The 288,358-nt window shown below is 36.0% G+C and overlaps 2 protein-coding genes across 6 annotated transcripts; both read left to right on the plus strand.

The window, feature by feature from the left end:
• Positions 1-36,300: 36,300 nt before the first annotated feature.
• Positions 36,301-45,786, plus strand: LOC138698150 (putative nuclease HARBI1). The gene is made up of 2 exons (XM_069823889.1): positions 36,301-37,626; positions 44,398-45,786. Exon 1 carries the CDS (start codon positions 36,504-36,506, stop codon positions 37,623-37,625), a length of 1,122 nt encoding a protein of 373 aa, XP_069679990.1. The 5' UTR covers positions 36,301-36,503; the 3' UTR covers position 37,626; positions 44,398-45,786.
• Positions 45,787-47,372: 1,586 nt separating this feature from the next.
• Positions 47,373-236,217, plus strand: LOC138698151 (BRCA1-associated RING domain protein 1-like). 5 transcript variants are annotated; one of them, XM_069823893.1, is made up of 9 exons: positions 47,373-47,483; positions 83,452-83,646; positions 97,014-97,329; positions 148,542-148,622; positions 166,323-166,519; positions 204,109-204,312; positions 216,782-216,891; positions 227,187-227,308; positions 235,650-236,217. In XM_069823893.1, exons 2-9 carry the CDS (start codon positions 83,486-83,488, stop codon positions 236,010-236,012), a joined length of 1,554 nt encoding a protein of 517 aa, XP_069679994.1. In that variant the 5' UTR covers positions 47,373-47,483; positions 83,452-83,485; the 3' UTR covers positions 236,013-236,217. The 5 variants fall into 5 exon arrangements, with proteins under 5 accessions (XP_069679994.1, XP_069679992.1, XP_069679995.1 ...); XM_069823891.1 differs by having other exon boundaries at positions 47,381-47,642; XM_069823894.1 differs by lacking the exon at positions 47,373-47,483 and adding an exon at positions 50,156-50,174.
• Positions 236,218-288,358: the final 52,141 nt, after the last annotated feature.

The raw sequence follows: 288,358 nt of genomic DNA on the forward strand, positions 1-288,358 counted from the left end.
AATTTGAAACAAATATTGTCGCGTGATGGAGACATTGTGTAGTCTAATATAATTTGAAACAAACGTTCTCACACGTGTCTCGCAACTAGGCAGAGGCTTTTTCATCACACACAATTTGTCATTATTTTGAACAATAATGAAAAATTGTGTGTGATGCAAGTGCTAACTTTCCTCTTTGTTAACAAAAAGAGCCCTACGCATTAATAAAAAGAAAATTGGAGTAGGCCCTATAAACACAATAAATACTAAACTCTTGATGGTCAAACTTATTAATAGAGATATTTCGCTTATACTCATCCGTCTTATCTTATAATTCTCTGCGGCAATGATACCTGTATTGAGAGGGTTTAATTATCCAGCAACGAATATTATGATTTACGGTACATTTCATTTAAATCCGAGGGAATGAGACATTTTTGGAAATTTTAAAGTCTTAATTATTACTTTTTCATTTATAAATCAGCTTTTTACAAAACCTATAGCGAAATGTTTAAGTTAAATATTCATGTATCTGAAGAATATAATACATGTACAAACTCGTTGCAGTGTACCTTTGATAAGCACTCCTTGCGGAGGCTGGCGGTGCTATAGACCGCCATGTTTTTTAGGGAACGATCCATAGTACTGTTGGCCTCCGCAGGGAGCGCTTATCAGAGGTCTTCAGCCTCTCTATAGTATCTAACTCGTTGGCTGAGACTCAACATAACAAATGGCGGCAGTTGTATTGCATCGTTTAGGGCCGTTTTCTCCAAAGATAGTTAAACTTAGGATAAATTAAACCCGTTCAACTTCACTATTCAGTTTAAACATGCTTCCATTTTCTCCATAAATATCTGACAGCCCACCCGTTTAAATTAATGTTGGAACTAGATGCCCATGGCTTCTGATGTGTTGGCTACACTGAATAACTAGCCAATCGGAGCCAAGATTATGATGGCGCGTCAGATTTTCAATATGTCAGCCACAGATCACGATGTCAGTTGGTTACAGAGAATTAATGCTATAATGAAATCAACGCGAATAAAGAAGGAATGCATCTACTAGTTTCACAAATAAATAAATCACTTATACCCATGTGAAGTGTTGTGTATCATTTAATCAGCTGTTTTCTTGAATTTATTGGAAAGCGTTCTCGATTCCACTTTTCTCTGATAGGCAAGATCGTACAATAATTTGTGTTTTCTATTAATGTGCATTATCTGGTGGCATGTGTGGATCCATTTTAATATAAAAATTAATTTCCTTTAGTTGATTCCTTTCCCTGCGAAAATCACGTTCTTAATTATTTTCAAGAAGACAACTTCCAGCTTTTTAACGTGTTCGGTAACCCACTAAATTAGGCCTAACTGATGTACCCAGGATCTTGATAATTCTAAGGGAAATAGCTTTTACTTTTAACATTGTAGTATGTGACCTTATCTATTTATGTAATATTCACAGGCCTTAATTTATAATTGGCTAGAATGGGCAAATACCCAGAGCAAGGGAGCAAGAGAAAGTATTTTAAAGTAGGATGTTGAAATAATTGTTAAATACATGCTCAATAATTATGAATATTTATAAATATTGTAATAAAAAACAGCTTTTTGTTTGGTGAATTGGCACAATTATTGTTTCAAATTTTTGTTTGGTAATGGAAGGGATAAAGTTAAAGAACGAGGTTAGGGTGCCAACATTTGCTCTGTCCTGTTTTCCAGTGATCTAAACCCAGGGCCTAAATATTCATAATAGGTGTCATCCTCTTGTATTATTTTTATTTCAGTGAACGGTAGGTTGCACTGTATGATTGCTCCATCGTCCGTTATGAATTTTGATCAGATTATCATAAGCTGTTTAACGTACACTGTAAGGTCCTGTGTTTAAACATGGAGAATTCAGGGAAAAAAGTATGAATTTTAGTCCAGTAGAAATTGATTTACTGCTCTCTTTACTTAGTACAAAGAAAGATATATTAGAGTGTAAGAAAACCGATAGTGTATCTTTAAAAGACAAACAAAAAGCTTGGCAAAAGCTAACAGAAAGTTTCAATGAAATTAGTGGAACTGTAGTACTGGTAAGACATTAAAGGGGAAGTATGAAAACCTCAAAAAGACCTGTAAAAGGAGATTTTCCGAAGATAAAAAAATACACATCAGGTGCAGGTGGAGGTCCGAATCAACCGAACTTAATAATAACTTATATTAAAATAAAAGAGATTATTGGCACAATGCAACTTGAGGGGCTACCATCTGTATGTGACTCAGATTGTCCTGGCCAGTCATCACTACTCGCATCTGTGGAGCATCCATCTGCAAACATTGGAAAAGCACAATTTCCTCCTCAAATCCAATCAATTCAAAATTCCAATGTAATTCCCTTTTCATCTGTGAATCTGTACAAGTCTGTAGCTTCTGAATCCCAAGCATTTGTCGCAGGTGACGATTCAAATGCCACTGATCAGGTAATTGAAGATATATACCAATAGTATCTCAGGATAATATACAAATTAATGAAGTAGAAGCCATTCCATGTAGCAGTCAATTCAGTATTAGAGACCTGGGGAAACCTACTTCCACTCCACTCCTAGTAAAGAAGAAAAGACCATCACTAGACAGTTCATTGACAGGAAAGAAACTTATGGCATTATGGCAAGATAAACAAGTTCTGCAGTTACAAAAACAAGCAACAGAGGATCAAATTCAGTTCCAAAGAATGGAGCATGAATTTAAAGCACTGGTAACATAAATATGAAAGAAGAACATAGAGTGAAGATGAAACTCACAGAACTTCATAAAAAAAAAATAAGGAGTTTGATCATGAGATGAAAAGAAGAATTCTTGAACTTGATGTTAGGAATAGGAAATTGGGCCTTAAAACAAACAGCTAACTGAAATCACAAGATTTTGAAGTAGTTATGGTCTCTATTTTGTTCAAGTCTGTATGTTCTTTTTTATTTAAATTAAAAAATTTAATCTAACATATTAAATCACATTAGGTAACTTATATACTGATAACTTCAGTTTTGTAGTGGTTGTAATAAGTTATGATGTCATTTTGATATTTTCATAATGTCATTCGGTTTATGTCATTCACTGTATTAATAATACCATATTCAACATATCACATCAGGTTATCATGCTACTTAAAACAGAAGATTAAATTTATGTAGCTTCTTAAATAATTGAATAAAAGTTAATCAGTAGGCAGTTTAACTTAATTCCAATTGAAAAAAGAAATTTATAGCATGTTATCACCTATCACATAATTTATATATGGCTTATTTATAATATAGTAATAATACATGAGAAAAAAAGAGTAGGCTAGGCCTAATTATAACATGACATCAAAATGTTCATATATCAATTGTTAGTTTCCTTTCTAATTATTTTAATACACATGAACATAATATGACAGTATATTCCCTCCAGCTAATTTCTTGTATGTTATAAAATAAACACACTGCATATTTCAAGTAATTAGTTACTTTCTTTCATTGAAATCCGACATTAATATAATTTTGATACAAATGCAGATTTATTTCAACTTGTAACATCACTGCGTAATTAAAATAAAGTGGGATTTTTACATAAATTGTGACTACACTATAATGTGTTAAAATATTTGTGTATCAGTAGTAATATTTTACACAACACAGTTACAGTTAAGTCATGTCATCGTTACATTCTATATTATGGCGGTTGTGTTGCATCTAAAGCTACACCACACAAGATAATATGTCAGATTTAAAAAAAATAACAATTTTAGGCTTAATAATTTATGGTGTAAGTTACTGGTACAGGGTACTGCTTAATTTTCAGTGAAGTAAAGTTATAATACTTTTGAAAATATCCCAGTTTAACATGAATAATAAACAATGTTACATGTACTACTGTGAATGAAACTTACTTTATGTTAATTTCGTCCCTTTGTTCCACTCATTCACAAAGAAATTTTAGTCATGAATCTACTGATGGATAAGGTGCTGGTAATGCTTAATTTCCAGTGAAGTAAAGTTATAATATACTTTGGAAAATATGCAATTTTAACCTGAATAATAAACAATGTTACATAAACTGCAGTGATTGAAACTTATTTTATGTTAATTTAATCTCTTCCTTCACTAGTTCACCAACAAATCATGGAAGTACTAATGAATAAGATGGTTTCGCCTGACATTATTTGCTGCTACATTTGGGTGGTTGTTAGCTGCTTGAGGGAAGTTATGCACAGCGTTAATGGCATCCAGCTGGTCATCAGTAACAGGAGGTATATTTTCATTCGCATTGCAAGCTATATTGTGTAAAATAGCTGTTGCCACAATTACACTTTTAATTCTGTCCAATTTTAGTCTGTTTCCAGTAGCTAAAACAGGAAATCTTTTCTATACAGCATAGCTCCTCTCTACTCGACTTCCAGTCCTTATGATGGCCTCCTGAAAAAGTTGTTCCTCTGGCGTGTGTGTAATTGTCAGTGGTGTAATGAGATAATTTTGTATAGCATAGCCACTATCTCCAACTAGAATGGCTGCACCAAATTCTCCATCTTCAAATCGCCTATTAATTCTTGAAGAATTAAAAATATGTGAGTCATCAGATGAGCCTGGCCACCTAGCCACAATGTCTCGAATCAACAAGGAAGAATCATACAGTTTGCATATTAATTGAAACAAATTCCTTGCGATTTCTGAAGATTTCTGCATCTCCTCCACCTGGTGATTGTATTTTTACATGTGTTCAGTCAATTGCACTTATATAGTTAGGAAAACGCGAAATCGTATAAATTCCGTGCTTAACCCTTGCCGTTCCTTTAGGTGTTGTTGGCATGTTGATACAACGCTGTGACAAATGTCCTATAGCTGTAGAAACTTTTGCAAGGACTGAGAGAACAGAGACTGGATTTAGAGTACAGAGAGTGGACTGAGAGGACAGAGAGGAGCCTGGGAGGATAGATAGAGCACTGAGGGATATGGAGTAAGCCAAAGCCCGGTTCAGACGGTGCGTGTTTCTGTGATGGATTCCAAGGTGTCTGGGCTGATGTCTACCCTGCGTGGTCACTCGCCGGAAGTAATCCGCTCTGGAGGGTCCGTGGATGGCTAGCTTGCTGGATTTCGAGGATAGGTTCCTTGCTACTTTTCGTGATGGTTTGCAGGCTGGAAAGCAAAGATGATCATATAATATCACCTCTGAAACCATGTCGCCATGTTCGTTGTTTTCCAACTAAACCTGTTTTTTCCTATATTCTTTAGTTTCTAAGAAACAACAACTATATCGGACTTTAGCTGTTTTGCACTTATGGCTTAATTACTTTATTACGGCATTTACTACTGTTAATGTAGGACTTTAGTTGTTTTCCACTCACGGTTTAGTTTCTTTTTGCCCATGAGTGTTGGCAACGGATAAAACAGCAGATGATTTTCCAATTTGAACTCTGAAAAGAGCCAGCACCGTGTGAACAACTACAGCCAACACGGGAGCCAGCATGTGACCACGCAGGGCGGCCATCAGCGTAGCCACTTTGGAATCCATCACAGAAACTTGCACTTGCAAAGAAAACACAACGCTCGGAGAACGACAAGTTTAGTGAAGCAAAAGGCAGAAAGGCAGCACAACCAACAAACAGCGACGACAACGCTGCAGAAGACGAGCCAAAACACACGGAACCAGAAACCGAAAACACTAACATCGCAGCGGAAGAGGAGGAGGAGGAACAATTCACCGAGGTGATCTACAGGAAGAGACGACGACAACAACAGCGATCGCACACAATTGGTACAGGAGACACTGAAGACAACCTGATAGAAGCTGGAGTGGCAAGAGCATGGCTTTACCTGGGGCGCCTCTCACAGCATACAACTACAGAGAAAATAAAGAGCTTCCTCAGCAGAAAAGGGATACAGCAAGACGTAGTATGTGAGGAACTAAGAACAATGGGAATGAACAAAGCATTCAAAATAGGAATACCAATGCAGAACTTAGAAGAAACTGAGAAGCCCGAATATTGGCCTAAGGGGATTCTCGTAAGGCGATTTCGCTTCTCACGCAGAACAACGGGCACGCAATACCCCACAACAGAATTTGATGCGTAACAGCCACCAAAGAAGAATCAAGACAGCCGACAGGACCCGCCTGATGACAACCCGGAGTAGGGACAAATCAATAAATACACTTTTATGGAACTGCGAGGGACTAATAAATGCAACATCAATGCTTACACAAGACATATTTCAAAAATACGACGCAGTTGTGTTAACAGAAACATATCTAATGCAAGAGTGGCACAGTCAGAATTTCTACGCTATCCACAATTTCGCAACACAGGGAAGCAGAGGCAGACCCAGAGGCGGGATATCGCTGCTACTAAAACCAAAGCTGACACCCTTTCAGACACTTCATAAAACGGAGAACATATTACTTGTGAAATGTGGACCCATATGGATAATGTGTGGATACTTCCAGCCATATCTCAAGGAAGAGGAAATTATAGATGAAATTGAAGAAGCAATAGTTAAAGTGCCAAGGTACGAGCCCCTGCTTATAGCAGGCGATCTAAATTGCCGTCTGGATACCCCACTAGCTAAAACGGAAAACGTACTCTCCTATATAAATAGTGAAGGGCTCTCTGTTGTGAATAACAAAACAGAGAAAACTTACTATAGCCCAAATGGCAGCAGCACCATCGACCTGGTCTTTGTAAATGAAGGAACCAAAGTAATATCTCACAAGGTTATCACTAATGTTGCTGTGAGGAAACACTTACCCGTAGAAACCATTCTACAGCTTGGAAACACCTTCGGAACCACGGAAACGTCTAGAGCCAAAATCCCAAGGAAACTAGATGTGGGAAAGATTCAGGAAAAGGACTTGGAAAATGTAATTAGCATCATCCAAGAAGGAGACGTGGATACCGCACTGGAGACTATCGAAAAACGCATGAAAGAAGCCATCCCTCACCATAAAGACAACACCTGTACAAGGAAAGCTAAACCATGGTTCAATGCTGAATGCTATAGTCAGAGGAAAGCCACACTCAACGCACTACACTCAGCTAGGGAGTTGAAGACAGAAGCAGCCTACAGGAATTACGCCGACAAAAGGCGAGAATACAAAGAGACTGTAAGAGAGGCAAAAACAACATACCATCTGAGCAAAGAAAAGAAGTTAATAGAAGAAGCAGAATCGGATCCATACAAAGCATTACGCCAAAAGAATCCCAGATTCCCGAAGACAATACCAATACAGACGTGGACGCAACACCTAAGTAGCATCGTAGGTGCGAAAGATACACGCCCCAAGATCGACTCATCACCAGCTGTAGGCTTCGAACCCATTAATGAAGAGGAGGTAACATATACCATAAAAATGAGCAGACCAAATAGAGCACCAGGTCCTAACCACATCACAAATGAACACTTGAAGCTCGCGGGTCCAATCATGGTGCCGGCATGGACAGCACTCATGAATGAATGCCTGCGCACAGGGCAAATCCCTGCACAGTGGAGAACAGCAATTATCAAAATGCTATATAAAGGAAAGGGAGACCCCAAGAACCCAGACGCCTACAGAGGTATTGCTTTGGAAGATGTGCTGTTGAAAACTTTCACGAAAATAATAACAGGTCGCTTGGCAGAAATGATAGACCCGAGTATCCCAGAGGAACAATTTGGATTCAGGGAAGGAAGATCGACCATTCAAGCTGTCCGATGCCTCCAAGAAGACATACAAGATGCACTGCGACATCCAAAAGGAAAGCTGTATACAGTTTTCGTGGATTACAGCAAAGCGTTTGACACCATCAACAGAAACATGATAATAAAGAAACTGGGCTCGATGATTGGAACAGGTCATTACGTCACCAGAATAGTAAACAACATATTGCACAAAAACAGCTTAGTAATCGACGACAGCGTCACATACTCAGAACCTATAGAGCAAAGTATCGGGGTGTTGCAAGGCGACCCACTAAGCCCCACGTTATTCAATGTAGCAACAGCTGATATTGTGAACAGTGTCAAGCTAGATGGAGTCAGCATGTATATATATGCCGACGACATGGCCCTAGCGTCCACATCGCGGCAAAAGCTTCAGTCCTCGCTAGACCAATTATCAATATGGGCCCGAGAGAACGAATTAGCCATCAATGTAGACAAAACCGTATCCATGATCTTCCGCCGAGGAGGAAGAATAGCAGCTGAAGATACATTCCGTCTGGAGCACAGGGAGCTACAAAATGTAACCCAATTCAAGTACTTAGGAATCACCCTCCAAACGCATGGGGATACGTATACACAACATGTAAATGAAAGAACCATACATGCTATAAAAGCAATGCATGAAGTACAGCATGTAAGCAAATTATCGCTAGAGACAGCCATGACATTATTCAAAGTCAAAATCAGCCCTATATTGCAATATGGTCTGAACATCATATGGGAGAACCTTACAAAGAGCAATTTAAAACGCATAGAACGAGTGAAGGCAACATTTATTAAAAGAGCCCTATCCATATCAAAATATGCTCCATCACGACTATGCTACGAAATGTCAAGGGAACCCTTCTATATCGAAGATTTGAGACACCAACTACTGCTCCCGTCCACTGCCCAGTACGAGAATCTCCTACAGGAACTCCGAACGAAGAGGTCACAAATATGGAGCGACTTCTATACAACAGAGGCCATGCTGTCCGACGAGTGGAAGAGACCGTACTACGAACTCAGACACACCATCACACGCTTCGCAGTGCATGGTTTTCATTTCAAGATCTGCAAAACGACAGGCTACCATGAGCCCAGTGCAGAGTGCGTGTGTAAATTGTGCGAAGGTGCCTGTGAAAGATACCACGCCCTCTCATGCAGACTAAGAATCGAATCACTAACGAGTTTCTGTAGTGAATAAGCACCCATGGAACGAACACACAAAATATGCATATTTTGCGCTTTTCTACCTATTATTAGAAACTTGCACCGTCTGAACCAGGCTTAAGAGAATAGAGACTGAACTGAGTGGCAAGAAGGCGGAGAGCGAGGATGGTGAGTAGACTGAGAGACCAGAGAGTGGACGGAGGGGACAGAGAGTAGACTGAGAGGAAAGGAAATGGACTGAGAGGACAGAAAGTGGACAGAGATTACAGAGAGTGAATTGAGAGTACAGAGAGTAAACTGAGGGGCAGAGAATGGAATGAAGGGACAGAGTGAACTGAGACGACAGGGAGAGGACTTGGACAACAGTATGTAGCCTGAGAGGATAGGGAGTGGACTTAGAGGATAGGGAATGAGCAAGAGGAGTGGGAATGAGCTAAGAGAACAGCGAGTGAACTGAGAAAAAAGAGAGTGGGCATAGAGAATGTTGAGTATATTGAGAGAACAGAGAGTGGACTGAGAGGACAGAGAAGGGGCAGAGTACAGAGAGTCAATTGGGAGTACATTGTGTGGATTGAAAGGACGGAAAGTGATACAAAGAAAACTGAGAGGATGGAGTGGGTTGAGGGGAAAAAGATTGAACTGAGAAGACGCAGATTGGACTGAGAGGAGAGAGAGAGGACTGAGGTAGTAGAACAGGGAAAGGAAACAGAGTGGACCGATATCAAAGAGAGAGTACTGAAATTACAGTGAGTGAGCACAGAGAGGACTGAGAGGAAAGAATTCTGAATCGCAGTTTCCCCAGTTCACTCTCAGTCCACTCTCTATCCTCTCAGTTCACTCTCAGTTTTTCACCCCACTCTGTCCTCTCTGTCACCTGAGTCCATATTCTGTACTCTCTATCCTCTCAGACTACTCTCTGTCATCTCGATCCACACTGTCTCTCCTCTCTGTTCTCTCAGTCCACTCTCTGTCCTATCAGTCCATTCTTTGCCTTCTCAGTCCATTCTCAGTCCACTCTCTGTCTTCACTCTGTCCTCTGAGTCCACACTCTGTCCTCTCAGTACACTCTCTGTTCTCTCAGTCAACTCTATCCTCTCTGTCCACTCTCTCTTCTCTCAATTCACCCTCTGGTCCCTCTCTGTTCTTTTAGTTCACTCGCTATCCCCACAGTGCTCCATCTATTCTCTCAGTCTACTCTCTGTCCTCTCAGTCCACTGCCTGTCATTTCATTCCACTCTCTGTAGGCCTACTCACAGTCCACTCTCTGTATTTTAGTCCACTCTATGAACACTCAGTTTACTCTGTCACTTTTGTGCCTTCTCTGCCCTTTGCCTTCCCTCTGTCCACTCTCTCTCGTCTCAAAGTTAAGTTCATGAAGGAAAGAGGAGACTGAGAATAAAACAATGACTGAGAAGACAGTGATGACTGAAATTTAGTGGAAGGGGTTCAATATGTAAGGTTTTTTTAGATTTAGATTTTCCAGCAAATCCTTCATAACCACATTAATGAATTTTAATTTTAAGGGGCTCGAACTAAGGAGATAACAAGCTCACTAGGTTCAAACTACAGTCCGATATTTAACGGAGGGGGTTCATTATGTGTACAAGTTTAGGTTTTTCCTGCAATTCTTTATTCTTACAATAAACTATTATACATTTTCAGGGCTCGAACTCAGGACCCGTCATTGGGTTAAAACTACAGACTGTAACGTGGCGGAAGATTTGCATTGTGTATACAAGTTTTTAGTTTTTCCTGAAATGTTTTATTCCTTTAATAAAAAATTATAAATTTTCGAGGCTCGAACTCAGAGAATAATACCGTCATTGGGTTGAAACTACAGGCTGTAATTTGGCGGAAGATGTGCATTGTGTATACAAGTTTTAATTTTTTCCTGCAATTTTTATGTCTTTAATGAAGGATTATAAGTTTACGGGGCTCAAACCCAGGAAATAATGCCGTCACTGGGTCCAAACTACAGACTGTAATTTGGCGGAAGTCGAGCAGTGTGTATACAAGTTTGTAAATTTTTCCTGGAAATTTTTATGCCTCTAATAAACAATTATAGCCTACACTTTCGGTATTCGAACTCAGAAAATATTGCCGTCACAAATATTGTCCAAACAAGAGACTGTACTTTGGCGGAAGATGTGCATTGTCTATACAAGTTTTCAGATTTTTCCTATAATTTTTTATGTCTCTAATAAAGAATTATAAATTTTTGGAGCTCAAACCCAGGATATAATGCCGTCATTTAATCCAGACTACAGACTGTAATTTCGCGGAAGTGGAGCATTGCGTGTACATGTTTGTGGACTTTTCCTGTAATTTTTAATACCTATAATGATGAATTATATATTTTCGGGGCTCGAATTCGGCCTTAATTGGTTCCTATGTTGGCGGTTCCATAGATGAACCGTTCCTACCTACTACAAACATAATCTTTGTAATAAGACAACAGTATTTTACACTCTTTGCGCGTCTTGTACTCTCTGCTCGACCTGCATTAGGTTTTTTATCGGGAGGAAGATTGGCATAAGTAACAATTTTCGTTACAGTGGAGGCAGATGAGTTAAGGATGGTAGCGCAAAAAGCGCTAGAAATATGTTGGCACTCCTTCAGATGTTACAGCATAGCGGGACAAACACTGCAGTAGAGCCGGGACAGCTAAACTTTACCGTTGCCATAATTATAGCTAAAGATGATTTTAACACATGAGATCTTATGGCATCAATTGTTGCATCAGAAATTATATTTCTCGTAGGATCGTGCCACGGGCACCGAACATGAGCCCAGAAACTGACCAATGTGTTATGTTGTATTGTGCTCCAAGATGCTGACAACAAGGCTCGTATATGACTTGTTTTTCACGACACAACTCTTGTGGCTGTTGCTCGTGCATCTCGAAACGGATTGTGGGATCAAGAATGACACCCTTATCCTTCTGCCGATCAATTATGATGATATCAGCACTTCTAGTAGAGCCATCAGAAGATACGCAACCAACTCCTCATAAACCTCATAGGAAGCATTCTGACGGATTGAAGATGCGATGAGAGAACGAACCGTATTATGTCTGTTGATTCGAAGCAATTCTCCATGATGGCAGAAACCCAAGACGTGAGAAAGCGTTTCTTGCTCGTCGCATCTTCTGCAACGGATTGAATCAAGAGTTCTACCAGGGAGAGTACGTACAGGTATTGTATTACAGTTCATCTTAATGGCTTGCGTCCACTGACTGCTCGAAAGTCCCTTTTTGATTGAGATCCACGAATTACCTTTCTTCCAGTGATAATAGAAAACAACTCCCAAACCATTACTTTTCAATTTGCTCCATTGATGTAAAGAATCTTCACGCAATGATTTTCTTAGTTTTTGAGAAGAAATACGTTCAGAGCAATCCAAGCTAATTGGTAATTGTTTGAAGCAATGTTCAATTTCGTTTGGAAGATTCCAAGTGGCTGCTACATGAAGGTTGTCAACGTGTAAAAGTCTTTGACAAATATTGAAATGCTGAAGGTAAGCTTCCCACTGCGCTTTAAATACTCCCAAACCTCGCAATCTTCTTGGTGCATGCAACATAGCATCCGGGGTGTCAGTAGGAGTGTTAATTATTTCCTTAACACTACTGCGAATTAATTTGTCAATATCAGTTAGAAATTTCACTTTAAGATCTTTTAAAGGAGCACATTGGAATGGGTAAACCAACTGAGGCTAGATGTACTGATTTAATATATTTATCTTTTGGTCCGGCATTAGTAAGGGTGAAGTGACCAGCTGATTAAGATTTTTTGTCAGTTTTTCAATTAGTTCCGCCGCGTTAAATTGTATTTCATCATTAAAAGTAATGCCAAGATATCTAATGACTTCATCTGATTTGATGCAAGATATTTCTTGTCCATCGATCAAGGTAAGGGAATCAGGGCAGAGACATCCTTTACGTAGGTATATAACATTACTTTTATGCGGGTTTACTTCAAGACCAATTCTAGCTAACTAATTCATAGTCAGCGATGTTGAATATTGAGCGGCAGGTTTATTTTTACACAGTAATACGAGATCATCCGCAAATGCAAGAATGGAAAGATTATTTAATTGAGGTGATATATTGTATCCATACTCTCTAGAAATATTATTTTCGCTTAATTCCTTCATCATGAAGTCAATGGCAACATTGAATAGAATTGGTGAGAGTGGAGCCCCTGTGCAACTCCTTGTTTGATCATTATAGGGGCTTTCTTTGTAGTTTTATTAATAGTGATAGTAGTATAATTTTCTATTAAAAGCGATGTTATAAGCATCTTGAGTTTTGGAGGTATAGGCATAGCATTGAGGTTTTGTTCAATATGTTGATGAGAGACATGAATAAACGCCTTAGGAATGTCCAGAAAGACTACACAACAATCCTTTTTATTAACTTTTGAATTCTTAAGGCATCCATTAACAATAGACGAATTTAGGAAAATCACCTGGACCAGACATAAAACCTCGTTGGTTAAGATTTAAATCAAGATAAGATCGTAACTTGATATCTAATACACGCTCATTAATTCTGCACAGAACAGAATAGATCGTAATTGGACGCCAGTTCTTAAGAATATCTGGATCACCATCCTTATAAATCAGAATTGTGCGTGCACGTCCAACGCAGGGCGAAACATGTCCCCAAAGGAGCATATATGAGGCAATCAATGAAAGAGATTTATATAAACGAAGCTCTTTAATGACCTTCATTCTGACTCCATCTTCACCTGGTGCAGTCTCAACCTTGATACCCTTACATGCAAATGCAATTTCTTCATGGGTGATGATAATATTGTCAGGATCTGAATAATCGGATACCGAAGATGACTGATAGTTATCAAGTGTGCAATTGTTGGCGACACCATATAAATTGTTGTAATATCCGTATACCGAAGAAACGGGTAACTTACATTGCATAGGTCCTTTAGAGGATAATACATGCTGCACTATTTTCCGACGTTGGAATTAATAGTTAAATTGTGCTCAATCATAAGCGTATTTGTTCTTCCTTCTCTCAGAATTCTTCCTACTTCTATTTTTAGGATTGTTTGACTTTATATAAGTAATACCATCTGGATTATTTTTCCTAACTTGCCGTTTTTTGTAATAAGTTGTTGCAGAATGTTGGGGCCCTTTACATTGAGATACTGATTGTTTAAGGTAGTGACAATATTTTTCAACACATTTATCAAAGACGGCATTGTCTGAGACATCTAAAAAAAGCTAAGGTGTTGAATTGTGTATCCCAATACTTAAGATCAAAATTATCATGTAGGGAATCAGACGTAGAAGATGTAGAAGAAACGGGCTGAGACGAAGAATTTGTGATTTCATTGTTGAGTACAGGATCATTATATGAGTGATTGATGATATTTCTATGTACTTCAGGATGGGCACGTACAATATGACGGTTAACGCTTTTAAAAAGACGGCCACATATTTCACATTTATGTAATTTCTTAAGTGATACATTTTTATCTGAATTTTGAGTATTAAGAGTAGTTTCCTCATTAGAAACGGCTTGGGAAATAAGAGTCATTATTATGACTTCGATTGATGTGAATATGAATTTCTCTGGTTGTGAACTGTTTATGACAGATTTTACAATTTACGAAGGATCTTGTATTGTGCATACTATTTGAAGTTGTGGGAGTATCATCCATAATCACGCAAAACCATCACAAATTTCAGCCAAAGACATAAAATAATAAAATGAGGTCGATCAATAAGTCTTCAAAAATATATATACACAATAGTTTGTTTACCTAAATTAGAAACACGTATAGTCACAAATTGAAACTTAATTTAAAAAAACTGAAATATTCACTACAAATTGATAATATCTTCAAAAGTCATAAGAAATATAGCAGGAATTAAACTCTTGCATAACTCAGTTGTCCCCAAGACCACAATATTTCATTAGCTATATCCATAATAAATTGTATGATTCTTGTCCATAGAAACCATGTCAACAAATAGGACCAAAAGTAAATGTAAGATTTATCATTGATATAAAGAGTTAATTATGCTACTAACATTATCACTTGAAACACGTTTAAAAATAATTCAGACTGGTTTGTTACTAGCATCGCTACGAAATTCACTTCAAAAATTGCATAAAATATGGTAATATAACGTAAGTAATAGATAAATATATACATAAATCGTGTAGTTAAATCGATATTGGACCTTCGTGACTAGATCGACACTCCGCACAGAAAGGAAAACTTTTGTGTCGTTTCAATAGCTCAGAAGCTAAGACCTCTGCGTGTTGTGTAGAAGAGTGCGAGTTCGATTTTCAGTTTACACATCGATTTTTTTTGTCTAAATAACGTTGAAATAGAGTTTTACGAAGTTCTGAGATTAATGTTAGTGATCGCAATCGATACAACATTAAAAATTATAATAATATAAAGGTTAATCCAATGAACGCATATATATATAATAAAACTAACAAAGAATGAAATTCAAAATATTTCTAAGCCACACAGACAAACTTTTCTAAAGGTTTAGAGTCCTTAGGCCTATGCCATTTGTTGAGTAATTATTACAAAATTTTATTACACTAAAAGCCAGGTTATGAACCGACTAAACAGGAAGTAGTTGGCTGGGCGAGAGGAAAGTGGGGATTAGAGGGGTAGCCTGTGCAGCGATGACACGTTGAGTATGGCGGGGTGGAGGGGGGGAGAAGAACGGAGCTTTTCATTGGACCTCAAGTGAAAATGTCGCCTGCTAAAGAAAATCTGGCAACGGAATCACGGAGACAGTGTAGCCAAACTTCCCAGTTCCTTTGGAGTATCACGTGCATTACGAGTCGCATTTCGTACAAGCGTCATTAGTTCGTGCTTTCTTAAAAACAGTAATTTTAATTAGTAATATTGTTGATAGTGTTATCGAGAATTATATACAGTAGTTATTTTAAACATATCGGTGACAAACGCTGAACACGCTTTGAATCTCGCGCCACTATGTGGCAATAGAGCTCAGAAAGCGAGTAACAGAACGTTGCTTCCGGTTTAGTAGGTTCATAACCTGGTTTTTAGTACAGTAGCTTTCCCATGTATAAGAAATGCACTCGCACAAAACAATTTTTGTTAAAAGTGTGGCTTTGGACTATTTCATTCTCACCCCTTCAATTGATTTTAACTTTTTTATTCATCGGTACGTGTTTGCAATAGTGTTTAATTTAATGTGCATTCAATTTTATTCATGCTATGATTAATTGAAAAAGCACTGTTCCAGTTATTGACTAATTAGGTATATTAATATTAATTATTAATTTCATCTGTTAAATAACGAATTGCGGTATCTTTTGCAAAATCTTGATTGTTTAAGTTGTCAATATTTATATAATATATAATATAAGGCGTTAAAAAACAGAAGAAGTTTCGGTTATGCAGTGGAACCGACACGCTTATGAGCTACCAAGACAAGACAGTGACATTAGCAGCATTTCAGAATTTAGATCACACAACAGGCATTTGCCATTCGGTACAGAGAAGCAATGACATTTTGTGGCCCGAGCTATGTTGCGAAATCGTGGACTTAAGTGGCTGTCTGCTTCGTGATCCTTCTTCTGGCTCTTGTCTTTGTTGTGGTCCTTGTAACAATTCTTCTTTTATTTGTCATGGTACTTACTGTATCGTGGTTTTGTTCCTTATTGTGGTTATTTCGTATTCCTAGTCGTGAACCATATCGTAGTCGTTATTGTAATCCTTGTCGTAGTGCTTTCCGTTGTCCATGTCGTCATCATTATCGTAGTCCTTGTAGTTTTCTCGTGATCCTTATCGACATCTTGTTGCCTTTGTTGTGGTCCTAATCATGGTCATTGTTGTCTTTGTCATGGTTCTAATCGTGGCCTTGATACTTGTAATGCTTGTCATGGTCCTTGTTGTGTTCATCACGTAGTCCTGATTGTCATCAGTATCGTGATGCATGTCCTGATTCTTACTGCAGACGTTATTCTTGTCTTGGTGCTCGTCCGTTTCGTGGTCCTATAATGGTCCTTTCTTTGTCGTAATTCTTGTCGTGGTCATTATTGTTGTCCAAGCCGTGGTGTCTTATTGCGATCATTGTCGTGGTGCATACCATGGTCCATGATATGATATTTATCGTGGTCATTGTTCTTATCGAGATCCTTATAGTGGTCCTTTGATGTCTTTGCCATGGTCTTTATCGTGGTTATTGTTGTCTCTGTTGTGGTTATTCTCTGCTTTGTTGAGGTCCTTATCACAGTGTTTGTTTCCATTGTAATGACCTTTTTCGATCTTGTTTTTGTCATGGTCTCTATCGTGGCCTTGATCCTTATCGAGGGCTATGTCGTGATTCTTATAGTTGTCTCTCTCTTTGTTCATTTCGCATCCTTATATTGGTCCTAGTTGTCGCTAGCATGGTCCTTACCGTGATAATTGTTGCCTTTATCATATTTTTTACCGTGAACATTGTTGTCTTTGCCGTGGTCCTAGTTGCAATTGTAATGGCCATTATCGCTCCTTCTGTTTTTGTCACTGTTCTTATCGTAGTCCATGTCGCGATTATTATTATTGTGGTTCTTGTCTTCGTCCATTCGACGCTTCCGACATTGGCCCTTGTTGTCTCTGGCATAGTCCTTATCGTGATCCTCATTCTTTTGTCAGGTTTTTTTTATCGTGATCATTATTACCATTGTCGTAATCTTTGTTGTCATTGTAATAGCCCTTATATTACTCCTTGTCTTTGTCATGGTCTTGCTCCTTATCGTATTCCTAGTCGTGATCCTTATCGTAGTCAGTTTCGCGGTCCTTAAAGTGGTTCATGCTATGGTTCTTATCATCCTGAACCTTGTGGTGCGTGTCGTGGACCATGTCGTGATCATTATCGTAGTCCTCGTCCTTATTCTTATCGTGATTTTTATAATTGTCCTATTATCCTTCGCATAGTCCTTGTCGCTGTCTTGGTCTTTATGAACCTTATCGTAGTGCTTCTCATGGTCTTTATCTTGATACTTATCATAGTATTTGTCGTGATCCATGTCGTTATTCCTATCGCGTTCCTTGTCTTTGTTTTGTTGTTGTCATGGGTCTTAACATCGTCCTTGTATTTGACGAAGTCCTTATGGTGATTATTCTGTGGTCTATGTCATGGTCCTTATCGTGATCGTTGCCGTAGATCTTGTAATCATCCTTGTTGTCTTTGCCACGTTCCTTATCGTGGTCACTGTTGTCTTTGTCATGTTTCTTATCGTAATCCTTGTCTTTGTTGTGGTTCTTATCATGGTCCTTATCGTGGTATTTGTTGTCTTTGTTATAATCCTTATCATGGTTTTGGTCCTTATGGGGGTTCACGTCGTGACTCTTATCATAAACCTTGTCCTTATCGTGGTGTAATTCGTGGCCCTTGTTTTTACTCATATCGCGTTTCTTATATTGGTTCTTGTTTTTCTTGTCATGCTCTTTATCATAGACAAAGAAGTCTTTATCGTGATCATTATTATTTTGTCGTGGTCCTTGTTGTCTTTGACATGTCCCTAATCGCGATCTATGTTGTCTTTATTGTGGTCACTGTTGGCATTGTAATAGTCCTCATCGTCCTCCTTGCTGCTTTTGTCACAGTCCTTAACAAGTATATATTTATTTGTCTAAGTATTTGTTGTCTTTGTCATAGTCCTTATCTTGGTAAATTTCGAAGTCCTTATCGTGGTCCATGTCGTGGTATTTATCATAATCTTTGTCGTGTTTCCTGTAGTATAATATCATGGTCCTGATTTTTGTCCTTATCGCGGTCCTTGTTATCTTTTTAATAGTCCTTTTCGTGGTCCTGATCCTTTTAATTCTAATGTCGTGGCATAATCCTTGTCGTGGTGTTTGTCGTGTTTCTTGTATGTTACCATTGTCCTGATCTTTGTTCTTGTTGTGGTCCTTCTTGTCTTTGTAGTGGTCCTTACAATGTTCCTTGCTGTCTTTGTCATATGTCTACATTTGTGATTTCAAAATTAATATATATATATATATATATATATATATATATATATATATATATATACACGATATATTTCAATCTTCCATTAGAGTTAAACCATCAAGGACGTAAAAAAGAGACTTACACCAGAAATACACAGACCTGCTAACATTTTGCACTGGTGTGCACTTTGGTGTAGGATGGAAATAGGCCTACACTTGCACGACCAGATGTCTTCCTGGCTACTTCGATATCGAGTGAATCGCTCTGTAGAACGTTTACTTACGACGACCAAGAGTCGTCTCCTTCTTTTTAAGGGGAACTGTACATATAGTAATTTTATGCTTGAAGTGTCAAAAATGCGACAATTATTATGATAAAAGTAGGCGCTCACTTACCGGAAAAAATTCGTTCGGTGCGTTCCGATTTTTATTACCGTAAGTGAGAAGCTGAGTTAGAATTTATAAAACAATTATATTACCGGTTGTTCTGTATGGTTGTGAAACTTGGACTCTCACTTAGAGAGAGGAACAGAGATTAAGGATCTTTGAGAATAAGGTGCTAAGGAAAATATTTGGGGCTAAGAGGGATGAAGTTACATGAGAATGGAGAAAGTTACACAATGTAGAACCATAATAAATAGGAAGAGGAAGTGTCCTCACTCCTATCTGTTTAACATTTTCGACGGTGACCAAGAGAATTAGTGGCGCTGCGATCGGTATTGCTCAGTTGGCAGTGAATATCCTGAAAAGAAGCAGTAGAGTGTTCGTTCATTTCGTTTGCCTTTTTAGTGTAATTAAGTTCGTTAAATACTTGAAGTGCCAATAAACTGATTCGTACACGAATGACAAGTGAGTAACTCCCATGATTTATTTATTAAAGGATGAGATCATTATATTCTTGTCTTGTTATATTTGTTTTGTTTCGGGTTGTAGGGCGGGATATGACGGGAAGGCTGCCAGTAAACACTTTTTCAGCCCTCCTAAGGACAAGGACGAATTTTATAAATGGGCAAGGGCGGTCCCAAGAAAAGACGAGAGGCTTGGGACAGGATCATCAACCGTGTGAGATGGTCAAGAGTAGGTTCTGAGATTCCTAAGGCCTGTTACACACTATACCCAGAAATGTGTAATGTGAAATGTGCGCTGAGAAATGCGTGAAATCGAAAGCATTGTTTTAAATGGAACGTCATACACTACGAGTTTCTCGCTCACCTCGCGCGAGGTGAACACATTTCTCGCTCTGATCGCTAGCCCAGCGAATTTTTCAAGACACATTCGACCTCTGTCAACGATTACGATTACACACAGACATCGGGAAAACATTTTTCAGCTGTTTTAAATTTAGAAAACATAGCAAAATTGTTCTAATATGTCAGATCGGACACTGAAAATTTTCGGTGTCGTTCGAATAAGTATGACACACGAGACGATAACTATAATGATACTAAATTGAAGACTTCCCCGGAAAAAGGAATGTAACATCAAATTATTAAAATATGTGATTTATGCAGGAAAAGAAATTTTGGAGAAACTGCAGTTAGTGTCCCGCAAAAAATTTTTCAAAGTCCAATGATGGGACACTACGCATGCGCAAGACACAGACAAGTAAAGGAGCTACCACACCATACATAAAGCTGGTGCCCCAACAGTAACATGTACTTAAACCGTTTTAGCAGGTACGTTTCACAATAGCTGAGATTCAACATAACAAATGGCTGCAGTTACATTGTATCGTTTAGGGCCGTTTTCTCCAAAGATAGTTAAACTTGGGATAAATTAAACCCGTTCAACTTTACTATTCAGTTTAAACATGCTTCCATTTTCTCCATAGATATCTGACAGCCCACCCGTTTAAATTAATGTTGGAACTAGATGCCCATGGCTTCTCATGTGTTGGCTACACTGAATAACTAGCCAATCGGAGCCAAGATTACTGATGGCGCGTCAGATTTTCAATATGTCAGCCGCAACGAGTTAGAAAGAGAAAGATATAGAGTGGTCATTGCGCCGCCATGTTTCAAGAAAATTGAACGACCGTCGGTAGTGAACTTATGCGCCCAAAACAAAGTGGGCGGGGTGATAACTGACATTAGAATCGTCAGCTATCTTAATTTCGTTTGCATAAATCAGTTAAACTGAAGTGGAAAACCCTAGTATTTCGTCAAATACGTGCTAGGAACTTAATCTAAACTTATGTACGCTAAATTTAAAACACTTGAGCTATTCCTAGAAGGAATGCTTAAAAGAATAACCTAAGTAAAATTGTCATGTAGTATGACAAGAAGTCCTAGCAAATATACTGAAGAAAATGTTAATATTCCTAGGTTCTTTTAAATGCGATCTGCAAGACTGCCTATAAAATGAACGAGTATGATTCGGATGATTTTATTAAATTGTTTTCCCAGTCTCTACACGTTGCAAAACTATTTACTATACCATAAGATATAGAATGAAAGTAGGCCCTATCTGTAGTAAACAACCTTTACCTCCAAGCTTGTAACGTGGGTGAAACATGACAAAACACGCTTTCAGTTTTTTTGTTACAGTAAAGTATAATTATTATCGAAATGTGAACGTGAGGCCAACAGCCGGCTGGTCTGTCTGAGCCTTTCAAGGGCTGTGGCACCACAGATAATTATTAGTGTATAATTGAGCACCCACGTACAATTATGGGGTAAGCAGTTACGAAATATATTCATACTTACCCCATTATTGCACGTGGGTGCTCAATTATGTTCTTTCATGTCCTTCCAGTCAAAATACTAACAACAATACGACCTACCCCAGAGTTTTGCGTTATTTTGGATGCGAGTGTCAAAATACAATTTTAATATTTGATTGCTATTACTAGGTTTGAAACGGAATTGTAGCGGTTTTATCCGTATTTAGTTTAACTTTATTACTAGTGAACCATTTATTTGGTTAATCGTTTGTCTTCGAAATAGGCCTACTTCTTATAAGATACAGCTCATCGTCTTCTTGTATAAGCAGTGAGGACAGAAGGAGCAGAAATAAAGGATGCCGGTGTCGAAATACAGTTTTAATATTGTATTACTATTTGTTTTTGACTGGGTCTGAAACGGAATTGTATTGATTTTATCCGTATCTAGTTTAAGTACATTACCAGTGAACCATTTATTTTGTTTATGCCGGGCGTTGTTACACATTTATGCATGAAAAAAATGCTGCTAATTAACAAAACTATGGACGTAACTTCATAAGATTTACATGAAATATGATATATCAGTTGTCTTTTTCCTTTTGACATTGCAGTTATATGCAGCACACACAACAGGCATGTTTTTTCTTCGTTTTTTTTTTGTGCTTCTTACCTCCGTTATACAACATTGTAAGCAGACGAATTTTTACAAAGGTGGGCGCTTAGCTCAGATCTGCCGTGTTTCGCGGTGGCACCGCAAAGAGCGCTGTACAGGACAACATGACCACTCTATAGTCTTCTCTTTCTAACTCGTTGGTCAGCCGCAGATCACGATGTCAGTTGTTTACAGAGAATTAATGTTATAATCAAATCAACGCGAATAAAGAAGGAATGCATCTACTAGTTTCACAAATAAAAGAATCATTTATACCCATGTGAAGTATTGTGTATCATTTAATCAGCTGTTTTCTTGAATTTATTGGAAAGCGTTCTCGATTCCACTTTTCTCTGATAGGCAAGATCGTACAATAATTTGTGTCTTTTGTTAATGTGCATTATCTGGTGACATGTGTGGATCCATTCTAATATAAAAATTAATTTCCTTTAGTTTATTCCTTTCCCTGCGAAAATCACGATCTTAATTATTTTCAAGAAGACAACTTCCAGCTTTTTAACGTGTTCGGTAACCCACTAAATTAGGCCTAACTGATGTACCCAGGATCTTGATAATTCTAAGGGAAATAGCTTTTATTTGTAACATTGTAGTATGTGACCTTATTTATTTATGTAATATTCACAGGCCCTAATTTATAATTGGCTAGAATGGGCAAATACCCAGAGCAAGGGAGCAAGGAAAGTATTTTAAAGTAGGATGTTGAAATAATTGTTAAATACATGCTCAATAAACATGAATATTTATAAATAATGTAATAAAACAGCTTTTTGTTTGGTGAATTGGCACAATTGTTGTTTCAAATTTTTGTTTGATAATGGAAGGTATTAAGTTAAAGAAAGAGGTTAGGGTGCCAATATTTGCTCTGTCCTGTTTTCCAGTGACCTAAACCCAGGGCCTAAATATTCATAATAGGTGCCATCCTCTTGTATTATTTTTATTTCAGTAAACGGTTGGTTGCACTGTATGATTGCTTCATCGTCCATTATTAATTTTGATCAGATTATCATAAGCTGATTAACGTACACTGTAAGGTCCTGTGTTTAGACATGGAGAATTCAGGGAAGAAAGTAAGAATTTTAGTCCAGTAGAAATTGATTTACTGCTCTCTTTACTTAGTACAAAGAAAGATATATTAGAGTGTAAGAAAACTGATAGCACAGTCTACTATATACAGTCGCGAAGCTTGAGGTGGTTTTTTGCAAATCTCGCGATAAAGCGCTCCAAGCGGTTAGCAACTAGAAACAATATACTTTCCACTGTCGACTTTGGATTTTGAGTGGACCTGAGAGGATAAAAAGAAGAGTGGACTGAGTCGCATTTCCATCGAGTGCTAGGTCGTTGCGTATTCGCATTGATGCTCGTGAAGAAAATTCCTAACATCTCTTTCTTATTTTACTTCTAGATGCAAAAAGTGGTTAATAAACAGCAGGAGGGAAGATCTAATGACAAAGAATGAAGCATATATTTATAATAATATAAAGTTTTACTCTCTTCATTTCGAAAACACACAATTTATGAATGAAAACAAAAATAAATTAATCTGGAATGCAGTTCCAACTTTATTTGATGTTTCAAATAAACCTGTTCTGTTATTACCTGTAGCTGAGAAACAAAAGCTTTGCATTAATACTACGTCTGTATCAGCTGATTCCTTGAATAATTGTACATCTTCAGACAATTTAGGCCTAATTTTTTTTTTCAAAGGATATGTTTTTAATTATAACTGTCAATTTCGTTATTTTTATTTGTTACTTTACTAGAGACGTAGAAAAAGTAAGTCTGTTACAATAAAATTTATTGATAACGTTTTATTTCCAATTCTGGTGTGATTATTATTGCTTAACCTCATCCCACTTTGTTAACTACGTAAGCCTACACTACAAGTACCAGTACACGTAAGTTACTCCATTAATTCATTTTCCATGATTAATGTTATTATATTATTGTTGTAAAGGGAAATGCAAATTAATATTTATTGGTTTCATAGTTCATTATCGCTATAATCTTGAATGAGCGAAGCTATTATAGTAAATTTCAGTTCGTTTTGCACAAACAAAAATAATATTAACCTATTTCTTGCAGGTATCTTCGAGTTTATGGTGGAATTTAATATACTTCATTAAAATAATAAATGAACTTTATCCATTTAATATTTCAATAATGGAAGGAAGGTGCTAATTTTTCCAAAAGAACACGACAACGGAAATGTAACATATTTTGTCATCTGCTAGGAGAGATCTGTGATGATGAGGCGATAGTAGCGATCCTAGTGGTGGGCAACTACCCATGTCTGCATTTTTACTACATATTGAGCTTCGCGACTGTATATAGTAGACTGTGCTGATAGTGTATCTTTAAAAGACAAAAAAAAAAAAAAAAAAAAAGCTTGGCAAGAGCTAGCAGAAAGTTTCAATGAAATTAGTGGAACTGTAGTACTGGTAAGAGATTTAATGGAGAAGTATGAAAACCTCAAAAAGACCTGTAAAAGGAGATTTTCCGAAGATAAAAAAATACACATCAGGTGCAGGTGGAGGTCCGAATCAACCGAACTTAATAATAACTTATATTAAAATAAAAGAGATTATTGGCACAATGCAACTTGAGGGGCTACCATCTGTATGTGACTCAGATTGTCCTGGCCAGTCATCACTACTCGCATCTGTGGAGCATCCGTCTGCAAACATTGGAAAAGCACAATTTCCTCCTCAAATCCAATCAATTCAAAATTCCAATGTAATTCCCTTTTCATCTGTGAATCTGTACAAGTCTGTAGCTTCTGAATTCCAAGCATTTGTCGCAGGTGACGATTCAAATGCCACTGATCAGGTAATTGAAGATATATACCAATAGTATCTCAGGATAATATACAAATTAATGAAGTAGAAGCCATTCCATGTAGCAGTCAATTCAGTATTAGAGACCTGGGGAAACCTACTTCCACTCCACTCCTAGTAAAGAAGAAAAGACCATCACTAGACAGTTCATTGACAGGAAAGAAACTTATGGCATTATGGCAAGATAAACAAGTTCTGCAGTTACAAAAACAAGCAACAGAGGATCAAATTCAGTTCCAAAGAATGGAGCATGAATTTAAAGCACTGGTAACATAAATATGAAAGAAGAACATAGAGTGAAGATGAAACTCACAGAACTTCATAAAAAAAAATAAGGAGTTTGATCATGAGATGAAAAGAAGAATTCTTGAACTTGATGTTAGGAATAGGGAATTGGACCTTAAAACAAACAGCTAACTGAAATCACAAGATTTTGAAGTTGTTATGGTGTTTATTTTGTTCAAGTCTATATGTTCTTTTTTATTTAAATTAAAAAATTTAATCTAACATATTAATTCACATTAGGTAACTTATATACTGATAACTTCAGTTTTGTAGTGGTTGTAATATGTTATGATGTCATTTTGATATTTTCATAATGTCAATCGGTTTATATCATTCACTGTCTTAATAATACCATTATATTGAATATTATAACATCAGGTTATCATGCTACTTAAAACAGAAGATATTTAAGCTTATGTAGCTTCTTAAATAATTGAATAACAAGTTAATCAGTAGCTAGTTTAACTTAATTCCAATTGAAAAACGAAATTTATTGCATGTTATCACCTATCACATAATTTATATATGGCTTATTTATAATATAGTAATAATACATGAGAAAAAAAGAGTAGGCTAGGCCTAATTATAACATGATATCAAAATGGTCATAAATCAATTGTTAGTTTCATTTCTAATTATTTTAATACACATGAACATAATATGACAGTATATTCCCTCCAGCTAATTTCTTATATGTTATAAAATAAACACACTGCATATTTCAAGTAATTAGTTACTTTCTTTCATTGAAATCCGACATTAATATAATTTTGATACAAATGCAGATTTATTTCAACTTGTAACATCACTGCGTAATTAAAATAAAGTGGGATTTTTACATAAATTGTGACTACACTATAATGTGTTAAAATATTTCTGTATCAGTAGTAATATTTTATACAACACAGTTACAGTTAAGTCATGTCATCGTTAGATTCTATATTATGGCGGTTGTGTTGCATCTAAAGCTACACCACACAAGATAATATGTCAGAATTAAAAAAAATAACAATTTTAGGCTTAATAATTTATGGTGTAAGTTACTGGTACAGGGTACTGCTTAATTTTCAGTGAAGTAAAGTTATAATACTTTTGAAAATATCCAAGTTTAACATGAATAATAAACAATGTTACATGTACTACTGTGAATGAAACTTACTTTATGTTAATTTCGTCCCTTTGTTTCACTGATTCACAAACAAATTTTAGTCATGAACGTACTGATGGATAAGGTGCTGGTAATGCTTAATTTCCAGTGAAGTAAAGTTATAATATACTTTGGAAAATATGCAATTTTAACATGAATAATAAACAATGTTACATATACTGCAGTGAATGAAACATTTTATGTTAATTTAATCTCTTCCTTCACTGGTTCACCAACAAATCATGGAAGTACTGATGGATAAGAAGGTTTCGCCTGACATTATTTTCTGCTACATTTGGGTGGTTGTTAGCTGCTTGAGGGAAGTTATGCACAGCGTTAATGGCATCCAGCTGGTCATCAGTAACAGGAGGTATATTTTCATTCTCATTGCAAGCTATATTGTGTAAAATAGCTGTTGCTACAATTACACTTTGAATTCTGTCCAATTTTAGTCTGATTCCAGTAGCTAAAACAGGAAATCTTTTCTATACCCCATAGCACCTCTCTACTCGACTTCTAGCCCTTATGATGGCCTCCTGAAAAAGTTGTTTCTCTGGCGTGTGTGTAATTGTCAGTGGTTTAATGAGATAATTTTGTACAGCATATCCACTATCTCCAACTAGAATGGCTGCACCAAATTCTCCATCTTCAAATCGCCTATTAATTCTCGAAGAATTAAAAATATGTGAGTCATCAGATGAGCCTGGCCACCTAGCCACAATGTCTCGAATCAACAAGGAAGAATCATACAGTTTGCATATTAATTGAAACAAATTCCTTGTGATTTCTGAAGATTTCTGCATCTCCTCCACCTGGTGATTGTATTTTCACATGTGTTCAGTCAATTGCACTTATATAGTTAGGAAACCGCGAAATCGCATAAATTCTATGCTTAACCCTTGCCGTTCCTTTAGGTGTTGTTGGCATGTTGATACAACGCTGTGACAAATGTCCTATAGCTGTAGAAGCATTTGCAAGAACTGAGAGAACAGAGACTGGAATTAGAGTACAGAGAGTGGACTGAGAGTAGAGAGAGTGAACTGAAAGTACAGAGAGTGAACTGAGAGTACAGAGAGTGGACAGAGAGGAGCCTGGGAGGATAGATAGAGCACTGAGGGATATGGAGTAAGCTAAGAGAACAGAGACTGAACTGAGTGGCAAGAAGTGGAGAGCGAGGATGGTGAGTAGACTGAGAGACCAGAGAGTGGACGGAGGGGACAGAGAGTAGACTGAGAGGACAGAAAGTGGACAGAGATTACAGAGAGTGAATTGAGAGTACAGAGAGTAAACTGAGGGGCAGAGAATGGAATGAAGGGACAGAGTGGACGGAGACGACAGGGAGAGGACTCAGACAACAGTATGTAGCCTGAGAGGATAGGGAATGAGCAAGAGGAGTGGGAATGAGCTAAGAGAACAACGAGTGAACTGAGAGAAAAGAGAGTGGACACAGAGAATTTTGAGTATATTGAGAGAAGAGAGAGTGGACTGAGAGGACAGAGAAGGGGCAGAGATTACAGAGAGTGAATTGAGAGTACATTGTGTGGATTGAAAGGACGGAAAGTGATACAAAGAAAACTGAGAGGATGGAGTGGGCTGAGGAGAAAAAAGTAAACGGAGAAGACGCAGATTGGACTGAGAGGAGAGAGAGAGAGAGGACTGAGGTAGTAGAACAGGGAAAGGAAACAGAGTGGACCGATATCAAAGAGAGAGTACTGAAATTACAGTGAGTGAGCACAGAGAGGACTGAGAGGAAAGAATTCTAAATCGCAGTTTCCCCAGTTCACTCTCAGTCCACTCTCTATCCTCTCAGTTCACTCTCTGTACACTCAATCCACTCTCAGTTTTTCACCCCACTCTGTCCTCTCTGTCACCTGAGTCCATATTCTGTACTCTCTGTCCTCTCAGACTACTCTCTGTCCTTTCGATCCACACTGTTTCTCCTCTCTGTTCTCTCAGTCCACTCTCTGTCACCTCAGTCTACTCTCTGTCCCTTCCCTGTTGTCTCAGTCACTCTCTGTCCTATCAGTCCACTCTTTGCCTTCTCAGTCCATTCTCAGTCCACTCTCTGTCTTCACTTTGTCCTCTGAGTCCACACTCTGTCCTCTCAGTACACTCTCTGTTCTCTCAGTCAACTCTATCCTCTCTGTCCAATCTCTCTTCTCTCAATTCACTCTCTATTCTTTTCGTTCATTCGCTATCCCCACAGTGCTCCATCCATTCTCTCAGTCTCTTCTCTGTCCTCTCAGTCCACTGCCTGTCCTTTCATTCCACTCTCTGTAGGCCTACTCACAGTCCACTCTCTGTATTTTAGTCCAATCTCTGTACACTCAGTTTACTCTGTCACTTTTGTGCCTTCTCTGCCCTTTGCCTTCCCTCTGTCCACTCTCTCTCGTCTAAAAGTTCAGTTCATGAAGGAAAGAGGATACTGAGAATAAAACAATGACTGAGAAGACAGTGATGACTGAAATTTAGTGGAAGGGGTTCAATATGTAAGGTTTTTTTAGATTTAGATTTTCCAGCAAATCCTTCATACCCACATTAATGAATTTTAATTTTAAGGGGCTCGAACTAAGGAGACAACACGCTCACTAGGTTCAAACTACAGTCCGATATTTAACGGAGGGGGTTCATTATGTATACAGGTTTAGGTTTTTCCTGCAATTCTTTATTCCTACATTAACAATTATACATTTTCAGGGCTCGAACTCAGGACCCGTCATTGGGTTAAAACTACAAACTGTAACGTGGCGGAAGATTTGGATTGTGTATACAAGTTTTTAGTTTTTCCTGAAATGTTTTATTCCTTTAATAAAAAATTATAAATTTTCGTGGCTAGAACTCAGAGAATAATACCGTCATTGGGTTGAAACTACAGGCTGTAATTTGGCGGAAGATGTGCATTGTGTATACAAGTTTTAATTTTTTCCTGCAATTTTTATGTCTTTAATGAAGAATTATAAGTTTACGGGGCTCAAACCCAGGAAATAATGCCGTCACTGGGTCCAAACTACAGACTGTAATTTGGCGGAAGTCGAGCAGTGTGTATACAAGTTTGTAAATTTTTCCTGGAAATTTTTATGCCTCTAATAAACAATTATAGCCTACACTTTCGGTATTCGAACTCAGAAAATATTGCCGTCACAAATATTGTCCAAACAAGAGACTGTACTTTGGCGGAAGATGTGCATTGTCTATACAAGTTTTCAGATTTTTCCTGTAATTTTTTATGTCTCTAATAAAGAATTATAAATTTTTGGAGCTCAAACCCAGGATATAATGCCGTCATTTAATCCAGACTACAGACTGTAATTTCGCGGAAGTGGAGCATTGCGTGTACATGTTTGTGGACTTTTCCTGTAATTTTTAATACCTATAATGATGAATTATATATTTTCGGGGCTCGAATTCGGCCTTAATTGGTTCCTATGTTGGCGGTTCCATAGATGAACCGTTCCTACCTACTACAAACATAATCTTTGTAATAAGACAACAGTATTTTACACTCTTTGCGCGTCTTGTACTCTCTGCTCGACCTGCATTAGGTTTTTATCGAGAGGAAGATTGGCATAAGTAACAATTTTCGTTACAGTGGAGGCAGATGAGTTAAGGTTGGTAGCGCAAAAAGCGTTAGAAATATGTTGGCATTCCTTCAAATGTTACAGCATAGCGGGACAAATACTGCAGTAGAGCCCTCTTTTTAATATGATGTATAATGCCACTATTAATGTTGGTAGGATCGATTCCCGTCAATGATAGGGGAAAATAAATGACTTTCAAGCAGACAAGGTCGTCACTTGTAGATGATGATGATGATGATGATGATGATGACGATTATTATTGTTATTATTATTATTATTATTATTAGTATTAATATTATTTTAAACAATCCATGGCACGTCAGCTGTGAAGGACCAATGCCAGTTGAATCGGTTACTGCAACTGGTAGATAACAGTATAGTCATGTGGTTAGCATGACGCTACCTCTCAACTTTGATTCCATCTTTCTTAACTTTCAGTTCCTCAGTTCCAGAACAACACACCAGAAGAGGAATGGGCAACTTCATTCTTGAAGCGGCACAAAGATGCTTTGACTAGGACAGCAGAGAATATCAAGAGATGCAGAGCTGTGAAGACTCCAGAGGAGATCAATAGATACTTCGATCACCTAACAGAGTGTTTGGAAGGCGTTCCTTCGAGCAACACAATTAATTATGATGAGACTAATCTGAGCGACTATCCAGGGAAAAAAGTAGCAATTTTCAAGAGGGGAACGAAATATCCAGAAGTCGTTAGGAATTTCTCAAAAGGAGCAACTTCTATAATGTTTTGCGGCACAGCTGCTGGCGAACTACTCCCACTGAACGTCGTGTAGGCTATAAGTCAGATAACTTGCGGAACACAAGGTGTGAAGGTGGCCCACGAGGGACTGGATATAATCGTACGAAATCTGATTGGTTCGATTCAGCATGCTTTTACAATTGGTTCAAAACAATTGTTGTGTCATTTGTGCGGAAGCAGCAGGGACCTAAAATGATAATAGGTGACAACTTATCGTCCCATTTCAACATAAACATAATTAACCTCTGTTCAGAGCATGATGTCAGATTTATGATGCTGCCTCCAAATTCCACACACATCACCCAGCCATTGGACATCTTTCAGCCTCTCAAAAGAGTCTGTAGGATCATTCTGTTACAGTTTAAATTTCAACACCCAAGAATGAGCTCACTATCAAAGGACATGTTTCCGTGTTTGCTGACAGAGCTCCTGTCGTCTATTGAATTCAGCAAGAGGGTAAATGTGATAGCTGGCTCAAAGCAGCTAGAATTCACCCGTTGGACCGTCACCAGGTTTTGAAAAGGCTTCCTACAGCACCTCCCCAGGAAAATCACAATGTAGCAGCAGAAGCAGTTCTCGACCACCTTCGCAAAAGCCGAAGTCGTGCTGAAAGTACAGGTGTTAGAAGAAGGAAAGGGCTAGCAGTTGAGCCTGGAAAGTCACTTGCCCCTGGCGATATAGATGTTATTGCTGCACCCTCGTCTTCACACAGCGAAGAAGAAAACTTGGAAGACCATGAAGTTGACGAAGCCTTAGATGCAGTTGAAGATGAAAATTTCAATTCCATTGATGACTGTAGCTCTATATTTCTGCCAAGGCTTCCATCTGCGAAAGATTTTACTCCTGGTACCAATCACTGGATTGTTGTAAAATTTACTACAAAGAGAAGTGTCAAATATTTCATTGGGAGAGTAAAAAAAGTTTTGTCTTGCGATGAGATGAAAGTTGGATTTTTGAAATGACTGGAAAAGATCATATTTATTTGTATGGCCTGATACTGAAGATGTGTGTGATGTTAAATGTGATGATATCATTAGAGTGCTCGACGAACCAATATCTCTGAGGAGGGGGGTCCTGAAGTTCAAAGAACACCTACATTCGCTGATGTAAGAGGATGTTATGAAATGATGTTCTTAAATGTGAAGAAAAAAATGTTTTACTTCAGATCACTACAGTTACGATGTACCACAATTTTTCCCTGCTGCTGTGCGATTAATGTATTTTTGTATTATCCAGGAAAGCTATGAACATTCATGAACAGCATATAACCATTTATTGTATTATTATTACATTTCTTGACTTTTATATAAAATATTTCATTTTCAGGAATTTACCAATATATTTTGTTCCCACTGTGCTAACTGTAGTGGGCTAATAAATTGCGAAACACGTCATATAGTGCAGAAATGTTTTACCTTTCCAATACCAGTACTTAAAACAGTGCAATGTTGGACCATATTGAACAGATTACTCGATTATAAGGCAAAGTAAATGTGTGTGTAAAGTAACCCCGTAAACGGGGCATCTTTACACACGTGATTATTTATTTACAAGTGTGTCATAATGCATATGTACAACCACTAGATTTTCAAATTTACTCAAATTAACCAGGAACATTCATATAAAAATTAATTTGTGTATCTAACTTTATAATCTTTAATTATTTTAACGAATAAGCAAAAAAAAAGTGTGTAAAGTAACCCCGGTTGACGGTACGTTTACTGTTAGCTGACATTTATTAGTGTTTATGCTCGACCATGCCGAAATGTAGTAATTATACACCTGGTAGCAGACCTTTAATGCATGTCATTAAAGTACACCTACTCATTAAAGGTCAGGTCTTTCAGCCAATGACGACTCAGGTTACAACTGTTCAGCCAATGATAGGTCAGCTTTCTACCGTTATAAAACCGCAAGTATCGATTATTCTCGGATATGCAATCGAAAGAGAATTAGCGAAAAGTCACGGAGGCTGGAAATCCAATATTGTCGCAGAAGGTTATGTTCTGTTACTATAATAATTAGCGATAATTGTAAATAATATTCAAATAAATTCAATTTGTCATCTCGTTTTTCAATGTCTAATTTAATTTCAATGTTATCTCTGTAGGTTCTTATGGCCTAGCAAGGTCAATGTGGACATCTGTTCCTCGGAAAAAATCAATACTTTCGCGTCAGCGCACATCTCACAACATACGGAACATTGCTCAAAGTCAAATACAAATAAAATTAATAATATCAAGTTAGAAATATGGTCGAGCATAAAAAGTCGTATGAAACTCGCCTATAATGGTAATTAAGAAGCTCGTATGAAAATTATGAAACTCGCTTGCGCTCGTTTCATAAATATCCATACTCACTTCTTAATTACCTTCATTATAGGCTCGTTGCATAATGTACTATTATCTGAAATGAATTAAGTATGGTTCATTATATACAAGTTTATTTTAATGTTATTCTTTCATATATTGACAATTCCATACGTGGCTAACTTATTATTTTAAACAAAAAAATCATCAAAATTTATGTTAACTGATAGTGCAAAACATTTGTATCTAATACATTATTTAAATTATTAATGCCAAAATTTTATAGTAAAATAAATAAGTAACCAAATAAAAGTCCTGATTTGATGTGTAGCTTCAAATTTTAATTTGTGAATATTGAAAATGTATGATTTTGGAGATAACCACGTTTGGAACCAAGCCATCGACTTGCAATCTCGGAAATTCCAGAATCAATTAGCGCAATGAATTCAGAATGCAATTTTTCTAACAGTCACAATACAGAACAGTATGAGGTTTGTGAAGATGATTTGTTTCTGCAATCAATTGTTGTTCTGCTGGAAGATTTAAGACATTTGGGCGGGGTCAGCAATGTCAGTGAAAGAGAAGATGTGAAATGTGTTGAAGTAAATAGTTCTGAAAAAAGTGAATTGATCGAAATGCTAGCTTTCGTACCGTTTCAAAAAGAAATATCCGTGTGTATATCTTACTGAAAACAAACTCTTCTATGGTGAAAAAACAAAAAACTGTGAAAGTGAGAAATCCGATTGGTTACAGTGTGTTTCACAGGGAAATCTTATTCTCACTTCTGTTGGCTTCATATAGTTTACAAATTTGAAAAATGTTTTGAATAGTACAATGGGGCTACGCTAAACAAGTGCAAAAACATAACACAAACACTTGCCAGTATACTAAAGGAAAAGTTTTCTAGTATAGATCCATTCGTTATTGAATGCTACTCCAGGACTCGGGTCATTTATAAGAATGAAAGCTCTCAACAAATGCCGACAAGGGCAGAAAAGAAAATAATCTACAACTGGCCGTAAAGCAGGGAAGAAAATGACGAAAATGACCAAATAATGTGAGTACAATAATGTAATGTTTTTCTTAGTCATTCTATATTATTTTATTATTTTAATTTTCAAGGAATTAGCACTGTAACAATGTTCCACAGTCTCTAAAAAGCCCACAATAAACGAAAAATAGTTTGGGGTCAAAATGATGTTTTTATGAGTGTCATAAATATTTTCGGTCATTGCTTCCCATAGTAAAAGGCGAGTTAAGAGTCCTAGTCTCGACGGCAGATGACGTCACGGGAAGTGAGGGGGGGGAACCTCACGTGGCCAGTACCTTCTATTCTATTTTCCTTGGTTGAGACACTGCCATCGTGATCTAATACAGGCCGTAAGGCAGACCACGTGACTCGCTTAACAGCTGATCGCGAAAGGCGGTCTTTCAACCATATGAATTAGTTGCAGTGCATGAAGAATAACATATATTTCTCTGAAATGCAGTGTAATTGCGTCAGTAAAATTTTAAACAGTGATTGTGAGACGCTTGAGACACAATTTACTTGCAATTTAAGGTATAATATTATTTTTGGTGTGAAAATTACGTTGTTGCAGGCAAAGTTCGTATGTGTAATACCTGCCTTTATTTCGATTAAATATTGCGCCCTTATGTGGTTAAGTGAAATTTTGGTCTTATAAACAGTAGGCTAAATATGTGTAATAATATATACGTGAAAGTGAAACATTGACTGGCATGTAAAGTAAGTTGTGATTAGGCCTAAGTGCAGCGTTACCAATGTTACTCTTGTCTAATCCATTATTGTTAGTTTACCGTATTTGTCTTATTAAATTTAAATTATTGCTCCCTTTTTATTTGTGAATAACCTACATTATACGAGTAAATAATACGACGTTTGATAATATACACAATTTGAACTAAAAACGAGATACATATAGTATATTACAAAAAAATATACCCTATAGTTTCCATTACTGTTACAGTATCTAGAATTGTAATTAGTTGAAATAAAGCACTCATGCTTCATTACGAAATTCTTGCACATTCATTTATGCACGTTTCAACAATTTTCAGTTGCATCGCACGCATATTTTAATGTGTTGAAGTTATAGGTTATGTTTATTCTATCAGTACTTGCCTTATTTCCATATTCGCAATTATGCATTATAATTAAGCATAACGCTACGTATAACTCATAAATGCAATTTGTCTACACTTCAATTGTATTTATTCGTTTCATACGGTACTCCAGTCTGAAGTCTGATTAGTGTAATATGTTACTAGGGCTAAACTAGCGCTGAGGTAGTTCCCTTCGTATTCATACATCTTGCATATACAAATTAGTTCGGTTCGTTCAGGATTTTAATATGCCTTGCTTATAGGATCAAATGCATCTCCACAAAAAATAAATTCAACTGTTTTCAGTTCAGAAATTACCGGAACTATATCTCAGCGCTACTAAGTAATATAACGTATGTACATTTCATAGGAGGGACTGTGGTGAATTTTCTGTCTATAAGTAAGGACGGTAACCGTGTTCTGAAGTTTATCTTAAAAAATATATTCTTCTTTGTTAAATCTCAAAACCGTTTTCGTTCTCACCTTAAGCCTAAAATGTTGACGCAGATAGGTTATGTTAACATGGTAAATTCTCTTCACATAAAAATAACACAGTTTTATTTATTATTCCTGCCACATTATGCAACACATAAATGGAACTTATGCACATATTACATTGAATAAAAATTTAATTGTATTATTTATTTGTTCCCTACTATACTGGGTTGTAATGAATTGTATTTATCTAACCTACCAGATTAACACACAACTGTACATACACTAATTTCATAGGAGGGACTGTGGTAAATTTTGTACCTACAAGTAAGGAAGGTAGATGTGCTAAATTAAAATCACAATAAAAATAATTCTTCTTTATTAAATCTCAAAATAGCTTCCATTCCAAACTTAAAATGTTGATGCAACCAGGTTATGTTACCATGTAAAACTCCGTTCATATTAAAATAACACAGTTTTGTAATTATTTCTGCAACATATTATGCGATAAGAACTGTGAAGGGGTCTTATACACACATTACACTAAATAAAATTGAGCGCCGACACGCATTAAAGTAATATATTTCACTCAGCTCCGTATACTCAAATAGAAAAGCCCGACTCATCGAGTGACGTCACACAACCTGCATTACGGCCTGGTCTAGATCACGATGGCAGTGGTTGAGATCATTGGTTACGACCACGACCTATGCCCGTGTGCACCATTCTCGATCAAAATTTGACCAAAGTTAAGTCGGCACTTGACCGTCTTCAACGCCAATTTGCGGAGTATCAATCTCGATCAAAGTTAAACAAGCGAGTTGATGATGATCAAATTTGATCACGGGTGTGGGACTGATTATCTTGAATTGAACATGGTCAAGTCGAGAAAACCAAAATGGCGGCACGATTTGACGTACTTGATGGAATCGAAGATGAAATGATGTATCTTGAACACGCAAATCACTGCGGAAATAATAGAATTGGTGTTATTGTAGAAAGAGGAGATCCTTTCGAAGATCTGGGAGACAGAAAATTTGAAGAGAGATTTCGACTGAGTAAAGAAACAGTGTGGTGGTTAGTGGACCAAATGAACGATAGGTTAGAGTTCCCTACCAACAGAAATAATCCCGTTTCTCCTATGAACAGAGTTTTGGCAACTTTACGATCGTATGCCACAGGTGCTTTTAATATTGTTATCGGGGACACTGCTAATATACATCGAACAACAGTGCAGCGTATCACCAGTGAAGTGTCGGAAATCATTGCATCGTTCTTTCCACGCTTCATTGTTTTTCCAGCAAGGGCCGATTTACAAAATGTAATGGATGGATTTCATCAAATAGATGGATTTCCGGGTGTGATAGGAACAATAGATTGTACACATATTAGAATTCAATCTCCTGGGGGAGACAACGCAGAACACTTCCGTAATAGGAAAGGTTATTTCTCTTTGAATTGTCAGACAATCAGTGATCACAATCTATTGATAAGGGATATTGTGGCAAGATGGGCAGGATCTGTGCATGATAGCACCATATTTCGTAACTGTGCTCGTAGAGCACAATTTGAAAATGGTGAAATACCGCATGGGTATTTATTAGGAGATGGAGGTTATGCCTGCAAACCATATTTATTAACTCCACTATTAAATCCACTAACTCCAGCCGAACAGCGATATAATAGAGCACACATCAAAACAAGGAACACTGTAGAAAGGCAGTATGGTATATGGAAAAGAAGGTTTCCAATACTGTCAGTGGGTTTGAGATGTGGTCTGCAGAAAGCCATGACTGTAATAACTGCTACTGCAGTACTGCATAACATTGCCAGAAGCACCAGCAATGAAGAACCGCCTGAAGATCCACAGATGGTGCGACTACTAGAGGAGTTACGAGGTTTAAGAGGCCCTGACATTGATGATGATGAACCTGTTCCCCAAGGAGAGTTGATGCAGCGCAATGATGCTGTGCCTGGGAGAGCATTTCGTCAAGCTATAATTAACCAACATTTTCAATAAGGTAAGTCAGTCAGTAGCATCAATGTAATAACATTGAAATTTAATTTTTGCTTTTAATTATGAACATTAATTTTAACTTTATATTTAGCAATTTCTGAAACACTTATTTTTTAGACAAAGCGCTAGAGTCATTCTGTGTCAGTGCAACTAAAACATGTCACCCACTGATAGCGATTGTTATGATATTTGGTCATGAGTTTTATGTGTACCAGTACAGAAATCTGGCAGAATTTAGATTATTCCGTTGTTGCATGAGTGAGTTACAGCCCGTTGAAGTTCATGTGTTCTCACTCAGTAACTGATATTGATGAGTGCAGAGTGGAACAAATGTAGATATAAAAAGTAAAGAATGAACGCCAGAGCCTCGATTCTTCCTTTATTTTATTCAATATACATTGGAGAATTTCGCAATATGGCTTCTTGCTATCAGTATACTGGTAATTTAGTTACCTAAGTGTCAAATTACTTCAAAAATTTAGATATGTATAATATTATAAAGAACAATTTGCTGTATATTCAGAATTGTAGATTTTTTTTAAGTGTGCACCAGTCTTTACTAGGGAAGAAAATTGTTTTTTTAGAAATGAGAGGTTCTCGAGAAAAAAAAAAATACTTTGATAAAATCTAGAAATTAAGCCATATAAAGCATATGTAAAATTATAATTTTCAAACTCTGCTTTGCATTATATTTCTGAAAAGTTTGGGTAATTCACTTAAGCTATATATGGAATATTGATATAGGCCTACGAGTATTTTAGATAGTGTAAACTTGCTGTTGGCTTATTACTTTTTTTATTGTACAGGTATAATCTTTAATACTATAACAGTCTCAAAAGTCAATGTTGTTTGGTTGCTAATGCTCTGTGTATTGGAGTTCTTCCATTTGCATTCTTGCTTCCCAGTATTATGACAGATGTGTACTGTTAAATTTGTACAATTCTTGAGGTGTGTCATATCCATTATAGTATTTTCTTCTTTACAAAATAAATAATTAGGAGTAGGAAAAATATTTATTTTATATAGATAAGCAGCCAAACAATCATATCACATATATAATTGAAAAAGTGCGACGACAGCTTTCATTCATGGGCATTCTGGAATTAAATTGTTATTGTTTAATAAAATATTTCATTGCTTATTTATACTCTCATGTAGGCCTACTAATTTTTTGTGTATTTCTTGTTGGATGATTTTCTTAATTATTACTTTGGAAAATTGAAATGATAAACATGAATTTTTAATTTGTTGGATCATTGTGCCTTTTTTTAATTTTTGTTAAGAAATCTGCTATCTCATTAACAAGAATTCCACAGTGTGAAGGAATCCATTGCAAAACTATTTATTGTGAAGAGATAACTTAGTGTTTGATACTTTGGTGAATTTCAGTAATTCTTTTTGTTGCATAGGTGTTTGCATTAATGGCTTGTATAACTGATTTAGAATCGCTAAATATAACAGCTTTATTAAAGAGGTTACTGTGATAGAAAAGTTGTTTTTATGTAGAATTGACTGCCTCAAGTTCTCATCAAAGTGAGTTGAATTTTGACCTAGAAATATATAAAAGCAAAATAATTTATTATATATTCCAGCACCAGTCGTATTATTAAAGTTATTGCTGATTTTAGAACCATCGGTGTAGATGTGTACCCATTCAGTTTCTGGAATCTTGTGTTGATAGTGTTATATTGTAATTTGGATTTTTAATCTATTGACAGGATAAGATGGAAGTTGTAACCTTTCCATACTATATTTGTCTAATGGTAGGCTATATTGGGGGTTTTTTTTAGATATTTAACTTTCTGTATGAAACCTTGTTGGATCTCTAAGCTTGTACGAGTATCTGAGAAGGTTCTCCAGTAGTCTACGTTAGGTATTCTTTTCAGTCTTTCATATAAAATAAGGCTGCGTTGATTTCTGTGTGATTGTAATGGAGTGTTATCTGTAAAACCTTGTCATCAAGTCAATACATATGCTGCCTTTTGTTCAAATACTGATACCTGTCAAGGGTCTGTTAATGACAAATAAACAAACAAAAGAAGAGGAGAATTTCTGTTATGGAGAGAAGATATAGCAATATCAAGTCTTGTAACAAAGGCAACATGCTGTGATTACCATAAGAACAAATAATTATCTCTGGAGGTTTTCACTCATAGTGAGCAAGTGTAATTTGTTTAAAACACACAAAAAAACATATCTGGTTTGAAAGAGATATAGCCTACCTTGTTAATGCCAGGAAATTACAGAGGAAAGGACATAATGCTGCACTTGGCATAAAGATGTGTCCAAATTGCAGGAAAAATGATACTTACTTACTTACTGGCTTTTAAGGAACCCGGAGCTTCATTGCCGCCCTCACATAAGCCCGCCATTGGTCCCTATCCTGAGCAAAATTAATCCATTCTCTATCATCATATCCCACTTTGAAGGATTCGTATCAAGCTGTTTTTTTATGGTGATGGGTTGTTAGCTCTTCGCCCAACCCCCAAGCTGAGGACCACCCCTCATCGGCTGTCCACGACTGCTTATTCAATATATATATATATATATATATATATATATATATATATATATATATATATATATGCAGGAAAAATGATAAAAAAAATAATAGAAGTTTCTGAGGAAGCAAACAGTCCAGTCCTTTGGATGATCTTGTAGTCAAACTGTTATGGAAATTTTCTTTAAAGAGGGTATAAATGAAAGCCTTGTTAGTTTGGGTGTCTCAACATCCATGGCATCCCACAACACAGAACGGCATCTGTAGCCAAATATAAAATAGAACTTGCATCAACTTCTCTCAAAGCAAAACTAGGTAAATTTTATACGGGGGGGGGGGGGGGGGAGAATCCTTTACCCTGATTCGGCTTCACTACCTGAAGAGGAAACACTTAGAACTGAAATAAAGCAAAAGACAGAAGATTTTGATATACTTTTAGACCTAATAATGCAAAAAATTCAAACTGTAACTAGCAGGGAAAAATTTAGTTACTAACACTAGTTTCTTAAATTTGGTCAAAAAAGAAAGAGAGTGAAGCAATGAAGAAAACTTGTGAAAGAGAAAGGGAGACTTTATCTTTGAAACATGAAAAGAGGAAAGAAGCTAGCAGATGAAACCGTGAAAATGGTAACTGGCTTTTATAATAATCTGAATTTACCAGAATATTGTCAGGCATCAGAGACAAAGCATTTAAAAAAATGTACATGAACAGAAATGCCTTATACTTTGCAATCTGCAAGAACTATACTCTACTTTTAAAGCAAAACCCTCTTCCACAATAGTTTGTTTTTCAACATTTTGCCAATTTATTAAGACCAAAACACTGTGTCAGCAGGATCACCAGGAACACAATTCCGTGTGTATGTAAAATACACAAAAATATCCAGCTCCTATTGACCAGTACAGAACTAAAAAGCAGCAGTAAAAAAGGAGAAGCGTATCTGAAAATGTTAGTCCTTTTTTATATTTTTCTAGAAAGGGGGTCCATAGCTTTCACCATATTTTCAAAGGGGCCTCTTTTTCCAAAAAAAGATTAAAAACAACTGTCCTAGTGGAACTGACAATATTTTATCACTTTATTTCAATATCTTTTTTTCAAATTAGAGTGTTGTATTTATAATATATTTACATTATGTGCACAACTAAATGTTATCATTATGATTTTGCTTTAAGCATTTTCTTGTTTATATTTTTTTCCGTTTTTTTTTTCAGTAACCAGGGAAATGTCTGGAATAATGCTTTACTTCCCTATAACTTACTTCACTGATGACAGTCTTTTTAAATTTTATATTACTTGCATACGCTCATCTCGAACAGTAGAGCGTTCGCGTGCTAAGCGAAGGGTCCCGGGATCGATACCCGGCCCCAGAACAATTTTTCCTTGAGATTATTCAAACCTGCTTTACAGGGAGCTACTACCTGAAAGCCAGATTTGCATGATTTGCATAGTATCATATGTTTGAGCATGCCTGATGTTGTAATGTGGCTCAATGTTATATTCTGTCCCTATAACAGAGTGCCCACATAGTAAGTGTTTGGCAAGTTTGTCAGTTTGAACAAAAAGAGTCACTTTAAATGTAGTGCTGGTACTTTTCTGTTCTCTTTGTAAATAGCTTCCTTACTGTAGCATAAAATACTTCGATCTTCAGTAATTTCATCCCTATTTAATTATGCTATGTTTAATTTGTACTTCAGTAACTAATTCTTTCTTTGGTCTTAACTTCTATAATAAATTGTCCAGTCTTTATTATACAAGTAATGTTTAGTACTTTGATTTTATTGTAATTGTAAATTTAATATTAAATTATATTTTTGATATTGTAGTTGTAATCCCCTGGTAGAGGGAAAGAGAAGGCTACGGCCTTATCTCTCTCTACCAGGTTAAATAAATATTGTATCAATAGGTCTATCCATGATACAAACCGCAAGCAACCTTACTGCTAGGTTACAATAGGTCTGAGTGCGCGACACTGTCTGTTTGCATGTACAGAAGTTTCCAGCACCCGCCCATCTTCTGCACTGGGCGATGTGCCCACCATGAGTACGTCTGATCTACAACTTCTGTAGGGAAACACTTAAAGAAATTGAAATTTTTCTTTGTACCATAAAAGACATCATGAACTCGTGTCCAACTGAATAAACGATTTCAGCAAGCTTTTATAATTTCTGGTACTCACAGTCTACATCAATTTGTGTCCTTGTCAATAAATGAAATTGGTGCGAAAAGGTTAGTGCTGATGAACATTACAGCATCAGCTCACAATGGAAGTGCAATAATTACAGTTGGAGTGCAAACTCCAACGTGGCTTGTGTATATGATTCATACTGGTGCAAAAGATTTGCAGAAGCAGTAAATACTGATGAAAGGGATATAACTGTTAAATGTATGCGTCCACATGGCCCAGCATTATCATATTATAGGTCTCAAAGTGATACCTGTGAGGTTGCTTTTGAGCATTACACTGTGTGAAGGCAGTATGCACACAGCAACAGGAAGAACATAACAAATGAACCCATTAATTCCAAATGACAGGAATATTAAGGAAATAAAATGTCAAACATTTGTGTGAAAATTATATTACTAAACTTGGACCCGGGGTACAATTATAAATGTCTATTTTTGTTTGTATCAGATATGTAGTGGTTCTAAAAGCTATGTTGCTCCACATTTAGACTTTATTATGATGTATCATGTACAACCTTAGACACAAAAAATGATGGGCCGCCATACAAAGTCCCCTTCGGAAGACTTCAATTGATTCAATGAGAGCTTAGGTTAACACATGAAGAAATTTCTTATGCATGACTCCGCTCTTTTTCTTCTTTGTTTTGTTAGTTGCTTTTATTTGTCTGTTTATAGGTGTTATGAAGATATATGTGTTATAAGGAAGATATATTCAAATAATAAATTAAGTGCAAAATAAATATCCTTTCCCTAGTCGTGTAAACCAAGTGCTGTCCAAAATGGACTTAGACAAATTCACACTACAGGAGATCTGTCATTTTTTGTGTCTAAGGCTGTAAGTATATACAGTTAAAATACGCGCGCACACACACACACACACACACATATATATATATTTTACAAATAGCAGCGCATAAACTGAATAAAGTTATACAAGCTTATGAAATGGCAATTTCTACCATAAAAAACAAAAATGATGACATTCATAGGCCAAGAACCAGTAAGAAGTGAAATAGTTACTAATAATAAAATCACTGAGCAAACAAAGTCATTTAACTATTTAGGATGTTTACTGTCTCATGAGAATGAAAAAAATTACATCTCAAAGTTCCTAAAAATAACAGGACTCAAATAATATTTTTTAACCTACAAAATTTTCAAGGAGTACCTACTAGAGTAAAATTTGTAACAATTTGGCACTTCCAATGTTAATGTATGGCAGTGACATATGGACTCTAGAAACATCTGATAAATCAAGAATTAGAGCGGCTGAAATGAAGTTCATGAGAAAAACTGCGCAGTATAGCTATTTTGTTAGATCACAAGGCTAATAAACAAATTTTAAATTACCAGTAACTGAAAGTTACATCAGTGCTGGATTAAATACAAAAATAACTGGTTTGAACACATCCAATGGATGCCACGACATTGTCTCCCAAGAATAATGAAAAATTTCCAACCTTGGGGAACAAGACATTAGGAACGACCATTGAAACAACTACTGATAACTGATACTGAAACGGAATAACCATTTGGCCCAAATCCATGGAAAGTGTTATAATGTGTGTGTGCGTGTGTGTAAAAGAAAGCAAACAATTATAATTTCATATCAATAGTAATTTCAAAATCTTCAATAACAAACAAACAATTACATACAAGAATCAAGTACAGTTATTCCATTTTTGCAGCAATTTTTGTTTCTGGAGTACCTTATAAACCGTGTTTGTGACATATATGCAATTTTTATATTTTCATGAAGCTATAACAAAGAAATGGTGCTACAGGTAAAACAAATATTTTGGTTATGTTCACATCTCAGGTAAGCAAACATGTTCACCTAATACGAAGATGATCTGAGATGGTGGGTGACATTTTGAAAGAATATTGGTTGAAATGACACGGAATGACCCAGTTGAAAACGGGAAGAGACAGTGGTAGGCATTTCAATTAACAGAATTTTTTTTTTTTTCCAGTATTTTAGTTTCTGTCATAACACTGAAATTTTTAAGTTTTTTATCCTAATTTCTTTTAGATGTTCTTCCTCCATCATTCGTAATTGATTTTCCAGTACACTTATTCTTTTTTTAAAGGTGTCAGCTACAGCATCACATGAAGGTTTTGGTTTTTGAGGCATCCGACGACGATTCCATTGGTACTGCTTGGAGCTGGCTGGGGTCTTGGAGTGTGCCACTTCCTTTTCTTGGAAGATATTAGGCGATACCATATCGACTGGTGTCTGTACATTTACTCTCTGTGTGATGTCCTGTATTACAGTAGCTGATACATAGGGTCAATGTTTGTGGTTTTAATGTTCTTTTTTCCTCCGCCAGTCTTATATGTCTCTACTTTCTCATCTGCAAGGTCTTTGCGTAGACGTCTTTTTAAATTCTCATAGCATACTTTTAGATTTTGTGTAGATCTTTTTGTTACACCTAAAACATAAAGAAACATAAATATGTAAAAACCATGTTAATAATTATGCTGCTATATAGAAAATGTGGGTTAAATGTATTCACAGTCTCTATTAATGTATAATTTTCAACCATAAGTACAATATACTTCAAACTTTGTAGGGGACCCTGCATAAGCTTATTTAATTTTAGAAAGAAAGGAACTTGTGTAATTTTATTTTACTTATCACAGCTTCCAATAACTCCACATTATATTACATATTCATTATTTACAACGAGGTCAGTACTGGATTTCGTAACTTTTTTTTTTCTGCAAAACCTCGATTTAATTGCCGTTTTACAAAAAGAATGTGAAATTTTTTTTGGAAATATACTCTCACTGTACAGCAAGCCTGGCTTGTCACTTTAGTTTAGGTTTGCTCAGCTTAACTTAGGTTTGGTGTATTTTATTAACAGTTTTGCCAAGTGTCAGGTTTTAAAACTGACCAGCATTTTCTAAAGTTTGTCAGCTTGTCAGTTCATATCTGTTGTCAGCTTTTGTCACAATTGCTGTGCCAATGTCTATTTTGTATTAATCGGTTTATTTAAGTTTTCAATACACATTTTTATAGAAACGACAAAATGAAACTCAGAACTCTCTCTTCCATTGCATGTTGCAAATTAAACTATGTTGGAAAGTGCCCTGAACAAGTGTTTGACAAAAAATATTCTAATAAAGTCAGATGTACCACACTGAAGAGTATAATAAAAATAATTCATAGCAATCTGGCTGTATTTGTTGTGTGTTTTACATTTCAAATGCTGAATAGTTTGTTATTGTATGCATGGTAATGTATTTACTTATTTTATCTTATGAAAATAATAATTAATGGTGTCAGCTTATTTTTGTTGTTTTTAACATGAATTTCAGCTTTTTCAGAATTTTAACTCGGCAACTCTGTATTAATAAAAAAAAAAGAGAAAATTGTTAAAAAAATATGTTTTTTTGTGTGTTTTTGTGAAGTAAAAAGTAGTTCAAAATAGTTTAATACTGACCTCACTGTAAATAGGCTATTTACCTATTACATATTATGTTCTATTGATGTAAATTATTTAATTTATCAGATAACTGCCATGTTCATTTGTATTAATGTAGACCGCTGGAATTTTTTAAAATTATAATACTACTTGATTATGATATTGAACACTGATATAAATTGCAATAAATTTATTTTATTCACTTCTGTCTAATCTTCAATTTCATTTAATCACTCCTTACACTACCCAACAGTTTTCACAGGGAGGTCTAATAATATATCGATGGCTAAAAAGTGATATGTCTCTGCAAGTTTGCAGATGAATAATAAAAATATATGTATTTTTTTTGTAAAAATAGACTAATATTTTATATATGTTTCTGGGGACTTTACTTGAGGACAAAATATTATTTAGGCCTAACTGTCCAATTTAATAATAAAGTAGTTATTATATGCTGGTAATAATATAGTAAAACTAAATGACCATTTTGTGGAATGCGAGATTATCACTTATTAGCTATAGATTTGCAGTTTCAAACTATTAGGACCTACATGACGTTTTGGACAATAAGGCTATTGACGCTTGAATTAAGAGAAATTACACGGATACCTTCCTTTCCCTCTTACTCCAAAATTCCAACCTTGTGAACACAAAATAAATGGATAAATTTCAGAACAAGGATACTTTCCTTTCCCTCTTACTCCAAAATTCCAATCTCATGCACACAAAATAAATTGGCACTAAAAACTTCCTTTTCGTATGCATGATGATGCGTATTCGACATACACAGATGAATTGCCTTTTTTTTTTTTTTTTTTTTTTTTTTGTTAGTGAGGTATCCGTATACTGAAATTTTCCCAAATAAATTATTGGCTCTGCAATGTCTCTTCGTAAGCAAGATGATGAGAATTCGACAAATACATACAAATCTGCTCTTTTTAGTAGCCTATTTCAAGATAATTGTCAGTGAGGTATCCGTATACTAAAATTTTCCCAATTATTATCAAAAGTATGAAATAACCACTGTATAAATTATGTGGAATTATGTAAACACGTATAACTCACCTGGAACAGCGTTGAATTGTGAGGTTAAATCCAACCAGGTAGCCTGCTTTTCTCTTAGAGAACTTCCGTCAGTACTTTTATTTTCTAATATAGATGCCGAATTGCCGACGAGTTCTAAAAGAATTCCCACTTCGAACTGTGAGAAGTTCGGTGCTCTTTTCTTTTTTTCTTCCATGAAACTTGTTTTGAAACCTGTGACGATGTTTGAAACAGTCCGACAAGGCGACAAACAAAAACGAAGCGATAATTGACAGAGTGCGTTCGTTCGCTGTTTTATACGCGGTTACCTAGCGCTCAGATGATTCTTCTCAAGCGAGCGTACCGTCAGCTGACGGTAATGAGTTGATCGAGGGAAAATGTCGGTGCACCGCATCTGTAACTTGATCATTGTCAAGAATTGACCATGTTTCCGTGATTGCTGATAAACGGGCTAGATGATCGAGAATGGTGCACACGGCCACTACTGTTCATTTTTACAACTGTTCCGAGACCGGAACAGTTCCAAAATAACTGTTGTGTTATTTTTATCCGTCTCTGTTGGCGACACTGGTAAGTTGGTAATGAAATTCCCGGTCCCGCCATTCCCGCCAATGTCTGAGGGTTGTGTCATAGTCTGGTATAATGTTAGCACAAATGTGAAACGTTGGGGAATAAGTATGGAGAAATAACGTTTTGAACATTTTGTAAGTTGCTTCGGAAGAATTTTACACATTTTGTTCCTTCTTGTTGTTTTTCGTTGCGTTTGATTTGTTCATAACTGCAGATATAAACATGTTTAATAATTGGAGCAATACCCGAGCAGCGTTGGAAGATCTTAAAGAGGTTTTGGTGTGCAATATCTGGTAAGCTAGTTCCTTGTGTTTGTTAGATTTGAGGAACCTAGTAGTATTAATTTCCAGGTAATTATTTACTTTAGTGATACCGTACTTGTCTTTTGTTTATAGAAGTAATTGAAAGTGTGGTTGGGAGGTTTCACGGCAAACATAATCTAAACTGATCTTACTTAAAGGAGTAGTCCGCGATAAAATTAAGTTGGCTTTAATCAAACGCGTTTTTCAACCTAAGTAGAATGTAATTTACCGCATGTCAATGCGAGGCATGGTTCTTGAGTTACTGACTCCGCACAAATACTTATGACGTCACACCCACTGAACTGGTGTGATTGCGTAGTAGGCCGAGAACATCCCGAGTGCAGCGCTTTGTATTAAATAATCTTCTCGCGCCGTAATACACGTGAACAGAATTTCGGACTTAGTTGTGATTGAGTGAAGTTATATTTTGCTTTTCATTTAATCATGAAACAGCACATACCAACGTTGTGGTTTTATGTAGGGCTATTTTCTTTTATATGAACGACTTTGAACTACAGTAGACTAAACAGAAAAAAATATATCGTAATACAGTTTAAAATGCCGTGGTGTTGTGATTGTTCGTGTTCAGAGGGAAGAACAAAAGCAGAACATGGGGAAGGGGTATCATTTCATGTATTTCCGAGCAAAGAAAAGTCACCGCAAATATTTAAAACATGGGCGAAGAAAATCAACAGAAAAGATTTTACACCATCGAAAACTGCTGTTGTGTGTTCTAATCATTTCCATGAAATTAATTTTGAAGAATCGTGTCTATTAAAAAGACGTTTAATGAAAGACAATAGAACTTATATGAAAATTAAGAAAACTGCTGTCCCTTATTTTTGAAAGGAGAATCTCCCCAAGATAGTTCTAATACTAAGCGCTCCTCTGCTTATAAATGAAAAAAGCACGTCGAAGAAGTAATAGCAAGTTGCAGTGATGCACCTATAGGTGAAAATATTGACGTATGTGTAGTTCTCGATGAGGCTGAAAATTCACAGAAACCTAATATAAACAAAGCTGTGCAGTGTGAGATAGGGTGCGAGACGCTAAGAAATGTGTGTGGTGAATCAGATATGAGTGAGCCATAAACTGACTTAGACAGATCTTTTCAAATAGAAGAAGAAACTTCAAATTCTAATTCATCAGGTATAAGGTACAAATTGTTTGAAAATTTTTCAAAAACTTTACAACTATATTTCATCGGCAAGACAACATTTTATAAAATAATTTCAAAATTCGTAGAACCAACAGTAGGTGTAGTTATTTTCACATTCATGAACAACTTATCAATTCCCTAAAAGATAAAAACGTGCGAATCGCGGTGATGACCAATTTGACTCACCTGGTTACAGTGCAAAATATGTGACTTACAGTGTAATGGACCTCGATTCAGATAATCTTATAGACTTCATAGTTCTCCAAAAGGGCCTAATAGTAGGCAATCTTGAAAAAGCAGCATGCGAAAAAGTTCTAGATCGCCTAAAACAAAAAAATGAACATTACCCTCTCTCTGTCGGACCACAATAGAGGAATTAGGAAATTCATGAGGACCAAATACGAATGGTGGATCATCAATTTGACATTTGGCACATTGCAAAAAGCTTATCTAAAAACCTTAAAGCCGCAGCAAAAAACATTTGAGAAAATACAAATGTGGAAAGACAGCATCATAAATCACTCATGGTGGTTATGTGCTACATGTGAAGGTGATTCTGACGACTTAGAAGACAGATTCATTTCTGTATTAAATCATGTTTGTAATATACACGAACAGAGACATATAAAAAAATGTGCACACATTCACCCATACAATAGCGAGAGGGAATGGATCGAACCTGGACCCAACGATTACAATGCTCTGAAAAATGTTGTATGCAACCCTCCCTTTAAAAGACTTAAAGGAGACTAATCAGTTTTGTCACATCAGCAAACTTGAATCATATCATAACGAGAGATTAGTTTACATTCCTAAGAGAAAACACTTTCCATATGATGGAATAGTAACAAGAACTGTGATTGCGATAGTGGGCCATAATTACAACGTGAAAAGAGATGTAACTGGCTCCAGACTCCAGTACCCTAAAGCCACTAAACGATGGGTGGAAAAGAAAACATACAGCAGGAAGGAAAACGCGTGGAGAGAAGATATACAGAGAATTTGTTGGAAGTAGCTCGTGGTTATCCACTACTGCAATTCGATGATGAACATGTTTTAGAGTTCTCTCAAACATAGCCCCGATGCCTAAACCGTGTGACTCAACAACTATGGTACAATAGAATAATATAAACCATGTACTAATTTATTGCTGACGTGAGATAAACCCGTATCTGTAGTACCTTCATAACGAATATTTCATGTCTCACATACATTCACTCACTCAGTGAAGACGTTGACTTAGGTTATAATTGATCAAAATATTAAACCTTTTCAGTTTGAACCTTTATGAGACCCAAGTCGTTCTAATCACAGAATGGAACAGAATGCATTGTACACGGGATTTAAAGTGGGATAGAGTTTGGGTAAGTTATTTTTATTATTATTATTATTATCATCATTATTATTATTACAGTATATGCATGTGATAGGTAGGTCCTAAGTGAGTTAATAATAACTGACTGTAACATGAATTTGTATTTACTTGGTCTACACTATATGTCAAACGGAACTACAATGCAGTCTTATGAAGCGATCAGTGGTTATGACGTCAGAGCTTGCAGTAAGACCTTTAATATTTCACAAACTAAAAGGCGTAGAGAGATGAGACAAACGCCGTTAATCTAAGGATTACTTAGGTAAACATCCTATAATATAATCAAAATTTCGAATTTTATCGCGGACTGCTCCTTTAATTTAACTTCCTGAGAGTAGGGGTATTCTAAAGTATTGCTGGATGGAAATCACACAGGAAGAAGTAGTGTTTGTCCGCAAGTAGAGAAATAAGGTAGTTTCCTAGTACCCGCTACTTGTCACATAAGTCGTTTTTGTGTTTGCATAGTGGTTCCTTTCTGAAAAGAATTTTAATAGTTTGTTACTAGATATAATTTTAGTCAGTTTGTAATATATTTTTCGTCCAAGGAAAATGCACATCTCGGGAAAATTTCAGTATACGGATTCCTCACTGACAATTATATCCTAAAAAACTAAAAAAGCAGATTCGTTTGTGTTAGTCGAATGCACATCATCATGCTTACGAAAAGGCACTTTTCAGTGCCAATAATTTATTTTGTGTGCACACTTATGAATGTACAACAATGGCTGACTTAACGGCTTATGTAACGAGTACCGGTTACTAGGAAACTTTCAGAAATAGATGCGAACGGTATCGCTAAAGTAAATAATTACGCATTTGCTTTCAATATTAGTTGTGTATTTAGAAGCATTTCGTGTTTTTTTTCTTAGATATAACATTCAAATTATTTTGATGTACTGAAGTACAAGTGATATTTCCGTGCAGGAATTCTGCATTACCACATGTTGAAGGATGGATGGAGCGGAGAAAAATTCTCTCTGGCACTGGGACTCGAACCCGGGTTTTCAGCTTTGCTTTGTGTGCTGACGCTGTATCCACAAAGCCACACCAGATTCCAGTTCTGATGCCGGATTGAATCCTTTCAGTTTAAGTTCCTCCTCTTAGTTTCCCTTTAATTGCCAATCCTCATGCACTGTGTCACAGACGTGTGACAGTGGCACAATGTCCAACACACTAATGTGCACAGGTGCATTCATTACGAGTGATTAAGTGGCCGGGATCTGACTGAATGAGCGCTGTCTTAAATCACAAAGTGATTATTTACACATATCTTATTACTGTGATGTACCGATCTGGAAAAGCATTGCCAAGCAATTCTCGTGAAATGAGTGCACATTATTCACATCAATTCAGGTTGTGATAATGAGATGAACAAAATTTTCTATCATGTGCACGTACCACACTGAATTCATTGTTTCACGAAGAATTTACGGACCAAGAAGAATATCATCTCCAATACCACACCACACAGTCACTGAAGGACGAAACTGCAATTGAAAGAGATAATGTATGCCTGAACACCGCGTGATTTGGACACTTTGGAAGCAGTGATTAGGGAGAAGTGTGCGCGCTTGCCAAGAGATATGTTACAACAGGCTGTCAGGGACATTGGACCCTGGCTGCAACGGTATGTCACGAATGCTGGTGCCTCCTTGAAATATGAAATGGCAAGGTCCATAGTACATTATACAATTGAAAGCATTTGTGTAACTTCATTAATGATAGATCTATAGTGTAAAGAAAATAGAGACATATTTATTGTGGATCACTTTGTATATTGTTTAGCAGGCAAGAGCTGATGTGATGAAGTGGGAAACATTCAGAACGCGGATACTACCCTTCCCCCCTATATCCCAATCACACCTACCTTGTATGTATCCAGCAACTTTCCATTCAGACTCCTCCGTCTCTCGCGTTCTCAAATCTCATATTATAGGATAACTTTCAGAATGTGGCTACTACCCTTACCCTCTACCCCCACCACACCTACCATGTATCCAGCAATTTTCCATCACAGTCTAGTACATACAGTCACGAAGCTCCATACATAGGGAATATGCATCCAATGACAGTTGAACTTTAGTTGCTAGCCAGTAGGATTGCTACTACCGCATAGTCTACTGTTCCTAGTACTCTCAGTTGCTAACAGTTTGGAGCATTGTATTGTGAGAAATGCAAAAAATCACCTTAAGCTTCGTGACTGTATGTACTAGACTGTGTTTCTATTCAGACTCTTCCTTCACTTGCATTCTCTCACCTCATCTCGCTCCACACGAGACTTTAACATTGTGGCAAAATTTCATTATGATGGTGAGAGGCACATGATGAACAAAGCGGGGTATCGGTGCTGCCGATGATGACCTGTTGTGTAGCACATGATTAACAAAGTGGGATGTCGGAGCTGCAAGCCCCGATGATGACCCGATGTTTAGCACTTGAACAAAGTGGGGTATTGGGGCTTGCGATGCGGGGTATTCGGGCGGCAAGCTCTGATAACGACATCCACAATAACACAAGCTCTGCTCTTTTCTGATTAATGGTAAGCACAGGAAAGTACCTTCTGGTAAGCTACTGATTCTTGCTAACAGTGAAGTGATTAACAAGTCTCCTCGCTTGGGTTCTGCTTAGAAATGGTATCAACTTACCAATATCACTACCAAAGCTGTGGACTGCGAAAATGTTGCGAACAACTCCATATCACTCCTTCAGCAATGCAGAATCACTCTCACACCTGAGTCATCACACATCAAATCGCACAAAATTATACAAATTTTGACCTTCATATTTCTGATTGCGTTTATATTTTTTTTTTTACCAACTCTATGGGTCTAATAAAGCGACAAGTGTATTTTTATTTCCTCCTAAGTCCACATGTTTTTAAAATATTGCATGTTAAAATTCGTTAAAAATGTCGCACAATGCAACATTTAAAGCCTCATGTTTCCAGGATATTGATGTTAAACATTTTTTGGAAAATGCATTTAAAACCTTAAAGTACTGTCTTTTGTTAAATATTTACTAACTAATTTTAATATAATTGTTACAAATATTTTTTTATGATCAATTTTTAAAAGTTAGATGTCAATGTGAAATAGCCGTATTAAAAATCTAAAAAAAAATGCCTACTAGGTGCACTGAAGTATTCTTAATAATTCCAGAAAAAATCACAATGGGATCTCCAATAGTTTAATGGAAATTTAATTACTTATGACACAATGTGTAGCGGTCGGTGCAGCAGCAGTGGACAGGAAGCGTTGAAGCGCCTGGGAGGTTTATCGGCACTGGATGATCGACTGAACATTGCAACATTACACCCAGTACGGATCAAGTCACTCGAGGAAACACTGCTAATTTACTTATTATGATATCTTCAAATATTTGTACATTATGCTTTTTAAACGTTTGTTTTCATTCACACTACACTTTAAATTTTCATTCGCCCACCTTCTTTCTTGAAAGAAAATTGTTTTACTAAATCTTTAGTTTTTGGCAACGGAATGAAAGAATGTAATTTTAATGTACCAGTTATTGGTTTTAGATTATGGTATCTTGCTGCAAATTTTCAATGTGGTTTTTGTGCTTATTCAATGGACAAAATATAAATGACACTTTAGAAATGTTTTTTGTGACCAATCAAACAGTTTTTTTTTTTGTTGGTGTTGTTATAGGATCTTGTATAGGCTGCTCTTGTGGCAAGTCTTTTAACAGTTCCTCCAATGCCACCACATGGACCTTTACCATGCGACGTTGCAAAGAAGTGTCATTCAGCACTAATTACATAATCGTCTTCATGTAAGCAATTATTTTTAAAATTCTTTTTGTTTTTGTATTGTTAACTTGATCCATCGGAAAAGTAAATGGTTTTTTTCATATAGTTGAATTCTTGCTTTAAGAAATTGATTGCTTCGGATTGAAAAAAGTGAAAGGAATCGGTGTCATGTTTCATGCTTTCTGAGATGACAACAATACTTTTGTGACGAATTTCTGTGTCTACTTTGAAATATACTATGAAAGGATGTATTGTGTCTTGGCATTTGTTCCAATGCACACCTTGTACTGAATCTTGTATTACAAATGAATAATTTTCAGAAAAGTCTGCAATAACTATGTATTTTTCAGGTTGTACATTTTCTTTGCATTCCGTCAAAAATAAAATATGGCTGACTTTTGAATGGATGGCGATGCATCTTCTACGTGAAAAACTTCACTTGCTAGGGAGCCTTTTACTTTTTTAAACTTTTCATGGGGGGTATCGTTTTCGTTGTAGTTTTCTTTTCTTGATAGGGGATTCTATTGACATCAAACTCTTGTTCAATTCCTCAATATTGATGATTTCTAGCACTGTATCCATAGAACTGCTAGAAGAAGAACTGGGATATCACTCTCTCTGTCTGCACTTTCATTTGATTCATGTTTACTAATATCACAAGAACTACCAGCTTCACATATACAGTAGCATGCAAATTAATCCGAACACGACATATTTTTACATTTTCTGTCATTGTTGGCCTCACAGTTGCTCATACCGCTTTAATTGACATCTGTAGTACGTGTAATTCCATTGTTGAAGGTCTGTCGTTATTATTTTTTTTATAATATGTGACATTTTGCCTGTCGTTTTGTACTTATAAGCATTTCAGTTGTGTTGAAGACTTAATACTGCAATCCTATGTACATTCTGTTGTCTTCACAAATGGATACAACTCCACGAAAACGGTCTAAAATTATAACATTAGCAGAGCATTCTTCTATGACACAGAGGCAAATTGCTGCAGAATGTCACATTGGTTTGGCTACTGTTAATTCGATCATAAAACGATACAGGGAGACTGGATACATCACACCCGAGAAAAAAGGAAACTGTCGCCGGAAAAGGAAGACTTCACCTGCAGATGATCGTTTAATTGTCAGGAAAAGTAAATTAAATCCTAGACTAACTGCTGTCGACTTAACCCACGAGTTAATGGCTACCACTGGGGCGAATATTCACGTCACAGTGCGGCGTACGCTTTTGGAAGCTGGACGAAGGGCTCGTAAGCCTATTAAGCAACTACTAACCCCTGTTATGTGCAAAAAACGCTTAATGTGGGTAAAATTACATCAACACTGGACAGTGAATGACTGGAAGAATGTACTTTTTTCCGATGAGTCTCATTTCGAGGTCCACGGCCACCGTGTTTCTTACATATGGAAAGGATCCGAAAAAGTAACAGCAGCTCATCTCCAACAAGCACCAAAATACCCCCCTAAAGTAATGTTTTGGGATTGTTTTACACATGAAGGGCCTGGAGCATTAATACCTATCAAGGGAATGATGAATTCTGACAAATATATTCACTTATTGGAAACCAGAATCGTACCTCAGCTGCAAAAATCATTTCCGGATGGCAGAGGTGTGTTCCAACAAGACCTGGCACCATGCCATACGTCTCGAAAAACTACAGAATTCTTCAACAAGAAGAATATTCAGGTACTCCCCTGGCCAGGCAACTCAACCGACATCAACCCCATTGAGAACTTGTGGTCAATTTGCAAAAGAAGAATGCAAAAAATGGATTGTTCTACAAAGGAGATGATGATTTCTGCCCTCGTTGGTGTATGGTTTCGCGATGAAGAAATGAAGAATATTTGTGGGAAATTAGTGGAATCCATGCCAAATCGTCTCAGAGCTGTTATTAGGAACAAGGGAGGCCACATAGATTACTGAGGTATGTCTTAGAGCCTTTTTTTTATCCCGTTTGAGTGTTTTTGCATAAGTAATTACGTTGTTTGGTTTAATTTGCACGCTACTGTAATTTCACCTGACCTATCCGGAAGTTGATAGATTTTTTTACGGAATGAATCACATATTCGCACATTCAAAGACTCCTTTAAATTGAGCTTTATCAATAAATCGCGACTTATGTGTCTTTGTGTTCTTTTCTTTTTAAAAGCGTGATTAGGAAGGTCAAATGGATTTAAATACTTGTTATATATTGCACGATCTTTACCTTCACTCATGTTGTATAGAAGTCACGTCACTCCATGAAATTCAAACCCTGACTGATTATTTTTCTCTTCTATATTTTGTCTCCTGCCATCTGTTTACTGCCATAAAGTTTACTGGCTTACCCAGCCTTGCTATCGTTAACACTTGACTATGTTACAATATAAACATGCAGAATTATGAAGGGCTCCCCCTCTTAGCTGTGCTGACAATAATAAAATAACTTTAGATATTTACTGTTCCTTACGGTATTAATCATTTGATGAATCAATGCATTTCTTTTGTAGTGTGGCGAGCTCAGTTATTATATCCAACGGGGGATTTTGTAAAACTTTCCGCGGGCAGGCAGCCTTCTAGCCTATGGTTGCAAGTAGTTCATTAGCTGGGAATCGCGAGCGCGTGCATGCCTCCGGAAAATAAATTGTTACAAATGTATGTGTGCAGATCCCAAATTTCTAAATGCAGTAATTTACAGATAATACATCAGGGAACAAGTCTGTAATTTTTTCAGATTTTTAACTTGGCTATTTAGTATAGTAATTTTGCTTTGAAAAAGAAATGATTAAAAAAATAGGCCAAATTTTAAATTTATTTACGATAGGCCTAAAGTAATAAAAAGTGTTGTATTTAGTCTTTAAAATCTCAATTATTTATAGACACAGAGTTCCAAGTGAGTTTATGTAACAGTGCGCGCATAATTTGCGTAATTTCAGATAGTCATAACTACACAAATAATTAATAATTGTGAAAATAAAAGAATACGTTTATCCTTATTTGATGTCTGAAATTCATGAAAAAAAATTCGATCATTTCCGAGAAGGTCGTGTTTTATTGCTGTGCGATTTGACGTGGAATGACTCACCTTCACCTTATGTATGCTGACATAAAAGTGACGATGAAGCCGCCACTTACTAGTTACTCGCACTGGCATGAGTGTCAGTGCTTTCTCTGATTGGCCTTCCATGCCACAATTGCAAAGTCACGTGATTTTGAATGTGGGAAGGTCAATGCTACTGCATGCCAATATCACCAAGGCACATGCATTTCCATTCATTAATGCATTAGTTCTACATAGTAATTCATTATAATTATATGATTGAACAATTGCATCTTGCATATGGTACATTTTCTCTCATTTGCAACATATATACGACTTCCGAAATTTTTTCACCAAGAACACATATTCTTCAGAGAGACTGCTGAGGATTCAAGAAGAAAGAGCATCTGTGTTCAGAAATATCTTATCTTTACTCATGTTTCTCCCCATCCAACATTACCCCTAATTCTCCGGTCCCATAGTGTCTTGGAATGGGATAACTGGTAGCATCTGTGTTGTGAAATTTTCCCCGAAAAACTTCAGTATACGGTTACCTTACTGCCGACAATTATCTTAAAGTACTAAAAGAGCAGATTTGTCTGTGTTTGTCAAATGTGCATCATCATGCGTACAAAAAGACACTTTTCAGTGCCAGTAATTTATTTTGTGTGCAGAAGATTGTAGTTTTGATTTTTAGGTTTAAATCTTTTATAGGCTTAATAGCGTTAGGCCTACAAAGAAAATGGATAGCGATGACCCTCCCCCCCCCCCCCCCCCCTCCGCTGAAGGCACTACGGGATAGTGTGGGAGAGAGGGGGTTTGGGTGGGACAGTGACTTCTAGTGGAGATGATGGAAGAGAGAAGAAATAGGTCAGGTTACAGATGGCACTGCTGTGTCTCTCCCTTTTCCCTCTCTTCTCCCTCTCTTTCTACTTTCTCTGTCTTGTCCTTCCTCTAATTCCTGTTTTCTCTTATATTTGTAGGTAGGCCTACCCAATTCGTTTGATTGTATACAATTTTTGTATATTATCAATTTTTTACCCTGTGGAGATTTATTGTGAAATAGTAGTATGGTGTAATGTTAATTTTTTTAAGTGTAGCCTTACTGGTTTAATACTCTTGACACTACTGTAGATTAGATTAGGTTGGTTAGCTTATATTGCCTGGTAATTCCCTAGGACAAATTGCTCACTGTCACTATTCTTCACCCATCCTGAAGGAACTATAGGATAGAGGGGTGTCTGAGTATAAAACGGTGGTAGGGGATTTTTTGAAAATAATTGCAGATAGCTTAATTTAGAACTTTACTTAATGCTTAGCCCAATTATTTATTACTTAACATTTTTTATTTATGACAAGTGATATGAATAAATAGATGACCATACACACACACATTCTTTCCTTTGTAAAATCCTGGCATGTCTCGAATGACGCAGAAAATAGTGTTTGTTAGTGTAAGGTTACCACATTTTTTATTTGAAATCCTAGGACACTGGTCAGCTTCATAATATGATCACTACATTACGTTTCTGTCGTTGTTATCTGTGTTGCTATTGTTGCTCTCTCTATTATTATTATTATTATTATTATTATTATTATTATTATTATTATTAAATTAAATTGCTACAACACTAAAACACAAAAAAGTGTATTAAGTGTTCTGTTATAAAATCATATATATTCTTGTGAATGTTCAATCTTGCTTAATATGTATTGTCTAAAAGCAAGCTTTGTTGTAAGTTTCTGACGTGTCTGGGAAAATTTTTTATAATAATCAACATGGATTGAACTGTTTTTGCAATGTTGTGAAGTCCATATTATATTCATAGCTGAGGAAACCAATTGCTTCCACTTCCATCCTGGTACACGAGAACTTCGGTTCAAAGAATTTCTTCACTAGGCCAGATGTACAGTCTATGGACTTGAAACTCTGATGGTGTATCCTTGCTGTTATTAAGTATGTTGCTCGCTCAATCTGCTTCTGAAGCCAGTTGTTTAAACTTGGAACACATGTTGCCATCAAACCACGTACAATTGCTTCATAGTTCGTTGTATGAGGAATTTCCTCTTTAATTAGGAAATACAAATGTGTAACCAATATTTTAAAGACATCTCTGTTTTCTTCAATTTCAGATTTAACATTGTTGATATAGCATAGTACAGGCATGCCAAAACCCTGCACATTGTGCAGTCGTGCACATTGTGCAGTTGTCTCTGTGCGATGTTCACTTTCTATTCCCTTACCTGGAGGGAGTGAATCGGCGTGGAGGGGAGTGTTACAGATCAGATCAGCTTTTGTTTCAGTAACAAAGTTTTAGTACAGGAACTGATTGAGCTGTGACTGTGAATGCGTTACGAAAAATAAAGTGAGGAGTCCACAGATATACCTAAGAAAGTAGAGAAATCACAAATCATATAACATAATTGTTATAATGTTTTCCTCAGCTAACAATAATTATTTCAAAATGAAAGGCTTTCATCATCTCATGTGAACCTAATAGTGTTGTGAGAATTTAGATCAGATTAGTAAAGTTCTCAAAATATTATATTCGCCAGCGCTTATTTCTTATTCAGTACTCTCATGACAAAGAAACGTGACAATAGCATTGTTTTGGAATCTGTACTAACACAGCCATAAAAGATTAACGACTTATGACTTCTATTTGATAAGCTGATAGTGATGAGAATATTGAGTGAGGAATACATGTGAGGCTCTTGAGGTTGTAAGGGAGCGAAGAAAGCAGCTATTTGCAAGGCGGAAAATTTTTCTGGAAAAACATTTACAGAGCTTTCATTTTAAAACTTCCCAATCTAAATAACTAATTATTTAAATTGTATTCAATTTAAACAAAATACACGTCAATTTAGATATTGAGGGAGAAGTCTGAAACCAGGCTTAATTTTAGATTTCACCCTCACCCCCAGCCATCCCCACTTTGAAATTTCAAATGGCACCCCTATATTTTTATACTTAAATATGAAAGAGCATTCAATTGTTTATACACCTCATTCATGTATTTCATATCTTTTGTTTTATATCGTTGCCTGGCAACCTCGATGTTTGTTACTGTTGATTAGAGCTGAAGCTACAAATACCATTGAATATTTCCTGTAATAGTTGTGTTCGTGTATTAAATTATTGTAAAATGGGTATACGCTTCAAGAGAGAATATAAATCATATTAATTTATGGAACAGGAAAACTGCTACAGCTTTCAACAAGAGGCATTCTGAGAAAAACATGCCACCGATATGTCATAGATCTAATACGGAAATTTGAAGAAACTGGTTCTGTATGCAATAAAGAAAATGACCAACCTAGAAAACTTGATGAAACTTCGCAGATTCAAATATTAGGTCATTTCATTAATGAACTCACCACCTCCATTCCAAAAGTAGCTGTTGTAACAAACATTTCGGTTGGTTCCATACATAAAGTGCTGGAAATGAACAAATTTTTCCACTACAAAATACAAAGTAATCAACAACCCAGCGAAGACGATTTTGATAGAAGAGTAGAATTTTGTGAACAGATGTCTACTGCATATATTTGGGAGTATAATATTTTCTTCGACATTTGTGTACCAATGGTCCCAATAATGCTTGACGAACAATGAAAGAGTATTACTTTGAAATAATTAGTACCTACTATGTAAAATGAAATACCACTGTGTTCGTTTTTTGTTGTTTCGAAATTACTGCAATATTTATATTTTCGTCAAATACTGTGTACAAATCATGTTAATAAATGATGCTTTACAAACCACTGCTTTGTGAATTATACTATAACTGAGTAAGCCTTATGTTTCTTGTGTTGCAATTGAAAATATAGACACTGACAATAATTGTTTCTTTTTCTTTATGGTAAGTGTGTTTATAATGTCTATACGTCAATTTAATCGAACAGTGGAAGTGCAGAATAGATTATTGTACACCCCTCCGGCTAAGAACTGGTAAGAGCAATGTGTGAATGATGCAATCTGCACAGACCGACGATCCTGTGCACATAACTGCACATCTAATGTCTCATTTTTGGCATGCCTGGCATAGTATGAACAGGCTACTTTTCATGCACTGTTTGTTGTTTAGTCAACTGTCAGAAGACAGGTCTGAACCTCAAAAGTGATACCAACATGGCATGACTTATGAGGCAATTAGGCCAGGAGGTAATGGGGTAGTGTGGCCAGTTCCTTTCCTCCTTCATTGCATACATTGCCGATTAACTAGGTACATATTACACTAATCAGACTTTAGATGTATACAAACAATTGTTTTTCCTCTGATACATATCATCAAGTGACATGTACTGCCTGATAATAGATGTACATATCAGCCAGAACCTCAGTCAGAGATATTTCATGCATTATACGTACCCTACATTTTCTTTTGCAGCTGCATTTCTCTGATATCCTGTGTTACCATGTTTTTTTTTAAGTTCTCCTGTATCTACAGTTGCTTTTCTATAATTTATACATTGGATATAATAAAAATACCTTTTGCTTTTTGCTGAATGAATAAGTCGTTTTTATCTTTAGCTTTGTCAAAAATAATCAATTTGTCCATAAAGACATACAGAGTGATTTATATAGAACACACATTTCTTTCATTAATTGTTTCAAAACGAATTGTGCTAGCGACAACTTATTATACCTAAAATGTAGAGGAATTTTGAGAGATTATTTACCTCTATAGCAAATGTTGAAAATGTCCTCCATCCTGCATAAGGCACAACTCAACACGTCGTTCCATGTTACTGGCCACTCGTTGGAGGACTCTGTTGTCAATAGCTTGAATCTCCTGTGTGATGTTGTGCTTCAGATCGTCCAATGTCTGGGGACATGTGGCGTAAACCCTGTCTTTTAAGTAACCCCATAGAAAGAAGTCCGGCGTTGTCAAATCCAGAGATCTCGGTGGCCACAGGTTCCTGGAAATTATTCGGTCGTCACATAACCGGATAAATGGAACCATGCTAATCAGACTTTAGATGTATACAAACAATTGTTTTTCCTCTGATACATATCATCAAGTGACATGTACTGCCTGATAATAGATGTACATATCAGCCAGAACCTCAGTCAGAGATATTTCATGCATTATACGTACCCTACATTTTCTTTTGCAGCTGCATTTCTCTGATATCCTGTGTTACCATGTTTTTTTTTAAGTTCTCCTGTATCTACAGTTGCTTTTCTATAATTTATACATTGGATATAATAAAAATACCTTTTGCTTTTTGCTGAATGAATAAGTCGTTTTTATCTTTAGCTTTGTCAAAAATAATCAATTTGTCCATAAAGACATACAGAGTGATTTATATAGAACACACATTTCTTTCATTAATTGTTTCAAAACGAATTGTGCTAGCGACAACTTATTATACCTAAAATGTAGAGGAATTTTGAGAGATTATTTACCTCTATAGCAAATGTTGAAAATGTCCTCCATCCTGCATAAGGCACAACTCAACACGTCGTTCCATGTTACTGGCCACTCGTTGGAGGACTCTGTTGTCAATAGCTTGAATCTCCTGTGTGATGTTGTGCTTCAGATCGTCCAATGTCTGGGGACATGTGGCGTAAACCCTGTCTTTTAAGTAACCCCATAGAAAGAAGTCCGGCGTTGTCAAATCCAGAGATCTCGGTGGCCACAGGTTCCTGGAAATTATTCGGTCGTCACATAACCGGATAAATGGAACCATGCTTCATCTGTGAACCATGTGATGGACAATATGGCAGGATTTTGCACAATGAATGTCTGAAACCAACGACAATAATTCAATCTTTTATCCTTATCTGGTTCCTGTAGCTGATGAACAACCGTAACCCTATATGGCTTTAGGCTCTCTGACACATTGAGTAGGTGTACCCTGTCTCCTGCGACAAATGTCTTAATGATTTTTTGGGTGACTGCTCCAGTCATGCTCTTACGTCAACAACAACCGTGGGAAGCCTAGATGAACGATGCTTGCCCTTTTCACTCACCAGAGATCCAGTTGTTTCCAATTTGTTTACCAGTCCCAGTATTGTGTTTCTTTTGGGAGGATTGCAAACACTAAATTCTCTCTGGTATGCCCTTTGAGTAGCTGTAATTGAATTCGTAATCCATTATTGCTTCACAAGGAAGAGTCGTTGATTTAATGTGTACTGCATTTTCACGTTGACACAAAATGTCGAAAGCAGCTGCCAACAATAGGAATAAAACATAAACATCTGCGCATCTAGTGCTGCCAACAATAGGAATAAAACATAAACATCTGCGCATCTAGTGACAAGGAATCGAAACTCCAGAACATTCTGCTTAATTTGGTGCTAAAATTGGGTCATTGAATGAATTTCCAATGGAATAATTAAAGAAAGAAATGTGTCAGTTCTATATAAATCACTCTGTAGAATTATATTCAGACTTCGTTTTTGCTTGCTTTTCAGATTGTAGAGAAGATCCAGAAAATATAAGTTGCACACCCAGAAGTAGTTGCATGTTGGGAAGAGTTACAACCACCTTAATTTTCATAGTTCCCAGGGCAATTGGAAGTATCAGCATTCACATTAGAGTTATGATCAGATGATATATATATATATATATATATATATATATATATATATATATATATAATATGATATGATACGATACGATACTGTATATTTATTTTACCAGCTTACATCTGTCGTGATGGTCCTTCACATTTCTGTATACAGTGCCATCACTCCCTTGGATACATATTCTGCTTAGGTTTTTTTTTTTTTTTTTTAACACTGGCTGTTATGTACAAATGACCCTGATCACTTTCTACACTTCTTTCAACTTTGTTTCACCTCTTTTATTCTTCTACTTACTCCTTCCCATTCTCATTTATCCATTCTATTCTTACTAATCTCATGTAACTAAACACTCACTTCTCTCTATTCCTTATTAATTTCCGAACATTGCTTACATTAAGTTGATCTCTTCCATAGTTGTCATCCTATTCATTCACTTGTATCACTAATGCTCACTATCACTTATTCCAATTAATCTAATCTGTTACTTTGCTTACTTACTTACAAATGGCTTTTAAGGAACCCGAAGGTTCATTGCCGCCCTCACATAAGCCCGCCATCGGTCCCTATCCTGTGCAAGATTAAGCCAGTCTCTATCATCATACCCCACCTCCCTCAAATCCATTTTAATATTATCCTCCCATCTACGTCTCGGCCTCCCTAAAGGTCTTTTTCCCCTCCGGTCTCCCAACTAACACTCTATATGCATTTCTGGATTCGCCCATACGTGCTACATGCCCTGCCCATCTCAAACGTCTGGATTTCAAATTCCTAATTATGTCAGGTGAAGAATACAATGCGTGCAGTTCTGTGTTGTGTAACTTTCTCCATTCTCCTGTAACTTCATCCCGCTTAGCCCCAAATATTTTCCTAAGCACCTTATTCTCAAACACCCTTAACCTATGTTCCTCTCTCAGAGTGAGAGTCCAAGTTTCACAGCCATATAGAAGAACCGGTAATATAACTGTTTTATAAATTCTAACTTTCAGATTTTTGGACAGCAGACTGCATGATAAGAGCTTCTCAACCGAATAATAACACGCATTTCCCATATTTATTCTGCATTTAATTTCCTCCCGAGTGTCATTTATATTTGTTACTGTTGCTCCAAGATATTTGAATTTTTCCACCTCTTCGAAGGATAAATCTCCAATATTTATATTTCCATTTCGTACAATATTCCCGTCACGAGACATAATCATATACTTTGTCTTTTCGGGATTTACTTCCAAACCAATCGCTTTACTTGCTTCAAGTAAAATTTCCGTGTTTTCCCTAACCGTTTGTGTATTTTCTCCTAACATATTCACGTCATCTGCATACACAAGAAGCTGATGTAGCCCGTTCAATTCCAAACCCTGCCTGTTATCCTGAACTTTCCTAATGGCATATTCTAAAGCGAAGTTAAAAAGTAAAGGTGATAGTGCATCTCCCTGCTTTAGCCCACAGTGAATTGGAAAAGGATCAGATAGAAACTGACCTATACGGACTCTGCTGTATGTTTCACTGAGACACATTTTAATTAATCGAACTAGTTTCTTGGGAATACCAAATTCAATAAGAATATCATATAATACTTCCCTCTTAACCGAGTCATATGCCTTTTTGAAATCTATGAATAACTGATGTACTGTACCCTTATACTCCCATTTTTTCTCCATTATCTGGCGAATACAAAAAATCTGATCAATAGTCGATCTATTACGCCGAAAACCGCACTGATGATCCCCAATAATTTCATCTACGTACGGAGTTAATCTCCTCAAAAGAATATTGGACAAAATTTTGTACGACGTCAACAAAAGTGATATTCCTCGAAAGTTACCACAGTTGGTTTTTTCCCCCTTTTTAAAAATAGGTACAATTATGGACTCCTTCCATTGATCTGGTACAATTTCCTTTTCCCAAATAGCAAGTACAAGTTTATAAATTTCGCTATATAATGCACTTCCACCCTCTTGTATTAATTCTGCTGGAATTTGATCGATACCTGGAGACTTGTACTTTTTCAGATTTTCTATCGCAATTTCGACTTCTGAAAGCGTGGGTTCGGGTATAAATGGCTCAGCAGTTTGTATTTCAATATCGTCCCGATCATTTCTATTTGGCCTATGTACATTTAGTAGTTGCGCAAAATAGTTTTTCCATCTGTTTAGGATTGATGGAGAGTCTGCAAGCAAGTCACCATTCTCATCCTTGATCACGTTTACCCTTGGCTGATATCCGTTCTTAAATTCCTTTATACCCTTATATAAATCTCGAATGTTTTTATTCTCACTATTTGTTTCTACCTCATTCAGTTTTTCCTTCAAGTAACCTCTCTTTTTATTCCTAAGTGTACGACTTGCTTCCTGTCTTTCATTGAAATAATTATCTCTCTTCTCCTCAACTGGATCCTGTAAGAATTTCAATTTTGCCTGTTTCCTTCTTTCTACTACCATGCAACAATCTTCATCAAACCACGGTTTCTTTTTCTTAGTTTCATAATAACCTATGCTCTGCTCAGCTGCAATTTTGATACTATCTCTGATATTTTCCCACACGCTATTAACATCTAATTCTTTCTCAACTTCGTTGGAACTTTCTAAAGTGGCAAACCTATTCGAAATTTCGACCTGATAATTTTGCTTAGCTTCCTCGTCCTTTAATTTCAAAATATTGAATTTAGTAATATTAACTTGTTGCTCTACTCGCTTGGCTACTGATAATCTTTCTCTTAATTCTCCAGTCACCAAATAATGGTCAGAATTACAGTCTGCACCCCTGAAAGTTCGAATATCTACTATACTAGTATGTCTCCGTTTATCTATCAAGATGTGATCTATTTGGTTGTGTGTCAATCCATCTGGAGAAGTCCAAGTATATTTATGTATATCCTTATGGGGAAATGTTGTACTTTTGACAATTAAATTTTTCGATGTGGCAAAGTTGACTAATCTAACTCCATTGTCACTACTAATTGCGTGTAGGCTCTCTTTTCCAATATTTGGTCTAAAAATATCCTCCCGTCCTACTTTAGCGTTGAAATCCCCCAATAAAATTTTCATGTGATATCTAGGGAACTGATCAAAAGTATGTTCCAATTCCTCATAGAAGCTATCCTTTATATAGTCGTCTTTCTCTTCTGTAGGGGTGTGAGCATTTATAACTATGATGTCGCACCATCTACCCTTAAGTACTAAATATGATAACCGGTCACTGATAAATTCGACCTTTTTTACTGCTGATTTTATTCTTTTATTTACAAAGAATCCTGTTCCTAATTGGTGATTATTGTTTCCTTCCCCATAATACAACAAGTAATCTCCTATTTGTGATATGCCATTCCCATCTAACCTAACCTCTTGTACTCCCACAAAGTCTATTCTATATCTAGCTAGTTCTTTTGCTACTAATGTTACCCCTCCTGTTCTATAAAGACTAGTTACGTTCCAAGTGCCAAATCTCAAAACCTTATTCCTTTGCTGTGGTCGTGCCAGAGAATCAGTCCTATTCCGAGGCTTACTGTAGGAATTCGTAACAAGCTGTTTTTTACGGTGATGGGTTGTTAGCCCTTCGCCCAACCCCCAAGCTGGAGGACCACCCCTTATCGGCTGTCCACGACTGCTTATTCAATATATTCGCAGCTACCCTCCATATCTGGAGGCCGTCTCCTCTATCTGTTACTTTGCAACGAACTAATTTCTACAATTTCGTTACATTTCTACTCCCAGTTTTTTTATTACATGTGGATCATTACTTACTTATCATCACTCCCTGGCTATTACTCAGTATATTTCTTATCCTTTTTCACCATTATTCCCTTGACTTACTATCTTTTCAGTCACTGTCACCATTTTCACTTGAACACTTTTCCTATGTTCTGTCACTCACGTACCAACCTCTTAAGTTATCTTTTCTGTCTATTAATTCTTCCCACTGACATACCTCTATTCAGCATCGCTAACATTACTTCTTCCCTCCCATTTCTTGCAAAATCTTGACCTTATCTCACTTTCTTCTTCTTCTTCTTCCGATCCCTTTTGTAACTGCTGACCCATATTTACTGCACTCTTTTTACTGTTCTCAGCTCCTCTTCGCCATACTTTGGTTCTCCCCTGTCTACATGGTGCAGTCATCATTATTTTAGTGCAAGCGTCTTCTTTTTTCCTTGATCACTTGTTGACGACATCCTGTCTGCCTCTGCATTTTCATTTTGGTTCCTGTCCTCTCTTCCTTGTTGCTGGAATCTGCTGTCTGTTTCATTGCATCAGTTACTATTCTTTCCTGAGCAATAAACTCTCCATCTTCTAGTTTTCCAACTAGTTCTCCCATCATATGATTTACTACAATGCAAAGTGGGCCAGAATTCAAATTTAGCAGGGAAATATTGAATTTGGAATGTTTTAAATAATGTTTTCTCGCTGTATAGTCTCGAAGTACTAAAACTGATCTTCACAAATCTTATGCCATCAATTTATACTGAACAAAATGGCAACAGGCCTGCTGCTAAAAGTTACTAAGTGTAAGAATCCGAGCACCAGATGATTTATGACAGTAGTGATGCAAGGATGATCTGTGTGTTGTTGACATGGAGAAAAGTGTCAAATGGATGACTTCGAAAATGATGACAACCAGAATTCCACCATTCCTAAACCATGACAAAGCCCAAGAACGACAGAAAGGGATGATTCCAATCTGTATGAGTCTTATGGAAGAAGTGAGACTAAGTCAAATGAGAACAATGTACCTCACTGTTCTGGCAGAGTAGTGAAACTCCTGAGTTACTTACAGGACTATATTATATAATACTGATCCAGGGAGAATGTAATAAGTTTTATAGTTAAATCAACCATTCACATAATGATTGATACTTATATTTTGTTTTCTTTATGTACCGGTATCCAAGGTAGCTAGGTTAATATGTTGAATAAAGGCAACTTTTGGTTCTATAAATTGCAACTTCATTACACTTCTACCACATAAAATGTGTTTAGACATTACATATTGTGACTCTCCAGAAATGGATCACATTTGCTTTTTATACCACAGCTGTGACAGAAAAACCAAGTATTCATGTGTTCTAGCAATTGAGTAAAAGAAGTTAGTGATTTTCTGAAAAACATTTGACATGAAATGGTGTGTTCGTGGGCCAGCTACTTTGGCCTCCAAATTCTTGAGACCTGATGCCATCTAATTTGTTTGAGTTTTTGTAAAGAATGGTGTCTATTCATAGCAATCTAGGAATATCGATCTCAAAGCAAAGATTGTCTCATCTTTTAAAAAAATTACTTAGAGATGTTAGGTCACACATGGAGGCATTAGTCTCATGATGCAAATCGTGTATTAACACAATGGTGGGCACGTTGAGGTAGGCTGCTTTTGCACTGAGCCCGACCAGTGCATTCAATTCCAGGCCCGTCCAATCCATTACAGTTAAGTCCAGTCAACAGGTTTCACACTGAGTATGTCTTGACTGAAAGTCAATCTGTGTGTTCCTGCTGTTCAGTTAATGGTTTTTTTTGTCAAGCAACAATAGCTGAGAATGTAGATCTGCAGTACTGGAATGGGATGATGGTCTGGAAACTGCGTAGTACAGACATTACAAGTTCGAGACAATTGAAAGATTAGCTACTTTTTATCTGCTTCAGTACCATGGAAAAATGATGTGTTTATGTAAAATAATTAAAAAAAAATGGTGATTCAGTAATTTTAGAAAGATTAGGTCTATGTAATTTCATAAATGCATTTAGAATAAACATTTACTGTTTAGTCCCATAGGTATTTCATTTACTCGTTTCCATTTGTTTTGCAGTGATCTTCTACACAGCAGCAGGGCCATTCCAAGATTTCGCGACATTTTACTTTTTTTTTTTTTATTAATCTTTCTGGAATGGTAACATGTTATGTATCTTTTTAAAGCTAAATTATTGAAGAATCTGAATTTGACAACATTGATTTATTCAAGATTGTCATTTTCATGCTAATCGACAATGAAACACGTTAACTATGGAAGGAAGGAATAGTAATATTTGTACTGTTCGACATTTTACGCCATGAAAAGGGAAGCTGAACATTATACAGCAATTTGAAATTTATCATATAATGTGGATATCATTGAGAGCATAAACTCATATTTAAAACATTTGTCAAGTATATATAACCTATGTGACGCTTTTGAAAGTAATGGCAATTGATGTTGCATTTGTCACAAAAAACTGAAATTTTCCAAATTTTCGAAGAAAAGTAAAAGTGAAATTGAAAAATGAATAACAGAAAGAACAACTTCGTTAATAAAGCTTGTTTCAAAATTTCGCGTTAATCTTACTAAAAAGCTGTGACTAATATGACCTCAGATGCGTGACTAATTTAACGTTAACAGCATGACCAATGTAGGCCTAAGTTGTGGGCTTAGTGAACAACACTTTGTGCACTAGTCAAAAGTAGCAGTTCTCTTCGACATTTGGGTTGGGTGGTTAATATTAATAATATTTATTCCAACTGTCAGAGATAAGGCTTTCTCTAACACTCAACCAGTTATTAATCTTTCAAGTAAACATAAATTTATATTTGAATTAAAAATATAATAGGCCTACAGCAACTTTCCACCCTTATTCCAGTGTGAAATTGGCGTCACCGCTCAATTTGCCATTTATTTACAATACATATAACTTGACTAAATGCCAAATACGTAAATATACATGCTATCTTTCTCTGGTAGTGCAATTGTAAAGAAATACCAAAGCCAGTGTTAATATTATGTTATTTTATGAACATAAGTATAACTTACCAAATATATCTAATATGACAGCTCAAAAGATCCTTATAAATGTAGTACTAATTCCTACTTTTTCCATTTTATACCAGAGCATTTCCCTATTAATTGAATTGAGTACTTTTGCTAAACCTATAAAGCACCAACACATATATTATCCTTTTAGAATTCAGATATTATTTGTCATTAATATTCTTTGGGCAACTTGGAAGCTTCAATGAAAAATTATTGTATAACAACCAGCTTGCTTCATACACTGAAATTAGGTGATTAGTATGTTGTGTCACATGAAAGCAAGAATTATCCAGGTGGTCACAACAACTGATCTTATCCGGAAGGATGTAGAGATTTCAGTGAGGAGTGGATGTGGATCTTACTTCAAATGGCTTCAGTTAAAGGATATTTTTTTTGTATAAAGAAGAATATATTATAAAAAAAAAAGTGAATCCTTAATCCTCCAATAGTTGCTAACGTCAGAGATTAATTTACATTCATTAATGAAATTTCAAATGGGGCTTATACATTTTTGTTGTGTTATATGTCTTCGATCATTTTTGGTCACTTAAAAAAGTAATTTATAGTATATTAAATGATCTTATGCTACATTCTAATAGTGTTATTTCAGAGTGCACATGTTACATTAGTCATGTTCGTTAGTCACAACACCTATGTCAAATGTAATTTTCTTTATTGTTTTATAGTTTGTTTCATGTCTTATGACTTTGTGTTTTAAATGTTTAGGTATTAAATTCGTTACTGAAAAAGTCTGTGGTAATTTGAACAATAGACATAGTTATCTTTTCATTACTGAACTTTTCCATTGTAATAAGCATGGCATAAAATTTTACATTTGTCACTTTAACAAAATAGTATGTTAAATTAAATGAATATATTTTTTTCTACATTGCTGACTGTGTCCATAGCAAGAACTGTATTCGTTGATTATTATTAAACAGTTAAAGTGTTAACATTTATAAAATCGGTGTATACAACCCCTTATCTCTGGAGTGGCTACTCAGTTTGTTATGTTAGTCGCCACAGAATGATCCAGCATCTTTATTACGATGTTTCAGATCCTTAGCATCGTACATTCCACCATGTTCGCTAACAAGAGCTATTAATTTAGTAATATCCATGATAGTAAATGTCTATGGTATAGAGGACTGACAGAGACGGGCACAAATATTCAACTGGTTGAGTCATCTCCAGTCCTGGCGTGTCTGACATAGTGATGACCTTGATTGGACACACTGTGTGTAAAAGTATCTGATGATATTCCTATGCATTGCAATGTGACTCATTTCGGATGAATCTTAGCTCGTTTGACTTGATTCAACGTGCCTTAACTGGATGTACTTGGTGCGAAAACAGCCTTATAGTGTTGTCAGAGCTCCCATCCTTCTAGAATGTATTTGAAGATTACAGATTATCTTGGTATCCATTTTCTTGTCACAGCATTTTTATTTTGTGTGTTTCCAAATGGATCATCCTGTACTATCAAAATGGAAAATTGAAGACGAGAAGAAATGTTTCTCTAGTGATGGTGAAATGGTGTTTTGTCTAGTGTATGAAAAACAAGTGACTGTTTGCTTCCAGGTTAAAATGTCCAGAGGAAAAGATGTCTGCATGCAAAAATGTCCAATGCAGAATATCCATGGACAAACATGTCCAGTCAGTAAAATGTTCACTGTTGAATGTCCATGAACAAATATGTCTAACATTTTTCAGTGCATTGTATTGCAATATAGCCATTGCTAGCCACAGGCGTAGCTCTGTCAGCTAAGGTGCTTGTTTGTCGATCTGGAGTTGCGCTTGGGCATAGGTTCGATTCCCGCTTGGGCTGATTACCTGGTTGGGTTTTTTTCTTAGGTTTTCTCCAATTGTAAGGTAAATATCAGGTAATCTATGACAATCCTCGGCCTCATCTCGCCAAATATCATCTCACTATCACCAATTCCATCAATGCTAAATAACCTCAAAGTTGCTACACCATCATTAAATAACCAAATTAAAAAAAAGAAAGAAGCCATTGCTAAGCAAATTCGAAATACTAAGTTTTCTGTTACAAACTGTAATTAGCATAATGGTCCAAATTATTCCTTCACAGAAAAAAAAAGAAACATTTTAGTAAAAGATGGATACATGTATCACTGTCACCCCAGAAATAGAGATGACAATAAATTGTATTAGCAATGTGTAGAAAGAAAAACTTGTAATGCAAAGATGTTTAAGCAATTCATATCTGGATACATAACGATATTAAAAGACAACATTTGCATGTGGCAGGCAAATCTTGCTGCAATTGAAATTCTATGAGTCAATGCTACGTTAAGGGGAAAGAATGAAGAAAAGTCACATGAAGGACTATCCAGAATTGTGAGGGAGGTCGTTGGACAAATTGAAGATGAAAAAATTTTGGCATGGCTTCCTGAAAGAAACAGATTTAAGAGAAATGTAGATGATGAACCGGTTGAGGTGGGTTCCGCCAAGTTGGTGACCGGGGGATGCAATGGTGGCTGTCGTGCTTTTCTTTTCAAACATTAATCACCTTATCACCTCCCAGCCCTTTTCGTTCTCTCATCTTTTTCATCACTGTATTTCTCCTTGCCGGCCACCATTGCATGCGGAACACCCACATCATCACAGCCATTTTCACCTCTCCATCCCCGCTGTTAGTTTTTGCCACGTCCGTTACCATGATGGGATTTTTTAAGAATGCCTGATGAGGCTTTATTCTTCCCCTTCTAATTCTTATATCTATTATTAGGTTAAGTTTCTTAGGTTTATAACTCCCGTCTCACCAGCGGGGATATTTCCTATCTCCGTGGTCCTGTCCCACGGTTTCGAGCGTGACTTCCGACTTGTGTGGCCCGACAGGGCGCCCAGCAACGAAGCAATAGTGGACCCTTCATACTGCCCCTATATGCAAGTCTAGGTGCGGAGCCCGGACCAGTAGTCATGTACACTCACGTAGAGCCCCAATGGGGGCCCAGAGCGACTTAAACGTCCCGGTGACCGACTCTGCTCGCCGGGGCGGATATATCGTTCTGACGTGTTACCGCTGACTTATGGGTGTCGCAGTGTAATCAACCACAAGTCCCCTGAAGCTGCGTGCGATCTCGGATTGCTCCGGCTTTGGGAGGGGGGTCGGAATTAGCCGAAGTAGTCTGGCAGTTGTGTACAGTGTAGAGTGGGGAGCCACGGGCGGTTATTCCTGTGGTAGGGGCATAAAACTGCGACATGCCTCTGGTGTAAGACTTGCCATTAGGTGTATAATGACCAGTTTGAAGGGTAACTTGCGTGAAGTGGGTTGCTTCGGATCGGGCTGTGGGGGGGTCCCCATGGCCGGCACAGACCGAGAAGACTTTTTTGCGTCGTTTTCTTCTGCCCCCCCCCCCCGGTGGCAGGCTGACGCCGACTGTTCCATAGGGGGGGCCAGTTTCAAAATGGCTTCTACGCGCTCCTCTTTTCCTCCTTCAGAAAAAAACTAATAAGAAACATAAGACAGGAGAAAGTACGACGAAAATTGCTATGGAATTGTACCCTGAGAAAGTTACTGTAAAAGTGCCGCCTCCAAAGTTTATCAGTATCACTTGGAACGGAATGGAAAAAAACTATGAAAGACAGTCCATTCTACGTGAGACGTGCACTCGATGGACTCGTTGGAAAGGTCAGAAATGCAACTCGACTCCGCAACGGTAGTCTCCTTGTTGAGACTGCATCTGCAAAACAGAGTGAGACGCTGTTGAAAGCAAAGTTGCTGGGGTCATACCCCATCAGAGTTGAACGACACTCCTCGCTCAACACCACTCGAGGAGTTGTGCATACAGATTCTCTAGATGGTCTATAAGATGAAGAGATCCAACTAGAGCTGGCGGAACAGTCCGTGTCCAAGGCTTACCGTTTGCTATGGAAGCGGGACGGATGGACTGAACCCCTAAGCACAGTCTTTCTGACCTTTGAGACGTCTCTTTTGCCAGAACATATCTTTGTCGGCTACGAGCGTGTCCCTGTGAGTGCGTATGTGCCGAACCCAATGCGGTGCTTTAGGTGCCAACGGTTCGGACATACGCAAAAACGTTGCGCAAACAATATCATCTGTGCAAAGTGCTGCGGTGCTGACCATGGGGATTCCCCATGTACTGGCGCCGAGCACTGTGTGAATTGTTCTGGGGACCACGCTTCAAATTCTAAAAACTGCCCAAAGTATATGCTGGAAAAGACGATTCAAGAGCTTCGAGTCCGGGAAAATATTAGCTTTTTTGAGGCACGTAAGCGTATTTTAGATAAAGAAAAGAAGGCAACTGAAAAGTCCTATGCATCTGTACTGCAGAAAGCAACAGAGGGAATCGATGCCACCACACAAACGCCACCTCTTACAAACATACCTGGGAAGCGAATTGAGATCGCAATCCAGACATATGTAGATGCCGCTACTCAGACTGCTGAGTCAGACGACACTTGTGGACTTGACATCAGGCCTTACGTCCCTAAGAAAATCATTGGTATGACAGCAGAGGATTGTAGGTCTAGTAGAACACCAGAACGTCGCCCTCCTAGTTCGTTTGGCAGGTCGAGATCACGTTCTCGATCACGTCCTCGATCAAGATCACGATCAGGAGTACGACGAACTGCAAGTGAGTCGCCAGAGTCGAAGACAAAGCAGTCACAGGCAAAAGCATCTTCCCATAGAAAGGAAATGAAGAGAAGATCCCCTGTTAAGCCACCAACATGATATAGCTCCTCTTTATGACTGATATTGTACAGTGGAATGTGAACGGTGTACGCAGTAGATATACAGAACTACAGCAATTGATCTATCATGAAAACCCTGCTATTTTATGTCTCCAGGAGACACACCTTCGGCCCGAAAACTCCCTGAGTATCTCGGGATACTACGTTCACCGGTACGATCACTTTGCCGGTATTCGTGCCAACGGAGGTTGTGCCCTTCTATTGCGCCAAAGTGTTGCGCCAAAGTGTATTTTCCTCTGTTATCAACATCAACAGCCCACATCAATGCATAGCCGCTCGAGTCACTCTACCTTCCATCCAGTTCTCAATAGTCTCCGTTTATATGCCCCCAGACACACCTTTCACAGTGCATGAAATTGAAGACATTCTCTCACAGGTACCTGCTCCATATCTGGTAGTGGGGGATTTCAATGCATCCCACCACTCATGGGGCTCAAATTCCGATGATGACAGGAAATAAAATAGCAGAGGTATGTACCCGTCTAAATCTTGTTACCCTGAATTCAGGGGAAGCAACACATATCTCCTTGGCTTACGGTACATACTCCATGATAGATATCTCCATTTGTAGCCCAGTTTTGTCCACGCATTTCGAATGGTCCGTGATTCACGACCTACATGGTAGTGACCACTGTCCCATTCGAATGCGTATGTCCGCTTTACGTCCTGCAGAATCTCGATCTCCAAACTGGGTTATTAAAAAGGCGGACTGGGTCGGATTTTCAGAGTCCATATCATTCGATGATAACGGACATCAAAGTGTGGACTCTGTAGTAGACCATTTCTCAAATGTGGTTATAAAGTCAGCGGAATTATCCATCCCCCGGTCGTCCTGCAGGCCAAAACGCTTCTCTGTCCCCTGGTGGACGGATGCCTGCAGAGATGCAATCCGTGACCGCAAACGTGCTTTACGCCAATTTGAGCGCCATCCGACCGAAGAATATTTTGTCCAGTTTAAACGTCTTCGAGCCAAAGCTCGTCGCATTGTGTGCGATGCTAAGAAGTCGTTCTGGACAAACTACGTCAATTCATTGAAACACAACGTCCCAGCTAACACCATATGGGGCAAAGTCCGTCGAATAATGGGGAAACGTAGTTCTGTAATTCCGGGCCTTCTAAACAATAGAGTAACGACCACCAGTCCAATAGAAATTGATGAAATATTTGCTACCACATTTTCACACATAAGCAGCTCAAATAATTATGCCCCGGAATTTCTGAAAATCAAAGATACTGCAGAAAAACGAAACTTAAATTTTCAATCTGACAACACTGAAGACTACAATGCACCGTTTACATCCAAGGAGCTGGAGGCAGCACTAGACACATCCCCTGACACCTCCTCTGGCCCTGATAACATCCATAACCGCATGCTTCGTCATCTTCCACCAGCTGGAAAATCCTTTCTTCTGTCTACATACAGTAGAATCTGGACTGAGGGTGTATTTCCATCTGCTTGGTGTTCCGCCATTGTAATTCCAGTCCAGAAACCGGGAAAGGATCCTTCTTTACCTGGCAATTACAGGCCAATCTGTCTCACCAGGTGTGTATGCAAGGTTATGGAAAAGATGATAAGCAAACGCCTGCTGTGGGTACTCAAATCGGGAAACCAATTATTTAATATCCAGTGTGGTTTTCGTAAGCACAGATCCGCTGCAGACCATCTTGTTCAGCTGGAGACCACTATTAAAGATGCTTTCCTCAAGAAGGAACATCTAGTGGCAGTCTTCTTTGATCTAGAAAAGGCTTACGATACCACGTGGCGTTATGGAATTCTGCAAACTCTGCATGATTGGGGACTTCGTGGCAGTCTGCCAACGTTTATAGCGAAGTTCATGGCAGAGCAGTATTTCCGAGTTCGAGTAGGCACCACACTTTCGAACGAACATCTTCAAGAAAATGGCGTTCCGCAGGGGTCTGTATTAAGCATTCTTCTTTTCTGCATTGCGATCAATGGCATTGCCCACTGTGTAGGTGACCGAGTATCTTCTCTCTTGTACGTTGATGACTTCAGTCTATATTACAGTTCCCGATACCTCCCATCTATCGGTCGACAGTTGCAACTGGTCATCAATGTGCTATCGGAGTGGTCTCTTCGCAATGGCTTTAAATTCTCCACTCAAAAGACGCAGTGTGTCCACTTCTACAACCATCGTGGACTCCATCCACATCCTGAACTGCGTCTTAATGGAGTGGAGTTGCAATATACAGACAATGCGAGGTTTTTGGGGCTTATCTTTGATTACAAATTAACGTGGGAGGCGCATATCCGTGATTTGAGAAGGCGTTGTGAAAAATCTTTAAATATTTTACGCCTTTTGTCAGGGGTTCGCTGGGGTGCAGACCCCGCATAGTGCTTTTACGTCTATATCGTGCTCTTATCCGTTCAAAGCTGGATTATGGCTGTTTTATCTATGGCTCAGCAAATAAATCAAAGCTACGTCTCTTAGACACTATCCATCACCATGGGATACGACTCGCTACAGGTGCCTTCCGAACGAGTCTGATAGCGAGCCTGTATTGTGAAGCAGGGGAACCATCACTGTATCGGCGGTGTAATGTCCTGTTGTGCTCATATGCGGTTAAACTCCGCTCGCAGCCTGAGCACAATTCTTTCGACTCTTTCCATCATTCGTCTCTTTATGGCCGATACGTGAAAATCCACGGAGACCTCGTCCAGCAGGTGTGCGATTCTGTGAACTGCTCTCTGAGCTCGACGTCCATCTACCATCCGTTCGCACACTAGAATACACACCACTCCACCATGGATTATGCGACGCCCCATATTTGATGTAAGCCTGAGCCAAAGTTTTAAGAATTTTACACCAGCTTTTGTTTATAGACTTTGTTTTAGTGAACTTTTATCATGTTTTCCAAATTATTCTTTAGTTTTTACTGACGGATCCCGAGTAAATGATTGTGTTGGTTGCTCCTTCGTTGCAAATGGACAGATATTTAAATATAAACTGAGCGAATATACCAGTGTTTTTACTGCAGAATTATATGCTTTTTACAGAGTTTTATTGTTTTTAATTCGAGAACCTCGGGGCAGATATTTAATCTGCTCTGACTCTTTAAGTGCCATTCAATCTTTGCAGTCTCTCTATTCAGAGGATCCCCTTGTGTTAAGAACTCAACAGCTGTTCCACACACTCCTAAACTCTGATTGCGAGATTGGAGTAGTGTGGATTCCTGGCCATGTCGGAATTCCTGGGAATGAGGCCGCAGATGCTGCAGCCAAAGATGGAGCTACGAACGGCACTCTGGTATATTGGCGCGAGAGGTGGCAAGACTTACAAAATTATTTGAAATATAGAATATGGTGGCAATGGGAAGGAGAATGGTCTGTACAAGAGGAAAACAAATTACGAAGAATAAAGAATACTGTTCGAGTTTGGGATTCGTCCACAAGAGCGTCACGACACAAAGTTTTACTCACCCGGTTGAGGATTGGCCACTGTCATCTGACACATGGCCATCTGCTACGTGGCGAGCTTCAGCTGGAGTGTGATCTATGCCATGTTCCACTTACGGTGGAACATTTTTTATTGCATTGTAGAAAGTATGACCGTGTCCGTCGGCAATATGGAATTCGGCCGACTCTTGGAAATGATTTTAATTGTACAAATGCAGTTCTGAGATTTTTATCGAGTACTGGACTTGACAGGGTGATTTAGTTTTTTTTTTGACCCGTTTTAATTATCCTCTGGACCCTTTACATCCGGAGGTTATACTTGTTATTTAGTATATAAGTTTTTTAACAAACTTGACATTCGGAACTTTTACATCCGAGTATTTTAGAAATACGCCAGATAATTTATTTATGGTAGCATTTGTATTGTTATTTTATTGTCTCTTTTTAAATACTAGTTAAGGTCTGAGATTTTTATAATGTTATATGCGTCACCCTGTTGAAACTGCATTTGTATATATACCTCGTTTTAATCGTGACAACGTTTTTTAGTTCTTTTAAGCATTCTCATTGTATTATGTCTCTGTTCTGTAAAGAATTTTAGATAAGGGCGCAAATAGCCATAGATGTTGACGCGCCCTTTTTAAACCCCACTAACTAACTAACTAGATGATGAACAAAATAGAGCTCAACCACAGAATACTCAGAATGAAATTATGATAACCAAATTCCAAGCAGGCCATGCACGTAAATATTAGGTCTCCTATAAACAGTATATACAGTGAAACCTGTTCAAATCAGAACCTGAATAATCTGGCATTTTGTCTATTTCGGAACAATTTATTGGTTCTGGCGAAATTCGTATGTATTATATGTAATTTTTCCTGAATAAAACGGAAACTATCTGCTATTGTTCACTTGGGCACACTGCTTGAATGTAGACTATATTTTCAAAAAAACAGCGTGTAATTTCAAGGAATTACGAAATATATAGGTCACAAGTTTTCTTTGCAAAATTTTAGAGGGTACGAGGGTGTGTTGGCCTGTTGGTTGACAATTCATTTTGATCCCTGTGTTAAAGCTGTAAAATTCCCGCCAGATGGCACTGACTGCCAAGTATCGCTGAGGGATGTGTGTGTGCGGTTTCTTGTACGATTATACTTAATAATATTATGCTTCTTTCTACTGTTATGTGAGTTTATTGTGATACGATTCAAAATGACGTATTGTTGTGTATCATTGTGTACTTCGAATAGAAAAAAGAGTGGAGGAACAATATCATTCTGCGAATTTCGGAGTGATAGGGAAAGATAGAATATTGTATGAAATGGAAATATAAAAATTGGAGATTTATTCTTCCAAGATATGGAAAAATTCAAATATCTTGGAGCAACAGTAACAAATATAAATGACACTCAGGAGGAAATTAAACGCAGAATAAATATGGGAAATGCCTCTTATTATTCGGTTGAGAAGCCTTTGTCATCTAGTCTGCTGTCAAAAAATCTGAAAGTTAGAATCTATAAAACAGTTATATTACCAGTTGTTCTGTATGATTGTGAAACTTGGACTCCCACTTTGTGATAGGAACACAGATTAAGGGTGTTTGAGTATAAAGTTCTTAGGAAAATATTTGCGGCTAAGAGGAATGAAGTTACAGGAGAATGGAGGAAGTTACACAACGCAGAACTGCACGCATTGTATTCTTCACCTGACATAATTAGGAACATTAAATCCAGACGTCTGAGATGGGCAGGGCATGTAGCACGTATGGGCGAATCCAGAAATGCATATAGAGTGTTAGCTGGGTGGCTGGTGGGAATAAGACCTTTGGGGAGGCCGAGACGTAGGTGGGAGGATAATATTAAAATGGATTTGAGGGAGGTGGGAAATGATTGTAGAGACTGGATTAATCTTGCTCAGGATAGGGACTGATGGCGGGCTTATGTGAGGGTGGCAATGAACGTCCGGGTTTGTTAAAAGCTGTAAGTGAAAGATGCGAAAAATGGCTTAAAGTGATTTCATGCCAAGAATTTTTTCCAAAAGCAACTCCCATCTTCAGTCGTTTGTAGTTTACATTTCAGGGAAGAAGATTACTCTAATAATGGGAAATTTAGTAAAACCAAGTGCTGTGCCAACAATATTCCCTCATTATTCTAGGTATAAAGTGACAGATATCAAAAGACCACGACGAACAATTACTAAAACTGATCTCCCTCCACCCAAGAAACGCAAATCTTTTAGTAATACATGGTTTTTCACTATTTGAACAAGATGTTCCGAGTGGCTCAGCATCAGTTAATGTCATCCCTTTCTTGCCAGCTGAAAATGATCATATAGCAACGCAAACAGACATTAACTTTGCGGAGGTAAAAAGAAATAATTAACAGATTGCATGTGAAAATTACACAACTTAATCAGATGTTACAAGAGAAGCAAGATGAAATAACGAAAACTGAAAAACTCCAACTAATTGAAAGAGGTCCGTTACATAAAGAACTGGAAAATGTAAAGAAAGAGGCCGATGAAGGCAGTATTCATTCAAAATTGATTCTAGATCAGCTGCTTAATCATCGAAAGAGTATACCAAACAAGAATATATCGGAAAATTTGTGTTCAGAAATTGAGCCGTTACTGTGTAGATGCCCTCTCTTGCAATGCCAATTTGCGATGAAGACGGCCAAAAACGACTTGCTAATATTATTACTGTGAAATTTGTTAGGCCACTTCTAGGTAACATTGCAGCAGCTTTAACTGAAAAGCTTGTTCCTTCAAAGAATGCGGCTTATAATCCACTGAGTCGCAAAATCTTGAAACTATGATTCTTGAATCTGCAATATCAAGTGGAATGTATCAGTGCAGTGAGTGAAATTATAAAACTTAGTACAAGTTATATTAAATAATTACCCAAGTGATTACTTTGAAACATTGCAGTTTAGCCTAGGGGTGCTACCCAGTGAATGAACTACAAAATTACGCCTCTCATAATGTTACTTAAACTGAACATGTTACTATATGTTAGCTTCCCTGCTTTTAAACTCACGCTTTTACCATAATTAACAGAACTAAACATAATAATACTTATTATTTTCTTATTTATTATTTATAAGTGTTATTATTCCTCTTTAATCATTTATTTTTAATTCATATTGAGTATTTCTTCTGTGGACACCAAACCTTGGGAGACAGTGCCTCATGGTGGAATTGAGAAATTAACCAATTTCAGCATAAGATTAGTATTGTCAAGGCAGTATTAAAAAAAGTGAAGAAAGCATCAAGTCAGCTGTGGTCGAATAAAGCTAACTTTGGTTCTATAGATTGCAAGATTTTCAATGCTTCACACCCGCATACTGTGTATTGTCGTAGCTGGATAGAGCGCAAGTGTAGTGATTTCCTGGAAAAAAGAAGTTGCGTAAAATGTGGCATTAACATTAAGTGATAAAGTAAAAGTTATCGAGTTAAAGGAAAATTAGAAACTAAACATATGTGAAATAATGTTGAAGATCAGTTGTGGAAAGTTCAGGTGTGACACTTCAAAAAATAAAGACCATAATGAGTGAGTAGCTTGCGACCAATATTGGTGACATAAAATGAACCAGAAAGCAACTGTTTATGTGGAAATAAATTAACTGTTGTGGGAGTGGGTTCTTCATTACCTTTCAAAGAAGATGCCAATTTCTGGATCTATTCTCCAAAGCAAGCCAGTGAACTGGCAAAAAAAAATTAGATAAACCAGAATTCAAGGCTTGTAATGGATGGATCCTAAAGGTAAAGGTATCCCCATCACACACCATGAAGGCATTTGGGGGGGCATGGAGGTAGAGACCCATGCTTTCCATGACTTCGGCATTAGAATGAGGTGGTGTGGTCAGCACCATGCTCTGACCGCCTTTTACCCCTGGGAAAGATTCGGTACTTAATTTTATAGGAGGCTGAGTGAACCTCGGGGCCATTCTGAAAGTTTGGCAGCGAGACTAATGTGTGAGTTACAGTAACTTTTATACAGAAAATGAGATTTTAATCAATATTATTCACCAATGGAAAAATGACAGAAAGCTGATTTAAGCGGTGTTAAACAGAATATTTTATACTTATTGCAGTTTGTGGCATGCCATCTTGTTTTTCATGTATACAAATGATAAAATATTTCATTTTAATTTCACACCTGAATAATACTGAAACCTGTCCACAACGGAAAAAAATTAGGACCATGTCACTTCTGCCTTAAACAGGTTTGACTGTACTATATCAATACCAACCAAAGGAGAATAGGAGACATAATAAGGAGGTACAGTAAGTATAAAAGCAACAATGACGTTAAATGCTATTTGTATGCTATATCATACAAACTTAAAATTTCATATGCATTCATAGGCACAGGATGAAGAGGTTGAGTAAAATTATGAAAAATATATTGGACCTTCTTTACATTGGACATTTATGTAATCAAATTAATTGACATTGAAGAAATTGGACATTTTTTCCAGTGGACATTAATATAGTGTGGACATTCCTGCATACAGACATTTTTGCATTGGACATTTTAACCTCCAACTGAGTGTTTAAACTGGGAAGTTAGTTTCTTATTGGCTTATCTGACTTTTTCCAGTTAAAATACTATTTTCTGTTTTTGAAAGTATATTTAGTAGTTTTATGTGATTGATTCTCGTATTTTCGTGTGATTTATATGCAAATTATATTACTGTCATTAGTATTACTTTGCTATTATTTCAATATTGTATTATTACATTATTTGTATTATGTGCATAGCCTATTTTATATTTGGCCAGAATAAAGCAGCTAACTAAAATATTTTGACTAAGCAGCTACTTATGTGATTTGTTTTAGTGCATATTTAAGGAGTTTTAAGTGCGTGAGCTTCTGCAGTCTAATGATCACACTTAAGAATTAAAATACAGGATACATTAAAACTTAAGGTTATCGTATATAGTTTTCTAAATTGCACTGAGCCATTTTGTCAATGAACAATTTTTTCCTTTAATATAGCTGGAAGGTTCCTGATAAACCAGTAAATTATAGTATGTGTGGCCATTTCTTCTGCAAGCCATGTGTAAATGATGATGGAAATTCCTGTCCTGTATGTGGAATTTTATCCTGTGCTTCTGAGATTACATCTGATCGACTAATTACAAATCTTATTTTGGGTTGGAGAAAAATATCCAGCACTATTGGTTTCGAAAGGTAAGAAAAAAAAATACACACACACCCACGCACGCACACACATTATTAAATTAATTTCAGTTGTGAACTTGTATGATTATAGACTATGTTACATTTCAGCAATGAATGAGTGATAATTACATTCCTTGCATTGAGCATAAGTTTGAAGGACTTGATCCTTGCTTCTTTGATTGTGATGGTCGTATTCTGTTCACCTTTGTTTTGAGCGTACTGTTTCATATAATCTGTGCAGTAAGTAACTATTTGTAGATATGGTCTTAACAGTATTGATGCCCTGAGTGGTATTTGATTTAATGGCTTCACAATCATTTTGATAATTTTTCAACAAGCATTTCTCTACCATGAGCGTAGAGACCTTAAGGGGTTACATATACCTTCCATCATTAAATTTGATATGTTTATGAATTTTATTCCTCCATATAACTAAGCTCTATTTAGAAGAAATTTTATGTTTCATGTCTGAAAATTCCTCTTCAATTTAAAATAAAAAGTGTTTTTCTATATAAAAAGTTTTTTTTATTGAGATTTTTCAGAATTTTCATTTTGCGATTTGTACCTTTAAGACTCCCAAGATTTTAAATATTTTAAAAATAATTTAGAAAACGTACAATAAATATGGGAAATGCCTGTTATTATTCTGTTGAGAAGCTTTTGTCATCCAGTCTGCTCTCAAAAAACCTGAAAGTTTGAATTTATAAAACAATTATATTACCAATTGTTCTGTATGGCTGTGAAACTTCCACTCTCACTTTGAGAGAGGAATAGAGGCTAAGGGTGTTCCAGAATAAGATGTTTAGGAAAATATTTGGGGCTAAGAGGGATGAAATGACAAGTAAATGGAGAAAGTTACATATCGTAGAACTGCATGCATTGTATTCTTCACCTGATATAATAAATAAATAAGGAACATTAAATTCAGACGTTCGAGATGGGCAAGGCATGTAGCACATTTGGGCAAGTTCAGAAATGCATATAGAGTGTTAGTTGGGAGACCAGAGGGAAAAAAGACCTTTGGGGAGGCCCAGACATAGATGGGAGGATAAGAAAAAAAAATGGATTTGAGGGAGGTGGGTATGTGTTAGAGATAGGATTAATCTTGCTCAGGATAGGGACCGATGACAGGCTTATGTGAGGGCAGCAATGAACCTCCGAGTTCCTTAAAAGCCATTTATATATGTGTGTTCTGCCCAACTTTTTCCAAACTTTCCTATTTTCTGCCTTTCTCTTTGTTTTCGCGTACGATCCACATATCTTAATGCCATCTATCCTCTGATATCATCTTCTACCGTGAACTCTTCTCCTGTTCACCATTCCTTCCAGTGTATCCTTTAGTAGGCAGTTTCTTCTCGGCCAGTGACCCAACCAATTCTTTTTCCTCTTCCTGATCATTTTCAGCATCATTCTTTCTTCACCCACTCTTTCCAATACAACTTCATTTCTTATTCTCTCTGTCCACTTCACATGCTCCATTCTTCTCCATATCCACATTTCAGTCCACATCTATGTGGAGTAACGGTTAGCGCGTCTAGCTGTGAAACCAGGTGGGCTGGGTTCGATTCCCTGTCGGGGCAAGGTACCTGGTTGAGGTTTTTTCTGGGGTTTTCCCTCAACCCAATATGAGCAAATTCTGGGTAACTTTCGGTGTTGGACCCCAGACTCATTTCACTGGCATTATCACCTTAATCTCATTCAGATGCTAAATAACCTAAGATGTTGATAAAGCATCGTAAAATAACCTACTAAAATAAAAAAAATCCACATTTCAAATGCTTCTACTTGTTTCTCTTCATTTCGTCGTAATCTTCATGTTTCTGCCCCATACAACACCACACACACAAAGCACTTCACTAGTCTCTTCCTTAGTTCTTTTTCCAGAGGTTCGCAGAAGATGCTCCGTTTTATATTAAAAGCTTCCTTTGCCATGCAATTCTGTTTTTGATTCCTGGCAGCAGCACTTACAGTACAGTACATCCCAAGTATTTGAAGTTGTTCACTTGCTCCACTGTCTCATTTAGAATTCGCAAGTTTACTTCTTTATTTTTCTTGCAACAACCATGGTCTTCGTCTTGTTTGCATTTATCTTCATCCCATACTGCTCACAGCTGTCATTTAGCTCCTGTAGCATATCCCTTAGTATCGTCTCCTCTTCTGCTAACAATGCCGTATCATCAGCAAATCTCCGTTTACCCCTCCCATGTTCTGAAAACAGTTCACCAAATCTCCAAGTAGATGTTGAACAGGGTAGATCGTAAAGGGTATCATTGTCGTGCTCCTCTCCCTGTTTCACTTCTTTAAACATTTCTTCTCTGATTCTGACTTTGACTCCTTTAATATACAGGTTACTGAACAGCCTCCTGTCTTTCAAATCCACACTTGATTTCTTCAGGATGTCCATCAGTTTGTTCCAATCCACTCTGTCATTTAGTAAGTAAGTAATTCTTTTTTTCTTAGGAGTAACATTCATATTAACAAGCCCCCAGCTCAATGGTTAGAATTCACACACTGTAAGAGGAAGAAATATTTTTTTCCATTATACCCGTTATTAAAAAAAACTCCATATGAAGTGGAAAAAAATTATTTGTTCCTCTTACAGTGCGTGAATTCTAACCATTGAGCTAGGGCTTGTTAATATGAATGTTACTTCTAAGAAAAAAAAAATTACTTACAAATGGCTTTTAAGAAGGCGGAAGAAGAATAAAGTGCATAAGATTTGCTGCTGATATGGCATTGTTAGCAAAAGAGAAAATGATACTAAAGGATATGCTACTAAAGCTATGACAACTGTGAGCAGTATGGGATGAAGATAAATGCAAATAAGACGAAGACTACGGTCATAGGAAGAAAAATGAAGAAGATAAACTTGCGAATTCTAAATGAGGGAGTAGAGCAAGTGGACAGCTTCAAATATTTGGGGTGTAGTATAAGCAGTAACATGAGCTGCTGCCAGGAAGTCAAAAGGAGGATAGCAATAGCCAAGGAAGCTTTTAATAGAAAAAGGGGCATCTTCTGTGGACCTCTGGGAAAAGAACTAAGGAAGAGACTAGTGAAGTGTGTGGCATTGTATGGGGCAGAAACATGGACATTATGACGAAGTGAAGGGAAGAGACTAGAAGCATTTGAAATGTGGATATGGAGAAGAATGGAATGTGTAAAGTGGACAGACAGAAGAAGAAATGAAGCTGCATTGAAAAGAGTAGGTGAAGAAAGAATGATGCTGAAACTGATCACGAAGAGGAAAAGGAATTGGTTGGGTCACTGGTTGAGAAGAAACTATCTACTGAAGGATGCACTGGAAGGAATGGTGAACGTGAGAAGAGTTCGGGATAGGAGAAGATATAGATGATAGACGACATTAAGATATATGGATCATATGAGAAAACAAAGAGGAAGGCAGAAAATAGGAAAGATTGGAGAAAGTTGGGTTTGCAGTGAAAGACCTGCCCTCGGGCAGAATACTAAATGAATTAATGCTTTATTTAAAGTTTTAAGAAAATTTACATTGAATTCTTTTTTTTTAATTGCTGTCAAAGAAATTTACGGTTACAGTTTGTTGATCTACTAACAAAAAGGGCCACGCAAAATCTAATGCATTTACCTAAAAAAATTGTGGTGAAAGATAGCCTATAACTTAAACAGTTTTGAGAAAATGAGCAATGAAGTTACAGATTACTGGTTGGTACATAGTCTTTGAATAGCAGGATATTTTAATGCAGAACTTGGTACATTTTATAGATATCTTAAAATTTCTTTCACAGTTATAAACTTATAAAACTAAATCTGTGCATATTAAATTGTTGTAAGAAAAGTGGGGGGGGGGGGGAACAATTTTTACCCTCAAATGTGTAAGGTAAATTGAGGTAAGGATGCACTAATATGAAAATTCAACTTTGGTGCTTAGTAACACTTGAGCCCTTTGTAATTTTAAAATAAGATTTTATTTGTATATTAAGTGGTTAATTCTGTGTATTTCATCTTGTCAGTTGCGTAAATTGTTGAAGCATGTTTTATGAAACAAATACCATTATCACGTTGAGGGTATGCACTTGCCCCGTGATATGGGGCAAGAACATCTCCAGGCTCTAACTTTCCGTGATAATGGATAGAACATAATCAAATCAAGGAGCAAGTGCTTATTCTCTTTCTTTGAGCTACAAATGCACGTTTAAAATTGTATTTTATTAATTTTTTCTGATAAGTTATGTATTTTGGCAATAAACGGTGTTCAGGGAGTAAGATTAATGGTCACTGAGATTGCAGGACGAATCTCAAATGAACTACAGTGATATTGACTGAAGTTACACTTGCCCCAGAAATGCACTTATCCCAACTCATCCTATGTTTGAGAAAATGGAAGATACAGATTGTTGGCTGATACAGTGAAACTTGTTCAAAGTGGAATGTGAATAAGCAGAAACTTGTTGAATGCGAACAAATCCTCTAGTTCTGTTGGATGGAATAGACATTATAGTGTTATTTATTTTGTATATTTAGGAATCTGTCCAATGTGGAAATGGAAAGAAATTTTAAAGAAATTTATCAAAAACTACTTTTATAATGTAGACATTTTACATGTTTGTACAGCCCTGACTTTTACTGTTTAATTTGGATTGTTTGAGTCTGCAAATAGCTTTATAAGGAACAAAAGAAAGCTAGAGTAGGGTGGCCCTTAGCCATAGAGGTGGATTTTTATTTTTCGTAAAAATTTAAGAATACCCCCTAGAATTGTTACACTTATTGAGAAAATAATTCCCTGAAAAATTGGTAGATATTGAGTAATAAGAAGATGTGGTGCATTTGAATTAAAGTTTTAAACACTTTCTTAAGTTTCTATATTCAACCAGAAGTGAAATATAACTTTTTTGTGTTATCCTTCACCATTGATGTTTCTATTGTTCTTAAAAGTCTTTAAATGAAATTGAGTTTTTCACATCCTAGTATTGGTGCCGATATTCGGACACAGTTTGCAGTATAACATTTTTTCTTCTTCTTTTGTTGTCAGCATATTGTTGTAACCTGTCATCAGTTTCACTCTCTGTTCTGCTGCATCATTTACAATTCTTTAAAATATTTAGCGATATGTAGCCCTTTCTGGAAAAGCTCGTTACTTTCCCATTCTGGTGGATGTGTTTCCAAGAAGTCAGAATTTATTGAAAACCATTCAAAAAATCTCCTTGAATCTTGAGAAATAAAGTTTTCAATGCCTTTTCCTAAGTCTTTATTTTAGAACTTTGGTTCAGCTGATAACTTTTCATATTTCTTCTAGACTTTCTGATCAGTTCATAGCATCAGTATTTTAATTTCAACTAAAACGTATTTATTTTAGACCAACTTTCCTGGAATTTTCTGAAAATTTTAATAACTGGCCCTTCAAAATAGTTTCCGAGATATGATGCCTACATGGTAAATAGAGAATATTTGTCCCTAATTTCTGTTCGAGTTCCTAACACACAAGCATCTTTAAAACTACCTGTGTTGGCTGCCATTGTATCAAAATAGAGCACTTACACTTTTTAGCTGATTTCCACTCCCCTAGTAATTGATACATTGTATTAGTTTGGTGTTGTGCAAATCAAGCTTTCAGGTATAACTCCCTGTAAAGTTGATTTGAATAATAGTTTGGTGTTGTCCACTACTCGAAGCAAATACAGGTATTTCTATCGTTTTATTTCACCAGAAGTTATGATCATTGAAAGCCTATCTATTTAGTCTTTACCAATAACAGCCGGAAGAGTTTTTCCATCCCAATGAACAGTAATCGGATCTAAGCCTAGTTCATTGAATTTTTTTAAGAGCTTTGTACATATTTCACTTTACAAATGCTTACGACATCACAATATAGAACTGAGATTTATAATAACGTCACTCAAGTCATGACCTAAGGATTCTCTTTTGGAGACAATATTTTCACAGCATCACGATCACTCACTTTGTACTTATCAAGTGTTTTGGCGTGATTACTTGTATTTTAGCTCATTTAGTTCCTTGTGAAGCAGTGGCATCATCTGTTAGAATTAAGTTGCTAGGTTGAGGGACTTCGCTATTGCTTGGACCAGGTTCTTCAACTTGAATCTAATCATTTTCTGTGAATAAAGGGATTCATTATGTTCTTTTCCCTCTGTAAATAAAAACCGGTGTATATCAGAAATATTTGCTATTTATTCAGTTATTTTAAACAGTTTGTGAATAAATTAGGTGTAAGTTCACGTTAATGTGATATAAACTTAATTCTGATAATATTCATTATATTCAACAGTAAGCATAGTGTACCGTAACAGCTTTTATTATTTAATTGTGTTAGTTGCACTATGAATGTAATTATCACCACTATTAATAATTAATAATGTACATTATAGCTGACATTGAATTAATGAATTAACAATATTTTTATTTTTAAGAATTCGCAGTAAAAGTTACCTTGCACTGACATTTTACTGCATTCTTTTTGTTGCTGACGTAGGCTACGTTTTGTCTCTTTTTCCATCAATACGCGATCTGTTCCTATCATTGGGCCTGGTCTACCTTTCTTCCTTTGGTTTAGAAGAAATTTACCATCTTCTTCAATGGTGATCATTTAAAGGGCATCAGCATATGTAATAAAGAAGAGATCATCTAGTTTTTACAGAAATACTTGCTCTCGTTGTTCTTGAAGTTGAGATCTGTGTTTAGAAATCTTTTGTAACACTTACCACTCTTTATATAATGCCTCCTAGTTTTTCGACATTATGTTGAAACTTTCTTGTAGGAATTCGTGCTTTCTCCCAAAACACTGCCACTTCTTTCAGAACTAGATGTGCACTAAAACGTAAGTTTAGTTTTACTTTACGTATATTGTAGAACAACACTTTTAAAATCTGGCCATTACAAGGCAATTCTGCACTCACTGTTTGTCTCTCGTCTCCCAAGAGAAACAACGAATCAGATTTCGTTTCCATTTTTTATTATTTTTCGATCATAAACGTTATATCGTATCTCCATCATCATCTTAGCAGTACAACAGTGTAACCACGCAATACCAAATACGTATTTGCTACATCGGCACTTGATAGGTAGGAATCTCCCACTCAAAGCTATGCGACATGAGTTCTCTCCATCTAATCTCACTCACCTAAATACGTTTTTTTTTTAGAATCCAGATGTAATTGTCACCCTCCAATCACACACACCTCAAACAACCCCTAGTCATAAATTCAACTTCCAATAAAACTCTATTCGGAGAAAAGTGTTCCGCTGCCAGTTTTCAGAAAAGATGCGCCATCACTTACCTTTGTTGGATCAACTTCAAACTTCACACGATTTTTATTTGTACTTATGTAATAGGTTTAAGAGAGGTCTCAAAGAAAATTCGAAAGTTCAAAATTAAGGACCACCCTAAGGTATAGGCACAGGCACTAATTGTATTGGGCAAGGACAGTTAAAGGAAACAGACAAAATTGCAACCAAAGGAAACTGAGAATGCCATTCCTTGCAATAATAAAGCTTGTCTTTATTTTAATCGAGTTTTCTAGAAAATCCTCAGGAATGTGCAGGAAGCAGACAAGGTCTAAGTAGGTCTAAACATGTGTTTACATGCAAACAAAAGTTTCACTTCTAACAAACCAGTCAGTTGATTTGTCTTCAGAGTGAAAAGCATGGCTAAACGAAAAATAGATGTGATCGAAGCTAAAGAAAAAGTTTAACTTTCATTGCGGGAAATCATGATGTAGTTCAAGTATGGTAAAACGCAAATTTATAACACGCTTAAAGAAAGGGACAAAATAATGAACAAGTGGTTACAAGTAAATGGTCAAATGAAATGGAAGGCTAAGACAACAGGTAATGAGGAAATTAATGACATAATGTGAGAATGGTTCACTAATGCAAGGTCAAAAAAAAACATGCATATATCTGGTCCTATGCTTCAAAGTCAAGCTCTCGCAGTAGCCAAATCTCTTGGAAACGACCACTTTAAGGCATCTAAAGGGTGGCTGGACAGTTTCAAGAAGACACAATATTGTATGGAACAAAGTTTGTGGGGAATCGAAGGATGTGGATGAAAGTGTAGTGAGTGACTGGAAACCAAAATTGTTAAGAGTTGATTTCAGGTTATGAAGACAAGTAGATTTACAATGCAGACGAAACAGGATTATTTTTTCGTGCACTACCAACAAAATCACTCGTGATTAAGAGAGAAAAGTGTGCTGAGGGCAAAATATCGAAGGAAAGACTTACAGTGTTGTGTGGGAATATGGCGGGAGAAATAGAAAACCTCTCATAATTGGAAAGGCGGCAGAACTAAGATGTTTCAAGAACCTAAAAATTGATAATCTCCCAGTGATTGGAGAAACAACAAAAAGGCTTGGATGATTGTATCGGCAATGGAAGTGTGATTTAATTTCATTAATGCGAAAGTGAAGAAAGAAAATCGAAAATCTAGATAATGCCACTTATCACCCAAAAATTACTCTTTCAAATGTAAAACTGGCCTGGTTCCCACCCAATACAACAAGTGTACTGCAGCCCATGAATATAGGGTGACCAGATTGTCATCGATAAAAAAGAGGACACAAAGCTTCAAAAAGGAGGACATTGTTCGAAAAAAGAGGACAGAAAATGTGTACTTAGATTTAGGCTTAGACCTATATTATACTTTAAATTACGTCAATATCTATTTTATTACAAAATATTTACAGTACAGATTTAAGCCCATAATACATTACAGCGAGAAATACATAATGGGTTTTTTGAGCTATGGAAAATGCTTTCCTTTAGCATGGAGTAACTCTTGAAATAAGGCATAGGTGACATTGATTTTTTTTAAACATAGCTACTACACCATCTATGTTTCTTGCTCCCACAGGTAACCTAACCTAATTGTAGCCTATAAAATTTGTATTGCCTGAATGAAATTAAACAATTAATAGAAAGTCAGATGTTTAAATTTATATAACTTTATTTTTATCAGCAAATATCAAGCCCAAAGACCTTGTATAGTATATAGTTCTCGGTATAGTGTGTTACAGGCCTTAAGACATATATACTTAAAAGTATGTTAGTATCTATTTTATTACAAAATAATTATGGAAAAAATAATAATGATTTTACAGTTACGTAGCTACATATGAAAGTCAAGGAAACTATAATTATTAAAAAGGGCAAAATATCTAATTAGATTTACATTCGCACCTCGATTTCTCGATTTATTAGCTACCACTGAGCAACAACCATATTAAGGAGGAGCAAAGAGAGTTATGATAGTTGGCGAAGAGTATATCTGTTGATGCTGCTGTCACCTATAGGCAAATTACTTAAAAAAGGCGTCAGTCAGGTAATTTCAAAACATCAGGTATACAAGTTACGAAAAGGAGGACATTTCTTGATTTTTTTAAATATTCCCGGACTCCGGACAAAGGCCTAAAAAGGAGGACATGTTTGGACAAAAGAGGACATCTGGTCACCCTACATGAATATGGGCGTAATTTACATGTTCAAGTCACACAACAGGATCTTCTTAATGCAGTCTTTGATCGCAAATGTGGAAGAAGCTGACAGATCTTATGCTTTGGCCAGATCTGTATCAATTTTGGATGCTGTGAATTGGATTGGGTTGACAGTAAAGAAAATTAAAGCAGACACTGTGAATAAGTGTTTTGTTAAAGCAGGATTTGGAGACTGTGATGATGGAGATGGACTGAAGAAAGTGAACGAAAACGTAATTGCAATATCATCACTTTGCAGAGAAAAAAAATCTTCCAGGCAATGCAGAGGAATTCATTGGAAATGACGACAGTCTTGTCACATAATTTTGAGTCAGCTAAATCCCTTCTAGCTGCAAGAAATTCTGAAAAAGAAGAAAATGAAAAGGAGGAGGAACAAGAAGAAGTAGTAGCAGCAGCATCAGTTGGACAGGTGACTCAAAATAAGATCTGCAAACATGAACAAGCTATTCAGTGCATCAGTGATGTCATGCAGTTTGCCATTGATTCAAATTCTCCCAGTCTTCTTGAGTTATTGTATTCAGTTAAATACTCTATTGAAAAAGACATGGCCTCAAAAAACTGGAAACAAGTTACTTTGTTAGATATGTGGAAAAAATCTTAATGATCTAGGTCAAACATGTAAATAATTCTTAATGATCTAGGTCAAACATATACATAATTATACAGTGTTAATACAGTAATAAAGTGTAAAATATTGAATAAATATAGTGTAGTGTAAAAAAATATGTCAACAACATGTTCTTTACATCAGCCAGCGTAACCAAGTTTCACCATGAAAAGGTACATACTATGATACTGGTAACATATTTACAAAATTTATGTAATGTGGAAACTTGTCTAATGCGGAAAAACATTTCAGTCCCTTGCGATTCCACTTTGAACAAGTTTTACTGTATTATGTTTGCATGGAAGGACATTTTAATGTATATAATTTGGTCAATTTAAAGATACAGTAAAACCTCGATACACTTCCACTTATAATGTTATTCCGTTTATTACACTCTTTTTATACAGTTCCTGGACATTTCATATATAATTCTGCATAATTTTACCTTCTTGTAACGCTTCCAAATCCTGCTTGTAGCACATTTTTCGGATCGGAAATGAATAAAAAATTCCGTATAAATTGCGCAACTTGTAATGTTTTAAAAGCATGGTGAAGAAATATGTTGCTGTGACTGTACTGAGGGTCATTTCAACATGAGTTCAAGAAATTTCACCCTATACCGGGAAATCCCTTTGGTGGGCATTGTCAAAAGTTGCACTTACCTGTACAGAGTGTCCTAGCTTAATGTTGAGGTTAGGTTCTGAAAAATGAAACAACGTAATGGAGACGGTTTTTCTCGTAAGAAACAATAGCAATAGAAGAGGTTAGGTTCTAAATTATACTGAATAGATTATGAAATACACAATTCTAACATACAAAACACAGTATTTATTATTAATACCATACAGTACTGTACATGTTACTTACATTCTACGCCCATTAATCCTTCATAACAATTCTGTGTTGTTTGGGTAAAGGGAGATAAGTCATAAAAAGAGTTTGGAGGTAAATGAAAATTAAACTTGGAACCCCTATTGCATATAATTTTATACACAAATAAAACACATGAACTACTAGTATTCTTTTGATTTTTGCACACTCGTGTAATTAACTTGTGTGTTCATCTGGTGAACAAAATTTCATCTGCAAAAAAAAAAAAAAAAAAAAAAAGACTTGTCCCCCTTTACCCGAACACCACAGAATTTCTGAACTGTATTCGTTGTTCTTTAGCTGGAATCATTAACCACTTCCTATGTTGTCTGTTCACCTCCTGCCTTGAAAGAACAGAGGGTTAACTGTTTTGTTGCATTCTTCTTCTTTTCTTGATAGCACCAACGTATAACTCACCATAATTAAATCACTATCATACACACTGCACTGCAAAAAATAACTTAAACATACAGTATATGGACTCTCTTCTTCACGTCAAGTGTAAACTGTTTTAAAATGTCTGTACAATACAGTGTACGTATGTATAAGAGACTGAGAAAGAAGTGAATGTACCTACTACAAGTCTATAAGCTTACACTTCAATGCTTACTTGTTGCAAACAATAACAAAAGAAACATTCCTACCCTCGTGCAACAGGTACTACTTACACAACACATCGACACAGAACTAGTCTTAAACTATCTGATATTTTCAGCCACAGTATAATTAAACATCATGTGGTGACTAAGATGTCATTTGTTTAGTGTCATAAGGGTCAAACTCATAACAACTTATCTCTGGTCAGTTCTGTGCTCCATTCACCAATACCTCCCCGCACCGCATCTAATTAAAATACATCTTGCAGAAACTTCCTCGTCAGCTCCTCACAGTATCTTTCCGCTCCATTGCATTCCCGTTATGTCAACACTAGCGACGTTAAAGTGAAACCATTACCAACTTTAAAAGAGGACTGGTGGGTAAAGTGACACGATGCAATAACGAAATGACGTTCATTGGGGAAACGTAAAGCGAGGACCTCCTGCACTTTCCTTTCCTTTGTATGAAAGAATTTTAACACTCAAAGGTCTCCCTGTCATTTCTGTAAAATTTAGTCATTCTTTGAATTCTGTGGAGTGTGCAGTAAGTTTGCAGTACAAGTGACATAACAACTTGTAAAATGTGTGCCCCTTTCATAATAGATAACAGCAAGGATTGGGTTCCTGTACAGGAGAAGTTGGGGGAAGTTAACATGGAGGATTTTGAGTCAGTTGACAATTTGTCCGGTGACATCAGAAATCCGTGGTGTTGACGATATGTTTGTGGATCATGCTGCCACTACTGCATATGATGAAGGAAATTGAATCTGCAGAGGAAAGTATCCCCACACCAAACGAAGCCCTCAGACCAATAAATATACTTTGGAAATACATTACTGTTGCTCCTTGTGGTGTATCAAGTGAAGTTGTCTGAAGTCCCTTGAACTGCATAGAATATGTTATCATTCATAATAGTAGTATAAAACATGGCAGACAACAATCAAAGATATTTTTCATATGAAATGAGCTCCTATTTGCATTTTACACTGTAACTAATGCACAATAAAATAAGTTTCTAGGAAGTGGTGTCTAAATTGTTTTTCCCCATTTATAAATCATTTTCTGTCTATAGTGCTGTCCCACTTATTACGCTTGAAAGCCATAGTCCCTTGACAAGCACTTTAGCAGGGTTATACTGTATCTTGAAAATTTCTTTTAGATATATAATGCTGAAAGTTTATATTACTTTACTATAAGAAAAATTAAAAATAAATTTTTTTGACCTAAGGTGTATGTAACCCATTAATAGAGCTGTGACTTGAAATTATTTTTTTTTTACAATGGCAGGGTCCTTAACATGCTATTTTCATCCCTATTTTACAAGCGTGGCTCATAAATGTCACTAATGACAAAAAGAATAGACCACTTAGTGAAACCAGAGTGATGTATTAATTTATTTATGACATAGTTTCCAATATGCATATTTCTATATCTACAAATCTATCTTGGTGTGCATTACACAGATGTGATTGATTTTCCAGAGTGAGTACTGATGGCAGTACAATACAAGTGAAAGATGATAAAATGCCAGATCTACCAACAGTACAACAAAAGTACGGAAGGTAGATCTAGCAAAAGTGCAACTTCTTTTTGTAACAAATTTTAAATAGTATTATAGATTAGTTCTACAAGAGAGGCACTTGGAAGACTTGTGAAACAGAGCAAATTAATTCATTGTGAATGAGTAGTATGTCTAGTAGTTACATAAGAAATTGTACCTTAGATAATTATACGTAAATTATTTGTTAAAGTTTTTTTACAATACACTTTTGTGGTCAATGTTTTGAAGTACCTATTGAAATGCAATATTTTCTTCAGCCATGCTGACAGTTTGGATGGCAAGATACCTGAATATGAAGATTCAGAAAAAAATCGAAACTCTATCAAGAACAAAAAGTCAATCAAAAGAACTTCAGAAGCTAGCACCGAGAAAAATATTTCATCAAGGGAAAATCAAGCTAAAAAGAAAACAAGGAACAGTAAAAGTAACATACCTCCTTTAACAGATACAGAGAAATCTTCAGAGACCACAATTGTGAGAAAATCAAGGTCAACACGAAGTAGCAACACACTAAAAGACGTCAATAAAAGAAATGTAAAAGGAGAGACACAGCTTCATGTTGCTTGCATTAAGGTGAGAGTTCTTTTAATATTCCTAATGTGGTATTCATGTTGCATCATGTTAGTAAGGGCTACTTTATGTTGACTGATGTATTCTGAATGTCAGAAATGGGAGTACATTACAACCTGCCAAGACTGTCACCTTCACTTATAAGTTACTTCATTAAAGGATAGCTTTTTCTCCTTGAAACTGACATAATTTATCATAAATCCTGTATAAATATTTCTTCACTTTGGCTGTCAGACAATTTTTATAGATTCATATCTACTTAGGTTCAGTCAGTCATAGATTGTTCTGAATACCATATTTTCTGTGTCCACAGACAAATTACATAAAATCTCTTTATTTCGCATTAGAGAAGCAGTCAACATTTTTTCTAAGAATTGTCTTTGGTTTGAAAGTTATTAGATTACTGCTTCTGTTTATAACACTTTGCTAACTTATGATATCATGACATGGTCCTGTGACTGCACACTACAATACCATATGTACACCCTTTGACACAAAAATTGGTCGCTCTCTTGTAGTGTGAATTTGCCTAATTGTTGTCATTCAGGTTAACATGCAATGCAAGCAGGAAAAATTAAGCATTGATAATGAAGTCAAGTCATAGCAGTGATGTATTTGTATGTCATGAAATAACATACTCCCTACAAAACCTTTATGGCTTAGTGGTAGAGCTCTTTTTTTCTCATTCCAAAAACCGAGGTTCGAATCTCTCTATGTATGTTTAAAATGTTGACATTTTTAATGTATTAGCATGCAGGGTTATTGATTTTAATTTGAATTTCCAACGCTGTAATTTAGTTTATACACAACAGTAATATTTAAATATTATATATTTATTTTTATAGAAACATTCTTATTTCAAAATATCATCACATGAAAGCCACTAAAAAAAAAAAAAAACAATTACTTTACATTATTCGACACTCGAAACAGAATTAGTCATGAAACTTATATGCAAGTGGTGGTGAATAACCTCATAGAATAACAAACAATGGTTAGGCCAACATCGAATTTCTAAGGAAGAAAACTGTGTTTTTCTTTCTTTGTATGTTTTTGGTTTAAATGTTATTTATTGTATACGTTTTACTGAAATTAATTTACATATTTCTAGTATAAATTAAGATAGACTACTAAATTTGTTAATTTTGTATTTTTGTGCACATATATACTGATCACTAGAGTCCGGATGTGTATGACCTAAAAATTAAAAAAAAAAAATGACCTGTAAAATTTCCATAAAATTCTCTTAAAATGATCTAAAATGTAAATTACCAATTAAGTCTATATAATCAATGGTGTAATGATTACTTTATAAGTAACTGTATTGTAAAGCAACCGTTCCTATTGGAATTATTGTATTAGTTACTGAAATAATAATTATTTATCAATAGATCACTTCTATTAAAATAATATGAAAAAATTAATAACCAAACACACCTCAGTTAGCATATTAACATATTAATAACCAAATACACCATAGTCATCCTCAAGTTATCAAAAGAGAAAAATCAGTGGTTGTCAGTTAACACTGTTTTCTACTTGGAGACACTTCATTCTACTTCCACAGATGTAATGGGAACATATGTTTGTTTTCTACTTGGAGACACTTCTTTCTACTTCCACAGATGTAATGGGAGCATATGTTACTGTCTGTTAAATCCTGTTAAAAATGTCAAGTCTAGAGTCTTCTTCTGACAAAATACTGGCTTTTTGACACATTGTCTTATACCCTTTATTTTTATCTAAAACAGATTTTATTTCCTGTCTTACTGTGTCCCCATTATCACCTTTCACATATTGTACACAATAGTAAAGTTTCTGACTAACTCTATTGACTTGTTCAATGCCATGTCACATTCTCTAAGCGGGTTTGGTTTCTGGCAAAAATGCAAAATTTTATTTAATGCAAGCCAATTTACCTTCCATTTGACGATCAGGAAACGCATCCTGTGCACTCCCAATTGCCTTAGCATCTATCCTATCGAAGCTGTTCACTATTTCCCTTACTTCTAAAAATTGTCACAATGGTATAGCCTATGCATGCAATCAACCACGTATCCCAGCATGTTAAAACAGATACTGAGGACAAAGCTATGTCTGGGGCCTTGTCTTTGAAATATGTAGTTTGGGACGAATCTTTCTCAAAGATTTTCTTTACTATGAAAATCAGTCTGTCGTCTTGCATATTGCATGCTGCATGACTATAAGATCATTCAGTGAATGTGACCGATACTGGGAAGCAAGAGGTCATATGGATTAATGGCGACTATGCCAAAATCCTGCCATTGAAAAAAAAAAAAAAAAAAAAAATATCTTATGAAAATTTTTGATCTCACCTCCTCTGCGATTTGATGAAAGGCATGGGCCAGACAAGTAACATTTTACTGTAAAATGATTTGATAGATTTTGCTGCCTTTACCATGTTAGGAAGCGAAGCACATTCTCATGTTGTACTTCATTAGGCTACAGTAAACACATGGATTTATCGAATAGTTTGCATATCTTAGTGTAGTTAACTGCCTCCAAAACCTCTGAGGTTAGAAGTAAAATTTGTCCTTGACTATTTGTTTGTAGGGACCCTATCACTACATGACCTACATAACAGTCCTCGTAATCAGTAGTCTCGTCTCGTCAATTGATATAAACCATTTTTTTCCATTTACATATTAACGTATTCAGTTTAATGTGTCGTTATAACATTCTAATAAGTAGTTTGTATGCGATGTGTATTTATCTGGAATTGTATGATCAGTGTGGCATTCATGGAAATTATGTAATTTAGAATTGCTTTGTTTCCCTTGGGAATATTCGCAGTAAAAAAATGAAGATTACTTGCTATTTGATATAGAAACAGTTTTTTTTAAGAGTAATAAAATTATTGAGACACTTCTCATTTGTTCATATTTTCAAGAGATTGCAAATGTTTCTCACGCCCGATATGTTGTTGCATGGTGAACCATTTATCTGTAGCAGCTTTTATTTTACACACTTTACAGAATAATATAGTTTCATTGGTTGAGAATATGTTTTCACCAAATTCTGACACACCTACTGTCTTAAAGCGGCTCACAGTTGACAGTTTCAGTTTTGGCATTTCAATTGCACTGCACTGTAAAATGTCACAGACTTCAAAAGTAGTAAGTCTAAACTGCCACGTATCACACTTCTTCCTTGAGGATGATGTAATGCAAGAGCAAATGTGACGCACTAATAAAATAGGACATGGGTGGCCAAAAGGATCATCCGTGCCGAATCACTTGCAAGACGCTACTTGTGTAAGCTCATGACCTTGAGTGGGAGGGTTGAAGATGAGGTTGCAACAGGTGCATTAACTAGAAAAGTGTCTGGTTTATGTATGCTAGACATCATTGGGGAAGTTCATGTACTTTCACAATTTGTTAATTGAGGGGCTCACAACCAGAGTGAACTAAGTCCACCAGTGATCAGTTTGTGGATTAATACAATCTCGGATGAAGAAAACTTAGATTTATTCGTTGCATAACAAACCAAGTCCATAACTCATTTGTTACTCCACAGAGGGCAACATTTCCTATGGAAGGTGAAGGTTGCTAAGCATGAGCTAGGAACTTTAAGACTCAATTTCTCAAAATTATTCCAGAAGGACTTGGTCCACTCTGGTTGTGAACCTCTAATTAATAGAAATAAGAATACAAATAAATACATAAACAAACCATAGACGTTGGAACAGTATGATAACTACTCGGAGTATAAACTATTAAATAGATTCAAAACACTTTGGAAATAAACAATTATTAGGAACTACAAGTTCCATGTAAATTGAAATTAAATACATAATCATCATTAGTCTGATGTGAAAATAAACCAATATTTGTGTCTACGTATAATAAGGAATGAAATACATCCTGGCGAAATTAGCCTTCTTCAGTTTCACATATTTGCTTCAGCAATATTGAATTGAAATCTGGAGTTACATCACACAATGCCAACCGTAACTGATCACGAAAATGTTCGTCTGTCATGCGGGTCCTTCATTTTGACTTTGCAGTTTTCATTCGTGAGAAGAACTGCTCACATATATGTTGTTGTTTTCTAATGCCAGGCGTTTGACAATAAAGTCATTTGACCTCTTGCACTCCAATATTTTTCAAAGATATTATCATGGCCACTGAAGCACAGATTTGAGGTGTTCCGAATCCATTTCTTGGTTTGAGTTGCACAATGGGCAGTTAGGGGACTGATATATTCCAATTCTGTGCAGGTGTTTGGCCAAGCAATCATGGCCTGTTGCCAATCTAAATGCAGCTACAGACGATTTTCGTGGTAATCGGGAATTAACTGTGGATTTTGATGCAGAGAGTTCCATTTTTTCCCTTGAGATTGTGTTATCAAATTTTGTTTGTTGAAGTCTAAGTATGTAGATTTAATAAATCTTTTCACGGAGTAATACGTAGATTTAGTAACAGGTCTGTAAGTAGCAGTGCTGCCCTTCTGTGCTAAAGCATCCGCATTCTCGTTTCCCAGGATTGCACAATGGGATGGTATCCATTGGAATACAATTCTTTTATTGAGTGATACTAATTGAGAGAGCATTTTAGTTATTTCTGCTGTTTGAGATGAAGGTGTGTGTTTAGAGACTATTGATAGAATAGCTGCTTTGGAGTCTGACAATATAACTGCATTTTTAAATTTATTGATGTGGCATAGAAGATTCCTGAGACTTTCACTTATTGCAATGATTTCTCCATCAAAACTTGTTGTTCCATACCCAAGAGATCTATAAAGTGAGAAGAGACAGCACGTAACACCTGCACCGGCACCTTGTTCTCTGGAGATCAAGGATCCATCAGTGCATAAATGAAGCCAGTTTTATGGAGGGTACTTAATATTAATTGTCTCTAAAGACAATTGTTTTAGTATTTCAGTGTTTACTTCTGATTTTAGTATTTCTTCTGTTAAATTTAGATTATATTTTATATTTAATAGAGTTAAAGGGTTTGGTTTAATTTGTAGGTTTTCTTTTAAATTCGGGATATTGATTTTCTGTTTTAATTCTTGAACAATGGATATGAAACTTTTTTGAGTTTTCAATCTACAGAGAGGACTGTATGAATGCTAATTGTTTCCTGGTAATCTAATAAGTTTTTCATATTGAATCAGTGCTTTTTCTTCTATTGTCATTTTTATGCTGTTAATATTAGTGAGGAATCTCATAGAATCTATTGGAGTTGTTTTGATTCCACTAGTAATGAGTCTGAGAGCTTGGTTTTGAACATATTCTATTTCGTTTATGAAAGGTGAAGTAATTAAAATTTCTCTGCAGTATGTCAGCACTGGCTGTATAAACATTTTGTATGTAGTGTTCAAAGTATTCCTAGAACATCCCCATTTCTTTCCTGCTAGTCTTTTTAGAAGGGAGAATCTTTTACGAGCTTTTTCAGAAATGTATTTCAAATGGTTGCTCCATGTTAACTTGCTATCGAAAATAACTCCAAGATATTTGGAATTCATAAGTCCTAGGAAGGTGTTGGCCATTGTATTGGATATTGAATTCTTTTTCTTTTTTACCAAGTGAAAATATTTGGTAGTTACTTTTGCTTAAATTGAGTGTCATCAAATTTGATGTATATATAAGTAGTCTCAAACATGTTTTCTACAAAGCTGGTGAAAGATCGAATATTTTGGTATTTGTTCTCACACAAAACTTGTACATTTTTTCTTAGTTACTGTCTGCTTGCAATTTTATTAGCTCAACTTGCATGTCTATGGATGCTTTTCTTACATCTATAGAGAATGGATCATTATAGGCGGCAATGTGACTTTCTAAATCAGTGGTTCCGAACCTTTTTTGACTGATGACACACTTTACTAAAGACCTACGATATCGTGACACACTTGTTTTTATTAATAATAATATAATACAGTATAATAATAACACCCAGTGCTTTTCTTCTGGAGACGAAGGTGGTGAAAGTCTGTGTATAATACTTTATAGCGGACAGGGAGATGATTATTGTTCACTGCACAGGAATTTTGTCGTTTTTACCTCCTTTTCGTCCAACTAAGACTTTCAAAGTCTAAGTGAAATTAAAAAAAAAATTATATTAAAAACATTCACACATATTTCGATTCCATGATGAAAAATGCAACAAAAATGTGCCTGAATGCCGTTCCAGCGCGTTCTGCCAGAAAAAAGCACTGAAAACAAATTCTATGTAGTGTCGGACATCCAGTGTTGTAAATAGGTCAATATTCAAAAGAATAATGTTACTTTTATTTACAAATACAATGACTTTCTATAACTGAATTTAAACACTCCCGTCAACAATGGGTATTTCACTCCACACAGCAACACAGAATTCGTTATTGCACTCCACAGACGACAATGACAATTCACTTGGATTATTGAGAACAACAGTGTAATCCTAATCTCAACTAATGTTCACAAAACACTATTTACAAAACAAAACTGTCAGTTCTCAGTTCACAGTTCGTTTGCCTTGGATAGTTCTTCTAGCTCATTCACTCAAGTTCACAGTAATCGAACCCAAGATTCCAGTGACAGTCCACTGAACTTCGAACTCAAGACTTTCAGATAAAGTTCACTGCACGCCGAACCAAAGACTTCCGGCCATGTTGCTTCTGCCTGGACGCTCACGGCTGTTTCACAAAAACTGACTGAACTGAACTGGCCTCTCGAAGGCTGCTCGCTTTTATTTGTTAGGTAATACTTTGCGAGCCTTCGATTTCTGGACGTTTCTGTTTCTGGACGATTCTCGGTCTCCCCATCACTCGGACTCCTGATGTTTCCTTTACGTCTGTTGCAGTCGGTTTTCTCCCCCTCTCCCTTTGCCATGCGCCACGCCACAGTGCTGGCCTTCCTCTCTCCCCACGCACAGCTGTCAGCGTCTCGCAGCTTTCTCTCTTCTCCCCTCGCGCCTGCCTTCTCGCGTGGCCTCCCTTCTGCCGGACGCGTGTTCGACTCCCGACGCGGCTGTCACAATATTAACACGCAATCGAAAAAAAAAAAACAGTGGCATTAGAAAGAAACAAAGGTATTTGTAAAAAATTCCAACCTATCTATGTTGGATGTCCGATAAAAGGTTTTTATCAGGGGCATGGCGTCCATGTAACCGATGTTAAAGGCGGTAACACTAAACAAAATACAATATTGAAGCTTTTAATGCTTCTAATAATTCATTAATATTTTAATAGGCCTATAATACAAAAGAACAGTATTTTCGCTGGTCGCTATTCAATAGAATAGACTGTGTGAGACACTGCAACGTCAATGCAACATTTTGTTACCGGCAAAGGACAGTGTAACAAGCATTTCAATAGAGGATGTTGAACCCTCGCAGACGCAGACAGTGTGGCTGAAAACAAGCAAAGTTAAAGTAACGCCTAGTACGGGGCCGTGTTACCGCTCGGCTTGACGGTAAAAGCGCGGGGAATCTTAAATGTATAAAGTCCCATTCACAATGAAAATTAAACATAACCGTAACATAAACACAGAAGTTTGCGGCCAGGTTATCAAATGGGATCATTTACATAAACATTGACGTAAACATTACTGTTAGACGTTAACATGAAAGTTTGCAAACTCCAAAATTTCATGCTTATGCTTACGTGATTTGCAAACAGTACACAATTGTGGAGCACTGATGTATACAACAAAATATGAGGAAATGGCGTCGTTGTTATGTTTCCATGGTTACCATGTATCTTTGCAGTTATGTTTATATTCTCAACGTGAATGTTCTTGATTTTACCATAACGTTTACATTTTTAAGTTAACGTTTACGTTATGTTTAATTTTCATTGTGAATGAGTAACTCCTACTTAGTGGCCCTTTTAACACGCTGATACATTGTGAGCTTGCCGGTTGAGAAAAAATCATAGTTTCTTCGTGTTTTCGTGTGGTGATTTAGTGACAAAATATTATCAAAAAGAACAAAGGCTCTTGATCGACAAGTTAGAAGACGTGTCCCTACGACGTCTTAATACAAGATGGAATTACAAATCAAGGATGATTGATGTTATCATCAATTTCAAAGATGGGGCTTTTTAATGGATGATGGAAGACTGTGACGAATGGGATAGTGAAACATGAGGATGTGCAGCAGCTTACTATCAGAGTCTTCAAAGCTTTAATTTTGAATTTTTGCTAGAGGTTTTTTCTGTACTTCCGAAAGCTGAAATTTTGTTGTGCATTTTGCAGAAGAAATATATAATACTAGTGGCTTGTGCAGCAAAAACTGCAAACTAAGTCCATAAGAAGTTCAAATAAAAATTGTTCAGATTTATTTTCAATGAAGAATACCAGACATTTTGAAAGTTATTTGCTTTCATAATAGTGAAATATACTCCCTCTGAATGTTTTTTTATGGCAAATACTTTTCCTTGAACCTATCGGTCTTCAGTTCTTGGGTTTCAATGCGAAATCACAAGTAACAATGTCAGGACGATCAGCGAGTTTTTCATGTGGTAGTAATGCAGTAGCTATTTCAGGTCATTGCAGATTGTAGGTGAAAGTTAAGAAAATGTAAGGTTTGTCATGCTTTGAACAAAAGACTTAGCTGCATGTTTCGTGAACTACCCTGAAATGTAGAGGGCAGAATCACTTTTTCCCACTAAAAGATCTTGTTGAGGTGATCAAGAGACTACAAAATCTTGTAGGCCTCTTATTTTATCAGTAAGTAATAGCTTTTGGTCTTTTCTTAGGAATTGTAATATTTGCGCTTCCTCTAGACAATATTGATCTACTAAATACTGCTGGATTAATTTATGTAACAATGAATGTTATCCTGTATATTTTCTGTACTATAAGCTGTTGTGAGGAATCTATTGCTGAGATGCGGAAAATGAGGCGAATGATATGTCAGAGTTGTAGAATCTTATATGCACCTTAAATAAAATTGTCCATCGTAAATCGTTAGCAGTTTCAGTGTTTCATTCGTTGCTGGTTGCCGGAAATAAACTTACTCATCACGGTAGCAAGAAGTGAAATGGCATGCTGTTTTCCCTACAACAAAATATGCTTGGCAGCGATCACAAATCTAATCGATTAAACCAAAGAAATATGCAATTAATTTTGATGTAGTTTGAAGATGCAGCTAAAATAGGAAGCATGACTCAATTACTACCAAGGAAAATGAGAGAATCAGACATAAATATCTATATCACACTGTCATTAAATATATGAAACAGACTCACACTACTTGATTAATAACTATAAAAGTATTTCATTTTTAATAACAATATTGTTACCTTACGTAAGTTTTATAGTTTTCAGTAACATATATATAGCCGTTACTCACTCAGTAAATAATAGAAATGAAGATCTAATATAAAATATTCTTTTTCTGCGTCTACTCACTTTCATATCATCGGTATACCATTGTGTGTTGCATTAACTATAATAATATTTCATTTTTTTTATACGTTATCACAAAATTACACAAATGAAGATAGACATATTGGCATTATGATGTGAAAGAATCTGAGCCATCTGAACTCTATGTTAGCAATCCTGTAGGTCATGGCCTTCGTGTAATAGTCTATTGTTTATTTAGTGTGTGTTTTGTTTTATTCTGAAATGCAACACGACCGACTTGATGCTCGCTTCGCTTTTCCTTTACCGGCCTTGACAATTCATTTTGATCCCTGTGTTAAACCTGCAATCGAGAAAATATGAAATTCCCACCAGATGACACTGACTCCCAAGGTTCACTGAGAAATGTGTGTATGGTTTCTTGTACGGTTATAATTAGTAATATTGCGCTTCTTTCTACGGTATGTGAGTTTATTGTGATATTCAAAATGACGTATTGTGTACAATTGTATATTACTTCGAATAGAAAAAAAAGAGTGAAGGAGCAATATCATTCCACGAATTTCCGAGTGACAGGGAAAGATGATTATATTTCGTGACCAGAATATTGTACGAAATGGAAATATAAAAATTGGAGTTCTATCCTTTGAAGAGGTGGAAAAATTCAAATATTTTATTTTATTTTAGTAGGTTATTTTACGACGCTTTATCAACATCTTAGGCTATTTAGCATCTGAATGAGATGAAGGTGATAATGCCTTTGAAGTGAGTCCGGGGTCCAGCACCGAAAGTTACCCAGCATTTGCTCATATTGGGTTGAGGGAAAACCTCGGAAAAAACCTTCACCAGGTAACTTGCCCCAACCGGGAATCGAACCCGGGCCACCTGGTTTCGCGGCTAGACGCGCTAACCGTTACTCCACAGGTGTGAACAAAAATTCAAATAACTTGGAGCAACAGTAACACATTTAAATGACACTCGGGAGAAAATTAAATGCAGAATAAATATGAGAAATGCCTCTTATTATTCGGTTGAGAAGCTTTTATCATCTAGTCTGCTGTAAAAAAATCGGAAAGTTAGAATCTATAAAAACAGTTATATTACCGGTTGTTCTGTATGGTTGAGAAACTTGGACTCTCGTTTTGAGAGAGGAACAGAGGTTAAGAGTGTTTGAGAATAAGGTTCTTAGGAAAATATTTGGGGCTAAGAGCGATGGAATTAGAGGAGAATGGAGGAAGTTACATAACGCAGAACTGCACGCATTGTATTCTTCATCTGACATAATCCAGATGTTTGAGATGGACAGGGCATGTAGCATGTATGGGCGAATTCAGAAATGCATATAGAGTGTTAGTTGGGAGGCCAGAGGGAATAAGACCTTTGGGGAGGCCGAGATGTAGATGGGAGGATAATATTAAAATGATTTGAGAGAGGTGGGATATGATGATAGAGAGTGGATTATTCTTGCACAGGACAGGGACTAATGGCGGGCTTATGTGGGGGTGGCAATGAACCTCCGGGTTCCTTAAAAACCATAAGTATGTATGTAAGTAAGTAAGGGAAGGATGCGAAAATGCCTTAAAATGATTTCACGCAAAGATTTTGTTCCTAAAGCAACTCCCCATCTTCAGTCGTCGTAGTTTACATTTCAGGGAAGAAGATTACTCTAAAAATGGGAAATTTAGACTATTAAAACCAAATGCTGTGCCAACAATAGTCCTTCATTATCCTAGGTATAAAGTGACAGATATCAGAAGACCATGACGAACAGTTACTAAAACTGATCTCCCTCCACCCAAGAAACGTAAATCTTTTAGTAATATTGGTTTTTCACTATTTGAACAAGATGTTCCGAGTGGCTCAGCATCAGTTAATGACATTCACTTCTTGCCAGTTGAAAATGACCATAAAGCGACGCAAAAAGACGTTGTCAACTTTGTGGGGCTAAAAAGAAATAATTAACAGATTGCATGTGAAAATTACACAACTTAATCAGGTGTTACAAGAGAAGCAAGATGAGATAACGAAAACAACCGAATAACACCAACTAATTGAAAGAGATCCATTACATAAAGAACTGTAAAATGTAAGGAAAGAGGCCGATGAAGGCAGTATTCATGCAAAATTGATTCTAGATCAGCTGCTTAATCATCGAAAGAGAATACCAAATAAGAATATATTAGAAAATTTGTGTTCAGAAATTGAGCCGTTACTGTGTAGATGCCCTCTCTTGCAATGCCAATTTGTGATGAAGGCGGCCAAAAAGACTTGCTAATATCATTACTGTGAAATTTGTTAGGCCACTTCTAGGTAACATTGCAGCAGCTTTAACTGAAAAGCTTGTTCCTTCGAAGAATGCGGCTTATAGTCCACTGAGTCACAAAATCTTGAAACTATGATTCTTGAATCTGCAATATCAAGTGGAATGTATCAGTGCAGTGAGTGAAATTATAAACTTAGTACAAGTTATAGTAAATAATTACCCAAGTGATTACTTTGAAACATCGCAGTTTAGCCTAGGGGTGCTACCCAGTGAATGAACTACAAAATTACGCCTCTGTCATAATGTTACTTAAACTGAACAGGTTACTATGTGTTACCTCCCCTGCTTTTAAACTCTCGTTTTTCCATAATTAACAGAACTAAACATAATAATACTTATTATTTTCTTATTTATTATTTATAAATGTTATTATTACTCTTTAATCATTTATTTTAATTCATATTGAGTATTTATTCTGTGGACATCAAACAGCGCCTCATGGTGGAATTGAGAAATTAACCAATTTCAGCATAAGATTACTATTGTCAAGGCCGTATACAAAAAAGCGAAGGTAACATCAAGTCGGCCATGAATGCAATTAATTAGTTCTCAAAACTGACGAAAGATGGATTTTGGAAAATAGGAAAATTATGTAGGAAAATTGACATTTCACTGAAAAGTATTATTCTTCGGAAAAACTTTGGGTTCCAAGCTTCAAAATGAGGAGTAATTTATTAAAATTTGTTCAGCCATTTTCCCGTAATTTCCATTACCAGTTCAAATTATATATATATATATATATATATTTATATATAGATGGGCTACTGCAAACAGAAAATAGGTGATTTTGTAGGCGATCTCACAAATGTTCGTGACAGTTTTGACACTATTTAGTCTAAGGTGGAAAGATCGTGTGAAAATTTGGAGACGCCGCGCTCGAAGAAAGTGAGACGTGATCACATTGACGAAGAGAATAAAACTTCCTTCTGGCGGCTATTCTATGAAATCATTGACACATTAAAATGATATATGATAGCCAAATTTTCAGACATTGACAAACTGGAATTCGTAGTGTTGCTTAATTCTGAGAGGTACACGAACTTCGCAGAAGTGTTTCAGGAAAAACGCTTTCGGATCTTGATGCAAAACTATGGGTCATTCTTTAATATGATGCGATTGAAAAATGAACTGTCGTACATACATTCTTCTCCCGAATGTGCTAACAAGTCTATGTATGAGTTAGGTTTGTACTTGCGTGCCATTGGTCTCACAGAAGCTCTACTGGAAGTTACCAAACTCTGTAATTTGATTTTAACAATTCCCGCAACAAGTGCTTCTCTCTCTCTCTCTATCCCTCCCCCCCCCCCCTCTCTCTCTCTATATATATATATATATATATATATATATATGGATAGATGGATAGGTAGATAGACAGACAGACAGACAGACAGACAGATACTTTATTGCTCAGACATAAATACGTTATGCATAGCAACGTCAATATAAATAAGATTATACAAAAGTATTTACCAAGTTAAAATAGTCATTAATATTGTACAAACTGTTTTCACACAATTTTCGTTTAATTAACAATTTGAATAAATCGTAATTTAAATTTTTAGTTGAACTTGGTAAGCTATTATACAACTTCAGAGACATATAATAAAAATTGTTTTGTGTAATCTTGTAACTGCATAAATCAAGTCTTGTATCATCATAACTTCTCGTTTGGTGTTCGTGAAAATGCAAATAAGACTAAAGTAGTGAAAGAATGTGTATATTCTTCTTTTCTCCTAAACAAGTGAAATCAACATATATTTTTGCAAATATACTTAAATGGATGAAATAAAGTATTACTATATAATGGAATAATAGAAACTGTGTTAACATACCATAAATCAATACCAGTTGCATAACTTCTTCAGCATGTCCAAACTCTTGACTGAAATGAACTCCTCAATTCCCTTACCTGAAATGATAATAAAGAAATTTAAAATGTAGTCTGTTAATATAGATTTTTATATGTTCTGAATAACTCATGCAAATTGCTAAATTTTTAGAATTGTGGCATTTTATCCATTTGAGTTGAAAAACTATAATCCCATATAAATTAAAAAGATTATATTTATATGTTTATTTAATTATTTATATTTGCATTCATCAGTTCACACAGTGTAATCATAGACAGCGGTCGAGTGATAAATAGTGTCTATAAGTAGGTTAGCGTGTGAAGAAGTTATGGGCAAGTACCTAGTTTCCTACAGGTCACAGATTGGTGGATATAATGCAGAGCATTACTGCAGGCGTACAGAATGTGAAAATACTGTAGTGACTGATAGATTCAATATATTGCTGACCGCGGCTGTTTTATCAATCCTATTGATTATTGGAAATGTGGAGTTAAAGCTGGGGTCAGGCTGTAGGGAAGAAAGAGACAAAGTGATAAAGTGTTTCAAAGAGAATGGATAAACTACATGAAAGAAACGAGGGAAGACAGACAGAAGGCAAGTGTTCTACTAAAAAAAGTTTCAAATGATATAGATACACGAGTTAACAAGTATACTGAAGTGGAAAATAAGATAAAAGAGGTTATTCAAGAGCAAGTTGTGTTAAAAGCAGTAGTGAAAAGATGAGAAATTGAAAGCAGAAGAAATAACATTGTTTTTCATGGTGTGGAAGAGGATAATTATGAAAAAGGAAGTGATATTTGTTTCACTGTGTTCAGACTAAACTTGGATGTAAGCACAATAAGTAATGCTTATAGAGTTGGTGGAGGAAAAGACCAATTGCGAAATTAAACAGTTATTTTATTAAAGAACACATAATTGCTAATGCGCGTCAATTTAAAGGCTCTTAAGATCTACGTCGAGAATGACTTCACAAAAGAAATAAGAAAGAAGAGAAAGCAATTAGTACCATTACTAAAAGAAGCCTGCATTAAAGGTTTTTAAAGCAATATTAGTAAATGATAAAATCAAGATAAATGCGAATATAGTCGACTTAGAAGCCTTCAAAAATCAAAATATTGAGGATGTATTGAGCAGCTGCAAAAAGAATAGTCATAAGAAAATGGCGACAAATAGAAATAGATCATTCTTTCCACAACACGCAAACATAAGAAGAAGTGTGTCATGAAACTGAAAATCTAGAAGCGTAGAGAGGACCGAGGAGATAAGTATTGCTACAAATGGGTTTATACAATCCGAAATAACATATTGAAGAATGGATGATATGAGAGTCTACTTAAATAAAATTTAGAACGATGTTAACAGAAATTCCAATAGAAGAAACAAGAGTGAAGAAAGAAAACCTAGTTTGGAAGAAGTTACAAGAGTCAGAGAGGATGCTGTTAGGGGAGCTGTACCATAGGTTGAGGGAATCACCAGGGAGGGTAGGCCGAGGCGCTCGAGTGGATGTACAACAAGGAGGAGCAGTTTTAGAGCAACCAATGAGGTCAGCACAAGTGAAGATCGGTTACAAAGGGTGCCACATTCTGGTGGAAGTCCGAAGGTGCTTGAGAGGAAGTGAAACGTCGACTGAAAGGAGAAGCGTTGTTGGATTAACAGATGAGGTTGATGCAGGTGACGAACATTTTCTAAGAGGTAAACGACACGTAGGAACTTTAATAGAAATAGATGTGAACAATCAAATTCGAATAATATAGTTACTGAACAAATTACTTGCTAAGAGGTAGGCACCAACAACGAATAAACTTTCCTGCTATTAGGAAAGTTAATAATTAACTGAATAAGAATGGTAACCATATTTCGAAAATAGGATTTAATAACGTCGACGTTTTAATAAATAAAATTGAAAATAATGCATTTATGACTTTATTAAGTAATAGCAACGCAATTCTAATAGCTGAAAAGTTTTTGCAAATAGCTTTAATGATTAGTAAATGATCAAAAGATTAAGACATTATAAATTGGTAAATACTATACTTCAAATTAGACAGGATTGTACTAAGTTATAAATTTATTAGAAATATAATAGCAATGAATGATAATGAATGCATGTGATTGAATTGATTAAAGTGAAATTGATGTTGATTATGTAATTAGATTGACAAATGTGTTTAAACAAGTAAGCCAACAGCTGTATTGAGATTACATAAATGATTTTGCTGACTAGCGACTGTGCATTAATAGTAGACATTGCCCTACATATACACAGAGATTGTACCGATTCAGCTATTCAGTTTGTTCACTTATTGTCGACATCTGCTAACTGCAATGTGATATTTATTACACGAAATAGTTAATTATTATGTAAATGAGGACCTAAAATTTAAATATAAATGTCTGTTGTAAGAAAATTGGATGAATATAGCAGCAGGGATGATTTATATAAAAGAGAATTTCAAATTTAGCAAGTAAAGAAGTTTGAATGTTTAAAATAAATGTGATAGGGAAGCAGTAATATCTGTTGTTCTTTGAAGAAGGCATGCACAATCCTCGCCACATGTGGCTGGGCATTGTCCTGCTGAAATATGGTATGTGAAATTGTCTGAAGGAGGGGCGGTACCTCAGGCTCTAAAACCTCCCTAATGTAGCAGTTGCTGTTCAGATTGCCCTAAATATGTAGGAGGCGAGATCGCATATTTTATCCAATGGCGCCCCAAACCATCACACTGTCCACTATGCCGGTCAACAATGCAGGCTCTCAGATTGCGTTCACCATGGTATCGTCTAACACATATGCGACCATCATTGTAGGTCAAGTTGAAGTGGAATTCGTCCGAAAACACTACATTTTGCCACTCAGCACACCAGTGACAGCGTTCACGTGCTCATTGCAATCTATGGCATTGGTAGTTTCTGGACAATGGAAGCCAACGTAACAGCATGCGAGTCACTGAAAAGACTGTGACGAACTGTTGACGTAGAGAGGTCCACACCTGTTGCAGTACTCCAATGTCGACTCAACAGTTTGGATGAAGCTATATGGTCCGTCACTGCCGTGCGGACAAGATGGCGATCTTTCCGTGCTGTGGTCACATTACGTGATCAAATACCCACTCGTTTCTGCATACGACCCTCTTCTATCCAATGGTTCCACACATGCATCACTGTCGTAGCAGCATGCCCTGTATGAGCCGAAATGTCACGATATGACAAACCTGCTTCTTGGAGACCAACCATTCTGCCTCGTTCGAACTCACTCATGTGCTGATATTGTGCCCTTCCACGTCGACGAGGCATACCTGCACTAGCTTTAACATTTCCACTTCATTTGGAAGCTCTGCACTGACTGAGCAAGGCATAACACTGACCTTGCTGGTGACACAAGAGACATCACTGTTGGGCCTATGTGTACGTCATCTCTCTGGAAACGTAATCAGCTATAGGTGGTACACTGTTCTACATGTCTCCCGAGTTTGGAGTCGTTCGAACCATTCTTTCTGGATGTTGCATTTTTCACAAACAGTAGTGTATATATGGGGTTAGTTAAAAGTCTCGCAATACCTAAATAATTTCTGAAGCATGTGGTTCAGTGACACGGAACTTGGTGTGTGAGGATAGCCATATAGGCTACTAAGAACTCAATAATGGTACAGTAGAACCTCTATGGTGGTAATAAAGGGGGTGGACTGAATGGTTAAACGAAAAAATCGGATAATCCGTACTGTAAAATATTTTAGTAAATTAAGTGAATAATACTTGCATTTCTTAATGTCCTCCATGTTCTTGTGTTTAACACACTAGATGGTGAATCAAAGGTTCACTCATTCAAGTCTGGTTGTCAACGATGGGTTTTTAAGGGCCAAGGAAATTCCTTGTAATGGCTGTCAGCAGAAACATAGGAATAATACAGGTCTCGTGTTGTAGATTTGCGTACTTTATACACTTTATTGTTGATTTTTATTAAATCGGGCACAGTTGTAACACCAATCTCGTACTCTGATGCGAGAAGAGCCACAGTTTCTCTTTCCCCTAACCACTCAATTATTTCTGTATTTTTTTTCGGTACTTAGCACAACACGTTTTCTTTTGATACTCATGAAATATATTTTATATAGAAATTATACAGTACGGCAACTCTAACAGCAGATCATACTGTGTAAGTGTCAAGGTTTGTAATATACTCTAGAAAAAATACGTACTGGTACTAATATAATGTATAGTAGTAATTCATACATACATACATATGAAGAAGCAGACTAACATGTGTCTCTAGTAGCAAAAAAAAAAAAAAAAAAGCAAGAGAAAGATAGTCAGGTAATCTCCAGCAATCGGTTAATAGGGTGACAGATAATCGGGGTTCTACTGTATTACCGAGTTTTTCTCCTTCTGGAACCGAAAATAACTCCTACTCTTTTATTTTAAATGGAATACCCAATATATTTTTATTCTTTCGAATAATGCTGATTAAGAACTTTTCAAAAAGTACCCACACTAGATACATCTGCACAAATTTATTATATTGCTAAATCAAGATAACAAAAAATTGTACTAAGCCTAACAAATAATTTGTGTAAAATGCTTCTTGTGTTTACTGTGATTTGACTGTCCTTTGTTTATATCTATGGAATCATGTTTATTGATACAAAAACATCTTATTTAAGGGACTGAATCTGACATCTAGTGCGTTAAGTAATTCTGTCTAATGTTGAGGGAATTGGCCTATAACTTTTGCATCTCTGTTTTAGATCATTTTTTTGTGTACTGATATTAATTGGTCAATGTAGAATATCCACCGCCCATTTAACGAATATTTCACACTTTTATCACTGCCAATGCTGTGCTATAAATCAATTTTCGGCAATCTAATGTAAAAGACTGCCTACAGATATTTGGAAAGTTTCAGAGAAAATACACAATCTTCTAACACGATTTTTTTGTTTTTATGAATTAAGTAATTTGCTGGGAGACATCGTTAGATATAGACCACTCTTACACTAAACCTGGAGTAATTTGAGCTTATTAATCAGATATGATTCTACTTATTGTTTTTTTATATGCTCACCTGTATGTAATTTCTATTTTATACATATTTCATTGTTATTTTCCATCCAAAGATCATTAAGAATGCTGAATATTACTTAATATCTCCTATCTTTCTTCAAATAGTGTTTATATGCCATGTTAATTTTCATTTGTTTTCGTAAGTTAACAATGATGCACAGTGGGAGAAACATATAAGAAACATATAACATATGCCAATCACTCCGTATTATTTTTCTCGCGGCATTCAAATCATTCTAACCTATCTGATAATATCCCCCCTTTCTTAACTGCAAATGAGCACAAACGCTACTTAGGTATAAATTTTTCTGACATTTTGCATATCTGATTGCCTAACCGTTTCTAATGTGTATCATTTTACCTTTTAGGTGTGTTTCCAAATTATATGTAATACGCTTTGTCAAATCTGGCAACCTTTTCATAAGGGAAGCTAAATTTATTTATTTATTTTTCCTACACAATCCACGCTATATTCGCGTTATTTTGAAATGATTGATCGAAGATGGTTTGCTTATTGTTTATTACACACACATTAATTGTACGTAATTTCTAGTCCATACTTTTTTTTCTATCCCAAGATCATTAAGAATGGTGAATAATATTCATGCTTGCTTCCCGTATTTCTTAAAATATAAATATGTTAGTTTTTATTTGTCGTTATTTACGTAAAAATGATGCGCCAAAAAATAATAATAGGGTAATTCCACGGTAATGGACGGGACAATTATACAAGTTGTTCAGTATAATATATATATATTTATTTCGTACGGAAATTATTTAATATACAAAATAAAAGTCAGAATGCCTGCATCAGGATATAAGCTGATATTATTTCTGTAAAAAATCAAGTTATAACATTTGATAACAGTTATAACTGTTTAAAGAAAGGTAACAGACGGGACATAAAAATGACACAGAATATACAACGAACACAAACTCCATACAATCTCTGTCCTGCTATGAAATACAAAAATACCATAATATTACCAAATATTGCGAGTGTACACAGCTATTCATGGGTACATTCAAATTTTGTGTAATATGAATTGTGTATTGAGAGGAACGGTCTAAAAATGGGTAACAGACGGGACATACAGGTAATGGACGGGACATTTTCTGAATGGTCTTGTAATGAATGGAAAGAACAACTGAATAAAACAGTGAACTATTATAAACAAGTTTTAAACAATTAATAGACATTATATCTGCACATATTACTTTAGCATATCACCTATAACAACAAAATAATACAATTGAGTAGGTCTATAATATCGCATATTATACAAGTAATCATTTAACGTTGTAATACCAAAACTGTTGATTGATGCAAGTACAAATAAAACAAAGAGTAAAAAAATCAGATTGAACATACATACCATAAATGCATTTAATAGGTCTATTTTTATTTTGTACTTGAAGATTTGGTTTTTTTGAATGTAAATTCATGGTCATCAGAGCTGTAAGAGTAATATTTCCATTTGATTTTGTATGGAGATACTCCAATTATGGAATGCATTTTTGGTGTCTGGAAGGGACGCTGTGTTGTTTCAACACACGTTCAACATATCATGATGTTTCACTGTTTCGTCTGTAATAAAAATTAATTACATCATATTCGACATCTTTGACAGGGTTTCCTATTACAGATATGTTGCTTTCCTTTATCCATAATTCACAGGTTCTCGCTAATACACCCACAACCTCACAACCCCTTCCTGGACTTTGAGGCAGATTACGGAGAGCACGATGGACAGCTTTAGCCCTAGTGTTAGAAAGAGAATACTTGAACAAGTTGGTTCTTCACTTGGACTCAGACTATTCAATTTTTACCGGTAGACACGTTTCCGTTCACAATCATATTTCTTTGCTTACTCATATTCTTCAGTGTCATAGTTGTCTTCTTCAGAGCCCGTGCATGTTTCTTCCTTTTTGCCTCCTTAATTTTAGCATTTTCATAATTATCCGACTGTTTCAGGCATTCTCTATACCGCTTCATTTTCTCAGCTGGAGACATATTTGCCATGTTGTTAAAGTACTATTAACCTGCAGCATACACTTCAACTTACTATATGGATGACTATGATGATGATGATGATGATGATGATAATAATGCTGATGATACTAGTAATAATAATTACATTAATAACGAATTCATGGTATGGACTTCATGATTACAGGCAAGTAACGGATGGGACAGTTTTTCTTGTCCCGTCTGTTACCACAGGATGTCCCATCTGTTACAACGATTAAAAATATTGTTTTGAATTTAATTAAGGTCTTGAAGGTTCATGGTGTTCATCATGGAATATTGGAAGAGAATATATTTTTTCATTGGCTAGTTTGCAATAGTATGGCTTGAAACTAAATAAATTCAAACATTTGGTAACGGACGGGACATAAACTTGAGCTGATTTAGATGATCTCATAGCAAAAGTTAAAACTATCGAATGAGGCTATGTATTATACCTGCTTCATCCTCTTTCGCGAAGGTGTACGTTCAACCAAACCACTCACTGTTAAGATCATTCACAGACTGATGAGATAAGGGAGACCAAAGTTCACTGCAGTTGCTTCGCTTGTAGGAATAGTATGCTCTAACTTCCCGCTCACATTCAGAACAAACTATAAACGAAAACAAGCTCTCTTCTGTGCCTTGGCCTTGTCCATTCATTACTCTCAGACATAAAAATAATAAAGACTTTAAAACAACAACTTCGTATGTGACATCTGATGTCATGGTTTTCGTGGAATTACCCAATAATTTCGTACTCACTCCACATCCCTATATTCACATTTGTTTTTCAGTGATTTGTTAAAGAATGTACTGGTATTTAAAAGACTAAGAAACATGTTACATAAATCATCCTTGTGCCAAAAGAGAATTCTCCCTGGACCAAATTAATATTAAAGAATGTATTGGTATTTAAAAGACTAATTTTTTATTTATTTATTTATTTATTTTTTTTATTTATTTATTTAATACTTTACACTTAAGCTACATTAGGCATTGCAGCCTGAAAGAGCAGAAGCTCGTGCTCGGGTGCAGTTCAGATTAGTTATACAAAATATATCACAAAATTAAGAGAGTTCATTGAGCACAATAAAATTAATAAATGGTAAAATAATACATCATGTAATAATAGGGTCTATATACAAATAGAAAATACAAAAGTACATAAATATTAGAGTATCAATTTTTAACTCAATTAGCTTAAACAATTAAATAATTAATCTGATTTTTTTTCTTAAATCTATGTGTGTTAAGTGTACTTAGCTCAGGGTAAGCTCTAATTAATTACATAAAATTTACTTTGTCATACGTTAAAAGTGTTAAAATTGTTAAAAGAGGTATATACCTTCGACAGACGGCCCGTTTCGACGCTATGTGTCGTCGTCCTCAGTGTCTCTTGAACCACTGGTGATCTTGACTCTGCGATGTGCAGTTGTCGATGGTAGGGGTGGGGGTTGGCTGTTTGTATGTTATGATTTATTATGACGTCAAATAATGTGTGTAACACTTGAAATACTTCGGAAAATGCTTATCAAAAATAACATACCACAGACTCACATTAACGAAATTATACACATCACAGAAATTATTACTAAACAAAATTATTTCACACATAACAATAAATACTATACACAAACTGAAGGATTACCAATGGGTTCACCTATATCAAGTATATTAGCTGAAATCTTTATTCACAACATAGAACAAACACACATACTAAACACCGACAACAACAAACACGCAGAGAAAATAATGTACTGGCATCGATATGTAGATGACATAATAGTCTTATATAATGGAAACAAAAGACAAATAGAAAACCTACATCAACAACTCAACAAAATACATCCCAAATTAAAGTATACAGTAGAAATGGAACATAACCAAGCTATAAACTTCTTAGACATCACCATGACCAAAACAAATTACAGACACGAATTCAAAATATACAGGAAACCCACTACAACCACAACACATATACACAATTCATCAAATCATCCCATACAACATAAACATGCAGCTTTCCGTACAATGACACACAGATTAATTAATATACCAATGAACAATGACAACTATACTGAAGAATTAAACACAATAAAATATATAGCACAAGACAATGGATACAACCCTAACATAATAGACACACTAATAAAAAAGTCAAAACAAAAACAGAACAAATCCAACACAAACAGCACGCGAGAATAAATACATAACATTAACATATCACAATACCAATACCCACAAAACTGCAACTTCATTCAGAAAACTAAAGTACAAAATTGCATACAAAACAAATAATACAACACAGAAATACTTAAATAACCACATTAAACATTCAAATAAATATAATTCAACTGGAGTTTACAAATTAAAATGCAATAGTTGCCCACATTTTTACATAGGACAGACAGGAAGATCCTTTCACACAAGATATAATGAACATATTAAAGCTATAACCAAACCCTACATCACATCAAATTATGCAGATCACATTATCAACAATAATCATGACTACAATAATATAGAAACAGATATGGAAATTTTACACATCACACGAAAAAGTTCACAGTTAAACATCCTAGAACAGTACGAAATATATAAGAATACAATAGCATACCACAATATATATGTAACACACAACTGCAGTTCGATACGCACACATTATTTGACGTCATAATAAATCATAACATACAAACAGCCAACCCCCACCCCTACCATCGACAACTGCACATCGCAGAGTCAAGATCACCAGTGGTTCAGGAGACACTGAGGACGACGACACATAGCATCGAAACGGGCTGTCTGTCGAAGGTATATACCTTTTTTAACAATTTTAACACTTTTAACATATGACAAAGTAAATTTTATGTTTTAAACAAAGTGTTAACGAGAACTTTAATCAATCTAATTAATTCATTATAATTATATTTTGGGTCCAAAATTTCTGCTGCGTAATTTAGAAACATGTTACATAAATCATCCTTGTGCCAAAAGAGAATGCTCCCTGGACCAAATTATATTAAAGAATCTACCGGTATTTAAAAGACTAATTTAGAAACATGTTACATAAATCATCCTTGTGCCAAAAGAGAATGCTCCCTGGACCAAATTATATTAAAGAATGTACCGGTATTTAAAAGACTAATTTAGAAACATGTTACATAAATCATCCTTGTGTCAAAAGAGGATGCTCCCTGGACCAAATTGTCGTATTTTGCAGTGGTCGTCAGTACTCGCTGAAATGGGTAATAATATAATTATGTTGTACGTAGCAAGATCGATTATTCAATTGATAGGATATTTTATGAGGTCATGACTGAGATATCTATTGTCAAATTGCTTTTATTTGTCAGAAGGCCTTGACTGACAGGTATATAAGGACTGGCATTCTCAGGGTGGAAGTCGGGGTTTGGGATGGCCCACAAGCAACAAGTTATACTAAATATGTTTAGGATTAGTGTAAAACTGGCCTATGTCTCCTATAGTGGGCGGGACATAAGTAACATTCACCTATTATTTTCGAAATTTTTAAACTTCATGGGAAATAACGTTCATTCAGTGACAGATGTATAATTTGCCATAATGGTTTAACAAGATATGAAGAACACTTTTTAATTTAAAAAGTTTGACCACTCATCTATACCCAAGGACATTTTGTTTTTCATGTTATTAATTATAGAAAGTAATTCATTTTCAGTTGTCAGTTTGAAGTAAATGGAAAAGTAGATCACATTTTTGTTTACAGTTTTTTGAGAATATTAGTTATTATTGGCTTACCATTATTAATCAAGTTACTAGCAATGTTTACAAAGTAATCATTGAATTTTTGTAACTATGATATCCGGATTTGATGTAACCATACCCTTACTGTTAATACTGTAATTACTGCTGTCTCTTACAGAACCCTGAATTTCGTGTTTTATTATATTCCAAATAGTACCATCATTTCCCATAATTGTCCTGGAACACAACTATGGTCCACGATACAACCATTCAAAGAACATTGTAGAAGTAACATAGACTGTTCTTAGATAGTTGCAGTGACTTGACTGCAAACTAGCCTACAGTACAGCAAAAATGTAGATAAACGAGGTAATACATTATGGAATACAAAATCTGAATGGACTATAATTGTGTTCCAGGACCATAGTTATAGGAAATGACGGTATTTGATTTATTAATGAATTCTTAATTACATTTCGTTACATAGCTTTTAGCCATCCTAATCACTTTGTTATATATCTTATTGTAATTTCTAAAATATAACTTAAAGTTGTCAGTAACAAATTTTTCCTTCATTAATTTATTTAGACAACGTAATTTTTCACTAGAAATATGGATACCTTTTGTTTTCCAGTTTGGCTTGTATTTGTTAATGATTTTTATTTCCTTTACTGGCATTGCAACATTCATACAATATTTTAATGTCTCAACAAATGCATTATTAGTTAAATTAACATAATCTTATGTAAGTACATTGACCCTATTTTCTTTGGCTAGTAGGTTATTTAAATAAGTAATGTTTTCTTGACTGTATATTCTAGTTACATTATATTTATACTTACTATGATTTATTTTCAAATTGTTCAAGGTTAAAGTAATTTTCTGTCCATAGTTACCAGAAATACCTGACACAAAATTATCAATTTCATACTGGAATACATTTGGATTTATAATTAACTGATCTCTTGCACTCTTAGATCTATGAGTAACTCTAATGGTGAGTTTATCATACAGTAGTTTCTAGGCCATATGGAAGTAGTAAAATTTATAAACTATTGTTTTTTTCTTACAATTATTATCTAGGAGATTTATATTTAAATCACCTGAAATAAACATTACTCTTACGATTATAAAAATAATTAGGGATATTTTATAACTTTTCAACTAAAATTTCTAGTTTACTCTTGGGGTTCCTATATAAACACATTACAATTACATTATTTTCTATTTCAACTCTGCTTCCTTCAAAATGTTCTTCACACATCAAATTGTCAAAGTTAGAGACTCTTTTGGACTTTATGCCTTCTTTAATGAAAATGCAAGTACCTCCACTGTTTTTGTTTGTCTGCAATACATGCTCTTCAATTTAAATCCTTTGAATTTAATAAAACCAATTTCCATTTCATCTAACCAGTGTTCACTAAATACAAGTACGTCAATATCACCTAATTCATCATTAATCAATACTTCTAAGTATGTTTTCTATATTCTTATACTCTGAAGATTGTGATGAAATATATTTAATGTACTTTCATTGCTTTTTACCTTATGACAAATTTTCCTATATCTTGGTTGGTTGTTTTTCTTCAGATTAATACAAGTTTTTAGTCAGTTCACTACTTCATTGGTAGGCTGTTCATTTCCTCCAAAACCTAGGGCTATTACATTGAGTTTGCTCTTATTTAGTTTATGAGTGATTTGTTTACTTATTTCATATTTGCCCGACCAGTATAGGTGCAGCCCATGTTGAGTGAAAATGAATACTATTAATATTTTCAGTATCTATAACCTGCACGTTTTTGAAATTTATCACAAAGACCGTGTATTAGGTTATTAGCTTTTACTATTTCTTGATTTACACAAAATTGGGGTAATAAATTATGTTTAAAAAAAGACATTAACTACGACTACATTTGTATATGTTAATGATACTAATGTCTTCTTCATAACCTTTAACATAGCCATAGTTTGATTTTTATACACATCATTTGACCCCCCTATTAGCACCAGTGTGTCATTTGAACTAAAATCTTTACACTGATCATGCATATTTTGCATTACTTCTCTTAGCTGTGCGTTGGACTTGGTGGATCCTTATATAAGAGTCTTGTTTACATTATCCAGAAGGCAGGCAGCAATCCCTCTTCTGTGGCTATCTCCATACACTGCAATTCGATGATTTGAGAGCTTTTTTTTCTCTACGTGGGTTTATTAGCTCACTGATTTCTGCGTTCTGGTTGTCAGTTTTACTTAAATCTTCAAATCTGTTGTATGTTTAAATTACTTCATTTTTCTGTGTTACATTTGAATATTCATTTTTGTGATCGCGTTGTGTTTGTACTATATTAGTGACTAGCTGGTAGTGGACGTGGTCGAAGTCCTGGTGGTGTTGTTGGTTATTTATTTATTGTAGTGTGTCTCGGAAACTTTCGAGTTTGTTGTCTGTGGTGAAAACGTATCTATAGTTTACTTTTAGTGGATATGTTGGTTTTTGGTAATCGTTGAGTTTTTTTAACCGTTTCCAGAATGTTCCTGAGTTATATCGGTGCGTTGTTGTCTAGGTTTGTGGCGAGCCTGAGTCAGTGTCTAGTCTTATACCCATTAATAGCATTTTTCACATCCTATTGTAGTTGTCGGTAGAGGTACCGGTTATTATGTTTGTGTCCTCATGAATAGTCTTTGTGTCCGTCTCTTGGTTTTAATTAGTCTTTTTAAGTCTGGCGGTAGTTCACGTTTAATATCTGGTCATCTAAGTTTATATGGTATCGCTCATAGTCGCACGTCGTACGTCACTTGTTTGAGTTCGTTAGCCCTAATGAGGGATTCAACGTTGTTAATGTTTGTTAAATGTTGGGTGGAAGCGGTAAATTTTGAATAATATAACTTTGATACTGTTCCCAATCTGCATCTCAGTACTTGTAGATTATTGTAGGTCGAGCTAGTGTGGTTGGTGTCCACATTGTTGTGCCTATTTTGAAAAGGATGGGACAGTGGTCAGAGTTACTGAGTGGAGGCAGGACTTCGATGTTATTGACTTTGTTAATTAATCTCGTTCTTACAAGTACCTTGTCCGGTTTAGTTAAATTATAATGGTTTTCCTGTATGAGGAATCTAGTTGGGCCTGCTGGAATGTGGCTATATGTCCTGGCTTCCAGAAAGTATTTAAGTTGGATGCCTGGCGAGTTGTTCCTAATATCACCCGTGTCATGATGATATGCATTTACATCTCCAACGATTATGGACTTATTATGAGAATTTAAATGGTTAAAATAAATCATGCAGAAAGATTGTTTGGGGCAGGAGATAAATTGCAGTTATATACAAAGTGAAGTTTCTAATATGAATTTGAATGGTGACATGTTCAATATTGAAAAAGTGGTGGGAAAGTATGAATTCTGATCAATCAATCAGTCAGATAGAGGTTGAGCCGAAGTGAAATTATAATGACAGGCAGAATAATTGTCTCATGCCTCCATGTTAATTAGTGTACCAGTGCACTTTGTTAGAACATGAATTCTGACTGTTAGCAAGGATGTTATATAGCTGCTTCTGTGTTTCTACCGTTCGCTGGTTGGTTGGTTCTCCTCCCTTGTGATTGGTCTGATGGTCGTTCATTCATTGTGCACATTTCACAGAGTTGCATGAAAAAGCGAGGTGACCTTGACTGATGGTGTTCTGCTCTGGTCTTTCATAAGGGCCTTATGACTTTGACTGCTGATGTTCTACCACGTTGCAGGAAAGTGAGGTGAGCGGCCATTGTTGCTTCATCTGTTGAGACTTTTCTGTCTAGAGATGAACTAGAGAATGAACTTAGTGTTGAAAAGTCTGCATTGTTTTCTTTTACTTCGCTGGAGATGGCACTAGCAATATTGTTGGCTGTTGCTGTTCAGATTAAATATGCATGACAATTGCCCAGTTCTTCAATTCTAGAATAATATCCTTCCATTTTCACATCTATGAAACTTCCAGACAGCATAAGCATTAGGTCTTTCTTCCCGTCAAAATTTATTAAATGAGGTTTAGCTACATATGCTATTTCTTTACTTAGTAGAACCCGGACAAATATCCCGTTGCTTGCAATGTGTGCGCATTGCAAATATAGCTTGTTTGGAAGGAGTGGTGAAGGACATAATGCAGATAAACTGGAACAGTAAGTAATAAGGACAGGGGTGTGTAAGTAGCTGAATACAAAGTAAATATAGAGTACTTAGTATTAACTAATGATGTGAAACAAATTTATAATATAGACTGCAGTAAATAAATGTACAGTAGTTACATTGTAATAATCATTAATTCTGTACATTTGAAAACATAAATTACAACATATGAATATACTAGTAAATAAAAATAGTTTGTACAATGCAAAATTTACTAGAAATTCATTTGTATTGTCATCTTTTCCAAACACATTGCAATGAATAACAATGTATATATTTATATATTGTATAATATTTACTAAATGAAAACACCCGGTATTACCCGGGTTTCATTTTTGCTTCTATTTTTAATTAAACCGGTTCTTAGATTTTTCGAAAATCTCAGAAACTCAATTATAGACAACCCCGTTCATAAAGTTGAATTTTTACATAGTGTCACATGCCTACCAGGGTTAACTCAATTTAAAACAGCTATAGCTCAGGCACCGAGAAGAAAACATTGCATCATGAGCCTTCCGTTTAACTGTTTTTAATTTAATTATATATATATAATTTTTGTTTATTTATGTAATCTGATGTAGTTAAGGCCATTAGACCATCTCTTCTACATCACCAGAAATAAAATAAAATAATAGAAAAAAAAATCAAACTATAAATAAAGTAAAACTAACGAAAATATATACAGGCTACAGTTGCAAAAACTTTAAATGAGTTAGCATTGTCTTGAAGTTCAGCAAAACAAAAACACACCCCTTGGTCTCTATACACCCACTTAGTGTTGACCCAATGTTCTACAGATCTTACATTTCATCTCTGGTGGTCAATGACTGTTAAATTTCAAGTGACTATTTCATGGATATTTGAGCATTAAGAAGCATTACAATTTTTCTGCCATCTCTTTTCCTCCCCACCACAAATGTGACGTTACACAGAGGCAGAGATAAAATGATATAAGATCTGTACATTGATGTGAAGCTGTCCTGACACACATTTAACGTAATTTCATGACTATGTGTGCTTTCATTTGAACTTCGGAGAGAGCTGACGGTAAATAGGGAATTCCCTTGTTAACAGTCTTAACCCACTGGGGTGTCATCATCAGCAAAAATTTATTTCTCTATCGGTCATACCAAAGAATCAATTTATACGTCATGTAATTTAATTATATTGGAAGATTTTTTACACCTTGACCACTGTATGCCAGTTTATATCATACCCAGTTTATTTAAATATGACTTGAGAAATTATATCTCAGAAATTTAGAACATATTAATTAGTATATATCTTATTTTGTATACAAAATAAAGATACAATATATAAATTCACAATAAGTCATTGTTTAACATAAATAATAAAATTGTGGGATACATATATTTTAGAAATTAAGACATTGTTCTTCTCACAATGCTTAACTGATTGGCAATGTGATTATACAGATAGAATCTTCCAGTAACACATTTTCGGACGTGAACAACAATATTTTGAGAGGGTGTAATTTAGAATTAATACAATGTTATTTTCAGTGGGCTTACTTACATTCACGTACTAACATTGAAAACATAACAAAAATATCATTGAATTGCTTTTTGGTATGTGTAAAATGCTTTGTTTTCCCCTCTTTTGCATAAATATATGTATATAAAATATGTTTAGGTGTGCCCACTCGAGAGCAAGCTGCATAGTTGGGAATATGAAAAATACGGAGTTTCTAAGCTAATATCTGGATCATTCCATAGTGACACGTAACATTTTCGAAGTAACTTACTATGATCTTCGCAGGATATTTAATTAAATACTTAGTAGTTCATGAAAAAGACACTACTGTCTTTTAACATAAGCATTCCTAAATATAAACACAAATCTTAATGAAAAAGAATAATTAATAATGTAAAAAAATATGAAATATTATTTGGTGTGCGCACACGAACATTTTCTTGCCACTTAATTTATTACCAAAATGGAAAATGTTCATATTATTGTGCCAAATGACATAAATGCATTCATTTGTCTTTCAAACTGTTAAGACACTTGTGTAGTACATGTAACTGCTAAATCACAAACTTAAAAAAAAATAATAATAAAAATAGTGCCCTTAAAAAATAAAATATTGCAAATATGTTGCGACACATGAACATGACACACGAACATTTCTGTCATGTTGATTACTAATTGTTTTAAATGCACTATAATACAAGACTTCTTGTAAAAGACTTATATACTATGCCTACAGTTCTTATTATACAAAACAATACTTGATTATACTAAAATGCACTTGAAATATCCATCGTTGTTTACAAGCATATGTGGTGATTTCTCCTGTGTAATGTCATGTGACAAATACACCAATATGTCCACTTTTTCTGCCATTTGTAGTACTTCCCTTCCTTGAACATCACAGACACTTCAAATTTTTCGCCACCACAAGTTTTCGTAACACCCTATGTATCTGATGTCTTTTTTTTTTTACTTGGTCATTTAACGACTTTGTATCAACGCCTAGGTTATTTAGTGTCAATGGGATTGGTGATAGTGAAATGGTATTTGGCGAGATGAGGCTCAGGATTCGCTATATATTACCTGACATTCGCCTTATGGTTGGGGAAGACCTAGGAAAGAACACAACCAAGTAATCAGTCCTAGCAGGAATTGAACCCGTACAGGAGCGCAACTCTGGATTGGCAGGCAAGTACCTTAGCCGACTGAGCTGTGCCAGTAGCATATTTGATGTCATCATATGTAAGTTACAGCACACCAATCTTCTCCTATCTTCAATTGACCTTTCGCAATACTGCAACATGCTACATTCCTTGCTGTGGACTGATTTATTTCAATGAGTGATAAAACATGTTGTGGTAAATGATCTTTAGTGTTTCTAAAAACATCTACCACGAGATGCCCCAATTCGCGAATGCAATGAGCATATTGTATTCCACTAATTGGTACAGTCTTTTGAAAGAACTTTCTGTCTTCACTCAGGTTCATATTTATCTATTTATTTATTTATTTCATCAATCATTGTTCACGTCATGGTGGATTAGATGTATTCCAATTCTTAATCCGCCATCACTCTCAATACAAATATAACACAAACTAATACACAATGGACCTATAAGCATCCTCTATTTATAATAATAATAATAATAATAATAATAATAATAATAATAATACACAACTAGTAATAAGTATAGCTCTTGTATTTAAAACTCCTACCTTAGCTTTTTCATTTTATGCTCAATCTCTTAAGAATTATTCTGTTAACTTCATTGACTACTCTTCGTAGTTTCTTATCGTGTGACTACTCAACATTTATAATTCCATAGCTACTATAGCGTTTATTTGTAGAAATTTTTTATCTACCCAACTGTGTCTCAAATCATTCGTTGCCTGACACTTTAGTGCAATATGCATTGCGTCTTCAGCTAGTCCACACAAAGGACATTTATCCTTCTGTACGTTCCCTCTTTTATTCTTGAGTCTCCAGATACCTAATCTCCCCACCATGCCATTCCTGTTCTCTCTTCCCTTGAATTTAGTCTAACATATTCTTCCTGTTCCCAAAACTGCTTAACCTCCCTATAGTATTTTAGTGATCCTAGGTCTTTAATATTACTAAAAATATCTTGTCTCGAAATTTCGTGTGCCCTCTCTTTTACTATTCTTCCAATAGTTTTCGTGTTTATAGACCCTAGTTCTCTCCATAGCCAATTTAGACCTAATCTGCTTAGTTCTCGTTTCAGCTCCTTCAGCCAATTCGATTTCCAATTAGCGGCTTTCATACAAAAGATACATGTTTTCATAACTTCCGAATCATTCCTACACAGAATATTACCTAAATATTTTATTTTTCTTTCTAGAATAATTCCCAGACTCGAATCGATTTCCATCTCTAGTAACGCTGCCAGGTTAGAAGCATTCTCCGGTATTCCTAGAAATTTTTTACACATTTTGGCTCTTACTTTATCGATGTTTCTGCTGGATAACCTACTACCCCAGATTTCAATATTATATAATATCTTTGATTCTACTAGTGCATTATAGATGTTGACCAAATTCTTCACCCCAATATTCGGCCATTTATTTAGGCATCTGTCTACTGCTTGGAGTGCATTTTTACCTTTATTCAGTGCCAATTCACTTTGCAACTTCCAATTTCCCCTACTGTCTATTATCACTCCTAGGTATTTGAATCTGGAAACACAATCAATTGGAACTTTATTCACGTACCATTTCTCTTTCTTACTATGCACGTTGCCCTTTTTGCAGATTAGGACTTTTGATTTTTTTTCGTTTATTTTTAGATCCCAAGTTTTACAGAAGCTATTAATTTCGTTAATCGCCTTTTGAAGCCCGTTGATCGAAAATGGTCCAATAGTGTAGTCATCTGCAAAAAGTAGTCCCGGAATAGATATGTTATCTAACACTGGGCAATGAGAATTCACATTTGCTACATTATCTGAAATATTAATAAATATGTTAAATAAATAAGGGCTCAGGTTACAACCTTGTCTCACTCCTCTCGTTTGCTCGATCAATTTGGACAGATTTCCATCTACTAGCCTAATCCTAAAACCCACATCTCTATACACTGATTTTATATTTTCTAAAAATAAGGAACTGATATCAATTTTTTCCATCTTGTACCACAATTTCTCTCTGTTAATTGAATCAAAAGCCTTTTCTAAATCAATAAAGCACCAGTACATACAACCTCTTTTAGAATTTAGATATTTATCAATTATTGTTTTAATGATTAAAATGTTATCACTTGTTCTTCTCTTTTCCCTGAATCTGCTGTGAAAGTCAGAGATGATATACCTCTCCATCCATGATCTTAACCTTCTTGTTAGCAGACCTGTATAAATTTTTCCTAAGCACGATAAGAGTGATATGCTCCTATAGTTATTCGTATCTTTCTTGTCCCCTTTCCCTTTGTAAATTGGCACAAGTATTGCTGAAGCCCACGAGTCCGGGATCCTGAACCTTTTTCTCATTCCGTTAAACATTTTCACTAATAATTTTAACCAACTCTCCTTCCTACTAACTTGTTTCCAGCACTGAATGGAAATTCCATCTACTCCCGCAGATTTCTTATTTTTAAATTTAAATATAAAGTCTCTAAGTTCCTCTAATTTAAAATCCTCATCGAGTATTTCATTATATCTCTCATTTACCACAGGTATATGGACTCTCAGCACCCATACATTTTCTCATTAGTTTATTGAAATGTCTCAGCCAATCATCTTCCCCAATTGCATTTGTCTTTTTCTCCCACTTCGCCACCTGTTTAATTTCCTTCCATGCTGCTGATATGTTATTATTGCTAATTAATACATTCAGCTTGTTAAGCTCATTCTTTGCGAAAGTTTTCTTTTTTACTAAGAGTAGGTCTTTATATTCTTTTTTCAGATATAGAAAAGCTTCTTTATCATCTCTACTGTTACTCCCTCTCCACATCCTGTGTGCCTTCTTATATCATTTTTTGCTTTCTATACATTTCAAATTGTACCAACTCCCATTTTCTATCTTCCTTTGCCCATTTAAGCTGTGCATCATACTTCTACTAGCTCTTTCGATACTGTGGTAGAGTAGTTTGACTGCTTTATCAAAGTTATTTTCAATTGCTTCCTGTATTTCCATTTGTAGTAATACGCTCATTTTGTCCTCTAACAAATTATTAAAGTTAACTTTTTCCTCTTCTCTCCACACGATTCTTTTGTTCCCTTTCATTCCCCGTCCATATTTGATCTCTTTACCCTCTTCTTTTGAGTCTGTAATAGGTGCTTCTACTTTTAGTTCGATACTTGAAGCCATATGACTGCTTAACAATCGGTCTTCGATTTTAAAGTTAATTACCTTATATCTCAGCTCACCTGCTATTAACATATAATCAATCACACTTAGCCCATTCGAACAAACGAACGTGAAATTCCCTTCATAGTCCTCCCCATATTTCCCGTTTAACAACTCAAAATTCTCTTCTTCACAAAATCATATTAGTTTCCTTCCTTCTTCATTAATTACTTTATCTTTACTATTCCTAATTTTCTCATTATCCTCGTCCCAAAGACTTATGCTTTCAGTATCCTCCTCTGCTGTCCTTGCGTTGAAATCCCTCATTAATAATATTTCCTCCACTTCGTAGTCCTCTCTTAATTTATTCACGTCCAATTTTAGCATATTCCAAAAAATTTTGTTGACATATTTAGAATTCCTTGGGTGCACGTATGTGCAGCCAATTATGAATTTCACTTTCCTTTTAAAATCTAATATTCCAATCCATATTATTTCGTCTAGTTTAGAATTAATTTCAATTATCCTGCTTTCTAGTTCCTTTCTAATTATAACGGCAATCCCCCCCCGGATTTCTTCCCCCCTTTCCCTGTTTTCGCATAGTTTTACTAATACATATAAAGTTTTGTAATTCTAACTTTTCATTTTCCTTTAACCATTTTTCTGCTAAGCCTGGTATATCATGATCACTTAACAACCTTATCAGATCTTTATTTTTTTATTTTGTTCAGGACCCCTTCAATGTTAATAAATCCGCATTTTATTATCTCATTGCCCAGGTTAACTACCTATTTTTTCATACCTTTGCTTGTGTTTCCATCTCCAGTCATACACCAGTTGCGGAGATTGTAGCTCTTGTTTTCCCTTCCTGATGTTAAGGTCATCAAACTTCCATTGGGTGAGGATACCGTCACTTCATTTGACATATCCCTCGCTGTTCCTCCACGGTGCTCCGAAGATCGTAGCCCTTCTTCATCTCTTCTTCCCTGCGTCGAGTCATGAATTCCAGCTGTCAGCTGTCCGGTTAATGCTGACTCATGGGTGCTCCTATTCCATACGTTGCTCTGCTGCCTCTGCAAATTCTGCCGGTTACTCTTCTCCTCCGTCACTTCTCCTGAATCAGCTGTTATCCTCTTTTCCGCATTCTTCTCCGGTGAGGATCTTGACCCGTTTCTTCTTGCTGCCCCTGGTTCTGTGATGTTTCTATTTTTCCGGCAGTATTCTAGGTCTACTAGGTTTTCGTTTATCTTCAGTTTATTCTTCACCAGGACTGCAAACTGCCCTTTTGCCCTTGCCTCTTTGAGAAACAGGACGAGTAGTCTTCTCTGCTCTCTAACTTCTGGACTGTAATCATGCTCCACTCTAATCCGTGACCTGTTCAAATTTCTTCTATTTTCCAAAATGAATTCTTTCGTGTATAAACTCGTAAACCTGGCTACGATCAGACGATTTCTCCCCTTCCCACTCTAAAGACTTCTTCGATCCTACCTTCATTCACGTTCAGTCCTAAGAATTCGCTACATATGTTCGCTACTACATTGTACGTATCTAGTCTCCCTTCTCTATGCACTTCATTCACACCAAAGAAAACTAGGTTCCTTTTTCTATGGTAGAATTCGAGGCTGTTCACTCTAGTTTGCAGAGAACTTACTTCTTTATTTAGTTTGTCTATTTTTTCCATTTGCCCTTCTACCGTTAGCTGAATCTTATTTAACTTCTCATTTAACTGCTCGCTTAAACTGCTCATCATTAGCTGAATGTCTTCCTTTGTAGCCATCGTACTTGATGACTCTTCTCCTGTTCTGGGACCTGGATTCATTTCTACTCCACCAATTATGAGCAACATCACTAATACAGTTCCTATTGTCCATAACAACTGAGGATCACTTGTTGCCACTTGATTTGTTCCTGTTTTCAATCTTCTTGCATTAAATCTGCCGATTCTTGCTCTATATGTTCCCAGGTCAACACTCATTTTGACATGTAGAATGCGCTACACTTGCTCTATAAATTACACAACTGAATATAATCACACTATCAACGCCTTGTACAATCACTATTTATAAACTACAATACACCGGTTAATATTCTTCTCGCAAAGGATAACTCACAATCGCACATAAGAAAACTGAACGCTACGGGTAACAACCTTGCCTTGCTGTGTCAGCATCAACACCTTACGGAGTTATTCCGACACAACTACACGCTTCAACTGCTGAATGATGAATGACTCAGGTTAATATAGTATTTGTCTACAAAAATATATTTCTCATTGATATAGATTCTTTTATCACATTAAAAAATCTTTCTGGTGTTTCACAACACTTCTTCCATATAAGGTACGTTGCCAGACATATCTCCTGAGTGCTGCTCCATTGCCATCATGTGCTCCTTTGCCGTGATAAGATTCAAAGAAATTCCGTGAATTGTAATGGATGGCATCTGGATAGTTATTGTTCGACATGGTTGCCATCGTATATCTATTCTTAAAATGTGCAGCTGCACTATGCCTTCCAGGCAGTTACTTTCTTTATTGTTCTATTACTGGAAAAGTCATCAAGTGTTGTTTGTTCAAAATTTTTTCCTAAGATGTTATATGTTTCGAAACATTAGATATAACTCTGTAACATTGAGTGCATAGTTCATCATGTTGCCCGTTGTTTTTGTAGTAGAGTAGGCCTACTGCAGCATTTATGGTAACTGGAGAAGTTGGGTCAGTGATTTAGTGGGCTGATATTACCTCATTTTTGTGCTAACTATAAATTTATCTACCGTTAACTTAAATTTTAAAAATACTATTAAAAAATGTTCAAAATGTATAAATATTTATGATATCAATGGAACAACTAATATAATTAGATTAAAAAAAGGCCTATCTTTTAGAAATTGCTAAATGATATCTAGGGTAAGTTAATTAATGTTATTAAATAAAACGATTTTAAATTAATATCAGAAATTTAGTATCATTTACTTAATGTGCAAATATATACACCAGTTTATTTATACATAGGCCTAGTACGGTGGCTACCTACTTAACATAAATATGTACTGTATAAGCTTGTTTTTTATATGATACAAATTAAGATAACCAATTTTTATAAGTTTTTAATTCAAGGAATTAAAAATAAATAAATATTTTATACGAACTTAGACATAAATTAAATGTTTTAAACGAACTACACACTACATACTACAAACTATATTTTTACAATTGTTGTTTAGTCAATTGTCTGAAGACAGGTGTGAACCTTACAAATGATACCAAGAAGGTACCACTTATGAGGCAAATAGGCCAGGAGATAATGGGGTAGGGTGGTCACTTCCTTTCCCCCTTACAATTATTATGGAACACACATTTTCAAGATTGTTTAACCTACACTATATGTACAGTATGTTGAAAAAAAACGCACACACTCACGCACGCACACACACACTTATCTAAATCAACAAAAAATACTTGGAATCCCACTGCTAATTATATTTAGGCATACAGGCTTCCAATAACAACAAAAATTATAACTGCATTTGAGGATAAAATTTAGTAACACACGAACATAACATTTTTGTTTGTATGTCATAATCACTGTGTTACGTATGTCACGTGTTTTTCTTATAAAATTTGTATATAAATCAAAATGTTGTCCATGTAAGAAGTTGGTTGTTATGTGATGTCTCATTTTAACATTTATGAAACATTTAAAAATGAAATGGTTTTGAGGAAATATAAACAAATGTTCATTTGAGTGTGACATGAACTCTCAACCTTTGTTTGTAATAATTGTAATCAAGCATGAAATAATAATTGTTTTACGGGTTTTTTATGCATTATTTATTAACGAAGGTCAGCACTTCATTATTAATTGAATTTGACATACAGAAGTAATGATTTATTTGCATTAAATGTGCATTTAAATATGTGGTTTCTAATAGATAATTTCGCGCTCTTAAGCCACAGACTTCTTTTTGCTTTTTCTCTCGCGTACGTGTTGTTACGCAATTAGTGTTTTCAGATTAAAAAATTTAGGATCATAATGAAAAAAATGACATATTACAAGCAGAGATTCGTGAGATTTGTCTTTTTCGTGAAAATGTCGCATTTTCTTGAAATGACCCATCTGCAACTTTGAGCGACTGTCCCTAACCTTTATTTTAATAAGGCCATTGCAAATGCTAGTCGCACTGAAATTGAAAGGCAAGTTAATACGTATCATAGGAATACGTGAGATAAAAACATCTTCTCCTTTTGTTTCACCAGTTAATATTGTCACTTATATTACCATTTTTTTCTCATTCTTGTTCCATTGTATAATTTTGGTGTGTCAATATTTTATCACTAATTCCAGACACTACACTTACACGAACACTTACACATACACTCACCCTAGTACATGACATAACTCTCCACAGATACCCATCATGTACAGTGTGGCCCGCCGAAGTGGTGTACAACTAGAAAAAATGGGTCGCAGTCCTGCCATCTATCCACAATATGCGGAACCCAAATCATGTAAAGTGAAGTAGGTAGGCATTGGATACATATATACTTACTTTGCAATAGTTACGGTACTATTGGTGATTCAAAATTAAGTACTAAATTATGTGGTTTCAAAGAATTAAAGAATTCATTTGGATAAAATACAGCCTGCTCACAATCTGCAACTATATTGAGAAACTCATACCACGGTCCTGGACTGCGGAAAGATACTTATTGCATGAATTGTCTAAATTTTGGCCTTCATGATGTATCAACAATGCTTTCATGCTCTTTCTTCCACTGCCTCATGAAAGTCGGATGTTGAATACAACATAGGCCTACAATAATAAAGGATAATTTACTGTAGAAGAAGGCCTACAATAATAAAGGATAATTTACTGTAGAAGATTGCATTTATGGATGAATGATTCATTGTATATAATTTCATTTTTTATTTTTTTAAATTTATTTAACGTCCATTTGTCCGATTTTAATGTACCCTATGTTTTTCTTCTAGTTATGAAGGTTAAATATGCAAACTTTAGTATGTATTGATCAAAGCGTGTAGATTTGTATAGAGAACATACATACGAACATACATACATACATACATACATACATACATACATACATACATACATGAAGTCAGCTTCGGTCGCATAGTTGGTATAGCGCCGGCCTTATATGTTCGAGATTGTGGGTCGATCCTGGCCTAGGTCGATGGCATTTAAGTGTGTTTAAATGCGACAAGCTCATGTCAGTAGATTTACTGGCATGTAAAAGAACTCCTGCGGGATAAAATTCTGGCACACCGGCGATGCTGATATAACCTCTGCAGTTGCGTCACTAAATAAACCGTAATTTAAATTTTTACACTCGCACACACGCATTCTCACACACACACACACACACACTCACTCACTCACTCTCTCTCTCTCTCTCTTTTTCTCTTTTTTTTATATATTAAGATACATAGATTTTTTAACATTTAAAAATGAAGCTTCTCCTGCTGTTGTCTAAACAATGTTTATAACGTGAAATACTTCGGTCTACACCACAATGATGTGCTGGAATGAACAGAAAATATTGTGGATCATGTTCAAAAGTAGATAATCTTTTGTGAGGCTCTAGAAAACAATTTCTTGTAACTATAACCATTGTAGCATAATCAGGATTTCTCTCAAGAATGGTTTTTCTGTGATAGGCCTAGAAACTGCTTTTGCTCTATCAGTTTTTCTGATAAAGTTCTTCTACAAATCACAAAGCATCAGGCATTTGAATATTTGTTGCTTCTCTAACTCTTAATGGTTTTTGCCACATCTGCATATTTGTTTTTAATGTTTTAACACTAGGAAGACCAGAATTACTGTCTACCTACAAGGATCGGATCCATCATTTTGACAGGTGCAGGTTTATTCTGTTTTCTTTCCAAATATTTAACACTATTGAATAGAAACTTTTATTTAGACCCTTTTTAAATACTTTTCGGAATATGTATAATATTTCTCTAGGATATGAGATTCTTTAAACTTTAATCACTGTTGAGTTCATCTTAAGAAATCTAAGTACAAAGGAAAGGAATAATTTTCACTCTGTGTTACACTGTAAACAAGAATAAAAGTACTATAAAAAAAAAAAACGAAACAAACAAAAAAGGAATCCTTTCACGATTTCAAAGCCATCAACTGCATCATAACACCTTACACAGGTATACTCGAAACTTGCTAAGCATGTTTCACATACGTACTTGAAGCATTTTGCACACTAATTTTTACTTCTATTCTTCCCTCTGCATCCTCCAGTCTGACATGTCTTGTGAACGTTGGTCTGCTGAGGAATTCTTTCAGGAAGAGGGGCTAGTGGTCTAGTGGTTGCATATCTAACTGCTAGTTCTTCTCCTAATTTGAAAATGAACTGGCGCCGATAAACTTTGTCTTCTGTTACTTCCTTCTACAGAATCCATGGATTGATTGCGGCAGTCCAGCACAGAGATTTTTTCATATTGCTGCGCGATAATTCAAATTGAAGTAACATACTATTTGTAAAAAATAATGTGATGTAAGTAAGTAGTAATAATAATAATAATAATAATAATAATAATAATTTATTTATTTTTATTTATTTATTTACTTACTTATATTTAATGTGCTGTACAACAGCCAGTGACCAATTACAGTTCAGCACAAAGAAAATAACAAAAACATCGGACAATAAAAGTACAGTGGAATAATTAAAATAATGGCAATTAAATAAAATGATAATTACAAATGAATTAATGGAATCATATAAATGAAAAATGGCATCATATAAACAGTATACAAAGATATGCAAGATGACGAAAATATTATGATACATATCTAAACAAAAGGCATAAATTAATAACAACTGACATAAAACTCAAAAAGTATATACTACACATTAAATGGATCCAAGTTCAATCAATGCAAATTAGCATATTTTATACATCTGCAGACTGGAGAGATTTAGAATTCCTATTATAAAAAAAAATTATGAAATCTTAAACCCTTAGCGGGAATACAAAGACTGATATTGCTTATAAATGATTCACAATCAATATCACCCTTAATGACTTTACAAAAAAATAAATAATCAAGATCCTGACATCTGGTAAATAAACTACAGCAATTAAAATATTTGCAATTAATCTCATATTTATAATCGGAATTAGGTAAAAATCTATAAGAACACAAGGAAATAATTTTTTTTTTTAATATTCTCCAATTTAGCCGAGTCAGTGGAAGTAATGAAGTTCCATACAACAGATGCATATTCAAGCTTGGATCTAACCAATGTATAGTATAAAATTAATAAACACATAGGAGTAGGAAAAGAATAAGTTATAGATCTATTAGACCAAGCATTCTTAGTGAATGGGTATAAATAAATTGCACATGATCATGGAAATATAATTTAGAATCAAGTAAGACACCAAGATCTCTAATACAATCTTTCTTAGTAATTATGACATTACTAAGAGAATAATTAAATTTTAGTGAAGTAGTTTTTCGTGAGAAGGAAATGACAAAAGTTTTGGATTGATTAATTTTTATTCCATTTTCAACAGACCATCGTGAAATTGAATTAATGTCATTTTGTAGAATTTGACAATCAGCCAAACTATTAATTTTACGAAAGATTTTGAGATCATCCGCAAATAAGAGGCAGCTAGAACTTATTCTTTTACTTACATCATTTATAAATAATAAAAATAAGAGAGGTCCAAATGTAGAACCTTGAGGAACGCCACATAAACTATTAAATGGAACCGAGAGAGAATTACCTAGTTGAACACAAGATTGTCTATTTGTTAAATCATTTTCAAACCAATTAACATAGTTAATGGAGACCAAAATACTTAATTTATTTAATAAAATTTTATGAGGAACAAGATCAAATGCTTTGCTAAAATCAAAATAAATTGAGTCAATTTGACCTTGATTTTCAACAGCAAGCATTATGAGATTGAGCTAGGAAACTAAAATAGTAGTAGTAGATTTTCCTTTAGTAAATCCATGTTGGGCTGAATTGATCTTATTTTTGACATAAACTGAAATGTGTTTGTGAACAATTTAAAAAAAAAAAAAAAAAAAAAATTGTTTAGGATAGAAATGGGTCTATAATTAGTAATACTGTTTTTATTACCATTTTTAAAAACTGGAATAATAGATTCTTCCTTCCAAAGTGAAGGGTAAATTCCTGTTTTTAAACTAAGATTGAATAAAAAAGTTAAAACGGGTATGAGAATATTAGAGCATCCCTTAATTATAAAGTGAGGAATGTTCTCAGTACCGTAGTTTCCCCTAACTATGGTTCACATTTGTCACATTTTTCTTTGTATATTCAATACTATTCATCCAGATTAAGTGAAATTTTGGCTTCGGACTCTTGTAAATGTATATTAAATAAATATTGACATAAGTGTTTGAAATTATTTAATTACAAGTGTTAAAAAAATAATAAGCATTGGTACATAGTTGTATTCTGGGTTGCCCAACTATGGTCCACTCATATATTCATGCTTGAAAGCATGAATGGACTATAGCTTGAGCTGTAATTATTCGTAAATCAGTACATTGTGTTTCTAATTTAAGGGTAGAAACATAATCTAGCACAGAAATATTAAAAATAAATGAAAAGGTCATGGATTCTTTTTATTAGTACACATTGCATAAACACACAATAAACAAGTGAAATCTCAAAGTCATTTTCCTGCAATAATGAACAACTACACTCACCGGCAAAAATACCGGGCCACCTAAAGTTTCTCAATTTTTTTTTATGAGGTGAGAATCAGAAAACCCATTATGAAATGAAGAAAACATTGCTTCCCAGAAAAAAAAACTCTTTTTTTATTATCACTTGCGCTATTATTTTCAATGCCAAACAATGGATATAATTAAAAGGTGTAAAAACTTACAAATTGTTTCAATTTTCTTCCAAATGTTCAACTGATTTTGTGGCCACCCAGATGTTACTGATAGCGGATATTGCCTCCCCATGACTGTATGACTGTTACCATTCGCCGATTCAACCTTTTGATTAGATTCTGGATGTCAGTCTGGTTGATACTATTCCATTCTTTACTTATAACATTTCAGAGCTGCTATAAGTTGCTGTGAGGAGTTAGTCAACTTCTAACTTGCTTCCCTAGCATTTCCCACACATGTTCAATAGGGTTTATATCAGGACTTCTTGCTGGCCATACCATCCTATTCAATCCAACGTCGTGAAAGACCCACACATATTCAATAGAGTTTATATCAGGACTTCTTGCTGGCCATGCCATCCTATTGAATCCAAAGTCATGAACGAACTCATCCATGATTCTTGTAGCATGAGGGCGAGCATTGTCATTCATTAACAGGAACTTTTCACTAATAAGTGGGGCATATGGTACCACATGTTAAATTAGACCTTCGATGTATCTTGGAGCAGTCAAAGCACCTCCATTAATGAAAACAAGTTCTGTGTGAGCTTCATACGAAATGCCATCCCATACCATTACTGATCCACCTTGGAAACTCACACTTAAACTGAAGGTACATGAAGAAAAACGTTCTCCTTCTCTTCTCCACACTCTTTCACGTCCATCTGCAAACTAAATCTCGATTCATCTGTGAAGCGCACTCGTCGCGACTGCCCCATGTTCCAATTAGCATGATTGTGAGCAAAACGTAATCATTGAACACGATGTTGCTGGAGCAATTCTGGGCCTTTAGCTGGTCTTCTGGAATTCAGCCCACATTCATCCAGACGTCTGCTTACAGTTCTCTCACTCACGTTAACTTGTCTCATTTTCTGGAAGGCTCTTCTGGTCCCAAGAACTGCAGCCACATAACGCTATTCCCATTTTCTATCAATTCAACCACTTTTGCTGAATCGGTAGGACTTAGTGATATTTGTATACAATTAAGTACTCCAATACTGCCTCAAGAGAGCTTACCAGTCTGTAGACTTCTTCAGCATAGCTTGAAATGAGTCTGAGAAGTTCAGACACAATATTGCAAGAAGAACGAATCTCCTTTTCGTGTCTTCACATATTCAATAGAACGATGCACACTGACCTTGTTAAGCATCCATATCATTGCCACGTGTAATGGTAGATAGAAGCATCTATGGGGAACATAATTCCATCACAGTGGCACCTTAAATGGCAAACACCGAACTCTTGGGGGACTTAGTAGTACATAATGCGTTTTGGACCATAGTTGGGTGCCTGGACCATAGTTATGGGAAATTACGGTACCTTTAGATTTATTAGGTTTTAACTTTTTAATGGCTTTAGTTACATTATCGAACGTAATTTTAGGCAGTGGCAAACAGTCAGTAATATTCAAATCATAAGTAATGAAATTAGAGTTATAATTTTGTTGAACAGATTTAAATTGACTAGCAAATGCATTTGCAATTTCTTTCTGATCAGTAATGTGAACGCCATTTATTATTAATTCAGTGGGATTGATATTAGGCTTTCGAAAAGCTTCAACATATTTCCAAAATTTATTTGGTTCATGCTTTAGGTTATCGTCAATTGATTGTAACCATTTGAATTTATCGGATTTAATCATGGGTTTGACTTTTTTTTTTTAATTTATTGAGTATGCCCTTAATTTATTGAGTATGCCCCAACGATTATAACTCATATGTAGGGGCTATACAAGAACACATACTTGTTTTCTAAAATTAGAATAAACTTGATAATGATGATCAGTTTTATATTTTTTGTAATTTTTATGAGCTTTATTATTTTTCTTAATAAGCTGACGTAATTTGTTTGAAAACCATTTAGGATAGTGCGACTTTTTAACAAAGATGACAGGGACAGAAAGAGATATAGCATTGTTTATAATTTGAGACAAGGAATTAGCAGCAGTGTTTACATCAGTAGTCTGATATATGCTGTTCCAATCATAATTGTAAAGAATAGAATAAAGATTCAAATAATCACCTTGAGAATAATTTAAATATGAACTAATATGACAGTGTACTGGTAACAATAAATTAACTTCAATATCAATAGAGATAGATGGATGATAAATATCCTCTAAAACTAGAGAGTGATCGGTAAGTTTAACTGTACTATTATTGACATTAGTAAAAACCAAATCAAGAAGATTCTTACTACTAGTAATGGTAGAGTTAATTTGATTTAATCCAAGAAGGCAAGTCGAGGAATATAAATCCTTAGACTTAATTTTAGAGTAATAATGAGTGTCATTAAGATTAAAACCAGTTGACCAGTCCATACCCGGGGTATTGAAATCACTGAGAATTGCTATTCTAAAATTATGAGTATCAAGATTTTTTTCAAGAAAATTAAGATAAGATTTTAAGTGATTATGATCTGTATCAGGAGAGAAGCAGGACTGGGCAAAATACTGACATCCAAGTATTTCAAATACAGATACAAAATACTTCAAAGAATAGTATTTGAAATACAAATATAAAATACTTTAAAATAATTAACCAAAATACATTTGTATTTCATATACTCAAAATACATTTGTATTTCAAATACTCGATACAATATACAAAGAAATAAGAATATTACTGAAAAATCTAAGTATTTTTACCTCGAAGTTTTATATAAATACTGTAACTGAACATTCTTCCTTTTCCCAGTCAGCAATGAAATTATGTCATATATGAATAATTACTGCTCCCTTTAAAAAAAACTCTCTCAAAAAGTTTATCAGATAAGGATCCCCTTGCTTGGGAATGAATAAATCCTGCAAAAGAGAACAGTCTTTCTACAGGCGCAGAAAGCTTGTTTCATTGTTGGATAATTCTGTAGAGTGCACAGAGTTGTCCCTTTGCAATTGAAGAATTGTGTGAGCTCATACTCCGCAGTACACAAGTTCTTTTCTTTTTGCTTTTCAAAGTCTGTTGTACTTGAGTTGAAAACATAAGAATTGTTTTGAACGTCTTCAGCAGAGAACTGCCCAGTTGATTTCACGCACATATTCTGTGTCCTCTTCTTATCATTTGGTAAGGCAGTGTCAGGTAGCCAGCCATTCATCTTAAATGATGGGTGGAATCAAACTGCCAAAATAGCTCAATTTGCTTCTGGGGTCAGATCAAACATTGCTTTAAATATTAATGTAAGCGAACTTATTAGGATTGGAGTTACTTGGAATAGGGGCGTAGATTGCTAGATAACAGAATATGTAATCTGTTTTGGAGGGAAATTAATGTGGACAAAAGTTGGCCATAATAGCACATCTTCTCATTTTGCATTAAATCAAAGGCTACGACAGTGGGTTTCAGAACTGCACAACATTCTTCAAGGTACTGAAATTCAACAACTTTGAAGGTTGACAATCCCAGTTTTTCACATATACTGTTTATATCATGTTTGAATTCCAATATTTGAGAGATTGAGTCGTAAAGAGAATTCCATCGAGTTGGGCAAGGAAACTTTAATGAATATTTCGAGACATCTGATATAATTTCTGAGGATTTGGGTCTCCTAGACGCATTCCATAATGCGAACATTTATTAAGTGTTGGGTGATGGATCCTTGATGTTGTTGGAAATTTCTTTATGGCATTAAGGAAATCAGTTGTGGCAAGAAAACTAAGTGTATGGCTAGCACATCTGAAATGTGTAACTTAGGCAAATAATACAAAAGCTCATTCTTCAAATCCAAATCTTGGACAAGAAGAAGAAGAAAGTATTTTGAGTATTTGAAATACAAAATACATCAATTTTATGTATTTAAATACAAAATACTTTCTAAAATCCTTACAAATTACAAAATACAAGTGTATTTCAAATACTGCCCAGCCCTGGTCAGAAAAGTAATGGTTACCACTCACCACCACCTCTTATTTTGTTAATGTCTTCAAACATTGTCTGCATGAAACAGAGCATAATTATTAGGAAATAAATTTGTATTAATAATTAATTGATGATTAATTAATGTATTAATAATTGACTCTCATAACCATATACATATTTTGATGTACCGAAGTACATATGATATTTCCATGCAGATGTTCTGCGTCATCACATGATGAAAGAGTGATGGAACGGAGAAAAATTCTCTCCGGCGCCGGGATTTGAACCCGGGTTTTCAGCTCTACGTGCTGATGCTTTATCCACTAAGCCACACCGGATACAATCCCGACGCCGTTTAGAATCGTCTCAGATTAAGCTCCATCTCTTGGGTTCCCTCTAGTGGCCGCCCTCTGCATCAGCACGTAGAGCTGAAAACCCGGGTTCAAATCCCGGCGCCGGAGAGAATTTTTCTCCGTTCCATCACTCTTTCATCTCATAACCATGTTTCAGTGAGACAGATAATGAGATCATTATTACTTACTACATTTTGAAAAAAATTCATCAACTTTAGTATTAAGACCGCGAACATTTTGGTAAAATATCTCAAGATGATTACTAGAACTACCCATTGAAAGTTAAAGAGAAATAAAACTAAGAGGCATTATGAATATTATTTTTAATACTAGACATTGTACTAGTGTCTTCATCACATCGAACAGTAGGTGAAATGACCTCATTACCAGATATATGAACTGTCTGCTGAGAAAGTGGAATTGAGACTGCAGGAATTGCTGACACTGAATTCCCTAGGTTGCTTATTCAAGCAGTGTCAAACACAACACTACTATATGATTTCTTAACAGTATTCGCAGCAACCTGCTGGTGACCCACTTTAGAATCTCGAACAATCTTTGGAGGATAGGAATTCCTATCCATGATTACAGCAGCAGCAGCAGCAGCAGCTTCAGCAACAGCAGCAAGATTATACTTCCTGTACAGCATAATATTCTACTTCCTGTAGATCAGTATCGGTTGGCTGTTCTGGTTGCATGTTATCTTGCCTTACATTGTGTGACGGAATCATTATCTGAAGATTCACGAGTTTCACCTCTGCTAGGAAAGTAATCTGCGTCCTTATCAGCATAGTCTGTACCTTGATTTTCACATAATTCGTCGATTTCGTCAATGTCACACAGATTACTTGGATTTTCACCTTCTGATTCATGACCAGATATATTCATCAAATAGTCAATTTCTTGTTCTGTAAAGTACCGTTTGTCTCCAGAGGCTGACATTGTGAAACTGAATTTTTGCCGACGAAAACAGTGCACGCATGTCAAATCGACACACACCCAGAGAGCAATATTCTATTTTTAGATACCGACAAAGGATCTGCCGAAGAATCATAAAACCTTGTAGAGGTCGAAATGAAATCTAAACCTTGCTGCAACAATAGAAATTTGAACCACTTCTGGTGTGTATGTATGCCCGGTCTGAGACTTTGCACCTGTCAAAATGACGGGCGATGGTGCCTCTAGTAGTAATTGCTTGTAACATTCTTCAGAAAGATCGTGAAAGTCCAATATTTTCAGGAATCATACATCACAAAGATGAAATAAAAGTCGTAAATCGTGGGTCATAGGATGAAAAGCTTTTAGACTAATAATTATTTAAACCTGTGGTACGCGGCATAATGACAGGTCAGATTCTCCTAGTGTCAATGAATAACACATTTTATTAATTGTTTACCTTTTTATTTAAAGACTTTAGTATTGTTGGTTAGATTTTTGGGTGGTTGGTTTGGATATGAAATTTCTAAGATTAATATTGGTAATATTATTATTATTATCTATTAAGTTTTATTTATATTCAAGATTTATAGGTTCCAAAGTTTTATTGAAACAAACAATTGTGCATTTCTTATGGCAGACCTATCTTCAGTATTACAGTGTTGCTTTAATGATTACAATCCCTTGTGTACAATGGAATTTTGTCTATTAAATTTCTCCAATAACGTATTTAATGTGGCAGCAAGTGATGTTTCTAACATTATTGAAGTTCACATAGCTGAAGAATAGAGTATAAACACGGAATGACCACAAAACAATGATGAAAATTTATTCTATACGAATAAGTTTTTGTGCGCTTCAATACAATGACATTTTGCAACTTTTTATCCCTGTACAAAATAAAATATTTGAAAAAAAAAAAATTATCGGTCCACCCTAGTGTACAGTGATTATGTATTTAGAGAATATGAGAACATAAGAGAGCCCTGAGCCTAGATTAGACATCAGCAAGAAAAATTACTGACGATTTCTTGCCCATATCGATATTTACTTCCTGCTATCCTATCATTAGAGGTAATGAATTCCATCTTACATGTGTTCCCACCTAAGAAATATAATATTTCACACTGCCAGAAGGTCTTCATCAAACATGCCTAGAAGTGTTATCAACCAACCATCACAGAAAACAGTAAGACTATTTCACAGGCCTCACAAATGGAAACATTCACCAGTTTTTTTCAATATAGAAACGACTTACATTCTCAACTGTCTTTTTTCATAATGATGAAATGTGCTCTAAGGATTTCACTATATAGTTATATGAGGTAAATATTGACATTAGGATCACTCTGTAGTTATTTCAGAAATTAGAAGACATTGTTATTGGTGTGATGATTTGTTCAGTGTTATGTACAGACCCAGAAACAAAATTTGGGCCACCTGAATTTTGCAAGTTCCAGTTATACAAGGCGCATCCAGAAGGTAAGTTTCCCGATTTTTTCCCCTTGAAAGTAAACATAATTAGCCGTGTCAATTGCGCATGCGTAACAGATCTATGACGTATCAATCGTATGCCAGCCGGACAGGTTCCGCCTGGTGCCAGTAGCGTTGCAGCAGTGGTCCGAAATGGAAGCTCTTATTCCTTCTCCTGCCGCCTGCGAGGTTCGGTCGGTGATAAAGTTCTTTAATGCACAAAGCATTGCGCCAATTGAAATTCATTGGCAGCTCTGTCAGGTCTGTGGGCCGAACATAATGAGTAAGCAGATTGTGCGTCGCTGGTAGGGAGTTTTCTGAAGGTCGTCAAAGTGTCCATGATGAAGAGCGCAGTGGGCGACCGTCCCTCATCAATGATGATCGTGTTGAGCTGGTGCGGCAGTGGATCATGGAGAACCATTGCTTCACGATTACAGAGCTGAGCAGCCATTTTCCGCAGATATCGCGATCCTTGTTGCATGAGATTGTCACTAAGCACCTGCTGTTCAAAAAAGTGTGTGCCAGGTGGTGCCGAAAAACTGACACCCTAACACAAAATGCAACGTTTAGGAGCAGCACTGACATTTCTGCAACGGTATCACGATGACGGCGATGAGTTCCTCGATAGGATCGTCACGGGCAATGAGACTTGGATTTCGCACTTCACACCAGAAACCAAGCAGCAGTCAATGCATTGGTGGCATAGTGGATCTCCGGTCAGGACGAAATTCAAACAGACGCTGTTGGTACGGAAAGTGATGTGCATGGTGTTGTGGGACAGGAAGGGCATTCTGCTCTTGACTTCCTTCCAAGAGGTGAAACAGTGAATGCTAACTGTTACTGTGAAACACTGCGAAAATTGCAACGTGCCATTCAAAACAAGAGGCATGGAATGCTTAGTGCAGGTGTTGTGCTCCTCCATGACAATGCTCGTCCACATACAGGTCGGCGCACAGCAGCTGTTTTGACGGAATTTGGCTGGGAGTTGTTTGATCATCCACCCTACAGTCCTGATCTTGCTCCGAGCGATTTTCACGTTTTCTTGCACCTCAAGAAATTCCTGTCCTCCGGTGAGCGTTTTGGCAATGACAAAGAGCTGAAGACGTCTGTCACACGCTGGTTCCATTCACAGGTGGCAGAGTGATACAAAAGTTGATCCCACGATACGACAAGTGTCTCAATTCTGATGGTGGCTATGTTGAAAAATAGCTGAAACATTGCTGTACCTGTTGCCAATAAATGTTTTCCTGAAAGTGTGTGTTCTTTTTTTTTTTTTTTAATAGGGAAACTTACTTTCTGGATGCACCTCGTAACATACTGTGCATGCTCACTGGTTACTGAGCATGCACAGTATGCTATAACTGGAACTTGGAAAATTCAGGTGGGCCAAATTTTGTTTCTGAGTCTGTTCCAGATTTACTTTAATGAATGTAATTTAATTTTTTTTATGCAGGGGAAGATTCAGCAAGTGAAGAATCTACTAGAAGATGGAGCAAATCCAAATACTAAAGACTATGCTGGCTGGACGCCTCTGGTATTGTTATATTTTAAATTTTGCAACTTAAGACTGTATGTTCTCATATTGTTACATAGGTAACTCAGATTAATTTTATTTTTTCGTTATACAAAATATAAAAGAAGTAGGCCTCTTTGATGATGAGATTTTCACGAAACACATTTTAGTATGCAGTTTAGAATAGTTTTGACTTTTGCTGAACTAGCAATCTGTAGCTAGAAATTTTCCTTGTGTTGCGTACCCTCATCCATTGTGATAAATAGGAGGTAGAAACCACTCTTATTCCTATGTCTAGCAGCAGCAGCAGCAGCAGCAGCAGCAGGAGTGTGGTATGCAGGTATGATAGTAAGCATGAGCTGGAAATACGTATTGTTAAGCTGTGTATTGCAATCTGAATTACCTTCTCTGTCTATATTACCAGATTTCTTAGTTAAGTGACCTCATCAAAGTTTACCATATTTGATGGCCAAGGTTAATGATAAAATCTTAAATTTGGTTCAAATGATTTCCAGCATAAACTTGCCGGGCTGTCAGGATGTTTCCTAAAAGTTAATTAACATGCTTACCAACTTCCTATACCCTGGAGCATTCCTACAGATTGGTTTGCAAAGTGTCTTGATTATCATTTACAGTAATTTCAGAGTGAGGAACATTTTCTTTCACATAGCTAGTGCATCAAAACTTGATTGAAGCCCAGAAACATGGTATGATGCGAAGAAATGCTTAGTAGATTTCAGAAGGCAGTAGAAAGAAAATGATGGCAAAATTTTGCAGCACCAATTGTTGTGTGGTAACAGTTGTGCTGGAAAATCAGTACACAGCAGTGGCGGCTGGTGGTGAAAATTTATGGATGTGCACTCTTATACAAGATTGTCTAACCTTGACATAAATACATGCATACATACCTCAGCATACAGATGGAGGTTCTTCGCAGCAATTTTAGTAACATTATTTCCTTCCAAGTTCATTAGTGACACTTTCAGTCCATTTAAAAATAGTTTATGATATATACAACTTAAGTCTGTTAATTGACGTAAAACTACAATGAAACACAATTACAAAACGCTGAATAACATTTCAATCACATCACATTTGAATCAATTTCCTGTGAATAAAGTTCATTCTTCTGTCCTTCTGTTGTGAAAATTTATCGATTACTTTTTCGTTGAAGTTCGGGATTGATCGAACAAGTTGTTTTTCATTCAACAACATTGCTAATGCAGTTAGTCTCTCTTGTGACATTGTGCTGCGGAGAAAGGTTTTAATCCTCTTTAGTGTCGAAATACATCTCTCCGCTTCGCTAGTGGTCATGGATGTGGTAGTCAATACTTTGAGAACTTTCAGAGCTTCACTGAATATTTTCTGCAAATTATTCTGAATAATGAATTCTAGCATATCAACAGCACAGGCTACATTCCGGAAGTCCTCACGCATGTACATGACTTCTACTTCTGTTATTAGTTTGGAACTATCAACAAATGGATAGGCATGACATGCTTGGAAGAGGCTTTCCTCTGGGAAATTCCTATTAAATGACGCGAAATTTTCCGAAGAAAAGAGATTTGATGCCATAAGATGGCCTGTGAAGGAGAAACGTTCTTTAGCTGCAACTCTTCTTGAGGCTGGAGTCTCTTGACATCTTCATTTCGTTGAAGACAGTTCTTCTGAAATGTCGTCCACTGTATTCATAACAGATTCCACTGCAGATTTAAATGAAGAGACTGTAACAGTATCTATTATTCTCTTTTGGAGCTGTTGATATAAAATATCCACATGTGGCATTATGTGGTGAAAAAATTCAAGCCAGAATAAGAACACAGGCTGCTCCATTTTAAAACGCAGATCTCTTGCTTGTGTGATGGTGTTTACTTGTTTACTTGAATTTTCAATTATCTCAAGACATTCCATCAATGATTCTCTGTGTTCGTACACTGTTTCTACAGTTTTAGATTTGAAGTTCCATCTGATGTTTGAAGTTGAAGGAATTCTTCTGCCCACAACTTCATCTGAAACGTTAACTCTTTGAGGTCAGTTGGCAAAAAACTGAGGAATTTCAGTGAGGTCTGCAAAAAATATACGAACTTGTGTATTTTGGCTGGTCGCTTGAGCCATTATCAGATTTAGTGTGTGAGCATGTACCTAATGAGCGTAGCCTATGGATAAATTTGTTTCACGATCTCCTGTACATCCGAATGTGCCCCACTCATCACATTAGCTCCATCATAGCTCTGTGATATAACTTTCGTCTTGTCTGATACCACTTCTTCTAAAGCGTCTTTCACACAAGTAGCCAAAGCCTGTGCGTCATGACCGCAAGGGTTTTTGAATGTCCAGAATCTTTCAACAGGCTTTCCGTTGGAGAGCAGGTAGCGAAACACTATGACCATTTGGTATTGGGACGAAACATCTGAAGTCTCATCAGCTATTATGGAGAGGAAATCGGCTTGTTGTATTTCTGTTTTAATTTCATCTCGGCACATGTCAAGCATACATTATAAGAGTCATTCTGGATTTCTTTAGATGTTCTTTTAAACACTGTTGCCCTTTTTAGATGATCCTTTAATAGTGTATCCAATTCAGATGTAAAATCTATTAGTCCTCTGAAAATACCAGGGTTCATGGAATCTTCTGTCTCATCATGTCCTCTCAGGGCCAACTCGAATATCCCACAAAACTTTATGCATTCAATGATTTGAGAGCGAATGTGTCGGCTCTTTGATACCTCAATATTTTGTTGTTCTGTGTTCCTCCTGAATGCACAATCAAGTTGTTGTCTGATTTCATATTTCCCTTATACCTGAAATTCTAATTCAGCATTCATATGCATTTTTGTTTTAAGTGCCCTAGATTACAAAAGCCTGATTTCGTCCATGTATCACTACTTCTGTCTTTGTCACATGCAAACATTAAGCACGGAAAACAATATATGCTGTTGGTTAGTACACAGCCACAAACCCACCCATACATGCTATATACATCCTTATGAAATAAATGGTTCCTAGCCTTTCCTTTGCACATGGTCGTTTGCACAAAATTCAGATTTTGAACTGGTCTTCCTTTTTCTTTAATGGTCAATTTTTCTTGCAGCATTAGCTGGGAAAAATTAAGGTTTTTTTAATTCTAGAACAGTATTCATTATGTTAACTTCTCAGATCTATAACACTGATAATAACACACACTCAAATCTATAGGCCTAACACTGATGATAACGCGCACTCAAATACTCCACAATTCTAAACAGAAACACTCACAACCAAGATAGCCAACGTCTCGTAAAAATATAAATATTTAATTTTATATTTTCTGTCACGCGTTATTCGTTTAGTACTCTAATATTAGGCAAATTGAAATTATAACCATACAGAAACTTAAAAATTGACAAACTATAAATCAATTTTAAAGTAATGAATTTGAATTTTTTTGGTATTAATTTAATATCCGTATAGTTGGCTGTTCTGTGAATTTTAACTATGCTATGAAAGTCAATCTAGCTCCCATTTTGATAAGGATAAATATTGTTGTTATATCAGCTCGATCTTGAGTTTAAGACGGACCCTCCTTGATGTAATGTATTACTTATATATTAACAACAATACATGTTAAATATTGTAAGCGTAATCCTTTATGATATTACTCCATTATAATATGTTGTGAAATTTTTCTAGAGACTATGACATTCACTTGTGAAACTCTGGACAGGAAATATTATCTAGGGGCAGTGTTAAAAATTTCGTCTGCTAACTTGTGAGAGAGAGTTGACATATTAAATCACGCATCCGCGCTTCTATGAGCCAGGCAAAGAAGTGTCTCCTATCTCGACTATATTGGCTGTACTTTACAAATAACCCCTCTTTCCTCCTGCTTTAGCCATACAACCCATGCTCTGGCTACAGATTAGCAACTGGCGAAAGAAGAGGCCTGAGTCTATACAAAGAGGAGAAACAAACGCGGTACATTCAAATATGAAAACTGTGAGGTATGTAGAGTGTTTGCTGATGCTTTAGGATATTATAATTTTATGTTTTTTATATTTTTATACAAATTAAACATTTCAACACGCTCTTGCACAAGAACGGGTGTGCACTGTCTCCATGGCAAATACCCAGAAGCCGCCACTGGTACATAGTGACAGTGACTGTGCAGTGGTACACCACTATTTACCTTCCAAATTTTTTTTTAAGTACGAGAAAGGTGATTGAGGAAAGTTTTTAAGGACTCTTGCAACATCATACCAACACCTCTTCCTGCCAATCTAACCATCAGCATTCCATTCACCCGGTTGGCCTTCAGTCCTGATCTGGAACCTTGTGGTGAAGAAGCAGCTTTGTGGACAGTGATTTTCCAGCCCAAATGGCTTCGTCTGTAGACATGAATAACAACTGACAGTAATAGAGAAAAGTAAATGGCATAATTGGTCTTAGAAGTGATTTCAAATGTGACAATGTGTATACATATGAGGTGGTACTGATAAATTCTTAACCTAACGTGGAAAACAAATTTTTATGTATCCAACATGATCATCTTTTTGAACATAGCATAATGGGCATCAAGTAATTCTAAGCCTTTTGAAAGAATTGTTTATCTTGGTCTGCAAAGCACTCTTCCACGGTACTTATCATTGCTTCATTCAGTGAAAACTTCTTCCTTTAATGTAATGCTCTCTCTTTCTGAATTGGCTAAATATGGTGAATATGGGTCATGGTTAGTGAATTCATAGCCAACTTCAACAGTTTTCTGCAACATAAACAGGGACTTTTGATCGGATACAGTGTCTTGCAAGACCAGCACACTTTTGATCATTTTATTATGGTTTCACCACCATTTTTTCCCTGAAGCTTAATTAATAAATAATCAGTAATATCTTCCTGATACAGTTTTACCTCGTTCCACTACCGTCTGTATCTTTAAACTGCCTGCTCTATGCTTAAGTTTTGTATGGAAAGTTGCGTGCAGAAGTATTTCTACAATCTGCCGTCAGAGTACACTAGTGAACACCGCATCAGTACTAATAGCACATGTCTTGCACGTGGTTGTGAATGCATTATTTTAGTGTTATTTTCGGTTTTTGAAAATGGTAAATTGTTGTGTGCCATTATGTAAATCGAATCAACGAAGTTCTCAGTCTAAAGGTATACGATATCATGAGATACCATCGGCTAAGGAACTTCGAGAAAAGTGGCTTTCGGCAATTTCTAGACAAGGCGCGTATAAGGGTAGTAGTTGGATTCCCGCCGACCATTCTCGTGTTTGTAGTCTCCACTTTCGCACAGAAGACTATAGAGAAAATTGTGCAAGGAAAATTTTAAAACCTGGTGTCATACCAAGCAAATTTCCAAATTACCCGTGTTACCTACAACCAAGAGAGAAGAAATCGCGAAAGGAACCTGCTGTCTCCAGAGCAAAGAACGAAATTCGCATCGACATAGACTATGGTATGTAGGCCTATTTAATATTAAAAAAAAAAAATGTTCATTTTATGTAAAATCCTAAATACAAAAGTATGAATTTCTTAATTTAAGTACGCTCTTTGATTATTTCAGAAACTATCTCTCACGACACAAGAATCGACATCCAAGATGAAGTTACAAACACTAAATGTGACGTAGCCATTCAAGTAGACATTATTGATACAAGAAATAGTGCAAGTCTGTATCAAACGAAAGAAATTAATAGGCTTCGTTCCAAAATTCTGTGGCTACAAAAGAAAATTATGGAATTGGAAAATGATGTTCAAAACGAAAAAAAAAAACAGTCAGATAGTCACACTGAAATTAATAAGGTCATGGCTCTGAAAGATGCTGCGGGCAAAAAGGATATCAAAGCCGTATATCTAATGGACCAATTAAATAATTTTGGACGAAAAAAACCGGAATGGTCAGAGTTGAACATTCGCTGTTGTATAGCATGGAGATCAATATCCCCAAAGGGTTATGAACATGCCCGAAATTCCAAATTATTGTCAGCTCCTTCGCGCTCCACTTTAGACAGGTATATAGGAAATACTGATTGCGATGCTGGAATTTCACCACTGATTAAATGCAGACTTAGGGCTGAATGTGAAAGTCTCCAGCCAATGGAAAAGATAGTATCTATAATAGCCGATGAAATGGCAATCAAAGAAAGGTTGCTATATGATAGAGCGAGTGATAAGTTTTTCGGAGTTGTCAATGCTGAGGGGGTTTATGATGAATGTATTGGCCTTAATCCTACTTTAGCAAACAAATTACTCTGTTTTGTCGTGACTGGACTCTCAACCAAGTACAGCATCCCAGCAGCTTATTTTCTTGTGAGGAGTTTATAGGGCCCTGATCTTTTTCTATTGACTGAAAAAGTAATCAGAGCTGTAGAAGACTGTGGCTTTCATGTCTTAAGATTAGTGACAGATAACCATAGAACCAACCATTCTATGTTTAAACATTTTGGTAATGGTGAACTCCGAACTTGTGTTCCACATCCCTGCCATCCGCAGAGACAACTTTTTCTAAGTTTCGATTATTGTCACATCATAAAAAATGTGAGGTCGCAATTTCTGGATAGGGAAATGGCTGATGGCAAAGGGATAATAAGTTCAAAATACTTGAAGGAAATTTATTGTCTACAGAAAGATTTGACTGTTAAGCCTGTTCGATATTTGACAAGAAAACATATAGAACCGACCTCTTTCGAGAAGATGAATGTTCTTTCTGCCATTCAGATTTTCTCCCCTGCGGTGACCGCCACAATAGAGTTCATGAAGGACAATCACACTCGATTTGTCACTAATTTGAATTTTGCAGATGCCACTTCAACAATAAATTTCATGAAATGCATGTATAAATTTTTTACAGTGCATGATGTAAGTGATAAAACTCAACATCTACGGCAAAACAATCCTGATTCTATGCATTTCTATGCAGCAAATGAAGAAAGACTACAATGGTTGAAAGAAGATTTCTGTCACTATATAGAGAAAATTCAGATTGAATCTAAACGAGCCAGTCTGCAAGGACTAACAAAGGAAACGGCTGAAGCTCTTTTGTTTACGGCTAATTCCATGGTTCAGTGTGTAGTCCACCTTCTTGACAATGGTTTTTTTTATGTCCTCACCAGAAGATTCTCTAGCGATCCTGTGGAAGCTTTATTTAGTGCTGTCAGAATGGGTGGTGGAAGCAATGACATGACTGACGCACGTATGGCAGCATTCGCAATCAAGAGAATTGTCAAATCTGGGCTCATGACACCTTCGAAATCTGCAAATGTCGCGAACAATATATATGATTATTGTGGGACAGCCATCAACTCAGAAGGCAACAGTTCTGTCAATGGGGACGTAAATCATTGTTCCGACCAAGTTCTTCCTGATCATGTATTGTGTATCCTGGACAAACTTCGACTTCCTGATTGTAGGATAGATATCAATTTACAAACAGTTTCACAAGCTCTGGTATGTGGATATTTAGTGCGCGTGATAGAAGAAAGAGTGAATTGCGACATGTGCATCAGCAATATTTCCATGCCTAAGGTATCGACACCATTAATGGACATAATTCGTCACCAGGACAGAGGAGGACTTAAGTATCCTAAACCGTGCTTTGTAGGTTTAATCAAACACCTGCAGGAATTTGTTGAAGCTGCTGTGCCTTATTGTAAAAAGTCCAGCTGCTTAGTGCAAACTATTTCTACTTACGTCACTTTGCCATTAACGCAGTGCACATTGCTGATGTGTGGGGAACAAAATCACCAACAGATAATCAGTGAGTTACTGGTAAAGAAATTTGTTAGACCTATGCTAACTAACATAGGAAACAGAAGAACGCAAAAAGTGTCCCGTTCCGTTTGCCATTCAAAACCTTCGTCCAGAAAGATTCTGAAGTTATAAACTGGGGTTCTTGGTCTTCAGGAATCTTTATTATATTTACCAGGTAAGATTTTACATCTACATAAAGTTTATATACTTCAATATGATCTAATTAGGGGCTAAAACACATAATACTTATGTGGAACGTATAGATATTCATAGTTGACTTGCGGTGTTCGGTGCTGCCATCTATGATGTGACTGGCTACGCGGAAAGGTTAGCATAGAGCAGGCAGTTTAAAGATACAGACGGTAGTGCCTCGTTCTAAGTAGTCTGTCATAATTATTCGGTCTTTGACTCAAAAACTGATGTGAGGTCCTTTCCTGCTGATTTTTGAATGGGAAATTTCTTTGGGCAGGGAGAACCAGGGTGTTTCCATTAATTTGATTTTTTTCTGAATCATCATAGTGGATCCATGTTTCGCCCCTAGTTACAAAATATGATCCCAAAAGTTAAAAAAATGCCCTTTAAAACAGCGACAAAGCAACTTAGAAATTGTCACTCTAAGGAATTTCTGAATAGCATTCAGGCATTTAGGAATCCATTTAGCATATAATTTTTTCATACCCAAATCATGATATACAATGTGAAAGACATGTTCTTAGAAAATTTTCAGTCTCTGATATACAGTACATTTGAGTCCAGTTAGTCAATCCTCAAAAATCATGTCATACACACTATCAATATTTTCTGGAGTGATCAAGGAAATAGGTCTCCCAATATGGGTTTGTCTTTGATCTCCATTTGTCCTCTCTCTAATTGTGCAACCTAATTTTTTATTGTAGTGTATGGAGGACTGATTTCTTAATGTACTCACCATATACACATATATTTCCTTGCTGGACAACCTTTTCAAATACAGGTACTTTATTAACGACTGGTACTCAGTTTTTAAAAATTGAATTTTTATCTGACATTGCCTAATTTTTTTAAAAGTCCAAAATATATATTAGGCTAAAGTTTTTATCACCAATCATGAAGTAAAACTATTTATCAACTAACATACTCTTTTCCATGATAACTGATTTTGCTTTTGTTTATAATGAAGATCCAAGGATAACTATATATCATTACTACCCCCTTACATTATAAAAAGTGTGCTTCGAAAAAATGCAATTGAAATAATAAAGATTTGATTGTTCAGTGGAGTGCAAGTAGTGTCATGGTTAAGGTGTAAAGCTGCAAGCTGGTAGGTCACAGGTTCGATTCCCTGTGGGGTCATGGATTTTTCCATTAATCTAATCCTTTCAGCTGCACTATGGCTCTGGGATCTACTCAGCCTCTAACAGATATGAGTACCAGGGCCATTTCAGTAGAGGTAAAGATGGCAGGCATGTAGGACTGACATTCCTACTGCCATTAAATACCAATTGTCTGTGAAGGTGGGAGCCTTAACTTTTCACCACCCTCTGGGCTAATTTGGGCTGTCATGGGGTTGACTTTACCTGTGATTGTTCAGTGGTGTATATCTCTAAACTTTTTTCTAGTGACCATTGTTGACTTGCAGGTTTTTTTTTTACTTTTTCATTTACCTGCCTCTAGCCAAGCCTTCAAAGAGTTATCACTGAAACTGAGGGTAAACTAGTGACCTTTTCTTCTTCCCATAAGTCAGCATTTCTCAAAGTGTGTTCCCCGGAACCCCAAATTTCCGTAAGCAACTCTTAGGGGTTCCGCCAATTCCTGATGTAAAATTATTTACTTTTTAATGTCTAAAATATGTTATAAAAACATGAAAAAAATAACAGAATTATATCTGTTTATTCAGCCATTCTATTGGCAATTATCAGAACAAAAATGGGTACCGTTTACGCCAATCCGATCATTAATGCACATTGTTGAAATAATAATAATAATAATAATAGGTGCGCTTGAAGTAACTTATGTGTCTCCTGCTAACACATTTTCCAACAATAATGCACAAGTGTAAATTGTATATAGAATTAATTGAAAATTCTGTGAAGGATATTTCGCAGAGTTATTTTGGCGAAATCACAGGAAACTCTGGAGAGGTAAGACCATTCTTTTGAAATTCAAGGTGAGTTGTGTGTTAATTTTGTGTCTCAAAGTTTATTTAATAATATCACAAAAAAGGTCAAATGTTTTAAAGAAAAATTGTGCGAGTTTTGCCATCCCTTCAAAATTGTGTAAATAGAGGACAAGACCGATCATTGCGAACTACGTCATTCTATTTTTAATACAGAGTGATACCGATTCTAACTCTACCTTTTTTAATACAGGGTGACACCGAATCATGGATTGGTAGCTTAAAACAGGATCATCAAAACAATCAACATCCAAGTGTGCCACTACACCTTCAACTATCCCTAAACAAGAATGTGGGTCTGATGAAGGCGAAATGGAAACACCAGGTTTACAAAATAGCTGCTCATCATCTGAAAATGTGAAGGAACCAACATTCAAAATATAACATCATCATCATCATCAACAGGGATTAGGCCTTTCGACCTGTTCCGTCCTCTCAAAGAAATTGATCTCTCCATCTCTTCGTAGGCCTTCCTCTGTCTCTCTTGCCTTTGGGTTTGTACTCTAGAATCTTTTTAGGAATGCGGTATTCTGGCATTCTTTGTACGTGTTCATAATATTTTTCTTGGTATTCTTTTATTTTATTATTTAAGTTGAATATGTTCAGTTCGTCTCTTATCGTTTCATTATATTGTCTGTCTGTTCTTCTGTATCCAGCTACCGATCTCAAAAATCTCATTTCTGATACTTCTATTTTGTGCTTTTGGTTTTCTGTTAGGGTCCAGCACTCTGAGCCATACAAGAGAGATGGGACTGCCAAGACTTTGTAAAACTTCAAAATGGTTTCTTTCCTTGTTTTGTTTAATAGGGTTCTTTTAATTGTTCCATATATTTGATTAAAATTTTGTAATTTTCTTTGTTGATCTAATTCTCTTGTGTTTCCAATTTCACAGCCCAGGTATTTAAAATCTCTTACTTGCTCTACTATATTGTCGTTAATTAAAATTTTACATCGTACCTGTGTTTTCCCTTGGAAAGCTAAAATTTTTGTTTTTGTCGGAGATATTGTTAAATTATAATTTGAGGCTGTGATTTGTAATTCATATATTAGTTTCTGAAGACCATCCTCTGAAGCAGCTATTACTAATTGATCATCTGCAAATAAAAGAGTTGTTAAAACTGTTTTGTACAATTTCTTTGTTGATTTTATCCAGTCTTGTGTGACTTGGTCAATATATAAATTAAACAATGCGGGCGACAGCGGACACCCTTGTCTTACTCCTAGGTTTGTTAAAATGTTTTCTTTACTTCTTCTTGTGCCACTTGTTATTTGTATTTTTGTTTCTGTGTAAAGGCTCTGAATAGCTCTTATGAGATGTAGTGGAAAACCTTTGCCCTTTAGTATATCCCATAATAGGTTCCTTTGTACATTATCGAAGGCTTTTACATAATCTATAAAGCCAATATACATTGGAAGATTATATTCTCTTCTCTTTTCTACCAGCTGGGAAATTGTAAATACACAGTCCATACACGAACAGCCTTTCCTGAATCCATGCTGTTGTTCTAGTAATATATTTTCTGATATTATGCTTAACCTTTTCGTTAAAATCTTTGCATATACTTTGTACGAGGAATTCAGGAGGCTTATTCCTCTATAGTTCGAGCAGTTATTCCTATCTCCTTTTTTATGTAGTGGTATTATTAAGGCTTCTTTCCATTTATCCGGTATAAATCCATTTTTCCCTGTAATTAAAAAAAAACGTAAACATAATGAGAGTTACTTAGCCTTGGATTTCATGGATGCTGAAAATTGCCCTCATAGTGTAATATGTGGCAGAATTTTACCTAATAGTTCGATGGTACCTTTAAAATTACGTCGCCATTTTGAAACAAACCAATGCTCTGTTTCATGACAAGAATATTGATTTCTTTGATAGAAAACGTCGTGAGTTATTAAATTCACAAAAGTTCTTAACTCAGACATCTTATAGTACAAATGAAAAGGTAACAGAGGGGTCTTTCCTTGTAAGCTACAGAGTGGCTCAGGCAAGTGAGTCCCACACAGTAGTCGAAAATTTAATAAAACCCTGCGTGATTGACATGGTTAAGTGCATGATCAATGAGAAGGAGGCTAAACAATTATCTTCCATGCTGCTTTCAAATGACACAGTGGCTCATCGCATTCAAGACATGGTAGTTTATGTCGAGGAAGAATTAAACTGTCGGCTCAGATCATGTCAATTTGCACTACAGATAGACGAGTCAAGTGATGGTAGCAGATCTGGCAGTTGTACTAGTGTTTGATGCTGTTGAAGATGCTGTTGAAAATTCTGTGAAGGATATTTCACAGAGTTGTTTTGACGCTATTATGTAAACTGCTGCCAGCTAATGCAACAGGATCTGAAATTTTCAGACTTGTTAGTAGTACTTAGAAGAAAATCGTATAACCTGGGACAATTGTAGGCAATAGTTGGGAAAACAACTGGTGCAGTATCGCGCATAAAGTCAGTTGCAAAAAATTGCAAAAGCAGTCATTGTATTTTGGACCGTCAAGCTTTGACCACATAAAAAATGCCACTGTCCGTTAAAAATGTTCTTAATAAAGCAGTGAAAATTGTTAAGTTTATCAAGTCCAGATCACTAACTTCAAGTCTCTTCAAAATCATTTGTGAGGACATGGGAAGCCTTCATAAATCTCTGCTTCTCCATACAGAAGTGATATGGCTTTCTCGTGGAAAAACTTTAAGTAGACTCTTCGAACTTAGGTCTGAGGTGATGACTTTCTTCATTGATCACCATTTCGAGTACGACGATTGTTTGAGTGACAAACAATGGCTCTTGAGACCTGTCTATTTATCTGACATTTTTGTCAAAATGAACGAAGTAAATGTGTCATTGCAGGGGAAAAATGCTAATATATTCACTGCAGCAGATAAAATCAGGACTTTCAAGAGAAAATTGCAGTTCTGAATGAGAAGTCTAGCTGGCTGTGAATTTGAGAACTTCCTGCTTTGAAAGATTTCCTTGATGAGAATGAAGAAACTCTACGAGAACTTGATGAAGTTAATGAAGAATTTGTAAAGCATTTGGAGGATATGCGCCACACTGTAGAGCAATATTTTCCGGAACAGGAAAGTGAAAACTATTCTCAAAACTTGTGGATCAAAAATACATTTGACATCAAAGAAAATACCTTCTTCCCTCGCTTCTGAAGAATACGAAGCATTATTGGAATTGACGTCTAATTCACCCCTGCAATCTCAGTTTAAGAATCTCCCTGTGATGGACTTTTGGCACAGCCTGAGAAGAGTACCCAGTGTTATCAAAGAAAGCTATCACAATCAGCAACATTATTTATAATTTTTAAATATATTGTGACTTTAAATTCAAAACAATAATGTTACTTTTATTGTCAACAATAATGGCTCTCTATTTCTGAATTTTAAACACGTGAACAATGGGTATTTCACTCCACACAGCAACACGGTATTCGTTATTGCACTCTACAGACGACAATGACAATTAACTTGGATTATTGAGAACAACAATGTACGCCTAATCTCAACTAATGTTCACAAAACATTATTTACAAAACAAAACTGTCAGTTCTCAGTTCATAGTTCGTTTGCCTTAGCTAGTTCTTCTAGCTTATTCACTCAAGTTCACAGTATATCGAACCCAAGACTTCCAGAGACAGTCCACTGAACTTCGAACTCAGGTCCCCCCCAACTGCGGTCCACTGCACATCGAACCAAAGACTCCGGATACGCTGCACTTGCCTGGACACTCCCACAGTTGTGGACCCACTCAAGTCAAACCCAAGACTTCTGGGTACACCGCACTCACCTGGTCGCTGCCACAGTTGCGGTCCTCCTCGCGTCGAACTCCGGTCTCGAAGGCTGGCTTTGTGCTCATTCACTGCTGCTTCACAAGACTGACTGACTGACACCTGGGCGCGTTGCTTCCACCTGGACGCTGCTCAAGTTCACTCGCGTGTCGAACCCTAGACTCCTGGGCACTGCTGATTCACAAGCTGAATTCGCTGTCCAAACTGGACTCACGTCGCGCCGCTCTTCTATTTATTACTAAGTAACACTTCGCAAACCTTCGATTTCCAGATGTTTCATTACAACAATCAGCTCGCGTAGCTTTTCGAAACTTCCAGCTTCCCCCCTTTGCTTCGCGCCACACCGCACATGCCCTTGCCTAGATGCGTGCGCAACTTCCTTTGCCGCGCTCAGCGACCGCCGATCTCACCCTCCTTCTGCCGGATGCATGTTCGACACTCGAGACAGCGAGAACATTCCAGCATGGTTGCCACAAAATATATATATATATATAATATACACACATACACTACTAATATTCTGCTGGGTTCCACAGTTTTATTTTGAGTTTAAAAGAGGTCTGTGGATAGAAAAGTTTGAGAAACACTGCCATAAGTGATTCTTTCCCATCTTGCTGATGTCTTAGTTGAAGCTGAATTGACTAATGAAATAAAACTGTCAGCTACTTTAAAACTTTCTCTTATCTCTCCTACACAAAGGTGAAAGACGTGTGCCCAGCTAGTGGAATATAGAAGTCTAGTAGTGACTGCAGCTAAACACATACCAGCAGAATGTAGGCTTTCACGGTGGTGTCAATAGGATTCGTATTTTCTGGGCTAGAAGGCTGTGGTCTGTCGGTAATACAACCAAATGTAGTGGACAAAACGTTTGGTTGTATTACCGACAGACCACGGCCCTCTAGCTGGAAAATACCAATCTTACATACTAGCAGCTTTCATATATGGAGCATTATCAGATATTAGAGCTACAAGCTCACTTCTTCGAACACCAGTGTAATTTATTGCATTGTTTAGTATTGTGTCTACAATGTTGTCTGAAATGCAATGTTGGACTATCTTTTGACCAGACGTGTATTTTCAGTAGGTTACTCCTGTAGACCAGCAAGAACGTTTACTACCTTAAGGTTTTTAATATCGACACTTTCATCTACAATCACGCAAATATTCTTTCCTTCACATTTCAATTTATTTAAATTCAGATCATCTCAGCAATTGTGTAGATATTTTCTTAGTTTGCTTTCACTAAGTTCTGTTTTAATATTGGTAGATGTTTCTGTCCATTGCCTAAATTTCTGATTTCTGAAAACATGAAGAGATATTGAGCGAAGTGAACATAGTTACCATACTCTTGATTTTCAAGCAAAGTGAACACAGTTACCATACTCTTGATGTTAGTGATGCTTTGCACCACCTGAGGAATAGTACTTTGAATTCTGAATAAAGATTACAGGAAGAATAGCTATTCATCTTCTACACTGAAATGATTTGTTAGAAATGTCACAGCCTTTAATTTGTGTATAAGTTGATTTTGGCATTTTTAAACAAAATTCATGCACCCTACTGATTTGAACTCATATAGAATATTAGTGTTCATAAATTTGACCTACCCAAAGGTTGACAGTGACAGGGACCAAACAGCCACAAGACCACATTCCAATTACCAAAAATTTTTGCTCGCCTTATACAAATAGGCTTAATATTTCAGCTACCGAAAGACTGAATTTATGGGCTTATAGTATGCTGAACACATGTAAGCAATGGATAAAGATATAAACAGGTCACATCACTTCATGTTCGTGGAATACTGTCATCTTCCAATATAGTGGAGTAAGCTTACTGTTGAACAAGTTTTGAGCAACTACTGATATGAGGCGTGACCAATATGGAGCTCCATTTCCGTCTGTTCATTGCAGTGAATAATAATAAGTTACGGAACTTGAACTTCCTGCAGATATCACTTAAAATTACTTTATATTGCGAGAAACTTCTTTCAGTATCACATGACGTTATTTGTGCATTAAAATAATACAAGATGTTCCTCTGACATTTCTTCGTGTTTCATCAGGCTATTGTGTATGTCACTCGTCACTTGCCACTGAAAACCCACTATTTTCCTGTTAATTTTTTTAGAAATTCCCTAAAATTTCGATTATTTAATTTAGTAACTGGGATGTTGGTAATGACCATCATAGTGCACAAATCCATGCTAAATGTCGATGCTAATATCTTGATAATTTTCAGACTATGATGTTACTGGTTGTTTAAGATTACATTCAACACATTGTCTATGCCTTTTGGTATTGCAATGCCTTCCAATGTATTGTTTTTGTCACTTTTATGTTTATTGGACATATTTTGTATATAATGTCTATATTAATAGTGAAAATATCAGTTCAATACTCCTCAACATGGTCTGCAACATTACACACTTGAGCATCTTCCCTAAGGCGTTTTACTTTTGCAATGAACCTATAATTAGCCAGAGATGTAGTTATTTAAATAACAAGACTAGTAACAATAGCACTAATTGATAGCAATACTCACTATGTGCCATGCTTCGATTTACTAGAGCAAGAGGGTAGAGGATATGTAACTATTTTGTACACAAACATACCTATACCTGCACTGTGAGAACACATGTACAGTACTACAAATCAGACAACTTCATTCCACCTTATAAGTAGCTGAATTACGAATCCTATATACAAGGTGTCTGATTTAAGCTGTTCATTTTAGTTTAGGCACCCCAAATATCAGTCCAGACATATGGGAGGTACTTAATGGTTTCGCAGATAGAATCAGGGATGTATATAACGTCCGCTGATATTGTCACGTGAATGTTACGAATTTTAGTTTTCGTATGATAATTTTATGTGAAACATGTGCAATCAATTATTTATTTTCTTTCTTTCAGCATTCTGACGTTTCTTTTATAATCACGTTTTTCATTGGATAATGTTTTATTGAGTCATTTGCTTTTCTCATATTATTTCTTAGTACATAAGTTATCTCCAATTCCTCAAATTAATGTGTATTCTTTCATTTGGAATAAATAATAATAAGAAGGTGCCTGTAAAAAACAAACAGGATGGAGTTTGAACACAATTTATTCAATTATTTAAATATATTTTGAGTATGTTGCTACTAGTTGAAAATGTTGAATTCAGACTATGTCATACCAAATGGTCTATGACATACGAGATCAATAACAACCCACATGGAGCTGTATCATGTTCATGTATACTGCTTACTGGAATATCTTATATTCATTTCTTCTGTTGCCATCATTCACTTTTGCTGTCACAAGTTTCAGAGATTCGAACTGTGAATGATTACCGAAGGTAGAATTCAAGCATTTTTAGCTACTGCTGTGGAATATTCTGGTTTGTAAGATGTTTCATCGATTACATATTTCCGTTTGAAAGTAGTACACAGAACCTTCTAGAATCACCTACTATCGGAGCTCGACATTAAAGAGACAAAAAGAAGAGCTGGGGATCGAACCCTCACAAGCAGTAGAAATATTCATAGAATTCATTATTGTGGTTCGTAAGATGTTTCCTTGATTACATATTTCCGTTTTAAAGTAGTGCACAGAACCTTCTAGAATCATCTACTATCGGAGCTCGACATTAAAGAGTACAGAAAGAAGAGCTGGGGATCGAACCCTCACAAGCAGTAGAAATATTCATAGACTCCATTGAGAGATCTGCGTATTAGAAATTAATGTTTCTTTACTCAAAAATGCATTGTTTCATTGGTCTATGTATGAAAAACAAGTTTCACCATCTATGTTAAAAATTTGTATCATTATTTGTGTCAAGACCAGGTATGCAGTTAATTTCAACAAGAATTTTGAAAGTAATAATGTGAAACAGTTTGTTGCTGCTACTACTACTGCTGCTGCTGCTGCTGCTGCTGCTGCCGCCGCCGCCACCGCCACCGCCACCGCCACCGCCACCACCACCACCACCACCACCACCACCACCACCACCACGACTACTACTACTACTACTACTACTGTTGTTGTTGTTATTGTTATTCACAGCTAGAATCTGTTAACCATGGATTTATAAAAATCACCGAGCTTCTGCTTGCCTATGGAGCAATGGTGAATGTACCTGGCTGTGAGAATGTCACTTCTCTGCATGAAGCGGTGCTGAATAACAAACTGGAAATGGCAAAACTTCTTCTTATGTATGGCGCTGATATTGGTTGTCGTGATGTGAATGGTTTGACACCAAGGTATGTAATTCTTGAATGTATATGATAAAGTAATTTTCAAGAATAATTGTGCACACATCTTTCAATATTTAATGTGTTTATTTCATAATTATGTGGATTATATCAGGAGTGCTATCACCCATATGATTAGGTGTAGACATTGATGGAGTTACAAGATAATCTATACTAATGGGCAATTCCATGCAAAACAGTATGACGAAAAACATATCTCCAAATTTGTTAAAAATTGTACATTCAACTCTCTATGTTGTATATATTAATCATGTACAAAATTATGTTTGCGACAGCTACCGTTTAAATGTAATGGGCAGTTAAAATATTTTTATTTGAGCACATAGCTCTATTTTAAATTTGTTTTCTGACCATAAGAATAATTACAAAAAAAAAAATTTTAAGATATCATTAGATAGCTTACAAAATAGGTTATTAAGATACTATAATTCATTGCAGCTCTGAAAATTGTATTTAGAGAAATTAAAAAAAAATATTAAAAAAAATGCCATTACATAAAATCGAATATTTCAATTCATATAAAAAAAATAAATGACAATTTACTGAGCATTTTCATTAGGCTGTCAAATTTTCATAATGGGATCTTCAAAAATAAGGAAATTATAAAATAAAACAACTCGCCGTGTAAAGAGTGATCTATGCTGCTGCGCCATGCGCCATAACTGCTGCTGGTCACTGCGAGAAACATTTCCGCGTTGATGACCAGTGCGTGTCACACATCTGATTTCAACTAGTTTCGGTACTTCTGATGAAGCAGAATAGGGTTTTATTGCTAACTTTCCATTAACTGGAACCACACAGTGAACACTTCTTGTTCCGGGAACAGTCTTGAGGCCAGGAAATCTTTGAGGATTTCGATTTGTAACTACTTACTTCTTCATGTTTTTCAATGGATGTGAATTGACACAATAATTCCCTGTATATTGCATTTTGACCAATCATACAGTTCTTTAGGAGTTCAAATTAGACTTCCTTGCAGGCTGGCTTTTGCAGTGAGTCACTTGATTGTGCCCCTTACACTGTCACTGGACCCTTTACCATGACTAGTTCCAAAAAAATGCCACTCCGCAGGTATTTGAAAATTGTGTTCATGATTGAGTAGATTAATGGAGTTTTTTTCGTTCTTGTATTGGCTAGCTGCTCCATCACTGAAATCATATATTTTAGATTTTTCGATATATGTTTGTTTCAGATGTTCTATCATTTTCCTTTAAAAAACATGAACTGTTGCACTATCGTGAACTAAGCATTCCGAAATTACTGAAAAACAAAGGTTCTCTAAATTACCACCAACTGAATTTCTGTAATATACTGTGAATGGGTGTATTGTTGTTTGAGAAGTACTCCAGTGATGACCTTGTGTAGCATCCTAAATAATGAATTTTTGAAGTCAACCAATGAAGTTATTAATGAAATTTACACAGTCACTTTTCACTAAAATCATATTGGCCTTGTCAGTTGTCGTCCATTCCTTGTACTAAATTTCTACTAAATTTCTCTGTAACAATGACGTCAATATTTCTGATAGATATCTGATAGATACATTTATAGTTCCTTACGTTCAGGAGCATATTTTTCTTCACTTGTTGAATTTCCCGCCTCTTCTTCACTTGTTGATTTGTCGACCTTACTTTCAGTCCCAGCAACTTCACTAATTATTTAAATTTTTGAAATCTTATGGCAAAAGCGTTAACAAATAGCATCACCTATCACTAAATGCAGGACTTTTTTTACACATGCTACTTGTCACTTTTCTTTTACAGACTTGTGACGAATGTTTTTAAAGTCCGAAAATGTTGCAACATCACAGATGACTCCAACTTTTCGTCTTTAATTTAGGCATATTGAACACTTAAAACTTACAATGACCAGAACAGATCAAAATCGCCATCTAAACTGAAGGGAAAAAGTTACAATGACAGAACAGATCAAAATCACCCTCTAATGTGAAGGGAAAAAGTTGCGCGGAAGGAAAAAAAAAAAAAAAAAAAAAAAAAAAAACTCTCACGTGAAATCTATTAGTGTACCGTTGAGCAGATGTAACATCTGACATTTGTCATATCGATTGCTAAGCACGCGTTGCGGGTGTCTGGTATGAGCACGTGACATAATACACTGCACGTGACTTTGCTCCTTAATGGAAACATTTGCAATTCTGGTTTATTTAATATTTCCCAAAGTATTAGAAATCCCGACATAAAATTTTTGTAATTGATTAAGAAATTGTTTATCTCACCGTAAAAAATAGAGCATGGTAAAAAAAATATTCGATTTGAAAATATTAATATTTCTTTATTTTACTGTAAGTTTTAATACATGCTCGAAGTAAAAATCCATAATAACTCAGAAGTAAGTTTAAATATGTAGAGTCATCATTGTATTGGCACAATTTTTACGTTGATACAATGGAGCATATCATTTTAATAATATTTTTAACAATAGTCTACTGTACATATCAACTCCCAGAATATTTCACCCTTCCTTACTTTTCAACCATTGGTGATACGAAGTTCATATTAGGCCATTTAACAATTTATTATTATGACATTCATTTACTAGAATATTGAAAAAATCTAGAACTTGATGTTACGAATTTTAAAATTTTGTATGGAATGACCCTAATAATAAATCTGTAACCGAAAGTTTTCTGGTAATTTTCGATTTTCCAAAAATAATTTTAACATGTATAATTAACTATCCTGAAACCGAAAATCGTTTTTTTTTTTAATATTTGTTTGTATGTCTGTCTGTCTGTCTGTCTGTCTGTCTGTCTGGATATTTGTTACCTTTTCACGCGATAATGGCTGAACCGATTTATATGAAAATTGGAATATAAATTAAGTTCGTTGTAACTTAGATTTTAGACTATATGACATTCAAAATACTTTATTTAAAAGGAGGATTATAAGGGGGCTTGAATTAAATAATCAAAATATCTCCCTTATTATTGATTTTCATGAAAAATGTTACATAACAAAAGTTTCTTTAAAAATGATTTCTGATACATTTTATTCTATGCAAAATTTTGATGGGACTGATATTTAATGAGATAAATGAGTTTTAAAATTAAAATAACACTACCACCTATTGGGCTGTAATGAAATAAAAAGAAATGACTTCGTCTGTAAGGGGTCTTGGACAACAACAAACGGAAAATATTAAACATAGCCTACAGAGAATGTTTCTGTGTTTGTATGAAGTAATCTCGGAAGCTAATTAACCAATTTGTATAATTATTATTTCACCATTGAAAAGTGTAGTTTCTCTAGATCAGACATGGGCATCAGTAGTACATGTCGACCGGAGTCGAATGCAAGGACGTGATCTCCCTCCCTCCACACACCTAGCTGGGGTACCTGTCAGACCGGTTGAGATACTGGCAGTCAGCAGTGGATTTCACTAAAAAAAATGTCGCTCTCTAAGGAAGCTCATGAAGTAAAAAAATCGAAAATTATTACTTCCACAAAGAATGGGAAAATAAATTCTTTTGTTGTGAAGAAGGGGAAAGCGTTAGGTGCTTATTATGCTACAAAATTTTACTAGCACGTTCAGCAACATTATGAAAAGACTTGTTTTAATAGAAGAAAATTTTTTTATATTATTTTTTATAATAATAGTAGTCCACACCTGTGGAGTAACGGTTAGCGCGACTGGCTGCGAAACCAGGTGTCCCGGGTTCGATTCCCGGTCGGGGCAAGTTACCTGGTTGAGGTTTTTCCGGGGTTTTCCCTCAACCCAATATGAGCAAGTGCTGGGTAACTTTCAGTGCTGGACCTCAGACTCATTTCACCGGCATTATCACCTTCATCTCATTCAGATGCTAAATAACCTAAGGTGCTCATAAAGCGTCTTAAAATAACCTACAAAAAATAACAATAGTAATAATAGTGGTGGTGGTGGTGGTGGTGGTGGTGGTGGTGGTTAGTAAGTAGCAGTAACGTAATAATATCGTCGGTTTACAAGCAAAACACATTAAGCAAAAATATTACTTCTGAGAAAAAGGCCTTTTTATTACAACAAAAGTGAATCCCCAAAATATTATTAATTTGAGTATGTTATTTCTTTTTAATTGTATTTTATTTTCTAATTTTAACTTTATACAAATGCAGTATATACAATACATAGGCTACTCCTATTTCTCAGAAGTAATATTTCTGACTTAATGTGTTTTGCTTGTAAGCGACGTTATAATCATAATGCATTTCCTTTTCGGGGTGAAACGATAAATGAAGCGACAGACGAGAGGTGGGTAATTGATTTGGCTTTTCTGTGCGACATAACCAGCACTCTTACCGATTTCAACATTTCTCTTCAAGAAAAGGATAAAAATATCGTACACATGTACGATGAATTAAAGCTGTTTGTGTCACAACTGCGTCTATTTCTGATGCAGTTAAATCACAGAGAATTTTATCATTTCCATTCTTTAAAAACGCTTAATCTATCACCCGTTTTTAACATTAGCCACTTCTATCAAATATTGGAAAATGTAATAAATGAATTCACAGACAAAAGATTCAGTGATTTTAATAAATTAGAGAATGAATTTCTATTATTTTCTAATGCATTCTCCGTTAATGATCAATGTGTAAAATTAGACCTTCAGTTAGAAGTTCTTAGACTGAAAAATAACACGTTTACCAAGTGCAAGTGCACACATATGGCTGGTTTAGATGTATATAAGTTTAAACAACTTTGCAAAGTAAAATATCCACATCTTCGGAGTTTTGTTATGAAAATTGCTTCTATCTTTGGCTCAACCTTTATTTGTGAACAGTTTTTTTTTTCTCAGTTGGCCATTGTAAAATCCAAATTAAGATCACGCATTTCAGACGAAAATTTATTCTATCAGCTCACAATTGCAATGTCTGACACAACTCCAAATTGTGAAACACTTGCTGATTTACGTGATGAAGAAGAATAAAGGAATCCTTTCTTTTAAGGGAATGAGTCAATTGATGTAAATTGACAAAAACAACAAAGAACTACAGTAAGAAGTTTAAAAAATAGCCTAATTGTTGTTTTTCTGTTTCTTAGTTATGTGCTTGATATTTTGTTAAGAATCTATTTTTCCTTAGTTTCTTAATTTTATTTTCCAAGAATGCAAATTAGTGACTGATGCCCTTTCAAAACAAAACAAATAGGTTCAGATTATGGCATTACTTTTTAACTGTTGTGGAATTGTACGTTTTATATCATTTTATAAGGTTTTTACAGTAATTGTTTAAATTAGAAATACAGTTATGTTTCAGCTTTTTGTAAAATAGTTTGTATTTGTTTTGGAAAATTTGTTTTCTTTCATTGTCATTATTCATAAAAATAACATTTGCAGAAAACTGTGCACTTTTTTGTCGTGCTTAATTACTTAACGTTCCATGTTTCAATACTTCATGCGATCCACCGCTGAGTATTACGTTAACAGGTGTTGCGTGTTGCAGCAATCAGAGTAGTACGGCGCATCTCTTGAAATGCCCACGTCTGCTCTAGATGAACATAATGATATAATATTATTACAGTAACTTCTGAGTGACTCGAGGACAGTAAGATTAAACTAGCTTCTTGTGCACGGAAAAACTGATAGGCTATTCTGTATATTCGTTTCCTGTATATCTTAAAATAATGTTTATGTACACATTCATTTAATGGACGAGAGTGTATTGATTTAGCATGCAGTAATAGTACATTAGCTTAGCATTCCATTATTTTATAATCCAAATTTTAACTATACTCAATAGAATTATGTTAAAATACATAAAATAAATAAGCAATAAATGCAATAAAAAATTGGGTAATGAGCCAAGCAGATTATGTTGCGCTGTTGCAAAAGTTGTTCCTCCTGAGAATCAAGAGCCCCCACAGCAAATTAAAAACTTACTTATCGGAGTATATCCGTTATCAAAACACTTTTTATATAATATAATATAATATAATATAATATAATATAATATAATATAATATAATATAATATAATATTATATATGATATAATATAATATAATACTAGCTGAAAGGACCCGGCGTTGCCCAGGTTGTTCTTTTTGCTTCTTTTTTTAAATTAAATTGGTTGTTAGACTTTTCGGAAATCTCAGAAACTCAACTATAGACAACTAAAACGAATTGTCTTTACTAAGATTTCCTCGTCCATAAAGATGAAATCTTTACATAGTGTCATTTACATGAATTAATGAACTTCTTAGCTGAATGCCTGAAAGGATTATCTCAATTTAAAACAACTATAGGTGAGGCAGCGAAAGAGAACATTTCATCACGTGCCATACGTTCAAATGTGTGTGTGTGTTAATTTTTTTATTTTGGCATAGTTAAGTACTCTTCCACATCACCAGAAATACAAATAAAATAATAAAAAATCAAACTATATTTAAAATAAAACCAAACGAAAATATATACAGGCTACAGCCACACAAACTTTAAATGAGTTAGCATTGCTTTGATTTTCATTCTCTATTCTCCTGGTGCTACAGTCCATGAAGGACCCTGGCCTCTCCTTCAACTCTGGCCCAATCTTTCTTGCCCGCAGCAGACCTCCAGCATTGCCTTGAAGTTCAGCAAAACAAAAATGCACCCCTCGGCCCACTTAACATTAACTCAATTAATGTTCTACAGATCTTATATTTTATCTTTGCCGGTCAGTGACTATTAAATTTCAAATGGCTTATCTTAGTCATGGGAGTCAGCATGTTAAAAATCATTACAACTTTTCTGCCCTGTCCTTTCCTCCCCATCGCAAACGTGACATTGCACAGAAGCAGAGCTAAAGTAATTATAAGATCTGTAAATTGATCTATGCTGTGCTGACATACTAACTTCATGTCTATGTATGCTTTCACTTAAATTTCAGAGACAGCTGACGATGAACAGGGAATTCCCTTATTCCCAGTCTGAACCTGTTGGGGTGTCATCATGAGGCAAAATTTATCTCTGTATTGGTCATAGCAAAGAATCAGTATAGCCTATATGTGTATTTTAATTTATATTGGAAGATTATTTTTACCCCTTGATCGCTGTACTCTCACTTATATAATATCCAGTTTTTTTAAATCATGACTTGAGAAATATCTCACAAATTCAGACTATATTAATTATATTATTATTTTATATACAGAATAGATACAATATAAACTTGCAAGAAGTTATTTTTAACACAAAGAGTAATATTCTGAGAGACTTATGGCAGTATTTTAGAAATTAAGAGATTGTTCTTTACACAACGCATAACATACTACATTGGCAACGTGATTATACTGATAGAATTTCGCAGTAATAAATTTTCGGAATACGTATATTTTAGAATTAATACAGTGTTATTTTCAGTGGGCTTACATACATTCACATACTACATTAGCAACATGACAAAAGTATCATTGAAGTGCTTTTTGATAGGTGTAAAATCTTTTTTTTTTTTTTTTTCATTCATTTGTATAAAATATAGTTGAGAATATGAAAAAACACACAGTTTTTAAGGTAATGTCTACAACTATGAGCAACTGTCCTTGAGCTTCATTTTAATAAATGGCCATTACAAATGCTGGTTGCATTGAAATTGCAGTTGCCTAAAATGGAAAGGCATTTTAGTGGGTATCATAGAAATACATGGGATAAAAACATCTTCTTTCATTTTGTCAGTTAATACTGTCAGTTCTATTACGTTTTTCATGAGTTTTTCTTACCAATTCTCGTTCCATTGCATAATTTTGGTGAGTCAATATTTTCGCAATAGTACTATTGGTGATTCAATATTAAGTATTCAATTATGTGATAGCAATCCTTGTGGTTTCAAAGAATTCAGTTGGATAAACACACCCTGCTCACTATATACAACTGCATCGAGAAATTCATAATACGGTCCCGGACTGCGTAAATATACTTATTGTATTAATTGCCTTCTAGATTTTAGCCATCAAGATGTATCAACAATGTAATGTAATTTTGTGTTATAATTTCCATGGCCTCGTGAAAATCAATGTTGAATGCAACAGAAAATAATAAAGAAGAATTGACTGTAGAAGATTTTGCATTTTAATATTATAAATGAATATTTGATCTATTTATTTTTATTTTTTATATTTTTAATTAATTTAACGCCCATTTGCACAATTTTAATGTAGCCTACGCTTTTCTCCTGGTTATGAAGGTTAAATGTGCAAACTTTGGCACATATTGGTCAAAGCGTGTAGATTTATATAGAGAAGATACATACATAGATACATACTCACATTCACTTTTATATATTAAGATAATATAATAATATGTTATATTATAATCTGTACTAATAAATAATTAATCCGTAACCGAAATTTTTCTGGTACTTTACGCTTTTCCAAAAATAATTGATGTTAACATATATAATTATTCATCCTGAGACCCAAAATCGCTTGTTTGAAATTTTTGTTTGTATGTCTGTCTGTCTGTCTGTCTGTCTGGATGGATGTTTGTTACCTTTTCACGCGATAATTGCTGAACGGATTTCGATGAAAATTGGAATATAAATTAAGTTCATTGTAACTTAGATTTTAGGCTATATGGCATTCAAAATACTTTATTTAAAAGGGGGCTTATAAGAGGACCTGAATTAAATAAATCGAAATATCTCGCTTATTATTGCTTTTTGTGAAAAATGTTACATAACAAAAGTTTCTTTAAAAATGATTTCCGATAGGATTGATATTTAAGGATATACAAGACTTTTAAAATAACAATACAATACATTTTCACTGCCGCCTCAGATTATAGCATCGTTGTTCCTGCAATAACTCCTAAGTGGAAAATATAAGATTTTTCAGTAGGAAGAAAAAACACATTTATTCATTCCATGGCAGTGGTACGTAGGAGATCGTGAATTCTTATATTTTTGAAAGAAAGAAATATAATTTCATATAGGAGATTTTATTATTTGCAGTATCACTATTTAAGTTATTTAATAGAGCAAAAATCTGAAAATTGATAAATATGTCACATAGGAGTTATTGCAGGAAGAAGGGCGATGGCTATAATGAACGTAAAACAAATGACTCCGTCTATTTAAAGTGGCCTTGATGTTTATCAATATTAATTTACAGAGAATGTTTGTGTATTTGTATGAAGTAATCTCAGAAGCTAATTAACCAAGTTGGATGCTTCCTTCACTATTTGAAATAAGTAGGTTCTCTAGATGGATGTAATGCTACATATGAGGACTGAGGTAAGATTAAAATAGATCTTTATGCACAGAAAACTTGATATTCTGTCGAAATATTGTATAACTTGATTATTGCAACTTTATTTGGTCTATATAAAATACTCTAATTTTATACACTTAAGTTTCTTTTTGTTCACAGAATATAATAGTTAAAGAGTTTTGTCGTAAAGATGAGTATTTTTACTGAAACAAAAATACAACCCATAATAAATACTGTAGAGCTCACTGGAGCTGAGTTATTTTAAAAGGTGTCACAAAATGGCGTTCCTGCGTTCATAATTTACCCATATTCGTTTCCTGTGTTTCTTAACATAATATTTATGTAGGGTATCTCATTTTTTTATTTGCATAAACAATGATACACAACTGAGCAAGTTGGCTCAGACGGTAGCGTTTGAGATGCATTCGGGAGGACCCGGGTTCAAACCCTGTGGCCAACCAATCTGACTGGGTTTTTCATGATTTCCCTTAGTCATAAAGGCAAATGCTGTATTGGAAAGATACATGCCATGATTCATCACCACCTCAATCACTAATACCAAAAACACGAATCAAAGTCTATAATCAGTTACATTAACACAGGCCATCTACAACACACAATAGAAACAGGAACTCAACAAGAGTAAAAATGGCCTACTGATATACCCACACATTCTAAACATGCGACATGATCACAGATGTTAAGGTGTGAATAAAATAAACTTAACAAACAACATACACAATCCACTCTATTAATTTGGAGTGATTTATTAACCAAAAACGGATGTTCTCTGAACCAAATGATCATATTTTAATTATTTGCATGTAATAACAATTAAGAAACATGTCAAAGGAATTATCATTGCACCAAATGAGTGGTCTCTGGACCAAAATGATTGCATTTTAATTATTTAAATACAATTTAAATTAAGTAACATATTAAACTATTTATTCTTCTATCAAACATGAATGTTCCCTGGACCAAATGTCCTATTTTAATTATGTAATTACATTATATTTATATCTAACAAGTGCAGCGGAGTGCACGGGTATGGGTAGTTACAAATAAATTCGAATATAACTTTCATGAACTAGGCCCATATATTAACTATAATAAACACTACCAATTATATTACTATTCGCAAATGAAGTAGTTATTCTAGCCAATGTAGGACATAATATAAAACGAGCCCTTTTCAAGTTAAGTTTTGTGGCAGTGAAACATAATGCAGAAATATCTACACAGAAAACGAAAGCTATGACCCTCAGGAAAAAAGAGAAATTTCGCAAAGAATAGAAGTTATTGTATTGTATTTACATACATACATACATACATACATACATACATACATACATACATACATACATACATACTACATACATACTCGGCTCACAGCTAGAATATGGAACATGTCAAAATAATCTTAACAGTACTATAAAGCCTTAATTCATAATCACAATCTAGTTGAAATATACAGGATGATTTACGAGGAAAGGTAAAAAATTTAGAATGTGAATTCTGAAGTGATTCTGAGTCAAAGAGTTCATATGAATATGGGTCTGTTTTTGAACGGTTACGGAGATATGTCTCTTTGATTTCACAAAAACTTCTGGGATTCCATTGTACTAACTCGCATTTAGAGACACACAGTGGACAAATTTAAAGTTTATATTCACATATGCATACATAATATTCTATACATCGGATCGATGTTTCCGCACATTTTCGAAGATACCTCCTTCAGCTTCAATGCACTGTTGTGCTCAGGCGTGAATTGCGCTCGTCACTCAGGAGAGTTGCTCGTGGCTGCTCTTTATGTGATGTGCAGCATCCAAAATACTGTCGATTAGCGCCTGTCTCATTTCCACCTTCCTTTGGTACGGTGTACCAAGTCTTTCATCCAACTCCAAAAACAGTAAATACTCTTCGATCTGATACCCTTCTGTTCGGAAAGCATCGTTCATGTTCAGCGACGGCACTTAAGGAACTTTCATCGCACAAACCATAAATATACACAATATCGGCATATTCTGCAGTCGAAAATTTATAAGGCATCTTGAAAAACACAACTTGCACTTCCGATAACTGTGCCTGTATAACTACTGTAATGTAGATAGCTGATTGAACTGCCGTGAACTGATAAGCGATACTATATTAAGTATTATGTGTGGGTTCTGTTTCATTACATCAGACAAGGGCAGGCAATTGGACATTTGTAATGCCTCACCACCCAGTTTGTGAGGTGAATGAACTTCCCTCCACATCACTCACAATGTCGATTTCAGTGTTACGTCATTCATTGCGATCAGTGACCTTGTCTCACATCAGCAGCATATAGTAACGTCTCATGTTTTACCAAAAAAATACATCTAGCTCCACCATCGTTCAAAAACGGACCTATGTTCATATGAACTTTTTCACTCAAAATGGCCTAAGATATCGTATCCTAAAATTTTTACCTTTTCTCGTGAATCACCTTGTATACAGAAGGGTTTTACAATATACCGAAGGGTTTTACAATATGCTAGTACAATATAAGGGGTTAGTATTAATACTTAATACAAGACAGAAATATTCATGCAGTATTGTTGAATGTCATAAATTCATATACAGAACAGAAGGCATGAGAAATTAGGTAGTTCTTTAATTTGGCCTAAATAATCTTAATTTTGAGTTTGATTTTTTTACATCCATAGGGAGATAATCAAAAATGTTTATTGTCATGTAACACACTCCTTTTTGGTAGCATAATACACTTGCCACTGAAGTATGAAATGTATTTTTTGACGTTATATTTATGCTATGAACTGTTGAATTGCAAAGTTTTCACGCGTACATAGGAGGAAGTTTATTAATGAAAAAATATACTGACAATCCATCGGCATTATTTGTAGTTTTTTGAAAATGGTCCTACACGATTCCATTATTTGGCACCTACTATTATTCTGATTACTCTTGTTGTTATAATAAATAATGAGCCAATGATACAGATAGATTAATTAAGTTGTCCAGTTTCATATAGACTAAACAAGTTAGGAACATAAATGCATAGTAACGTAAATTTAAAGAGATAATAGGGGCATTAAAAATAATATTGGCCTATGTGGAAAAATAAGAAAAACCTAATCTTATTTTTTTTTTGTGATAATGACTGTTCCCACACTCGTTTAGTAGTCAGAAGAATAGACCAAAACAGACTTGATAGGAGAAGAAGAATACAAAACTGTGGATTAAAAATGTAATTACATTAATATGAAAAGGAAACCCTGTAGACACAGTAGTAGATAACACAAATAGTTTGCATTAATACATACTCAAAATGGAAGCACTTCGTATCCGTTACAAAGTATATACAGTAAATATAAGTTTTGCACTTATGCGTTTTTCACACTTATTTTTTTTTCTGAAGTTCTGGCAAAATTCCTGTACTTTCCATGTTCATTTTGGTTATACAGTACCTACGTTTTTTTGTTTATTCGTTTTTTGCAATTATATGATCGTATTTTAAACACCAGGAGATACGGAACATTGTATATTATATGTTTTAAATCAATTTGCTCGAAATTAGCGAAAATACAGCACGTGTTAAGATGTGAACCACTTTGAAATTCATGGAAATTCGAAGCAGCCCATACTTGCCTCTAACAATCTTGTGTCCTTTAATGATGCTGTTACTGCTTTATAAACAATGAAACATTTCGTAACACATCATGATGTAAATGAACAAATTATGAAACAGTTATCATAATTTAAGGGCGTGGTTTATTTCTTAGGAGCAAGCACTCCAAAATAACTGTAAAAATAATCACAGGTTATTAAATGAAGATTCCATGGGAAGAACAAAGAATGTCAATTTCATACATTTTTTTTTGGATTGGAATTTGAAATGTAATATGTCAGCCAGCTTTGGCTCTAAGCAGCTAAGATTTCCTACAAACAATGTTACATTCTTCAAGAATATATATTATAAATTTGAGTACTGTATTATAGACTGAAATATGACTTAACTGTGAAGTTATAAATGTCTCTTGTGAAAATGTTGCAAAATTGATTTAACTCGTTCTCTCCATATAGCAGGGCCGGGCATGAGAGCAGCTCCATTTAGCTGGCCAGAGCTGCTCTCGCTCCGCAAGGCAAGCCGGAGCAGAATGCTCACGCAGTGGCGGACTCACATTACAGCTACCTTCCCTGCATTAATATAACAAGAGCCACGGTTGTTTTAGTCATTCAGTCAGTACATAACAATTTATAAGGATATTACATCAATCCTTTGTACAGTACAGTACAGTGAATTAATTTAATGGAATAAACTTCGCTCTATGCACACACACAAATCATTAGGCTTATTTACAAAACCCATACGCACATACTGCAATCTCCTCACTACGGTTCTACGAGACAGGTGTATGGCTTCCACTTCCTCTACTTGCTGTGGACAAAGTTCATCTGCCAATATAATTAAACATCGCTTGATGAATTCACCTTCGTTGAATGTTTTCAATTCCTTCGCAATTTCGTGGCAAATTTTGTAGCTAATTCTCATAGCTGATTCACTAAGTGCATTATTGTCACCCATATAATATAATATAAATAATATAATATAATATATAATATAATATAATATAATATAATATAATATAATATTAGTACTTGTATAATTTAAAATTATATATTTCTAAATGTATAATAACTTATAATGCAATATAAATATCAAATAGATACTCTAATATAATGTACCTGAGAAACATTTTCTTTAAGTTTTTGTATTAATTTATGGCGTTCATTACCGACATATTTGTCATATTCACTAGCATGTTATAAAGAATAATGTCGTTGGATATTGAACTTCTTAATCAGTTGGAGTGTTTTATGACAAATTAAACACTTTGCTAATCCACTGCTCTCTACGAAAAAGAACTCCTCCCATGATACATTATAAGCATTGGGAGTAGCGGGCCACTTTAATATATGAGCGGAAGCTCCGTCTTCAAAGTTCGCCATCATACTGCAGAGTCAACCACTGCACCGACACTGAATGACATACAGTATGCATACGTCACAGCTCTCGGAAGAACCACTCTTTAAAGGACACAGCGCTCATTTCTCAGAATCACGTAATGTGCCCAGCCCTGCCATATAGTCTTAAAGTGCTATTTCAGATGTTATTAAATGCCATTTCAGTTATAGCTTTTCTCACTTATGCGGTTTTTTTTCTTCAGACCCTCATAAAAACATTTAAATGAAATTTTACTGTATATGTATATAGAGGAAGATAGAGAATAGTGGAGAAAGCCCAAAAATAGGCTGAAGTGCCATAGATAGAACATTTCGTTTATATATCCTCCACTATTCTCTATTTATGCAGCTGCCTTCCAGTTGCGAATAAAGAGCATTTTGACAGAAACAAAATATTGGACACTTTGAAATTAAAATGTAATACAGTCATCAATTGATTTTACTTAATGTGGCATGGAGATAGTACAAGCATAATAGCCTAAACTGTGAAGTTTAGGTGACTATGTAAACTGTCCAGAAAGTACTGTAAGATTTTCTTTGGTATTGTGCCATAGAGTTGTACCAGTAAAACTTCATTTGTACATTTTTTAGGATCAGAAGTAAAAACTCATAAGTGAGAAACACATGCATGTAGCTGAAATGATATTTAATAACATCTGAAATACCCATCATTTGAAAACTATATGAAAAGATCAAATTAAGTGAATTCAGTAAAATTTTTACAAGAGAAATTTAGAACTTCATAGTCAAGCCATCTTTGAGTCTATAACAGTAGTCAAATATGTAACACATATTCTTGAAGAATGTAAGATTATTTTGTAGGGAATCTTAGCTGCTTGGAGTGAAATCTGGCTGATATACATATCACATTTTCAATCAGAAATTATACGAAATTGACTTTCCTTGTTCTTATCATGTGATCTTTATTTAATAATATGTAATTATTTTACAAAAAAAGTTGGTTATTTATTACTGTTTGCTTCTAAGAAATACCGTATTTAGTTGCGTAATAGAGCCATCACGTAATGTACACATTACATTTTCAATTACTGCCTGTGGTAATATACAATATGACAATGATCGATGTGATTGTGCAGTAGAGAATGATGAAAGTGATGATGTAGTAGAGGATGATAGTGATTCTGAGTAAGTATGGATGTGATTTTATGGTGATTATTATTTTACCCTGATTTTGGTGGTGTGGATTGGAAAGACAGGAGGCTGTATTGTAGGGCCATGTTTAGTAACTACTTCCGAGAGCGGAGACGTAGGGCTAGGGGAAGCTAACCTCGCGACCTATGCATGTGATATGCCGACTTGAGATAACATTCTGTATCATCGGTTCAAAAATATTACCGCTCCATAGTCTGTATAGATCTTTTATTACCTAAATCTCTGCCTCTGTACAACGTCACAGTTTGCGTTTAGAGGGAAGAGAGAAATAGCAAAATATTGTAATGTCTTTTTAATATTATGCTAAAAAGCATGTGGTTTCTGCAGAAGATATTACAGAATTGAAAACTCATTCGAGAATGACTGAACATAATTGATTGGCGTTGCAGGAATATCACAAAAGTTAAATAAATGCTTTAGAGCAGAACAAAAACAAATTATCTCTATTATCTCGATAAACACCTATTTGACTTTCCAAAAATGGTGGCAGAAAAGAAAAGAAGGAAACAAGTCCAAAAGGCTTATAATAGTAGATATGGGTTTCGAAACTAAATTTCTTGATGGTGGTCTTCTCATTTATAAAGGTGGCTCAACTACTGATGATTATCGCCAAAAAATGAACTCCACCAGCTTCGAGAAATGGTTGAGGGAGTGAGTAACTCCAAACTTGCCACCTGCTTCTGTAACAGTGCAAGTCTACTATGGACGAAATAATTCGAGTAAGTGGAGATGATGGAAGTGGTAGTGCTAATGGAGGTGATGGTAGTGGAATGAAAGTGCTAGTGCTAGTGATAACTCTGTTTTAGCTATGCCTTTGGAGAGAAAAGCACATTGTTTTATGTTTTATGTGAGCGTAATAACTAGGGGGCGGATGTTGATGAAAAGTCATCTTCTTATTTTTTACATTAGGACGATGCCTATTAATATAGGAATCCTTTCTTTGTTAGTATCAATGTAAAAAATTAATTTCTTATATTGCATTCTTTTAATTTTTTTTATAGTTTTTTCGGAATTTTTGGGCCATTTTTAATACTTTGAAGAACTTTTAGATCATTTGGAATGCATTTTACTTTCTTCTTTATCAATAGGCCTGTTAAATATTTTTCTAAGCAAATAGGTCAGTACCTATTGAATAAGTGAATAACAGTGAAGTTTGAGTATTATAGTTTGAAACAAAGTCTAAAGTCCATCCCTCATTTCATGGAAGGCTTCACTTTCACTTCACACAACAGAAATAATATAAAATGCTTGACAATAGCTTAGTTTAAGTGAAGCTTTGACCGCTGCTATTCTTTTGTTAGTAAGAGGGTGTCTTTAGAATTTGTTTCTTTGGAAGGGGAGAAATTTTCACCTTGTCCTGGACAGGACGCTGTGCCCCCATGGAAGGAAGGAGACAGTATTTTTAACACAAAGATTGTAAGAATGCAAGCTGCACCCACAATTTGTTTTGTCAATCACACTCCCCATCTGGAAGATCTGGTAACAAAAGTGAAGAACGGGAGGAGGAGGAGATGGAGAATGAAGGCACTGACATGGATCACCACCAATTGAAACACATTGTAAACCCTAATTAAAATCTATAGTTTTCCCTTAAAACCTTCATTTTTTTTGCATGTCCTTTTCCTTTATCTTAGCCAAATTCCGGGAAGTTGCCTCCTCTCTCCGAAATTTGTAGGGCAATCAATGAAACAAGGTGACTAATTTTTAAGAAATTGTGGTGCGAGTACTTTGAATAATATTTAAATGTCATTTTGTTTTAATTTTATGTCATTTTTCCATTAGTTTAAGGGCATTTTAATGATCATTTTAAGTAGATTTTTAGGTCAACATCCGCAAGTTAGACTGTTGTATATAAATATACTTGGGTATACTATAAGCAGTAATATGAGCTCTTGTCAGGAAGTCAAGAGGAAGATAGCAATGACAAAAAAAGCTTTTAATAGAAAAATAGGTATCTTAAAGAAGAAACTAGTGAAGTGCTTTGTGTGGAGTGGCACTTTATGAAGCAGAAACATGGACATTACGACGAAATGAAGAGAGGTGACTAGAAGTATTTGAAATACGGATATGGAAAACAATGGAGCATATGAAATGGACATACAGAATAATAAATAAAGCTGTGCTGGAAAGACTGGATGAAGAAAGAATAATGCTTAAACTGATCAGGAGGAGAAAAAGAAATTGGCTGGATCACTGACTAAGAAGAAACTGCCTATTAAAGGATGCATTGGAAGGAATAGTGAATGGAAGAAAAGTTCGAGGCAGAATAAGATATCAGAGATAAACAAAATTAAGATACACGGATCATATGCAGAGGCTAAGAGGAAGGCAGAAAGTAGTGAAGATATAAAATTGCTGGGTTTGCATTGAAAGACCTGGCCTTGGGCAGAAAACTATATATAGGCCTATATAAAATTTAAAAATTGCATTTAACTGCTAATTCTCACAATATTGAACTGGGATAGTCTATGTCTACATTTATATTTTACATTGCTTAAAGTTCAATAACATCGTAAGAAAGTGTGTAGTACACAACACTTGGCAATGAGCTTATAAACATAAATAAAGACTTGACACTGTTCTACTTATGGGAATTCTAATATACTTGTACAGCAGATACAGAGCAAATGTTTTTTGTACACTAGTAAACTACTGCAGTATGTTTAGAAGAGGTCTCGCTTATTGCGATTACGTCATCAGGACTATGGAGTCCAGCTCGCTAAACGGAGCCCTACAATACAGAAACTTATGAAATGAGTCAAAGTCAGGATAGGAGAAAAAATGTCAGAAGGAAGTCAAATAGGGAAAGGAGTACGACAAGGATCCCCTTTATCATCTACCCTGGTTAACATCTACTTGTAGGATTTGGTGAAGAACTGATTTCAGAACATGGGAGGGGTAAAAGTAGGAGGAAAACGAATAAAGTGCATAAGATTTGCTGATGATATGGTTTGTTAGCAGAAGAGGAGACGATACTAAGGGATATCCTACTGGAGCTAAATGACAGCTATGAGCAGTATGAAATAAAGATGAATGTAAACAAGACGAAGACTATGATTTTCGCAAGAAGAATAAAGAAGGTAAACATGCGATTTCTAAATGAGGCACTAGAGCAAGTGAACAGATTCAAATACTTGGGATGTACAATAAGCAGTAACATGAGCTGCAGTAACATGACGGGGAGGGGGAGGGGGAGGGAGAGAGAGAGGGAGGAAGGGAGGGAGGGAGGGACGGGGAGAGAGAGAGAGAGAGATATTTTTATGCTTAAAACTCAAGAATAATGGTATTTTACAAACAACTTCAAATTAGTGTAAGTCTGAAAATATTGAGATTAGGACAAATGTTTATATTGTGACTCTTAATTCAAACAATACTGTAACTTTTATTGTCAGAACAATGAATTTAAACACTCCCGTCAACAATGGGTATATCACTCCACACAGCAACACATTATTCGTTACTGCACTCCACAGACAATGACAATTCGCTTGGATTATTGAGAACAACAATGTACTGCTAATCTTAACTAATGTTCACAAAGCACTATTTACAAAACAAAACTGTCAGTTCTCAGTTCACAGTTCGTTTGCCTTGGCTAGTTCTAGCTCATTCACTCAAGTTCACAGTATATCGAACCCAAGACTTGCAGAGACAGTCCACTTAACTCGAACTCAAGCTTCCAACCGCGTTGCTTCCGCCTGGATGCTGCTCAAGTTCACTCGCGTGTCGAACCTTAGACTCCTGGGCGCTGCTGGTTCACAAGCTGTAGCTCCGCACCACAGTGCTGGCTGACTTGCGTGTTTCTGTTTTCTGCCGCCTCGCAGAGCTCGCCTCGTCTCTAGAGTCCCTGCCTCCTGTGGGACGAGTGATCGATTCCCGAGGCAGCTGTCAAAATATGACAATTTTTGCTCAGAATATCTTCAGAAATAAGCTCCGTAAAGGATGGTAAAGCCTCGTGAATCATTAGTACTGTCAGTAATGTCATACCTTGATACAGGGTTGCAGTCTTCATAACAATAAAATTCTTCTTTGTTTCATACAAGCATATCTCTTCATAGTTTAGTTGAGAAACTCTCCACTTGGTACAATTTTCCCCTTCTATACATATTCTCATGCAGTGGTCACGTGAAACATCTTCCAGTTGGTTTCTTAGTGCAGTCAATGTTTGATTCATGACACTAAATGATCTTTCAACATTAGCTGTTGTTAATGGCACTGTCAGTAGTTTGACACTGAGCGTATTTTGCTCCAGCTGAGGGGTCCTGGGTTCCATTCCCAGTGCCGAAACAAATTTTTACCCATTAATAATATTTACGTGATGACTACAAAAAGTCGTGGAATACACAATATTCAGTAGAGGATGGCGAGGTCTTCAAATGAGAATATATATTTGTCAACAGTGGTCTAAAACTGTTGTTGGAAATGGCCATAAAAGTCATTGAAATATTGCTCCTGTATATTTGACATGTAAAATGCAGCTTTTTTTCTTTTGGAGGAAGGCCTGCAGACAAGCACCACAGATGTAGGTTTATTGTGCAACTTCCATATGTTGGAATGATTGTTGAAGTCCTTAGGATCGCTTCTTTCAAGAGCATGATTCACTGCATGGTGTCATCATATCGATTCAGCACAGCATCCAGTTCTGACTGGAGACCTGATTCTCTGCCTATTTATGATATTATTCTGCGGCCTCAGATTGATGGCATTAGTTTGCAATTCATGTGCCTGAATTTGCTGCATCCTCAACCAGAAGAACATGTCACCATCGATTCCACGACTCACCAAGGTGCCATCTATCCAAGGGAGCTACATTCCCCTGGTTACCCGCAAACTCCTTATTAAAGCCTCTGTGGCTTCGCTGGATATGTGCAGCTTCCTCAGACAGATGCTACCTATAGGCAGATCCTGGAATCATGTCCGCCATGTCCTTCTGGTCGACCTGTAAACTATTAAGATGATTAATGGAAATGATGCTAATGAAGACAAAATGAGTCCGAGGTCCAACGCCAAAAGTTATTCAGCAATTCTGCTTCGAGTGGTTGAGGAAAAACCTCAGAAAAAACCCCAACCAGGGAACTAGTCTGGACCAGGACCCACTCATTTCATGGTCAAGAAGGCTAACCGTTACTCCACAGTGGTGAACTAAAAAAATAAAATGCAGTTAGTAGACCATTGATGATATGGAGGAGAGTTTGGCTGTGCTGTGGATCGAGTCCTGGCATAGCTCAGTTGGTTAAGAGCAGTCAGCGCACTAGGTTGAAGGGCCTGGGTCCGATTCTCAGTGCCAGAACGAATTTTTCTCTATTAATAATATTTACGTGATGACTACACAGTCGTAGAATACACAATATTCAATAGAGAGTGGCAAGGTCTTCAAATAAGAATATATATCTCATGTTTTTAGTTGGAATTCGAAAGCTGAGATTGCTCAAGAAAGAGTCACAGGTAATATCCCTTTTGATGACCTTATGTAAGAATAAGTAAAAGAATAAATAATCTAGTTCATGATGTCTAGCATATAAGCTTTGACATTTAAAATAATCACATTTTAGCTCTTAGCTAAGCCCAGAGTTATTGGGCAGAAATGTAAGTGCACATAGACATATGACTTTTCTTTGAATATTTTCTAATTTAACCAAATCAGTAGTTGTAATAGAATTCCAAACTACAGAATCATATTCAAGTTTTTATTTACCAGTGTATAGTATAGTATTGAAAGACAGTGAATATTTCCTATTTTCTGCCTTCCTCTTTGTCTCCGCATATGATCCATATATCTTAATGTAGTCTATCATCTGATATCTTCTTCTGCCTCAAATTTTTCCGTTCACCATTCCTTCCAGTGCATCCTTCAGTAGGCAGTTTCTTCTCAGCCAATGACTCAACAAATTCCTTTTTCTCTTCTTGATCAGTTTCAGCATTGCTCTTTCTTTTCACATTCTTTCCAACACAACTTCATTTCTTATTCTGTCTGTCCATTTCACATGCTTCAGTCTTTTCCATATCCACATTTCAAATGCTTCAAGTCATTTCTCTTCACTTCGTCGTAATGTCCATGTTTCTGTCCCATGCAATGCCACACTCCACACAAAGCACTTCACTAGTCTCTTCCTTATTTATTTTTCCAGAGACCTGCACAAGATGCTCCTTTTTCTGTTAAAAGCTTCCCTGGCCATTGCTGTCCTTTTTACTTCCTGGCAGCAGCTCATGTTACTGCTTATAGTACATCCCAAGTATTTGAAGTTGTTCACTTGCTCTGCTTCCTCATTTAGAATTCGCAAGTTTACATTCTTTACTTTTCTTCTTATGACCATGATCTTCGTCTTATTTACATTTATCTTCGTTCCATACTGCTCACAGCTGTCATTTAGCTCCAGTAGCTTATCCATTAGTATCATTTCCTCTTCTGCTAACAACTCCATATCATCAGCAAATCTTATGCACTTTATTCTTGTTCCTCCTACCATCACTCCTATGTTCTGAAAACAGTTCTTTATTAAATCCTCCAAATAGATGTTGAACGAGGCATCCTTGATGTACTCCTCTCCCTATTTCACTTCCTTCTGACATTTCTTCTCCTATCCTGATTTGACTCATTTTATATAAAGGTTACTGAACATCCTTCTCTCTTTCCAATTCACACCTGTTTTCTTTAGGATTCCCATCAGTTTATGCCAATCCACTCTGTCAAACGCCTTTTCTAAATGTATAAATAATATATACACTTCGTTATTCTTCTCTAGATATCTTTTGCCGATTGTTCATAGCAGTCCAATTGCATCTCTCTTTACCTTTTTCCTTCCTGAAGCCAAACTGCTCTTCTTCAAACTGTTCTTCAAAGTGTACTTAAATGCGACAGGCTCATGTGAGTAGATTTACTGGCATGTAAAAGAACTCCTGTGGGACAGAATTCTGGCACATTGGCGATGCTGATATAATCTCGGCAGTAGCGAGCGTCATGAAATAAAACATAATATAAACCTTAGAATATAAATGTCAATTCAGTATTTGGAAGAGAATCTTTGTCGAGTGTGATATCAAGCTGATATTCTTGAACTCCTTACATTTCTTGACATTATTTTTATTTGGTATTGGAAGCAATACTGTCTCCGTAAAATCTTCAGGCCATTTGCCTTTCTCATATATTTCGTTGCATAATGTTAGAATTTCATTCTTGTCTTCACCCAAGCATTTCATTAATTCAATGAGGGTTCCATAAATTCCTGTTGCTTTGCCATTCTTCATTTCCCTAAGCGCTAGTATATCTTAATAAACCTGTTGTGCTGAATTGATTTTTTTTTTTCACATCAAAGAAATATGTTTGTGAGTAATGGTTTCGAAATTTTTTTAGAAATTATTTAAAATATATGTATCAGCCAGAACCTCAATCAGAGGTAGCTCAAGGTGATTTCTTGAGTTTTTACATGTCTTTATAATTATAACTGAAATTACATCAAACTGTTAATGTAAATGTAGCAACTAATTTACTGTTCTACTGTCAAAAATGCCATATCTCAGGTAGCTCCAGTCACCAAAGTTAAAAGGTTTCGATATCCTAAATGGTTTACAAACATCTTACATCAGCTTATAAATAAAGACAAGGTACACAAATACAAAAAATTCAAAACAGATTTCCATCACCAAAGTTTTTCTTATTATAGAAAACTTTTAAAATCAAAACAGACAAATTTGCTTCAAAATATTAATGAATATCTAAAAAATGAACCTAAAAAGTTTTGGAAATATTTTGAATAATTTTGAAATACAGATAATAATTATCCCTCTGAATTAAACATGAATAATAAACATCTTACAAAACAAAAAAGACATTGTCAATGCATTTGCAAATGAATTCAATTCTGTTCAGAAAAAGCGTAACCTTACTTTTAAAAACAAGAATATCAATAATTGTAATTATTACAGACAACCTACCTATACCTATAGTAATATATGAAGATGTTAGGAAGGCAGTTAAAAAATTGAAGCCGACTAAAACAGTTAACAGTTATAATTTCAATTATAATTATAAAGACATGTTTTTTTTTTAGTTATTTAACGACGCTGTATCAACTAGGTTATTTAGTGTCGATTTGATTGGTGATAGTGAGATGGTATTTGGCGAGATGAGGCCGAGGATTCGCCATGGATTACCTGGCATTCACCTTATGGTTGGGGAAAACCTCTGAAAAAACCCAACCAGGTAAACAGCCCAAGCGGGGATCGAACCCACACCCGAGTAACTTTAGACCTGCAGGCAAGCGCCTTAACTGACTAAGCCACGATGGTGGCTATAAAAACATGTAAAAACTCAAGAAATCACCTTGAGTTACCTCTGATTGAGATTCTTGCTGATACGTATAGCTGTCAAAAGAAAAAGTGGCCGCTCTCTAGAAACGAAGTTCCCTTTGGGTATCTCTGTTACAATTCGGAGAGAGGCATTGTTGTATGTTGTTGGACCACGTAGCCTGATATCTACAGTTATAATTGAAGTATTCTCCATGTTACTGTTGTAGCATAATTGTAGCATTCTGGGCTGGTATTCATGAGGTTGTGCGTTCAAGCACAACCTAGTGCTATTTATGTTTTTAAGAGAGAGAGAAAATATAATTACTCCTGTCTCTTTTATGACTGTTTTAGTAATTAACATCAGGTTCATGAATGTATTATGCCATGACTTTATCATTATTTATTATGACATTATAGCTGCAAATGGAAAGAAAGAAAGATTATATTCTCAACAAAAATATCTTTCGTGGCATAAACAAAACAAACTTACTGGCGATTATATTTGAAACTTAAGACAATTAAAAGTTAAGAAAACAAAACAAAAACCCACGATTCAATATTTAGTCCATCTTTCTCCTATTTTGATCACATTCTTGCAGTCGAGTGGGCATGGAATCGACTAGTCTTTTCATTTCTCAGCCTCGGCATCCCAAGCATCCTGGACGAGTTTCCACAAGTCATCAGGACATCTTGGAGGGGGATTGGGCCAATTTTTCCGCATATGCTTCTTTACCTGTGCTCCCATAGCTCAGTCGGAAGAATGTGGAATTTAGATGTCAAGGTCTCAGGTTCAAATTCTTGTCACTCCTTTTCATTTTATTGTGTTAGTATAATGTAATAATATAAGATGAAAAAACTAACACTAGTATTATGCAACTGTATTGTTTCAAATCTAACATTAAAATTATATTATTTATATTACTAAAGAACAATAACTATATAATGATATCTTGAATATTATTTATATTGTTAAAGAACGATAACAGAGTATAAATGATAACTTGAATATTATTTATATCACTAAAGAACAATAACAAAATAAAATGATAACTTGAATATTATTTATAACGCTAAAGAATGATAACAGAATATAAATGATAACTTGAATATTATTTATATCACTAAAAAATGATAACAGAATATAAATGTTAACTTGAATATAATTTATATCGCTGAAGAATGATAACAAAATAAAATTATAACTAGAACAAGACTCGAACTAACAACTTCAAATCATTAAGCTCTACGAGACGCAGATGTGAATGACTCTTTTAAAGATCTTGGTTCGGAAACTACTTCTATAAGCCCATGCATCATGTAACATCACCATTGTCTGAAGTGGACTTAGAAAATTTTTGCTGTTCACGAGTGTGGTCACTTTTTTTTGACAGCTGTTCATCTGTTATCAGGCAGTACATCTCACTTGACATTGTGTGTCAGAAGAAGAACAATTGAGGCGGGTTCCGGAATAGGGGCACATGTGCCCTTTTTCCAAAGATTGCATGAATTGACCATTCGAGTTCATAGGAATATACCTACCACTTTTCGTTTCTTGACTATAACACATCGGGACAGGAGAGCTGTTTATGCAACGATGCTAGGGGTCGGGATCGAGCATCCCATGTGCATCGGCAGTTCACTGCTTGTACACTGTTGTACAGTTGGTTCGACTGCTTACAGATTGAGGCCTATAGAATATGTGCTTATTGGTGATATTGTTTTATGTATAGCAATTAAAAAACTTATCTTGTAATTATTATTAAATAATGAAAGATATTGGAGTAATTCTGTTCTATTATTGCTTCATAAAAACTCCTACTTCTATTGTTTCATGGAAACTCAAGCAAAAACGAATGCTAATTCAGTGGCATCGTTTTTGTGTGACTGCCTTCAAATAAATCTTAAAAATGTCCTAACGTGGAAAATGTCATAATGATATCTGATGCCGCAGGAGGACAAAATAGAAATTCGATGCTTCTGAAGATTTCTGCTTGGTTTCCTAAGGTATATCAAGTTGAAATAATCCATATGTTTCCTGTTCATAGGCATTTATTTACACAATGTGCCAGAAACTTTGGACTCGTGAGATCTGCTGTGAAAAAGAAGAAATCATTGGAACTGCAAAACCATGGTTGAAAGCTATAGCAACATGCAAAAAACATCCTAGTAACTTTGAGGTTGTAATGGATCATACTATTATAAAAGAATGGGATACAGCGTTAATGCCCAATTTCATGAAGACAGTCTCCTAGACGCAAATTTAAGATTATGAAGTACGTTATAGTGAAATACAAAGTGGATAGTACTTTTTTGTGCTCCGAAAATTACAACCCCTTACGGATTTCCTTCAACTATTTCATTCAACTGAATAGAAATAGGTATAATAATATCAAACTTACGATTGTTCCATTCCCAGCAATCAGCCAAGCCAAGGTTGACGACATAAGATCTCTATTTAAGTACTTAAATGAGGACGACGTGAAATGGTTAGAATTTGTCCTTAAAGAATCTCATAACATAGAGAAAAACAAAGTAGTACTGTGCCTCAGTAGTGGATGGTGGGTTTGAAAGTTGAAGAGGCTAAGACGTGACTGATGAGAATATAAAAACATAAGGCCTTTGACGTATCTCATTACCAAGTGCAGAATTTATAGGCTTTAAGAAACTAAAATGAGGTTTTCCAATCTATGTTTTAGGATTTCTTTAGGGTTTTAAATCTTATGTTTAGGAATTTATTTGATTTTACGGGAAAAAAATAAACAACACAGCTTGGTAAAGATTGCCTCTCTTTAGGACATTTTAAGTCCTAACCTACGAATTAGGTCTTTTTAGGTCATATTAAATTTAAGAATGTTATTTGTTGCTACATAAAACGAATAAGAAAAGCAATATTTCGAGAGTAATGAGATAGCAACAAAATTGGTTCGAACCTAAAAATCCGGGGCTTGGTCATTACTATTACATAGCCTAATTTTACAGCAAATTCACTCGACAATCCTCCTCCTTCGCAAATCGATCAATTCGGTTACAACAACTGAACAACTGCTGCTAGAAGAAGCTAGAGACAATCTGGATTTGTTTCTAAACTCTCGATATATTTATATACTGTATAAATAAATATGTCTCGTAACACAAAAGAAAAAATAACCGGAACACCCGCAAACAAGAGAAAAATCTGCCAACATAAAAGAAAACTTTTACGCAGGGAGAAAACAACATGTGACTCATTTTCTAAAACTAAGAAGAGCGAAAGAGAGAGCTTCGCAATACAGCCGAAAGGAGCTGTGACTTTAAGCAGTACAGCAGTAATGTTGTCAGCGGTAGGTACGATGTCTCCAATTTCGGCTCCCCTCGTGCGTTCTAGTTAAGTTTAAACACTCCGCTAACCAGCTATCTTATTGGTTGAACTGCTGTTGTCATGGTTACTGGGGAGCACAGTGATGTAGCTGTCTCCTCTCTTCCGCTCTCGCATAGACACTGCAGACTGCTAGATGCCGACTATACAGGTTATAGCGCTATTTATTATTTTTCAGTACGAATTATTTGTACTATCTACAGTATAGCAAGCAGACATCATCAACTGGATGTGGTCGACTTTACATAACTTACATCTTAGTCGTAATGAATAGTAAAATTAATATAAAAGGAAAAATGTTCGTCATTTGCTATAACTTATCTGTGATCTTAATTCAGCTGGAATTAATACTGCCAAATTGTGTTCTGGTAAAATATTAGAGGAGGCATGGCCTCCCTTGCCTCCACTAAAAATCTGCCACTGCTATGCCTATGCATAGACAATAAACATTTTGTAAAATAAGTTGATTAATGAGTTATTATTATTATTATTATTATTATTATTATTATTATCATCATTATCGTTGCTATGCTATTCATTGAAATGCAATGAAATCGTGAATATTTTTTATGTTAATAATTTTTTCTATTTGACATTATTTTATAAATGAAGTATTGGAGAGCACGAATGCTAATGGCTTTATTGCTAGATGCAAGGCATTGAAACAACAACAACAACATTATTTTGTAAATAGTTTTACCTTTATTTATTCTTTCGTTTTCATCACTCCTTAAGTTTATTTAAAGCAAATAAAAGTACCTTTGGAAAAAGGCCGCATAGGTCTTACCTACTGTATTTACTGTTGTGGCAAAATATCGGTAGGTTTATAAATGTAATATATGCATATTGGCATATTAACAAAGGATGAATTTATAAAATATAAGAAACTAAATCAAAATTGTGTTTGAAATGCGCACTAGCAACACAACACCTTTGTAGGTTACTATCTCAAAACGCACTTTATGGATATGCCGTTCTTCCGGAACCAGCCTCAATTGTTTGTATGCATCTAATGTTAGTGTAATATGTAGCTAGTCGGTGATGTATGCAGTGGAGGGGAAAGGAACTGGCCACCCTACCCCATTATCTCCTGGCCCAGTTGTCTCATAAGTGGTGCCTTGTTGGTATCATTTGTGAGGTTCAGACCAATCTTCAGACAGTTGACTAAACAACAACACCTTCAGCATAATTTAGGAAGAAACTTTGTTGATTCTGAGTAGAATAAGACAGTTTAACTTCCAGATTTATTCAAAGGGGTGGGTGATAGTTATCCTGAAAAACTAGAGAATGAGTAAAGGAAAATGATGATCATAACTTTTGTTTTTTAATTTTAACATAGTAATGGTGTATGGGACCGGTGGCAACCCAGCATCGTGATGCACTTGGGGAGCTATGATAGGTAGTGAAAATCTGGTTTTGCAAACTAGCTATAACGGTTGGGGGGATCATCGTGCTAACCAAACGATACCTCCATTCTTGTTGTATGATCGTCCACCTCTGTTTCGGCATGTGGACGTGAGGCCAGCAGCCGGCTGGTCAGTCTTGGCCTTTCATGGGCTGTAGCGTCACGGATTTACTTTACTTTTACTTTAATGAATATCATTAGCGCTACAACGAAATGACCATTTCATACAAGGGGCAATAATAATGATAATAATAATAATAATAATAATAATAATAATGATAATAATAATAAATTGCAGGGCTGACCAGCCTTATGGTTTAGTGGTCAGAGCTCCTGGCTACAGTTCATGAGGTCCTGGGTTCGATTCCTGGTTAGAGCACAGATTGTTCCTGTGTTCGTGTATGGTCTGGAATTTAGGTAAGTTTAGATTTATGACCTCTTCTGGTGCCACATAATCACGATTATCCAATCTTATCATCGGGGTACTGTAACTCTGTCTTTCAGATGCCCCAACCAGAAGTGTGTTTGTTACATCTAAGCTACTGCCAGGAGAGAAGACCAGAAATGTCGAAAAACAACGTGGTGGTGACACTGAAGAGAAAAAGAAATAGCTGCAGGGCCTAAAAGCGAGGCTAGCCATGGGATGCGAATTTTATAAACCACCCTTGCATATTACTAAGCTGCACTTCTACTGTCTGCAACTATGCTACTTGCTTTAGACTTGTAATCCACAAGATAGTCAGAAAAGTCACTTGTCACTACCACTTACTTACAAATGTCTTTTAGAGAACGTGGAGATTCATTACCATCCTCACATAAGCCTATCATCAGTCCCTATCCTGAGCGAGATTAATCCAGTCTCTACCATCATATCTCACTTCTCTCGAATCCATTTTAATATTATCCTCCCATCTACGTGTTGGCTTCCCCAAGGTCTTTTTCCCTCAGGTCTCCAAACTCAAGGTCTTTTTCCCTCAGGTCTCCAAACTAACACATATGAATTTCTGGATTCACCCATATGTGCTACATGCCCTGCTCATTTCAAACATCTGAATTTAATATTCTTAATTATGTTAGGTGATGAATACAATGCGTGCAGTTCTGCGTTGTGTAACTTTCTCCATTCTCTTAACCGAGTCATATGCCTTTTTGAAATTTATGAATAACTGGTGTACTGTCTTTATAATCTCAATTTTTCTCCATTATCTGTCGAATACAACAAATCTGATCAATAGTCGATGTATTACACCTAAAACCACATTGATGATCCCAATAATTTCATCTACATGTGGTGTTAATCTTCTCAAAAGAATATTGGACAAAATTTTGTACGACATCAATAAAAGTGATATTCCTTGAAAGTTACTAGAGTTAGTCTTTTCTCTTTCATAAAGATAGGTACAATTATGGACTCCTTTCATTGTTCTGGTACAATTTCCTTTTCCAAAATAGGAAGTACAAACTTATAAATTTCATAAGATAATGAGTTTCTACCTTCTTATATTAATTCTGCAGAAATGTGATCGATATCTGGAGACTTGTAGTTTTTCAACTTTTTTTTATCGCAATTTCGACTTCAGAAAGTGTGGATTCGGGAATAAATGGCTCAGCAGTATATATTTGAATATTGTGCCAATCATATCTATTTGGCAGCTCACAAACTGGTCCTTCAAAAACTTCCAAGTATTTCACTCTTTACATACCCGTCCTGGGGAGTACAGAGAGTTAGCAAGAACTGCAGCCGAGTGTAAAAAACTCAATGACGTGAACTTGCATGAACATGGAAGAGTGTGCAAAATTAACGAACAAGCTTTTTACAGTACATTAGGTGAAGAAATGGAAAAGAGAATGCTAAACAGTCAGTCACATAGATCTACTTCTAATGCATGATATTTAGAAGCTAAATATCAGGAACTTTTAAGTAATTTGGAAGTTTTTGACAAAACAAAGTGGCCAGAAGATGTAGGAAGTAATATTTGTTTTGAAAACAGTAAAATAAAATATCTATGTGAAAAATTGTATATAGGTTCCATGAGGGAAACGGTAACAGTGTTTAATAACCTGGCAGAGTTAAGGCCATACAGCCTTCTCTAACACTCAACCAGGAGTAAAATTGCATTACAAAAAACACTACAAATTTACAAAGTACACTACAATTTTACACACAAAACTGTATAAGGTAATAATAATAAAATGTAAACAACAAGTAAGTGGAAATCAGACATAATATATAACATAGAGAAAGAAAGAAAAAAACTATAATAAAATGTGAACAGCAGGTCAAATAAATGAGACATACAAAGTATAAAATATAAGACAATTACTGATAATAATAATAATAATAATAATAATAATAATAATAGTAGTAGTAGTAATAAAATAGTGCATTACAAAGCATACAATGAATACAATATTTTTAAGTACACACAGTAAGGAAAATTATGATTACATATAGCTCAACTTATCACATTATAGATATACCATTATCAGAAAATATGAAAACAAAAATATAAAATAAGTTAAATATCACTAGAACATAAAAATAAATGTGAATACGTGGAAACATGCAATACAACACTTGTCATAATAGTAAGTTAGTTTGGCAACTCGTCATAAGATAATTTTCTAACTTGGATTTGAAAGATTTCAATGTTCGGCAGCCCTTGACTTCAGGCGGCAGAGAATTCCAGTGACGAGAGGTAGCAACAGTGAAAGATGAGGAATACAGAGATGATGTGTGAAGTGGAATTTCTAGCGTGTTATCGCTTTGTGATCGAGTATTAATATTATGATAGCGAGAGAGAGTATGAAAACGAGCGAATAAATAATAGGTGATGAAGTGTGCATAATTCGATATAAGAGAGAAAGTGAGTGCAGATTTCTCCTCTCATATAACCTAAGCCATGATAACTTCTCGAAAGATATGATCATAGTATCGAACATTACAAATGAAGCGGATGCACGCGTTATGAACACGCTGTAGTTTCTGAGCGGAATCAATCCTAAGATCACTGAACAAAACGTCGCAATAATCGAAGTGAGGTAGAATGAGTGTCTGTACTAGCGTCTGTTTTAATTTAGATGGATAATGATACAATCTTTTTAGTGAATGGAGAATAGAGAATGCCATCTTACATGCATATTTAATATGCGTATCCCAATTGAGATTAGGTTGTATGCATCTGACAAAACAATAACAGATGATTTGAAACCTCTACTTCGGGCTGTGAAATCAATAATCATATCCACTGCCATATGTGAGCGATCATTCAGTGCTATGAACACAATATATTCACCTGAAAGGAATCAGCTCCAGATGAAAACTCCCAGCAACTTGGTCTTCCTAAAGTTGGTAGGGACCAGAGTGCACAAGTTCAAGCCAGAGAAATATGTGAAGACATGGCTAAGTAAGGGCCGTCGCAGTGTTGCTGAAAACAACTTTATGAAGTGAAAGGTATCAGATATTGTTTCCCCAGGATTAAGAGCAATCTGAGAGTTTCTGCATGAATAAGATGATAGGCCTCAAATCAAAAAAGGTACATTTCTGCTTCAGCATACTTTAGTAAGATCATTTTTGTTGTTGGTGCAATTTTTATTAATATTGAAATAAGGCACTTTGAATCTTTAACATTATTTTAAAAGTCCGCCGAGTTAGCTCTGTGGTAGCGTGTCTGCCTTCAGACTAGTTGGCCCGGGTTCGATTCTTGGCGGGGTCAGAAATTTTCATGTAAAATTTCTACCTCGGGACTAGGAGAGATGGCAGTGCACAACTTCTAATCACTAGATTGTGCATCATTATGCCTGGGTTAAATTCCAAATCTCTCCGCAGTGCATATGAAGAGAAATCATATATCATTGTTGATAGTGATTTGTCCATCGGATGGGGACGTTAAGCCTGGCGGCCCCCTTGGTGCTATTCGACAGGAGTAGGCTACATGCCAGCACCAGATTTCCCCTTCTCCCTTCCTCTTCATCATCATCATCATCATCATCATCATCACCATCACCATCACCATCACCATCACCACTCATTCCAGACACTACACTTACACGAACACTTACACATACACTCACCCTAGTACACGACATAACTCCCCACAGATATACATCATGTACAGTGTGACCCGCCGAAGTGGTGTACAACTAGAAAATGGGTCACAGTTCTGCCATCTATCCGCAGTATGTGGAACCCGAATCACGCAAGTGAAGTGGGTGGGCATTGGATATACACACACATTATTTTAAATGACAAGTCTCAATGGACATTGCAAAATAATCTAGTAAATAACTGAAGTAACTTGAAATTATTTTATTAAGAAATGTAATGTTTTGCGTAAGCTTCGAAGATTCGCATTAACTTACTGATTGCACAAAACAGTTATTGTATCATGTACGTGTATGTTGTAAGAGAGGAGTATGTCTTTTTTTAAATGGAGGTATGCCGGGGGAAAATCTTGGGATAGCATACTGCCTCTAATTTTCTCCCACTTTCCTCACTGTATGCGGATGACGTGAATATGTTAGGAGAGAATCCACAAACGATTAGGGAAAACATGGACATTTTACTTGAAGCAAGTAAAGTGATAGGTTTGGAAATAAATCTCGAAAAGACAAAGTATATGATTATGTCTCGTGACCAGAATATTGTACGAAATGGAAATATAAAAACTGGAGATTTATCCTTTGAAGAGGTGGAAAAATTCAAATATCTTGGAGCAATATTAACAAATATAAATGACACTCAGGAGGAAATTAAACACAGAATAAATATGGGAAATGCCTGTTATTATTCGGTTGAGAAGTTTTTGTTATCTAGTCTGCTGTCAAAAAATCTGAAAGTTAGAATTTATAAAACAGTTATATTTCTGGTTGTTCTGTATGGTTATGAAACTTGGACTGTCACTTTGAAAGAGGAACAGGAATTAAGGGTGTTTGAGAATAAGATTATTAGGAAAATATTTGGGGCTAAGAGGGATGAAGTTACAGGAGAATGGAGAAAGTTACACAACACAACTGCACACATTGTATTCTTCACCTGATATAATTAGGAACATTAAATCCAGACGTTTGAGATGGGCAGGGCATGTAGCTCATATGGGCGAATCCAGAAATATATATAGTGTGTTAGTTGGGAGACCGGAGGGTAAAGACCTTTTGGGAGGCCAAGACATAGATGGGAGGATAATATTAAAATGGATTTGAGGGAGGTGGGATATGATGATAGAGACTGGATTAATCTTGCACAGGATAGGGACCGATGGCAGGTTTATGTGAGGGCGGCAATGAACCTACGGGTTCCTTAAAAGCCATTTTGTTGTTGTTGTTATAAATGTTGTAGGTAAATGTCTTCTTTTTCACAGAGGAGTGATTTTATTTTTGCCACATCTGATAGATGTTATTGGTTGTAAATGTAATTATTATAAACAGAGAAAACAATCACGATAATGCAAGAATCATATCAAGTTTTCTATAATAATAATAATAATAATAATAATAATAATAATAATAATAATAATAATAATAATAATAATAATAATAATAATAATCTATAATAATTAGTGTTTCATTCTTTGCGTCTGTAGCAGATGTACAGCATGATTATTCGTTTTATTATATTTTCTGTGACGTTATCTCAGTACTAATATTGTTATTAATCTACTGCTATATCAATAATATTTTGTAAAACGTTTCTAAATTGTCGCAGTATATAGGCAGAACACTATGTACGGACTTATCATATTATATTTGTGGTAAATCAAATATTGAATAATTATTAATTAACAATAATAACTGCGTATCTAAGTTTTTTCATACTATATTTTTTTTATAACTCCATGTTACTGTTGTTGTGGTACGTTCCATTAGACGTTTGTCATAAACGCAGAAAATAAATCCTTATTTTTTATGGTGTAAGCAAGACTTCTGTGTATCTTATCTGTCACCTTCCATACAAGATAAGACATGTCAGTGAGATGACCTTGTATTGTCGGACCATCGGATCTGTGCACCTTCAGTGCTGTCGTCATTTTTGGAAAAGTTAACGCCTTTACTCACTCCATTCCACCAACTTTCCTCCTACCACGCCAAACAGCAGGCCATGAACCTTGCGAAATAGGGATGTTGTCAAACTTCCTTCAAACAATGTCATGTCTCTTGAATATTGTTTATTAATAATGTGAGGTTAATTATTACTTATTCATAATTTAATTTAAATAGGTCCAATGACACTGATTGACTTCTATGATTATTTGGAGATAATTATATGATTACAGTGGATATTTGTTGGTTAAATGGAAATTACGTGAAGGGAATCTACAGTATTTCGTTTTTAAAGAGAAATGTTTTCGTCATAAATACTTCTCCTTCACCTCATTATTTATTTTTTTTTTTGTTTGGAACGTGATCTTGAAATCTTAATAAAATTATAAAATTGTAGGAATGAATGAACACATAGTAATGTACCCTCTTTCTTTCTGATCCAGGCTAGGGACCAGCTATGGCGAAGTTACTATAAGCTACGATCTTATTATTTACATACTATATAACATAACATACTGATAATGTGCAGGAGTTCTAATTTATGCTTATGAAAATAATTTACATATTTACGAAAGACCAAGACTTGTATTATGCATGAAATTACAGAGGGCATATCCCAGACATATCTGAATCTGAGTCACTACTATTGCTGCTGCTGCTTCTGTCTTCACCCAAGTTGATAACAAATCTAGCTACTTCCTCTTCTATTAATCCGTAATGTTTCTCTCCCATCTTGGAAATTTATTGCTTCTCTCGCAACCTTCAATAATTTCTTCAAAGTCGGAACTTCTTTCTGCATGGTGTAAAATTCTTGTATCTTTCTTCTTAAAATACATCGGTCCGTATCATCTACAAGAATTAAAGGTTCCCTTGGTTTGTTCTTCCCTGGTGATTCTAGCTTTTCATCTCGTGCACAGACTCCTTCTGTCCTGATTTTCTTTATTAGGCACTCTGACCTGCCTATATAAATTATAAATTACATAAAAGTGTTGTATTATGTCAGTATTAATTAAATAAGTAATTTTAATACGTAATCAATTGAAATAAAATAAGCCTAACCTGTGATCTCAGCTGCTATTTTCGTTGCCTGATTTATAGGAAACATCATCTCTTCATCGAAAAATGCCATTACTTGCTTAATAATATTTTTTTCACCATTCTGTGCTATAGTATTCATGTTGAGTTGACAACACTGGACTGCAAGTGCAAATAAACTGTCCTGCAAGAAGGCTCAAAATTGTGAGTAGTGGGGGAGAGAAAGGGAGAGAGATAGAAAAGAGAGAGATAGGAATGCAGGGAGAGAAATGAATTACCGAGGCTGAGAAGGAATTAGGGTTCAGTTCGCATATCTTATGGTGCACAGATACAATGGTCCGACAATACTGTGCTTATTTTTCTTCTTCTTATGACAGACCGTATTTCACTCGAGGGAGTGACATTCAACCAAATTCAAGCGAGCGATTTAACTCCAATGTAGCCCTCTGATAGGGACCCACAATACATGAGACAGAATTTATATGAACGCAAAAAGAAATTACTGTATCAATGGTAATGGAACAAAATACTTAACAGCTCTCTCTCGATTGTATTAATATCTGCTGCTGATATCCATCATATTCATTTATATGACATGATGAATAATGATGCTGTAAATTGACCTTTCTATCTTGCTGGAGTACATTACAACAAATTAAATAATATGCCATTTTCCCTATAAACTTACTTCAGAATAAGAACAAGATTTTTCAAAACTGATATGTTGTATATGTTAATAGTCTCTCACTGGTATAATTCTGTACCTATGCTAAAATGTATACACTCACTTCAATATGCAGGTAGATTACCACGCACCTTAAATCAGAACTTAGTCAATTTTCTTGAACAGCCTACTATACAAGTCGCCACTGAACTGTACTAACTTGCTGCTGCGCAATTGCTGTGCTGCTATTCAGGTGCTCATCTAGCACAACCTTATTCACAATTACATAATCTGCCGACCATTGTCTTATAGGTCAAATAGAATATAGTATGTTTTATTTGTGACTTACAAACTCACAATAACAACAACAACAACAGAAACAAAAACAACAGTCCTAATGTGTGTATAAGTGAAAGATCTTGCTAGATAATTCCTGACACAAGGAGAGGTGATTATTGTTATTAAGTGACTCTTGTATCGAAGTGAAGAGAGGAAGTTCTGGCAGTGGTTGGGTTCTACTTTAAGCTTATCTTTTACCGTCCACAATTTGTTTTTCTTATTAAGATTACTAATAGGTTATTATCCGTAATTTCTCTAGGTACGAATCCAGTGATGTGATTAAATTCCTTACCTTTAATGATGAAATGATGTAACAGAACATATGGTGTTCTATTAAAATTGGCTTTTTCAACAGAGATTTGGAAGTTTGATTACAGGTTTTTATGTAAATAGCTTATATTTATGCTCAAAATACGAACATGATGATGATCGTTCATATTACTATATTTGTTATTTAATCACAGTTGAATTCCACTAATTCTTATGTGAATACTGTAAATGAACGAATAAAGCGGAAATATTTTATTTTTGAAGATTATATTTAAGTGATAATTATTATTATAGCATAAACAGCTCGTACAGTTTCACTTTTCGAGAAACAAACGAGCAGACACTGAAAGGCAGAAGAGCAGAAACATGTTGAAATGTAGAAGAAACAAGAAATTGAATTTGGCAACACGTGGTAATAATACCTTTGCAGGTCATTTATATATGTTTTATAACCAGAAACAAATAAAAGTAGGAGAAAAAGTTTGCTGTTTATGATCTGCACATGTTTTGCGAACACATGCTCAGCAAATATGAAATAAATACCATAAAATGATTGAGAAGATGAAATGAAAACATATTGAGAATGAAATGACAGAATGTAAATATACCGTCTATTTTCTTCTTCTTCTTCTTCTCCTCCTCCTCCTTCTCCAATTATGCGTTCCTTTCTTAAATACTACATTGCCATTTTGTTTGGAAATCCTATGTTGCAATGACTGTGTGATTTTTTTTTTTTTAGTAAGATCCAGATATAAATAAAATTTAGAATGAAGTATTGAACTGGAATTCATAATTGTGTGTGTTCTTTGTGTTAATACAGGGATATTGCAAAGACTGATGAAATGAAAACCATTTTGAATTCTAAAACCAATATTACTGTAATGAAACCACTGATTGAACTTAAATCACCTAGATTGGATCGCAGTAAGGCAGTTATGTATGGCTGTGGTCTTGAGAAGGCACAGGATAGACAGCTTGGGACACTGGCTAGAAACTTGAAGCTAAAATTAGTGCACTCATACTCGTAAGTACTGGTGATATTGCATTCTGTTTCCATAACAAAATCATGTAAAAGAGAAGATATTGTAATTACATGCATGATAATATAACATCTTATAAGAGAAATTGCTCTTATGTCGAGAAAGGTGTTAGAATTGAAAGACCTCATTTGTGTACATAACTGAACATGAGAGTAGTATTTAAATTTCTTTATATTTGTGTATACTTAACGATTTTAATCCATTGCTGATGTACGAATTTAAATTTATCTCTACTGTGATGCTGCAAGACTTCACACAGAAGGTACGATAAACACATAGTTTTTCTAAAATGATGATAATTTGTGCATGAATCTTTATTTATATTTTTGCACAAAATTTGCAATTCCTTTTTAGATGATTAATGTAAACTGTACTTTTGTGGCTAAATTACTACTAAGGCATGATCATAAATAGCTTACTCGTATTTCTAACAGTTTCATAGAATCCAAATCAACATTTTAATACAATATGTCATTTTTTTTTTTTCGGAAACCATTTGCGAAGGAAGAAAATGTTTTTATAGTCTTTTGTTCATTATACTTCTAGGAATCATATCTGAGAAAGATAATATTAAATTCTTACTAAATACTTTCATGTTAAGTAGAATACTACTTTCCTTTCTTGGAAATAATAATTATGCACTGTTATGGCATAAGCTGATATGTACATTTTTCTTATTGTACAGGAGAGCAATTTAAAGTTGTTTCTTTCATCCTGTATAATGTGATTACACTGGTTGGCATCAATTTTCTCTCTGCTGAAATTTCGGTAACTTTTATAATTTCAACAATGCTGAGAACGGATATGATGATAAAATTCTCATATCACCCACAATTTTTTAGGAAGAGAATGTTATGTATTTATATTTGAAGTAGATTTAAATTGATATAATATACAGGGTGAAAGTGAAATAACTCTTCAACTTTGCAGAGCGAATTGTTCATATTGAGTATAACACAAAAGTCTAATACCATATCGGTGGGAAGTTTATAGTTTTCGGGGAAAAAAAAAAAAAAAAAAAAAAAAAAAAAAAAAAAAAAAAAAAAAAAAAAAAAAAGTTTTTCCCTGAAACTTTAATGTCATCATTGTGGATAAGCTAATTACTATGCATAGGATCTTGATTTCTCTCAATACTAATGGAGAATGTAATGAAGAATATTTTTTTTCCTTTGTCATATTTCGATAGAATGGACTGTTTTTGTGTAAATTAAGTAAAAAAGTGTTGCAAATTTGTTTCCTGATGAGCAAAACTAGACTTGGCAATACTGATCAGCTGTTCTCTCTCCGTATGAGTTGGTAGTTAAGGTTGTCTTGTCCCAGTTCCGTTCTATGCTTGGTTTCAGGCAGAATATTAAATATTGTAAATAGTAAATTCTATGATTTTGAAAGTGTTGGTTGAAAATAGCAAACATACTTACTTACTTACTGGCTTTTAAGGAACCCGGAGGTTCATTGCCGCTCTCACATAAGCCCGCCATTGGTCCCTATCCTGAGCAAGATTAATCCATATCCCACCTTCCTCAAATCCATTTTAATATCTTCCCATCTATGTCTCGGCCTCCCCAAAGGTCTTATTTCCTCCGGCCTCCCAACTAACACTCTATATGCATTTCTGAATTCGCCCATATGTGCTACATGCCCTGCCTATCTCAAACGTCTGGATTTAATGTTCCTAATTATGTCAGGTGAAGAATACAATGCGTGCAGTTCTGTGTTGTGTAACTTTCTCCATTCTCCTGTAACTTCATCCCTCCTAGCCCCAAATATTTTCGTAAGCACCTTATTCTCAAACACCCTTAACCTATGTTCCCCTCTCAAAGTGAGAGTCCAAGTTTCACAACCATATAAAACAACCGGTAATATAACTGTTTTATAAATTCTAACTTTCAGATTTTTTTACAACAGACTGGATGATAAAAGTTTCTCAACCGAATAATAACAGGCATTTCCCATATTTGTTCTGTGTTTAATTTCCTCCCAAGTATCATTTATATTTGTTACTGTTGCTCCCAGGTATTTGAATTTTTCCACCTCTTCAAAGGATAAATTTCCAATTTTTATATTGCCATTTCGTACAATATTCACGAGACATAATTATATACTTTGTCTTTTCGGGATTTACTTCCAAACCTATTTCTTTACTTGCTTCAAGTAAAATTTCCCTATTTTCCCTAATCGTTTGTTAATTTTCCGCTAACATATTCACGTCATCTGCATAGACTAGCAGCTGATGTAACCCGTTCAATTAATAGCAAACATACGTGTCAAAATATTGTAAATAGTAAAGGAATTTTTTGTGAAAATGCCAATTAAGATATTGTAAATAGTAAAGTCAGTGTTTGTGAAAAACTGAAAGTGCTAGTTAAAATAGTGTAAATAGTAAAATTAGTGTTCATAGAGGTGCTAGTTAAAATTACTACATTTTCAAGGAGTATTCAGATCGATTTGAATACAGTTTCTGTATTGAATATGATGTCCCTGATCCCTGTTTTCATGCAATTTTCAATACAAATTGAAAACGATCTGAATACGGAGGTTAACGAATACAGAAGTTTCGAAAGTAGTTATGTTGTCATCGACATGTTACATGTTAAATTTGAAAGGCATAGTGAGGATCGATAAGCTAATACATAGAAATTAGGAATAGTCAGGGTCCGTCTGTGCTTATCTGCTTAACAAATATTAATTGTTAGAATACTTGTCACATTAATCTATTCAGTTTAATGTTTTTGGCTTAAATAAGCCATTTTCAGAAAAAGTTTTATGCCTAATTACATGAATGGAATTGGTACATGTGAGTATAGTACAATATAGATAAATTAGTTAATTATAAGTCTCTGCCGTGACAATATTGAACATAAATTGATTAAAATGTTAAAACAAGGGCTCATATAAGCCATCTTCAGAAAAAGTTTTATGCCTAATTACATGAATGGAATTGGTACATGTGTGTATATGGGCTCATATAGCCCTTGTTTTAACATTTTAATTAATTTATGTATTCAGATCGATTTGAATACAGTTTCTGTATTGAATATGATGTCCCTGATCCCTGTTTTCATGCAATTTTCAATACAAATTGAAAACGATCTGAATACGGAGGTTAACGAATACAGAAGTTGAAGTTTCGAAAGTAGTTATGTTGTCATCGACATGTTATATGTTAAATTTGAAAGGCATAGTGAGGATCGATAAGCTAATACATAGAAATTAGGAATAGTCAGGGTCCGTCTGTGCTTATCTGCTTAACAAATATTAATTGTTAGAATACTTGTCACATTAATTTATTCAGTTTAATGTTTTTGGCTTAAATAAGCCATCTTCAGAAAAAGTTTTATGCCTAATTACATGAATGGAATTGGTACATGTGTGTATAGTACAATATAGATAAATTAGTTAATTATAAGTCTCTGCTGTGACAATATTGAACATAAATTGATTAAAATGTTAAAACAAGGGCTCAAGTAAGCCATCTTCAGAAAAAGTTTTATGCCTAATTACATGAATGGAATTGGTACATGTGTGTATGGGCTCATATAGCCCTTGTTTTAACATTTTAATCAATTTATGTTCAATATTATCACGGCAGAGACTTATAATTAACTAATTTATCTATATTGTACTATACACACATGTACCAATTCCATTCATGTAATTAGGCATAAAACTTTTTCTGAAGATGGCTTATTTAAGCCAAAAACGTTAAACTGAATAAATTAATGTGACAAGTATTCTAACAATTAATATTTGTTAAGCAGATAAGCACAGACGGACCCTAACTATTCCTAATTTTTATGTTACATATTGGTAACTCTGTAGGCCTTAGCTATAAACAGTAATGAGTTTTCTTAATAAGGCGCATGAAAACGTAATATTCTGACTGTTAATGAAGAATGGTATTAATGGCTTTCCAAAATATTATGTGTTACATGCTTTTTCAACATAATTGTGCTCGATGTTTGTAAAATAGTTGACACATCAAACAGAAGACTATCGATCACACTCTTAGCGTATTGAGATCGTTTCGAATATGATACACGTTTTCATGCAGATTTGAATATGATCCGGTCGATCTGATCCCACATTTTAAGTGTATCGACCTTAAGACTTAGATCGTTTTGAATCCCCGTTTTCATGGAATTTTCAATATGGTATTCATAGCTGACTGCCAACTGATCTGTCACATGAGCAATGTAATTCCAACATTTCTCAAACGGGGTCGATAATGACTGAAAAAATTGTTGACAGGGAAGAGGAGATTTTAAATTTGGTCGAGAAAAACAAGGGCCAAAGCAGTCACTTGATTTTGCAATATGTAGCCTTTTATTTACATCTCATGTTGGATGAGTTCAATGCCTCCATGTGGAATCTTGGGCATTGCGGTATTGTCAGCATGCTTAAACTTTCGATGCAATTATTTAATTAACCATACATTTAATCTTAAAACGTGTAATAGATTTGTAGTTTATTTTTATGTAATCTATTCCTCCTTTCAATGTGGAGGGTTAGATCGCTTCCACTCTGTATACACTTTTGGGTTACATGTAAGGTAAAATGTTTAAATGAATGTACTACATACTTCTTATTATGTAACATCATTACAAAATTATGTTTCTTTTCTACCTTCCTTAGTAAAGCTATTTTCGTATTTAAATAATATTTTTTAATGTGGGTGCAGACGAGAATTATTGCTGGAGATTGCTTGACCTAACAGAAGTGCAATAAGGTGTAAATTAATTTGAATGCACATTCCTCTTTGCCACGAAGTGATTCCTAAAAAGAACAAAGAAAGCCTCTGTCACAGATAGTAAGAAGAGCATACCATCTTTACTTCCAGTGTAAGGTTGGTGATCAAGATTAAGTGTGGTCCCCAAAACATTGTTGCAGTTCCTGTTCGAGAAGACTGACTGGTTAGTTGAAAGGGACACATAAAGCAATGCCTTTTGCTATACCATGGTATGGCGGGAACCTTGCGGTCATGTGATTGACTGCTACTTTTGTGTATGTTAAAATCAGTGGTTTCTCTGGAAAATCAAAACAAAATGCATTAGAATCCCTCATAACTGGCACCAAAGGGACCAGGCTAGTTCCAGATACAAGATTTTGCCAGATAGGAAGAGAAGGCCTGATGGCCTTATCTCTACCAGGTTAAATGAATGAATGAATACCATTATATACAAAAAAAGAGTTTGTATTTTATGGTGCCAAATGTTGAAACTGCAGTTGTATGAAGCTTATTTCTCTATTATTTGCTCATAACTGAATAAACATAAAAACTGTGTGGATTTTCCTTATTAAAACACATCACACAACACAAATAAAACACTAATTCTAGGTTCGAATTTCACTGAAAATTAAAGTTCATGAGAACTTTCTATTGTGACAACACTGATGGCCCAAACATAACTAAATAAACATAAAAACTGAGTGGATTTTCCTTATTAAAACACATCACACAACACAAATAATACACTGTTAGGTTCGAATATTCACTGAAAATGGAAGTTCGTGCGAACTTCTAATGTGGCAACACTGACAGTCCGACACATAACTAAATTAATATAAAAACTGTGTGGATTTTCTTTATTAAAACACATCACACATCACAAATAATACACTAATTTTAGGTTCGAATATTCTCTGAAAACGAAAGTTCATGCGAACTTACTAATGTGGCAAAACTGACGGCCCAGACTGTGGCTTTTTTTTTTGCTCAGGCAAAAGTGCTGTTGTTTTGGTATTTGGGTGCCGGTTACAAGGGATTTTACTGTACTTTATCAGGACCTACATTCTTTGTGAATACTTATACTGTATGATGAATCAATGCCTGTGCGATAACCGCCACAAGAGTATGATGCGGAATATGAACCAGAATCTCAAGAAATTTCACCTGAAGCTGGACCGAGTTCATCTTCAAGAGATGGTGAAGATTTTTCAATGCCTTGTACCAAAGAGCCCAGTCTGAGTTAGATGCCGGCCCGGATGGCTCAAGCGGTAGGGGCACGGCATGTCCCTATCGCTTGGTCCGAAGGGTTGTGGGTTCGAGTCCCGCCTCGGGCATGGGTGTTGTGATTGTATTAGTATAAGTAAAAAACAAAGGAACCAAAGGTAAAACAAACAGAAAACAAAAATAGATAACTTTGGAAAATGGCCTCTGGCCGGTCGAAATTTAAAATTAAAAAAAAAAAAAGTTAAATAACTTAATTCGAATCTTGGATCTTCCCAAAACGATGGCACTGTTAGTTGGATTGAGACTACAACAGTGGAATCTACTAGTAAAGGATGTGAAAATCTCATTATGTAGTAAGAGACAGTCTGGCATTGTTAACTATTTTTCAATGGATGGGGATTTAGTTTACTGCAGTGATGTCCATAACCTGATAGAGGAAATTCAGAGTGACTATACTCCTGAAGGGTGAAGGCTTTTCATTGACTCATCGAAAGTTAACTTCAAGACAGTTTTACTGCATAATGGAAACAAACATCCTTGCTCCTTGCTTATACAGCACAGATGAACAAAATAAATAAAAACCTTGAAAGATTGCTTAATAAAATAAGATATGAAGAAGAGCAGTGGAACTTATGTACTGATCTGAAAGTATTGGCAGTGGTTACTAGCATGCAAGGAGGTTATAGAAAATAATTGTCTTCTTTTGTGAATGGGATATACACGATTATGTATGGCCACTCCGAGCTGAAATAGTTCCAGGAGAGTGGTACGTCCATATTTAATCAATTTCACAAAAGTCTTCTTTCCACCATAGCATATAAAATTAGGCTTAATAAAGCTATTCGTGTAACTACATACTGTTACACTTCATAGTGTAGACAGATGATATTATCAGAGTAACTTCAGAATACACAAGAAAAAATGTGAGAACATGATGCATTAAATTATAAAAAGGCGCAATAATTTTTATGAAATGCATTCAGTGGAATTATAATAACAAAATGTTAACAAGAAATGAAGTAAGTATAAGGATTATACAAACGATCTTGTAGTAATGTCATATTGCATTTTTGATCAAGGAAAATACTTTTCTTTTACAAAGACACTCGTAAAAATACAAGTACAGTTGTCAAAAAAAAAAAAAAAAAGTGGCTGCACTCGTGAACAGTGAATGTTTTCAAAGTCCACTTCGGGTCGTGGCGATGTTACACGATGCATATGCTTGTACAAGCAGTTCAGGAACTATGAAAGTGTTCCATATCTGCGCCTCGTAGACCAGCGGTAGAGTGCTTCTTTAATGATTCAAAGGTTGTGGGTTCAGGCCTTCAAGTTTTCATTTTATTTTTTAATTGTTATTTAGCGATGTAAATGATATTCAAATTATCATTTATATTCAGTTATCTTTCTTTATGGATATCACGTTATTTATATTTTGTTATCCTTCTTTAGAGATATGAATAAAATTCAAGTCATCATTTGTATTCTGTTATCGTTTTATAACGATATGAATAATAATAATTATTATTATTGTATCTCCAATGGGGGTTAGCCCTATTTCACATATGCATGTTAGGGCTATAGTTTTATACACAAAAAAGATAAGCATAAGAGAAATGGAAAAGAAAATTAAATTAGCTTACGCGATGTAAACAAAACATAAACAATCCGTAAATTAGGCATTGCGATTGCAAAACAAATATCAGTTATCAATTTGAAACATACAAAAACATTAACAACACACATACGTAACACTTCTATAACACAAATATGCAGCTATCCATACCATACATAATAAATTAATACACAATAGTCACACAAACACAATCAAACTATAATTATGACATTGCGACGACATCAAGCATCCCATAACTGACTCACATACATAACAAATCAAGCATCCGTTACAACACATACATTTCAACATAGTAACCACACTTTTAAAAGTTACAAATTTGGCTCCAAGAAGAATAAATAGGACACTGTTACTAATTACTATTCTTCTACAATTTCTTAAATACATCTGTAATAAATCTGTGAAATTCCGATATGAATAATATTCACGTTTTTTATATTCTGTTATCGTTCTTTAGCGATATAAATAATATTCAAGTTATCATTTATATTCTGTTTTTCTTCATTAGCATTATAAAATAATATTCAAGTTATTTATATTGTTATTGTTCTTTCGCAATATAAATAATCTGTATTTTATGTAAGTAATTATTATAACACAAATAACCATTTTCTTTTTAAAATAGGTTATTTTATCTAGATAATTAAATACGCATTATATAATATCTTATATTAATTAAACAAACCGATATTTATCATTTATATTCTGTTATCGTCCTTTAGTGATACTGTATAAATACTATTCAAGTTATTTATATTGTAATCGTTCTTTGCGATATAAAAAACATAAATTTAATATTAGGTTTGGAAAAATCCAGTTGCATAATACTGGTATTAGTTTTTCTTTTTGTATTATTACATTATACTATTTTGAACCACAATAAAATGAAAAGGAGTAACGAGGAATTGAACTTGAGACGTTGACATCTAAATTCCGACGTTCGTCCGCTGAGCTACAAGGGCAAAAGTGTGGAAACATTTTCGGAAAAATTGGCCCAATCACACTCTAAGATTTTCTGATGATTCGTAGAAGCTAGTCCAGGATGCGGGGGGCAAAGGCTAATTGGGATTTCCCGTTCTCTGATCGGGTCAAACATCCTGATAGAACTAATATTTAACCCTTGCCGTGACTTTCCGTGAAGTCTGGAGGGCCCAATTAGTCAAATCCACTCTCCTCATCGCCATGCTTGGGCCCCCTAGAATCTAATAAGATGCGAAAGAGATAGTGGTGTGCAGAAAGCAATGGGATGTTACCGCATTTAGGTCTATCCTTCCCAAGAAAAACTGCAAACATGAACAAAGGAAGTTTTTAATAGAAGAAGAAGGATCTTCTGCGGACCTCTGGAAAAAGAACTAAGGAAGAGACTAGTGAAGTGCTTTGTGTGAAGTGTGGCATTGTATGGGGAAGGAACACGGACATTACGACGAAATGAAGAGAAACGAATTGAAGCATTTGAAATGTGGATGTGGAGAAGAACGGTGTGTGTGAAGTGGACAGACAGAATTAGAAATAAAATTGTGTCTGAAAAAGTGAGTGAAGAAAGAATGATGCTGAACCTGATTAATAATAATCCGTGGCGCTACAGCCCGTGAAGGGGCTAGACCGACCAGCTGGCTGCTGGCCTCACGCCCACATGCCGAAGCAGAGGTGGACGATCATCCAACCAGAATGGAGGTATCGTGTGGTTAGCACGATGATCCCCCCAGCCGTTATAGCTGGTATTCTGAAACTGATTAGAAAGAGAAAAAGGAATTGGTTGGGTCTCTGATTGAAAAGAATAATAGATGACATTAGGATGTGTGGATCATATGCGGAGACTAAGAGGAAGGCAGAAAATAGGAAAGATTGGAGATTGCAGGGTTTGCAATGAAAGACCTGCCCATGGGCAGAACACTTATGTATGTATGTTCAGAATGCCTGGAATATCGTGTCTAAGAACAGTCGCTATTTGCAAAGACTAGTCGATTCCATGCCCACTCGACTGCAAGATGATCGAGATAAGAGGAAGATAGACTAAATATTGAATTGTGGCTTTTTGTTTTGTTTTTTGAATGCTTAATTGTTTGAATGTTTTAAGGCCGACACCAGTAAATTTGTTTTGTTTATGCTACGAAAGATATTTTTATTGAGAATAAAATCTTTTTTCTTTCCATTTGCAGCCACAATATCATAATGATAAAGTCATGGCATAATACTGTATATTAATGAACCTGATGTTAATTACTAAAATAATCGTAAAAGAGAAAGGAGCCGTTATGTATAGTTTGTCTCTCTCAAAAACAGAACAAAAAAGAACATAAAAAGCACGACGTAGTCGAATGCAGGACCTCACGAACAAGAGGCAGGAACGCTACCATTACACTATCGAATAACACACAGAATACTTCAATTATAACTGTAGATATCAGGCAACGTGGTCCAACAACAGGTAACATCGCCTGTCTCCGAATTGTAGCGAAGATACCCGAAGGGAACTTTGTTTCAGGAGAGCGGCCACTTTTTCTTTTGACAACTGTACTTTAATAAAAAAAACGCTATATTTTAATTTGGTGCAAGAGAAATGTTACCAATTGTTTATTTTAACATTATGATCGCATTGGGACAGTACAGTTACTAGCAGTGAGGTTATATTTTAGAATCTAGCGAGAATATCATAAAATTTGTTACTGTTACTGAATTTGGTCACACAAAAACTAAAGCAATTGTTCTAAAGAAAGGAGTCATGCAAGGATCTCCTCTGTCGCCAGCTTTATATAATTTAGCAACAGATCATATTTTAAATGAATTATGCGAGCAGACAATAACATCAACTTTTGGATTTGAACTTGTACCAGGACTGCCTCCTTTAACTGTTCTCGGCTTTGCCAACGATACCGTAATTATTGGTAAAGACGAAGTTTACGCTATTGAACTGACAAGAATGACTTATCAAAGATTTACAGACATTGGGCTAAAATTAAATCCTAATAAGTCCGTAATTATAAATATCTCCAAAGGTAAGCTTGTCGGACACAATCTCAGTATATATCCTGATTTTGAAATTAAATCTATTGGTACAAACGACTCTATTCGCTATCTGAGAGTAAACTTCTCTGACTCAATAGTTTTCAATTCCCAGTCAACATTAAAAGATCTAAATAATAAACTTGAAACTCTTACCTCGTCACCTTTTCTTCATGCAGACCAGAAATATTGTGTTCTAAATTGTGTGCACTTATACCAAAAAAGTTCTTGGATGACGCCGACAAATTAATAAAAAGTGCACTGAAAGAGGTACTGAATCTGCCTACAGACATTCCTGATGCAGTAGTCTATAGTCCCAGGAAGTACAAAGGATTAGGAATTTTTCGAACAAAATGGGAAGCACTATTACAACAAATTAATGCCCTTCGATGTTTACACAAATCTCAAAACCCATACATCATACAAACACGTCAGGTTCATGAGGAGAGCATTAGATGTGCCCAATCTCTGAACATTGTTCCAGAAGATGACTTATTTTATAAGAATGAACATTTCTTAAAAGCTACAAAGATTCATAACCTTCTGAGGAAGAGAGAATTTGATATTTGGTGTCGTCATCCACAGAAAGGGAAAGGCGTAGTTTTATTTAAACAATATCCTGGTGCCAACGAATGGATTTGTAAACATGAAAGACTCTCAAACAGCGAATGGCGCGATGGCATTAAAATGGTTGGAAATGTTGCTGCAGTACGTGCTGTGCCGGGAAGATCTCAGGACAACCGTTGTAGGCATTGCCACAACGAGGTTGAAACTCTTGCACATGTCCTGGGATCCTGTCCGCATGGCAAAGCTCTGCGAAATGCTAGACACCACCAAATACGATCAATTATAGCCACTGCCCTTAAAGATGCCGATTACAACACCTCTGAAGAAGTACATGGTCTCTCCGTCACTGGCAGTACACAGCGCATAGATATAATAGCTTTCAAGGAATCTACAAGATCTGGATACATAATTGATCCCACTGTGCGTTTCGAAACGGATGAGGAACAGCCAGCAGAAGTGGATAATGAAAAAAATAATATCTACAATCCTGCCATTCCCTATTTCCTCCAGAAATATCAGTTAAAAGAGCTTGAACTAATTGGACTTCTAGTTGGAGCAGGAGGTACTGCTACACTCTTCATGAAAGATGTGTTTAAGAGGCTTGGAATACCTACATCTATTATTCCGATTGTAACCTTAGCTGCATTGAAAGGATCAATTGCTCTCCTGAAGAATCACCTATATTCGAAATCAAACTACTTTACTTTTTTGTAACACTTACCTCTCTAAAAATAGGTATATGTCCACTAATTTCAAAAAAATTATTTGCAGCTATGTAGTCTACTTGTAGGAATGTCATTGTTAAAACAAAATCAATGGTTCAGTGAACTTGTAAAAGTTTCTGTGGTTAAGTACTGTTTGTCCCTTGTGGCAGCTCACGAATGGTGAAAAGATTTATAAAAAAAAAAGTATTGGTAATATTTAATGCTCTAGCTTTGAATAACTCTGTATGCATACCAATATAGCTAACTGATTGGTTTCCTATGGCTCAGCATTTTACATTTCACAAGGTGATTCTCAGCCATTACTCAATCTTCTCCTGTACATATGGTACATGTTGGGGGGTATATTTCTAAATGATGCAGATGAGCGGCCATACAATCGTGTCCTGTTAAAAGTTTGAATATTGCTACTGCTGTTCTTCTTGGTTCGTCTGGTATAACATTTCTGTCTTTCGAAATTTATTTCCAGATTTTGTTTTCACTTTGTGAGATGTAGTACTTTCAGAGTTCTCGTTTGTGATTTCTTTTGCTAGTATTGTGGAATGCTGGTAATGTGTTGAATTTCTATACCTTTGCAGGTCAGAAGTAACTCATATCATAGTACCAACAAATGAAAATAATGTGTGCAGTGCAAAAAGAGACGTTATTCAAGGAATTCTCGAGGGCAAATGGATTGTTAGTTACAGTTGTGAGTATGACATGTCAGATAAATGTTTGTAATCTGTTACAAATCTTACAGAATTTTGTTACATATAATATATACTCGTTACCAGGAAGTCCCTTTCTTCTTTTCCTCTTCCTCTTCCTTTCCATTCTTATGTTATGAGATCACAATGTAAATTAAAATTGTTTTTGTAGTCATATTTTATAGATGATGTGGAAATGAGCAAGCAATGTTGCCGATAGCACATGGCAGTTGGAGATGACATTGGCTGGTTCTCTGTGAGGGCCATTAACTGTGAAGGGTATTTTTATCTCCTCCTACTCCTCCCTTCTTCTTCTTCTTCTTCTTCTTCTGACTTTTTTCTGGTTTAGACACCTCTGTCTGTTTCTGTTCACTATGTATTACTATTATTATTATTATTATTATTATTATTATTATTATTATTATTATTAATTTTCGTTCATAGTTTTCTGCCCAAGAACAGGTCTTTCAATGCAAACCCAGCATTCTCCATTCTTCAATCTTTCCTACTTTCTGCCTTCCTCTTAGTCTCCACATATGATTCATCCATATCTTAATGTCGTCTATCATCTGATATCTTCTTCTGCCTCTAACTTTTTTCCATTGACCATTCTTACCAGTACATCCTTCAGTAGGCAATTTCTTCTCAGCCAGTGATCCAACCAATTCCTTTTCTCTTCCTGATCACTTTCAGCAGCATTCTTTTTTTACACCCAGTTTTCCAACATAGCCTCGTTTCTTATTCTGTTTGTTCATTTCACACGCTCCAGTCTTCTGCATACCCACATTTTAAATGCTTCTAGTCGCTTCTCTTCACTTCATCATAATGTCCATGTTTCTCCCCCATACAATGCCACATTCCACTCCACACAAAACTCTTCACTAGTCTCTTCCTTAGCCTTCACTAGTCTCTTCCTTAGCTCATATTCAAGAGGTCCGCAGAAGATGCTCCTTTTTTTATTAAAAGCTTCCTTGACCATTGCTGTTCTCCTTTTGACTTCCTGGCAGCAGCTCATGCTACTGCTTATAGTACACCCCAAATTATTTGAAGCCGTCCATTTGCTCTACTGCCTCATTTAGAATTCGCAAGTTTACTTTCTTTACTTTTCTTCCTATGACCATGGTCTTCGTCTTGTTAGCATTTATCTTCATCCCATACTGCTCACAGCTGTCATTTAACTCCAGTAGCGTATTCCTTAGTATCATCCCCTCTTCTCTTAACAATGCCATATCAGCAGCAAATCTTATGCACTTTATTCTTCTTCCTACTGTCATTCCTCCCATGTTCTGAAAACAGTTCTTTACTATTATTATTATTATTATTATTATTATTATTATTATTATTATTATTATTATTATGAATACTATTATTGTTATTGTTACTGTTATTATGTATTATTTTTTAAAATTTGTTTATTTATAGCCGCTTTGACATCTGAGTCATATCGTGACCAATTAACAATAAATTACATTTATTATTAAGTCTGCCGAGTTAGCTCTGTGATAATGTGTCTGCCTCCAGACCAGCCAGTTCTGGCTTGATTTTCGATGGAGTCAGAAATTTTCACACACACACACACACACACACACCGAAATGGTGTTCAACTTGAAAATCTGTCTATCCATCTATCCACAATATACGGAACCTAAATCACGCAAGTGAAGTGGGTAGGCATTAGACACACACACACACACACACACACACACACACACACACACACACACACACACACACACACACACACACACACACACACACACACACACACACACACACACACACACACACACACACACACACACACACACACACACACACACACACACACACACACACACACACACACACACACACACACACACACACACACACACACACACACACACACACACACACACACACACACACACACACACACACACACACACACACACACACACACACACACACACACACACACACACACACACACACACACACACACACACACACACACACACACACACACACACACACACACACACACACACACACACACACACACACACACACACACACACACACACACACACACACACACACACACACACACACACACACACACACACACACACACACACACACACACACACACACACACACACACACACACACACACACACACACACACACACACACACACACACACACACACACACACACACACACACACACACACACACACACACACACACACACACACACACACACACACACACACACACACACACACACACACACACACACACACACACACACACACACACACACACACACACACACACACACACACACACACACACACACACACACACACACACACACACACACACACACACACACACACACACACACACACACACACACACACACACACACACACACACACACACACACACACACACACACACACACACACACACACACACACACACACACACACACACACACACACACACACACACACACACACACACACACACACACACACACACACACACACACACACACACACACACACACACACACACACACACACACACACACACACACACACACACACACACACACACACACACACACACACACACACACACACACACACACACACACACACACACACACACACACACACACACACACACACACACACACACACACACACACACACACACACACACACACACACACACACACACACACACACACACACACACACACACACACACACACACACACACACACACACACACACACACACACACACACACACACACACACACACACACACACACACACACACACACACACACACACACACACACACACACACACACACACACACACACACACACACACACACACACACACACACACACACACACACACACACACACACACACACACACACACACACACACACACACACACACACACACACACACACACACACACACACACACACACACACACACACACACACACACACACACACACACACACACACACACACACACACACACACACACACACACACACACACACACACACACACACACACACACACACACACACACACACACACACACACACACACACACACACACACACACACACACACACACACACACACACACACACACACACACACACACACACACACACACACACACACACACACACACACACACACACACACACACACACACACACACACACACACACACACACACACACACACACACACACACACACACACACACACACACACACACACACACACACACACACACACACACACACACACACACACACACACACACACACACACACACACACACACACACACACACACACACACACACACACACACACACACACACACACACACACACACACACACACACACACACACACACACACCCCCCCCCCCTCTCATTATTAATTACTTATCCAGTTACGAAACATTACAGAAATTACTGTTGTTATGGAAGCCAACACTGGACTGTCATCATGGAAAGAGTAGAATTGTGCTTCAACAATTCAATACATTCACCAATAGTATAATATTTCTCCTTTCCATGCCTCGTTCAGATAACCACCAATTCTAACTTAATGTAGCTCTCATTTTTCATAAATGCTGTATGTGCTGTTAGTGCCTGGTAATTTCGTCCATGGAAGAAATGGTGACAAGTAAACAACACGAAGGATGGAGTCATTCTCTAGACAAGCTACTACCGCTAAAAAAAAATACATTTCTTATCTTGTACAGTAGAATCCCTCTTAAATGGCAGGAAAGGAACCAGACTAGTTCTTGATGCAAGATTTTTCCAGGTAATTGAATAAATATAAGGTATAAAAAAATACCTGTTCGTGTTTTATGATGCTAACTGTTGAAACTACAGCCACGTGAAGCTTATTTCTCAACTCGATCATAAGTAAATAACATAACAACTGTGTGAATTTTCTATATTAAAACACATTACACACAAATAATACATCAGTTTTAGACTCTAATATTCACTGAACATGAAAGTTCGTGCAAACTTCTTAATGTGGTAATACTGACGGCCTATGCTGTGGCAACGTGGAAGATTTAAACTTTATTTATTATTTTCTTTAATTAATTAATTTTTTATTTTATTCTTTTATTAATTAACTTTTTTTTTGCCCAGCCAAAAGTTCCATTGTTTTAGTATTGCTGGTTAATTGCGTGCCAATTATGAGTGATTTTACTGTATATAGATACAGTGCTTAGACAGAATATACATCACAACAGACTGGAGAAATCTGAACTATAGAATAACTCTTCTCGGGTTCTCAGCCAGGTGAGTTGGAGATTAGCTTCCAAGCTTTCGACGGCTAGCTCTGCCATCTTCTTCAGGGACTGGTCACTTCATCCCTGAAGAAGATGGCAGAGCTAGCCGTCAAAAGCTTGGAAGCTAATCTCCAACTCACCTGGCTGAGAACCCGAGAAGAGTTATTCTACATCAAACGCCGGGAAAGCCTCAAGTCATACATCTGAACTATACTTTGCAGCAAACCTCCTGCATATGACCTTCAATGTTGACTAGCCAAGGAGTATTGCTATCAATGGAGATAACTGTTGCTCGGACATATTTTATTCTGAAATCCATTAGCTTGTTAGGTTGGCTTGGCTTTATTGGGCTGGACCTAGGACGGATAGATAGGCACACTTCAGTACATGTGCGCCTTATAGCCTATATGCGATGATTTTCCAAGTCCAAGAGATGGTCTGGGTAACATTAGTAAATCCGATGCCAACAGATGGGCCATCCTGTCTTGGCCTCTGATAGAGCCAGGTCCTATTTCGCAGTTAAGTAACCCGATAAGCCCCAGGAGCCCAGAACCCCAATTCCTTCCTGTCCTTGTTGGCTGATAGGTGTACCATCCAGCCTCAGCCAAGTCCCATTTGCCTGATAAGCCCCAGGGGCCCAGAGCTCCAAGTCCTTCCTAGATCAGTATTAGAAGCCTGTACTACCCCCAAGATTTCACCCTAGCCAGTTTTTACTATTGTAAATGGTAGATGAAATGAGGAGGTAGAGAGAGTTGGTAGAATGGAACGGTGCCCTTTCCCCCCGAAAAGAAACACCTCTGGAGCGTCTGCTTTGTTCATCACAAATTTCAGCACAATCTAGTCAGGGATCGAATCCAGGCCACCTGGATGAAAGACTAGTGCACTAGCACTTTGAATCACAGACGTGGTTTACCTTTGCAGGTATAATGAGAATTAATTTCTAAGTATGTCTAGAAAAAGAAGCCATAATTTTAGGTCAAACTGTTTGCTTTGTACAATTATTATAAATGCGTGGGTTGTGGAGCATTTTTCGAGTGGCAATGCAGCAGGGAACCTGGTTTCGCTCTCCCTCTGTCTTGCATGGGACAGTGATGTTACTACGTCGCAACAATCTGCTATTGCTTCTGGTAACATGCAGGGGGTTTGCATTGCACTATAGTTTCATTGTTTCTATCACTATCAGAATCTAAATGCATTAAGATGTCTTATCACATCCGGAATAACACGATCTTTCTCCCAATACTGTTCCTCAAGAGAAACCACATGCCGACAAAAACCATTCCAGTTTTCTCTAATTACCTTCTTATTGCATCTATTGTCGTAGTGTGTAACTTTTCCAGTAACCAATCTGTCTTTATGTTGCTTTCCTTAATAATTATTTTGAATTTCGGCCAGGCAATTTATAAAAGATTCAGGTCGCACATGTGTGAAGGCAGACGAAACTCAGTTTGTCCATATCTTCCTATTATATAGACGTTTTTCTTTCGAATGTTTTTTTTTTTTATTGTAGAGAACAATACACTGGCGTACATAGCAATCCCTCCAGTTAACTTAGGCAACGGAAGTAATAAATATATATTTTTTTAACGATTTTCGCTATTATTTCCCTCCCTTCACTGTGCACAACCGTCTTTTATTCTGTCATAGGCATAGTAGTATTACACTACATTATGCCACTATATTATACTATTATACGGTACAACACTACACTATCTCTGAACACTACATCATAATACACTGTAACAATTACAGTAATGCTACACTGTATCATTATTGGAATATAAGAGAGTTCACAAATCAGCTTTAAGAAGATAGAAGCTTATCAACTCAACTTACAACGCACTACTGCTCGCAAGAAAATGAAGTAAATTCAAGTCTTGAGCATTGGTAAACAACAACAACAACAAATCAGCTTCGCTGCAATGCAGCACATGTATTCTGAATAGAGAATAGGTGATACCACCTACATGTGAGACCTAAACACCCTTCCTTTGCCTGTCTCTGCTGAGGTTAGACCAATCTATGATGGCTAGTCCTACTGGGCACCAACAGTATAAATCACTATAAACAGAGTAAGAGTTATCCTCTGATTGAGATTCTGGCTGATATGTAGATCTATCAGGCAGTGAATATCTGAACTATTACTGATCCCAATTAGTTCAAATAATCGACGTTCTACTGTAGTTGGTTTCCAATGCCCTGTCTCCACAAAAATTGTTGGAATTCTGTTAATCTGCAAGAATTCAAATTCATATTACTAAGGTGGGAACACCAATATGGTGGAATTCATTACCTATAATAGCCCAGTGCATGAGAAATAAGGTTGTGATTGACGTGCATGTGTAGAGGCTCGGTGTCACCTTTCCCAATCACAATTCATGACCTAAGGGTGATATAAGGGATTAAGCACTCAGTGTTGTCACATTTCGTATTAGATCACATGCCTACAGTTTACATCCAGTTTCGAGTTCAGTGCATTGTGCACTGTTTTGTTCACAGTTCAGCAACAGAACACATTAACTCACTAAGGTTTATACAGTATACATACTTGTATCATTCAATCATGTGAGAAGATTTCTAGAGACAGCGTAACAATGATATTGATAAAGAAAAGGATTTAGGTGTTGTGCAATTGGAGACCGACAGTGAGCAACAGTTTGTAATTGACTCTCACTGCTGTATTATAGCATGAGAGTACTGTGAACCAAACCTTGAATCTAAAATTTTAATTTAATCTAATTTTAGTAGTTGTGTAATCAAGATGTATATAATTTTAAGGTTGGTTTCTGTAAGAAAATGTCATTAAAATGTATACAAAGTACAGTACTTAAAAGAAATGACACAGTATCTTACTGCATGAAGTAATCACAATGACGTCAACAATTTCTCATAATGTTAGCACAAGCTGAGGTCAGCTGTACATTAGTACATAATACAGAGCAGTCGCGGCTCGTGGTTTTAAAATTGAGGAAGGCTGTAGGCTGAAATGGCAAATTTTCAAGGACTCGAGCATGAGTATTTGTTTATTTATTTCTATTTGTTTATTCGTGTATTTCCGTAACTGGGAATTTTTAACAATAAGTTATTATTATTATTATTATTATTATTATTATTATTATTATTATTATTATTATTATTATTATTATTATTATTATAACATACAGGTTGTTTCCGGGCTAGTGTTACAAACTTTCAGGGATGAAGGGGAAGGGCACATGTATCAATTTGAGATAAGGAACCCTGGTCCAGAAATAACTGAGCCGAAAGTTATAAGCAAACATAGTTATGTGGAAATGGAATTGTAATTTGGCACCACGTCCCCTCCTTCCCTTAACCTTTAGAACAGTTGTGGAAAGATGGTATGGGCCGGATGTCTCCTACATGGGTACTTGACCGGATACGATCTGTGAGCTTGTCTACTGTTCCCATTGGCTCATCCGTATTCGAAAATCATGTCTGCATATTTTGCTCTCGTGTACTCCTCCATTTCACTAGGACTGATCGACTGAACACTGCAACTTGTACACATACACTGCTGTCTGCAGACGTGCATATCAGGACCGACCATGTCCGTTACACATTACACCATCTGCATTGCTTTAGCGTATTTTCCTGTCCCCACCTCTCAGACAGCGCACTGAATGGAATACTGTAAGTAGACAACGTAAACAATGTCACATGAATACAGTATGTGTAAGATGTACAGATAAATACACATAAATAAGGTGTACAGAGGAATAAAATTATTTCATTTCCACACAACTGTTTTTGCTTGTAACTTTCAACTCAGTCATTTCCGGACCAGGGTCCCTTATCTCAAATTGATACATGTGCCCTTCCCCATCATCCCTGAAAGTTTGTAACACTAGCCTGGAAACACCCTGTATATATATATATATATATATATATATATATATATATATAACTGGCACTTGACTTACTTTCATTCATTTGCTTGTATATGAAATCGGCCCTTCTCTCTTCCAATATATTACATACACAATTCATTGTTCTCAAATAAACACTCGCAAAAGGTTCTCACAGTCACAAGTTCACGACCACATACAATACTGATACTCGTATTACGAAGCAAGTCAAAACTAATTCCCACGTTAGAATTTCTGTTGTGTTGTTTTCCCTTCCCTGATGAAGGTTTGAAAAACTTTCACTTTATGGGATACTAGGGATACCAATTGTGTCAACAAATAACTAAACGACTCCTTCATCTTATCATCGCAATGTTATCCTAAAATGCAAATTAGGCCTATGATCTACCGTAATGAGAGAGCAAACACGTAACCTCAAGAATGGAGTGTCAGACATTGTTTCTTTTCTCTTCTCCAAGAGAGTTATTTAAAACTCAGAGCTAGAAAATGTTGGCAATGACTCAAGACGTAGATCTCTAGCCTTAGCTGTACCTTTATTAGCCAGACTCCACTAGGAAACCACCCCTTCCTGTTTCTCTTGTGTGGAAGAGACAGTAAAAGGTTGAGCCTTTATTACTAGGCTTATAACCTATCTCAAAAACATCTATCGATACCAACAGTTCCAAATATATTGACTGTTATTAACGAACGAGCGAAGTAAAATTTCTATGTTTCTCCTCTATTGAAAATCTTTATTCTACTATTAAACATAAACAAATGTCAAGATTTTTGTAGGAGATTTTTATAGGGGCCGCTCCGCCTAAGAGCCTTTAACTACGAGCCGCTACTGATACAGAGTTACAGAAGTGCATGCCCTGAAGCACGGGAACCCACATAGAAGGATCAATTTTTTCAACTGGTTTATTCAGTCTGTACATGATGGCCATTTAGATCCACAATTTGTGATTTTTAGTGATGAGGCATGGTTTCACTTGCATGGATGAGTTAACACTCGAAATAATCGTTACTGGATATTCATGAAAGTCTGTTACATGAACCTAAGGTTGGTGTTTTGTGTGTATTAAGAGCAAACGAATAATTGGCCCAATTTTTTTACATGAAACAATACTGACAGATACAAAACCTTAATTTTGGATTAGTTTTTTTCTCAATTAACTGAAGAAGAACGAATGTATGATATGTTTCAGCAAGACTGGGCTATATCCCATACAGCGTGCGATTGCTGATGTGTTTGATGAGAGGGTGATTGGTATAGGGTTATAGCCCTTTCGATTCCCAGACTTAATGCCATGTTATTTTTATTTATGAGGCAGTTTAAAAGACAGGATCTACAACTCAAGTCCACAAACATTGGATAAATTTCAGAATTCATGAAAGTCTGTTACATGAACCTAAGATTGATATTTGGTGTGTATTAAGTGCAAACAAATAATTGGCCCAATTTTTTTTACATGGAACAATACTGACAGATACAAAACTTTAATTTTGAATTAGTTTTTTTCTCAATTAACTGAAGAAGAACGAATGTACGGTGTGTTTGAGCAAGACTGGGCTATATCCCATATAGTGTGCGATTGCTGACATGTTTGATGAGAGGGTGATTGGTATAGCGTTACAGCCCGTTCGATTCCCAGACTTAATGTCATAGTATTTTTATTTATGAAGCAGTTTAAAAGACAGGATCTACAAATTAAGTCCACAAACATTGGATGAATTGCAGAACAAAATCTGACAAGAAATAGCCAATATTTCGGAAGATGAGCAACAATATTGTGAACCAAAATGTGTTTAAGCGCTACAATGAGTGTTTCTGTATTTAACATACTTTCAGCATTGCCTTTGGAAAAGGTAAACTCGTTTTCTTACTTAACTTGTCGCGTGATGTGCGGGATTGTATACTGCTGCTTCGACTCTACTTCTGTGGGCAGAGGAATATAAATAAAATGTATGCACTGTAGAAAAATAAATGCGTGGCAGTGCATAAATATGTGCTAGTTTCACATTTAACAAACTTCGGTTAATGTTTATTAGTACTGTAACTTATTGTTAACAGGGTTAGAAGAGAGTGAGGAAATGAATGATTTGATTGACCCAGAAATGTTTGAAGTGAAAGGAACAAATCATTTTCCTGACAGTAATGCTCCGAAGAAGGGAAGAACCAATGCAGAGAAACAGGTTGTGTATAATATTTTTTTCTATTCTATGTTACATTGAGCTTTTTATTACAGCTTTCATTTCTCTCTCTCCCTCTCCCCATCTCTCTGTTTTTATATCTCTCAGAAATAATGTTCTAACTCTGAATACAATGGATAGTATGAATAAAAATGTACAGTATGTGCTAAATTACTTGAAAACAATTACATGAGTTTTATAATTTCAAAGTGAGTGAAAGACAAAATAATTTTAGGAAATGAAGATCATGTTGTAATTGCTATTTTTTCACATTATGTAACTCCGTGTGGAAAATAGAGATTTTGTTACTGCATTTGTTGTGGTTAGCAGCAATATTGTGTTTCAGTTCTTGCTGCATGTAAAAATTGTATGTACAGATATGGAATTAAAATTTGGAGCTAGTTTTGATGGGAGTCCACCTGTATGTAGGCAACAATTTCACATGACTGTCCACAAGTAGCATATATACAGGGGCTCTTGCACATGCACAGTGTGTCGTAAGTGAAACTTATAGAATAAGGGAGCTCTAAATTTTATTTCTGTATCTGTACAGAGTTAATGTTTAAGTTTTACCCATACTTAAAATTTACAAGAATTAAGATCTGACTATATTGTGTTCATGAAAATCGTAAACATTTTTTTATGTAAGTTAAAAAAAGACTCTTGAATATAATTTATTGGCCCCGGTGCAACTCAGTTGGCTAAGGCGTTTGCCTGCTGATCCAGAGTTGCGCTCAGGTGCAGGTTCAATTCCTGCTTGGGCTGATTACCTGGTTGACTTTTTCCGAGGTTTTCCCCAACCGTAAGACGAATATCAGGTAATCTGTGGCGAATCCTCAGCCTCATCTCGCCAAATATCATCTTGCTATCACCAGTCCCATTGACTCTAAATAACCTCTTACTTGATACAGCGTCTTTAAATACCAAGTAAAAAATATATATAATTTATTATTAATGAACGTATCTTGCATAGTTTATTGTCACTTTAAGAGGCTTATTATTTGTAAAACACACATCAGGCGCCATTTTTTTAATCGTGAAAAGAATGTAAAATATGTAGAATCTCACTGCTTCAGTAATTTGGAAATTAACATAACCTGATAAATGAACTATACTTCAGTTCGTTCTTTTTACTTCTAATCTTTACACTTGTAATTCTCGGATTTTTTTCCCTGTTCTTAAAATGTGACAAAAATATAAATACTACCCGCTACACACAAAGTGAAGACGGGGTGGGGAGCATCAGTTGCAGTAAGTTAGACAGCAGAGGCGGTTTGTGATTGTTACTACCTTCCGTGTTCATAAGAAAGAAATAACAAGAGAAAGAAGAAATGAATATCTTTTTGGGATTATTTATTTTCATCTCCATTTTTGTATTTTTTGATTACAGTATTCCATTCGGTAAGATCTCAAAATTAGGGGTTGCCTCATAAGTAGCCACTGTCAAATGTACAGTTTCCCTGGAAAAGAATGAGATGATTGAATATTCCTAAGTCTCAGATGTAAGACACTGCGCATGATCGGAGACCAGAGCACTGATACACAAGATAACGAATATTGAGTTACTTAAATTCAGGCTGTTTGGTTTTTTACTAGCATCGTTCCGAAATTCACTTCAAAGACTGCAAAAAAATATAACATTACGTAAATAAAAGATAAATATATACATAAATCATGTAGTTAAATCGACAATGGACCTTCATGACTAGATCGACACTCAGCACAGAAAGGAAAGCTTTCGTGTCGTTTCAATAGCTCAGATGCTAAGACTTCTGCGTGTTGTGTAGAAGAGTGCGAGTTCGGTTCTTAGTCAGATAACGATTTTTTTGTCTATATTATCTATTGAAATAGCTAAGTAACATTGAAATAGAGTTTTACAATGTCCTGAGATTAAGTGTTAATGATCGCAAACAGTACAAAATTACAAGTTATATTATAAACGTTAATCTAATGAATGCCTTTATATATATACACACACACACACACACACACACACACACACACACACACACACACACACACACACACACACACACACACACACACACACACACACACACACACACTCTCTCTCTCTCTCTCTCGCTCTCTCTCTCTCTCTCGCTCTCTCTCTCTCTCCCTCTCTCTTCCCCTCTATCTCCCTCTCTCCCCCTCCCCCCTCTCTCTCTCCTCTCCCTCCCTCCCTCCCACCCACCCTCAATGCATATATATTAAAACTAACAATTAAAATGAAATTAAAAAATATTCCTAAGGCACACAGACAAACTTTTACGAAGTCTTAGAGTCCTTAGGCTATGTCATTTGATGAGTAATTATTGCAATATTTTATTAGTAGCTTTCCCATATGTGTAAGAAATGCACTCGCACAAAACAATTTTTGTTAAAAGTGTGGCTTTGGATTATTTCATTCTCACCCCTTCAGTTGGTTATAACTATATTATCTACGTGTTTGCAATAGTGGTTAATTTAATGTGGATTCAATTTTATTCATGTTATGATTGAATGAAAAAGCACTGTTGCAGTTATTGACTAATTACATATATTAATACTAATGATGAAATGCATCTGTTAAGTAACCAATTGCAGTATCTTTTGCAAAATCTTGAATGCTTAAGTTGTCAATAATATTTCTAAATACTATATACTATAAGACGTTAAAAGAATTTGCAATAGATTTGGGATCCTCTACTTTATAATCACTGGTTTTAATGAAAAAATATTTTCTTTCTTAGGATATCTACAAGTTTAAATTTAATAATATTCCGAATAGCTTTAATTGCACTATCTGAATTTTGTACTTTTCTATTCAAATGTATTCTATTTCCCTCTTTCATAATTTTTGATAAATTACACTGTACTTGTAGTATTTAAGAACATGAGGATCATTACATTGCAACTCATTACATATAGATTTTTCTTTTTAATACATGAGATTTTTAAGTCCCTGCGTTATCTACATGTTTTTACTTTTGAATTTTTTCACAACATTGAGTGGAAGAATATCCACTGAAGTGATTCTGAAATTAAGTGAAAAATACAATACATTTACTCTTAATATCAGTAGTACCAGTATATCATATACGTTTTTCCAAGATTCATTTTGTAGACATAAATGTAAATAATAGATACAGCATTTACGATCCTTTTTAGTTTTTAAATTAATATTTTGAAATTGTTCAGTGACATTGGAAACACTTAGCATTTGTTTATCATGTTCAGACAATAGGTTTAGGATGGAATGAGGCCATCTAATGCTTATCTACTAATATTGTATTAATATGTTACAATTTATTCATCATGAACGTTTTCAGCATATTTATGCCATCTTCAGTTATTATACTTTGTCTTTGTACATGCTTAATATATGCCACAATGGTGAAACATGAGTAAAAGCGACATAATCGTTGTATGCTATTTAAATGAACTTATGGATTACAGTGTTCATACAGCTATTGATTACACACTGTCACATCGTAATGAATTAAAACACACACACTGAATGAATGAATGAAACAACTAAAACAGAATGTAAAAATTTAACGCACTAGCAGATGATGTTTGGTAAAATTCAAGATGAATGTCATTAGTGTCAATCACTTAGTTACATTTTCAATAAACCACTTTAAAACGATTAAATACACACTGACAGAATGGGACAACTAAAAGAGAAATATAAAACATAAGCTTTAACACACTAGTAGATGATGCTTGGTAAAATTGGAAGATGGATGTCATTAATGTCAATCACTTAGTTACATTTTCAATAAAACACATTAAAACAATTAGTCTCTGTGTTTGTAGTGATTTGTGTTGTCTGGTTTTCAGCCACTAACAGTAGAAGTGCAGTGATGTTGTTATTTGGTATCAGCTTACTGTGGTTGTGTATTAACAAATTTCAAACGTTGTCACTTCTCGGAGTTCAGATAGCCAGACTGTAAACACGCGAAATATTAGGACTTTATACAACTGAAGTACTTTTTTGTAATTTTTAGTTCTTAAGGAGAAATTGTAGAATAACTTACGTGCAGAAGCTTGTATTGTTGTATTGATATGTTCATATCGGTGTCTCGACTCTGACTGAAATTCGGGAAGTGCTCACATTAAACAACCTTACGCTAGTGTACATCCAGCAGTACCGGAAGTGGGGTTAGCGGTGGGGGAGCCTGTATGGAAGTTTGCCTAAATTGTTTATATGGAATTAATTTAAATAAGTTGAATAATGGGTTGGAAGTATTAGTTATTTGCTTGTTTATGATGGGATTACCTTGATTGTAACTTTTAGCAATGTAATATTGTTCAGCCATGTCAATTAAAGAACTATCGTTAATGACTTTTAGAACTTTTAGCGTGTCTGTTATGCTAGTTAATTCATGCCCTTCATCAATAAGATGTTTTGCAAATTTTGATTTGTTTCGATTATATTTGAAGTCTGTTATGTGTTCCTTGTATCTGATTTTAAAGTTACGGCGTGTTTGACCTATATATGTCATGGGACAATTTTTACAATTTAGTTGATAAATACCACTGTTTTGGAAAGGTTCAATATTGTTTGTTTTATTAAGGATTTTATTATGTAATTTGTTATTGGTTCTTGGAGCAATATGGATCTTCTGTCTTTGAAAAAATTATTTAGTTGATTAGAGATTTTACCGAAATATGTCATTGCTTGCCAAGACTTTTTGGGTTTTGAAATTTCCGGAGTGAGTGTGGTAAATTTCTTTTTAGACAATTTTGACTTCCTTTTATTAACTAGTTTTTGAATTAGATGTTTGTCAAAACCGTTTTCTATTGCCAGATTTTGGATGTATTTGTATTCTTTGTTATAATTTTCTTTGTTCAGTGGTGTTGTAAGCATCTGGTCTATTAAATATCTGAATTTACTCATTTTATGAGTTGTGGGGTGTGTGGAATTTTTATCTATGGAATGTGAAGTGGCTGTTTGTTTCCTGTATATATCAAAGACTATTTTGGGAGGTTTTAATTTAATATTTAAACCCAAGAAATTTGTGCTGCCATTAGTACTTGCTTCATGAGTGAATTTTAAGTTCTGATGTAATTTATTGAATTCATCTTTTATAGCATTAGTTTGATCTTCGTTATTATCGTAGATAATCAGAGTGTCATCGACATACATCGTACGTACATGGAGAAGTGGAAACTATTAGTTAAAGTATTAATATGTTCTTTTTCAAGTTTTTGTAGGAATACATTTGCTAAGAAGCCTGATAAGGGATCGCCCATTGCTAGACCTTTGGATTTGGCATAGAATTTATTATTAAATTTAAAGTAATTTTGTTTCAATGAGAGTTCCAGTAAGTTAATGACTTGTTGAATTAGATTACTATTGAGTTGAAGTTCGTTCAATTTTGCAGATATTATAGCTAAAGTTTCCTTTATTGGGATGTTTGTGTACAAGTTTGTTATGTCTAGCGATAATAACTTCGTTGTTTTGGTGGTTTTTAATTTTAATAATTTGTTTATTAATTGTTTTGTATTGTTGATTGTGTATTCATTGTCGTGGATCATAGTTCTATTTAAAAAATTGTATAGATATTTATTGAGTTTGTAATTGGGGGCATCTCTACAATTAACTATAGGCCTCATGGATAGTTCGGTTTTGTGTGTTTTTGGAAGGGTTTTCAAGGTGTGGGCTCATGGGTTTTTTGTGAGGATTGTATGACTTTTATTTTGCGGAATTAAGTCTGGAGAATTCTTGATAGCTGATTTTATTTGTTTTTGATATGTGTCAGTAGGGTCGGTTTTCAATTCTACTATCTGATTATTATTAAAAACGTGTTAGTTTTGTCTATATAGTCTGTTTTGTACATGAGAAGAACTGCATCATTTTTATCAGCTATGTTGTGACGTGTTTTAGCTGTTTTGAAATCTTTTTTGGTATTGGGATCAGCAATATAATCATCTAGTTTTTGTTTTAGATTCTTTATTATGTTGTGCACAACATAATAAAGAATCTAAAACAAAAACTAGATGACAATAAAACTACGCACATCACGCTACTGTATGAGCTACCGAGACAAGACAGTGACAGCAGCAGTCCAGAATGTAAATCCCATAGCAGGCATTTGCCATTCGGTACAAAGAAGCAATGATATTTTGTGACTCGAGCCATGTTGTGAAATCGTGGTCATTTAAGACTGTCTTCTTCGTGATCCTTATTCTGGGCCTTGTCCTTGTTGTGGTCCTTATAACAATTCTTGTATTTGTCATGGTACTTATCGTTATGTCGATATCGAGTGAACCGCACTGTAGAACTTTAACGTCTGATGACCAAGAATCGTCTCATTCTTTTTAAGGGTAACTGTACATGAAGATTGTTAAATGTGTCGTCCTTTTTGATTCTAATAAGTTTAATTCTGAAAAAAATATATTCACAAATAGCATATGCATAGAATCGAACATGCTGCGGTTGTAACAGCAAATGATCTGAGACATGGATATTTAGAGGAGTCTGTATTTTTAAATACATCTAAACCATCACAATCCTTATGGTTGTTTTTCACAAAGGTGTCATTTTGGAGAGCAGCAACCTCAAATTGGAGTTATGCAACAATAGACCAACAGACAATTTGAAAAAAAAAAAAATTGATATATATGCACAAATCTGTTTTTTGCTGGATTATTTAACTCGAAAAAAATTAAGAATGCGATATCTGCATTTTGCTGCTGTTTATAAGCAAAATTCGTTTACTTACTTACTTACTTACAAATGGCTTTTAAGGAACCCGAAGGTTCATTGCCACCCTCACATAAGCCCGCCATCGGTCCCTATCCTGTGCAAGATTAATCCAGTCTCTATCATCATATCCCACCTCCCTCAAATCCATTTTAATATTATCCTCCCATCTACGTCTCGGCATCCCTAAAGGTCTTTTTCCCTCCGGTCTGCCAGCTAACACTCTATATGCATTTCTGGATTCGCCCATACATGCTATTGCATGAAATTTATTTACCTATTTTGCTTTGCAATATTAAATCAACTGCTGGTCTGTCATTAAAAATTGGTTAGCCCTTTTTTAGTATTATTTGTGCTATTTTATAATAATATGAATGTTATAATACTTCTTGCATAAAATGTTCAATAAAAACCAGATTTTTTTCAGTGGACATCTCGAAAACAGATTTTTGGCATTGGTCTCTTATTGCGTAACTCCATTCAATTGTAAGCTTGGTTGTATCTTCAGAATGGTTATGTTGAAAGGATTTGCAAATAGAGAGAAATTATTTTCCACTTGTTTAATTAAAATCACAAAACCTTCTGTCTCTAAATTCTGAAAGTAATGTTTCCAGGATGTCGCAGTATTTATCTATTTTTGAATCAGAAACATTTGGAAGTGACTTCAGACAAAAAAAATGATGAATCTCATTTTCTTTCAATTACACTTTCCACACATTAATCCTCATGGAAGAAGATTTCACCATGTCATACATGTTAACTATGTTCTGATCACGTCCTTGAAAGCCACCGGCATGGCTCAGTTGGTTAAGGCATTTGCCTGCCAATCTAAAGTTGTGCTCGGGCATGGGTTCGATCCCCGCTTGGACTGATTACCCGGTTGGGTTTTTCTGAGGTTTTCCCCAACTGTAAAGTGAATGCTAGGTAATCTATGGCGAATCCTCAGCCTCATCTCACTAACTCCCATCTCGCTTTCACCAATCTCATCGACGCTAAATAACCTCGTAGTTGATACAACATCATTAAATAACCAACTTAAAAAAAAAAAGTCCTTGAAGTTGGCAGTATCGTTTGTTCAGCTGTTCAGAAATATCTGTTATGAATGCCAAATCACTATTCAGATAGTACTGCACAACAGAATGAGCCACTGTTAACAGTAGAGACAAAGCTAGAGGAAGGGATTCAGCTTGGAGAGGGGTGTTGTCACTTGGATCTTACATCATAGTCAGGCACTGTTTCACAAAAAACAATTTTGCGATGCCTGCTCTATATAATTAAATTTGATTAATGATTGATTCTGTGTCTGTTATAAAATTTTCTCATTCCTCTTTTCGTCTGAAAGTGTATGTCCTGCTGCTTTTCTGAAAAACCTCTTTTAACTGCTTTCAGTCTGCTCTTGTCTTTTTTTGTTTGTTTGTTTGAAAACAGAAATTTCACTGCAGAAATAACTAGGAAAGCCTAGGATACTTTAATACTACAAGATTTTTTCACATTTACTGCTACCACCACCATCATAACTGCTACTGCATCTACTAATACTGCTAATACTAATTTATTTTATTGGGCCTATAGTGGAAAGAGTTTAGCTGTTTTGTATCTTACATTAATGGATTGTATTAGAATTTAATATTGACGAAAATATTATTTTAGTTTCCAGGTATTTTCAATGGATGTCACTTTTACTTGGCCGGTGTTGGAGGAATGTATAAATTTGATGATCACAAATTGACTAAAACAGATATGACTACATTAATTAGAAGTGGAAATGGAGTTGTCTTGTTAAGGGAACCAGATCCAGAGAGTATTCCACCAGGGGAGCGTACTGTTCCATACCATGCACCACATAACAGTGTGTTAGCAAAATGTTCCCATTATGTTATTTATGGAACTGGCAAGGAAGAACCCAAGTTAAAGTATAATATGACTCATATAAAATCACTTCCAGTGCAGTGGTTGTTTGAGTGTATGGAACGTTTCAGCATAACAGAACCTATGGAATTTTCAAATAACTAAGATGACCTTTGTGGATGTAGATTGAACTGAATAACAATTACCTTAGCTGTACTATTGAGGTATAGTATACAGTGGGTGAGCTGGCCGCACTCAGAAATCTGAAATAAGTTTTTTCTTCAATTGTTACAAATAAAGATTTCCTTAAATTGAGTAAACGAAAATGAAAACCACTCTAAAATAAAGTTTAATATCTTTTTAAAAATGATTATATTTTTGTTAATGAGTAAGCAGTTGAAGATGCTGGACTATATTAACTTTGACCTAGTCCCATCCAAAATATTTTTCCTGATGATAGAAGAAGTAGTTCTTTGAACTATAATTAGTGCATACTGATGACATTTTCCAAATCTGCAGTCAATGGAATCTCGAGAGAACTATGCAAATGTAACATCCCATTCCCATCTGGATAATTACGCTTCCAAATAATGAACACTCCCGAACCATATACCAATTACAAGATATTAACAATCATATCATAAAGATTGAGTCATATAGACCTCGTCCACATATTACACAATGTCGTAAGTGTCAGGGTTTTGGTCACACCTCACGTCATTGTAATTTACTCACTCGATGTGTTAAATGTGGAAATAATCACTTATTCGCCGAAAGTTCTCTGAAAGATCCTGTACACACCCCTAAATGTGCAAATTGTGACGGCGCACATACTGCCAGCTATAGCCAGTGCCCCGTTCAACTAAAGAAGAAAGCGGAACTTCAAGAGAAGATGAGAAACAGGAGAATTCCCTCTGAAGAACGTTCTACACAACCAACGTGGAAACACAGTGACTTTCCTTTACTTGCAAATCCTGGCAATACCAAAGCTTTCCAGTGAACATTTAATTCTTCCAGTGCAGCATCAACATCATCAGAATCAATATCAGACTCCTTCAAAGATATTGTTAACATCCTACGCTCACTGAACATTCAACATACAATTCAGCTTATCCGCACAACTTTTCATAAAATCCAAAATGCAAATGACTCAATATCCAAGGTAATAATATTCATTGAAGGTTCATTAATCTTTTCAATTTACAATCCATAAATGGTCCCTAAATGCTTTCCAAACACAGAGGTCTAAACATCTTAAATTTCAATGCAAACAGAATAATTCATCAGACATATGAACTACAAACCTTGCTCTTTAATTATGATATTGACCTCGCATGTATTAATGAAACTCATCTAAAACTCACCATGAAATTTCGTATACGCAACTATACTGTTATCCGTACTGACAGAAACAACCGACCTGGTGGAGGAACTGCTATACTCATTAAAAACTCCATTCCATATCGAACAACCATACTACCGATTTTTCAGACTCTTGAAGCCACTGGTATATTCATCCAGCTTCAAGGAACAGAAATAATAATAGCATCTGTTTATTATCCGCCATACGCTCAACTCAATACAAATGACCTGATCTTGCTTATCACTCATCACAAACATTTCATTTTCTGTGGTGACCTCAATGCCAATCACAAATCATGGAATTCCTGACTGAATACTTCGAAAGGTGAAACCTTACTATTACATTCAAATCAATATCATTATTCAATTACAGGACCCAAAGAACCAACGAGAATTCCCTGGATAAACACTCATCATCCAGTTGTACTTGATATTTGTTTATATTACACAAAATACTCTCCAGTTCAACAAATCTGCTTAAACGCTCTCAACTCCGACCATATTCCAGTTCTTTTGAATTTCAAGGCCCCCTTTCATGTGATCTCAAGTCAACCTTCTACAGAGAAAGTTACAGATTGGAATATCTTCACGAAACGCTTGCACCAAATCATCCCGGGTAATCTACCGACCTTAAAAACTTCTGAAATAGAAACTGCTATACAAATATTTTCTGACACTATAATAGAAACATTCGATGAAACGTCCTCCACATTTACTTTTGAGACATCAGATAACGTTTACGGTAGTAATGAATTAAAACATCTTCTTAAAGCCAAAAATCAAGCTCGGAAACGGTGGCAGCTTTATGCGGATCCTCAAGCAAAAAGAGCTTTTTATCGGTATCAACGTGTTATCCGAAGAAACTATGAGACTTACAAAATCAATAAGTTTGCCGACACAGTGGAAAATATTAAGCCTTCAGGAAAAACCTTCTTGACTTTTACAAAACGAATGCTAGGAAAAACTACCACAAAAAAGTCAACACCCATTAAAGACTCAAGTGGTACATTTAATTATGATCCTATTGATAGGCTTGAAGCTCTTGCAAACTCCTTTCAAAATCGATTCTCCTCCCATCATCATTCCTCACTACAAGACTTTTCAACAACAATATCGCAACATGTACAGTCCATATTACATCGGCCTGAACCTAGAAATACACCTCACGTATGACCACAAGAAATCAAGACCATAATTATTCGAAACCTAGCACCGAAGAAGACACCTGGCCCGGATAAAATCACACCAGCCATATTGAAGAAATTACCAAAAAGAGCCATAACACATTTAACAAAGATATTCAACTCATGTCTACATCATAATTATTTTCCAACAGCATGGAAAACAGCACACATTTTGCCAATAGTTAAACCTGGAAAAGACCCAACATTACCCCAAAGTTATAGACCAATCAGCCTAACCAACTTCCTTGGAAAAATTTTTGAACGTATCATTCTGGCACGACTAAAGCCATATTTAACTGGACCAAACGCCATCCACCATGAACAGTTTGGATTTAAACCTCAACATAGTCCCAGAGAAGGACTTCACAGATTAACGACATCCATCCAAAGAGGATTTCAACTTGGACAATATACAGTAGCTACATTTATTGACATCCAGCAAGCTTTTGATACTGTCTGGCACACCGGTTTGTTATATAAACTTCACAATCTTAACATTCCTGTAAATCATATTCAACTTATCGCCAGTTATCTTACAGATAGAACCTTTCGTGTTCAAGACGGACGCTATCTCTCTAACCCTCACGTAATAACTGCAGGAGTTCCTGAAGGATCGGTTTTAAGTCCAACACTGTACTGTGCATATACCAATTCATCCCAAATGTAAACTTACGCTATACGCTGATGATACTGTTATTTATACTAAGCACATAAACATTCACTTTGCTTGTCTACAAATGCAGGAAGCCTTAAATATGGTAACCCAATGGTCCACAAAATGGCGTCTCAAGATAAATGGCTCCAAGTCGCAAGCAGTTGTTTTCACAAGAAAATTTCCGCTGCATTTTCAGCCCTTCACCATCCAAAATGAAAATATACCTTTTACAACTACCGTCAAGTATCTTGGAGTTCTTCTTGATAAGAGACTTACTTTTAAACATCACATCACACATATTCGTGAGAAGGCCTTCCAAAGATATATGCTTCTCTACTCATTTTTCAAGAGTTATACATCTTTAAATATCAAAACAATGCTGTACAAAGTATTAATTCGATCCTACATGACATACTGCTGTGAAATATGGGCTGAAGCAAATACACGACATCTTCAACGATTAGACGGACTTCAACGAGCCATCTGTAGAACCATCACTGAAGCGGATTATCTCATCCGAAACAGTTAACTGTATGACGATCTTGGGATACTATACTTCTCAGATTATATCAAAATTCTTCGCACAAAATTTCTAGCATCCCTCCACAACCATCCAAATCCATTAATAAGTAAAAATATACCGGTTCCTCTTACATGACATTATCAATTTGCTCACTCTACTATTGGTAGAGTAACGTTGCCTTGAAATATTTTAGGTTCTAACTTGTCATATGATCTCCTACACTTCTTTTAAAAGGAAAGGGCCAAATTCGACCTGGTACTTATGAAGGAACAATCATTGAAAAAAAAAAAAACAAAAAAAACGGAAGGCAGTTTGATCAAAGACCTTATTATTACTATGCAAGGTCTTTGGGTTTGATATGCCATCGCATGTTATATCATTTTGAACATCTGACTTTCTATTAATTGTTTCATTTCATTCACAAAATACAAATTTTCTAGGATTATAGGTTAAGTTACCTGTGGGAGAAGGACAAATGTCAGCTGTGCCTTATTTCGACCGTTACAATCAGTGCTACACGGAAGAATTTTTTATAGCTCGACAAACGCATTCTCGCTACAGTGTGTAACGGAACTAATGCTGCATCTACACAGTTCAATATTCCAATCGCGTATGCGTGCAATCTGGGAAGAATATTGAAAGAATCAAGTTTAAAAGGTACGTTCAATCAATAATACATGGTGCGCCGTTTTGAACGTCGTCTTCACTGCGTAAATCTATACTAATAATAAATCTGTAGTCAAAATTTTTCTGGCAATTTTCGATTTTCCAAAAATAATTGGTATTAACATGTATAATTAACCATCATGAAACCGAAAATCGCTTTTTTGACATTTTTGTTTATATGTCTGTCTGTCTGTCTGTCTGCCTGGATGCCTGGATGTTTGTTACCTTTTCACGCGATAATGGCTGAACGGATTTTGATGAAAATTGGAAATAAATTAAGTTCATTGTAAGTTAGATTTTAGGCTATATGGCATTCAAAATACTTTATTTAAAAGGGGGTTATAAGGGGGTCTGAATTAAATAAACCGAAATATCTCGCTTATTATTGATTTTTGTGAAAAATGTTGCATAACAAAAGTTTCTTTAAAAATGATTTCCGATACGTTTCATTCGAAGCAAAATTTTGGTGGGACCAAATTGCACCAAAAACGGATTTTCTATGAACTAAATGATCATATTTTAATTATTTGCATGTAATAACAATTAAGAAATATGTTAAAGGAATTATCATTGCACTAAATGAGTGGTCTCTGGACCAAAATGATCACATTTTAATTATTTAAATACAATTTAAATTAAGTGACATATTAAACGATTTACAGTATCCTTCTATCAAACACGAATGTTCCCTGGACCAGATGTCCTATTTTAATTATATAATTACTTTATATTTATTTGTAACAAGTGCAGTGGAGCGCACGGGTAGGCCTACAGCTAGTAGTCTAATAAGTTTATTTATGAGCAAACTAAGGCATTTATATTTAAAGCAATGCTTAGTTATAATATTTAGATTTACTTCTGTTATTTTATATTATACGTTAGAAAATACGTAAATAAGTTTAGTTATATTACAGTGAAGGAGGATGTCCGCTAAGAAAACGCCAATATGAGTCATTCTCATGAAACTCGTCACTTTTAGAACCCAAACATGGCAACAACTGAAATTGTGAGGAGATTAATTTTTTATAGGTATTGGTTAATGGTGTGAAAGATAAGTCAGGTGTGTTAGTGGCCATGTCTAAATCTTCGTGTGCTACGAGAAATAAAACAAAATCAATGTTTAGATTCCACAGTGTCCACAGCATCTCCATGGTGTCTACAGTTTTAATCGGTGGATTATTTCTATAGCTTGGCAACCGCAATTTGATTTACACACCGATTTGAAATCAATACTAAAAATGAAGTAAGTTACAATTTATCATTCATAATAATATTAACTGATTTTTATTAAATATAATCAGCTATATTACAAAGTGAAATGAGTATTTATGTTCGCTCGCAAACTTATTAATTAATAATGTGAATGGTATCATTAACATTGATAAACGCACTAATTTATATATTTATAAACAATAATATAATATTGAATTTCACTTATTGGAGAAACTGCAGTTAGTGTCCCGCAAGAAATTGTTCAAAGTCCAATGATGGGACACTGCGCATGCGCAAGACACAGACAAGTAAAGGAGCTACCACACCATAGATAGATAAAGCTGGTGCTCTAACAGTAACATGTACTTAAACCGTTTTAGCAGGTACATTTCACAATAGCTGAGACTCAACATAACAAATGGCGGCAGTTATATTGCATCGTTTAGGGCCGTTTTCTCCAAAGTTAGTTAAACTTGGGAGAAATTAAACCCGTTCAACTTTACTATTCAGCAGGGGCTACAGTGCTACAGCACAATGATAATTTTTGCTCAAATAATGTATTTCCAATATCACCATAGTATCTGATCTGCCATTTGACAATTTCCCGTGGTTATGTTCATGACGCGTTATAGAGTGTTTAGTTCTTCGCTCTTAGCTCTTTGGTGCCTCAGGGGGTACAATGTGCTACCCTAGATCATATATGTAACAGATAACTCCTCGCTACGTTAAAATCGGCAGCACTTTGAAGAGAACAACCGCCAGGATCGCCACCCGTCCGCCGTAAACGAACACGAGATGGCAGCACAGTCGCTAATGCAATTCAAATGGGAATTATGACGTGATTCCTTACGTAATAACTAGATGGCAGCGTAGTAAACCTGACAAAAGTTGTTAACCTCAAAGCCTATAAGCCCGACATATCTGTTACATATATGATCTAGGGTGCTACTCAAAACTCTACATGAAAATCTAGACAATTAATGCGCATGTGCGAAGCTGAAATCACTGCTCTGATTGGCTATTTTTACGCGGGGAAGTGCTGTAGTCAGCTTCAGCACAACATAGCTTGGAGATTGCAAAAGTAAAGCGTAAAGAAAGAATGCTTGTTTGTGGAAGAACTCGGTACTATTTACAATGTAGGCCTATTTGGTAATTCAAGTGTCCGACTGCTGCTGCCGTCTACCTGGTTTTTGAGGTTCCTCCTGAACCAGTCAGCAAGCGACGGAGAATGGAATCCCAGAAAACTGAAATCAAGGAAGTATGTGACAGTATAATTCAGAAAACTACTCACCGTTTCCAGTCTTTAAGCTATCTAGACGCAACAAAATTGTTAAACAGCAAATTTTCTGGCAATTTTTCGCATAGCCTAATTTTCCTGAACGCGAACTTGAAGTTGCTGTCAAGAGCTATACTGTACTGAACAAAAGAGTGTTAAAGACGCAACTTTGAGTTCTATACGGAACACCTGCCTTCCGGAATATAGATGGAGCTTTTCAATTGTTACGATACATAGCCTCCAACAATTCACAGGATCCATTCTGTGAAGTAACGAAGTTGTTAAATATTTTGGTTACAACACCAATGACCTCTGCTGAGCCAGAAAGATGTTTTTCTTGCTTAAAACGCATAAAAACGTTTTTAAGGAACACTATGTCCCAGGCTCACCTCACTACTCTTGCAACACTGTCAATAGAAAAGAATATGATGTCCAAGATGAAGGGTTTAACACCAGGGTAATTGACAGGTTCTGCAGTAGGAAGGAACGTCATATGGATTTCATATTTCGTCACTAGGTGAGTCTCAAATTAAGATTAATATAAGTGTATACAGTAGGCTAATATAGGAATTGTAGCACACTCATTATTTTTACCACCAGCCGCTACTGCTATTCAGTTTAAACATGCTTCCATTTTCTCCATAAATAGCTGGCAGCCAAAGAGTTTGTAATACTTACATATTATATATTACAACTCTGCTGGCAGCCCACCCGATTAAAGTAATGTTGGCACCAGATGCTCATGGCTTCTCATGTGTTGGCTACACTGAATAGCAACAACAACAACAACAACAACAACTAGCCAATCAGAGCCAAGATTACTGATGGTGCGTATTATACGTTTTCAACATGTCAGCTGTTTACAGAGAATTGATCCTACAATCAAATCAACGCGAATAAAGAAGAAATGCATCTACTAGTTTCACAAATAAATAAATCATTTATACCCATGTGAAGTGTTGTGTATCATTTAATCAGCTGTTTTCTTGAATTTATTGGAAAGCATTCTCGATTCCACTTTTCTGTGATAGGCAAGATCGTACAATAACTTGTGTCTTGTGTTAATGTGCATTATCTAGTGGCATATGTGGATCCATTTTAATATAAACATTAATTTCCTTTAGTTTATTCCGTTCCCTCCGAAAATCATGATCTCCATTAATTTCAAGAAAACAACTTCTAGCTTTTTAACGTGTTCGGTAACCCACTAAATTAGGCCTAACTGATGTACCCAGGATCTTGATAATTCTAAGGTTTAAGGTTTTATTTTTAACGTAGTATGTGATTTAATCTAGTTATGTAATATTCACAGGCCCTAGTTTATAATTGGCTAGAATGAGCAAATACCCAGAGCAAGGGAGCAAGAAAAAGTATTTTAAGGTAGGATGTTGAAATAATTGTTAAATACATGGTCAAAAATGAATATTTATAAGTAATGTAATAAAGACAGCCTTTTGTTTGGTGAATTGGCAAAATTATTGTTTCACATTTTTGTTTGGTAATAGAAGGGACAAAGTTAAAGAAAGAGGTTAGGGTGCCAACATTTGCTCTGTCCAGTTTTCCAGTGACCTAAACCCAGGGCCTAAATATTCATAATAGGCGCCATTCTCTTGTATTATTTTTATTTCAATAAACGGTTGGTTGTACTGTATGATTGCTTCATCATCCATTATGAATTTTGATCAGATTATCATAAGCTGATTAACGTACACTGTAAGGTCCTGTGTACAGACAATGGAGTATTCAGGAAAAAAATGTAAGAATTTTAGAATATGAAACTCACAGAACTTCATATAATAAATAAGGAGTTTGATCTTGAGATGAAAAGAAGAATTCTTGAACTTGATGTTAGGAATAGGGAATTGGACCTTAAAACAAACAGCTAACTGAAATCACAAGATTTTGAAGTAGTTATGCTGTTCATTTTGTTCAAGTCTATATGTTCTTTTTTATTTCAATTAAAAAATTTAATCTAACATATTAAATCACATTAGGTAACTTATATGTTTAACTTATATATTGATAACTTCAGTATTGTAGTGGTCGTAATATGTTATGATGTCATTTTGATATTTTCATAATGTCATTCGGTTTATATAATTCACTGTATTAATAATACCATATTCAACATATCACATCAGGTTATCATGCTGCTTAAAACAGAAGATTAAATTTATGTAGCTTCTTAAATAATTGAATAACAAGTTAATCAGTAGGCAGTTTAACTTAATTCCAATTGAAAAACGAAATTTATTGCATGTTATCACTAGACATCGGATTTTTAGGCACTAAAAATTTCAGTTTTAGGCGCCTAAAATAAGCTCAAAATTTGTAAAATTAGGCTCTATTTTAATGAAAATAGGCATTTTAGGCACAACAAGGTATCATACTTATTTCTTTCACTGAAATTTTTAATTATACACTAAAATACGCACAAAAAAGTATGTTTAAACATTAAAAAAATACTATATTATATTTATAAACAGAGCTGCACAAATTTAATATATTGAAACTAATGAAATAATGATTATTGATATCAAGATTACTCATTTTAAGTTATTGAAATTCAGTTCCATGCTCAGACTTTATTATAATTTGCTGCACAGTACAGCACCAGAATTTTTTCTAAATTCTCCACAGTTAACCTTTGCCTTTTGTCACTGAGAATCATTTTGAAAGCAGAAAAACTTCTTTCAACCGAAACTGATGTGAGAGGCGCAAATTTTAAATTAGGTACAATAGAAACATCAATACTTACTGGAACATTTACACTTTCCCCCGATATCACTCTTGATACTTTTTCCAACAATGAAAATCCTACATTCTTATTTAATACGTTGTCCCACTTATTTTTAACTTTTTTCCCAGTTTCGCCCAAAGCAGAATATATGTTCACTTGAGCTTCCTTTACTATTGCTATTTGGCTACAAAGAGATTGTTTTTCACGTTCTAATTGTTCAATGCTTGCAGGTATGAAAGAAAAGTTTGATGTTATGTAGGCAATATCGTTTTTCACTCGTGAGTCATTCAGACAATCTTTCACTGCTTTCACACATGCTGCACTATCAGTTTCAGGTAATTTATCAATAACTGTGACCACTTCTTTAAAATACTTAGAATAATACACCACTGACTGAATCCAGGTTCCCCATCGTGTAACAACCGGCTGAGGTGGGAATGGGATATCTGGAAAGTTCTCTCTGAATATTGAAATCCTGGATGGGGCTTTACAAAAACATTTTTTTTTGTGTTAGAAATAAACGAATTGACAAGAGGAAATTCATTCCGGATTGTTTCAGAAACCCTGTGAAGGCCATGTGCTAGACAGGTTACATGCATGAGGTTAGGATAAAATGTTTTAAGAAGTGGAGCTGCAGCAACTATGTATGAGGCAGCATCAGTACAAAACAACAAAACTTTAGAATCGTCTATATTTCCTCAGTATAAAGACTGTAGGCCTTTATTTACAAAATAAGCAATGGCTTGGCTATTCACTTTCGAAAGTTCCTTAACACATACGAGGTGTGGAATCGAAGGTCCATCAGGACTAAGTTTTCCTACTACCATATTTGCTATATACCTATTCATAGGATCTGAGGTTTCATCCACAGAGACCCATATGTAAGAATCACCTATATCCTCCCGAATGGAAGCTAAAGTTTAATTGTATATTTTGTCTAAGTAATTTTTTCTTAGGGTCGACTCAGATGGGATATTTTGTTTGCAGTATTTTTGTAAAAACTGTCTTAAAACCGGATTTTCAATTGCATTCCAGGGAATGTTAGCAGCAACAAACGCTCTGGTTAAATCAGCATAGAAATTGCTGCTGAGATTGGATGAAGTAGGCTGTGTTAGTAAAGTTTGTTGCAGTTGATTTTTCTGCTGAGCTTTAGTCTTATGAGCCGCTCCTTGCACATGCTGCTTTAGGTGGCACTTCTTTTCTTGCGAAATCTAAAAATGTAAAGTAAACTGAATTAAAATAAAATCCTAATTGTTGTATTGCCGTATTTCTATCTCAAAGTTAGTGGGTTCGAACAATCAAAATTTTAATGACCTGCAAATAATTTAACTATCGGAATTTAAAAGGTTAAAATGTAGTGGTCTTAAAAAGAATTATACCTCAGGATAGCTCAGTCAATGTATAAATATTATAGGCCTACTCATTAAAATTAATAGAATTTATGTATTTCAACTATTGTTACATACCTGTTTGCTACAAATCTTGCAGAATATTATTTTTCCATCATAAGTGAATTCTGAATATTCTGTTAGTCATTGCCGGATCAATGTAGATTTTGCACTTATATTTTTCGGCATTATCGCGTTAAACTTCACAGGAAAACGTCCTACCGCTCAAAACTTCTCAACACAAATAAGGTGAGGGAAAGAGCAACTGTTAACGAGCATTCAAATGAACCGTTGTTATTGAGATTCAATTGGACAAAAATACAAAGTTCCACTTATTGTTGCATTTCCTGGTAGTGTTAACACTAGGAGGGCCATTCTTTTAAATATTTTGTAACGGTTTACCCTACTAATTCGCAGTTTTACGACTTTTCATAAATATTTCAAAAACACTCTTTCTCCAAAAATTGTGATTTTATGACACTCTGAAGGGCAGTACAGCTAATCGGTTTCAGACCGAAAACAGTCATTTTTATAGTATAGTATATCTCTGAATCGGTAGCAGCACATGCTGTGATTGTTGCCTGCTTCAAAACTAAGGTTGGTTCTTTGTCGGCATTTATGCCTCCAAACATGTTAAATTCGGTGAAATCTATTGCGAGTGTCGTGAGATTCAAAACATTTTGTTTCCTTTATCAATGGTTTCATGGCCGGTGTGAAGCAAACTTTCCACTTTTTAAATGCCTTAAATTTCGCAGTGAATGCATGTATAAATTATAAAAAGTAAGAGTAGAATGCGAAACTTTACAGTGAGTTAGGCATTTTTAGGCGAATATTAACAAATTAGGCTCTAATAACCGTTTTAGGGCATTTTAGGGCACTATAAAACTCTTTGAATACCTTACAATTTCCATGAAACACAAATATTAATAATTATTTTTACTTTTCTCCTAAAGAAACAAAATAGGCATTTGCCCTAGAATCCGATGTCTGGTTATCACCTATCACATAATTTATATATGGCTTATTTATAATATAGTAATAATACATAAGAAAAAAACAGTAGGCTAGGCTAATTATAACATGACATCCCAAAATGTTCATAAATCAATTGTTAGTTTCATTTCTAATTATTTTAATAAACATGAACATAATATGAAATATACAGTATATTCCCTCCAGCTAATTTCTTGTATGTTATAAAATAAACACACTGCATATTTCAAATAATTAGTTACTTTCTTTCATTGAAATCTGACATTAATATAATTTTGATACAAATGCAGATATATTTCAACTTCTAACATCACTGCGTAATTCAAATATAATGGAATTTTTACATAAATTGTGACTACACTATAATGTGTTAAAATATTTGTGTATCAGTAGTAAAATTTTACACAACACAGTTACAGTTAAGTCATGCCATCATTAGATTCTATATTATGGTGGTTGTGTTGCATCTAAAGCTACACCACACAAGATAATATGTCAGGTTTTAAAAAAATAACAATTTTAGGCTTAATAATTATGGTGTAAGTTACTGATACAGCTTAATTTTCAGTGACGTAAAGTTGTAATACTTTTGAAAATATACAAGTTTAACATGAATAATAAACATTGTTACATGTACTACAGTGAATGAATTACTTTATGTTAATTTCATCCCTTTGTTTCACTGATTCACAAACAAATTTTAGTCATGAACGTACTGATGGATAAGGTGCTGGTAATGCTTAATTTCCAGTGAAGTAAAGTTATAATATACTTTTGAAAATATGCAAGTTTAACATGAATAATAAACAATGTTACATGTACTGCAGTGAATGAAACTTATTTTATGTTAATTTAATCTCTTCCTTCACTGGTTCATCAACAAATCATGGAAGTACTGATGGATAAGATGGTTTCGCCTGACATATTTGGGTGTTGATCTAAATGAGGGGAAAAAAAGTCCAAACCCCTCACCTAAACATACGAGGGTGGATCAAATTTAAACCGGAATTTGTATCTGGAGGCTTTGGTAGCGAACTGCAAAGGTTGCGGTTTGGAGGGGAAGTTGGTGGGGGTGCGTGGAGTGGGGATCTTGATGTGTCGCACTCCGCAGAGCGGCCGCTTGCTTCAGAATGCCATGAGCGAGCAAGAGGTACACCCGTCTGTTGCATAACGCATTATTATTAAGTTTTTTTGTTTTTTTGTTTTTTTTTGTCTTTTTTTTTTTTTTGGCGAAAGAAGGCACTAAACCTGAAATTGTGAGAAGGCTCCATGCGCAGTTCGGGGAAGCAACCCTTTCGAAGACGCAGGTGTTTGATTGGCACAAAAAATTTTTAGCGGGCCGGGATTCAGTGGAAAATTAGCCCCACCAAAGACGGCAACGAACGTGGAACAAGCATCACTGCAGACAACATTTATGCTGTACGGGACCTTATTGAGGAGGATCGGCGCGTAACAATTTCTGACATTGCTTCACACGTTGAAATGAGCTTCGGAAGTGTTCAAGCCATCATCAGTGATGAACTCAAATTCCGAAAATTGTTTGCCAGGTGGGTTCCTCGGCTCCTCAGCCAGGAACAAACAAATTTGCGCCAGGAAGTGTCGCAGAGGCATCTGAGTCGCTACGAGGAAGGAGATGATTTTCTGAATCGCATTGTGACCTCTGATGAAACTTGGGTTCATCATTACACCCCAGAGTCGAAACGTTCCAGCATGGAGTGGCGAAAGCGAGGTGCGGCTGGACCAGTTAAGGCCATAACACGCCTTTCTGCTGGAAAGGTCCTTGCGACTGTTTTTTGGGACTCTGAAGGAGTTTTGCTAGTGGATTTCCGCCGGAAACCGATCCGAAATGTGATTGTGCTGCATGACAATGCAAGGCCACACACTGCTCGGTTGACACAAGAAAAACTGACGCATATGCATTGGACATCTCTGGAACATCCTCCTTACAGTCCAGATTTGTCATCCTGTGACTACCATTTGTTTGGGCCACTGAAAGAAGACCTGGGAGGTAGGCGGTTTGGTGACAATGCAGCGGTAGAGGAGTTCGTGCGCAACTGGCTGACTGCACGTCATCCCTCATTCTTCAAGGACGGCATAAAAAAGTTGCCTGCATTTCCAACACACTTTTGCCATCGAGTTGCCAAAGGGTTGCTTCCCCGAACTGCGCATGGAGCCTTCTCACAATTTCAGAAGGTTTAGTGCCTTCTTTCGCCAAAAAAACTTAATAATAATGCGTTGCGCAACGGACGGGTGTACCTCTTGCTCGCTCATGGCGTTCTGAAGCAAGCGGCCGCTCTGCGGAGTGCGACACATCAAGATCCTCACTCCACGCACCCCCACAAACTTCCCGTCCAAACCGCAACCTTTGCAGTTCGCTACCAGAGCCTCCAGATACAAATTCCGGTTTAAATTTGATCCACCCTCGTACATTGGGGTGGTTGTTAGCTGCTTAAGGGAAGTTATGCACAGCGTTAATGGCATCCAACTGGTATATTTTAATTCTCATTGCAAGCTATATTGTGTAAAATAGTTGCCACAATTAAACTTTGAATTCTGTCCAATTTTAGTCTGATTCCAGTCGCTAAAACAGGAAATCTTCTTTTCTATACCCCATAGCTCCTCTCTACTGGACTTATAGTCCTTATGATGGCCTTCTGAAAAAGTTGTTGCTCTGGCGTGTGTGTAATTGTCAGTGGTGTAATGAGATAATTTTGTACAGCATATCCACTATCTCCAATTAGAATGGCTGCACCAAATTCTCCATCTTCAAATCGCCTCTTAATTCTTGAAGAATTAAAAATATGTGAGTCATGAGATGAGCCTGGCCACACTAGCCACAATGTCTCGAATCAACAAGGAAGAATCAGACACAGTTTGCACATTAATTGAAAAAATTCCTTGCGATTTCTGAAGATTTCTGCATCTCCTCCACCAGTGATTGTATTTTCACATGTGTTCAATCAATTGCACTTATATAGTTAGGAAAACGCGAAATCGTATAAAATCCGTGCTTAACCCTTGCCGTTCCTTTAGGTGTTGTTGGCATGTTGATATAACGCTGTGACAAATGTCGTATAGCAGTAGAAACTTTTCCAAGGACTGAGAGGACAGAGACTGGAATTAGAGTACAGAGAGTGGACTGAGAGTGCAGAGAGTGGACTGAAAGTACAGAGAGTGAACTGAGAGTACAGAGAGTGGACTGAGAGGACAGAGAGGAGCCTGGGAGGATAGATAGAGCATTGAGGGATATAGAGTAAGCTAAGAGAACAGAGGGAACAGAGACTGAACTGAGTGACAAGAAGGTGGAGAGCGAGGATGGTGAGTAGACTGAGAGACCAGAGAGTGGACGGAGGGGACAGAGAGTAGACTGAGAGGAAAGGAAATGGACAGAAAGTGGACAGAGATTACAGAGAGTGAATTGAGAGTACAGAGAGTAGACTGAGGGGCAGAGAATGGAATGAGACAGAGGAGAGTAGACTGAGAGGAAAAGAAATGGACTGAGAGGACAGAAAGTGAACAGAGATTACAGAGAGTGAATTGAGAGTACAGAGAGTAGACTGAGGGGCAGAGAATGGAATGAAGGGACAGAGTGGACTGAGACGACAGTGAGAGGACTCAGACAACAGTGTGTAGCTGAGAGGATAGGGAATGAGCAAGAGGAGTGGGAATGAGCTAAGAGAACAGAGAGTGAACTGAGAGAAAAGAGAATGTTGAGTATATTGAGAGAACAGAGAGTGGACTGAGAGGACAGAGAAGGGGCAGAGATTACAGAGAGTGAATTGAGAGTACATTGCGTGGATTGAAAGGACGGAAAGTGATACAAAGAAAACTGAGAGGATGGAGTGGGCTGAGGAGAAAAAGAGTGAACTGAGAAGACGCAGATTGGATTGAGAGGAGAGAGAGAGGACTGAGGTAGTAGAACAGGGAAAGGAAACAGAGTGGACCGATATCAAATATTCGGTAATCACTGAAATTACAGTGAGTGAGCATAGAGAGGACTGAGAGGAAAGAATTCTGACTCGCAGTTTCCCCAGTTCACTTTCAGTCCTCTCTATCCTCTCAGTCCACTCTGTGTCCTCTCAGTTCACTCTGTACACTCAATTCACTCTCAGTTTTTCACCCCACTCTGTCCTCTCAGTCTTCTCTCTGTCCTCTCAGACTACTCTCTGTCCTCTCGATCCACACTCTGTCTCCTCTCTGTTCTCTCTGTCCACTCTCTGTCACCTCAGTCTACTCTCTGTCCCTTCCCTGTTCTCTCAGATCACTCTCTGTTCACTCTGTCCTATCAGTCCACTCTTTGTCTTAGTCCATTCTCTGTCCTCTCAGTCCACTCTCTGTCTTCACTCTGTCCTCTGAGTCCACACTCTGTGCTCTCAGTACACTATTCTCTCAGTCAACTCTATCCTCTCTGTCCACTCTCTCTTATCTCAATTCACTCTCTGATCCCTCTCTATTCTTTTAGTTCCCTCGCTATCCCCACAGTGCTCCATCTATTCTCTCAGTCTACTCTCTGTCCTCTCAGACCCCTTTCTGTCCTCTCAGTCCACTGCCTGTCCTTTCATTCCATTCTCTGTAGGCCTATTCACAATCCACTCTCTGTACACTCAGTTCACTCTGTCATTTTTGTGCCTTCTCTGCCCTCTGCCTTCACTCTGTACACTCTGTCTCGTCTCAAAGTTCAGTTCATGAAGGAAAGAGAAGACTGAGAATAAAACAGACTGAGAAGACTGAAATTTAGTGGAAGGAGTTCAATATGTAAGGTTTTTTTAGATCTAGATTTTCCAGCAAATCTTTCATACCCATACTAATGAATTTTAATTTTAAGGGGCTCGAACTAAGATAACACGCTCACTAGGTTCAAACTACAGTCCGATATTTAACGGAGGGGGTTCATTATGTATACAAGTTCAGATTTTTCCTGCAATTCTTTATTCTTACAATAAGCAATTATACATTTTCAGGGCTCGAACTCAGGAAGTAATTCCGTCATAGGGTTAAAACTACAGACTGTAACGTGGCGGAAGATTTGCATTGTGTATACAAGTTTTTAGTTTTTCCTGAAATTTTTTATTCCTTTAATAAAAAATTATAAATTTTCGAGACTCAAACTCAGAGAATAATACCGTCATGGGGTTCAAACTACAGGCTGTAATTTGGCGGAAGATGTGCATTGTGTATACAAGTTTTAAAATTTTCCTGGAATTTTTATGTCTCTAATGAAGAATTATAAGTTTTCGGGGTTCAAACCCAGGAAATAATGCCGTCACAGGGTCCAAACTACGGACTGTAATTTGGCGGAAGTCGAGCAGTGTGTATACAAGTTTTCAGATTTTTCCTGGGAATTTTTATGCCTCTAATAAACAATTATAGCCTACACTTTCGGTATTCGAACTCAGGAAATATTGCCGTCACTTTGTCCAAACAAGAGACTGTAATTTGGCGGAAGATGTGCATTCTCTATACAAGTTTTTTATTTTTCCTGCAATTTTTTATGTCTAATAAAGAATTATAAATTTTCGGGGCTCAAACCCAGGATATAATGCCGTCACTGAATCCAAACTACAGACTGTAATTTCGCGGAAATGGAGCATTGCGTATACATGTTTTTGGACTTTTTCTGTAATTTTTTATACCTATAATGATGAATTATATATTTTCGGGTCTCGAATTCGGCTTTAATTGGTTCCTATATTGGCGGTTCCATAGATGAACCGTTCCTACTACAAATACAATCTTTGTAATAATACAGCAGTATTTTACACTCTTTACGCGTCTTCTACTCTCTGCTCGACCTGCATTAGGTTTTTATCGAGAGGAAGATTGGCATAAGTAACAATTTTCGTTACAGTGGAGGCAGATGAGTTAAGGTTGGTATCGCAAAAAGCGCTAGAAATATGTTGGCACTCCTTCAGATGTTACAGCATAGCGGGACAAATACTGCAGTTGAGCCCACTTATTTTTGGTAGGTTATTTAATGACGCTGTATCAGCTACTTGGTTATTTAACGTCGATGGAACTTGTGATAGCGAGATGGTATTTGAAGGAATTAGGTCGGGGATTCGCCATAGATTACCTGACAATAGCCTTACGGTTAGGGAAACCTCGGTAAAAACCTAACCAGGTAATCAGCTCAAGCGGGAATCGAACCCACGCCCGAATGAAACTCCGGATTGGCAGACAAACTTCTCAGCCGACTGATTTCACTTATTCCGTGAAGATATTATTTAAATAGAAATATGAAATAATTTACAGTTATAGTAATAACAATAACAATAATGATAAATATTTTACCCTTTAATTCTGATTCTTTTATAAGTAGCCTACATACACTGTTATGCCCTACAAGAAAACAAGAAGCACTTCTGTAAAAGACAATAACCTACTTTTTTACACAATTGGAAATTTTCAATGACCCATACCATAGTGAACACATTGAAATTTACAGATATCACAACTCAATTCATTGAAAATTAACAAATTTGGATTTTATTTATGCTACTGATACTGATGCGCTTTTATTGTATCACGGGATGCTTGTACTTTGAACTGTGGTTACTCTTTTGTCTATAGGAATTATTCTGACGATCAGCTGTGTGAGAAACTATATACTTCTTAATTATTATTTTGTCACATACTGAGTCTTACTATTTGCTTACTTTTATATCCGACGGAAGAACTCTCTCTCTCTCTCTCTCTCTCTCTCTTTTTTTTTGTCGGAAGGAATTGGACGCCCTCTTAGCAAGTGCGAACTGCAGTGCGCGAGGAAGATAGGTTTGCTTTTTTCTCCTCTGTGATGATAAAAGATGGAGTACAGCATAGGCTTATTTCAATTTTTCTTTACACGTGAATAATGTTTTTTTTTCTTTTATTTCTCTGTTAAACGTTTACGCTTAATGTTTTCGGCTTTCAGTTTTCGAATGACTTCACTACTTTTTATTAGCAGGAGAGCTTTTTGCATCCTTTCCTAAGTTACTATGATTATATTGTTGAACACATTCTTTTGTTCTTAATTTTCGTGCAATATTCTCTCATCCATTCTCTTCGTTTTTTTTTTTTTGCTCTTTTAATTCTCTATTAGTCATAGTCATGGCCAAAACTGTCTTAATTTTTCCTTACTTCTTCCTCTAAGACCATTTCTTACTCTCCGACGCTATGTAAGCAGCGTGCTTTTTAGGATCTGCTTTCACCGTAAACGCTCTGGTTCTATTTTCCTTGCAAGATGCACGTTTCGACTTTTGACATTTTTTGAAACGACATATTACTTACTTTTTTAAATTTTTGTCTTTAAGCTTTTTTCTTTCTTCTCCTTCCCATAATCTCATATTTTTTTCCGTCCTCTAATCAGTTTACCACCACTCATCGTGTAATATAAATACATGATACAGTCGCAATATTGTATCCATATAGAACTACGTAATCCTAGAGACCTTATTTTTCCACCTACATCATAAACATCACATAAACAATAATTATCATGGACTGTGACTTAAATATACCGTTCTAAATAAATACACGGTGTTTACGACCACGGTGTCCACTTCCACGGTGTCCACATTTCAGTCTTTGCGCTGGTGTGTTCTAATTAATTTTAAGCATATTAATTTTCCGATCATATTTGATAAGTAGCCTATGAAGTCATTACTTACCCAGCAGTTAGTAATTCTCCCTTGCGTAGTTAGCAATTTTATCCACGGTGTCCACTTAAAAAATGAACACTTGCTATTCGTTGCTGCTTTTGAACTTGACACGCAAGTGCAGATTTTTGTATGTCTGAGAATACACTGGCAATTCACAGTCTTTATCTCCCGGATGTTCTGGGAGCACCACATTGAACTTCTCCTTTAAAGCGGCAAATTCTAAGCGAAGAATCATCCGTTTCATGGCAAAGCCTGAAACTCGTGGACAAAACATATATCACTTCTGCAGTGACATTGAACATTTTTATGAAATAGTTATATATGAGATATTTACTTCCTTTAACATACTTTTTAATATAATGTGTTTCTTTGTAATCGGATTTATAGTTTAAAGGTGTTATTCATTGAAATCTATATTTTGTAGTGCGGGACATCCACGGTGTCCACGCGTTTGGGTATTCCAAGCTATGCATGATGGTAAGAAAATGTAATATCGACCTAAGTTTAGGGTGGATAACTAGGTGTAATAGTGCTGTATTCTTTACACAGGAGACATTTTTCAAGTTAAGGCCATTACAGAAATCTATTCAGGAGAAAGAAATGTGATGGGTTTCATGAGAATGATACATATACCCAATGGTATTTTCTAAACTCTGAATGCTTTATAGAAACAATCTTTCGTGCTCCCCAAACATGGCGTCGCTCGGACCTGCGCGAGAGGTTTCAAATTTGTACAGGACATAAGCGCCAATTGTGTGTCTAGATATATATATATATATATATATATATATATATATATATATATATAACTACAGTACAACGTCTTTGCTTCTTTCCAACGAGCACAGTGCTCGTTGCTTCTTTCTGGGTGGTTGAGACCCTGTCAGAGACTACAATACGAATTTTCAAGTACCCTTATAAGCTCCTTAAATGCTGTTCATTGGTCATTTTAAAAGAACAGAACAAACCAATGACGTTATAGTTACTTACCAGGGAAAATTGAAACCCTTCGCGCATCGTCATCATTGTGGCAAGTGTGGCATTTAACAGGTGGTTGTAATAGCGATTGCGAGTGTATCCAATGTACATTTGATGAATCTATCATCATGATGCATTTTTGTAACGCATATAACTGCACAAATCTCTTCAGGAAAGGCTACAACACCACTTTTCATGCGTAAATAACGATATTTAAATGCATATAATAGTTTAACGTACAATTAATGCAGGCAATAAATTGCACTTTCTAGTAAGCTTAGATTTAATTATTCTGCCAGCTTACACTAGAACTATTTCTGCAAACATATTACTGGTATTTTTTAAATGTGATAAAGGCATTATAATAAAATGTGTCATTTCTAGCTTTCCCCCTAAAAAAAGCAGAACTACTGTTCTGATTGGTTATCTGTCATCAGAAGAGATCATTTTATTGGAACAAATTAACACAACACAAATTGTTTTCTGAAGATTTCACAGAAGATTGCTTCCGGAAGTCACATGAAAAAATGGAAGGTCACGTAGTTTCAGTCCTCTTTAATTTTTCAGAACATCTTATGCGGTTAGGTTCATTGTTGAAACAAGTTAAATTCACATAGACCTAATTTCCATTGGCTTCAACTTCATCATTTAAAAGTATATTTAGTATAATTTCTTTTTTTTTCGTGGTATAATATTATTTTTAGGTTAGGATTCTGAAAAGAAGTACTGGAGTCTCAGAACCAGATAATATAACTGTTATTGCGTTTTGTTCACATGTCCCTGATACTATTAGTGCGGAACACAATGCTCAGTCCCAAGAAAATATTGAGATTAATGGAAGGTGAGTTATAGAAAAAGAATGAACAGATTAGAAGTTTGAAAAATGAAAATCTGCTTGTAAAAGAAAATGTGACGCATTGTTGTTTAGTCAACTGTCCGAAGACAGGTCTGAACATCACATGTGATACCAAGAAGGCACCCTTATGAGGCAGCTAAGCCAGGAGATAATGGGCCAGGGTGGCCAGTTCATTTGCCCCTCTATTGCATACATCGCCGACTAGCTACATATTACACTAGTCAGACTTCATATGCATACAAGCAATTATTGTTCTTCCTTTGACACATATCGTCAAGTGAGATGTACTGTCTGATATAATAGATGTACGAGTACATTTCAGCCAGAACCTCAATCAGAGGATGTGACAGATATACAGTTATGGTATAATATCAAACTTATGAAGCTTGACTAAAAAAACTGAAGGAAAAACAACCTGATTAACGAAAATTTGTATGACATTGTAAACAGCAAATTTTTCAGATCTGACGTTTGATTTAATAAAGAGAGCTACAAAACCCAATAATAATAATAATAATAATAATAATAATAATAATAATAATAATAATAATAATAATAATAATAATAATAATAATAATAATAATAACAGGCCAAAATTATTATTATTATTATTATTATTATTATTATTATTATTATTATTATTATTATTATTATTATTATTATTGGGATTCCAGTTTCATGAATTTTTAAGTACTGTAAGATCTAGTGGACTGAGTAGAAGCACTCAACACAATAAAGTATTTTTACTTTTTTTTAAAGGATAAATAGTAGGTCTACATTTTCTTCATTCCTGTCCGTTTTTATTGTCACTTTATTCGTCACAATAACACTTGTATAGTATTTATATGAATATCAAGAGGATTGTTAGTTTCGACAAAAATAAGATAATTATCAGTGGCGTAGCGTGAAATTTTGAGCAGGGGAAGCTAACGCAAGTTGTCTTTCATATATGTTGCGAAAATGTAGTCTTAAAATAAATAGTAGTCAATGTCAAGTCAGCAGTCTGAAGATTGGTTGGAACCTCATAAGTAACATAGTAAAATATGATTTCATTGTTTACACATATCTCTAACAAATAGACACGTACAGTATGTATAATTTAACATCAGCTCACTCCCTGTCATATTTAGAGAAATCACAATATTAACCGTCAATAGATACAGTATTAGCATAATTACGTCAATCAACGTTAAAATCTTTATCAGAAGATTATTTTTGACTACATGATTTTACAAAATCAGATGCCCTTACCTTAATACTTTCTGTAGATGAGCTCCATTCCCCGCTCTTTCTTCTCTGCGAAGACGTCAATAACGTACTCCAGAAATGAGGATTCTGAAGAGAGTTCACTAAGTTTTTTTTTTTTCAATGGCTAGTGCACTCATACACGAAAGTTGATCATTGGACATGGAGTTTCTTAGACATGTTTTGATCCTTTTGAGTGTGCTCATACTCCGTTCGCTGCTTGCTGTCGTGGCAGGGAAAGTTAGAATTAGTCTTAATAACTTAGTCGTTTCTTGATATATGGAATCCAGTCCAGTAGTCACAAAGTATTTTAGGAGTTCCTGAGGAGGTAACTGTTTCTTCTCATCTGCATAAATGTTGTGTAGTTCATTTTCAAGTTTTTCCGAATCAAAGAATGGATACTGTTTCACCAAGTCAGCCACTTGATTAGAGGGAAATTTTGTTCTGTAGTCCATGAATTTTTTTTCCTGAACTAATTCTACGAACTCAAGACGTGGAAAGTCTTCAAATCTCAATTTAATTTGAACTATTTGAGAATCTACTATAATATTTCATAAGTTACAGCTCTCAAAGATATTTGGTGTTTTTCATTATATGACAAATTGTTGTTTAGCTTTTTACTTTTCTCGACGCAGTTTTCAGTGAAGATATCTTCTCTTAGATTTTCTAAGTTGCGAATAGCAAGATGTATTTCGGCATGACACACTGTGATACTAGCAGAGGTAGATTGCAAAAGTCTGAAGAGTGGCTCAATGTATACGAAGCAACCTTCAAATACACACAACAAGTACACAAACATTGGATCATCCATATGTCTCTTCAGTCCCACAGCACAATTCCGGGAATCACCATCCCACAGACAATTATCATCGATTATTGCAGTGAAGACACTGTACAAGTCATTGAAATGTTTTAGAATTGTTGAAACTGCTCTAGAATGGAAGTTCCACCGAGTTGTACATGCTTGTGGCAATTTGAACCCCTTTTCATTTAACAAAACCGTTCTCTTGGAAGACTTACTGAAAAAGGTGTGAAATGCAGTTAGAGCAGATATAAATAAACGAACTTGTTTCACAGTTTTGCAACCATGCAAAAGCACTAAATTTAATTGGTGCGCATAACAGTGAATAAAAATAGCGTATGGACAGAATTGTCTCACCAGTTTCTGCCAAGACCCCACACTGCCAGCTGCGTAGAAGATACGACTGGACCCAAATTGAAGCGATCGCTCGCTGCCATCTTGAGGCGGACGGAAAGCAATGCTGATAGAACGCAATCGTAAAACAAACTAAGATTTATTACTATACAACATAAAAACAACCAAACATGAGCCTAAGAGTAATAAGGATAAAGACAAATATAAATAGTAAAACGTAATTACCTGCATTCTTGTGGTATAACATCAAATAATCAAAGCTAATAATCCTGCAACTGTCAGTCAATAATCTTCGTCGTCTTTGTGACTTGGGGGTATTTATGTTTACATAATTCATCATATCCGTAGGATGGGCTTCCTGAAATATATTTCAGTAACCGAGTGAGAACATTAACTTAATCTTGCACATTGTGTGCATCTTGCGGTCGTGAAAAATAGCGGACGAAAAGTAATGCTGATAGAACGCAACCGCAAAAGGCACTAAGAGTTATTGCTATACCATAAAAAACAACCAAATATAAGCTAAAAGAGTAACAAGGATAAAAACAAATATAAACAGTGAAACGTAATCACCTGCATTCCTATAGTAGTCTACAACAGCAAATAATTGAAGAAACTGGAACTGTCAGTCAGTAATCGTCATCTTTGTGAACAACATATATTAAGCTGTTACGCTAAAACTGTCAATTAAAAATTATTGTGTTCGTGTTTTAGACCTATTCATATTTACACAATTCATCAAATCTGTACCGATGGAGTTCCTGAAATATTTAATTAATCGAGTTAGGACATTAACTTAATCTTGCACACTGTGTGCATTTTGCTTAGGCCTAATAATAAATATTTCAATAAACAAGGAAATGCATCAACTGTTATTATTAAATCGAATATGTGCAAGAATGTCGAAATATTATAACTAGGCCATATCTAGATAGTATGAAAATACTTAACCAGATTTATTTTGCACTCACTTATTGATTCATAAATAAAATTGATTTAGAGAGATGCTGTCTAACTATCTTCTTGTGCAAGGCAATACTGGTGGTGAATTGATGGTATAAATTTATCGCGTTTAACAGCAGATAACCATTTACTGAGAAGCTCAGGCTTTTGCAATGAAAACATAAAAAGAAAGTTTGCGCTTACTCCTATAAAACATTCTCTTCTATTAACACAATATATATGTACTAATGTTCTCAGTCATTTTACAATATCCTAATACAATATATGTAACTAACTTACTTGTGAAAAGAAATTTCCGAATCCTTCTTACGTCGATTGGTACAGTTGTATGCGGCACAACTATGCACCATGGTTCCACTTACGGAATTTATATAGGAGTACGATGAAAATAAATGATAAAAGAACACTATTTGTACAGTTGTATGCAGCACAAGAGCACACAATGGTTTCACTTTAAAAAAAGAAATATGATTAAAATACTATTGTTTGTGTAGGCCTCATATGTAGCACAATAGTAGGCCTACACTGTGATTTCACGTACATCGCAGGAGAACGATTCCTTTAAACTATATACTGTAAACACTATATACACACACACACACACACACACACTATTGATTAAATTAATACGCACTTACTCCTGACACATTCAATAATACTGAATAACCTTCTACGTTATTTCAAATTAGGCGGAGTTGTGATGTAAACATATTGTAGTCACATGATACTCACCCCAAGAGGACTTATAGGCCTTTTGACTCACCCTCAAGATGGAGATGCGCGAAAGTGTTCAATTTTTGGTCGAGGAACAGCGCTCGTAGTGAGTCTAGGTTAAACTATAAAACGTCTTTGGTTTCTGCATTCCTCCTTCCCTACCAGACATCACCGTTGCGCCATCATATGTCTGACTTACAACTTTATTCCCTGCAATCTGCCACTCTGATAAAACCTTGCGCAAAACTTCGGACAATCCCAAAGCCGTCATAAAAGCCAACGAATCGCTCTTCTATGCGGTCTTCAATACAATAGCGAAATATGATGCTCATTTGGCTTTTACACGATACATCTAAGGTTTCATCTGCTTGAACAGAAACGAAAGAACTTTCTTCAATTTCACTTTTAATTTTCTCATTTAATACAGACGTTATCACTTCAATCAAATCATTCTGTATATCTGGAGATGTTCCTTTAAAAAGATAATTTGATTGCAAATGGTCTCGAATTAATGACTCATTTTGAACAAGTAGGTCCAATAATTCCAAATAATTCCCTCTGTTGCCACTGTTTTCATTTTCTCTATGACCCCGGAATGCAAGTTCTTGTTTTGACAGAAATATTGTTGCCTGAATAAGTCGTGCTAAAATACGTCTATTGGACGAAACTTCTTCATTGTGTTTCATTCTTTGAAGGCGGGCAGATTCTGAAAGAGCATGCTCTATGCGAATGGACCATAGGAGAGGAAACGACTCGCTGTGTAGTAAATGTTGTTTCGATGATTGATGTTTCTCGGCTTTCTTTATGAAATTGTTCAAATCAGAAACCCCCTCAGTACACCATTCAGAAATGGTTCCCCATCATAATACACACATAACAATACATTTTGTTCTTCACCACACACCCTGTAAGCCACTTGTATCTCGTGTACCATGATGGTTGAAAAGTACGCGTCTGTCTTTTGGTTGTGTCCTTTATTGACAGCAAAGGAGTCGGTCGTTTGTTTTTTAAATCACACTTTTTTTCGTAAGTCAGTCTTGATAATGGAATTGTCCTAAAAAATTCAAGTACATTAGTGTTAGGAACTGTTATTTCACTCATAATTTATTATATCAGCCACAATGCACACTAACACTTCAACTGAACACATCTCACGAAAGGGATAACTCGGAAACTAAACTGTTTTCAATGTGAAAGCTAGCTTCTTGTTAGCCTTGCGACCAGGTAGTTTAGTTACAAAGGAATGGCAAATCTGCGGGGTGGGTTACACAGAAGAATGCGTGAAAGAAAACAGTTTGCTTATAGAACAGTGGAGGGGGTTGGAAGCTGGTGTGTGCAGGCTTCATGTTTACTGCTGCATCACAAATCGTCCTAAGCTGCCGCATCACAACATTTAACGAGTAAATATAAATTGTATTAAAATTAATACATAATTTTGTTCATAAACTGCAGGTTTATTATGAAGCTATTAACTGGGGAAGCTGAGCTTTTTAGCTTACATCGACGCTACGCCACTGATAATTATAGAGCATAATTATATTGTAGGTATTTTATTTCCTCAACTGCAGCAGGCAAGCCTTCGTATGAAACTTGATTGACGCAATGCAATCCACTTGTACTGGTTTTGTAAATAGTATTGTGTACTTATTATTTTATTATAGTAAGGATAAACAATAATTTCACAGTTAATTATATTTTTACGTATTATTAAGGGTTCGGATACCGTACTTATATTTGTGATATTTGTAGCTAGAAACTTATTATTCTGCTAGCTTGAGCTGCCACAGTAATGGCGTCGAGCGCAATGTTCTATTTGACCTGTCCCGTATGGTCTGCGCAGCTACTGGTGTAGGGGCTTGGAATAAACAAAATAATAACTAATTTAAAGATATAGTACAAAAAAATAAAGTTAATAAAAACAAAATTACATAAAAATAAGTAAAATAAACTATAATAAAACACAAAAATTAAGAGGTGGACTTTCAGATGACAGGACAACCGAAAGAATATCTTGAAATTGTATTTGATTATTCACAAGAATTTAACTGTAGCAAGAAATTAATTGTACAAAAGTACGTGCAGTACAATGGCTTAGGAGCCCTGGTTAAAGCTAAGTATCCTGAGAATTTGCTTACTGTGTGTTATGCACATAAATTAAATTTAGTGTTGCAAGATTGTGTCAAAGGTATTAGGACGTGCAAAATCTTCTTTAATATGGTTTCTGGTTTTGCATAATTATTTTCTCAATCGTACAAAAGAACTCGTGCACTTGATGATATCGTTCAGTGTCGTTTCCCATCTCTGGCTCCAACTAGATGGCTGGTTGTATAATAATCGGTTAGTTCAGGTGCGTAACGAATGTGATACGGGCCCGCCTGCAAAAATAAAATTTCGGGCCTCCTAAAATAAAATGTATCGGTTCACCCAAATGTATAACCTATCAATAACTAATAATAACAAATATAATTACAACAGACAGAAGTTCAACTTTAATGCAGTATATTTCCACGTTATAAGAAGAAAGGGATTAATCGTTCATTATTGTAAGATTATTAAAATAATAACAATTATTAATAAATTTTATTAAACAACATATACTGTAATATATACTATAGTGATTGAAATTAAGTAGGCGGGTAGGCTTATCAATAAGTATATACTTACTTCTATCTGATGTTTGTTGTACTTATAAAACTTTACTGTACTCATATTAAACTCTAGTGAAACTGGACCATGCGGCGTGGTTTCTGTAATGCGAAGGTATTTTTGATTTCACTGACATCAATGGATCTAGCCCTTTCACATTCGATACTGAGGAGGCTGAGTTCACTATGTCTGTCTTGGGTCATAGAATTCCGCAGATAGTTCTTTAGAAGTTTTAGCTTCGAAAATGATCGTTCGGCAGAAGAAACAGTAAACGGAATAGTTAGAAATAGGTAAAATGCAAAATGCCGTGCATAAATCTGAAACGCTTTCAGCTACGATTGAATTTTCTGTTACTAATAATTATAGATTTGTTAATTCAGATACAGAGGTTAATGAGACTATTTTTTTTTTCAGGCGTTTCTGAAACCTATTACCTGGTTTGGGAATTCACTGGATAAATCTTCCTCATATTAATTTTAAATAAACTGAAAAGCGCACAAATGTGCAATGTTTCAACCTTAGTTAGTTTGTATTTGCGTAGTCGCGTATTGATCTTAGTCTTTTTGTGCATAGTTCTATGTGGTAGCGTTCACAGACTTTACTACACAATTCACACACGCATGCTTGGGTTGGGTCGTGATACGTCTTGTTGGTACATATTAGGTGATAGAAGCTGTGGATTGCCAGTCTTGTCACGACGTGCCGCAGTTCGAAATTTGGGGTTGTCCATGTTCGGTCTGTCATGGCTCCGGTGCCGTAGAACTCAGGCCATACTTCTTCTCTTCTCTGCCATGATCTTCATTTGGTTTCAAAAAGCCTTGGTGTGTTGTAACAAATACCGAAGTTTGATGTCTTCTATTAGGAAAGGTTCTGTAGCTAGGAGATATACCAATCGTGATCTAGTTGTTTTTGATAGTCCAAGTGCTCTTTTTAGATATGTTGATTTTACCTTTTCTAATGCATTTAAGTTACTTTCTGTCAGATGATTCCATATAACCTCAATTCCGTAGCATAGTATCGGCATGATTTTGACCTTGAATATGTTTAGGGCTGTTTCTAGGCTGAGTAGTCGTATATTTTTATGTCGTGCATTGCCATTACTGCTTGGGCTGTCCTCTCTGTCACGTGTTTTGTAAAGCATTTGGCGGTTGGCTACAATGTCATTCCGAGATATTTAAAGTCTGGTGAGATTTTGATTTTTTGCCCTCTGATGCTGATTTCAGCAGCTGCGGGTGCTTTGCCCCCATTTCTAAATATAATCATTTCCGTCTTTGGTATGTTTATGTGCAACTCGTGTTTAGTGCACCATTCGTCTATTTTCCCTATTGTTTCCTGGAGCTTCTGTATGTCAGGTGATCCGACGACTATATCATCTGCATATGCATAAATGTGTACATCTTCTTATTTCTCTGGAATACGTAGGACTTCTTCAGTGGCGAGGATGTACAGCATGGGACTCATTGGGTCTCCCTGTAGAACTCCGTTCGATTGCGTTATAGGGTTTGAGATGGACAGATCGTCTGATATTGTTATTACGTTATATTTGAGGATTGACCTGATTATTCTTGTCCAGACGTTTTCTTTCCCTACTGTTTCTTCCAGTTTTTGAATTACTAGGTCTCTTTGTAGCAGGTCGAAAGCCTTGGTAAAATCGATGAAGACTGTGTAGAACATAATTTTTTTTATAGGGCTTCGTCGATGTTATTTAGTAGTAATTGTACTGCTGTCATTGTCGATCTTCCGGATCTGAAGCCCATTTGCGGTTCTGGGAGGTGACTGTCTATGCAGTCTTTTATTTTGTCTGTTATTATTTTTGAAAACATCTTGAACTGGGTATTCTCTAGGGCTATGCCTCTGTATTTGTTTGTATCCTTAGGATCTCCTTTCCCTTTATAGAGTGTCTTTATTATTGAGTGTCTCCATTGGATTGGGATTCTTCCGACTTCTAGGCATTTGTTAAATAGTTTGTCCATATGTGTTGGAGAAAGTCTGTTGTGTCTTTTATGTGTTCAATGTGGATGTTGTCAGGTCCAGATGCTTTCTTTTTCTTTAAGGTTTTTATAGCTTTCTTTATGTCTTCTTCTTGTAGGTGCATCTCTGCATTATCTCCAATGATTGTTTGGGGCTGCGTCTCTTCTTTGGGAGGGGTTTGTAGTCCTTGTTTGTTGAGTATCTTGCTGAAGTGGTCTTCCCATTCCTTCATGCCTATATTCTGTGTTTGAGCCTGCCTTCTTGGTCGTAGGGCAATGAACGGATCATTTATTGCTTTGTCAGCATCTCTTTTTGCTTCTCTCTCTAGATATTCCTTTTTCTTTTCTTTTATCATTTTCTTGTAGCTTTTCCTTTCTTCTATGTATAGTTTCCTTGACTCTTCGTCCTGGGAATTTCTTCTTAACCTATGAAGCGTGTTTAGTACGATGTTTCTTTTATTATAGCATTCTGAATCAAACCATCTCTTCGCCTTCCTTGTTTCTTGGTTTGTTTGTATTGTTGCACTTTTGAGGAGCTCTTCTATTGCTCCTGTTGCTTCTTCCAGTTTCCCTTTTTCTATTTGTGTTTTTATTTGTATTATTTGTTCCTGCTTATTTTTTATTTTCTCACTATCTATTTTTCTTTGTGCATGGTCTTTCTTAGGGGTGGGAGGTGGGAAGGTGTCGTCTTTAGTGTTATCTTCATTGGAATGTGTTTTCGTATGGGGGTGATGGAGTCGTTCCATATAGGGAGGATGTTTCCTTTTATTTCTCCTCTGATTAATGCAATGTCGATAGTGCTTTTTCCATTATGACACATATATGTGGGTATTTGCAGATTGTTCAGTAGGGTGAACCCCTCTTCTTCTAATGTTCTGATTACTAGTTTTTTTTATAGTTCCCGACATCAAGTCTACAATTGAGGTCGCCTGCTATAATGGCGGGTTTGTTGTTGTCACATTGTTTGATAAGGGTGTCTATCTCGTCAATTATTTCTACTGCGTTTGTATGCGGTTGGAAGTAGGCTGCAATTATGTTGATGTTTGATGCTACTACCAGCATGCTCTTTTCTTGTCTGATGACTTGCTTGGTGGGGGTCATCCATGGTTTCAGGAGGATTGTTACTCCTCCCATGGCTCGTCCTTTTCCACCCTTTTTTTTTGCCACTAGATGTATATTGTAGAAACCTGTGTGCTGCCAGTTGTCCACTAGGAAAGTTTCTGTTAGAATTGCTATGTCTTTGTCGTTTAGAGTGTCTGTTGGCATTAGAGCGAGTACGCTTTTACACCCTCGGAGTTCCATAGGAGTGCGTTAATTTTTTGTTTTCCTGGTTCCCCTCTTTGTTTATTAATTTTGTAGAACCACTGCGGGATTGTGAATCTCTTCGTCGGAAGCAGAATTTAGAAATTTTGGGGAAATAATTGTGAAGAAATGGTTAACATTATGCATACCCTCAAATCTGATTTTAATTGGGGTACAATAATGTCCAAACAGCCATTAAAAACAGTGGTTCTGAAATATATCATTAGATCTACTAGCCACTCGTCCTGAAACAATCGGTCAATTTTTTTTAACCTTTCGAATTCTTTTATTTTCAAATTGCGGTGGAATGCCCCAGCTCTTTGTCAAAGATGTAGCTGATGACATTGCTTCTTCAAAATTTTTCGGTAACAAGATAAATTATCGGCTGCATTCTGAATATCAAGCTTTACATTTTTCGATTGCATAATTTGTGATGCTAGATTAGTACATTTTAGAATCTTTGATTGCAACATTATTTGAAAAATGAATTGAAGTTTCTCTAATAATTGGTTTTTTTAAAGCAACGGCTTGTTCTCTTTCTTCCTTTTTTTTTTTTTTTTTTTTAAGATATCAATATTAATTTTGACAGAGCCTTAAATACATCGATATCAGCATAACGCAGGGCTTTAACCAAAAAGAGGTATATTACTGTTAATAATAAAATTGAATTAAATATTCCAGTTAAGGAAATGTGTAGAATAAGTAAAAGCTGCTAACTTATTACTTTAGCGGTTAAACTCCGTTTACATTTCTAATTTATATAATTTAATAATACCATTGATATCTCGAAGACCAACGTGTTGAGCAAAATATTTTTAAGGCATAAAAAATACTAAATGTTCCCATCTTTTAATACTATGAAGAAAAGATACATTTCCACTGTGTCATAAAAGGACTTAACTTCTTGAATTCCACATGCAATATCGTTAAGTACTAGATTTAAATTATGCGCTGCACAATGTACATATCGTGGCATCCATCTGGAATATTCTGGTCACGTCGGGGAGTTTCGCGCGCGTCTGGTGGGGAGAAAGGCGCGGAGAAACGAAACTCGAGCTTCGGCAGGCGCTGAAGCGCGGTACGGGGCGAGGGGAAGGAAAACTACGCAACGACGCGGAGCAGAGAGAGCAGGGAAAACATCTGGAAGTAGTTCTCTCCCGGAGATTCTCTAAGCCATGCGGATCGAAGTTTTGAGGTGTTATGGTTCAGTAATAAATAACATCGTGAGTTGCGACGAGAGTTATTATTATTATTGTTATCCAAATATTGAAACCTTATTTTACCCTTTGGTATATTAGGGTTGTAGTTTGTTACATGTGAAATATATTATGTAGAGATAATACACAATTTTAAAGAAGTAGTGGTAGGCATGAGTCATAGTTACAATATAAATACACTAATTAATAGACAGTAAACAATACTAAATACGTTATGTAATAATTACATTCAGTTAAAACAAAATTAAATAAAATTAGAAATTATATTCGAAGATGTAGAGAGATTGCAAGAATATGACATAAATTTGCGATTTTATACATAATTTTAAGCAATAGTAAAGAGATAATGCACAAAATTGATTTAGTTACAAATTAAACAGCTAATATATAGGTGGTTTGCGATAGTAAAGAAATAAAAACAAAATTACTTACGGTTACAAACTATATACCTGTCATCAAAAACTGAACAATAGTAAAATCTATAATACAAACATAGTTATTGTTGTTATTACTATTATTATGTCCCAAGGAGAGACAACTTGTTTTAGATAGTGCATTAGGATTTTATATCGTCATTAATTTACATACACTTAATAGCTACAGTCTTGCGTGGATGTGGTGTATAAACTCTGCGAACTGTTTATAACAACATTTTTCATAAGTAAATGGTAAAGGGGTGTGCAGTAATTTAAGTTGCAGTCCGAGATATGATATCTTAAAAAGTGTCTTTTTCTTTCGAACACTGGACAGTGAAAAATCAAATGTTCAACAGTCTGATTGTCTTTGCATATGCACAGAGATTCTTCTGCACTTTTGATCATAAATATAACCGAATTTTCCATGGCCGGTCATAAATTGAGTGAAAAAAAAGTCGGGTGAGAACTGACTGCAACATAGTCTGTCTTGTACATTGGGAAAGAATAATTCATTGGTCACAGAGCATTTAACACTAGAGTTTCAATATGTATTCCACTTGAGTGTAGTTGTGTGCTTGATCCTCTGCTTAATGTATGAAATAGCACAGGTGGAATATTTATATTCTGAGTTGGTTGAGGCTGCTTGCTTCGCTAATGAATCCGCTCTTTTGTTTCCTTCAGTACCTGTGTGGCCGCGCACCCACAAGCAAATACGACCTTCAAATTTAAGTAGTAGGGATTTAATTTCAACGGCTATGGAATGCAAGTTGTATTTATCGTCAATGGTTTGTAAGGCAGATTGAGAGTCGCTATGAATACATGAGTCAATCCCGTTGGTAATGCACCTTTTCACTGCTTGCAAGTTGGCAAATAGTTCTGCTTGGAACACGGAGCACATGAGCGCCAGGCGAAACGTGGCAGAGTGAATTTCAATAGTGTTGTAGTAGGTAACAAAAGCACAGCTCACCAAGGTGACGTCGTTCTCCTTTTGCATCCGAGAGCGTCAGTATAGATGTTGTATTCATGTCGATCTGTACATGTATTTAATGCACGGTGAAAATCTTTCGGATGACCAGTTAATTGAAAATGTGACCTTTTTCCACCTCAAGATGTGATTTTTGTTCTAAAAATATCCTATTTCTTTTGACGTTAGTGATTTCAGCTCTAGCCATGGCTGTTAAAAAACAATGGTGGTATACCCGCGATCACTAAGGCTGCGTCAAGTCGATGTGGTTCTGTAAGCTTTCGTGGTTCGTAGAATGAATCCACGTTGAATTTGTATTACTTTGTTTTGAACCCACTTTTTGTGAAGTATATTTTGAAATGCCGAGACACAGTACAATATCAATGGTTCTAAAGCGCCATGATATATTGTTCGCAGTACATCAGGACTAAGACCCCAGGTTGATCTGGTGGCCCTATGCAAAGCAGATTGAAACTGGCGTGATTTAGTGACTAGTGAATCAATAAAAGACATACATTTGTCGAGAGTGACGCCTAAATACAAAATTGTCTCTACTATGTCAATATCCTTCATGAATAATTGCAAGGGAAAAATTGTTCCGGGGCAGGGTATCGATCCCAGGACCTCTGGTTGAACGTACCAGCGCTCTGCCAACTGAGCTACCCGGGAACTCCACCCGACATCGTCTCAACTTTTCCCTTTATATCCATATAACTCGCGTGGGCTGACGAAACGCCAGAGACCCACATCGAGTGCACACAATCTGTGTGACTTGGAATTGTGGTTTTCTGTTAACGTACACAGTGCCGTATATATTATGCAAATCTAGTCTTTCAGGTAAAGCTTCCTGTAAATCAGATTTGAATAATTTCAAGGGAAAAATTGTTCCGTGGCCGGGTATCGATCCCGGGATCTCTGGTTGAACGTACCAGCGCTCTGCCAACTGAGCTACCCGAGAACTCCACCCGACACCATCTCAACTTTTCCCTTTATATCCACATAACTCGCGTGGGCTGACGAAACGCCAGAGACCCACATCGAGTGCACACAATCTCTGTGTGACTTGGAATTGTGGTTTTCTGTTAACGTGTACAGTGACGTATATATTATGCAAATCTAGTCTTTCAGGTAAAGCTTGCTGTAAAGCAGATTTGAATAATTTCAAGGGAAAAATTGTTCCGGGGCTGGGTATCGATCCCGGGATCTCTGGTTGAACGTACCAGCGCTCTGCCAACTGAGCTACCCGGGAACTCCACCCGACATCGTCTCAACTTTTCCCTTTATATCCATATAACTCGCGTGGGCTGACGAAACGCCAGAGACCCACATCGAGTGCACACAATCTCTGTGTGACTTGGAATTGTGGTTTTCTGTTAACGTACACAGTGCCGTATATATTATGCAAATCTAGTCTTTCAGGTAAAGCTTCCTGTAAATCAGATTTGAATAATTTCAAGGGAAAAATTGTTCCGTGGCCGGGTATCGATCCCGGGATCTCTGGTTGAACGTACCAGCGCTCTGCCAACTGAGCTACCCGAGAACTCCACCCGACACCATCTCAACTTTTCCCTTTATATCCACATAACTCGCGTGGGCTGACGAAACGCCAGAGACCCACATCGAGTGCACACAATCTCTGTGTGACTTGGAATTGTGGTTTTCTGTTAACGTGTACAGTGACGTATATATTATGCAAATCTAGTCTTTCAGGTAAAGCTTGCTGTAAAGCAGATTTGAATAATTTCAAGGGAAAAATTGTTCCGGGGCTGGGTATCGATCCCGGGATCTCTGGTTGAACGTACCAGCGCTCTGCCAACTGAGCTACCCGAGAACTCCACCCGACACCATCTCAACTTTTCCCTTTATATCCACATAACTCACGTGGGCTGACGAAACGCCAGAGACCCACATCGAGTGCACACAATCTCTGTGTGACTTGGAATTGTGGTTTTCTGTTACGTGTACAGTGACGTATATATTATGCAAATCTAGTCTTTCAGGTAAAGCTTGCTGTAAAGCAGATTTGAATAATTTCAAGGGAAAAATTGTTCCGGGGCTGGGTATCGATCCCGGGATCTCTGGTTGAACGTACCAGCGCTCTGCCAACTGAGCTACCCGGGAACTCCACCCAACACCGTCTCAACTTTTCCCTTTATATCCACATAACTTGCGTGGGCTGACGAAACGCCAGAGACCCACATCGAGTGCACACAATCTCTGTGTGACTTGGAATTGTGGTTTTCTGTTAACGTACACAGTGACGTATATATTATGCAAATATAGTCTTTCAGGTAAAGCTTCCTGTAAATCAGATTTGAATAATTTCAAGGGAAAAATTGTTCCGGGGCCGGGTATCGATCCCGGGATCTCTGGTTGAACGTACCAGCGCTCTGCCAACTGAGCTACCCGGGAACTCCACCCGACACCGTCTCAACTTTTCCCTTTATATCCATATAACTCGCGTGGGCTGACGAAACGCCAGAGACCCACATCGAGTGCACACAATCTCTGTGTGACTTGGAATTGTGGTTTTCTGTTAACGTGCACAGTGACGTATATATTATGCAAATCTAGTCTTTCAGGTAAAGCTTCCTGTAAATCAGATTTGAATAATTTCAAGGGAAAAATTGTTCCGTGGCCGGGTATCGATCCCGGGATCTCTGGTTGAACGTACCAGCGCTCTGCCAACTGAGCTACCCGGGAACTCCACCCGGCACCGTCTCAACTTTTCCCTTTATATCCACATAACTCGCGTGGGCTGACGAAACGCCAGAGACCCACATCGAGTGCACACAATCTCTGTGTGACTTGGAATTGTGGTTTTCTGTTAACGTGCACAGTGACGTATATATTATGCAAATCTAGTCTTTCAGGTAAAGCTTCCTGTAAATCAGATTTGAATAATTTCAAGGGAAAAATTGTTCCGTGGCCGGGTATCGATCCCGGGATCTCTGGTTGAACGTACCAGCGCTCTGCCAACTGAGCTACCCGGGAACTCCACCCGGCACCGTCTCAACTTTTCCCTTTATATCCACATTACTCGCGTGGGCTGACGAAACGCCAGAGACTCACATCGAGTGCACACAATCTCTGTGTGCCTTGGAATTGTGGTTTTCTGTTAACGTACATAGTGACGTATATATTATGCAAATCTAGTCTTTCAGGTAAAGCTTCCTGTAAAGCAGATTTGACTAGATTTGCATAATATATACGTCACTATGTACGTTAACAGAAAACCACAATTCCAAGGCACACAGAGATTGTGTGCACTCGATGTGAGTCTCTGGCGTTTCGTCAGCCCACGCGAGTAATGTGGATATAAAGGGAAAAGTTGAGACGGTGTCGGGTGGAGTTCCCGGGTAGCTGAGTTGGCAAAGCGCTGGTACGTTCAACCAGAGGTCCCGGGATCGATACCCGGCCCCGGAACAGTTTTCCCTTGACATTATTCAAATCTGTTTTACAGGAAGCTTTACCTGAAAGACTAGATTTGCACAATATCCTTCATGTCCATCTGTATGTGTGGTAGGTCGTGTTTCTTTTTCCTTCTAATCAGCAAGGCTTTTGTGTTAAGAGGGTTGAACTGCAGTTTGTTGTCTTTTCCCCACTTGGATATGGAAGTCAGCGTTTCATTGGCTTTGTTTTCAATACGGTTCATATTGTCAGCTGTTGTTAGAACGAGAGCGTCATCAGCATATGCTATTAATTGACAATCATTTGGCAGATCCATCTGTAGCAGGTCGTCATATAAGATATTCCAAAGCGCTGGACTACAGCACGAACCCTGGGGACATCCTTTAGTAACGTCTTTCATTAGAGTAGTAGTTCCTATTGTACTTTGCGATTGCTAAAGTAATTTTTGACTAGGTTATATAAGTTTCTTGGTCAACTTTTTTTCTTCAGTTGAGACATAATTTTAGGCCACCAAGCGTTGTCAAATGCCCCCGAAATGTCCAGTGATATGAGTAATCCGAACTGCCGACGTCGTAAAGTTTGATTTTCCCAGTTCACGACATGAAGCACTGCATCTTCTGTGGATTTTTGCGATGTGAACCCATATTGATTCCGTTTTAACATATTTGTACTATACAAGTTATACATAATTCTATCTATAATAAGTTTCTCCAAGAGTTTTCCCATAACAGGTAGCAGACAGATAGGCCGATAAGCGTTGGCTGTTAGGTTGTTATGACAGTGCGGTTTTGGTATTATTTTAACATTTGCGATTTTCCAGCAGTCAGGAAAGACTTGCAATCACATACGTTTATTGAAAATACTCACAAAGAGATCGGCACAGCTCATATGTACATTTTTAATTATATTGGCAGAGATTGCATCAATCCCTGGTGCTTTTTTATAATTCAGTTTTTTATTGCTCTCTCTACCTCTTCTGCTGTGAATTGTGGTTCATCTTCCATGTCAGGTGACAGCTCGGATTCAAATCTGGTACGCTTGTGCACATCCGTGTCTTTAGAATCATCAGGAAAGAATTTATTGATTAGGAAACTAGCTGTTTCGTATGTATTAGAGGTAAACCCGTTGTCGGTTTTATTTTAGTTGGTTATTTAACGACGCTGTATCAACTACTAGGTTATTTAGAGTCGGTGAGATTGGTGATAGTGAGATGATATTTGGCGACATGAGGCCGAGGATTCGCCATAGATTACCTTGCATTCACATTACGGTTGGGGAAAACCTCGGAAAAAACCCAACCAGGTAATCAGCCCAAGCGGGGATCGAACCCGCGCCCGAACGCAACTTCAGACCGGCAGGCAAACGCCTTAACCGACTGAGCCACGCCGGTGACCTCCGTTGTCGGTTTGGATAGCATTGAGTTATCTATTAAAGTTCTCGGGTTGTCGGCATATTTTATAAATTATCCCCCATGGGTTTTGTGGACTTTGCGACGCGCAGAACTCCTTCCATGCCTTAGTTTTAGCCTGCAAAATTTTGTTTTTGTAATCAGTTTTAATGTTGTTGTAAAATTGCTCGTATTTAATTCGAAGCGTTTCACATTTACATCGTTTGTATCGTCTGTGGCTGGCTAACACTCGTTTTCTCATTATGTTTAACTCTGCGGTCCACCAGTAGTTTTTGATCGCGGTTTGAGATTTCTTTGGCAGATGAGCTTCACATAGTTCTGTTATGTTTCTAGTCAGTTGTTCTATAGCTGAGTTAAGTTATTCCGGCGTGTTGCTATTATTAATGTTTGTGGATATTCGACGCAGTTTGAGTCGTGCTGCTCTTTGGAATCGCGACCATTTGACGTTGTTGGGTTTGTAAATGCGTGCACTTCCTGAGTTAGTATATAACTTTGGTGGTAATTTTATGTCGATTATGATTAATTCACGACCAGACATTGTGTGAAAGTCACTAACTTTCCAGTCTACGATGAACGGTGTTAGAGAATGACTACATACACTCACGTCGATGAAACTCGTGGAATTGTTGCGTCTGAAGGTCGGTTTGTTGCCAGTGTTCAGGATAGCTAAATTATGTGAACAACAGAAGTCAAAGAATTACTTTCCTTTAGAATCGCTAACAGGATTATTCCAAGCATGATGTTTGGCGTTGATGTCCCCTACAATTAACAGATGTTTTCCTTAAGATCTGAGCAAATAGCCTCCAAATCATTCAGTATCTGTGTGAAGTCACAGTCCGGGTCGCAATAGATATTACAGACATATATATCTTGACCGAAAAGATCAACACATACCCCTACTCTGTCAGGGGTGCAGTGTTGAATAAGATTAATAACATTATCGTGTCTTGTTATTGTTGCTGCCCTTATGTTATTGCCCTGATTATTTACAGTTTCATTATAATTGTGTTCGAATATGAAGGTTTTAGAGCCAAATCCAGAAGCACGGTTTCGTTTGGAATTGGGTTCTTGAACACAAAGTAATTTAATTTTGTTATAGTACTGGATGAAAAGTCTGCGTTATGAACCAGTTCTTGAGTAGGCGTAAGTGATTTGTGCAGGCTTTGTTGGTAAATGGTAAGTTCATCCATAATTGATTTTGGATTTTATGATGTCGACTATTTTCTTGTACTGGGGACACTCAAAAGAACTGGCTGGATGATTGGTGTTGAGAGGCTTGAAGGGAAGTATATTTCCGAATTTTCGATTTTGGCTTTTACAATTGGAGCATTCTGTTACAGTTTTCGTACACTCGCTCACATCATGACTTTCTGAGCAATAAGAGCATTGTTTCACTGATTTGCATTCTGATGCAAAATGGTCAAAAGATGAGCAGTTATGGCAGCGCACTACCTTAATATAGTCTTTCACGTTGCACCGGCAGTATCCAATGTACAATTTTCCTTTCGACATAATGGCGCGATAGATCGCGGGTGTGGCCTCAATCACAGCGTATTGCGTTTGACCATTTCGAGTACGTTTCAAAAGAAACTTAGTCATAAATTCTGAGGAGTCTAGTAGACACTGCTTGACAACAGGGTTTTGTTCTGTGATTGTTTCCAACAGATCATCTTCCTGTTGACTGACGTCTATACCAAATATGATTATCCTTGGGTTTCTCTTTTCCGGAATTTTAACTGTTAAGTGGTCGCTGTTTTTATTGATTGTCTCCATGAGTTCGGTGCATTCACTTTTGTTGCTCAGTTCAAGCAGAACGCTATTGTTTTTGAATTTTCTTCACTTGATTAACACCCAATCTAAATTTATTTTGTGGTGTGGATGGCAGAAGTTTTAGAGTTTGCTCAGAAGTCGTAACCATTTCCGCAGATTTCGGAGACGCAATTACAACCTTTCTTGTACGTTGTTCCTTATTTGTCATTTCACTGGCCGCACCTTGAACTATGTTTGTATATGATGGGAGTGTCTGTTGTGAAACTTCGTTATTTTGCGCAGTTAGTTGATTCCTAAATTCTTCTAGTACATTCTTAATAAACTGAGCTGAAGTGATCACTTTTTCATGCCACTTCTTATCTGACCTTTTGTCTTTATTCATGGCGTTAATAATAAAGTTTATTTCATTACACGCAGAACTATACTTATCGTCGATTATATTCTCCGCCATCATGGCACAGTTCAATGTATTACGGAGACTGTTTATTTGACGCACTGATTTGGAGCTATTTCCGAGGTCCACTTACGCTAATTCACCAATGAGGTCTTCCTCCCGTTACCTAGTACGCACAGTCGTCGCCCAGTGTTGAGAAGTTTCAACATCCATTGAGATGGTTTCTTCTCAGGCGATTATTTCTGACTCACGTTTACGGCTTCTTCCTGGTCCGCTATTGCATGAAGGCTCCTTCTCTTCTTAGTTCTCCAAGTACTGGATCACAATACGTACAGGCAGGGATCCACCAGTCAACTAGATAGTACCATCGGCAATACAACACAGTAATATACTTATATCCATCCTTATTAAGAAAGGTTCAGATCTACTTACATTCACACTACCGTCCCGATTATACAGGGACATCATTTTAATTTTACTTCAATTTTTATTGTACCTGAGTTTTTGAATGTACTTCACTCCCACCCCCTCTACTAGTGAACTTCCAACTGTTCTCCTCACGGAACCAAGCGTATACAGTCAAAGTCGCCTTAAGGTCGTAGTAAACAAACAGTATTGAGTTAGTGACGAAAGAGCTTTCAATATTGAATCATATTTTCGCACAGGTACTGTCGTCCGTTTGCCTACGTCACATCACGATATCCCTCACCCGCAACTGTTTAAAATAACTTAAATAAAAGTAATTAACTGTCACGTGATTTCCCCCCTTTCTACGATCCTGCGACATAACCACTTGGACGGACAGTAGATAACATGTCTGAGTAATGTTATCTGTGCGGGTCGGGCAGAAGGGAAGACTGAATTTACAGAACGTAAGGTACTCTTTTATATAATAGGTATAGAATTATTTCAACATGAGTTACTAGTATGAAGGACGAAACTGGTAATTGATACAATAGTCTATGGTGCCATAATATGCACAAAAGAACTGAAGCCTGTATCTAAATGAACGGCCACCATTTTCAAAAATGTGTTTAAATATCCATATTATGATTATTTTTCAATTTAACTTCATTCTCTATATTGTACGCTAATATGCTGTAGACAGTATAATATACACTGCATAAAGAATACGTCCGAATGGATAGTTCAGTTCGTGAGTAAAAACACTTATTGTTAATACAGTACCGGTACTGTATTTTGATTAAACAAAAACCTAATTAAAATTATCAAATTGAAAATTACGATATTTCCTAGTTTACGTAAATGGATGAACTACTTTTCTTCCCTCCTATACTTAGTAAAGTGATTTGTTTGTATTTTACGCCAGAATCATCGAACTTCAATCGTGGAAAGGGATAGCAAACGGTGTTTCCGGCTCAGAACCATTAATCTGAAGGTATAGCCAGGTTAATATTAAAAATGTTAGTAAAAATAAAATGATGTCCCTGTAGTAGTATATATTTACACTATTTAGCAATCACTATTGTGTCACACACTATTAATTCCATTGTTTAAACATCAGACTTCACTACCACTATACTAAAAGCCAGGTTATGAACCGACTAAACAGGAAGTAGTTGGGATGGCGAGAGGAAAGTGCGGGTTAGAAGGGTAGCCTGTGCAGTGATGACACGTTGAGTGTGGGGGGGTGGAGGGGAGAACGAGAACGGAGCTTTTCATTGGACCTCGCGTGAAAATGTCGTCTGCTAACGAAAATCTGGCAACGGCATCACGGAGACAGTGTAGCCAGTTCATTTGCAGTACCACGTGCATTACGAGTCGCATTTCGTACCAGCGTCATTAGCTCGTGCTTTCTTAAAAACAGTAATTTTAATTACTAATATTGTGGATAGTGTTATCGAGAACTATATACAGTAGTTATTTTAAACATATCGGTGAAAAACGCTGAACACGCTTTGAATCTCGCGCCACTATGTGGCAACAGAGCTCAGAAAGAGAGCAACAGAACGTTGCTTCCGTTTTAGTCTGTTAATAACTTGGCTTTTAGTATGCCACTACATAGTACGCCATCTTTTCTAGGAAATCTGCGACGAGAGTCAGTCAGCTGCGAGAGAGCTAGTTTGTCTCCAGTCAGCCTTCAAGTCTTGGACAGCAGCGAGGTGGACCTGAGTTCGAGTTAGTCTTCGGAAGTCAGTCTACATGGAGTCTTCGAGCGAGCAAGGAAGCCAGCCTTCGAGACCGGGGTTCGACGCGAGGAAGACCGCGACTGGGAAGACCGGAGTTCGACGTGCCGTGAACTGTATCTGGAAGGCTTGGGTTCGATGTGCAATGAACTTGAGTGAGCCTGTAACTGTGGCAGAATTCAGGCGAGCGCGACGTATCCGGCGGCTTGGGTTCGATGTGTAGTCAACTGTATCTGGAAGACTTGGATTGGACGTACTTTCGACGAGTGAGTGAGCTAGAAGAATTATCCAAGGCGAACGAACTGAGAACTTACAGTTTTGTTCTGTACATAGTAATTTGTGAACATTAGTTGAAATTAGGAGTACATTGTTATTCTTTTCAAAATACACGTGAATTGCCATTGTCGTTGTGTGGAGTGCAATAACGACTACTGTGTTCTGTGTTGAGTCGAATACACATTGTGGTATAAAAGTTACAATATTTACAGTTTTTTGTCTTTGTTCAATTCTCGTTCTGACACCTTTGTATACACCTGACATATTGGCACAACCGTCATATCCCTGACCACGGCATTTAGTTAATAAGAGTCCCTTTTCGTCTATTGCACTGGAGTATTTCCTTCTCTATTCCTAATGCACTTTGATCTTTTATTTCGCGAAAACCTATGAAGCTTTCATTTATCTTCACGTCGCAAGGCTTTCCAGTTACATCATGTGAAACTGTAACATATCTAAATAATATCTGACTTAATTATTCTTTTTTTTGTTATGTCCTGTATTGTATCTGTAATTATTGTAAAGAATGGGGCAGCTTTAATGTCATTAATAATTTCTTTTTCAAGTGCACGGGATAAAACATTTATTAACTGATTTTGAATAGAAGGGCTTAGGTACTTTTGTGTACATTTTGGTTTATTTATGAGATCGCGTAATAGAGAATCGTACTTTGCGAGAAGTATGATGATTACTAAAACATTTCCACTGTTTGATTTTCCAATTTGTTTCCCATGTCCCCGAAAAGCTAGATTATTGGATGCCAGAGTTAACATCACGTTCACGATACGCTTAAGGACCTGTTTCCATATGTTTTCACTTTTCTTTAGTTCTGAATTCATACCCTCGTCAAGTGTTTTTCTTACGCCGTGAATTGAAATCGACGCATGCGTTCAAATGTGCGTAACTTTATAGTTTCGTGTCGCACTATACTTTTGGTTAACGATATCCAATCTCGGACCCCTTCCCTCCAAGCTGAAGACGACTTATGATGTCCAAAGAGCCAACACGGTTTACAATAAACAGAGTCATATTCAATTCAATAACACAACCATTCTCTTATAATTCTTTGCCCCGTCAATGTGAATTTATCGAAATATTTCGTGCAAAAGGATCTGTTATCTTGCTAGGATTTTTAGGGAAAGGACCAAAGGACCCGCTGACTCTGGCTGATAAGGATTTTGTCTAACGAAGAACTTTTTAATTTCATTATCTTCTTCTGACTCATCATCAGCACGATCATTTGAATACTCTGCAACTGCGATATTGATAGGCCTAATTACATTTAAGGCAATTTTGTTACAATCTTTTTTTTTTGCTAACGCTTTCACAATTGCTGTCTCTACTAACATCTATTTCTATATCACTTTTCACTTCAGACGCGCACTCACTTGTGGTACTGCAAACATTTGTAACTGTTGAGCTAGCACCACTACTACGACCAGGAAGAGAAAAAAAACTTATTTTCACTGATTTGTTGGTTTCTTTTTCTAACACTCGCTTCTTCTTTCTTTTCTGTGCACCACTTAGATGTTCGTACTTAACTTTAAACGGTTTCATTTTTCAGTAACTACAGTTACTCTCTAATAATAATTTACTCGATTAAAACACAGAAAAATATACGAACAAAATTAAATAAAAAACTGTTCAAATAAAGTTGGAAAAATATACCGACCACACAACTGATATTATTAAGAGAACTCTTTCGAAACTGAGTAAAGCTGACTGATCTTTACTACACAAACATCTCATTGGATAATTATTGGCATTATAAATTTGAATAAAAATCCATTCCATTGTTGTCGAATAAATGTATAACAAAAGTCAAACGTTCAGAAAAAAATGTGCATAAGACCATCTCAGGCACACTACTCATCAAGAAAATACAATTTTATAACTAAAATATGATATTTTGATATCAATTTTCATTGTTGTCATTACTTTGCGCTGCTCTTTTGTGAGGACTGAGAGTGATGCCGCACACCACATGTACGTGTTATACGATACGGCTGTCAGCAAGGGCACAGGACAAGCATTGTTTAAAGCTGTGCTGGATTTAACAACATAGTCCGATTCTATGAAACCATCGTGAATAATGATCTGACCAGTTCTATGCAGGCTGCAATTAATTGGGCTCTTTTTTACTTTCTTCTTCTTTTTTGCGTGGTGTTTGCGGGCCCCTTAAAACCCCGGGCTCGCCTGCATTGCAGGCCCTGCAGGTCTTACCGTTACGCCGCTGGGTTAGTTGAAATGATCTTCAATAACAAAGAAGAATTAATTGAACTGTCCGATTACATAACGGTACCGAGAATGTTATGGTGTTTAATCCAGGAATAATATACTGGTACTGTGCAGCTGGGTTTAAGAATAATCTTGTTAATTTTGAATTCAACTTTCTAGTGCGTTTCATCTAGTATTGCCGAAAGCGCATATTTTCTTCCAAATTCTTCAGAAAAAAGCTTTTGACAGTCATTGCCACAAAAGAATTGATGAATTAAAACAATTCTTGAGGAACTTGCGTGACGATTTCGACACCTTGTGGATTCAAGTACTTGAGTCTAATGAATGCAATAAAAAGAGGTGATCGCTAAACTGGAGAATATGCTACGGTAGCTTTGAACTGTGTCGTTATGGTTACGACCAAATTTAACTAAATACACAATGTCGCCAACATAAGATATCATGTTGGTCTGTGGCGACGTTAGAAGGAATTTGTTTTCTCCCTATCTCCTTCGTTCTCAGAGAGATAGCACCGCTGTTAGACACAAGATGTATTTGCGTAAATATTGCGAGTAGATTACGTGGCTTAGATGAGGGGCTCATGACAGCAAGAGTTTTGCTGTAGCGCTTGCATGGATCACTCATGCATTGGCAGCATGATCCTTACTAGAATTTATTTTCGCGTGTACATTCCAGATCAAATCAAGAAGATCCCTTCTTGCTCCGGTTATACATCTTGCATATTATACAAAGGTTAGGTTTGGTTAGTTTAGGTTTTTATTATCCAAGTCCGCGCATACGCAGACAGGCAAAATGATCCTTTCGGTCATGGCTCTTACAATAGTTTTTGTTTCGCAATATTGGTAAATAATAATATGATGAAAGCAGTGAATAATTTCATGGCCGCTAAATGTTTTCTATGGAAAAGAAGAGGTATTTTCTCTAGACCACAAATAAAACGGCAATGCGGTCATAATTACATAGTTAACGCTTTGGTCAACATTAACCGGAAATTTACTTTTCTTCATTTGAATAATATTCCCTGAAACACAATTTTTTCACCCTTTCTTTCGTTGTGATAACCTGCTTTAAGATCTTACTACATGAGGAGTATAGATGCAAAAGTGACATTATCCACTTTTTTTTTTAAAGTGAGTTATTGTTGCTACCATATTCTCCAAGTAAACCTTCATCATCTAGAAGTTGTATTTTGCGTAAAAAATGGCAGTATCCCCATTAGATTACATGCTAAATATGGAGGATTTTTACACAAGGGACACTACCATGCAGCAGTTTACTGCTAAAGGTACATTATCCTCTTCACCAATAGGAGACATGAATGGAGTCACATGATGTCAACAACAAAGGTGACTGCAAGAGCATCGCTGTGATCAATTTAAACTCCTTTGAGTGTGAGTTTTAATATAATTGTGTTCATTTTTAGCCATTAAAATAAATGAAATAAGTGCAAGTGGAACAATATCCAAGACCTGTATCTGTGGGAGGGGTAACAAGGAAAAGATCGAGGACACCTGACAGTGGAAGCTTGACGAAGCCAAGGAAGCAAGGTAAGCTTTTAGTGGCTTATTCATTGTAGTTATGTTGTAGTTTAAAACAAAATAAAAATCACACAGATTTAAATACTAATATTTACTGAACACAAATTAAGGTGATTATTTTCGTGTTACTTCGAGGATCCATCTGTAAGCCGGGGAAAACGTTCAGTGATTTAGCACTTCCTATAATCACCAAAGGCAACAGTATAAAAAAAGATTAAAAGCAAAATATTGATAATTTTCTAAATAAGCATTATGAAGCAGATTGGCGAAATGACGAGAAGCTAAAATTGTTCAAGCTCATCATTGATGCAGGTCTAGATCAAGATATCGGCCAAGATGATGTAATGTGTGAAGCTACTAGAGATGCTCCAGTTTTAGCATTTGAATATTTTTGTTAAAATGCTGTATGCAATTTTGAAATGCAAATTCATTTCTTTTTATAATAAAACAATTTTTTTTCAAAAGACACATTATCCATGATTTCCATTCAGAGGGGACACTATCCATTTTAAAATATTACTATTCATTTAATGATTTTATAACAACCCTATGGCATAAACGTTTTCATCAAATTTTAATGAGTTAGTGATATGAAATCAGGAATTGCACAAGTATTTGTGCAATTATCAGTTTTTTACATTTCTGTAATTTTTTAAAAAGTGGATAATGTTCCTTCTGTAACTATACCCCTCACATCTGCATTTTCATTTGGTGCATTCAAAACTCCGCCGTTGTACTGCATAAACCTTGCACTTGACTAATGGAATGAATTATTTAAGAATAAAGTCGCGAATTTTACTACCACCATTTCGATTGTCTTTTGTTTGACGCGGCTCGGTATGGCTCGGTGACTAGTGGCCAGCGAGCAACGTCGACTCCCGTCGTTGGTCTACCGTGCGTATTATCCAGTGTTCCATTTCTTGGTCCATATTTAGGAGAGAGTCTCTGACATTCATAGTTGTGATATTTTGGTCATTTAAGCCTTGGTTTTTCTGAACCGACGCATGCGACGTGCGAGGTGCGAAGCCCGCCTCGCACAAATCCGGATTACACGAGAGATAGTGAGTGGTTTCTATTACTGCGAGGTGCGCAGACCTCGCATCTCGCAGTTATAGAAACCACTCACTATCTCTCGTGTAATCCGGATTTGTGCGAGGCTGGCCTCGCACGTCGCATGCGTCGGTTCAGAAAAACCAAGGCTTTAGAGTTCAACAAATTTGCAGAGTTCTCCATTGTTTTCCCCAATAGTATTCTTAACAATCTCATGCAATCTCCTCATGGTTATTACTTTGATCATCAAGGCCCTAAATCTGAACTTTCATATATTTACGTTACTTCGTTCAAACTAGAGTCCGTGTCAAAATTGTATGGTTAGATAGTGACTGATGACTTCAGTGGTACTTTGCCTGAGTTATCAAAACTCGTTAAACTAGTATTGACAATTTCTGCTACAACGCCTTAGCCGAAAGGAGCTTTTCTGCATCAAAGCACGTTAAAAATTACTGTAGAAATTCAATGGCTCTGGATCGACTCAACAGACTGGCCTTAATTTCTATCGAAAAAAAAAAAAAAAACATTCTTCAGTGAGCTCAGAACAAACCCTAACTTCCACGATAAAGTGATCGACATCTTCGCAACTAAGAAGGGGAGGAGTATCGAAATTCACTACAAATAAATTGCCAATTCCAGAATGGTGAGTCAACATAGGCCTACTTGTGTTAATTTTACATACTCTATTATTATTATTATTATTATTATTATTATTATTATTAGTTTCTGTCTTGGTCATCTTATGTCCTACATACAAAAAATGTTACGAGTTGCCACTGATTCAATGTATTGAAACACTCACACGTGAACAGACGAACTCGGGAAGTACTTGTTACAGACGGACCTACTGTACAAGCTTGTGACGTCACATACCAGAAATGCCATGGCGCATATAACAGCCGACCGCTTTCCGAAATGCCATCGACTCTAGTTGGCGATGTATGAAATTGAGGGGAAAAGGAACTGGCCATCCTACCCCATTATCTTCTGGCCTAGTTGCCTCAAAAGTGGTGCCTTCTTGGTATCACTTGTGAGGTTGACACCTGTCTTCGGACAGTTGACTAAACAACAACAATATGATTTGACTCCAAAAATGTCTCATATATAAGGTTAGTCAAAAGTAAGTTCCCATTTTGAAATGGTAATAAGTTTGTTAAATTTTTAGATTCCACAAAAATAAAAACACCAATTTGTTTGTAAAGAAATGGGACTTTATTAAAACATGAAAAAATTAAATATGACCACCACTGTGTTGTTCAATAAGAAATAGTCTTTCTTCTATGCTATAAACAGCATTGGCCGGGTAGCTCAGTTGGTAGAGCAGCTGGCTACGGACTGGAAGGTCCGGGGTTCGATCCCAGGTGGTGACAGGATTTTTTCTCGTTGCCAAACTTTCAGAACGGCCCCAAGGTTCACTCAGCCTTCTATAAAATTGAGTACCGGGTCTTTCCCGGGGGTAAAAGGCGGTCAGAGCGTGGTGCCGACCACACCACCTCATTCTAGTGCCGAGGTCATGGAAAGCATGGGGCTCTACCTCCATGCCCCCAAGTGCCTTCATGGCATGTTACGGGGATACCTTTACCTTTTTTATAGCATAAGTAAGCATATTCCTAAGGATGTTTTCAATGACATCCAATATTGACTGTTTCAGTTCCTCACGTGTAGTAGATCTACTGAGAAATACCTTTTCTTTTAGATAACTCCATAACCAGTAGCCAGGTGGATTTATGTCTGGTGATCTAGAAGGCCAACGTTTCGGAAAATGCCTACTAATTACATGATCACCAAATGTGTTGCGCAATAGTGTCTTTACATTATTGTGTATGTGAGATGAAGTGCAACATTTGAAAATATCACTGCCCGGTTACCTTCACTGTTTTTGTTTGTCTATTTTCAATTTCTTCATAGAAGTACGGTCCTATTATGAAATGTAACCTTGATATCATCTAAAGATAAAACCATTGTAAAACTTTATTAAAATTACTCTCCTACTCCCATCTATATTCTGAACAACAATTATTGTTTATACACTATCTACCAAAAAATAATTGGGCACTGTTTTTGCCGCTTTAGAATCTCGTGGTACCACCTCTTGTTGCTATAACAGCAGCCACCCTGTCAGGCATGCTCTCCACTAGTTTGTGTAAGATATCCACTGGAATGCATCGCCATTCCTCTTGCAACATGGCATTCAGTTGGACAATAGAATCTGGCCGCATTTTCATGCGGCTACTATGCAGTGGTATGCAGACAATAATGTTCACCGGTTGGACAGGCCTGCACAGAGTCTTGACCTCAATCCCATTGAGCACCTTTGGGACGAATTGGATCGGCGATTGAGGTCTCAGGAGATGCGGCCAACTTCCATTGTTCAACTGAATGCCATGTTGCAAGAGGAATGGCGACACATTCCAGTGCATATCCTACACAAACTAGTGGAGAGCATGCCTGACAGGGTGCGTGCTGTTATAGCAACAAGAGGTGGTACCACGAGGTTCTAAAGCGGCAAAAACAGTGCCCAATACTTTTTGGTAGATAGTGTACAAGCATGGCACAGTTACCATAGGAACGAAATACGCATCGATAAAAAAAACTCCAAACCTTCTAAACAGTAATGGTACTTATATGAAACCAATTGTTGATACAGGCTAAGATACAGCTTTTCAAAATGGGAACTTTTGTATAAAGTTATTCAGGGTGGAAGGTAAGGTAGTACATTAATTGACAGGAGTCATAGAAGTAATTATTTAGAGTAAGTTTTGTCAAATAAAAAAATTATAGAACTTACGGATAGTGAGATAATTACAAATGTTTCGAAAGCGCTGATGGCAATTGCAAGATGTCTCAACGCCGCATAAGTAGTACCCCACACCTCATGCGATCAGGGATTTGAAGGGGGTGGGTTAAGTTTAACTACCTTTCACCATGTATCTTGCAGCAGGTGAGGGAAGGACGGCAGCAAACAAATGTACTGAGCTTCGGTGCAATTCTTCGCGAGCTAATCTGGGGATAAATCTTCCCACAAAAATGACCTACGTAAACTCTGGATACGGACTTAACTGCTGTTTGTTTAGTTTGTGTAATTTAATTTCAGAAAATGTAAATTAATAACCCGAATGAATAAATTAGCTCGTGTCCGGGCGCAGTTCAATAATGAATGCAGAATTATCAACTTACAATGCAATACACTAACAATTCAATACTAAGTACGGCGTAATAATTTTAATGTAAGCAAGAAATACGTACAGCAATAACAAGAAATAACGTCAAAATCAGGAAATTATGTCCAAATTAGTGAAAACACTTAGGATTGAAGTTTCAGTTACAATTAATGAAAAAATAAAACTGATGTAACTTTGTGAACAAGATGTAATTAACATTACAGTTTGTTGTTTTATGAATCACTAATTCTAGGCGTTGATAATGAAATAAAGAGTAATAAACACTGTAAACTACATTCCACTCACATCTTACAGGTACTATTCAGAATGTCCACCATCAGCGTGCGTGGAGCTTTCACATCTTCTACGTAGTCCAATTATGACGAACTCTGGCCAGTAGTTCTTCACTGTTCCGAATTTCTTCCGCGGCCTGGATCATGTCTAAGTACTCACGATTTGTGAACTCTGGCATCTCGTAGTTTTGAAATAAACTAAACTGTATTGCTTTATACGTCCAACTGCACAATAACCCAGATAAGACTGACGTCCTATATATAGAACACCGGACGTTTTATTTTTTTAACATTGTTGTGTAAGATTTTCATTGCCTCCAATTTTTTTTATTATGTTCAGTCTGTCATAGTCATTGTTGTTAACATATTTGTGTTAGTCATGGCTGTGGAGCAGAACATGTTGTTCTCGAAGTCGGTATATATCACATGCTATAGATGTAATGCTTTTTATATTGATAGGGCATACTCGTATGATGTACTTCGTATATAATAATTCATAATTAGATTCAATTTTTTATTTAGTATTATGCCATATCATGGTAAAGTTAGGCGTACTACATGCAGTACGTCAGTCATAAGAAGGGACATTTCGTGAGACTGATGGTACTCATGTTATTATAGGGGGTTTTCACTAAATGAAGCCTTACAAATGATTCAGGACGACCAAGTTGCTATACCTAAGTGTAATAACATTTCCATCACTATTTTATCACCAAAATATGCGTGTGGTAACGTAACTGATGAGGATTCTGGTGATGAAAA

The sequence above is a fragment of the Periplaneta americana genome, chromosome 4 (genome assembly GCF_040183065.1).
Source record: "Periplaneta americana isolate PAMFEO1 chromosome 4, P.americana_PAMFEO1_priV1, whole genome shotgun sequence".
NCBI classification, from domain to species: Eukaryota; Metazoa; Arthropoda; class Insecta; order Blattodea; family Blattidae; genus Periplaneta; species Periplaneta americana.

Coding starts and splice junctions, on each gene's coding strand:
- LOC138698151 (XM_069823891.1), top strand. CDS start 47,572: ATGTTTAATAATTGGAGCAATACCCGAGCAGCGTTGGAAGATCTTAAA. Junction 148,623..166,322: donor ATGCTGGCTGGACGCCTCTG/GTATTGTTATAT, acceptor TGTTATTCACAG/CTAGAATCTGTTAACCATGG. Junction 204,313..216,781: donor AAATTAGTGCACTCATACTC/GTAAGTACTGGT, acceptor ATACCTTTGCAG/GTCAGAAGTAACTCATATCA.
- LOC138698150 (XM_069823889.1), top strand. CDS start 36,504: ATGGCGGCACGATTTGACGTACTTGATGGAATCGAAGATGAAATGATG.